This window comes from Balaenoptera ricei, chromosome 2 (genome assembly GCF_028023285.1).
Source record: "Balaenoptera ricei isolate mBalRic1 chromosome 2, mBalRic1.hap2, whole genome shotgun sequence".
NCBI lineage: Eukaryota > Metazoa > Chordata > Mammalia > Artiodactyla > Balaenopteridae > Balaenoptera > Balaenoptera ricei.
Window position 1 is genome coordinate 96,950,833 of NC_082640.1, and position 279,172 is coordinate 97,230,004.

At 38.9% G+C, this 279,172-nt stretch overlaps 5 protein-coding genes, 1 long non-coding RNA gene and 1 pseudogene across 20 annotated transcripts; 2 read left to right on the forward strand and 5 right to left on the reverse strand.

Moving 5' to 3' along the window:
• Positions 1-660: 660 nt before the first annotated feature.
• Positions 661-12,271, reverse strand: DUT (deoxyuridine triphosphatase). 5 transcript variants are annotated; one of them, XM_059913351.1, is made up of 7 exons: positions 12,143-12,271; positions 10,984-11,122; positions 8,742-8,833; positions 7,043-7,087; positions 1,947-2,021; positions 1,713-1,783; positions 661-787 (listed from the first exon to the last, which is right to left on the reverse strand). In XM_059913351.1, the coding sequence occupies exons 1-7, from the start codon at positions 12,165-12,167 to the stop codon at positions 731-733; spliced, it is 504 nt and encodes a 167-aa protein (XP_059769334.1). In that variant the 5' UTR covers positions 12,168-12,271; the 3' UTR covers positions 661-730. The 5 variants fall into 5 exon arrangements, 4 of the variants coding, with proteins under 4 accessions (XP_059769334.1, XP_059769335.1, XP_059769331.1 ...); XM_059913352.1 differs by having other exon boundaries at positions 12,089-12,178; XM_059913348.1 differs by lacking the exon at positions 12,143-12,271 and adding an exon at positions 11,554-11,942.
• Positions 11,547-97,830, forward strand: LOC132359410 (uncharacterized). Of its 2 annotated transcripts, XR_009500839.1 has the most exons (5): positions 11,547-12,518; positions 31,359-31,447; positions 32,514-32,592; positions 95,120-95,284; positions 97,667-97,830. It is a non-coding gene; the product is annotated as an uncharacterized LOC132359410 (long non-coding RNA). The 2 variants fall into 2 exon arrangements; XR_009500840.1 differs by lacking the exons at positions 95,120-95,284; positions 97,667-97,830 and adding an exon at positions 62,952-63,431.
• On the reverse strand, positions 39,217-132,279 carry SLC12A1 (solute carrier family 12 member 1). Of its 7 annotated transcripts, XM_059913341.1 has the most exons (29): positions 132,216-132,279; positions 130,456-131,065; positions 120,782-120,913; positions 120,551-120,626; positions 115,772-115,867; positions 115,138-115,233; positions 114,508-114,603; positions 112,588-112,727; positions 111,418-111,528; positions 109,426-109,537; positions 107,336-107,463; positions 93,931-94,015; positions 90,691-90,842; positions 89,425-89,532; positions 88,983-89,106; positions 87,088-87,189; positions 85,024-85,179; positions 81,460-81,559; positions 80,571-80,682; positions 72,399-72,539; positions 68,836-68,942; positions 64,093-64,175; positions 54,148-54,291; positions 51,205-51,336; positions 50,854-50,965; positions 49,044-49,130; positions 42,966-43,101; positions 41,537-41,604; positions 39,217-40,497 (listed from the first exon to the last, which is right to left on the reverse strand). In XM_059913341.1, the coding sequence occupies exons 2-29, from the start codon at positions 130,873-130,875 to the stop codon at positions 40,362-40,364; spliced, it is 3,492 nt and encodes a 1,163-aa protein (XP_059769324.1). In that variant the 5' UTR covers positions 130,876-131,065; positions 132,216-132,279; the 3' UTR covers positions 39,217-40,361. The 7 variants fall into 7 exon arrangements, with proteins under 7 accessions (XP_059769324.1, XP_059769330.1, XP_059769326.1 ...); XM_059913347.1 differs by lacking the exons at positions 130,456-131,065; positions 132,216-132,279 and adding an exon at positions 123,926-124,025; XM_059913343.1 differs by lacking the exons at positions 115,772-115,867; positions 132,216-132,279.
• Positions 132,280-136,535: 4,256 nt separating this feature from the next.
• On the reverse strand, positions 136,536-161,019 carry CTXN2 (cortexin 2). Of its 3 annotated transcripts, XM_059913353.1 has the most exons (4): positions 160,465-161,019; positions 145,009-145,123; positions 137,594-137,677; positions 136,536-136,968 (listed from the first exon to the last, which is right to left on the reverse strand). In XM_059913353.1, the coding sequence occupies exon 4, from the start codon at positions 136,909-136,911 to the stop codon at positions 136,666-136,668; it is 246 nt and encodes an 81-aa protein (XP_059769336.1). In that variant the 5' UTR covers positions 136,912-136,968; positions 137,594-137,677; positions 145,009-145,123; positions 160,465-161,019; the 3' UTR covers positions 136,536-136,665. The 3 variants fall into 3 exon arrangements, with proteins under 3 accessions (XP_059769336.1, XP_059769337.1, XP_059769338.1); XM_059913354.1 differs by lacking the exon at positions 137,594-137,677; XM_059913355.1 differs by lacking the exons at positions 137,594-137,677; positions 145,009-145,123; positions 160,465-161,019 and adding an exon at positions 137,934-138,012.
• Positions 160,487-194,250, forward strand: MYEF2 (myelin expression factor 2). 2 transcript variants are annotated; one of them, XM_059913356.1, is made up of 17 exons: positions 160,487-160,789; positions 165,708-165,916; positions 167,147-167,199; positions 168,426-168,433; positions 168,538-168,631; positions 172,655-172,846; positions 173,540-173,693; positions 174,233-174,282; positions 174,402-174,465; positions 178,207-178,308; positions 179,795-179,845; positions 180,142-180,210; positions 180,516-180,614; positions 180,917-180,988; positions 182,763-182,971; positions 183,051-183,102; positions 190,836-194,250. In XM_059913356.1, exons 1-17 carry the CDS (start codon positions 160,629-160,631, stop codon positions 190,997-190,999), a joined length of 1,803 nt encoding a protein of 600 aa, XP_059769339.1. In that variant the 5' UTR covers positions 160,487-160,628; the 3' UTR covers positions 191,000-194,250. The 2 variants fall into 2 exon arrangements, with proteins under 2 accessions (XP_059769339.1, XP_059769340.1); XM_059913357.1 differs by lacking the exon at positions 180,917-180,988.
• Positions 191,562-210,104, reverse strand: SLC24A5 (solute carrier family 24 member 5). Its single transcript, XM_059913359.1, has 9 exons — positions 209,984-210,104; positions 209,115-209,294; positions 199,359-199,442; positions 199,167-199,270; positions 198,720-198,820; positions 196,751-197,034; positions 194,425-194,631; positions 192,394-192,495; positions 191,562-191,886 (listed from the first exon to the last, which is right to left on the reverse strand). Exons 1-9 carry the CDS (start codon positions 210,102-210,104, stop codon positions 191,564-191,566), a joined length of 1,506 nt encoding a protein of 501 aa, XP_059769342.1. The 3' UTR covers positions 191,562-191,563.
• A 35,421-nt stretch (positions 210,105-245,525) lies between these two features.
• On the reverse strand, positions 245,526-253,878 carry LOC132360098 (ubiquitin-conjugating enzyme E2 R1-like; annotated as a pseudogene).
• Between the last annotated feature and the right edge of the window lie 25,294 nt (positions 253,879-279,172).

Consider the following 279,172-nt stretch of genomic DNA (forward strand, 5'->3'; position numbering starts at 1 on the left):
GGATGCAGCCTATTCCTGCTACTTCAGTGAGGGAAACTCACATAACTACAGTTTACTTGATAGAATGAAATTCAGAAGAACCAACCAACTGGAAATTCCCAAGTTACATTTCCTTTCACAAACACACCTCTACCCAGTTAACCTGGGGTCTACAAAAAAGGGAGGTTAAAAAAAAAGGAAAAACCTAAAAATAAAAATAATAAACTGAGGACTCTCTTCTTCCCACCCTCACAAAGAATCTTAAGTTTAAAAAGACATTTTTTAGATCACTGAAGAGAAGGGAAGAATTAGGAATAATTTTAACTTCTTTTTATTGTCCTTCAGTTCAGTTTATACAGTAATTTGTATCTGTGAAAGAATTCAAATTTATTGAATGAAAGGCATTGCTTATGATATATAAAGCAATTAAAAAATAAGTTACTGAAGGGGTAATATATAGCGAATTAAATAATACAGGTTTTGGGGTAACTGATGTGCATTTAATTTAAAAGAAACTGTGTGAGGTCACCACACAGATTTATATAACAGTCAAATGCAGAAAAACACAAGAAAGTAAGTTTCTATGTGATCCCAACAGAGGTATCCTTTCCTTGATCATAAGAGAACCAAGTATTTTTAGAAGTTAAAACTGTTAAGTTTACAGAAGTGCAAAACACCAGAACACTTTAAGCAAAGTCTTTATTTTCAAGGAAAAAGTATATTTTCTCATTTTCTGTTCTTGGCATAAATTTTAATTATTTCCAGTGGAACCAAAACCTCCCGAACCCCTTTCAGTGTCATCTAAAACCTGAAAAGACATAAAGGTAGTAAGCCATGTAGTTAATTTCAGATCCTCTTTCAGTTCTCTCCAGCTCCAAATTTGTAAGACTTTTATTCTTGCTATACCATTGTTTCAAAAAGGAGATTACAGAAAATTAAATTTTTAAAGTTTCAGAAATTAAAATATTGAATAAGTTCCAAAAAAGCTAAGGGAACAGTAGAATTTCACAGGCTATTTCAGTGGTTTACTATCCAAAGTAATGCTGTATAATAGCTATGGAAAACATTTCAAGAAATACTAAGATTTTAATTTTGCCTAAAATAGGACTAGTCACATTTTCTACTACAGATGGTCCCCAACTTAGGATGGTTTGACTTATGATTTTTTGACTTTATGATGGTGCGAAAGTGATTTGCATTCGGTAAAAACTGTGCCCCAAATATTGAATTCTGACCTTTTCCTGGACTAGTGATACACGGTGTGATACTCTTGTGATGCTGGGCAATGGCGGCGAGCTGTAGCCACCAGTCAGCCATGCCATCACAAGGGTGAACCACTGGTAACACTTACAACTGTTCTGTACTCATACAACCATTCTGTTTTTCACTTTCAGCATGGTAGTCAATAAATTACATGAGATATTCAACACTTTCTTATAAAACAGGCTTTGTGTTAGATGCTTTTGTCCAACTGTAGGTTAATGTAAGCATTCGGAGCACGTTTAAGTTAGGCTAGGCTAAGCTATGATGTTCGGTAGGTTAGGTGTATTAAGTGCATTTTCAACTCAAGATATTTTCAACTTACAATGGATTTATTGGGATGTAATCCCATTGTTAAGTCAAGGAAGATCTGTATTTAGTTACAAATACCATATTAAATCCTCAAAATTTTGTTTTTCCTTCACTGAAGATGTTACATCATTTATTCCCTATTCAGCTTTTATGATACTTACTTGAACTTCCTCTATTTCTGGGTAAAATATCCGTTCACAAATGAGCTGTGCAATTCGATCACCCTTTTTGACTTCAAAGGAAAAAAACAAAACAATTTATTACTGATATTGATGCATTCTCTGTATCCTGCCTTGTACAGTACAGTGAGAATTAGAGGAGTTAGTATGTGTTACTTAGACATACAAAACTTGGAAAACTCACTGCACTTATGTGACTGCATATATTTGACATACCTTCGAACTTTTCTTTGCCAAAATTAAACAGTACAACACCAACATTTCCTCTATAATCTTCATCTATGACACCAGCTAGAAAAAAGGAAAATAATATTAGTTTGGTTTATGGTACCGAAAGACTAAGGGTATATGATTACCTCAAAATCATTCCTAAGTAGCTCTGAGAGTTTTATCCTTAAAACGAATATGTGAATCTTGCTCTGGTACTATGTAGAGCCTCAAAACTAAGAAATTACTAAAATGCAAATAAGAATTAAGAAAGTGGTCCTAATTTTCCAACCTGTCATCCTTACAAATTGTGACCACTACCTACTCTAAATTGGGAGTAGGCACTTAGCATCTCAGACAACTCATCCTGAATTGCTCTCTCCAATCCTACTGTCTATTTGTGGCACACCTGCCCAAAAGACTAGGAGAAAATTATGATTTGGGTTTTAAAGGCTTCTCCTGGTAGCAACTTCCCACTAACATCCAGATTGAAATATGATTGAGTCATAAATAAAAATGTCAAAAAGCCTAAAGATCTGCAGTAGAATAAGTCAATGTTAAGCAGCAGTCTAGCAAATATCAGAACATTCCATTTTTATAATGAAAATGGAGCTGAATCGTTCAGTTCACATTCTTCTTCTCCTTTTAATTTAAGCTACCAGCCTTTCTCAGAGCATGATCTCTCAGAAGACATTAGCACATAAGCTTAATAATGAGTACACTTTTACACAGAACCGTGTGTAATTAGTACCTGTTTGAGATTATAAACACAAAGGCAGCAAATCTTTGCAGGAGAGAAACTTGAGCCAGGGCCCTGCCTTGGCCCAGAGAAGTACATTTACCAGATATTGCTAGCACTTATCTTTGGGCCAAGAATCCAAAACATTTCCATAAACACAAGCACAGATAGTATAGGTGCACCAGGCCTTCTCATTTCCTTTTTTAATATTGAGACATAATTCAATGGTTCTTAGCATATTCAAAGTTGTGCAAACACGACCACAATCAATTTTAGAACATTTTTATTACCACAAAAAGAAACCCCCTACCTGTTAGCAGCCACTCTCCTACTCCCTTCATCCCCCTCAGTGCCTGTCTCCTTTTATACATGTTAATTCTTTCCCCCCAGTTTGTAAAATGCTGGATAGGATTCATGTGAATTAATTAAACATAGCTCCATGTCACATCTTACAGCTTCTTACTAACACCTCACTTCTTTAAAAAACAAAACAAAACTCTTATCAAAGAAGAGAAAAGAAAAGAAAAAGAATCAGGAATTTAGCTCAATGGGCACTAATGCTGGTTGGTCAGACTCATAATTATTTGAAGGTCAACTGACAAAAACTTTTTTTTCTTTTTTAGAACAAGGGTAAGCATCCCCTTTCAATTTTCTCATGTAGGGGTAAAAAAAAAAAGCAAAATTTTAAAAAGTTCCACCATGGAGAAAAATATTCAGAAAACCAACATTTTAGATTTTTCCAGTGGATTAGAGTAGAAGTTTAAATGAACCCCTGTGGTTTACGCGTGAATTACTAGGGATAAGTGAAACTGAACTTAAGCACTTCTTAAAAGGTTCCTGATACAACACTTTTAAGAGTTTGAATTAAAGAGAAACACATTTTTAACAGTGAGAAGGGTGAGTATAAAAGTGGCGGAAAGTGGTTCATATCATGTCTAGACTGAAGGAAACAGTATTCTTTTCTGGTTCTACAGCAATAAAACTTTGACCAATTCAAAAAATACTGAAGCCTGGCATCTTTCCCCACTGCCAGTTGATCATTAAGTTAGTCCCTGATATTTATTGAAAGACTGGATATAAAAATGAGACCAGCTGTTTTCTATATTATCTAGATGCAGGAAGTTTCAGCTGCAGGAACAGTTGGGATCAGAGGTAACGAAGGAGCCCCTCGGCAGCAGGTCATTCCATACCCTCCATGCCGGAACAGACGGCCACACGAGGCCTTGGCATCTCCCTGTGGGAGTGCTGAAGTACATTCACCTAGAATGCATCAGAGGAAGGCAATGTGGGCTGACTTCTGAACTCTTGTTTTATCACCCAGATAGTACAAATACATATGAAGTAAAGGCCAATAATGTGCCCCGACCCTCCCTCAGGTAGCCAATGTTAACAATAATCTATTTTACACATTTTTTTCCACCTAAAATATTATTGATATCCTTGGGGAGTAATATATCTAAAAGTCATTCTTTTAGGTCCAAGATATGGAAATACAGCACCGTTATTTCTAACTATTCTCTTATGTAACATCAGACATTCAGGTCGTTTTCACATTTTTCCCATAATAATCAAGGCAGTCCTTTACATACGTTCTTGAGTTATTAGTGTTTTTTATTCTCATCAAATAGTTTCAAAAAAGCACTTTCCTGGGTTGAAGGGTGTGTATATTTAAAATTTTAATGGATATCGCTAGATAACTTTGCAAAAAAGGTATAGCAATTCAAATTTCTATCAGCGACATTTAAGAATGCCCATTTCCAAACTCCCTGACAGTACCAGATAGTAGCAATCTTTTAAATTCTGGCCAACCTGATGAGTAAAAAATGGTATCTCATGGCTTTATTTACATTTCCCTGATGACTAGTGAGGCTCGGCTTTTTTCCTCCTTATGTTCATCGCACATTTGCTCGTCCTCTTGTACATTTTATGATCAGTTTTGTTTTTTTCTTATCTGTTTGGATATTTAACTCTTTTTCATATGACTTGCAAGTATTTATTTGTTTACTTTATGGTATCTTCTACCATACAAAAACACTCCCTTTTGTAAAGGCCTTTGCTATGTATCTGTAAAGTAGTCCTATCACACTTACATGTTTGGGTGTCTTGAATTCTGCAAAGCCAGATTATCTACCTAGATTTTATGCTTGGCACACAAAAGTTTGAAAAGTCCTTAACTAAAAGAAATGAAGTCATTTGAAGTCAATTGAAATGTATAACAAAAAAAAGGCCTTTCTTTTTTTTTAAGTATGAATGCCAATAGTATAAAAAAAAAATCTAATAGTTCTAAGTTCATTTATTACTTATTACTCAAAGGCAAACTGACCTTCAAGAAAAACCCAAGACTTACTCCTTTTCTACATAAGGGACATAAACATCAGGGATATTTCTCTTCATGAGAAAGCAGAAAGTATTTTGAAGTTATCACTGGAAAAATCATGCATTGGAACTGGCAGAGTGATTAACTGACTTCAGGCAAAAGTTTTACTGTGTCAAGACTTTGGCATGTCATTTGTTGGAAACCCTCTTTAGTGAAAACTATCCACACCTACCAGATGTGAATTCTGAACGGAATCCTGCATACTCAACTTTTCCCTTTGACCCTTATTTACAGCCTGGGATTTCTAACAACATCCCTCTTCTGAAATAAAAACTGTGGCCAACTATGATAAACTTGTGCCTAACAGACATTTCTAAGATACTATGCATCCAAGAACACACCACAATGTGATTGTGTGAATAATACCACACCAACCACCAGGCAAACTAACTTTCCACTGCTTTTACATGAATTTTTTTCAGAGGATTGTTTTAAACAGAGCAAAAATTAGTAACAAAGTCGGAAAAAAAGTTTCCATTTAAAAAATAAAAGATCTGATAAGTCCCTAAGGGACAGGAAATATTAGATACATTATCATTCAATCTTCCCATCCTTCAGGGACAAACACACTAATTTTCATTGTTACAGATGAGGAAACTGAGGCTCAGAAAAGTTAAGTAATAACTAGCTTGTTAGTGACAAAGCTGGGGCCCAAATCCTGTTGTTATTCCAAAGCTCATGTTCCTTTCACAACCCTTTGAAATTTATTTAAAAATATATACATACAGTCTTTTACATCCTTAAGTTATAGGCCTAAGTGACCATACTGACCTTGTAAAAGTATTTTTGAAAGTCAAGCATAACTGAACCCAGGCAATCCTCAGCCCCCGAGGTCCGTCCATCTCAGTCAAACTCTGCTCCTCTTCAGTCCCTAAGACCTACTTTTAGGCTCCCGACTTGCCCCACAGCACCATCTAGTGACACCATGGGGAGACAGCCCAGGGACAGGCCTCAGCCACATGTTAACCCCTGAAGTGCAGGTAACAGTGAGCTAATTCAGGGCAGGGTTCCGCTGGTGGAGGGAAGGGGCAGGGTGATTCACAGTATTTAACTGCAGTGGAAAGAACAAGGGGATTGGAATAATATGGATGGATTCCAGTTTTTAACGTGTCAACTTGGGCTCATTTCTTTTTTTTTTTAATAAATTTATTCATTTATTTATTTTTGGCTGTGCTGGGTCATCGTTGGTGTGTGTAGGCTTTTCTCTAGTTGCGGTGAGCGGGGGTTACTCTTCATTGCGATGGGCGGGCTTCTCTTGTTGCAGAGCATGGGCCCTAGAGCGCATGGGCTTCAGCAGTTGTGGCATGTGGGCTCAGTAGTTGTGGCTCACGGGCTCTAGAGTGCAGGCTCAGTAGTTGTGGCGCACAGGCTTAGTTGCTCCACGGCATGTGGGATCTTCCCGGACCAGGGCTCGAACCCGTATCCCCTGCATTGGCAGGCGGATTCTTAACCACTGTGCCGCCAGGGAAGTCCCAACTTGGGCTCATTTCTAAGCCAGTTTCCTGGTCTGTTAAAAAGTAGCTTTGTAAAAACGGCAAGAGGTGGAGAATTTAGCATATGCACTTATCCGAGGGCCAGGATGTCTTGTTAGAGAAGCACTCACTACAGTTGCTTAAATAATGATATAAAAGCTTTTCCTTTCCTTATAATAACAAACTTCCTTCTATGAATAGAGTCATTTTTGGACTAAATGCTGATTATCACTAAACCAAGGCAAAATCCTATCTGTCAGATAGTGTCTAGCTTATTAGGAAAATAACATGCATTTCACATAATGGTCATTAAAAAATTAGACATACTCAAATAGCATTTAAAACTATATCATAGTTGTAACTTCAGAGACAGAAATTTCTAAAAGGCAAGACACAACAAAAATCATTTTCTTTTCTTGATGATAAAAATAAAATTTGTCATTTGATTACTGCCTCTTAAGCAAAGACAAAGTAAGCACTTGCAAATATTTACAGAATAAAAATGTAAATATATTACCTCCTACATCTATGAAGTGTTTTGCAGCCAAGCCAGAACGTGGAGCTACAAAACAAAAAAGGAGAAATTGACTGTCTTAAGAGGGAAGGGCAATACTGAATATAATTGACAGAATTTAAGCATGTCGCTCTCATCTCCTATAACATCCGTATCCGAATCTTAATCTTAGCAGATGGCTCTGAATTAAAAATGTATTTATCACATTGTATTACCTAAGTAGAAAAGAACAGTTTAGAAAATGTTGACAAGGTTTGATTCAAAACCAAGTTAAACCACTCCAGCATGTCTTTAGGCAACTGAGGATCTATGGTGGGGAAGCTGTGGACCGCTGGAATGAACTGGGAGGTGAACAAGTGGGGACAACTGTAGACAACTCTGTCCAGACGTCTGGTCACAAAGGGAGGATGGTAGCTGGCAGGGACATGGGGCAGAGGAAGAAGACTTTTATTTTAAGGTAGGAAATCAGAGCATGTTGCAGTATGGGAACAGACATACATGGGAACATGCAGGATGGGAACATCATACTGGGAAGAAGGCAGAGAGAGAGAGAGAGGCATAAACGCAACCACAGAGTAGCAGAGCTTAGCCTAGAACTTGGAACTTCTACTCATAATTCAGATGCCAAAAGACATGTTTGTATGAAACATGAACCAGAGTAAGAAGCTAAGTTTATACCTTATTCTTGCTGACTTGAGCATCAGACCTACCATTAATTACCCTAACTTCTAGTATTTTATTCCAGAATAACCTAAATCAGGCACTTTGTCAATAAATGCTACACCTTCCTGCCTTCACTGTTATTTCACCCCATCTCCTAACTGCCCCCCCCCAAAAATACACTAAAAATACAGTCAGTGCTGCCAAAAAGAGATGAAGAGAGAGCTCATCTCATTTTTCTTTTAAAGGCTGAAGTATTAGCAGTTCTCTGACTCATGGCTAACAAGATTCCCCCGGGGATCACAGTTCCATTTGCTCCTTTATGTTTACTCTGAAGTTAGCAAGTAATTATGCTCTTGAAAAGAAGTTTTAAACTCTTTCTATAGTGACAACTGACTCGGGGCAGAAAAGTCAAACCTGTTGACCTGCCCTGCATTTTGTCCTCTCTCCTCCCACTGTGAGGCATTTCCCTCTAGTGCACTGAAGTGCATCCCTTACCTAGCACACCCCATGAGAGGATACCCAAAGGGCGAAAGGCTAAGGGGCCTGATGTTTTCAGGGGTTAGAAACTTTACTCTCATAAGATGCCATGTGCCATTATCCTGAGCCTGCCTCTTTTTTCTTATAAAACAAATACCACCTTCACAAAGAAATCTGACTTCATATGCAATCTGATCCTTGAAGGGGGAGTTGGTGGTAAGACTGGAAAAAGCACCAGTTAAAAATCACCTATACTTTCAGTTTTTCTCACAGTGAGTAGTTGTGAAAACAACCTCCTGGGCCAATGTGAGTGTCCTAAAAGCTTAAGTAAAGGAACTGAAAGAATAAAAAAAAAAAAGCAAAGCGATAGAGGCAAAAGTAGATATGTAAAGGAAAGTTTTCAAATGACTGCAATTGCCATCACAGGTGGCACGTCTTTATTTTAGGACACAGGCGGAGCAATACCCCTTCCCTCATTTATACCCCAAATGAAACTAAGATGAAAGAACATATCACAAAGGAAGAGCCTGACAAGGAGTTACCTGTGTCTCAAATCACTTACCTACTCTCCCATAGCACCCAGAAGGAAGAGCTATCTGAATGTCTGTTTTCACAAGGGCTTTCTCCATAGGTGGTACTGTGTAATCATAGGCACTAGGAAAATAATGAAAGATAACTGGTATTTAGATATAGTAATCCTCTGTGCATTTTTTGGTGAAAGAGGTGACATGTAAATGTATTCTCCCCTGAACAAAATTTTGTTGGCAAATTGAGGTAATTATTTAGCAGGAGGGGGCTGAAAGGCAGACTTTAAAAGGTATATGCTTCACTAACATGGTATGAAAAGAGGAAAATAAAGAACCAAGAAAGAAGGGTAGATAATAGCAAATAATAGCTAACATTTATTAAGCCCTTACTGTGTGCCAGGCACAGTTCTGATTGCTTTGTATAACTCATTTTATTCTCACAACAATCCTCTAATCATTAGGGAAAACATGTAGAAGGAAAGGAGAAAATAGATGGCCAACATAAATGGTGGTGGTGGGCGGGGGGTAGGTTCAGCTGTGTTGCATCTGTTCTGGTCTTGGTAGTATACCAAGCTTACCAAGCGGTGGTCATGAACTTCACTGGCTGAGGGAGAGAGAGCTGACCACTGTGAACAGGCCCTGGAGATGGACACTACTGAGGAACTGATTCTCTAAGGTCCACCCACCAAATACTGCTACTTTGTTATTACTGTAGCCCTCTCCTTGATAGAAATTTAAGAGATTTTACAATAAGCAGAACTGGAAGTTACTTTTGAGCCCTTAATTAAGACTGGTAAAGTGGTGCTATATTTTTACTTCTTTCATTGGAATTTCCTCTCTTGAAATAGTTAAAACTCTAATTTATCGAAGAGATATTTCCATGTCTATTTCAGTATACAGAAAGTCACCTGTGTTAGGAGGATGCTTACAAAGTATCTTAAATCGAAGTCTCTCCTAAGACTCACAACAGCGCCCAGATATGGTGTAGTCAGTGTACATCACTCTACTTTTATTCATGAAAGTAAGGGACTGAACTATATCCATTTCAGCTACAACAGTCTATACCTCACTTTTCTTTTTCCTTCTTTTCTCCCACTATCATCACATACTCCTTTCTTCCCTTCTGTGGTACTTATGACTTAGACCAGTGGTTCTCACATTAGAATTATCTGGGATGCTTTAAAATAAATCCTAAGGCTTGGGATTTAGTCATGTAATCAACACCCCCTCCTCCCCAATATCACTTTTCACCTACCTTAATGGTTCTAAGAACTGGGGACAGTAGTCAAGTGGGAAAAAAAGCACTGAATTCAGGGTCAAAAATTCTATTATATTCAAGCCCTTGGGCAATCAATTCATCTCTTCACAAACTCCCACATCTGTAAAAAGTACCACTCATCTACTTCAGGATTGTTGTTGAGTATTAAATACAATAGCACATGTGCCAGTTTTTAGTACAGGTAAAAAGTGCTGTACAAGAGAGAAGGTGGTAGTATTACCAACATCCCTGCTTTTCATATTTGGACCCTTTTGGAAATTTCCAGTCCTCGGAGTGAACCTAAATACGGACATATAGAGAAATGTTACTAACCCTTAAAGGCAGAAGCAACTTTCATTAATCTTTCTTAGCTACCTTATTACCTAAGAACCTAGGCTCCTACTGTGGCTTTTCTTTCTACTGAGCACAGCATCACTCTCAGGCCACTCCTTGAAGGCCAAAGTGGGCCTTCTTCATCTCTACTTTCCACTTAGAAAGGGTGCAATAAATGTTGCAAAATAAATAACACCTGGGCGGACATTCATTGGTATTTACCACTCCACACTCTGCCCAAATCCGTATTTAGTTTATGCTAAAGAGGAAAGCTAAAATTTTCAACATTAAAAAAAGGCATGGGGAGGGTGGGAGGGAGGGAGATGCAAGAGGGAAGAGAAATGGGAACATATTGTATATGTATAACTGATTCACTTTGTTATAAAGCAGAAGCTAACACACTATTGTAAGGCAATTATACTTCAATAAAGATGTTTAAAAAAAAAAAAAAAAAAAAGGCAGAAACCCTATATAATGCAAAAAGCGTTTGTTTCTGTACTTTTAAGCGGCTGTTTCAAGCTTTGGCAGCAGCGGGCTGGAATGTAAGCTAAGCTGAGAGCGCTATACCTCGGGAACTGGGACTTCTCTGCGAGAGGTAAGGATGACGGGACAGAAGGCGGCCCTCTCAGCCTCTTCGCCCGGGCCGGCCTTCCTCGGGGACGCGGGCGGACAGGGCGCCCACTCACCTGTATAGGTCATAGCCCGCGGCGCGCTCGGACCCCCTGGTCGGAGCGGTGGCGTGCTCCGAAAGCCGGACAAAGCGGAGCCGCATGCCGCCCTCCTCCGCAGGCCGGGCCCGTTTGCTGGGGGAGATGACTTGTGCCTCTTGAGAGCAGGGCATGGCAGGGCAGAATGTGAGCACGAGGGAACATGCGGAACAGGAGAGAGCAGGATGAGCGCAGCGCGCCGGTTCTAAACTTCCCGCCAACAACTCCCCGCCCCGCCCCCACCCCCACCCCCTCGGACGAGCCCACGGTTCTGGCTGAGAGGGGAGATGGGTCTCAAATTTGGGGCTGGAAATCGTCCTCGGAAGAGATCTGGGAACAGAAAGCACTGAGCCTTTTAAAGCTTTCCAAACTCAATGCATGGATCCAAAGTTAGTGGCAGCTTCTCTGGCCTTGCCCTCACCCCAAAATAGAAAACCATTCCCCTTCCCCATGAGGAGACGCGAATGAACTCGCTCCCGCGCCGCTGGGGCTGCGGTCCCTCCCACTCCCCCCAACGCCCAAAGCCCAAGGGCTGCCTCGGGTCCTGACTGTTGGCTTGCCGGCTCCCAGCCTCCCCACGCCGTGTTCTTCCAGCCTGGGCCCCGACATTACTGGCGCTGCGGCACCCTCGGCTCAGACTGCGGGCGCTGGTCAGCGGCCGGAGCGCCGGGAGCTGCACGGCCCTCCGCGGGGTGGGATCCAGGGGCGAGCCTGGCCAGGAGAGCCCTGCGGCCTCCGTCCCCGGTCTTGTCTGGCGCGCGCCGTTAAACACAGAGCGGAGCAAAGACGGAAGGAAATGGTAGCCGAGCACTGAGCGAGGGCAGAGGGAAGTCATTTGCCCGGGTTTGGGCGCAGGTTGGCGCCGCTCCTGCAGGCGCGCGCCAAGTCTGCACCGAAAGACGCGTCCCAGTTAAATGACCTCGGAAGCAGTAACCGCCGGCGTCTGACGAGGGGCGCACGGAGGCGGCGCATCAGCAGCCCTCGGGCGGGCGTAGGCCCGGGTTCTCGCGGAAAGCTGTGCACTCGGCGCCCTGAATCTCGCTGCTGCCTCCGGCTGCCTCTGCCTCCCTCTGTCGACCCTCACCTTTCATCTAGCGCTGGTTTTCCGAGGTCCGGACCCAGCGCTATGCCGATTTACCTGGGGCGGTGCAGCCCGCGGCCATGACTCGCCGGCTTCTAATCTCAGGGGCCCCAACAGCCACGGAACCGCATCACGATGCCCGTAACGGTCACCGCTCAGTGCTGCGCCCTAGGCGGTGGGCAAGGCAGCGAGTTCGATTTCCTTCCAACACTGAAGAGTGCAAGCTGGAGTGTTGTGGAGTGTTGTTTATTCTCAAAGGGGGCGGGGGACACAGTCTTGAGGATAACCACGGGGACCTCTCGGTTGAAATCCTAGCACTCTTTCGGATGACCCCACAAGAGCACAGAGGAGGACCCCTGTGGCTGTGATTCGAACAAAGGTTCCGGGCCACACTGGTATAATTTACAGTGGAGATGGGTAAATAACTTTTCAGGTAATTGTAAATTGATTTTTCTAGGATACAAGTATCTCCACTTACCTCTGGAACTGACGCTAAAATCTCAAAACTAGATTGTAATGCATTTTGTCAAAAGAAATACAAACTCTAGGGCAGTTTTAGGAAAATGACAAACAAAAATGTTAGGGAATTGTTGGGGAAGTTTTCAGACTTCCTGGCTGTGCCTTTCCTTACAGGCCCCACCTTTTCGGTCTCCTTCACTGGCTCTTCCTCTGTTTGTTTGTTTTTTTTTAATTTTTTTTTTAATTAATTTATTTATTTATGGCTGTGTTGGGTCTTCGTTTCTGTGCGAGGGCTTTCTCTAGTTGCGGCGAGCGGGGGCCACTCTTCATCGCGGTGCGCGGGCCTCTCACTATCGCGGCCTCTCTTGTTGCGGAGCACAGGCTCCAGACGCGCAGGCTCAGCAGTTGTGGCTCACGGGCCCAGTCGCTCCGCGGCATGTGGGATCCTCCCAGACCAGGGCTCGAACCCGTGTCCCCTGCATTGGCAGGCAGACTCTCAACCACTGCGCCACCAGGGAAGCCCCGAGGCTCTTCCTCTTAAATGCTGGAATTCCTCTGTGCGAGGAATGATCTATTTACACTCTTCACCCATGGCTTTGAGTATCTGTACTCTGAGGACTCCCCAAATTTATACCTATAGCAAGGTGATCTGGGCCCTCTTCTTCAACCTTCTCTAGAGCCATCTGGCTCTCCCCTGCTGCTCCTGGCCACAGTGGCATTCTAACAGTTTCTAGACCCACCAGCCTTTCCTGCCTGGGAGTCTGTACACATCCTTCCTTGGTTTATGCTCCATGTGTTTCAAGTCTCACTCATCTCTGAAAGACCTTCCCTGACAAACAACTGAAGCAGCTGCCCTTTGTTTCCCTCACCACCATTTTCTAGCACACAATCAGTTGTTTTCTATTCACACCACTTGTTACTGCCATCTGTATCTCTTCTACGTATTTATTTTCTTGTTCATTGTCTATTTGCTCTAGAAGACAGAAGCTCCAAGAGGGCAGGGACCAAATGTGTCTTCATTCACCATTGTATTCCTGGGGCCTAGCTTAGTGCCTGCCTCAGAATGTGCTTGATAACTACTTGTTGTATGAATGAATGAATGATAAGAGATCTCACTGCCTATTCCATCGGGACCCTGCATATGATCTCAAAGTCTTCTGATTTTTCCGTCCATTCCTTTAATTTTTAATCAAAAGTTTTCTCCATATAATGCTTTTTCAAGGTCTACACTGAAAAACATCAATCCCTTCCCAACCCCTCCGCAAACACCCTCCCTCAACTCTCACTCCTCAGGGGCAATACTTCCAACTTTTTTTGGCTCTTTCTATTGGAATCTACCTCCTTGTTTCTAAATTATATGTTGCTATTTATTTTTTTTATGGCATAGAAATGACCTTCTGAATTAGAGTAGTTGAGGATTAAGTCTCTTAACCCCCTCTCCACCCCATTCTGCCAATAGTTTTGTAACAATTTTTTGTGTAAGTCAGCAGTTAGTATTTACTTTATCGTGACTGTTAAATATCGACTTCAGAGACAAGTAATACGTTAAGAGTATTTCATTTTTTTACACCTGTCCCCCTCAAGTTTATAACTGCCTTATTTTCCAATTTGCCTTTATTGGTGATGGTGTTTTTGATTCACCCATTGCTTGTTTTTTCCAAATGTTCCAGGGATCCTATACCTTAAACATCTATCGCATCAAATGAAACACTGAAACTTAAATTCCCTATCAGTTTGAATTTTCCCTCCCTCATTCCTCTATTCTTTTGCTCTGGTCTGTGCAAGTGACCCACTAGTCCTGGTGAATAACTGTTATCCTGGGACTTCCCTTTGCCCCTATCTTATGTTGAAGCCCTGGTTTTATGGCTCTAGTATCTTCCTTTTAGTTTACTTCCTCATTTTGCTGAAGTACTTTCTCTAGTAATTTCCTAAGGAAGTTTGCATTAAAGATAGTTTGAGTCCTTGCATATCCTAAAATGTAGTGACTGTAATGACTTCCTTTACCCAGACCCACACAAAAATCTCACTTCATTCGTGAAACTTCCTTAGACCCAGTAGTGAGAGCTGCCTTATCTTTTATAACACTTACCATATCATTCATTAGCTATATACTCCCATGGTGTAATCATCTCAAGTACATGCATTTATCTTTCACATTAGTAAGAGTCATAAACTTTTATGAATGCTTCAAAGCACCTACTTCAGTATTTTACACTGGAAATGTTTTGTTTGGCTCCTTATAATAGCTAACACCAAGAAAGTATTAAGCTATTTCTTCTATTAATGTGGAGACTGAAAATTATATTGTTGTCACTTTTTCTTTTTTTTTAAAGGGGATGGATTATTGGGGGATTTTTTTTAAATTAATTAATTTATTTATTTATTTATCTTTGGCTGTGTTGGGTCTTCGTTTCTGTGCGAGGGCTTTCTCTAGTTGTGGCAAGCGGGGGCCACTCTTCATCGCGGTGCGCAGGCCTCTCACTATCGCGGCCTCTCTTGTTGCGGAGCACAGGCTCCAGATGCGCAGGCTCAGTAGTTGTGGCTCACGGGCCCAGTTGCTCCGCGGCATGTGGGATCTTCCCAGACCAGGGCTCGAACCCGCGTCCCCTGCATTGGCAGGCAGACTCTCAACCACTGCGCCACCAGGGAAGCCCTGTTGTCACTTTTCATCTGAGTTTATTTTAGATTGAAAAGAGAAAAGGGAATAATCCAGCTGGAAAAGAGTAACAGCTTAGGGGTCTGAACCACTAAGCATTTAAAGAATATTCCTTTTGACACTGAAATATAATTTTATATGAAAATACACCTTAAATTCAAGATACTACAGTAAAGAAGAATCAGACATGTTTATTTTGTGCTGTATATTGATCAGAATATAATTATCCTATCAGTCATGCTGATAATTTAATTACTTAAATCTTGTGCCAGTGTGAACCTACTGAGAATGCAAGTCTGTACTTTACAAGCAAAGTTGTCCTTCCTATCTTTGCCATTTTAGGGACTTTTCTCTTTTTTTAACAAGGACATACATGGTGATTACTTTATATTCCAGGTATAGTCTAAGTGCTTTATAAGTATTAACTCATTTAATCGCAACAAACAGAGAAAACAAGTGCTATTACTATCCCCATTATACAGATGGGGAAACCAAAGCACAGAGAGGTCAAATAATTTGCCTAAGACCACACAGCTCACAACCAGAAAGAGATGGAGCCAAGATTCAACTTCAGGTAGTCTGGCTTCAGAGTCCTTGCACTTAGCCACTCTCTGGGTTTATATATGCCTAATGAGACTATGACAACTCTTCTTAATACTGAGCCTGGCCCTTGTTCTCCAGGTCTGGGAAAGATGTGTGTAGAAAATTAACCAGACATTCTTTTTTTTTTAAACATCCACATTTTTTTTTTAAAAGAAATTCACGTTCTTATTGATTGATTGATTGCTGTGTTGGGTCTTCGTTTCTGTGCGAGGGCTTTCTCTAGTTGCGGTGAGTGGGGGCCACTCTTCATCGCGGTGCGCGGGCCAGTTGCTCCGTGGCATGTGGGATCTTCCCAGACCAGGGCTCGAACCCGTGTCCCCTGCATTGGCAGGCAGATTCTCAACCACTGCGCCGCCTGGTTAGGGAAGCCCCTAACCAGACATTCTTCGTTTCACAGTTGACCGTGCCCTCCTTGTTGAAACATTTCTTCACGGAGCCACACTCTGGTTTTCCTCCCACTTCACCTGCTGTCTCTTCTCAGTCTCTTTTCTGTCTCCTCTTCTCTTTTCAACCTTTTCTCTTGCTCAAGATAAAAAGCCTTAGAATCTTGCTTCCTCCCCTTTTCTCTCAGATCTTCCCTTATCTAAAAATAGTGTTCTTCTAAGCACCACCTAATGCTTTACCCTATTTGATTTTTCTTCGTAGCACAATACTACATGAAATTATGTACATATTTATTCATTTCACTTGTATGTTTCTTCCACTAGCATGTAAACTCCATAATGGATTTAAATCTATCCTAATTTGGGATCCTTTCAGGTGTTCTCTGTTTCTTTTTACCCCTTTTGCCTTCTTTTAAATTTTATTATTTTATTATTAATTTTATTTAAATTAATATAATTATTTTATTGTTTCACTTTTCCCTCTATTTAGAAGTTTTACTCTCTGACTCTGTTGTTTCAGATAAATTAAAACATGCATGCTTAATTCATGAGTTTCAAAGGTCTAAAACTAAATTATTATCTTTCTCCTGGATAACATAAGGACCTTAGAATGCTTTAACTCCATTAATTTTTCTTTTGGCATATATACTGTTACTGTCTGGTACTTTAAACATATCTTTTTTTTTTTTTTTCGTTATTTCTGAGATATACATTTTAAAGTAATAACTAGAATTATGACTTATAACATTATACCAGAACATATAAGATTTTTAGAAATTTCATGTAATGTCTGAAACATTTATATTAACATATTTCCATACAAATAACCCAAAGAAAGTTTAGTATTAGTTGTTTTTTTTTTGTTTGCTTGTTTTTTTTATACTGCAGGTTCTTATTAGTCATCAGTTTTTTACACATCAGTGTATACATGTCAATCCCAATCGCCCAATTCAGCACACCACCATCCCCACCCCACCGCAGTTTTCCCCCCTTGGTGTCCATATGTTTCCCCCCTTGGTCTACATCTGTGTCTCAGTTTCTGCCCTGCAAACCGGTTCATCTGCACCATTTTTCTAGGTTTCACATACATGCGTTAATATACGATATTTGTTTTTCTCTTTCTGACTTACTTCACTCTGTATGACAGTCTCTAGATCCATCCACGTCTCAACAAATGACTCAATTTTGTTCCTTTTTACTGCTGAGTAATATTGCATTGTATATATGTACCTCAACTTCTTTATCCATTCATCTGTCAATGGGCATTTAGGTTGCTTCCATGACCTGGCTATTATAAATAGTGCTGCAATGAACATTGGGGTGTATGTGTCTTTTTGAATTATGGTTTTCTCTGGGTATATGCCCAGTAGTGGGATTGCTGGGTTATATGGTAGTTCCATTTTTAGTTTTTTAAGGAACCTCCATACTGTTCTCCATAGTGGCTGTATCAATTTACATTCCCACCAACAGTGCAAGAGGGTTCCCTTTTCTCCACACCCTCTCCAGCATTTGTTGTTTGTAGATTTTTTGATGATGCCCGTTCTAACTGGTGTGAGGTGATCCCTCATGGTAGTTTTGATTTGCATTTCTCTAATGATTAGTGATGTTGAGCAGCTTTTCATGTGCTTCGTGGCCATCTGTATGTCTTCTTTGAATAAATGTCTATTTAGGTCTTCTGCCCATTTTTGGATTGGGTTGTTTGTTTCTTTAATATTGAGCTGCATGAGCTGTTTATATATTTTGGAGATTAATCCTTTGTCCATTGATTCGTTTGCAAATATTTTCTCCCATTCTGAGGGTTGCCTTTTCATCTTGTTTATGGTTTCCTTTGCTGTGCAAAAGCTTTGAAGTTTCATTAGGTCCCATTTGTTTGTTTTTGTTTTTATTTCCATTACTCTAGGAGGTGGATATAAAAAGATCTTGCTGTGATTTATGTCAAAGAGTGTTCTTCGTATGTTTTCCTCTAAGAGTTTTATAGTGTCCGGTCTTACATTTAGGTCTCGAATCCATTTTGAGTTTATTTTTGTGTAAGGTGTTAGGGAGTGTTCTAATTTCATTCTTTTACATGTAGCTGTCCAGTTTTCCCAGCACCACTTATTGAAGAGACTGTCTTTTCTCCATTGTATATCTTTGCCTCCTTTGTCATAGATTAGTTGACCATAGGTGCGTGCATTTATCTTTGGGCTTTCTATCTTGTTCCATTGATCTCTGTTTCTGTTTTGTGCCAGTACCATATTGTCTTGATTACTGTAGCTTTGTAGTATAGTCTAAAGTCCGGGAGTCTGATTCCTCCAGCTCCGTTTTCTTACCTCAAGACTGCTTTGGCTATTCAGGGTCTTTTGTGTCTCCATACAAATTTTAAGATGATTTGTTCTAGTTCCGTAAAAAATGCCATTGGTAATTTGATAGGGATTGCATTGAATCTGTAGATTGCTTTGGGTAGTATAGTCATTTTCACAATATTGATTCTTCCAATCCAAGAACATGGTATACCTCTCCATCTGTTGGTATCATCTTTAATTTCTTTCATCAGTGTCTTATAGTTTTCTGCATACAGGTCTTTTGTCTCCCTAGGTAGGTTTATTCCTAGGTAATTTATTCTTTTTGTTGCAGTGGTAAATGGGAGTGTTTCCATAATTTCTCTTTCAGATTTTTCATCATTAGTGTACAGGAATGCAGAAGATTTCTGTGCATTAATTTTGTATCCAGCTACTTTACCAAATTCATTGATTAGCTCTAGTAGTTTTCTGGTAACATCTTTAGGATTCTCTATGTGTAGTATCTTGTCACCTGCAAACAGTGACATCTTTACTTCTTTTTTTCTGATTTGGATTCCTTTTATTTCTTCTACTTCTCTGATTGCTGTAGCTACAACTTCCAAAACTCTGTTGAATAATAGTGGTGAGAGTGGACAGCCTTGTCTTGTTCCTGATCTTAGAGGAATGGTTGCAGTTTTTCACCATTAAGAAGGTTTGTCATATATGGCCTTTATTATGTTGAGGTAAGTTCCCTCTATGCCTACTTTCTGGAGGGTTTTTATCATAAATGGGTGTTGAATTTTGTTGAAAGCTTTTTCTGCATCTGTTGAGATGATCATATGGTTTTTATCCTTCAATTTGTTAATATGGTGTATCACATTGATTAATTTGCGTATATTGAAGAATCCTTGCATTCCTGGGATAAACCCCACTTGGTCATGGTGTATGATCCTTTTAATGTGCTGTTGGATTCTGTTTGCTAGTATTTTGTTGAGGATATTTGCATCTATGTTCATCAGTGATATTGGCCTGTAGTTTTCTTTCTTCATGACATCTTTGTCTGGTTTTGGTATCAGGGTGATGGTGGCCTCGTAGAATGAGTTTTGGAGTGTTCCTCCCTCTGCTATATTTTGGAAGAGTTTGAGAAGGATAGGTGTTAGCTCTTCTCTAAATGTTTGATAGAATTCACCTGTGAAGCCAGCTGGTCCTGGGCTTTTATTTGTTGGAAGATTTTTAATCACAGTTTCAATTTCAGTGCTTGTGATTGGTCTGTTCATATTTTCTATTTCTTCCTGGTTCAGTCTCGGAAGGTAGTGGTTTTCTAAGAATTTGTCCATTTCTTCCAAGTTGTCCATTTTACTGGCATAGAGTTGCTTGTAGTAATCTCTCATGATCCTTTATATTTCTGCAGTGTCAGTTGTTACTTCTCCTTTTTAATTTCTAATTGTATTGATTTGAGTCTTCTCCCTTTTTTTCTTGATGAGTCTGGCTAATGGTTTATCAATTTTCTTTATCTTCTCAAAGAACCAGCTTTTAGCTTTATTGATCTTTGCTACTGTTTTGTTTCTATTTCATTTATTTCTGCTCTGATCTTTATGATTTCTTTCTTTCTGCTAACTTTGTGTTTTGTTTGTTCTTCTTTCTCTAGTTCCTTTAGGTGTAAGGTTAGATTGTTTACTTGAGATTTTTCTTGTTTCTTTAGGTAGGCTTGTATAGCTATAAACTTCCCTCTTAGAACTGCTTTTGCTGCATCCCATAGGTTTTGGGTCGTCGTGTTTTCATTGTCATTTGTCTCTAGGTATTTTTTGATTTCCTCTTTGATTTCTTCAGTGATCTCTTGGTTATTTAGTAACGTATTGTTTAGCCTCCATGTGTTTGTGTTTTTTACGTTTTTTTTCCTGTAATTCATTTCTAATCTCATAGCGTTGTGGTCAGAAAAGATGCCTGATATGACTTCAGTTTTCTTAAACTTACTGAGGCTTGATTTGTGACCCAAGATGTAATCTATCCTGGAGAATGTTACCTGCGCACTCGAGAAGAAAGTGTAATCTGCTGTTTTTGGATGGAATGTCCTATAAATATCAATTAAATCTACCAGGTCTATTGTGTCATTTAAAGCTTCTGTTTCCTTATTAGTTTTCTGTTTGGATGATCTGTCCATTGGTGTAAGTGAGATGTTAAAGTTCCCCACTGTTATTGTGTTACTGTCGATTTCCTCTTTTATAGCTGTTAGCAGTTGCCTTGTGTATTGAGGTGCTTCTCTGTTGGGTGCATATATATTTATAATTGTTATATCTTCTTCTTGGATTGATCCCTTGATCATTATGTATTGTCTTTCCTTGTTTCTTGTAACATTCTTTATTCTAAAGTCTATTTTATCTGATATGAGTATAGCTACTCCAGCTTTCTTTTGATTTCCATTTGCATGGAATATCTTTTTCCATCCCCTCACTTTCAGTCTGTACGTGTCCCTAGGTCTGAAGTGGGTCTCTTGTAAACAGCATATATATGGGTCTTGTTTTTGTATCCATTCAGCAAGCCTGTGTCTTTTGGTTGGAGCATTTAATCCATTCACGTTTAAGGTAATTATCGATATGTATGTTCCAATGACCATTTTCTTAATTGTTTTGGGTTTGTTTTTGTAGGTCCTCTTTCTTGTGTTTCCCACTTAGGGAAGTTCCTTTAGCATTTGTTTTAGAGCTGGTCTGTTCGTGCTGAATTCTCTTAGCTTTTGCTTGTCTGTAAAGCTTTTGATTTCTCCATCGAATCTGAATGAGATCCTTGCTGGGTAGAGTAACCTTCGTTGTAGGTTCTTCCTTTTCATCACTTTAAGTGATGCCACTCCCTTCTGGATCATGCCACTCCCTTCTGGCTTGTAGAGTTTCTGCTGAGAAATCAGCTGTTAACCTTATGGGAGTTCCCTTGTATGTTATTTGTCCTTTTTCCCTTGCTGCTTTCAATAATTTTTCTTTGTCTTTAATTTTTGCCAATTTGATTACTATGTGTCTCGGCGTGTTTCTCCTTGGGTTTATCCTGTATGGGACTTGCCGCGCTTCCTGGACTTGGGTGGCTATTTCCTTTCCCATGTTAGGGAAGTTTTCGACTATAATCTCTTCAAATATTTTCTCTGGTCCTTTCTCTCTCTCTTCTCCTTCTAGGACCCCTATAATATGAATGTTGTTGCGTTTAATGTTGTGCCAGAGGTCTCTTAGGCTGCCTTCATTTCTTTTCATTCTTTTTTCTTTAGTCTGTTCCGCAGCAGTGAATTCCACCATTCTGTCTTCCAGGTCACTTATCCGTTCATCTGCCTCAGTTATTCTGCTATTGATTCCTTCTAGTGTAGTTTTCATTTCAGTTATTGTATTGTTCATCTCTGTTTGTTTGTTCTTTAATTCTTCTAGGTCTTTGTTAAACATTTCTTGCATCTTCTCGATCTTTGCCTCCATTCTTTTTCCGAGGTCCTGGATCATCTTCACTATCGTTATTCTGAATTCTTTTTCTGGAAGGTTGCCTATCTCCACTTCATTTAGTTGTTTTTCTGGGGTTTTATCTTGTTCCTTCATCTGTTATATAGCCCTCTGCCTTTTCATCTTGTCTATCTTTCTGTGAATGTGGTTTTTGTTCCACAGGCTGCATGATTGTAGTTCTTCTTGCTTCTGGTGTCTGCCCTCTGGTGGATGAGGCTATCTAAGAGGTTTGATGGGAGGGACTGGTGGTGGGTAGAGCTGCCTGTTGCTCTGGTGGGCAGAGCTCAGTAAAAGTTTAATCCACTTGACTGTTGATGGGTGGGGCTGGGTTCCCTCCCCCCCGTTGGTTGTTTGGCCTGAGGCAACCTAATGCTGAAGCCTACCTGGGCTCTTTGGTGGGGCTAATGACAGACTCTGGGAAGGCTCATGCCAAGGAGTACTTCCCAGAACTTCTGCTGCCAGTGTCCTTGTCTCCATGGTGAAACAGAGCCAGCCCCTGCCTCTGCAGGAGACCCTCCAACACTAGCAGGTAGGTCTGGTTGAGTCTCCCCTGGGGTCACTACTCCTTCCCCTGGGTCCCAATGCACACACTACTTTTTGTGTGCCCTCCAAGAGTGGGGTCTGTTTCCCCCAGTCCTGTCGAAGTCCTGCAATCAGTTCCCACTAGACTTCACAGTCTGATTCTCTAGGAATTCCTCCTCCCGTTGCCGGACGCTCCAGGTTGGGAAGCCTGACGTGGGGCTCAGAACCTTCACTCCAGTGGGTGGACTTCTGTGGTATAAGTGAGTCAGTCTGTGAGTCACCCACCCACCACTTACGGTATTTGATTTTACTGTGATTGCGCCCCTCCTACCGTCTCATTGTGGCTTCTCCTTTGTCTTTGGATGTGGGGTATCTTTTTTGGTGATTTCCAGTGTCTTCTTATTGATGATTGTCCAGCAGCTAGTTGTGATTCTGGTGTTCTTGCAAGAGGGAGTGAGAGCACGTCCTTCTACTCTGTCATCTTGGTTCCTCCTCCTGGTATTTTAAACATATCTTTTCTTGAATCCCAATAAGCATTATTATTACTAATTTTTATAGTCATTTAAAAAAATGTTTACCCAGACTTTTATCATTTTCTTTGTTTTTCTTTCTGCACCTGAAACCTCCATCTCAGATTACTGTCCTTTTGCTTAGGCTTCCTATGGAGAGGTTCTCCAGTAGGTGAACTTTCTCAGTTTTTGTCAGTTTAAACCAGAGTTCCGCAACCCCCAGGCCACAGACCGTTATCTGTCTGTGGCCTGTTAGGAACTGGGCCACACAGCCGGAGGTGAGTGGTGGGCAATTGAGCGAAGCTTCATCTGTATTTATAGCCACTCCCCTGTCAGATCAGCGGTGGCATTATATTCTCATAGGACCGCGAACCCTACTGTGAACTATGCGAGTGAAGGATCTAGATTGCGTGCTCCTTATGAGAATCTAATGCCTGATGATCTGAGGTGGAGCTGAGGCAGTGATGCTAGCGCTGGGGAGCGGCTGCAAATGCAGATTATCATTAGCAGAGAGGTTTGACTGCACAGAGACCATAATAAATCAATTGCTTGCAGACTCATATCAAAGCCCTATCAGTGAGTGGCAAGTGAAAACAAGTTCAGGGCTCCCACTGATTCTGCATTATGGTGAGTTGTACAATTATTTAATTATATATTACAATGTACTAATAATCTAAATAAAGTGCACAATAAATGTAATGCACTTGAATCATCCCAAAACAATCCCTCCCCCCAACCCCAGTCCGTGGAAAAATTTTCTTCCACGAAACCAGTCCCTTTTGCCAAAAAGGTAGGGGACCGCTGGTTTAAACAAAACTCTTGAACTCTTCTTCAGGGGTAGTTCATTCTTTGACAATCATTCAGGAATGGAAATAGTAAGAATATTAATGGGAAAATATCATAATTCCCCATAACTGCACAATCCTGTAGCTGAATTTAGAACATCCCAACATTGGCAAAAATAGCTCATTTATCATGCCACACTTCATCTTGGCTAGAAATATGTGCAGGCCCCAAAATGGCAGAAGCCATACTTTGGGTTCTGGTACCAAAAATGTAGAAGTTCTCCTTTGTTTCAAGCCCAGAGTTTTTTACACCAAGGAAAAGCACCAGTTAGCCTGAAGTTGGTGAGTCATATGCCTAGCTTTTGTAAAAGGGCAATTATAATAAAGAAGATGGGAAAGAACTAGTATATAGGCAGATCAATTTCAGTAAAAAGTACATATGTATCACTATCTAGAAGTTCATTCTTTTAAAATTGTTTGGTCCAGAATGCCATCAAGATACCTCCTGGAATGTCTTTTGTTCCCCCAGGAGTATCTATAGCCCAATTTTAAAACACTAAACTAGCATATAGCTTGTGAAACCCACAAGAATGTTCCTACCAAGCTCTTGGGAAGAACACAAAGATCAGATAAATATATGTAGCCTTTCAGTTTCATAAAATCAGCACATGGATCTTAACCACAGAAGTAGCTCAGAAGGTTGACACTAAGGTGAGCGGCTGTTAAAAAGCAAGGAACTAGCCGATAGTCAACAAAACAAGTATTTATTGCTACAAAACTACTTTCGACTAACTCACGAATTACTGCCACAAAAGTCCAAGGGGATCAGAATAATTAACATACAGACTCAGAACTATAGTTCTCACTATGCACTGAGTACCCAATCTCTTAACATAATCATGAAAAGCTGACTCTGAATTATGCCATTCTGTATAGGAGTACCAGAAAGTGAAAGTTCTGTAAATAACAGCCCAGAGAAGGACTATTGTTATTTCATTTTAAAGCATCATCAACTTTTCAGGAAGAAAATAAAAGCAGATGGCTTAAGAGCAGGGTACACGTGAGAATCACCTAGAAAGACTGGTCAAATGCACATGTCCAAACCGTACTACAAACTGACTACTCGGGATCTCCAGGGTGATTCTTGTTGCCCACACTTAGTTAAGGACCACCGCTTTAGGGAATTTATTTCTAGAGAATCTGCTGGGGTCAAGACTTGTTAGAAAGAATTTCTTCACATTTAACCAATATTATGAATTTTACCAAAATCACTGTACTCAGGATCATTTTGATAGAGATTCCATTACCTTAAAAATAGAGGCAGGTCCAAGGCCTTTGTTCTTAACAATAAATTTGCAGTATAATTTTACTAAGAATAATTGCAGACCAGGCATCATTCAGAATATCTGCTAGTTTCTTGGTTAAGCCAAAGGGAGGCCATCAAAGTAGGTCACAAAAGGTGCTCCACCAACAGTTAAATAGGACTAAAAGGCTGAAACTTACTATAGAATGTAAAGTGAAAGTTTGAGCAATAAGAAACGATATATTTGACAATTTTAATTGCAAGACTAGGAAAAGAGGAAAGGGTTAGGGGAAGGGGGATTATATGGATTAAACTGGAAAGTTGTCTGAGAACTAAGTCAGCTCTAGACTTCTACTGTCTTTCTTGGCTCACATGATCTCTTTCAAATCATGTCTCCCTCTTTCGCCTTTGAAGAGCATCTAATTGGACTGGAAAATTAGCTATATAATATATTGTCATATCCCTACTCACTAGCCCCCGGTTCAGAGATTAGTTGCATTGTCCACTCTGGCCAGAGTAGTAGAAATGGTTTCACCCCAACACAGTGACTGATTTTATCAGTAGGGCTGTGTAACTGGTAAATGCTGCAAGACTTTATAAACCATCCAGTGTATTCCTATTGTTCAACATTGGTGATGAAGCCCCTGGAAAATCCTGTTGACCAGTCTCTCCAAGGATTCTTTTCAGGGCATTTTCAGCAGTATTCACTAACCTTCCACTTTGAACTTTGGCAGGTCCAGAAGAGGCACTTCAGACCTTCTGATATTTACAGGAGCTTAGTTTGAAAACATTGCCATTTGTAGGCTCTTGAACAGGGAAGTCGAATGAGTAGTGTGATAGTTGACAAGAGTTTGGTGAGTAACAGTTTCTAAGATGACCTAGAGACTTGAGAGCCTGGAGAAATTAAAAATTTTCTATTGTGCTAATCCAAGCTTGAGGTGAGGAAGACTGTATAAGTTTTTACATTGCTGCTGTAACAAATGACCACAGCAAATTACCTTAGTGGCTTAAACAATACAAATTTATTATCTTCAGTTCTTTAGGTCTGAAGTCTAGCATGGGTCTCACAGGGCTAAAATCAAGGTGTTGGCAAGGCTGCAATCCTTTCTAGAAGCTCTAAGAGGGAACCCATTTCCTTGCCTTTTCCAGCTTCCAGAAGCTGACCACATTCCCTGCCTTGTGACCACCATCCTCTATCTTCAAAAACAGCAACAGCAGATTGAGTCCTTATGCTGCCATCTTTCTGGTTCTCTGATCGTAGCTGGGAAAGTTCCTCCACTTTTAAGGAATCATGTTATTAGATTTGGCCCACCCAGATAATCCAGGATAATCCCTCTATCTCAAGGTCAGTAATCTTAATGACATCTGCAAAGTCCCTTTTGCCATATAAAGTAACATAATCACATTTTCCAGGGATCAAAGTGTAGATATCTTTGGGTGCCATTACTATGTGTACCATAAAACACCTAGAACAGCTCTTTTAGGCAATCAATAGGCCTTCTCTTTTAGCTGGGTTGATGGCCCGTAGAGTCAGTTTGGTATGGAAATGGGGTGGAAGAGGTAAAAGAAGATATTGAGATCAAGCCTAGTCATTCGGGTAATTTAACCCCTTTTCAACCATTCTAAGATGGGTGAAAGTCTGTCTGCCTACTGCCTCTAAGAGGGCCAACCTGCTTCTCACGATAGCATGGTGTCGAGGGGAAGCTTCCAGATTTGTGATCAATAAGCCTTACAAAAGCAGGCCTGGTTTTTTTCCCAAATGTTCCCAGGGATGGGCTTATTTTCTCACATTCCCTGAGAGCACTGGTGCCTCTCCTGTTGGCTCCCAGTTGCTGGAAGCCATCTGCCTTCTTCTTCTCCTCCTCTTCCCTCACGTGGGCCCCATCTCAGTCAGGGTTACTTCTTGGAGGGAGCAAATGGGACCAGGGAGCAGGATGTGGAGAATGACTGTGGAAGCAGAAGTCAATGTTGGGGCCACCCTGGAACTGTTATGCTAGTGGAGACCCACTGGGTAGTTGATTTGGGTGCAGGCAAATGTTGTGGCAGTCATTCTGAGCAGAATGTGAGCACCAGAGCCTTTCTGTACCACTGGGAGTGGCTCCAGGAAAAAGGATGCCTAGCTAAGACACTACCTCTGAGAGTTTTGATATCTTTATTTCTCAGTCTCATTGGTTGCGCCTGATTTCCTCCATGACATTAAACAACTGTTGTATGATTTTTCTGTTGGTAGCACACAATTTTTCCAAATTAAAAAAAAAAAAGACAGGAACAAAAAGGTTATGCTTTTCATCTGTGTCTGTGTAAACAAACCCAGTAATTACCATAACTCAAATTGCTGCTGAAGCTCTCCATATTTTAATGTGCACACTGTCGCTCTTGCTACTAAATCTCTGCATATATCCTGGGAAGTTAATCCTGAATTAGGAAACAGAAAAACTGATTAAAATAACATTGGGCCAAGTCCATGATTTTTATATTCATAAGATTCAAAATTTCTGTGAGGAAATGTGCAATGCAAATTGAATTACCTTCCAGAGTAATAAAAAAAAAAAAAAAGAAGGAAACCAAAACAATGGTAAAATATGGGTATCCATGCAGAGAGATGTATGAATTAGGCTTTCTGTGGTTTGCTTTGATTGTGATTCAATATTCCACTCCTCTGAAACAACCTTTACTTACCAGGCTGCATAAACTCAATTCTCCTCAGTATAAAGTGAATATTATCCAGTTTTCAAGTAGCAACATTTCCTTAAATTCTACACTTTTATCAAAAGAGGTTTTTCACTGAACTTTGAAGATAACATTATTAGTCCTTGCAAATGTTCTAATCACGGTCTTTCTTGATTGCCTTTAGGACAAAAGAGCAGTTGTAAATGTTCAAAGAAAAATCAGGAAGGTGAAAGGCCATTGTTTTTGTGCCTATTGTCATGGGGTAGGTGAAACTGAGTATTAAGGAAATAGTGTAGAAAATTCAGGTCTCCACATTTTCCTTTAATAAATTGGGCTAATTTTAACTCTCTCCCACATATCTTTCTTTTTTCCCTCCATACCCACTCTTGTCCCTTTCTACCCTGTTTCCTGCCTGGGAAGGCTGACCTGTAGGAACTGAACCAATGAGCTCTCTTGCTCTCTGGCTTGCGTTTGGGTTTGGCAATAGACAGCCCCAGCAAGAGGTCAGAGGGAGAGGGGAGGGTAAGATCAGAGTTCCCTCCGCATGGCTGTGCCTCTCCGCTGAAGACCACTGCTCTTGTCATGGTTGCCCTTTCTTCCAGGCTCTGGAAACTGCTTTCTCCCCCTTTTCCTTCAGGCCTGGCACTGTTTGTTATAAGCTTCAGGGTACTGTACTCTCCTTTGTGGTTTTGGTTTCCCATATCTTGCCAAACCTTTATAAATACCCTCTTTAGTAAACACTCCTCAAATTATTCTAATTTGACTGAGCTCTGTTTCATATTTCAACCCTTACAGAGACAGAATCTGCCTCATCCAGCCCTATATCTAAATTCTTCCCACGTCCTGGGCCCACCATCATTTCTTACCAGGACTACTAACTGACCTTTCTACTTCTACTCTTTTTTTTTAAAGGGAACGCTATTTATTTATTTATTTATTTGGCTGTGTTGGGTCTTCGTTTCTGTGCAAGGGTTTTCTCTAGTTGTGGCAAGCGGGAGCCACTCTTCATCGCGGTGCGCGGGCCTCTCACTATCGTGGCCTCTCTTGTTGCGGAGCACAGGCTCCAGACGCGCAGGCTCAGTAGTTGTGGCTCACGGGCCTAGTTGCTCCACGGCATGTGGGATCTTCCCAGACCAGGGCTCGAACCCGTGTCCCCTGCATTAGCAGGCAGATTCTCAACCACTGCGCCACCAGGGAAGCCCCATCTACTTCTACTCTTTATGGCTCGAAATCTTCTAAAAGTTTCTCATCACAAATATAATAAAGTCCAAATTCCCTACCATGGCCCAGGGGCCTGTCACACTGTTAACATTCAACTTCATCTTGAGTCACGCTCATCTCCTAGGTGCTAGAACACACCAACTTCTCTTTTGCCTGAGGACCTTTGTCCATGTTGGTCACTCTGCCTGGGGTGTTCTGCTCCCCGTCCTTCGTATGGTTAGCACTGTCAAAGACAAAAAAAATGAGTAAGTGAGGAGATGGATTTTATTCAGGCTATTGCAATAGGGAAACACCTCAGATCTGAAGATTAGAGTACGTATTAAGTTTCTATGGTTGGTGTAACAAATCATTGCAAATTAGCGGCTTTAAACAATAGAAAGTTATCCTATTATTGTTGTGTGGGCCAGAAATCCAAAATGAATCTTACGTGGCTAAAATCAAGGTGTTGGCAGGGCTGTGCTGCCTCTGGAGGGTCCAGGGGAGAGTATGTTCCCTTTCTTTTTCCCACATCTAGAGCTGAATTCCTTGTCTCCTGGTCCCTTCCTCTATCTTCAAAACCAGTGATGTAGCATCTTTTCTCTGACTCTGCTTCTCTCTGCTTCCATCACATGGCTGTCTTCTCTTTTATCTATGGTCGGGTCTCCTTCTGCACCCTTCTTACAAGGATACTTGTGATTCTGTTTAGGGTCCAACCAGATAATCCAGGATAATTGTCCCGTCTCAAGCTCATTAATCACATCTACAAAATCTCTTTTTCCGCATAAGGTAAGATATTCATAGATTCCAGGGATTAGGACCTGGATATCTTGTAGGGCCATTTTTCAGCCTACTACAGCGTGTCTCAGCAGAGGGGTTTGCCTTAGATTTTTATGGGGAGGAGTAGACAAGTTACAGGTGGGGTTATTTATAGTTGGGATTGTTTTTTCAATCAAAGCAAGTTTCAGTGGAACAGGAAATGCTTAGCTGGTTTCAGGGGAACAAACAATTCTAATCTTGGCTAATTATTCATGAGACAAAAAGAAAGAGGATCTCTGACCATGTCAACAGATTCAGGCAAAAGGAGAATGGTCTGGGTTTAACCTTGTCACCAGTAAAAATGAGAGCCATCTACAAATCTTTTGGGAGTCCTGAGAAAGAGTGGATAGCAAGTCTTATCTAAGCCATGTGGGGAATGGTGGTTCATTGCAGTTAGTCATTTTCTAGAACACAAAGGGGTGAGGGATTTGGGGAGAAAAAGACTGGGGAGATTTCTTAACCATCACTGTTTTCTGGGGGCATAGAAGTCAGGTAAAGTTCAACACTGTCATCACCTTCTCATCCTTAAATATATTTTCATAGATGCCCTCCCTGAACACCCTATGTAAGTAACTGCCCTCTGCATTATTCTCTGTCATAGTTTCCTCTTTATTTCCTTCACAATATTTTTCACAATCCATAATTATTTTGTATACTTATTTGCTTGTCTCTCTAGACCATAAACTTTTTGAGGACAGGGAAAATGGTTGTCTTATCTTAAGAGCTTAGAACAATGTATCTTTATATCTTTACAGCCTGGCACATTTTTGTTGAATTGACAAAAGAAGCAATACCAGATGGCCAATAAACTCATGATAAACTGTCTAGTAATTACCTCATTGGTAGTGAAATAAATAAGGATAAAAATAACAGTGAGGTAGACAAAAGAGAGTCAGACATCGTAGGCAGCAGGACCCACATGTTCAGAGACACACAGTGGTGTGTGTGGAATGTGGGGCATGGCTGGTGTGAGATGGGACCTGAGCCTGGCAGGCTTTGGCTCCACAGTGAGTCAAAGACCAAACCTCAAAGGAGGTGGGGCTCTATACTTCCTATTCCCCTCAGTGCCTGCATTCATTCATCCTTTCAACAAATATTTTTGAATGTGTTCAGTTTGCCAGGCACTGGTCTAGACTTTGGGGACGTAACAGAGAACGGACCAGACAAAAATTAGTCTGACAGTAAATAGAAGAAGTGATTAAAATAAATAGTGCTGAATGTTAAAGAGAAAAGCAGAGCAGGAAAGTGAAATGTGGAATGTAGGCTTGCAATTTAGAGAGAGTGGCCAGGGAAGGCCTCAGTGAGAATATGCTATTTGCCAGGTGTGGGATTAGGGGTGGAGGGCATGTAACCAAACTTGAAAGAAGTGGTATTTGGGAGAAAGGCATTCCAGGCAGAGGGCACAGCAAGCACTCAGGTCCTGAGATGCAAACTCACCTGTAAGAAGGCTGGTGTGGTCTAAACAGAGTGACAGAGAGGGGTGCACAGTTGTAGGAGATGAGGCCACAGAGGCAAGGGGTGAGGGTTGCAGTTGTAGGGCCTTATAAGCTTTTGTAAGGACGGTGGCTTTTCCACTGAGTGAAATGGGAAACCATTGGAATAGTTTGATAAGAGGATTGACATGCTCTATTTCATTTAACAGGATTGCTTGGGCTGCTATTTTGAAATGAGACAGAAGAGGATCAAGGCCCAATGCAGGAAGACCCTTTAGGAGGCTACTCCGTGATCCAGGTGAGAGATGATGGAAATAGCACGTATCAGGGAGGTAGCAGTGGAAATGATGAGAAATGGTTAGATTCCGGATATACTCTGAAGCCACTAGAATTTGCTGATGGGTCAGATGAGAAGTGAGGGAGAGAAGTCAAGGATGACTACAAGATTTACGGCAAGGATGGGGTTGCCATTTACTGAGATTTGGAAGAATACTAAAAGAGCAGCTTTGGGAAGGAAGGTCAAGAACTCAGTTTGGGACACATTAACTCCAAGGTGCACAAGTAATACTTTTAAAAATAGAACTCATTTTGAAAATGTTCCTGTGAACATTAGGAAATTATAGAACTGGTGATCATCTCTCTCCAGTGTGCTAGTTGCGTTAGTTTAATATCTTTCAAGACCTGTTATTGCTTACTTCTCTGAACTTCTCACCTTCCCGGAGAATATTTCTACCACTTCTTTGTTGGGAGAAGTACAACAGGAAAATTAGAAAATCTAAGTATATAACTGCTTTGGAAATAACAATAGAAAAGTCTGTATGTGAAATATCTCCTTTTCCTGATCTCTTGGGCATCCAAAAGAGCAGATGAATTGAATTTGGAAGTTGAAGAAAGCCACCAGCTTTGGGGAAAGAGCTGCATCAGAACAGAGGCCCAGCTTTGGCCCCCAGGACTCTGCAGCTGAGTCCACAGCTTGGCAGTTACCATGTCTTTCTCTAAAAAGTTGACTGCCTAGCTTTGGCCTCAGGCAACCCTGTGCTGAGAGATCTTCCAGGCAGAGAAAGAGAGCCCAGGCTCCTTGCTCCAGATGTCATTGCTTGTCACCTGCTCTGAAGTGATGACACTCATAACCTAGATCTTGGCCTTAACCTCTGAGTTCTCCTGCATCCCTCATGTTGAACTGCCCAACCTGAAAATACACTCTAAGTCTCACACAAGAGCTCCATACACTCTGCTTCACTGCAGAGTCATTCCATGTAAATTAATTTTCCAGGTAACTGAAGCTTAGCTGTCCTTTGATGTCAACCATAGGAAGGAAAATTTTTCTGAGGCTGAACTGTAAACATTCTTGCTTTCTTAACCAGGGCACCTAGAACAAAACTGAACTTTTATGACGTTAGGCTGTCTCCTCACAACTTGATGATGCCTTCAGGCTCTAGTGAGGTATGTAGAGTCTGTGCCTACTACACTTACAACCTCAAACTGCTGTGTATTCGAGGCTTGTATTTTCTTTTTAAAAATGTTTTTGTTGTTTTGCTGCATCACCCCTGCTGCCATTGCTAGTTACTGCTTGATTATTTGGATGCTTCACAGACCATTTTTAACTTATTATCTGATTCCAAGCTTGGGTCTTAGTAGCTAAAATATGATCTTCAGAAATGCAAGATAGCATTTGTGGTCGACAGAATTGTAAGGTGGCCCCTTCATGTTCACACCCTGTGTAATCTCCTCCCCTTGAATCTGATCAGGACTTGAGTATGATGGGATGGCCACTCCAATGATTAGGTTACCTGTATGTTTGGCAAAGGTGAAGGGACTTTGATTATGTAAAGTCCCATAATCATTTGACTTTAAGTTAATCAGAAGGAAGATTGACCCAGGTGGGCCTGACTTAAGCAGGCAAGCCCTTTAAAAGATGATCTAGAGGTTAAGAGGTTTTCTCTCCTGTTGGCTTTGAAGAAGTAAACTACCATGCACCTATAGCAGCACCTATCTATAGCAGCAAAAAAATTAATTTGGCCAAAAACCACATGAGCTTGGAAGAGGACCCTGAGCCTCAGATAAGAACACAGCCCTGAGCAACACCTTGACTGCAGTGCTGTGAAACCCTGGGCAGAAAATCCAGCTTAAGCTATGTCTGTACTCTCAACCCATGGAAACTGTGAGATAATAAATGGGTATTGTTTCATGCTGATAACGTTTGTGATAATTTATTATGAAGCGATAGAAAACTAATACAGTATCCTATTTGGATTTTGTATTTAAAAGGGTAAAAGCATACTGCACTTGCAATGCATGGGTTCATACAAACTTAATCACATTATTATAATTACCCCATCCTACTATGCATAATAGCAATTCTGAGTTTTATTCATCTCGGGAAATAAAACTCCAGAACCTATTAAGATTATGCTTGTCCATTCCTGAGCTTCAGCAAATAAAATATGCAGGGCTGTAGTGGAAATCCAACTCAATATTTCTTTTCTCTACTAATTTTTCTACCCAGGAGAGAATCATAAATTAGAAAAAAAAAGATCTCATGTTTTAAAAAAAAACTCAAATGGAACAAAACTAAACTTATCAGTGGCTGTGTGGTGGGGTCAACTTTTTCTACATGATATTTTAGTTACCTATATTATAAATAAGTGCAAAAAAAATCATGATAGTATAATATCTCTTATATTTTTGAGCATTTTATAAAACTTTAAAAAGTTTATTTCATACGACCTTCACAATATATGTCACTTCAAACACGAATTAAGAACTAAACACAGCCTAGCAGGCTAGTAATTTGTTTATTTATATATTCAATTTTTTAAATATTGTTTTTGAGTAATTATTATTGGTGCATAGTAAAAATCAAATCTCTCTTTCACAGCCACCTTCATTAATCTTGTTTTCCTCTCCAGAGTCAACTCTTACTGGTTTCTTGTACATTTTTCTAGAGGTATTCTCTGCAGTTACAAATAAATATTCAAACATGATGTGTTAATTTTAGTAATTTATATTTTACTAGAAATTGATATATTTCACTGGAATTTAAATAATTTACCGGAATAAAGTTTTAAAGGGTGTTCTTCTCCATAGTTGTACTCATAGTTCCTTGCTCATTTGTAAATTAGTACATTTATATTTTATCCTTCAACATTCCTTTTTTTTTTAAGCGATAGCAACAAACAGCACTTGAGCTTATCAGTTGTACTGTTTTTGTCTGTCCTGGTCTAACATTTAGTTAAGTACTTACCATAAAGTGCTCAGCCAGGTACTGTGCTCTGCTTTTAATACACACGATCTCATTTCCCTGCAACAACCCTCCAGGGTAGATCTTTTAATAATGCTCATTTTACATATGAGAAAGTGGATTCTGCAGGAGGCCAGGTAATGAGCCTTCCACTAGTAAGTGGGGAAAACTGAGACTCAACCCCTCTCTTTCTGACTCCAGAACCTCAGCTTTTAATTTTACTTCCCTGCTTTTCTTCCTTAATGTCTTCTTCATGCTTTCCTTTAATTATCTTGCACAGTTTCTAACTTCTTGAGTTGACCATTAACTTTCATTTTTCGTATTTATTAATAAATCCATTTATAGATATAAATCTACCTCTGAGCCTGCCTTATCAGCATAAACTATGTTTTGTTATGTGGAATTTGCAACGTCATTTTTGCTAAATAGTCAAAATGTGTTATTTCTTTCTTTTTTGACATGAGATATTTAGAATTTTATTTTCCCAGTGAGTAAGGTTTCTCATGTTGTTTATATATTTGTAAATAATATTAGTTTTATTGTATTGTGATAAAAGCGTAATATTTCCTATTTCTACATGTTAGAATTTACTGAGTTATCTAATATATAATTTGTTTTCAAAAACATTCTATAGATTTCTAAAAGACAGTGTAGTGTTCGTGAGTGAGCACTATGGTACCTATTAAATCCATTTTTTTTTAAAATGTAGTTTGAATTCTCCTATACTTGATCTGTCTCAAAGTTGGAGAAATAGGTGAGCTGTTTCCTAAGAAAATTGACTTTCTTAGTGACTCTCTCCTCGCTTCCAATGATTCTTGTGTTATTTATGTCAATATGATGGTATTTATTTAGATAAAGCTCCATTATTATCATAGCTATATTATGGCTATATATCTTTTATAAATATAAAAAATGATGCTCTCTTATCCCTCCTAATTCTTTTAATCTTAAACTTTGAAATTAAAATTGCCAACTCTATTCTTTTTGTTTGAATGTTTCTCTATATTTTTTTATTCTTTTGTTTTTAGCCTTTTGGATATATAATTTAGAATATTATGCTAGCAGATCAAATAGAGTTTGATTTTATTTATTTTTTATTAAATTTGAGAGTGTTTAAAAAGATAAACACATTTATATTTTCTGTTTATTTCTTATATGTTTGATTTGTCTTTTATTCTATTGTATGATTTCTCTTTTTTTAAATGATAATTTTTTTCTGACTTTTTGGGATTATTTTTTCCTTGTTTTTATGTTCTTTATGCATCAGAATTTACATACAATGTTTTAAATTCTGTTAGGAGACAAATTTAAGCTATTTAAAAACTGTACCCAAACCTAGAATTATCAAAATTATTAAAGCCAATGACAAAATAGTGTCCACTGGCTTTCTCTTGTGAGAAATGCTGAGTCACTAGTGCTCCTCCTGGCACTGAGGATCTGTCCTGTGAGAAAACAGACATAAAAAGAGTGGAAAGGTGAAAAGAAGAGTGGGACTTTCAAGTGGTACCAAATTTATTTCACTTATCATTTCCTGTTTTTATATGCACAAGAATGGTATGTGATTTAAAAATCTATACCTACATAAGCCTAAAAAAAGGCATCTCAATTAATATAACAAAATGCCAAGTGATAGGATATTATGTCATAATTTAAATAGCAGAAATTTTTCTTCCTTAGTGGGACCTAAAATAGTGTGTTTAGAATGGTGTCATAGATGAGATGAAATATTATATATTCTTTTTGAAAACACTTTTCTGCATTAAAAAAAGGGAGGCTGAGATGGTTCTTTTCAGCATCAGAAATCCTAAAGAGGTAAGACTGACCAACACACCTTCCCTGGACAGGAGATTTTGCCTGTAGACCAAGGCTGCCATGCTCTGGGGCAGCTGGTGGCCCCGTGGGAATGCCTGGGTCAGATGCTGGGCCCTGAGCACTCTTGGCTTGACCTCTTGGCTCTTACTGCAACTCATGGGGATGCCCTGATCTGTCAGCAACTGGGACATTTGAGTCACACCCAAAGAGGAATTTCTCCTGTTCTCCCCCTGGGAGTCCAGACAGATTTCATCCTTATGTCAACACGTCCCCTACATCTCTGCAGAGGAAAACATTAGAAATATCTAGGTGGACTGGCTCCAGGTGACCTGTGCAGCAATATCCAGCCAGCAAGGATCCTGTGGATGCTAAGTCTGACAACCAGCAGATGTGCTGATCTTCTGTGAATGACACCGGGACCTTCACCACATCATCTGGTTATCGTTACAATCCTCCTATTTAATTTTAGCTGAAGGCCTGGTTGATATCGACTTGCAGTGCCAGTTTAGGAACCCAGCAGCCTAAGAACAGTGAGACCCAGGGACAAGATTGTCCATCTCTGAGTTTTCTTCTCTGTACAGTATTAGGAGAATTGTGCATTGAGGGCTGATTTTCTCTTTGGCTCAGCCTCTATTGCTGGCACATATCTTTCTGGTGCCTTTCAAGGACACCTATGAGATGCTCCACTGCAATACCCATGTCTGCTTTGAGTGCTCACTAAGCATACCATTTGGCCTCTCTGGGCAGCCATTCTGAATATTCTCAGTATCCAACAGAAGGGATCCCACCCAGTGCTGCACTCTGTCTGTCGTACCTTCAGCTTCTTAACCTTCACCTGCACACTTGGGGGAGGGGTTAGTGGAATTCTCCCAGGGTCTCCTGCAACTATTTCCTGTGACATGTTGGATTTTTCTCAGGAGCATTTGTTGCAAGCTGACCTTTTCTAGCTTTCATCCATCTCATCCCATGTAAACTCCAGCTTGATTGTATTTCTAAAAATATTATCATGTGAATGGCATCCTTCCTTAGTTTCCTGCCATGATGCAGAACTTTCCTATTTGTATGTCTCTTTGGTCATTTCAGAAAGGATCTGATAGGCAATGGAGAAAGAGAAATAGATGCCTTTGCTCTAGTTGTGTGTTTTGTTTTGTTTTTAACAGAAATCTGGTCATTTTGCATTTAGAGTGTCTGCAGGATATACAAAGAGAAACACCATGAAAATTAGTGATTGAATATATGGAACTGAGACTTAGGGGAGCTCTGTGTTAGAAATATAAATTTGGGAGGCATCAGCCCATGGTGGGAGTCAAGTCACAGGAACAGGGAAGACTGCCTAAAGCAGGAGTTCCAAAATCTTGTGGATCATCAGAATATACAGATTCCTTGGTCCTTCTCCCATAGATTCTAATTTAGTAGGCTTATGATTGTCCTCAAGAATCTATAATCTTTTTTTTTAAAGCTTCCATTGAAAGAGCTCTAAACTTGAGTACTGAGGGAAGAAATTGTAAGGCAATGCTCCCAGTGTGGTCTTCCTTACATAAGAAAGTTTTACGTCTATATGTACCTGGCTATGTTGTAGGGATGGTGGCAGGGTCATCAACTGAAAAAGTGATGAAGATTTTGAAAAGTCATTGTGAGAAAAGGGTAGGGATGCTGATGAGACACATGTACAAAGTGAGGGGACAGAGAAAGCTGGACATCAATGAGCATGAATGTGTAACCTTCTCCTTCTTGCTCAGCAACCTGAGTATAGACATAGAGATAGTAGGAGGTTGGGTTAATAGAGTTGGGTAGATCAAAAGACAAGGACAGGACACTGAGGACTACAAAAATTTGTTGGCATCTGACCATAGCCCCCATCCTTTCAATTTTCTGCTACCCTAACCTATTCCCAATACAGCTGCTCTTGACCTCAAGATCACCAGTCCCTTACTACCACCCATCCCTGTTTTTCTCGGTCCACGTTCTCCTCCTTTGTTAACCTGGAACTCAAGGGACATCCCTTCAGTCACTCTTTTGCCAATAACCCTCAAAATATTAAATAACTAGTTTAAGGTAATACCACTAATAAATGGTGAGACTGAGACTTGAACTTAGGCCAGCCTGAGTGTTTGTTTGTTTGTTTGTTTTTTGACCAATACTTTATATGACCCCTGCAGTTGGCATGGTGATACCCCACCCAGACCCTGTTTAATGAAGGACTTATTGCCGCAGCATCTGGGAGTGCTGTCAGCAGACAGACTTCAGCTGTCAGGCCCTTTGGTATGCCTCACCTGCAGAGAGTTGCCTCATCCAAGTTCACACTCCTTCCTGGTCCACCCACCTCCAATGACCGATAAGTGTGGGAGTATACAGTCCTGGCCCTCTCAGCCCTTCTTGGGACTACTCTGAAGGGACATTCTATCTCCAGAGCTCCCTGTGAGGTCACTGAGACTGTCCTTGGGACTGCATCACAGCTCACCTTTCCCTCACCCTTCCACAGGTGTTGATCCCAAGGGCACTCCTTAATAACCATGCTCCACGCTAAACTCTCTCCGAGTCTGCTTCCTAAGGGACCTAACATAACAGCTTCTTCAAGAAATGAGAGCCAGAATTTACTGTTATAGAAGTCATATGACTTTTCACCTTTTCCAGAGACCCTATCAAGTGTTTTAGGGAAGTGTCAGATCCAGATGAAGCCGGGTGCTCCTTGCCCTGGTCACCAGGATGGCATCTAGCCATTTGGATTTCAGGTACATAGGGCTCAAGAGAGAGGGCTAATCCAGGCCTCAGTTAAGTCCAATGGCGTCAGATTTGGAATAGGGATATCCTTCTTAAGCTTTGCTATTTCCCTTTTCCCTCCCTAGTCATCCTTCTGAGGCCAGAGTCTGGCCTGGAAGACTAATCTTGAATCCCAGCTTTAAACAACCTGCAGATGAGGCAACCGATTGAAAATTTCAGGCTCACATCTGATACACCATTGCACTGTGATTTTAGTGACTGAAAGGTAAAAACATGACCTAGGCCAGAGCAAATGAATTTGAGTGGTTTTATTTCAGGTTGATTTTTTCCCCTCATATTTTATCAGTTAGAATAAACAGTCATAATATGTTAGGAAAAAAAATAATCAAGCCATCCATCAGAAAAAAATTTTGGTTGTTTTTTAATATGATTAAGTATTATAGGAACACTAACAAATGAAAAAAAATCGATACTTGTATATTCCAAATTTGCAAGTTTCTCCACTTCACATTTTAATTATTCTTTTAAATCTATACAATCACTATGTAAAGTAACTAAATATATGATTCAGGATATATTTCTTTATAACAGAAAATGTGTGGTATTTGGTTTTCAATTAAACATCTATGAAGACTTCATCTGTGCTACCCACTTAATTAGAAAAAAAATATGCAAAGTAATACCATGCTGGAAATGTCTAAATAGGGAAAGCAACTAAAATTTACATATTAAGGATGGAATATATTGCATTTAATTGGAATATGTTGCCTCCTAATCCAGCTAATATATTTTTCAATCAGCCCCAAATTGAAGCCATATGTTATCAGCGATCACTCAGATCACTCTAAGTATATAATCTGTGTTATATTAAATAACCTTATTTAGGTAACTGCTTTAAACATTGTGTAGAAGCAAGTACTTCTTAAAGGTTTCAGTTATTGATTTTCAAATCTTCTTTGTAGGTATAAGCTTCTCAGAAGGCTAAGCATAATCACGTTTCCTGCCCAGTTGGTCTTTTCCTTTGATAACCACCCATGGTTACTATACCAGCCTGTCAATAGTCATTTAATGAGAAACTGCTGGGGGCTGAAGCCTCTACCAGGGCCTAGAAGCAAACAAAAGATTAGGTGTGCCTGGAAAAGCTTACAATAAATTGGTGGTTTTCATGGGCATAAGCCAGCATGGGTTTGCTTAATTTTCTTGTTTTTCAACAGCAATGACAAGATGTTTTTCTAGGGGTAGCATTGGCTTTGACACCCCCTTAAGCTGATAGAAAAAAAAGAATAGCTCCTATTAAGTAATAATAAAAAAAATGACAAAGTTTACTTGGTCTCCAGAGGTTTGCATATCCACAGATCAGATTTATAACATGAAGTACTGAAACATGTCTCCTACGTATTCATACATTAAGTTAAAATGTGTTCTAATCCTTTATCTTTTAAGAATAAAATGTCAGGACATTTTTGTGATTTCCTCTAACTAGTAAGACAGGAGGAAGGTTCTTCGTGAGGATTTCCAACCAAGCCATGTACAACCAATCTGATATAGATCCTTTTCTTGCCACTGGAAGGCTCCTGACAGCATGGAAGAAAAATAAAGAACAAACGTGACAATTAGTACAGGCAGTAACATCACTAGTTATCTGAGCTATGTAATAACAAGTGGCCTGAACCTTTTATGTGCCTCCCCGACAAAATGAAAGCATGGAAATTATTTTGAATATAGATATTAAATTGATATATTTCTCAGATAATATAAATATCTACAAACCAGAAAAATAGGCTTGGGCATTGTAGGGTAGAGGCAAAGCATACATATAATAAATTTTCACTCTTTAAATAGAAAATGTGATCAACCAATACCTCTCCCCATTTTTGGAAAAAATGATTTTTCCTAATAGTTTAAAGCTATTATATTTGGGAGAAACAGTTATTTGAGCCCTACCACCCAATTCAGGAGAACAATCTATGTCTTAAATGGATAGTCCTCCAGTGTAGACCTTGTTTGAAGACATACTTACCTTTGTACACAGGAGTCAGTTCATGAGGTATAAATGTGAAATTGTTGGTTTTCATGTTTAGCAATGAATCTTTAGGTAAACATTCATATTTTCAGCAGGTACACCCCTAACATTTGTGGAGTGGAGGGCAAAGAGTGGAAATGGAAAAGCCTACTCCTTTTTCTCCTGCCCTGGCCTCTTCCCCCATGGTAAAGAGCCTTGCAAACATGCTGTGGACTCCATACCTCAGGAGCATACCTCAGGAGCAGCTATCTAGGGAAGGGGCCTGGGAACCTTGGTAGCCAACTTGGGGCTAATTAGGCAGGGAATTCCAGGGTCAGGTTCCCTGGAACCTGGGAGGAGCCAGGGTTCTAGATGGGCATTCACTATGCCCCTGGCCCTTTGGGTGGGGAACACCTGGTGGAAAGTCCAAATGGAGCCCTCTAAAGCCCATGGGCCTCAATTGTCAGTGTCTCAGGGTGGCCTTTATTTTCCCTCGCTGCCTAAAATCCCACATGTTCCAAATTTAACTTTCCACCTGAATAGTTGTGAGCTTTTAAGTTCACAACTAAGGTTTCTGTGTAACAATCTTAAATGTCTGCAATGATACTTACAGGACTATGAGGTTAGCAGCTCTTGAGTGCTCCTGTAAGAGTTCGTTCAGTCGAACTTGGCGGTAACTCTGTGGACAACATTCAGATTTTGTTGAGGGCAGTTTTCCCAGAATTATGAATGAGAATTTATCTTCTTACCTCAAATTATGGACAAGTAGAAAAACCTCATTTAAAAGAATTACAGTTATTTCATTCAGGTTTGGAAACTTAACAGTGTTTTTAAAACTCATGGGAAATTTTAGAAACATAAAGAATAAGACCATTGTGCTATGGTGGCTTATTAAATTCTAGAAGAATAAAACAAACAAGCAACATGGATAACGGTAAAAAGAAGATAAGAATGGCCAGCGCTGGGGAACAGGTTTGCAGCTGAAGGAAACTAACCTAATCTTGATACTAATTTGATATCCTAAGAACATAGGTTATACCCTAGTCTATCCTTATTTAAGCTCTTTGATTTTTACCAGCACAGGGGACTGGTTTCAATGAAAGAGTCACCAAAAGACACATTTGGAAAAATAACTACATTAACTATTTTGCAGTGATGAGAGTAATATTTATTATTACATTTCACTGGTTCAGAAACCAAGGTTTAGATAAGTGATTTGCTCAATTATATGAAAACTTTTTGTTAGAACTGGGAAGTTTATCACACACAGAGCTTATGATTCTTAGCTCAGTATTTTTCCACTAAATTTGAAAGGCTTTTAGTATCTCCTGCTCTAATTTGTTCCAACTTCAGCTCCTAATATAATTTATTTAAATTTTGTAGTTTAGAGGTTCTTGTGGTCCTTTTCCTTGAATGTCTAATCCAATTCAGATGTCAATTCTTCAGCCTTATTTTTATGTCCCTGCCTTTTTCATCATCCTCACTATTGCAACTTCATTCAGCTCAGGCCATGTGGGTAACTCCCATTTTATTGGGTTCTCTAGAAGAGCCCACCATTTTACATCCGTCCTACAAGATGTGCTGGATCCAACTTTCATATTCATTGCTCCAATTACATATTTTCTCAGATCCCTGTGTTAGTTTTTATACCTAACTTTATCAGGTTAAAATTCTTTGTTATTGTCTCAAACTGTGAGTCAATCTATATTTACTTTTCATATGTATTGACTTAAATTATTTTAGACTGATGGGTCTGTCTCCTATTCTATAAAATTAAATTGGAAAGAAGACTTCACAATATGTATCAATAACCTGTTTTTAACTTAAAAATTGATTTTATACTAAAAAATGAAAACAATTTTCTAAATCCTCATATTCAATAATACGATTGAAAAATCACTTGAAATATGGAGAAACCCTGGATCTTGAATAATGAAATTCTATAATAGATACATTACTTCTTGATCTTTAAATCAACCATTGTTTTCTTTTTCAGCTAGTTAAATAGCAAAGTAAAGGTTAAGGGAGACAAGTCCTTACCTTTTCCTTGACTGCTTCCAGCTCTGCATCTGTAATTTTCCACGGAGTTTCTCTCTTTAATTTCTCAGCAGTTGTTAAATCTTTGCAGCTTTCATGGAGACGATATGGTTCAATCATTTCTTCAAAGAATTTCCAGCTGAAATTGGAATTATAAAAGAGGCCTCACAGTGGGAAACCAACTCATTATTTCACAAATACTCTAGGTATGACTAGCTCTGCTGGCTGCAGAATCAGAGCTGAATGTCATGCAAATCTTTTAAGAATTATCTTTGCAGGGGACTTTCCGTGAGTAAAACCATGGCTATAGTAGTGCCTCCCTATGCAGGGAAATGCCTTAACGTGTGTGAGGCCTTGATAGTCTACTAGGCATTAGATCCTCAATATAAATACACAAACACACAGATAGTAATTATTCTGCAAATACATGTTCTACATAATATAGTCAAAGACACAGTTGTAACGTAGACACTTCAGCCCATACATAAGTTTTCCATCTGCTTATTTTATAGATTCTATGGGAGACATTCATGAATTAATGTAGGAGATGAACTAGCATCCCTGAGAGTTGGATAGGGTTGCCCTCCTCACCTTTAGTCCACATGGCAACTCCCACTCATGGCAGGAGGCTGCAGGCAGGTAGGAGAATAGTAACTAAGAGGAGCAAGTAAGTGAGTTTAATGGCTGTAAAACAATTTGAATGTTTGCTGTAAATAATGTAGCCTTTGTCCTTCTGGTATCTGATGTTGCTGCCTGAGATTTTCAAATGGCTATTGTTCAGGTGCATGTTAGAGGAAAACACAAAAATCAATAATATTTTAAAATCTGAGGGCATTTTAGAGCGATTAAGAAGAAATCATTGAATAGAAAAGTAGGAGCAGTATCTCAGAGCTGCGGAATATTTTAAAAATTGCTGAAAAATCTCATTCTTGTCTTTCATGAGAATCTCATAAGACTTTTTTTTTTTTTTAAGTAGAGGGAAGGATTTTTTATTTTATTTATTTATTTATTTATGGCTGTGTTGGGTCTTCTTTTCTGTGCTAGGGCTTTCTCTAGTTGCGGCAAGCGGGGGCCACTCTTCATCGCGGTGCGCGGGCCTCTCACTATCGCGGCCTCTCTTGTTGCGGAGAACAGGCTCCAGACGCGCAGGCTCAGTAGTTGTGGCTCACGGGCCTAGTTGCTCCGCGGCATGTGGGATCTTCCCAGACCAGGGCTCGAACCCGTGTCCCCTGCACTGGCAGGCGGATTCTCAACCACTGTGCCGCCAGGAAACCCCCAAGACTTATTTTTAAAATAGCACAAAACAAAGTTTATAATTTATAGGAGTAGTTGTCTTTACTATGCTACTGTAAGATGATCTCAAATATAAAGTTTTCTTTGGTTTTATATAATGTGGCTTACTTATAATTTAGTAACTTTGGAATGAGTGATAATTAGAATCAATGTGCTGTTAGGTTAAGAAATTAAAATATGAAGCAATGAGTTCAGTGATCTCATCAGTTGTCCTGATTTAGGATTTGTACAAAGTACAGAGATTACAAAGGAGTAGGTTGTCCCTACCAGTGTGCTTTTTTTAAGGGATTGAAGAGATACTTACTGCAGTAGATTTCTGATGCTTTGACTTATTTAGAATGGTAGACAATGACAGGGAAGGAATAAGACTGATAGGCCCTATTATTCTTTCAACCACACAATACTTTTATTTGCTATTCCTCCCAACAGTGCTGTGCTTTCAGAGACCTTGGCGGTAATCAGTGCAAAGTTGCTGGCCTAGGAGAAAAGAGCCTGGGTTCTTGCTCCAGCTCTTCCATTGTCCTCCTTGACCTGGATAACCTTGCCTATAATAGGGGGTAACAATGGCTGCTCAAAGCTGGCACGTGGTTGGTGTGAGTGTTAATATGATGATTTGGGTGACAGTGCTCTGAAAAGTATGAAGTGCCCTATAAAAGCAAGGCATTCATTTTACTCAACAGCCATAGGACTGAGGTTAGCAATTGACAGTTTCTCTGTTTAAGCTCTACATATAATTATTTTGATCAGGATAAGAGTTTTCTTAGCATCTCAGCCCAGGTGCTTATTAGAAAGAGCAGTTCAAAAATAGTTTCCTAAGAAATGGAAAGTGGAAAGGCGATTGCTGGTTGTCCCCCCGGCATGCATACTATGTTTCTCCATTGTAGTTTGGGTGGGAATGACTCTATCCCCAGCATCAGCCAGTCAATACAACTCTATTCCTTCTGCCAGACTGACTGGCCAGGGTGGGCACATAACCCAGGAAAGCTTGACCAATAGACACCTTGCATTTTACTGACCACAGCAAGTGGCTCAGTGGCTTGGGTTGGTGCTACCTGAATGCAGCCAATGACCTGAGTTCAACAACTGGGGAAGAGACAAACTTTTTCTCCCACTGAACACAAATGAGCAAATATGTAGTTCTGGCTACTATGGGCAGTCATCTTGGTTTTATAAGCTAAATCAACTTTGATTGATGATTTCATAATGTAAGGTAGAGTAGAGAGAATGAAGGAGAATTAGTCCTTAATTGTAAAATTAACCGTCTAGATCAAGCTTCACCTGAAAGCCAAAATACCCTTGGATTTTTCAGTTAAGTTTGATAATAATTTCTATTATTTAAGTCACTATGAGTTAAGTTTTCTTTTCCTTGCAATTGAAGCATGCTAAGTGACACAGTAGGTTATAATGGGGCTATATTTGTTCATTTATTTTCTCTAAACTCTTACTGCTCCTTATCTATGTTTATCTTTGATTTCTTCATCCTAAGGCTCATCCCTGAGTTGGCCATTTTCCATTCTCCTAGCTTGGTGAACCAAACGTAGCTCAAAATTTCTATTTGATTCTTATTAAATCTGATCTTTCTTATAATTATTTTTTAATTCTAGAATAGTTCAAGTATTACATACTATTAAATATAAGTGAGAATTAATTTAATTAAAAAAATTAACTTATAGCTGCCCTGCCTTCCCCATCCTTGTTCCTCATAATAACGAAGTTAAAAACATTTTTTGACTGCATAAAAATTTCCCCCTAAGTTCATATAAGAGTTCTTCTCTCAAATTAATATATTTGTTGTTTTTGTGATCACACTAGCATCTTTCAACTAAATTATCTAGTTAATTGCTTCTAGTTTCTCTCTGATTTCTGTTTAAAGATTGCTGTTCTTTTGACCTATTACTTTTAATTCAGTCTATGCAATAAAAAATGAAATTTAACCACAAGAGCTTTTCAGTTTTCCCTGGCCCAATTATTTTTCTCATTAACTTTGCTTTTGTACTCCCTTTCACCCTTGCTCTACCATATTTATAGATAATATTTTTATGATAGAATGTCTCCATCAAGACTTACTCATGTTTTATGGGTAGTTGAAAGATCTATTAAAGGCAATTGAAGGACAGTTAACATTAGCCTCCAACATGGAAATCACTGACAAACTATTTTCAATATTGTGTGAAAATAGTGACCAAGAAAGAACAGTGATCAGGAGATAGCTGTTAATGGTAGACAAGGGCTGCCTGACCAACAAGGCCCATGTGAAAGCTGAAGTTGAGACAGTGCTGTAAACTCTGGGCCCTGGGCCTGGGGCTGCATCAGCCCAGGGGAAGAGTTCTCTTTCTCTTATTAAACCACTCAGAGGAGTTGCCTTTTAAAAATTATCACAAAGGTGCTAGGTGTGCTACCAGTGGCCATTTGTGAGATTTACTGAATGACCATCCTCTGTTCTAAAATTTACCTTCAAATATTGGAAAAGCCATTGCCAGCATTGGACATGTGGTTGTTTTATAGAGTAATAGGGCATCAGTTATAGCTGAAGACTGAAGAAAGAAGGATGGCACTTCCAGCACACCTCTTCTTGGTGGCCTTTTGTCTTCACACCAGGGTACATTCACTGCAGTTATTCTAGTAAGAATGGACTTTTTTTCCTGCATCTTCCTCAAGACCTTGAAATATCACAGAGAGAATCTCCACAATTGTGAAAACTAATTCATTTTTTTTTTTTTCCTGAGAAAGGGAAATAGATCTCTTCACTGCAGCATGTGGAGGATATGTAAGAAACACCAAATCAGAATGGTGTCTAAAGTCAAATTTAGATACCAGGACAAAGGCACAAATGCCTGGGTCCTTTGTTTCTTACGACTGTGCATAGAGTTTTCTCCTTGAGAAGAGGAAACCATGGAACAAAGGTCAGGGGTAGGAAGATGAAGAGTGTCTAGCCTGTGATGGACACTCAAAGAAGGAAGAGGCATGGTTAGTAAAAGAGATACATCGGCATCCTCAGTGATAGGACAGAAAGGATGGGTATGCAGCAGGTGACCATGGCAGCTGGGCAGAGACTAGCGCAAAAGAGAGGGAAGGAAACAGGAACTTGGGTAGAGAAAACCATATTGATGGATAAAGAGGCAAAGGATATAGAAACAAATTAATCAGCAAGCACAGACAGTCCTTAGCTGCTGATAAGACAAACAACAGCAAGAAGAATTCACCTACAAGAAGTAGGTGACTGATCTGTGCCCAGCATTGAGCCAGGGCTTATAGAAAATCCAAAGTCAGTAGGGGACACTGTGACTGTGCTCTAGACAACAGTAAGTGGTCCTGTACTTGCAGAGCGCTGGCAGGCTCTGGCCTGTTGCTAAGTGGCACATACTAGGGAATCACTGGACCTGCTGTGTTATGAAAGAGAATGCATTCCCACCAATTAGAGCTATAAGATGAGCCCTTTTGATCACATCACTGCAAAAGCCAAGAGGCAGCGACTTAGGAATTAAAATTCTTCAAGTGAAATGTGGAAGGCAACCAGAGATTACCACATGACAGTTCACTTCATATCAGAATGTTAATTCCATTTACCAAGGAGGATGATAAATCTGTTCTTAATTTTTCTTAACTGTTTGTAACTGTAGAAATACAGGAATGAAAGGCATTAGTGGTATATATGATGTAAGGAAATACTACATAGTAATAATCCAGGTTAACCCTCTCAATTATAGCTTTCTTATCACAGTTAAGATGTTTCATAAAGCTGTTTTAACTGACCCATAACATTGGAGGAATCATGAATACCCTCAAACTATATGAAGTTCGAGGTTGCCATTTGGTCAGTAAGAATGCATCTTAAATCTGGATGATTTTCAGTTAGTTATTAAGCTCATCTGGGATAACAATGAATCAAAAGGAGGGAAGAGCAAGAAGGCTCAAGGAATATGGAATTGCAATCCATGAAGAACTGCAGGAGGAAGGAGAAATGATGGTCAACAGAAATGAGAAGAGGTCCAAGAGTCCAGCAAGGACCTAAGCCATACTGAGACCTTCGTGTCTCCCTCTACTCTAACCCTTGGAGACCCCATTCCACACCAAATCAAATGTATTAAACTGCATCTAGATGCAACAGTAAATATGATTTTGGACTGTAAACAATGGAAAATATTTTATAATTGCTAAGTCATTGCTCTAAGTACTTTATAATTGGCTATGATTTTCAGACAATCTTCTTACACCTCTGGGAACTCCTTTTAAGATCTACCTACAAATTGTTTTCAAGTATCATGGAGTTGACAAATTTAACAATCAATGAAGTTAAAACGATGTTGTTTTGAAGACATTTAAACAATTATTTCAATGCTTTTCATTTAAAAATTTTGGAACCAATACATTTTCTTGCCAGGCTTCAGATAGTTTTAGAGACCCCCTTTAGGGGCTCTAATAGGCTTCCCATTCAGGATGCCCCACCAGTAATGTAAAAACTTACCCTGACTGCTCAGGTCAGAATTGTCTGAGCTTGTGCTTCCTGTTACTCTTGCCACCGTAGAAACCAATAACATGAAGGGCAATTCTAAAATGTTAACTAATGGTGTTTCAACAATTCTTCCTCTCAAGCTCATCTTCACCTTCAAACCTTTTCCTTCCATTAGAACGTGATAGCTCTGTGTCAAGATTATTTGAAATCCCTTTTTATTATATCCTATCAGGAGTCACTGCAGTAAATCCATAACAGTTTTACCTTCTAATAATCAACACAGAAGAGGAGAGAGTACCACGAATAAACAATGGATCTTGTTAAATATTTCATACCTTTCTTTGTTTGGCTTAATGTTGATGTCACCAATGACATGGATGTCTGCAAATTTTATCCTAAATTTGCTCAGGAGGGAAGCCATTCTGAAAATATAAGAGCGAAACACTTCATCATTGCATATTTAGCTATTTTCAATCAAAGAGTTTTCATTTCATGTCTTATTTCAGCTTAGACTTTGGACAAAGGCTTTGGTTAGTGTTTGATTTTCATTACAGTACTTGATGAATACAGATAAATGTGGACCAAGTTATTCCATTGAAGGCAAAGAGAAATTTCTGTAGGTGCAGTCGCTGGAAACAGCAAACCCAGCTCTGCATTCATGTTTCAAGGAAGATAATGTGGAGCTGTCCACTCTTCCTTATCATTTGGGGAAAAGAGAGCAAGTTCCAATACTTATTGACTATTATGGATAATTTTTATAGAGTTACTGACAAACTACTGACAAACTAATAATTATTATATATTACATCATTATAGATTAAAGGTTTTTTCCCCTAGAAACTGAAAATTTTGATATAATTTCAAAGTTACAAAAAAGTTACAAGAATAGTGCAAAGAAAGCTCAGATTCACCAATTGTTTATATTTTGCCCCATTTGATCTGTCATTCTCTTTTTCTCTTTTTCTATCTACATCTGTCTATCTATATAATTTTTGCTTGCTGGCTTTCTACCTCCTACCTATTTTCCATTTTAAAATAAGTTGCAGATATCAGGCCCCTTTACCTCTAAATACTTCAGTGGGTATTTCCTAAGAACAAGGACATTCTCTTTCATAAACAGAGTACAGTTTTTGAAATCAGGAAATTTAACACTGATGCCCTACTACCATCTAATCCACCAGCCATTTTCAAATTTTATCACTTGTCCCAATAAGGTACTAGAGGCTTTAAGAAAATATAAATTATTATAGACCTCATGTTAGTTTCCATTTTAGTATGACTCTCTTTACGAGGAATTAAATATTTTTAATACCTTTCTAAGAGGGGGGAGAAAATGTGAAAAACTACTGAATAAGAGCCAGTCATTATTTTGTGATTTCTGGAAGTAGCAGCTCCAGGAAGGGCTAGGACTTAGGCATGTCATGAGGGACCAAGTGCCGCCAAAGGTCATTCTCCAGATTTCCGCCAGAGACCTTTGGATGCACCACACTCTCGGCATGCTTGTTGCTCTCACAACTACAGATCAACTCTCCATGACTAAAGTAATAAGAAAGACACAGACTTACACCGTGGGACTTATTTATTTTTTTAATTAGAAGAGCTATCAACAGTCATCCATTTAAACACTTTCACACTACAAGTGAAAAACTGGGGACCCAGATATGTGCAGTGACTGTTGCGAATTCCTGCAGCTTGTTGGTGGCAGAGTTGTGGCTTGGACCAGATGCAGTCTCTCTGTTCTCTTCTAAGTGTGCTGTGCTAGAGTGACTGCTGTGAATTAATAGGTTTGAATCTCCCAGAAGAAACTATTGGACACAAATGCCTTCAGGCTCTTCCTTTCTTGGATGCATTTACGAGTCAGAACAAAATAAACATTATACAAGATAATGATACTCTCATTCAAGATTTGAGATGAGGCTTCTGTGCCAAATGCTTGTTGGAAGCATTTGTGGAAGGGGATAAAAGGACTGAAGACAATGATTAGAAAAATTACACAGATAATTTACTGACCAGAAACAAGTAAGCTTGAGGCCTATCATGGTGACTTTGTCTTTAAATTTATTGTGCCTCAAAGATGCTTACAATTCTTAAAATTAAAGCATTAAAACAGCAAACATCCAAACACAGGAGTGATAAATTACTTACGTAATTTTTTCTTCTTCAATGCGATTGATCTTCCCTCCGACATAGATTCTTAATTTACAGTCTCTCCATTTTTTTCTGAGAGTCAAGATATAGGGGATAAGGAGTGTTAACCCTAACAACAAAAAAAGAGTAGATTATGACAAAAGAATGAGCATATCCAACTGAAAGGAAATGAGTAGCTTCATATCTTTAGTCTTTCCCACACTCATAGCTCCTGCATAATTTAAATCTTTGGAGAACACGGAAATGTTATTCTTTAACTGATATCATTTCATATACGTTCCCATGCAGTTTGTTAAATTTATCAACATAGAAATTCTGCTCCCTAGTGTATATTCTGGAATTTTTTACCTCCATCATCAAACAACCACCAAACATCAATTGTGCCTTTTCCTTGCTTCTTTTTAAATTGGGTGCTGGCTTCCACCAGTTTCTGGTTGATCTCCCCCACATGCATCGACTGGATTGTGTTAATGCTGCTGTCTGTAATGAAAGAGAAAGTAGTACATCCATTTGTCTTTTGAGGAAAGAAGCAAAATAACTTTCTGATAAATCTCTTCAGGAAAATAGAGGAAGGGTCATGAATTTGTAAGTGTTTTTTATACTTATGGGTAAATATTGAGTCCTATCCTCCAAAAAAGGAGAGATAAAGGTCAAATTCCACAATAATTTAGAACACCTTCAATAGTTCAGAAAAACTTGATATTGATCTTATGATTACAGTTTTCATTATAAAGCAGCAGATTTTTTTTTCAGATCCTTAGTAATCTCTCTCAGAGCAGAACTATTATTCAGACAGGTAACAATGCTAAATTATCTGATACGAAAGCCAAAATATCCCGATTTTTCCAAATTTCAGGTATAACGCAACTTATATTTTCAGATGTACTTAAAAGTAGAACATGTGGTTATTGGTTTTCTAGAGATAAGCAGAAGAATCAGAAGTACTCCTTCACTAGACAATTTGTTCATTTGAGCGCAATTTTGGTGTAAATTCCATCAATGTCTGGATTATAAACGTTGCCAGGGACCATGAGCATCTTGACTCTCTATGACCCTTTGGTCCTAATGTGGGCCTGGCTTACTCTTCTGTTTTCTCTTCAAGGAATCTGTGACTCTAAGGTAAAGCCATTTGAGCTATTTGAATCTCTGTGAATGAGATGAAAAAGCCAGGAAATATGATTAAAAATACCTTTTCTTGAGTTATAGTTAAGAGTGTACATAAAGTACTTTAAAAAAAATTTTTAATGCAATTTCCACCCTAACATGGACACAGCAAAAGTGTACCAGGGAACTAGGGCAGTGTTTGCTCAGAACCGTTGTTCCTATTTCCCAGTAGGGGTTTCTTTCCTACTCCATATATATTATTTCTCATTTCCACATCTTTGAAAGTTGCGATTTCATTGCTCTATTTCAAAGCGATGGTGTCAGCATAGTGCTTAGAGTAGAGCTGACAGCCTCTTCAGAGCTTCCTGTCTGATCTAAGAGGTTCTGAGGATGCTTTGTTCCGTCTTTTGTTGTTTTCATGTTTGGGCCTGTCGGTTCTGAAGCAATTATCTCATATTGTTTGTATCTCCCTAGGACCGCTAAGGGAGAAAGTTAAATATCTTTACAAAACGGACCAAACTCTGCCCCCACTTACATGCAAATCAAAGCATCCAGAGGACTGCGTATGAGTGCCTGGAGGCAGAGTTGGTCCCAACTCAGAAGAGTCGTCAGCTAACAAAGGCCTGGAGCAGTGAAGGGGCCTACTTCAGAGCTGTGTTTGAAAATTTAGGTGTTGGAAACAAAACATAACATAATCTTGCTTTTCTGAACAATGAGACATGTTGACTTTCAGAGGTGTACATTTTTGCCCAAAGTATTGCGATGCAGAAACAGCGTTCTAGAATAAATGAGTCCCACTTTCACTAATAAGGACCTTAATTCTTCCCTCCTCCCCATCAGAGAACAGTATGGGTTATGACTTCTGAATTTTCCATTGCTTTTCAGATTGTACCATTGCATAGTGCAGATTCAATGGATAGTTAATTCTTCTCATGGGTACACGAAATAATTGAAAAGGAAAGAAGATAGTAGTTAGTATCCAGATGGTCTTATTCTAATATTTACACCCTGAAAGACCTCATGTAACTCCAACTTTGGATTCAAACACATCATTTTTCTAGAAAATGTCCTTTTAAGGGGACAAAGGCACAGTAGGTTCTCCCCTAGTCCATGGAATGTTCCTGGCACCCAAGGGTACCTCTAGTGTTTGAAGAGGGGAAATGTTTGGATTTCCTATAATTCTATGTAAATATATAAAAATGTTGTATTACAGGTTAAATTTAGTCCTTGGGTCACAGTAGGAAAATAAGCAAACAGAACCAAACCTTTTCCAGGGTAGGAGACAACCTCTTTGAAGGGCCTCTTTGAAAGGTTGGCTCTTATTAACCTAGACCAGCAGCTAAGTCTCAATTTGGATCTTGCTACTTGACTTGGAGACCCTGCCAGAGAAATGATCTTTCCTGGGCCTTACACCAGTGAATGACTTCAGTAACTACATAGGATTATTTGTGCATGAAAGAAAAAAATGTTAACATTCTAATTTTCTACCAGCAGAGGTCGCTGTGGACCTCATTAAACTCAAACCGGCAGCGTTTCTGGAAAGAAAGCAATTTTCAAAAAAATCAGTTATTTGAATCACCTGTTTATTAAACTTATAACAAGGTCTCATTCTGTGGTCCTCCATTTCTGGAATGTATACTGAACATTCAGAGATAAGTATACCATTCAGCCAAAATCTGCAGGTAATTAGTGTCAATGAAGTTCCAAGTCCGGAATTCTGGTTTGTGATAGAGATGCATTTTTGAAATTAGAATTCTATCTGGATCCCTTATTTACCTGTACCCGTCGACTTTCAATCTCCTGAAATGTCTGCAAGGTGTGCGTGAGGTGTGTGGGTGTAGATAAACCAGTTTGGGGGCTGGGTCACGAATTTCTGTCCCCTTTATATCTTAACTAAGAATTTTCTATTTTATGACGTTCCATCTGCTTAAGCACGGTATGACTCCCAAACCAAATATTATTTTAAAACAAAGTTTTTACAGTAAGATGGTACAAAGGGGTGAATGTTGTTGATAAATGACAATAGCTTCTACCTTTTAGCCATACTATCTTCTCTTAAGGAAATATCTTTCAGTCCTTACCTACACTCAATGCCCCCAACGTCTTAGATGCTGACTACTGACCCCTATAGAGACTCAAGTCGTGGCTCGTCTTGTAATCTTTCCTGTAAATTTTAAAGGCACTTACCTTTCTTGGGAGTTGGCTTAGTAATGTTCAGCTTGCCAGCTTTTTTAAACAAGCCTCTGAGGCCTCCACTTTCTTCTTCGCATTCATTATCTTTGATAGTGGCTTCCAAAGCCAGTCTCTCCTGTTCTAATTTCTCTAATTCATCTGATGAAAGAAGACAAAATCACTTACTCTGCTCAGAGCAACGAAGTTTCTAGGAACAATCTTATTAACGATTTTAATATTAAAAATGGTGTCTATGCAATTAAATCATTATTTATACATAATATGATTTTTCTGAATGATTATTAAAATAACGTATATCACTAAATTGTATTCAGAAAGTAACAACCAGCTCAGAAAAATGACTCTATGTGTTGTTATAATACATGAAGACACTGGGTTTTTTATGTGTGAGGGCAAGGGAGGCTATTTAATGCCATCTTTATTTACTACTGGCAACACAAAATACCAGATCCACTGTAATAAGATCTTGTACACCGAAAGCTACTGATTTACTGACCTAAGCTACTGGGCCAGATATTTTACAACTGGGAGTGACAAAAATTACGGAAGTATACTGGGTGTATATCAGGCACAGAGCAATGCATCCTGAATTGAAACATAAAACTAGAGAACAAGAATTAAGGAAAGAGAACCATATCTAATAATAAACCCTGTGGGCTCCAAGTACAAATTACAGTGAAAAATATCCACCACCAACAATTCTTTCCAAGAAGGAAAATACTTTCTGGAGTGAGTGACCAAAGCAAAAGAAATAAAAGCTGAGGTTTCTGTGTGCCTGTCAGAATCCACATTGCTAAAAAGGGCCTCATGACACTGGAGTCTGGAATAAGAGTCAAGCTGTGCCAAATGTCCTGTCCAGGGTTTAGACCTACTATCCAAGCTTTTATGTTGCGTTTAGCTGCCTTTTATCTTTTTTGGATTCTGATTGTGACGGAAAATTCCTAGCTGCTATGTAATCATTGCATCCCTCTCTGACCTTAACCTGTGCTGAATCAGGGTAAATAAGACTTTAAAGGCAATCATATGGCTGTGTTAAAGAATGATGGGCATTCTTGCTTACAGTCGTAAGGTGGCACTCTTGTCAGAGTCCCTCATCTTCTTGCCTACTAAAGACAGAGCCTTAGAAAATGAGCCAGGTTCCGAGGAAGAGAGTAGAAAACCTAGATTCAGTGTCACGAAACACAGGTAGGGCTACTGTAAATGTCAACCCTCGGAGCCTGTTGCCTTATCTATCTGGGAAGTGAAGCTATACAAACTCTAGATTTATCAATTTTGTACTAACTAAATCTGTCAGGCCAGTCACATCCCTAGATGGTGCTGTTATTCAGCTACACAGAATTGTCTGGCCCCTTTCCAGGTGCTAGCAATTAATCTTTTGCCAGTGGCATGAGATTTAAGGTCAAATCACCCATGTGATTTCCCCAAAGCTTCAAAGGTTCTCAAGACCAGCAAGCAGCTATAGAAAATCTAAGAAATCAGATAGATGGTATTAAAGCTTAGACAGGAGTTGCTTACCCCTGACTTTCAAAAGGTGAACACGAGCTGCATTGCACTGGGGGTCATAACCTATTACAGCTCTGCTCCTGGCTTTATGTGACATTGGGCAAGTCATTTACTTTTCCTATGCCTCTGATTTCCTATCTGTGAAATGGAAAATTGTAACCCTTCACCTTTCCCACCCTCCTAGCGTTGCAAAAAAGAATAAACAGCTCCTGAATAGTGCTTTGTTGCTCCTTAGAGAACAAAGCAATGAGTGCATTTCTATAGGCAGTGTATTGATGCAACTTCTGGAAATCGGCTTAGTCATGCAAAGCAAATCAAGTATTTTGAGAAGGCTGGGAGTTATTTTAGAATTTAATATTTATTGTACACTCTTGGGTGCCAGGGACTGTGCTGCATATTATTCATTCCCAAACAACTCTGAGAAAGTTACTATTATTATCCTCATTTTGTAGATGAAGAAACTGAGGCTCAGAAAGTTTAAGTAATTTGTCTGATGTCACCCAGCAAATAACAGGGTTCCTGTGCAAAGAAGTCTGCTTGACTCCAAATTCTGTATGCTCTCCTCTATGAAGACCTTCTGCTGTTGGCTTATTGCTATTATTTCAGAGTTGTTTTTATTAACCTCCAACTCTTTATCCTCAGATGAACCTAAACACTCAGGCACATGGTGTAATGCCAAGTTAATTCCCCAAAACTGTGGTCCCCTCAAAATTGTCATTTTAAAGAGAAGACTCTAAGGATATGGGTACATATGACAGGCTGCGCCAGAAAAGCAGCATCACTGTTCTGGCTGATGGGTCACTAGCTATTACCCATTCTGTGGGTTGTTGCAGGGGTCAGCTATGGGGTCACTCGTTCTTTGCAGTCCTCTGGAAGGCACGTATTTGTGAGCTGCTTTGGGGGCAACTGCAAGGGTTACACTGGCGAGGGGGTTCTTTTACTTTTCTTTTTTTAGCATACCTTGTGATTAGCCACTACTTGCCATGTTCTTTGTCCTCTAATTTGGACAAAGGAGGAAAAATAAATAAATCCTCCTTTGTAAGGATTCAGCTGGCTGAGTGAACCGGGAGCTGCTCCAATAATTTGCTCAAAGGTATGTACAAAGCCTATCCTGGACAGGGCAAACTGCAAAATCCCAGGCCTGAGAGACAAAACTAGACTTTGTGTGAATGAGTCAGATTCAGCAGTTCCCTCAAAGACGACAGAGACAGAGGGTGACAGAGTCAATTCTAAAGGCTAAAATCTGCCTGCTTGGACATCTTGGATTTTCAGATCCACACGGTGGTATGACCACTCACAGTGATTTTGCAAATTCTTATTAAAGCGAATTCTTAATTATTCACTTTGTAGGTGATCTAAGGCCTCCTTCTGTGCACTCCCTCCTTTTCTCTTTTCAGTGCTAGGTAGAAGTGACATTTTGATTATCTATTCTCCTGAATTAGCTATCTGACCTACCGTTTGCCTCTGTTTGCATGAGAAATCATGAGTAGACTTTGTCCAAACATTTCTTTCAGCTGGAGTACTGGCTAGCTGACTTGCAAAAGTGTACCATTAATCACAGGAGAGATAAGGCAAGGGAGTTAGGAATGGATAGATGTAAACTGATTTCCACGAGGCTGACTGAAAACTACTCATTTCTTTACTGTTTCCACCACCACCACCACACACTGTGATGTTCAGGATTCACAATGCCCTTTCCAATAGTATTTTATTTCATCCCAGCACCAATACTGGGATGCAGGCAGAGCTAGTAGCATTCTCCTCGTTCTCCCCATTTTACTGTGAAGGAAACTTGGGTTCAGACTATTCAAGTGATTTGTCCGAGGTTGCATAGCTAGTGACTCAGGTCTTCTGTTTCCAATTCTAGTGTTCATCCTCCTACCGTCGTTCATCAGTGATATGCTCTGACTGCCAACACCTGTCTATTGAAAAAATACCCAGTATGCATTTTTTGAAAAAACCATCCTCAAATTTCTGTCAGAGAAATTTCTGTAACACTCCATATTTCCATAATATTCTTCCTCAACCTTTATTCCACTAACTATAACTATGTGACATGGAATAGAGTTTTAAGAGACATGTCTGTTATAACCCCACTAAGTCTGCAAACTCCTGGAGGGTAGCTTATGTCATATTTCATTACCCCCATTTACTGAAAGTTTATTTTGTTTGAGGTACAATGCCAAATACTTTGCAGCCATCATATCCTTTAATCCAAGCAACAAATCTGTGAGGTAGGTACTATAATTATTCCCATTTGGATAACTGAGTTTGAACCCAGGCCTGTCTGATTCCAAAACCTATGCTTAGGCTTCCCAGACTCCCTCTTACATTCTTAGTTGTGCCCCTGCCTTGCTAGTGCTCACCACCATAATCACTCAAGAATAGTTTGTTGAAATAAAAGAACAGCTCAGTTCTATTCCCTACAGTTCAATACATTTGACAGCATTAACTCTATAAAGGAAGAAAAACATGTGAACTGTTGTCAGGGGTGGGAGTGTGTACAGTATGTATGTATGTAAGGGGGGTTGGTACAAAAGACAATGTTTGAAAGAAGTAGAGTTAATGCTATAGACAGAGTTATAAAAAGAGGGGCTGATAGCAGCTGATGGTACAAACCAGGCTGGAATGTGACAGAAGGTAGGACAGGTGGGATTAATCTGAAGAATGCGAGGCAAGGAAAGGGCCCCTTACCCTGGAAAGCGCCACCACCTGGGCATCTGGTGGGACTCTGAATCTTGCATATTAGTTTCATATTATATCACATTTACAAAGCCACATAGCTAGGGAGAGAGAGTAAAAGCCTGCCCTTCTCTCATGCCAAGATTAAGAGGATCCCAGAGGTTCTAATGACGGAAGAAAAAGCTTAGACTTTTTGGATCTATCAGTTGAGAGTGAGTTTCTGAGTCTTCATATGTTCCCCAAAACAGCTCTCATTGGAAAAAACAAAGAGTGAATCCTGAGCTGTATCCTCATGCAAATGCCAAAACCACTTGAACAGTAGTTTATTTTCTAGTCCTTTATAAACTGATTGCATGATAACCAACTGGAGTGACTATTTTGAAATTCAGTTTAGTTGTCAAGATTGCCTCGAATGGTCTATTTCCAGTCTTTTTTTTTTTCTTTTTTAGCAATGTCTTTTAGAAATAGGCAGGAGTCTACACATTGCAGTTCAGTCTGAATCTGAAAGATAGCGAATAGTCAAATATCTGACAACAGAAGAGAGAGCAGGGAAAGCCACCGAGGAATCACGTATCCTCCAACTTCACAGCATGCTTTTTCTTTATTAATTATTAAATTATGATTCTTTCTTGATCAATCAACTCAAAGCTGTAAATGCTCACTTGAATCAATGTGCCGTACCCCAGGTGAAGTCTAGTTGAATTGAAGGCAGGAAGGAATCCTGCAGTAGTTGCCTTCCAATCAAGTAATTATTTACTACACTGCCATCTGTCTTTATTTTGCTAAGCCACTCTATCAGACACAGCAGAACCCTCGTGCTCTGAGATGGTCATAAATCGTGCAGTACTTACATGGAACACTTGACCGCAGTATATTGCGAATCACGTTTCATCACGTTATTTCCTACCAGTACAATTTGGACTCTATGTTGTAGTTGGCAAACTTGCTAAATACCCGTGGGAAGTGAACAATATGAAATACTGCATTTTTTTGTGTTGTCAGGCAATAAACTAATTTCTTAAGAGAAACTATCAGCCATCAGTACTGGATGAGTTGCTGCACTATACAAGTAATAATGCTATGAGCATCAATCTTATTTACATAAAAAGTTATTCTCCTCACATAAGCCTGAGACACAGTATAGAAATAATTGTCATTAGCTGGTAAATCACCTATAAAGTTGATTTCTATTCACTGCTTTATTAACTACAGTATATGGGCACTCTGAATTGCTAATATTTCCTTTAAATTATAATCTGTGATGACACTGTGGTATCTGTTTTGGAAAAGCTATAATGATTATCATTAACATACTGTAATGCAATACTTAAGATTTATCAGGCTCTTATTAAGCCCTATATTATAGCATAATACAATGAAATGCAAGCTTATTTCTTCCAATTCAAAATCTAATATGAGGGTTGTGTCATAAATTACGTAACTTCAAAACAATGCATGGAAATGTGGGGTAAAGTTAATTTCTATCATTATGCTGTTGTTTTTCTGCATGTTCATGTATTTGTGTAACGCTGTTTTTTCATTTACTCTAGATAATTGGTACTTATAATTATTTTATTAGCATCCTACTGCATTTTCCCTTTCTTGACTAAGAAGCAAAAATATTTCAAACATCAAAGTTGATATAAATTAGATACATCCCTTGGGAAATTAAAAGGGGATGCAGTTCACTGCCAGGATTCTTTCAGAAACATACAGAATTTGCTTGCTGTATTGCTTTATAGAACTAAATTGACGGTGCATTTTGGCAGATGGAGCAGCGAGGGGTGGGAGCTACATCACATCTTTCAGCTTGAAGAGATCAACATACAAAACAAATGCAAATGTATAATTTAATACAAATTGTATTTTGCGTTCTCATTTTTTTAGATGGAAAAACAGTACAGCACAAAAGGCCGAAAAATTAAAATAAAATGTAGAAGGTTAACAGAACAGGTCTCTTCATATTAGGTTCTTGTGATTGTCCTCGACATCATGTCTATCTCACCACAGTCAGGCAGCCTCTATGCTGCGTTTTTGAAGGAATACCCTTGTTCCATTCCCATCTCTCGTATTTTACCAGTGCTTCTCATTATGTAAGTCATTTCCTCTCTAGCTCTCCTTTTAGAAAGGTAGAATAGAGGCTTCAAACAGACATAGGTTTGAATATTAGCTCTACTAATTACTAGCACTGTGAATCTTAGGGAAGCCTCAATTTTATTAGCTGTAAAATGGGGACAATGATTGTATTTTCCTTATAGGGTAGTTGGGATGATAACTGTTACACGTGAACATGAAGCATAACACATGGCACATAATAAGTGCTCAAAAATTTGAGCTACTGTTGCTACAGTGTATTAAGTTCTACTAGGAAGGAATATAAATGAATCATGAACACCATGTAGAATTAGTATATCTGACCTGGAGATATAAAGGGTCCATGAAAAAGAAAAGGGGCATAAAAAAGGAAGGCCGAAGGCACCAAAGATAACCTTTATATTGCAATTTTGCATAGGATGGACTGTACTCTCAGTTTTATTTTTTAAAGCTCTTCATACAAAATCATAGAGTATACATATCAGATAGTGGTTCTCCATCGTTTACAAGTGCTTGATTTCTAATTTCTTCTTTCTCCTCTTCCCTTGCAAGAAAAGAATTGTTGCATCACAAAAATTCACCTAATTCACTCATGTTCCCTTCTGTTAGGATGGAGACAATCGTGAAATGCCCAAATAGAATCTGAACCCATTAGGCACCTGCACTGTCAAATCTCTTGCAGGCTTTTCCTTTCTGTGAACCTATCCGGCAAAACCCTGATCCTCTTTACCCTGGAGACCAAGTGCCGCTAGAGAAAAAGCAGACAGCTAGCAAAATTGCTCCAACTACATAGAAAGAATTGAGACTATTGTGCATGATCTTCCTCAATTTACCACTCTTACAAATCCACAGACCTCTTCATCAATCCTCCCCTCTTCACTCTAATTTTAGAAGATGAAGCATTTTTCTTCTGTGTTAGGCCAACTCTTTCATTCATGCCCTTCCCTGGATTCTTCCTGTTCCTCCAGGGTCTTACTCCATGGTCATCTCTTTCTTTACCCTCATCTTCAATCTCTCCTACTCTCCTGAGCCCATCTTTTTGAGCCTGGAAACAAGCCTTTCTCCCATTCTAAGGTGTATAGGTCTCCCTGTAGGAAACCTCCTCAACCTCATTCCTCTCCTTAACTTCCAGACTTCTCATATGGTGGGCCACATCCACATTCCCTGCCTCATCATCGCGTATTCTCTCCTTAACCTACTGCATTCTGGATTCTGCCAACACCGGTCTACAGAAATTGTTCTAAGATCATCTGTGCCATGTCAATTATATTTCATTTGCAATTTTACTGGTATTTTTTGCTGCATTTGGCAATGCTGATAATTCTTCTCATTCTGAGCACTCTGCTCCCGACTTCCATGACAACACAGACTCCTGGTTCCTTTACTTCTCTGGCCGCTCCTTCCCTGCTCCTCCTTGGGGACCCTTTTCCTATGCCTTGGGGCTCTTGACTATACATACTTTCGGGGTTATATTTTCCAGTGTCACAGTTTCAGTTTTCACCTTAATTATGATGCCTCTTGTCTTAATTTGGTGGGGCTGTCATAACACATACCATAGACTGGACAGAACACAACCGAAATTTATTTTCTTGCAGTTCTGGAGACTAGAAGTCCAATGTCAAGGTGTTGGCAGGGTTGGTTTCATTCTGAGGCCTCTCTCCTTGGTTTGTAGATGGCCATCTTCTCCCTTTGTCTTCACATGATCTTTCCTCTGTGCTTGTCTGTGTCCTATCTCCTCTTTTCATAAGGACTCCATTCATATGGGATTAGGACCAAACCTACTGATCTCATTTTACCTTCCTTACTTCTTTAAAGGCCCTGTCTCTAAATACAGTCACATTCTGAGGTTAGGACCACAACATACGCATTCTGGAGGACACAATTTGACCCAAAACATCTAAATCGACATCTCCAGCTCAGATTTCTCCTTTAAGACCAGGACTGTCTAAATGCCTATTGGACAGTTCTGGTAGGATTTCCCACAGGACCTTGTTTAAAACTGAACCAGACATCTCTTCATTAAACCTGCTCTTCCTCTTGTGTTTCCCATTTCCATTGGTAGCACCACCGTTCATTGTCAGCCAAGGAATATTTTTTCACTCCTGCCTCTCCCATACCCCACACATCCTATCAAACCTAAAATGCTGCTCTTTGTGCCTCCAAAGTACTCTGTCCTTTTCTCTCCATCCCCTGAGAGAGGCTGCTCTAGTCCAGGCTGTCACCTTCTGTGGCTTCGATTATTACAAAAATCTTTTTGATTTGTGTTTCTGTCTCTACTCTAGTCCTCTTCACGTCCGTGCCTCATGTAACTGAAAGAGTATGAGCTCTAAAACTCAAATTTCACCATATTATTCCCTCACTTAAATCTCTTCAGCAGTTCCTCATTGTCTATAGAATATGGCCCACAATTTTTAATATGACAAATGAGCCTTTTAAAATCAGGATCTTATATCAGCAGCTTCATATTTCGCTATTTCACTATTGTCTACTTCATAATTTTTTTTTTTTTTTTTTTTAAGGGAGCTTCCCGGACCAGAGCTGGGACCCATGTCCCCTGCATTGGCAGGCGAATTCTTAACCACTGCGCCACCAGGGAAGCCCCATACTTTTCACTTCAGTTACACGAGTCTGCTTTCGGTTGCCCATATACCCCATTCCTCCACATTCCTGTGTCTTCACATCTTTGCTAATGCTCTCCTCTTTGCCAGGAGTGCTGTTGCTCAAACTCTCATTTTTCTCTCTCCCAACATTGCCTGGTTAACTCCTACTCATCCACTAGATCTAAAATCAAAGGTAATTTCCTCCAGGAAGCCTTTTGGAGTTAAGTGCCCCTTTTCTCTTTCCCATAATACCCTATTATCACACTAACAGTACACCCATTTTCATCATGGGGCTGTGAGTGTCTTGAGATTACAGACTCTTATTAGTCTTAGTCTACCCAGCGCTGGCATATACACCATGCCTGGTACACAAGAGGTACCTTTTGTTTTAGTGTCATCTTGTCAGTGGACTCTATTGTGAAGTTTAGCTAAAGAGATAAGTAATGGATTAGAGTTCTATCTTAATATTTTAGCGACTCTTTAGGTGTGTCCTTCACTCCATACACGAGAGGATGTGTTTAAACTCTAAGACTAAACAAGTAGTATATGGAATCCTCTACAGGGAAAAAGCAGAATCACTAAACTGAATTAGCGTTTCTGCCTCTGACTTAGATTGGTGATTCACAGCATGATACATTCAGGCTCATTTCCATGTTAGCTACAAACCAGATCATAGACTCTTAAAAACAAAATACATGGTTTTCTGAGGAAACAATCTTCGTTTTCTGAAACATCTTGCAAAAATCAATTTGGCAGTTTATTTTACCAAAGGTATTTATTTTTAGTGATGCTAGCTTTGTGGTTTTGTGACGAGAAGAATAATTGATATCTGCCCTGAATGATTCTATATTTTTGGTTAGCAGGACAAAGGCCACTTGCATTAGCAATGAGGAAAACACTGGGAAAGTGTACACACCTCGTGTCAGCACAAGAACGTTAGCTGCACTGTTGGGGATTTTGTCTGTATTGGGTACTGTGCTATCCCCAGAACCTAGAACAATGCCAGGCAGGGAGTAGGTGCTCAATGAATATCTATTGGTTGAACAAAGAAAACACATACCTTGCACCTGAAGAACCTGGGAGATGTCAAACCCTTGGCTGATTCTGACTATGACAACACCAATCTCAAAATCAAACGCATCACTGAAAGTGGAAGCAAATTGGTTAGTGATTTAAATGACTCCTTTAATCCTCAAGATTTGGACTAATACTGAACTTGCTTCTAGGATTTTAATGTAATTAAACTACAAAAATTCACTTTCAAACATAGCCAGGAGCTGATAGCCTTTTCTGTTTGTTTGTTTTCCCTTGATGTCTTTTAAAAATGTATTTTGAGTAAAGGTAACTAACTCTTATTCAAACAATACCATCAACTAGAATTTTGATTAAGATTAGAATTTTGATTATTTAAAATACTTGATTCTTTTCTAATGTAAACAAAACAATTGCTGAAATATTTAGAACAGAAGTTTCAAGGCTGCAAAGAGCCTTTGAAATTATCAGTCAAACCTCTTACCCATTGAGGAGGAATCCTACAACATTTTGGACATCAAGTTCCCAGTTAAAAACGTCTCCAGTTCCTCTAGGGAACTTTTATCATTGACTTTGGAGAGACCATTTGAAGCAACACTTTTTCATGGCAACTCTATCCTGTTGAAATTGGCAGTTGTGCCTTCTCTAAACCCAACCCGATGGAATTAGATTATCTAGAAGGGAAAGAAAGCCTTGCTCTTTTAACTGTGTTCTCGCAGAACATTTTTTCTTTGCCCTTAAATATTTGGCAAACTGATTAGTACTTTGAGTTCATTTGAAATATTCTCCTTGGGAGTTCCTTTGTTCAATCATTTATGGATTGAACGAATCCCAAGGAACCTTTCCGTTCGGTTGTCCTTTCCCAGAAATAATGCAGTTTGTGATTGTCTCACGATATGCAAACAAGTCTCTAGCCAAAGTAAACCTGAATTTTCAAATAGTGGTATAAATAAGTTCAGTATAATATGAATATCCATTCAAAATTTGAACCGTAAGTGAACTTCACTTAAAAAAATAGATCCATTCTAGCAAAAGTGCCACAAGGTAAATTTCTGATAAATCTTGTTTGAGGTGTCCTTGATTATAAAAAGTAGACAGTGTGTTCCACAAAAAATATCTGGATTCTGCGTTAGGCAGAATAATTGTGGATCCCCAAAGGCATCCACATTCTAATCCCTGGAACCTATGAATATGTTACTTTACATGGCAGAAAGGACTTTGCAGATGTGATTAGGTTAAGGACCATGAGATGGGGAGACTATCTATCCTGGATAATGTGGGTGGGCCCAGTGTAATCACAAGGGTCCTTAAAAGTGAAATTGGGAGGCAGAAGAGGAGGTCAGAATAATGTGGTGTGAGAAGGACTTGACCCATCAAGAGCATTGCGGATGGAGGCAGGGGCCATGAGCAGTGGGCAGCCTCTAGAACCTAGAAAAGGCAAGCCCAGGAATTCTCTCCTAGAGCCTCCAGAAGGGAAAACAGCTCAGCCCATACCTTGATTCCAGCTCAGGAAGTTAATGTCTGAGCTTTTTTATAAAATTGAAGTATAGTTGATTTACAATGTTTTATTTGTTTCTGGTGTACAGTAAAGTGATTCAGTTATATATATATTCTTTTTCATATTCTTTTCCATTATGGTTTATTAGAGGATATTGAATATAGTTCCCTGTGCTATCCAGGAGGACCTTGTTGTTTATCTATTTTATAAATAGTAGTTTGTATCTACTAGTACCAAACTCCTAATTTATCCCTCCCTCACCCCCTTTCCCCTTTGGTAAACCTAAGTTTGTTTTCTAAGTCCATGAGTCTGTCTGTTTTGTAAATACGTTCATTTGTATCATATTTTAGATTCCACATATAAGTGATATCATATGGTATTTGTCTTTCTCTTTCTGAGTCTCAGACTTTTAACCTATGTATTTGTAAGCTAACACATTTGTGTTGTTTTAAGTCATTAAGTTTGAGGTAATTTTTTATGGCAGCCCATGGAAACTAATACAATTATTTTAATTAAAATTAAACCATACTTAAGAATATTACAGAAATTTAAAATCTTTTAGTCAAAGAAAAATGGTAAAATATCGTACTATTGTAGTGATACCCCTTTATGTTAATAATAATACTGTGCTTTACATCATAAAACAGAACAGAACGAAAAAGTTAGAAAGGGAAATACAACATGGATGTCTGATTGTCTTCCTTCTGTATTGACCCCAGTGCTGTTGTAATAAAGTCATTTAACTTCACCAAACCAGCTAAGTTTTATACTATTACAAATCTGAGCCACCTTAACACTGAACTTTATTACCAAGAAGACCAATCATTAATTTGGTATAAAAGCCAGAAGTCTCCTCAGCTTGATATTACTGGGTTTGATTATTTTGGTCCTTTGAATTTTTACAATGTTTTGGATGGTAGGGAGTTTGGAAGACGAACTCAGATAATTTTGTATCAACTGATGGACTCTTTGACTGAAGATTCACATATTTCTTCCTATTTGCTCCACCCTTTTTTGTTCCCAAAGGTGAGGACAACATTTTACTGAAGAATCTGGATGACAGAGTGTGGATCTAATCCATTTCTAAGAATGTCTAGTCAGCAACTGAGTGTGATTTAAAATATATCAAAATGCTGTTTGCTAACCCTGGCAAAATTCTGTCCCTGATCACCTGGTTTAGCCTTAACCTACTGAACTTAGACCACCAGCAGGAGCCAGATAGCAGCACGTGGCATCCAGCCTTTATATGTTTAGGGAACACAATTCAGGAGGATACATTTAATACATGGGTTCCCCAGGTTAAGAGGACTGTTAAGTGAATGTTTGGTCAGTAATGCATATAATTTCAGAAGATGAAAATTATTTTCTTATGCTTCTTTTTTTTTTTTTTTAAGGAACTCCTTTATTTACTTGTTTATTTATTTATTTTTGGCTGTGTTGGGTCTTCGTTTCTGTGCGAGGGCTTTCTCTAGTTGCGGCAAGCGGGGGCCACTCTTCATCGCGGTGCGCGGGCCTCTCACTATCGCGGCCTTTCTTGTTGCGGAGCACAGGCTCCAGACGCGCAGGCTCAGTAGTTGTGGCTCACGGGCCCAGTTGCTCCGCGGCATGTGGGATCTTCCCAGACCAGGGGTCAAACCCGTGTCCCCTGTATTGGCAGGCAGACTCTCAACCACTGCGCCATCAGGGAAGCCCCATGCTTCTTTTTAACAGAACTAATATTAGAATACTTTTGTTATGTTCCCTAAATCTCCCCCAAATAATGGTAAATGTGATGCTCATTCTAGCAGGGGCCAGAGGACAGATCCTGGTATAAGGAGCACTGCGTATATGCTTGCTTTGCAGGGATGAGTATTTCTTTCCTGTGTATTATGCACGTTTAAGGGCAGCCAGACCTCTCAGCACGTTCTCCACCCTGTGGTATGAAATCAGAGTGAAGTCAGAACCCAGACAGAGGAAATCTTCCATTTTCAGAGCTGTTGACACAAAAGACGGCTGTTAGGGGTAGCTAACATTGCCCCCCTTGAGACAAAGCTGGTTAAGTATGTTCAAGCCTGGAAGAAAGGCTCAATTTTCTAGAATGTCACTGAGGACACCCTGAGCTTCTCTGTACGTGTAGAATTGTTTTCTCTTACTCAAAAGAAGGAACCAAGCCAGGTAATACTTTGTGTATATATATACTTTTGGAGGTCGCATAGCATTGGGATCATTAAACTTCGAATTCAGTTGGTCCTGGGTCAGAATTCCAGCTTTGTCACTTATAAGACTCTGTCATTTTCTGCATTTTACTTAATTTTTTAAAATTAGTTAATTAATTAATTAATTTATTTATTTATTTATTGGCTGTGTTGGGTCTTCATTTCTGTGCGAGGGCTTTCTCTAGTTGCGGCGAGCGGGGGCCACTCTTCGTCGCAGTGCGCGGGCCTCTCACTATCGCGGCCTCTCTTGTTGCAGAGCACAGGCTCCAGACGCGCAGGCTCAGTAGTTGTGGCTCGCTCACGGGCCTAGTTGCTCCGCGGCATGTGGGATCTTCCCAGACCAGGGCTCGAACCCGTGTCCCCTGCATTGGCAGGCAGATTCTCAACCACTGCGCCACCAGGGAAGCCCCATTTTACTTAATTTTTAATGTCTGTGTCTCTACTTTAAAAATGGGAACAGTACTTCCCATTTGAAGTACTTACTTCAAACGCTTCTTGTGAGAATTAAGTGGGATAATTCACGTTAAGGACATTAGCCTGGCACCGGCTAGTCTTTTGAGGATTATCATTATTATCCATTTCCCAAGACTTCTTCAATTTTTAGATATTAGATGTCACATACCTTTTAAAACTCACTTTTTGTCTATAAACCAACACTGCTACATCAGCAAAGGGAGAGCTGAGGCTCTGGGGTAGTGAACTCATTATCCAAGGCTCGGGATAAGACAACGACTGAATTGAGCACACCAGTCAACCGAAGATCCAAGTGTTTTGAAAGAACAATTCCTTCCTTACCTAGCTGTCCTTTGCTTTTGCTCTTATAAATAGGTTTTAAGATTGTAGCTCTTAATATTTAGCTTTTTCTTTGACACCAAATTTCCCCAACCCTGCCTCCTCTGATGCTATGATTCCCTCAAGTTCTATTATACTGGCAATGTTTTCTCACTTTGGTGAAGAATTCAGAGTACCAGGGGAATGTCTTCTTCTCAGGCAATTTATTCTGTACAACAGTGTCAGTTATGTACTGCCCTGGTTAGTGCTTTATAAACAAGAGCACGTCTTGAAAGCCATCACTTACTGTATGATTCCCACGTAGTTTTCAATCTCTGTCAGGGGAGCCTTCCTCCAGTTTTTTTTATATCCGATCACCAGAGTGTTTGGTTTCATTCTTCCTAAGCCTGAGGCCTAAACAGAGGAGATAAACACATGGGCAATCCTTACCAGGCCAGGAAACTACCACTGCAAATGAAACATAATGTCCAAAAGAGCACTGAAGTAATGTTTGAAGATTCTGAAGATTAGATTACATTTTAGTGCATGTCCTTCATGCCTGTACTCAAGCATAAAATAGAAAGATTAGTTCTAAATCATCTCAGCCATAAATGGATTTTAGATGACAGAAATGAAGCTTTTCTAAATTAGCAGTCATTTGCATTTCTTCTGATACACTCATTAAAATGGTTCAGTAATTTAAAATCAAGTGAGGGTCGGCTTATCTGTTGGCATGCGTGTTGTAACTTAGTGGTTCAAAGCTCATTTCCACCTGCTGTATCCATAATGTCATTAGCAATAAAATCCATGTTTGGAAAGTTCTTATATAGAAGGATCGCTGAAACTTCTACTTACATTATTTATTGAAGAATAACTGAACTATGTTTCCAGAACCTAAATCTCTTACATGACAGCATCATGAATAGCCATCTTCCATATCAGAAGTTTCACTACCCCCATTAGATGACAGAATACGGCTTCCAGTTAATTAAATTTAATCCGGCAATATTACTGAGCACCTATTAATTGCAAAGTGCTGTGTTAGGTGCTGTGAGAGAGTAGTGAGGCATATTCTTTGGCCTGAAGGAACTTAGAATAAGGTTGAGGTGATGAGATATATAATAATTATAATTCAAGTACAAATGCAGTAGGAAATCATATGGAAGCATAAAGGAAGAAAATTTGAATTCCAGCTAAGGATTCATGAATGGTTTCATGGGAGAGGTGGCATTTGTTTTGGATCTTGCAGGTTGGTTAGATGTTGCCAAGTAAAGGTAAGGAGAGCAGTGGAAGTAAAGGAAGGATATTCTGGGTTATGGGAAGAGTGAAACAAATGATCAGAGGGGGTATTTTAGAGGGGACAGTAGCAAGTGGAAAGAGATAGGCATTGATGGAGGGTTCCTGGAATAAACTTTGCCTCCACCACATTTGGTGTATTGCCCTTAGAAATGTACAGGTAGCAGAACAGCTCCTTAGAGCTGTCATCTGGCCCCTGGCAGATGCACGGCAGTATGGATGTAGTCTTCTCCATGACTACAATTTGGGGATGTGGTCATTGATACCATAATTTCTTTATTCAAAATGCTGTAGTTCGATTTTTTAGTTTTTTAAGGAACCTCCATACTGTTCTCCATAGTGGCTGTATCAATTTACATTCCCACCAACAGTGCAAGAGTGTTCCCTTTTCTCCACACCCTCTCCAGCATTTATTGTTTCTAGATTTTTTGATGATGGCCATTCTGACCGGTGTGAGATGATACCTCATTGTAGTTTTGATTTTCTCTAATGATTAATGATGTTGAGCATTCTTTCATGTGTCTGTTGGCCATCTGTAGAACTACCATATGACCCAGCAATCCCACTACTGGGCATATACCCTGAGAAAACCATAATTCAAAAAGAGTCATGTACCAAAATGTTCATTGCAGCTCTGTTTACAATAGCCAGGACATGGAAGCAACCTAAGTGTCCATCATCAGATGAATGGATAAAGAAGATGTGGCACATATATACAATGGAATATTACTCAGCCATAAAAAGAAATGAAATGGAGGTATTTGTAATGAGGTGGATGGAGTTAGAGTCTGTCATACAGAGTGAAGTAAGTCAGAAAGAGAAAAACAGTATGCTAACACATATATATGGAATCTAAGGAAAAAAAAAAAAAAGGTCTTGAAGAACCTAGTGGCAAGACGGGAATAAAGACACAGACCTACTAGAGAATGGACTTGAGGATATGGGGAGGGGGAGGGGTGAGATGTGACAGGGTGAGAGAATGTCATGGACATATATACACTACCAAATGTAAAATAGATAGCTAGTGGGAAGCAGCCGCATAGCACAGGGAGATCAGCTCGGTGCTTTGTGACCACCTAGAGGGGTGGGATAGGGAGGGTGGGAGGGAGGGAGATGCAAGAGGGAAGAGATATGGGAACATATGTATATGTATAACTGATTCACTTTGTTATAAAGCAGAAACTAACACACCATTGTAAAGCAATTATACTCCAATAAAGATGTTAAAAAAAAAAAAATGCTGTAGTTGTCAGTGCTTCCCTTTAGTGCCACTCTGTCCTGCCCTTTTTGTCATGACCCCTCTGTACTCCACTATTTTTCTTTGAAGAAATTCAGGTGAACAAGCTTTATGCACTGTCGAAATTTTTTACAATTTCTTCTGGATTAGCATATGAATTGTTTCCCATACCAATGTCCTTTCACTCCCTCTTCTTATTTTGTGTCTGTCCTCTCATTCCTAGTTGAAGTTTATTATTTTACTAATCTTCCATGATAATTTTACATTAAATGTGTAACCTTCCCAACGTATTTAACCAAAGAGCTACTGAAAAGTAACTCACTACTGAAAGAAAAATCAGCATCTTGCAATGACACCTATTTCTGTGGTTTATCAAATTAAAAACAGATGAAAAGAGACTCATGGGGGTACTAGATCTTTCAGAAATGGTTTCTCTGCAGACAGAAATGCATCAAATAGTCTTACTCTCCAAAATATTACAATTTAATCAACATGTTTTCTTTCTTGCCTGTATAAGCCATCAGAGTTACCTGGAAGCAATCCTGAATTTTGACACTCCTGTAGGTGGCAATTCTGAAAGCTAAATACATCATTTAGTATATGTAGAATCAGGTTTTTCCAACCATATTAAAGCCCAAATTATTAGAAAGCCAAGCCCTATAATTTCTGAGTTTCTCTTGGATTGTTTTAGGATTCCCTGGCACTCTAAATTATGAAAATCAGAACTAGGGAAAGACTCTATATATTTATTATAGAAGGTGAGGAAAAAGGAAAGAATAAGGGAAAAAAGATGGAAGGACTGTGGGTTTTAGTGTTGAACCACAGATATTATTACATTTTATTTAACATTCTGGAAATAATTTAGGAGGAGAGGGAGATTTTATGCCCAGGATCACCAGGAATTTATTTAGTCCAGTCTTGCAGCTGCCCTCACACCATTTGCAAAAGAAGAAAGGAAAAGAATGCCTGACTTGAGCATTGCTATATTCAGTATGAGATGTAAAAATAGTTTGAAGTTTTAATAGGATCTTGAATGTCGTCAACGATCAGAACAAATTTGCATTTCAATAAGTATGGGGGACAGAATATATGCTGTTGGCCAAAGGCAACCTCATTTTCCATTTCCAGTGAATCACTCATAGTTCATTGTAATAGAACCTCTCTGCTTCTGTTTTAGCTTTGCCTATCCCCAGGAATTCAAAATGAATTCCTTAACCATCTGCATTGATCTCTGATGCTAGTCTGCCTAACTGGAGCCATTCCATTTGGGAGCTTCATTAAAATGGAGTGCTAAGTGTCTTTTGCCTCTGTACTCATTCCCTCAATGCCAGCCTTACCTGAAGGAGACTTCGGACACCATCCCTGAAACAATCTGCCGCCACTGCTGCATAAAAAGCCTTGATTTTGTTTTTTATAAGCCAGGCCTGCTTTTTTGCCATGCCACTGTTCATCTCTTTAACACACAGCTTGCGCGGTCCCTGTACGACACAATCAGATATTGGTTAGAAGCCCTGCTATTATACATCACACTGCTGTTGTTTTCTAAAGGACAAAAATAGCCAGCAATGCCCGCATTGAGTTAAGAAATGGGAAAGAGGGGAAAACACCTCACTAAACAGGATTCACAGAAATTCAACCTTCTGGAGAGGAGCTGGGTTGCTCACATTTTTCAATTTCCATGCAGAATGTCTAGATGTATTAGCACCTACTTAATTAACTGCCTCATGTCGAAAGAAAGAGCTGAGGGCATCATGGCACATGAGAAAAATACTGAAAATGTGATTGAAGAAGTTGAGGATAAATTCACAATCAACCTTCGACTCTATAGCGAGAGCCACATTTAGGAACACCAAGGAAATCTCAGCTAGAGCCCAGTTTCAAGAAATGTGACAGCACTCCTGGGAGCCAAAATATGGTGAGTTGCAAATCCTGGCAGGAACTACCACATCTTGACAATTCGATTAGGCCCATTCATTGCTTTTTGTGTATGGTGAAGACACCTTTGTACCACTTTTCCCTGTGTAATGTTGACATACTCCTATTTGAATTAACATTTCCCACTACTCAATGAAGTTGGTGGGATTAGAAATTCACATACCTATGACATAGGAAGAACAGATTAAGAGAGAAGGAGGCAGGTGTTGCAGCGGTAGATGAAGCATTTTATAATTTCAAGATTTGAGTTCTGGAAGCTCATTTTAATTAAGATTTCTGTTCCTGTTTCTTCTTCCTTAAATGTCCAAGCTAGCGCTAGTCTTTGCATGTTTCAAATCAATCCCAAAGGTATTTCTGATTATCTACCATGTGCCTGACAAAGGTAGAAATCTACTATTTTCCTGGGAAATTCTTTCAATTCATAGAGAGATTTGGTATTTTATTGAATTGTCTTAGATTTCTTACTAACCACCTCAGATCTTGGTAAAAAGCAGTGAGCAGGACTGGAATGGGGCTTAAGATTCTGCATTTCTAACAGACTCCCAGATGACACAGATGCTGCTCGTCCTCAGATCATGCCTGGAGTTGTAGTCTTAGAGGGTCTTGGATTGGAGAGAAAGGGCGTGGTGTGTATGAAAAAGATATCAGGTTTTGTGGTCAGACAGAACTTGGGTTCTAAATTTGGCCACTTTGGAGGTAGTTAATGATGTCTGAGCTTTGATAAGTTATTCTGGAAACGGATCAAATAGCTGTCCTGAAAAGTCATCTCAAGCAGTCATGATAAACTACCTAGTATGATGTCTGGAATATAGTAAGTGCTCATCCAAAGTTGATTCTTATTATAATAAAAGAGTCCTCACAATCTTGTTGAAGTCCCAGACCTTATTCCACCACTGTGTCTGTTCTACAACAGAGCTGAAAGAGTGCTCAACTGGGAGCTAGAGTGTAGGGTTTAGATCTGGCTCTTGGCACTGTCTAGCTGATACTCTGGGTATGCCATTTGTTTTCTCTCAATGTGGGCTCTGCATTTATAAGAATAAGGAAATTGTCTAGGCCATCACTGTCCAGTATGATTAGCCCTTATGCACATGTTGATATTGAGCATTTGAAATGTGACTAGTCCATACACAGAGGTACTGGAAATGTAAAACATACACTGGACTTTGAAGCCTTAGTATGAAAAAAAGAATGTAAAATATCTCATTAATACTTTAATACTGATTGTATATTGAAATGATAATAATCTGGATGCATTGCATTTACCTGTTTCTTTTTACTTTTTTTAATTGGCTACTAGAAAATTTTAAATTACATTTGTGGCACATATTATATGTCTATTATACAACACTAGTATTCTCTGGGGTCACTTCCATTTTAACATTCTATTTAAATGGGGTCAGATTCTTTTTTGCACTTATTTTTACCAGAATGTTTTCTAGAACTTACCAACATATCAAAACAGTTTGGATAAGTTACATTACAGTTAAAAAATAAGAACCTCCAATGAAGATGGAGAAGGTAAAGGCATAGGAAGGATAGTTATTAAACCAGAAGACCTAGCCTGAGGAAACATATGTCATTATAGATCAAATTTTGCTCAGGGTTCTAACTGTCAATGCATTTCAACCACTAGTCCTTCTTGGTCATCCTAGACACCATCAATTGCAAAAGAAAGAAGAAATATTTTATTCAATGAAGCTGAATGGTAACAACAGCCATGACATAGAAGAATAACCAACAGCTAGGAAAGGTATCAGACTATGAGTATATTGAGTTGTACCACAATGACTTTGAACCCCTGGGGAAACTGGCATTTATTTAAATAAATATAGTCTAATATATATCTTTTAGTATTACAGAAATCCAAATTAAACATTAATTGTGACAGAGAGATTTACTTTAGTGCCTAAACTTGCCGTATTGAGAAGTCATAAAAATATTTCACGTAGAATCTCTCTTGGCTAAAAGCAATTATAATATCCTTGTAGCACACGTATTAATGTGAGGCAAGGCTACAATACAAATGTAGTATGGAAAAAGCAAAGTAACAGAAAGGGAAGACACACTGGAATATAATTATTCAACATTCAAATACGTCATAGTCACAAAAATGAATTTAACCACCCAATTAAAATATTATAGAGGTTAGCTCAGTTAGGATCCAAAATACGAGTATATAAGTTAATTCAGGATTTGAACAAAGAAGCTCTAAAATTTTTGTATATATTATAACTTTGACATTGATTGAGAAAGGGGTAAAGGAATTCTAATTATTTAGTCTGGAGAAGAAACTGATGTGACATTACTTCAAATAAATGAATATTATGAAAAAGAATTTGCAAAGGATTTCCAATATTATTGGGATCAAATAGAGGAATTTGGGCCAAATGCAGTGTTCTTTCCAACTCTTACATTTTAAAACATTAAGAGTCTTATTGCTCTGTCTTTGCTTTGCTTTCCTTGCCTCTCTGGTTGGAACTGTGGGAAAGAAAATTTTTCCTTTTCTGATTTGGTGCATATTTCATTTCACCATGCATCCTAGTGCCCAGTCATAGGTCACTTCATTCTTCCCGTATTTTGTCATGTCATTATTTTATTAACATCATGACAGAGACTTAATGACTATAAAAGAATAAATTCATCTAAAAAAAGCATTTTCTTCTAGACGGAGGTGAAAGTTGAGATTAAAAGAAGGATGACAATAGAAAAAAAAAATGGAAATTTTAATTTTCCCTGGGTTATCTATGCTTGAACTGCCCTCCATGAGCCGTATAGTTAAAAGTTGGTTGTCTTACCTGAATTTTCTAATTTTCTTAAGAGATTCTTTGAATTCAAAGAGAATTTTAGGTTTTATTAAGATATTTTGTAAATTTTCCAAAAAAAAGAGAGAGAGAGAGAGAGAGAAAGGGTAACAGGGTGATATCTTGTTAAAAGGGGATCTATATGAGGAAGCTGGTCAAAAGTTATTCCTTTTCTTCTTTACAGTGAGAGGGGAGAACAGGACAATCAAGGTTTAAAGAATATTAATGAGTAGGAAAACATTAATCAAAATAGATCTACATCTTGGTACACATAGGTGAAATGACTAGAAGAAAATCAATCAAACTCAGATAACATTGCCTTTGGAGACAGAGAGATCCCTGAGGCTGAGCAGCTATAAAGGGTCTTTAGCTTGATGTGCAGTGGTTTATTTCATTTAAAAAGTGAGTGGAAGCATCTAAGAAAAATGCTAACTGTTGTTAATTAGGAGAAGTAGAATATGGGTGTTGTTTTATTGACTATAGTTTCGTCATGTGAAATTGCCAATATTCAACAGCTTTTTTTTTTTTTTTAATTTTTTTTTTTAAAATAAATTTACTTATTTATTTATTTATTTTTGGCTGCGTTGGGTCTTCGTTTCTGTGCGAGGGCTTTTTCTAGTTGCGGCCAGCGGGGGCCACTCTTCATCGCGGTGCGCGGGCCTCTCACTATCGTGGCCTCTCTTGTTGCGGAGCACAGGCTCCAGACGCGCAGGCTCAGTACTTGTGGCTCACGGGCCTAGTTGCTCCGCGGCATGTGGGATCTTCCCAGACCAGGGCTCGAACCCATGTCCCCTGCGTAGGCGGGCAGATTCTCAACCACTGCGCCACCAGGGAAGCCCCTCAACAGCTTTTGACATCCAAAAATGTAAATTTCACATGATTCAACCTAATATTTTTCTTAACGCTTCAAAATAAAAAATAGAAGCAATCTAAAAAAAAAAAAAAATCTTTATTTTTCAGCCAACACAACACAATGTACTTAATAAAAGATGCCACTGTAAACTTGAAAGCCTTTTGCAGTTTTAAGACAAAATTTAGAAAAGAAGTAAGTGTTGCATTTTCTGGCAATAATGACTTTATCTAATTGGCATTTTAAATCCAAGATCAATTGGGCCACATTTCCGTGTTTAAAGTATATTTGTTTTAATAAAAAAAAAAAAAAAAACCAACCTTCCTTTAAATGCAAAACTGAGAAGTAGATGAGTGAGTGACTGCTGAAGCACGATGCCTTTTCTCTTGATGAACTGACAGTGTAATACTTTTAGAACTGAATGTAGTGTACCCAGAGAATTAAGGGTACATAAGTCCAAACTAAGTAATCTGCAATGATTGGTTTTACTATCTCTCCAGCTACTATGAATAAGTGAGGAAACTAACTGACAAAGAAAGGCAGTGTTTTTTAAGCCACGGTACATAGGGTAGAATTGGTGGAGATCACAACCCTTGACTTAATATTTGCCTGTTGCTGAGCCCACTGAACTTGGCTATGCTCAGAAATACGAGGCGATGCTAGAAGGTGGAATCCTACTCCTAGTCTTCATATGGTGAGAGGAGTGAGGCACACAAGAAAAAGAAAATTACTTACATGTTGAATATAAAGGCTCCCGGGATATAAGTATATCACTGACTTATTATAAGGTAATTTACAGGAGAAGAATAGACATTATTTTAAGTTACCAAGCTGCATTCCTTAAAAAGTATCCCCTAATTTGTCCTGATGAGGGGTCCCTCATCTGAAATCTTTAGGCTTAGTAGAATAAGGCAAGAGGTAGGAAGAGGCTCTGATGGGTGAGTGTAAGAGTTAGTTGAATAGTTGGAAGGCCACAGTGTGGGCTTGGGGCCCAGCAAAAGAATAATTCTTAATTTCAACTTCAGCAGCTTGTAGGGCTACAATGTCTAGTCCTTTAAAAATGCCTCTTTGCAGGAAATGGCAGCTGGGGGCATGTGTTTTCTGTCTACCCACCAGCATCGAAATGCCAGTGAGCTCTGTGTCTTGCTCCTTCCTTGTAGTGTATGGCACTTCATGTCAGCACGTCAAGTAACTGGAGGTCACCAGAGGGATGGAGCACAGAGCCTGCTGTCCGGTGATTAGTTGCGTGGGAGTGCGTATCTCACTATTCTATCCTGATCAAGCCATTGGATACCTAAGAGTCCAAGATCCAAAGTTTGGACCTGGTTTCTCTAAGAGAGGGTGTTTTAGGTTTCTGTTGAAGGGGACATATTTTCAGAATGAAAATGGCAACCATGGTATATCGAAAATATACCATAATAATGACAATATCAACAGTAACAACTAAAATTAATTGAGCATTTACTATTTGACAGACACTGAGCTGACGACTAGAAAGCTTATCTTACAGATTTCTCACAACCCTGTAACAAACATAGGTGCTATCATCATCATATCATCATCATCATCATCATTATTGTGCCCATTTTATACCTGAGAAAACTGAGGCATAGGGAGACTAAATTATGGGCCCAAGGGACTCACAGCTAATAAGTGGCAAAACAGTGATTCAGAACTTGACTGTGTGTCTCAAAAGTCCATGAGCATGAACTTCCTAGAGTTAAAAATTAAATTGTTATCTCTCAACATCATTGTTACCATTTAACCTTTGCCACAAGGTTGGCCTAAGCACCAACCACATGCTTTTGGGAAAAAAAATTTAATGGTAGGTCGACTTCCGCTACATCCCCTTCCATCTGTTTCTTTGCAAAGATGATTGACAACAGAGCATGGAGTTGAAAAATGCTGACAGCATCTGCAGCCCCAGGAGCTCACAGAGGGTAGCTAACTGGAAAGTCACTAACTGATACAGTAACTATTTTCTGTCCCCAAGAGAACCTCAGCACCTGGGAGCAAGGCTCTTGGGCCTTACTCAGAGGGACCAGCATAGTGATGTATAAAGTGGTCCAATATACATGTCAAACAACCAGGGCCATTAGAGATACAGACCTAAGTACCTATTTCACATGAAATGATATTCCAGAATCATACTGTTTTATTATAGTTAAGGCAGCAAAGGGTTAATTTAAAGTAATATCTCATCTCTATAAAAAGACCTTTTCTCCCTTGCTAATATATGACTGTTTATACTCCAAGTTCATTTCTCCTGTCCTAAAGATATTTTATTGCCTGCTAAACTAAGTTTTCTCTAAATTGCTAGAGAAGAAAAGCCCCCCAAACTGCTTATTCCATCAAAACTGGCTCCTGTGTTTTATAGGCCAAAATGAAATCCACTAATCCAGGGCACCAAAGATGAGAGAAGGGTTCTTGATAAGATTTTAAAAAATCCTCTGGAGTCACTGTTGGTCATTACTTAACCTGTCAATCTTATGTAGTCAGTAGGATTCCCTCTACCCACTACGGGATTATTACATTGAGTTATATTGTTTGAGTGATTATCATATAAGCACTGAGAGGAAAGAGAATATGACCAGCTTGCTTCATATTGCATTTTAGAGTATTGCCAAGTGTAAAAAGATGCTTAAGTGCTGGTCATGATGACATGTGGTGAATTAACCCCTGCATCATTGCACAGTCGTTTGGCTGCAGGGTTACGCAGCTTCCTGACAGCCCTATTCCCCAGCAAGTATTGGAAGTTTAGGGAGTGGTACCTGATTCTGACAGCACTCTCAGGGATACAAGTCTGCTAAGGCTTTCTCCTCATACTGTAACACAGAGCACAATTGGGTGACTTGGACCAATATGCTGGCTCTGCCTCTTTCTTGTCATGTGACCCTGTGCATAATTTAATTTTCCTGAATCTTACTTTTCTAATCAGTATAGTGAGAACAGGGCTTCTTTTCCTCTCTGCCTCACTAGCCTGTTATGATGTAGATTGAAATAAGAAAAACTGTAGGAAAATACTTTGAAGAATAGGTAAGTACGATAATAATACACTGGCATTGTTGAGGATTTTGAGTGGTATGTGTGCATGAGAGAGAGAGAGAAACAGGGAGACACATACACAGAGAGAGAGAGAGAGCATGTGAGAGCACACTGTGCAAATACAAGTAGAAGTAGCTGGTTTGGAGAATTTAGACTTATTACTTTGTTATAATTTTAATGCTTTCTCCTCACTTTATAGATTGGTGATTGGTCAGTAGCTTTCTCCTCACTTTATAGATTGGTGATTGGTCAGTAATTATGGTTAAATGTTTAGCATCTACTTTGAATACCTCCTGGGAAAACCACGAATAAGTTATCATTAGTCTACCACATACTTCCTGAACAAAAAAGGAACTCATTCAGCTCTGAGTATTTATCTAAGGCATGGAGAACTTGGTTTAACTCCCTAGATATCTGTAGTGTCATTAAGTTTATCCAAATATTTAATCTAGATTCTACATGCTTTCATTTAAGGCCATTCTGTCTGGCTCTCTCCTCATCAGTTAATCTATATAATAGTGCTCTCTGGCTCTATCCTTTCTATTCTATCCTTTCATATTTCTGGGGACAGTTATCACCCCAAATAATTTCATTTTATTTCTGAGCCAATTCTCTTTTCCTTGACTCAAAGACCATCATTTAGAAATATTTATCACTTTTAGTTGGTCTCTTCTGAAATCTGAAACACATTGTATCCACTCATTTAAATTCAGGATCATGGGCCCTTGCTAGTCCTTGCTATATGAATCAAGGAAAAGCGTCCTTGTCCAAACTGCCTTGCCATTCTCCAATCACTGTGTGTACCTGTTAGGCTCATCTAAAAGAACACAAGTGAGCAGGGAGGAAAAAGCACCTTCAGGGGAGGAAGTGGCTCTTACCACAAAGACTTCACAGCAGATGCAAAGGCCACTGTTCTTGGTAAAGGCGTGAGTTATATCCAAGAGAGCAGGTCTTGTCATGGGTCCCCCTGTTAAGACAATGCACTGGGGCCTGGAAGTGGAGAAGAGAAGATGTGAGAACTGGCCATGGCAAGAAGCCTGTGAGCCCAGAACCACCCCAATGGAATGGGCTGGTACAGAAGGCTTGGCAAAATGGGACAACCGCTCTCCTATTTCTTGGGTTTCTCACTAGAAGTCTTGAATCATCATGACTTCCTGCGAATCTTGCCATCTTTGCATTCTTAGTTTAGTTAGTGACAGTAAAAATGTAAAGTAAGGAAAAGGTAGTCTTGGGTTCCCCCTGTCTTTTTCCTCTGGACAATACCCTATCCCAAATCCCCAATACAACCTGTCCTTTTCCAACCAGTATTTTCATGTTATTTTCCTTCACCCTCCTTTCAAAGCTTGTGGTTTGAGGTTCCATTCAAAATAAGATATAACTAATGAAGAACTTAGAGTGTAACTTCTCCTAAGGGAATTCAGTAAGCCACAAAGCCTTAAGCTGAATGGAGACAGCAACAATGATTAATGTGTGTGGGGATTTGGGGACATCTCTCTGAAATCATGTCACTGAGATCCCCTCTCTATCTGTTCATGGAAGGTGACAGCCAGCACTATGAGAGATTATAGCTGGGGGTGAGCATAGCTCAGAGTAGAAGAAAAGAAGCACTCATTCATAGGAGGTGCTGTCGTGAAAATGCGGCAGTTTTGTAAGACTGCCTATCTTAGAATATATCCATAAAGCGTGTAACTAGTGCATTGGTCTCCCGTAGAGGAAAGCTACTTCTAATGTGAAATAACACCAGGATGCCTGAGAAGCCAGTTTTACCTGAAATTTTTCACATGGTCTTCCACTGTAGTTAGTTCCAGAGCATTGTCTAAAGCACTCACGTAGGAAAGAGCCTGTGTGGAGGAGCCCCAGTTCACATCTGTGGACGAAGGAGAAATCTGGCATAAAAGCACCCAGCTTCCCTCTGTATACTGTGAATATTTTTATAAGCCACCCCCTTCTATGATTTTCCTTGGCTATGTCAGCAGTGACGAACACCCAAGTAAGAGAAAACATAATGTAGTATTTCCTAGAAAGAGAAGTGTGTCCTTCTATGAACACTTTGTGAATTCTTAGAAGTGAGACCTCTCTTTCCAGCTAAGGATCAGACTTTAGAGCTGCAGCCTAAGAAACCTTACTTGGTGGGATAGGCTGTGTTATAACCACATTGCAGGCAGATAGATTTGGGAAAATGGTCAGCCCCTGAATAAATTCAAGAGGTCTTCACAAATTCTTAAACTGAAAAGAAAAGAGGCATTTCTGCATACATAAGACAGTGTGCAGTAATCTTTATATTTGAATAATGAAACTGAATAGCTCGGGAATTCTTACTTCCAGGTGTCCATGAAGAGGGTCAATCTTTAGCAAGCATTTTAGTTTAATTTTTTTAGGACCTAATCTTCATAACAAGGGAGGTAAGCACTGCCATGTCCTGACTTAAATTAAAAAAATTAAATATTAGATGGATCCTCTAAATTTTATAAGAAGTCCCTGATGGGAATGTACAGATTCATCCCAGATGGCAGACAGAACCATCTCCTCAGTCTTGCTCAGAATAGCCAGGAAAATGATGAGATATAATTATCTGGAGATAAAGAAGATTAATATTGATTGTGTTGACTATGCACTGGGCATTTAGCATAGCTTAGGTTCTTTCATTCTTTTAAAAGCCCTATTAATCAATTGGATATTTATATGCAAAAAAATCAGCCTTGAGCCATTCCTCACACTACAAAAATTAACTCAAAATGGATGAGACATAAATTAAAAATTTAAAGCATTAAAACTTTCAGAAGAAGTTTGTAACCTTGGATTAGGGAAAGATAGATTAGAAGCAAAAAGCCCAACCATAAAAGAAAAACATGATAAATTAGACTTTATAAGAATTAAGAATGTCTGCTCTTCAAAAAAAAACTATAAGGAAAATGAAAAAACAAGTCACAGACCTGCAGAAAACATTTGCAAAACATGTACTGCTAAAGGATTTGCATCTAGAATATATAAAGAGGTCTTACCACTGAATAATAAGAAAACAAACAACTCAAAAAATGGGCAAAAAATTTAAACAGACACTTGACAAAAGAAGATATGTGGATGGCAAATAAGATGTTTGACATCATTAGTCATCGGGAAAATGCAGACCAAACCACACCGATTAGAATTTTTTTTTAAAAAATCAACTGACAGTAATAAGTGCTACCAAGGATGCAGAGCAAATAGGACTTCCATTCACTGCTGTTAGGAATGGAAAATGATACTGCTACTTTGGAAAACAGTTTGGCAGTTTCTTATAAAGTTATGTGTACACTTATTATATAATCATAAATCCCACTCCTAGAGAAACGAAAACATATGTCCACATAAAGCCCTGTGTGTGAATGTTTATAGCAGTTTTAGATATAATCACCCCAAGCTGGAAACAACCCAAAGGTCCATCAAAGGTGAATACATTTTTTAAAAAATTGAGATATATTCATACAATGGAATACTACTCAACAACAAAAAGGAACAAAATACTTTTACCTGCAACAACATGGATGAATCTAAAAACCTCATGTTAAGTGAAAGAAAGCATACACAAAGGCTACACACTATTTTATATGGTTCTGCATAATACTCTGGAAAAGACAAAGCTATAGGAACAGAAATCAGAAAAGTTGTTGCTAGGGGCTAAGTTGGGGGGAAGAGATTGCGCAGAATCTTTTAGCAATGACGGAAATGTCCTCTATCTTGATTGTGGTGTTGGTTACAAGACTGGGTAAGTTTGTTACAACTTACAGACTGTACATCTAAAGGGGGTTAATATTACCATACATAAATTATACCTGATGTTAAAATGGATAAAGTGATAAAGAAAAGCAACAAAAGCACACCCTCCAAAGTAGTTACTACCTTCTCTATTTTACTTGTGGAGTAATGGTAAGGAGAGTGTGAGGATGGCTCAGGGCCTGTCTGGCCCCTGAGACTGGACCTCTGAGTACTGCACTCCTTAATCTCTAGCCTCTCCCAGCTTCAATCCATCCTTCTCACTGGTTCTAGAGGTAACATCCAAAGTTCATATCCAACTGAATGATCTATGGCAGCTTCTTGCTGCTCCATATTCTTTAGCACGACACTTAAGTTTGTTTATCTGGCCCAACCTACCCTTCCAGGCTCACCTTCAGGCCCCTTCTCCTCAGCACCCGAGGACTCCATCGTGGTAAAGGCCTTGGAGCTTCCTAAATATGCCACATACTTGCATGCTTCCTAACTTCACTCACACTTTTTCTTCTGCCTAGAATAACCTCCCCTGGCTCTATCTGATTAACCCATCCTAGTCTCTTGCCTTTTTTAAAAAAAGTAGCTTATGTGTTCATTCAACAAGTATTTATAAGTGCCTACTGAGTGCTTGACCCTGGGAACAAAAGCCATGAACCAGGGAAGTTTTCTTTTCTTTTCTTTTATAAATTTATTTACTTTATTTATTTTTTTGGCTATGTTGGGTCTTCGTTGCTGCACGTGGGCTTTCTCTAGTTGTGGCGAGTGGGGGCTGCTCTTCGTTTCAGTGCGCAAGCTTCTCATTGTGGTGGCTTCTCTTGTTGCGGAGCACGGGCTCTAGGCGTGTGGGCTTCTGTAGTTGTGGCTCACGGGCTCAGTAGTTGTGGCTCGCAGGCTCAGTAGTTGTGGCTCGTGGGCTCTAGAGCGCAGGCTCAGTAGTTGTGGCGCATGGGCTTAGCTGCTCCACGGCATGTGGGATCTTCCCGGACCAGGGCTCGAACCCGTGTCACCTGCATTGGCAGGCGGATTTTTAACCGCTGTGCCACCGGGGAAGCCCAGGGAAGTTTTCTTGTACATCTCTACTCACAGTTAGTCATTTCTTCTCCTTTTCTCAGTAACTTGTTCATGTCACTCTCACGGTGCTTGCTATATTGTAGTATAGTTAATTGCTTATGTGTAAGACTGTGCTTCCTGAGGACAGGGACTATATCTCATTTATCAGGACTTTAGAAGGTGATATAGTGGACAGCTTGTGGGGTTTGGTATCATACACACTCTAGTTAACATATCAGCTCCATCCCATCCTGACGGTTACCTCAGCAAGTGGTCATCTCTTTGAACTCCAGTTTCTTCATCTGTAAAATGGGACTAATAGTACCTAATATACAGCACTACTGTGAGGATTAAATGAGTACATTTAAGGTGCTCAACGAGTTTAACTATTGATATCATAGTACATCATATTATTAATATCCACCATACACATGGCACACCTAAACACACAGAAGCTGCCAAATAAACATCTGCTGAGTGAATGGATAGTTAGAGAGTTCTTAGGAAACCCCCTGCAATACAATCTTATCTTACCTGGCTTCTTGTAAGTCACATAGATATAGAGGAAGAACTCAATGACATAGGTGATGACAGCTGCCCACCAGTTGATGACAAACATGACTGCACAGCACAAAATAGCTCCAAAAAGAGACACCCACATGTTGTAAATACCGTATGCAGGTCTCCATCCTGAAATTAAAAAAAAATCTGTGTGCCCAGGAAAAAATTCCACACTATCACCATCATACCGCTGTGTATTATTAGACTGTAGGTAACATGGTTTCTTTCCTAGCATAAAAATCAGAACTTTTACGTCAAGTTCCTAACTCTATTATTTGTTTTCTGTGATCTTGGTCCCTGGCCTATGAAGGTGTAATTACACCAAATCAGAAAGCTGTGAAATGTAGAAAATGTGTCAATCATAGCCCCTCCGCACTTCCTGCATGCCGGGATGTCTTCCCAAACAACGAATCCCTAAGCGTCTGATATCTATGCCATCAAGGGTTGAAAGGAGGCAGGAGAGATGGAAAGAGTGGGGAGTAGCTGGTGGGGGGGCAGGTGCTTGGGGGATGAACACCTTGGTGGCTCAAGAAAGAGAAGGTTAAGACAATAGGCTTATTGTTCCCATGGGGAAGGCAGAGCAGTCATCAAAAGTCAATCCACTGACTTCGTGCTAGCTCTTCTTTTACTCTAAGAGTATCGTGCTTGCCCTTTCAGAAATAATAATCTATGGCAAAAGAGGGAGAAATTTTTCTGTAATGGCTTCTTAAACGTGATGCATTAATTTATCATGCCTTTTGCAAAGAAAATATTTCTCACCATTCATATATGCATGGGGGTTTCCGTGTTCTATTAGTTCCCTGAAATGAAAGAAGCTGGGAGACAGTATGGTCAGGATAAAGGAGCTCTGATTTGAACGGCACATTTGGTCTACGGGTAAAGCATATTTTAAATTTGGAGTTGCCAAAACACAACAGAACTTTCCGTCTTCAGGAGCAATTTCCAAAGTGGCCACAAGATGGAAATAGCACTTCAAGAACATCACTGGAAATGCCTTTATTTTTCTCAGTCTGACTCGTGTGTGTGTGTGTGTGTGTGTGTTTCTGTGCTTTTCTGTTTTTCCTCTTTTCCTCCTTCCTTTCCACTCTTACCCCTGCCAACCTCAGTTACTTCACTTTGTTTTTTAAAAATGAACACAACATGGTATGGCAGCACACATTTCTATGATCTGCTGTATTCCCTGACTAGAACCTTCTGTTCTCTATTTAAAACAAGGCAACAAAACAGAAACAAAAATTCTTCAGTTATCTTTGGAGCCTAGTGGCCTTGAGTGGATGAGGCTCTCCTTCCATGTATATTTTGTCATATTTGCAGCAGGTTTTCCAAAGGAGGTTTGAGTTCCTGGCAGACCGTAATAAAGTGAAGATGTGTTTATATCCTTGATAAAAGTCCTTGTAGTGAAGAACTTTCTGAGGGCTGATAAAGACAAGTCTCTATTCTGGTGGAAAGGCAGAAGAAAATTAGAATTTCTTCTAACTGGCCAGTGGAAGCAAAGAAGAGGTGAGGGGTGACAAAGATAGGGGAAGGTTCTTTGGTGTGAAATTTTGCACCACTTTAAACAACAGTGTGAGGAGTGTAGGGATGTCACCAGCTTCAATGTGAATTTGCACTGACTGCACTCAGCAGGCAATTATGGGAACTATCATCCTTCTCTTCTGCACCATGGGCAGGAAACAAATTGATAGTAAGGAAGTTGCAAATACATACATTCATTCCACTTCTGTGGTCACTTTCACCCTGGAAATAAATGGTGGTGTTTTTCTATTGCTGAAATAAATGTGGTTTCTCTTGCAATGAATAATTTATTGCTGCAGGAGAAAATTGACTTTATGGTTGGTCAAAAAGGCCATTGCTCAAATGATTCTTTTTCTATTTCAGAAGTCATCCCCCAACTTACCAAAATAAAGTGAATTACACCACCCACTAGGATATAAGGAAACATATAAACACAGATCAGGCACTTTTCACTGACTTATTTCATTTTATTGAGACAAACTGTTTGCTTAGATTTATTTTAGTTTTGAAAAGTCAACTTACCTGGAGATTTGGCATAAGAGGCATGAAAGCAGGAGAAATTAATAAGTGCGTATGAGGCCAGGAAAAAGTTGGAGATGATGGGAGCAATGGTATTCAGTTCCGCTGTGAACGAAGCAGAATTGAGTATGTACATATGAGTGATGAGACCAGGGGCTGAACAGCTGTTATAGCCTGGAAACTTGACTTTATTTGGAAATTGAAAGCATAGCTAGCATCTGTCAAAGTTTAAGAAGTTAGTGATTTTTCTTTGGGGCTGCACTCATTTACAAATATATTTTCAGCCAGGGTTTCTATAAAGTAAGAAACAAGAAAACTTACCAATCAAAAAATATAGACAATCAAGACCTCTACCTACAGAAGATTCGAGTGGGAGTGGATAGAGTATTTGGAGACCAGGCAGATGACAAACTCCCCTGTAGCTATTTCAGAGGTACCAAACATAGTGTTCTTTATCTGCTTTGTATACAATCAAAAGGTTCTGCAGGGTGACAGGTTAGTTAAATACCAGTGCACCAGAATCATCTAATTGGATACATCTCTGCATATACCCAGCTTGCTCTCTCTGACTTTCAGAATTTTTGTTAGTCATTTGTACTTTTCTACATCTCTAAAGAATTCTACCTCTCAAGGTTTGCCAAAAAAAGTTTTACCTCAGTATCTAAATGTCCAATATGGTTGAATCCTAGCTGGGTTGTTTACTATATGATATAAAAATAATTTAGAGACATTCTCATTTATCTGAAAATCAGACAGCTATCAACCTCAGTGATGCAAATGTAGGTGGCAGCTGGGTGTGAATCTAGAACACGGACGCCAGCAAGAAAGTAGGCAAAAATAGCTGCCACGAAGCTGGCGCCACGAAGCTAAGCTACAGCGTTCTGAAAGAGTGACCTTTGAGAGTATTATTTAATTTATACGATTTTTAAAATTTTGGGCTATTTGATCACTTAAATGCAGTCTAGGACAATAATTTGAAGTCTTAAAGTTTAAATTACACAATTGAAACATATCTACACATAATCACTTTTTTACTTAATTTTAAAAAATGTAACAAACATAGATTTAAAAAAAATAAACATTAGAGTGATTATGTGTAGATATAGAGAGTCACTTCCTGAGTTTATGTGATGAGGAGGAGCCCCCACTGTTTGGCACCACTGCTGAATCTGGCTCTGCCTGTCTATGCATAGGTACCATCATCCTTGCCTTTTGCTTCTTTTCCTCTAATATGCTCACCCACAGTCGTGGTACCCTAGGGAGGAGTGAGGAATGTGCAGGCTAACTATGATGCATGTGCCTCTCCAAGATTGTGTAGCTATTTCTATATTGCTTAGGGAGGAGGAGCCGAGATTATTGCTTAAGGAGAAAGAGCTGAGCTAAGTGGTTCTCAAACCTTAGTGGTCTGTGAATTTCAGGAACTTGTAAGAATCAGATTCCTTTATCACCAGAGATTCTAACTCTGGCCTTGGGCCTAACGAATCTGCACTTTAACAAACCCACAGGTGATTTTCATTCTGACACAGGTGGTCAACAGACCACATTTTGAGAGCAGACACTTCACCTCTCCTGCTGGCTGTCAGGAGATGTAAAGACAGGTGGCAGCTGGGGGACACTGTGGGATTAGACAATATTGGGTGGGTTGGAGGAAGGCTTCGCTTGCATTTGGTTGGATGGATTTCCCACATTCAGATTCAAAGAAGAGATTAAAGTCCAAAGCCCACCTCAAGTCCCCAAAGGTCCTCCACACACAGGATTTCTCATTTCCTTCTTAGACAGACTCCAGTATTCCCAAATGGGGTATTAAACATAAAACAGGTAATGTCTCGAGCTCAAAGGAAAACCCTATGAGTAATCAGAATTCTTTGGCTTTCAGTAAGAACAAGAAAACTACAAACCAATAAGAATGAATGCCATGGCTATAACAAAAGTGAGAAAGTATCCTCTCAGGGGCTCATTGTTTTTCCCATATCCCTTTGCAAAGAACTGCAGGGCTTTGTAGATGTTGTCCTTGCACAGAGCCTAATGGAAAAGAAGAGGAGAAATTCGTCATTTATATCTATGCACAGTCATTTTCCCTGGGTGATTCTAACAAGATTTGGGGAAAGACGAAGTGATACATAATATGAAGCACAAGTTAACACTGCAGTTTATCATTCTTTATACTATTTGAATTGATCTTGACTATGTGGCAGACATAGCATTGGAGCCAGGTGCAAACATTAAACTGCTTCAGAAAGTGATGGAAAATGATTGCCGGTGAGAATGGATATTTCAGCTTGATCCATGTTCAGTGGCAACAGAAGGAGGGAGAAGCACATGCTCTTGTGCCTTTGTCACCTGGAAAACTTTGGGTGCGCTGACGAGGGAGGCCAGGGCCGAGGAGAGTGTTGCAGAAAAGATGCCAGCAGTGATGAGGGGGCCAAACCCTGACACCATGCTCATGACCTTGAGGAGAGAGGTTCAAGTTAGGCGACTCAGCCAACAGAGAGTAAAACAAAAAAAATTTAAGCCAAAATTTTATGCACATGCTTCCCTTTCCACTTTCTGTGATTTGGAATCTCTTTAATGAGCTATTTGCTTCTAGGCATATATTTTTTCCCCTGCTTCATTCTCAAGTTCTTAATAATTGTTTTTTCCAAAATGGAAATGGCTTTGTTATTGTTTGTTCTTTTTCTTTTTTAAATAAAAATAATAAATGCTCACCACAATACATCCAGAAGATACTGTAAAGAATAAACAGGGAAATGATTTCAAGGATTTTGACATTTTCCCCCTCTGTCCTTTCTGGGAATCTGTTTCTTGGATAATGGGAAATTCTATTCAGCAGAAAGTGGTATTTTAATAAGGTTTGGGGAGGGACCCAGCTGTTTACCAATCTTTTTAAAGGCATTAGCCTTTCTTGTTCTTCCTGCACATAGAGGCTTTTCAAACCTTTGCTTTTTCTGTGCTCATTAAACATAATTTTAGATCTGAGACATGATGAGATTCTATCAATTTAAGTCATATTTTGGAATAATGACTTCAGCTGAGTTAATTTCTCTTTGTTGGTTGTTAAACTAGATGAATGAAGCCTTCACGACAAATTTGCTTCTCCCTCTGCTCACCAATCATTCAGACAAATTAATATGTTTTAGGTTCCACAGTTTTCCCAACTTCCCTTGTTCCTTCCCCCTCACTTACCTCCCCCCAACTGCCACTCACAGTTTCCCTCTTGGCCTTGTCCTCCACACACTCCAGGACCACAACAGAGGCTTTTCCTAAGCTGAAGCCCAGGCATGAAATGCATTCCTAGTGCTAGCTAATCAAAGTCTCTCCATCTCCCCACCAGGAAATCTTACACAGTTGATTGGAAGATGCATAATGGCGGTGGTAATCTTTCCCTGGTGACGCAATTCATACAACTGCCTGTTCTCCCCCCACCACAGTGAGTGTAACCACATAATGAATGCCTGTATGACTCCCTTCCCTCCCACACGAATTGTTCCTCGCTGAATTCGAATCAGTCAATAACCAATCTGTTGCGGAGTCAGAAGTTTCATTATACATGATGTTCTAAAAATGGAAGCAGTATCAATAAACATTATTATTTTCTGAGGTTCGAACCTGGAAATTGTTCATCAGCCCATACTGACATGGTTCATGTCGACATCTTGAGAAGTCGTAGCCTAACCCACAGGCTGCTGAACCATTGCAGTTCATCCCAGAAATGACGGTGTCATTCATGCTCCCGGTGGCATCTCGGACCACACAGGCCCCTGGGAAAACAACGAAGCCTTGTCATTTCTTGACATGAAGGGTTCTGCTCCCTTAAGGTTTTTCTTCTGAAAACACACTTAGTTTACTTTGACCTATCCTGTCTTCTTTGTCAACACTTCCTCTGACTGGTACCTGGAAGTTCGCATCCTCTGAGGCCTGGGAGTGACCCCTATCTCTAAGAGGTTGCCGCTTCCCCTGCCTTGGGTAGTTTAAGTCCTAGCTTTTTGCCTGCCTCTGGAAGACACTCGGGATTGAGACTCCCTTCCTTTCAGCAGTGCTTTGCACATAATATTGATTCAATTCAAATTTCTGGGTTAGTGCTACTGATTGGGAGTTTTTCAGATAGAAGAATTTATTTTCTCATCTGTGAGAGAACCAAGGGATGACATTACTGAATTCTAGTGATTAGGAGAACTGAGCTCTTATTTTCAACTAATGATTTTCCTTGCCTAACTTTTTTAAACCATTATAATTTTACTTATATAATTTTAATGGTTTAAATGATACAGAAAATACTTTGAGATAAAATATTAAGAGTTCCTAGGTAATATTCATGGTCAAATAATATCCTATCAAATACTTATCTCAGTCTATCCTATTATTTTTATACATTTGGGTATTTCTGTTATTTTCCATTACAAACAATCCTATGAACATCTTTGCACATAAAATCTTTCTTCTGTAATTCGAAGCATTTCTCTAGGATAGATTCCCTAAAATGAGTTATGAACTTTTTAAAGATTCTTGATATATATTTTAATCACTGACTGTTATTATTAATTTTTCTAACTGTAATCTCTGCCATTATGTATTTGATAGGATTATTGAAAGGTATGAATATAGGTGTGAGATATATATATATATATATATATATAAACTTTTCTGAACTCCCTGAAGGATAAATACTTTGCAAACTAAATGCCAGTCAATGAAACTGTTCATTTGGCTTTTCAGTCTCCAGGCAGGGTGAGTTCTCATTCCTTGCTAATTATTTTAAGAGACGTCCCAGCAACAGATACCAATGGGAACCCTCAATTATAGTCATGGAATTCCTGCTCTTTGAATCTGGGAAAGACTTAAAGCTTGTAGAATCTTTTAGTTGAAAGAGCCATTTAAAATAATCAGTGCAGGAATCCTTTTTATATAGCCCTGAGAAGTGGCCTGCCAGCCTCTGCTTAAGTACTTTAAAGTATGGATGTTGGTTACCAAGCAAAACGATCCATTTCAGATTTTACCTTTTTGCATTGTTCATTTATGTTGAGCTGACTTTTTAAAATCATGTGTTTTAACTTCTGCATAGTAGAACTCCCCAAATTCCTATGAAGCCAAGCCATGAACCATTATTTGCTCTAATGACAGGCCAGGGACCCCATGACTATCCTTTTCTTTCCCTGGAAAAAGTATAGAAACACAGATTTTTCTACCCATAAGAAGCAATAAAGGAGAAGAATCTCTGAAGTCAGGTCTATTCCTTTACTCATTTCTTCCTCCTTACTTTGTGTGAGAAAGAAAAACCATTTGGGAAATTTAGGTGATTTCAATGTCATTAAAAAATGTTTCGATTTCCTAAAGCACTGGAATAAAATCTCTTTGCATGTAACTAAACTTGGAAATGTCACAACAATACAATTAACAACATTATCCAATTTCTTGAAATAAGAGACAGTGAGAGAAGAAAGAACCTAAGTTAATTGTTTTGTTTTTCTCTAAAGAATCCAACTCCAGATATATGTACTTTCTCAATTTCCTTTATAGTAAGCAGAGGACAATTAGGATATGCCCTTTTAAATGGCCATCTGGGCTTCCATAGTGGTCCAGCCTGGAGCTGTATTCCTGAGTGTGCACAGAAGAGTTTTCTTCTCTGAATGTTCCACATTCCTTCCTCTCCAATAATGGCATAAGCTTGAGGTGACCCCCAACCAGGAGGAGGTGTGGCTGCAGGCAGCACGTGGAACAAAAGTCAGCTTAAGAACGGCAGGCGTGACAGTCTCTAAGTCCATCCACCTCACTACAAATAACTCAATTTTGTTTCTTTTTATGGCTGAGTAATAAGACGGTCATACAGAGTGAAGTAAGTCAGAAAGAGAAAAACAAATACCGCATGCTAACACATATATATGGAATCTAAAAAAAAAGAAAAAGGTTCTGAAGAACCTAGGGGCAGGACAGGAGTAAAGATGAAGACGTAGAGAATGGACTTGAGGACACGGGGACGGGGAAGGGTAAGCTGGGAAGAAGTGAGAGAGTGGCATGGACATATGTACACTACCAAATGTAAAATAGATAGCTAGTGGGAAGCAGCCGCATAGCACAGGGAGATCAGCTCGGTGCTTTGTGACCACCTAGAGGGGTGGGATAGGGAGGGTGGGAGGGAGACGCAAGAGGGAGGGGATATGGGGATATATGTATATGTATAGCTGATTTACTTTGTTATAAAGCAGAAACTAACACACCATTGTAAAGCAGTTATACTCCAATAAAAATGTTAAAAAAATAAAATAAAATAAAATAAATTAAAAAAAAAGAACAGCAGGCAAATCCACATATTTTATGCTCACTGAGCAATGTGGGGGCTGGCTGCCCACACTGCTGGCAGCTGGGTCTAGTCTGATTGCCTGCCAATTGGTGACAGTGGCATTTCCATATTAGGGACAGCAGTGCAAGGAGGAGACACAGTCATCAATTCTGTATCTTGTGTACTTTCCTAAGGCTTTCGTCACTGTTGTTTTGTTTTTTGGGCTTCTTTTCTCTTACTCTGTTCCTCACCTGCCTCCTAAAGGCAAGGGAGGAGGGTGCTGGAAATGGTGGCTTCCTTGGCAGGGGAAATATCACCTAGAGCAGCAAAACGGGATCCTTTCTGTGTTCGGGTAGAATGACAATCTGATTACCTCTACTCTATCCCTGACCCAGAGACACCTGTGTTACAGCTTAATTGCATTCAAACTCCTAGAGCATCCAAGAAGGGAATTAAAATTGTTACCTATTTAAAAAATTTCAACTTACGTTCCATGGAAAGCCCACTTGACATGAAAAACAACTGGACCCCTTGTAATTCTGGCATTCTGACACCAGAGACACACAACTTACCTACACAAATAGCAACTCCTATGTAGGCGACAGTGGTGATGAAGATGGCCAGCATGGTCCCTCTGGGGATAGCATCTTGGGGATCCTTTGAAAAAATAATGCGGAGGAATGAGGAGATAGAGTGGAATAAGAAACAGACATCACTTGGAGTTAGTTCTGTATTTTGAAAATTTTAGGCTACCCTTCCTGAGGCGAGGTCTAAAGAAAAAAATCAAGCAAATGGCAAAGTGGTGAGCTCCAGTTCTTTTTGGACAAAGACAGGGTGTTTAGAGAGAATAAAGAAATCTGTATAACTTTGTGCTGAACAGAAGAGATTTATAACTGTCCAGGAGGGAGTTTTTATAGAAAAGTAGACTAGTTAGTTCACCACTGCCTTCCCCTCCCCTTTATCTCCTGTGAATTTCATGCAGATGTATCAGACCTTAAAGTATTAGGGGGGACACACAAACATACCCGGCACATTGACGATATCTGTGTGTGTATTTGTTTTGTACTAAGCTTAGGCTTACTTTAAAAAAAATTACTTTTGACTGAGCAAAAAGATGATCTGCCAAATTCTCCAATCCCTCAAATCTCCCATTTGGAATCTAGTTCAGGAATAACTACAATGGGAGATATTGATTTCCATAAGCAGGCATAAAGAAAGAGGCAAATTTAAGCTTATACCAGAAAATGGGCTTTTCTCTTGCCCATAAATATATATAAATTCACTGAGCTGAGCTCACATCATATATAATATACCACTTTATATCCTATTTTGGGGGCTAAATCATATAATAATCAATTTCCAAGCAGCATATCTTCTAAATAATAGAATTCAACTTAACAGGGATTATTAAATAGAGATTTCAGTGCATTCATTGCTTATAAAAGACAGTGCTGGCATATAGTAGGGGTCAATAAATACCGAATTGAAGAAAGCACAATCTCAGTAGACATCAGTTCCCCCACCAGAAGACATGAGACTCATCGATACAAGTGAGCAATCAATGCAGTCAAAGTCTGAGTTTTGTGTTTTGTTAACTTAAATCTGCTGATCAAATCCATCAGAAAAATCAACTCATGGTGAATGCAGACACAACCTGACAGCTGGAAATGTTAACTAAACCAAGCAAATCTGCCCCCACAGGGGAGTAAGCCAGCCCTATGGAGCCACTCTGTAATTACTCATTCCTTCCCATCCTTGTAGGAATATCTGCACACATGGTTTGTTCTGATACAGACATATCCAACCTCTTCATTCCAAACTACTGTCTCCAAAAGAGAATGTGGCATGTGTGTGTAACTGAGTAGCACATAGAAGGAAGAAGAAGGCAACCGTGGCTGAAAGCGACCCCACTCAATCTCATTCATGGTATGTTCAAATTTTATTTTATTGATTAAGGATTTCTTGGGATCTGAGTGAAATGTGAAGAATTGATATAAGTGGGAAGAAAGGAAATATATATAAGGAAAAGAGGTATGAAGATGGACAGCAGTCTTATACCTAAAACACAAAAACTTAGTTTATATTTAGAACTATCTGCTACAAGCTCTAAATTTACTTATTTAGGACTTACATGAGGGTCAAACTTGACCTGATATAAATCGGGATGCCAATATCTTAATGTCTGGTCATATACTCACGTTGTCTGCTCTGGATACATTTCCCCTAGACAGGGCTCAGGACGTAGATTCTTAGTTTTTCACTCTAAATGTTAATCTTCGTCCCTTAAGCAGTAACCCAAAAGCTCACCTTCCTTCACCTTTCTTTATTAAATATTTTATTTTTTTCCTTAGGACAGAATGCAGTCTACTAGATTGCTGCTGGTTGAGTGTCAACCATATGCTAATCTTACATCTCTGAAACTGCATCTTAACTGTCCTGATTAGACCTGGGTACCTCCCAAATCTTCTCCCAGGCACATATTTACAGATCATCAATACTGTGTTAACAAATAGAAGGTTCAGGATGGGAGCCTTGTAGCATCCCCTTGTGCTAATGCTTGTTAACTGTCACTGGCAGCCTGAAGAGCCATCTTGAGAAGGATTCTGAGGCTGTGAGCAGAGGTAGAGTCTTGCATATCCTCATAGTGTAGAAACAATACATGTTTACTAAATTGAACTGCGTCTATTATGTTCTAGTTTCACTCTCAGAAAGAAATATTATCTATAAGTTCTGAAGTTTCCTTGCCACTTCCCAACACATGGTCACCTCTCAGTCCTTAACATGCTTGACCACTCTGGCTTTTGATCATGTTAATTACTACTTCTCATAGCATTCTTCTCTCTTGACTTTCTCTCTCTTGGGTTCACCTACCTCTTAGCTCTTTCTTTTTCTTCTCTGTGGACTCCTTTTCTACCATTTATATTTTGAATATCCCCTGGGCGCTACCTTGATCTGCTTCTCTCCTCCTTCTTACCCAGACCTGGACGGACTCATCCATGCCATGGCTTCCAGTCCTGGCCTAGTTTCTTTCCAGAGCTCCAGACTCATACATGTAGCTGCCCATTAGACATCTCACCTCTGATGTCCTTCTGCCATTTCAACCCCAATGGCCAAATCTGAGCCTCTATTCACCATGGAATCAATTCACTAGGTTACTAGCCAGCATGAAAAGAATACAGTAGAATAGAACTGATGTGAAAATATCGGAAGACATCATTTGTAATACAGTATTGAACTGTTTGGAGAAATTTTTGCATGTAGGCACTTGGTTGTGATATATAATGTTTTCTTACAGCAGATCATAGTAAAAAAAAAGCATCCTTTCCATTTCCTCTCCTAACTCTAACAAAAGCTGACCACTTTGATCCATTTTCCCTGCCATGGCCTTAATTTAGGCTCATGTCATCTCTTATCCAGACTACTGTGATATCCTCTAACTGATCTTCTGCCTCTGGTCTCCCTACCTATCAACCCCCACCCTCTAATCCATCCCTCACAAGCTGCTAGCAAACGCTTTAAAATGAGTATCTAATCATGGTACTCTCTGATCTAACTTCCTTAGTGTCTCTAGCTAGTTGTGGGATAATATCCAAACTCCACTGTCCGTAGTTTAAAGGATTTCTGAGTTCTACATAACAGTATACAGTAGTGTATGTGCTAAAAGTTAAACTTAATTGTAAAACCACCCAAGTATTTTTAAATAGAAAAAATGCAACTTTTTACAACAATACTATGACCACATGTGCCCCAAAAGTCATGATAGGACATCTTTACATGTAAACTCATTTTCTTTACAATGTAAACTCAAAATCAGAGGTTTCTCAGTACAGATTGATAGATAAATAAAATTCTTTACTAATACAGCAATCCTAAATCAAGTTAGCACTTATCTTGGGAGAAAGGAATTCTAAGCCTTGCCTTTTTTTTAGATTGGGATATCCTCTAGTTCTTTGCTTACTTCCAGAGTGCCTAGGACACACAGAAGTTCCTTTATAAATATGTTTATTAATATATTGATGAAAAGATTTTACTTGCATACCCCACTCCACACATAAAATAATTTCCATCAGCAGCATCTTTCTCTGAGCCTTTTTACAGTCCTTGTTTTCTGTTCCAAATGTCCCTCCCTTCTTTGTCCTATTGATGAACTCCTATTCATCACTTCAAATCTGGATTGAATGTCCCCTCCTCTGAAAGACTTCCCTTACTTCTCTGGGGACAGGCAGTTACTGTTTCATATTTCCCTTGCACAAGATTTTGTTCTTGTTTTTTTATGACTCATATAGAGTTAATTTGTCTCTCTCTTAGACCATGAGCTCCTTGAGAGAAGGATCAAGCAAGCTCTTCTTCGCTTCTCTTGTGCCTGGTGTAAGTAATAAGTGTTGGTTGAGCTGAACTGACTACTAAGCATCTAATAATAAAAACTTTGTTTCTGAGGAGTCTAAAGAAAGCACAATATTCTTTAATTTAAATGTGGTCTTACAGTTTACAGAAATGTATATCAGTGACCTCTGATACTTTTCCAAATCTGAGAAACCAGAAGCTCAACGTCCAGAGCTAAATTTTGCTAAGCAGTACTACTTACAACTTGAATCATTTTGAACAAGTTACTTAATTTTTCTGAGCCTCATCATACTTTTTTTGTGCCATATCTCTGCTCAAGAATTTACCATGGAGAGACCTTCAAGATGGCGGAGAAGTAAGACATGGAGATCACCTTCCTCCCCATAAATACATCAGAAATACATCTACACATGGAACTGCTCCTACAGAACACCTACTGAATGCTGGCAGAAGACCTCAGACCTCCCAAAAGGCAAGAAACTCCCCACGTACCTGGGTAGGGCAAAAGAAAAAACAGAGACAAAAGAATAGGGACCGAACCTGCACCTCAGGGAGGGAGCTGTGAAGGAGGAAAAGTTTCCACACACTAGGAAGCCCCTTCACTGGAGGAGACGAAGGTGGGGGAGGTGGGGTGGGAGGGAAGCTTCGGAGCCACGGAGGAGAGCACAGCAACAGGGGTGCAGAGGAGAGATTCCTGCACAGAGGATCGGTGCCGACCATCACTCACCAGGCTGAGAGGCATGTCTGCTCCCCCGCCAGGGCAGGTGGGGGCTGGGAGCTGAGGCTCGGGCTTCGGAGGTCAGATCCCAGGGAGAGGACTGGGGTTGGCTGCGTGAACACAGCCTGAAGGGGGCTAGTGTGTCACAGCTAGCCAGGAGGGAGTCCGAGAAAAAGTCTGGAACTGCCGAAGAGGCAAGACACTTGCCTTGGCTATCAGCGCAGACCCCAGAGATGGGCATGAAACGCTAAGGCTGCTGCTGCAGCCACCAAGAAGCCTGTGTGCAAGCACAGGTCACTCTCCACACCTCCCCTCCCGGGAGCCTGTGCAGCCCGCCACTGCCAGGGTCCTGCGATCCAGGGACAACATCCCTGGGAGAACACACGGCATTCCTCACACTGTTGCAATGTCATGCCAGCCTCTGCTGCCTCAGGCTCACCCGGCATTCCATACCCACCCCCGGTCTGAGTGAGCCAGAGCCCCCTAATCAGCTGCTCCTTTAGCCCCGTCCTGTCTGGGTGAAGAACAGACGCTCTCAGGCAACCTACACGCAGAGGCAGGGCCAAATCCAAAGCTGAACCCCAGGAGCTGTGCAAACAAAGAAGAGAAAGGGAAATCTCTCCCAGCAGCCTCAGGAGCAGTGGATTAAATCTCCACAATGAACTTGATGTACACTGCATCTGTGGAATACCTGAATAGACAACAAATCATCCCAAAATTGAGGCGGTGGACTTTGTGAGCAACTGTACATGTGGGGTTTGCTTTCTGCACCTAATTTGTTTCTGGTTTTATGTTTATCTTAGTGTAGTATTTAGAGCTTATTATCATTGGTAGATTTGTTTATTGATTTGGTTGCTCCCTCCCCCCTTTTTTTAATATATATAGATATATATATATATATATTTCCTTTTTCTCTTTTTGTGAGTGTGTATGTGTATGCTTCTTTGTGTGAGTTTGTCTGTATAGCTTTGCTTTTACCACTTTTCCTAGGGTTCTGTCTGTCTGTTTTTTTGTTTTTTTTTTTACTTTAAATTTTTTTTTATTTTTAATTTTAAAAATTTTTATTTCAATAACTTTATTTTCCTTCCTTTCTGTCTTCCTTCCTCACTTCCTTCCTTCCTTCCTTCCTTCTTTCTTTCTTTCCTTCCTTCCTTCCTTCTTTCTTTCATTCTTTCTTTCTTTCTTCCTTCCTTGCTGCTTTCTTTCCTTCTTTCTTTCCCTTCTTTCTTTCTTTCTCTCTTTCTTTATTTTTCTTTCTCTCTTTCTCTCTTTCTTTCTTCTCTTTCTCTCTTTCTTTTTCTTTCTCTCTCTTTCTCTCTTTCTTTCTTTCTCTCTTTCTCTTTTTCTCTCTTTCTCTCGCTTTCTCTCGTTCTCTCTTTCTCTCTCTCTCTTTCTTTCTTTCTTTCTTTCTCTCTCCCTTATCTTCTGGGCTGTGTGGCTGACAGGGTCTTGGTGCTCCGGGTGGGTGTCAAGCCTGTGCCTCTGAGGTGGGAGAGCCAAGTTCAGGACATTGGTCCACCAGAGACCTCCCAGCCCCACGTAATATCAATCGGCGAGAGCTCTCCCAGAGATCTCCGTCTCAATGTTAAAACCCAGTTCCACTCAATGACCAGCAAGCTCCAGTGCTGGACACCCTATGCCAAACAACTAGCAAGACAGGAACACAACCCCACCCATTAACAGAGAGGCTGCCTAAAATCATAATAAGGTCACAGACACCCCAAAACACACCACCAGGCGTGGTCCTGCCTACCAGAAAGACAAGATCCAGCCTCATCCACCAGAACACAGGCACTAGTCCCCTCCACCAGGAAGCCTACACAACACACTGAAGCAACCTTAGCCACTGCGGGCAGACACCAAAAACAACGGGAACTATGAACATGCAGCCTGCAAAAAGGAGACCTCAAACACAGTAAGTTAAGCAAAATGAGAAGACAGAGAAACACACAGCAGATGAAGGAGCAAGGCAAAAACCCACCAGACCAAACAAATGAAGAGGAAATAGGCAGTCTACCTGAAAAAGAATTCAGAGTAATGATAGTAAAGATGATCCAAAATCTTGGAAATAGAATGGAAAAAATACAAGAAACATTTAACAAGGACCTAGAAGAACTAAAGAGCAAACAAACAATGATAAACAACACAATAAATGAAATTAACAATTCTCTAGAAGGAATCAAGAGCAGAATAACTGAGGCAGAAGAACGGATAAGTGACCTGGAAGATAAAATAGTGGAAATAACTACCGCAGAGCAGAATAAAGAAGAAAGAATAAAAAGAATTGAGGACAGTCTCAGAGACTTCTGGGACAACATTAAACACAGCAACATTCGAATTATAGGGGTCCCAGAAGAAGAAGAGAAAAAGAAAGGGACTGAGAAAATATTGGAAGAGATTATAGTTGAAAACTTCCCTAATGTGGGAAAGGAAGGGGTTAATCAAGTCCAGGAAGTGCAGAGAGACCCATACAGGATAAATGCAAAGAGAAACACAGGAAGACACATATTAACCAAACTATCAAAAATTAAATACAAAGAAAAAATATTAAAAGCAGAAAGGGAAAAACAACAACTAACATACAAGGGAATCCCCATAAGGTTAACAGTTGATCTTTCAGCAGAAACTCTGCAAGCCAGAAGGGAGTGGCAGGACATATTTAAAGTGATGAAAGGGAAAATTCTACAACCAAGATTACTCTACCCAGCAAGGATCTCATTCAGATTTAACAGAGAAACTAAAACCTTTACAGACAAGCAAAAGCTAAGAGAATTCAGCACCACCAAACCAGCTTTACAACAAATGCTAAAGGAACTTCTCTAGGCAGGACACACAAGAGAAGGAAAAGACCTACAATAACAAACCCAAAACAATTCAAGAAAATGGTAATAGGAACATACATATTGATAATTACCTTGAATGTAAATGGATTAAATGCTCCAACCAAAAGATAGATGGGCTGAATGGATACAAAAACAAGACCCATATATATGTTGTCTACAAAAGACCCACTTGAGACCTAGGGACACATACAGACTGAAAGTGAGGGGATGGAAAAAGATATTCCATGCAAATGGAAATCAAAAGAAAGCTCGAGTAGCAATTCTCATATCAGACAAAATAGACTTTAAAATAAATACTATTACAAGAGACAAAGATGGACACAACATAATGATCAAGAGAGCAATCCAAGTAGAAGATATAACAATTGTAAATATTGATGCACCCAACATAGGAGCACCTCAATACATAAGACAAATGCTGACAGCCATAAAAGGGGAAATCGAGAGTAACACAGCCATAGTAGGGGACTTTAACACCCCACTTTCACCAATGGACAGATCATCCAAAATGAAAATAAATAAGGAAACACAAGCTTTAAATGATACATTAAACAAGATGGACTTAATTGATATTTATAGGACATTTCATCCAAAAACAACAGAATACACGTTCTTCTCAAGTGCTCATGGAACATTCTCCAGATTAGATCATATCTTGGGTCACATATCAAGCCTGGGTAAATTTAAGAAAATTGAAATCATATCAAGTATCTTTTCCGACCACAACGCTCTGAGACTAGATATCAATTACAGGAAACAATCTGTAAAAAATACAAACACATGGAGGCTACACAATATGCTACTAAATAACCAAGAGATCACTGAAGAAGTCAAAGAGGAAATCAAAAAATACCTAGAAACAAATGACAATGAAAACATGATATGACCCAAAACCTATGGGATGCAGCAAAAGCAGTTCCAAGAGTGGTTTATACCAATACAACCCTACCTCAAGAAACAAGAAACATCTCAAATAAACAACCTAAACTTACACCTAAAGCAATTAGAGAAAGAAGAACAAAAAAACCCCAAACTTAGCAGAAGGAAAGAAATCATAAAGATCAGATCAGAAATAAATGAAAAAGAAATGAAGGAAATGATAGCAAAGATCAATAAAACTAAAAGCTGCTTCTTTGAAAAGATAAACAAAATTGATAAAGCATTAGCCAGACTCATGAAGAAAAAAAGGGAGAAGACTCAAATCAATAGAATTAGAAATGAAAAACAAGTAACAACTGACACTGCAGAAATACAAAGGATCATGAGAAATTACTACAAGCAACTCTATGCCAATAAAATGGACAACCTGGAAGAAATGGACAAATTCTTAGAAAAGCACAACCTTCCGAGACTGAACCAGGAAGAAATAGAATATATAAACAAACCAATCACAACCACTGAAACTGAGACTGTGATTAAAAATCTTCCAACAAACAAAAGCCCAGGACCAGATGGCTTCACAGGTGAATTCTATCAAACATTTAGAGAAGAACTAACACCTATCCTTCTCAAACTCTTCCAAAATATAGCAGATGGAAGAACACTCCCAAGCTCATTCTATGAGGCCACCATCACCCTGATACCAAAACCAGACAAAGATTTCACAAAGAAAGAAAACTGCAGCCCAATATCACTGATGAACATAGATGCAAAAATCCTCAACAAAATACTAGCAAACAGAATCCAACAGCACATTAAAAGGATCATACACCATGATCAAGTGGGGTTCATCCCAGGAATGCAAGGATTCTTCAATATATGCAAATCAATCAATGTGAAGGAGAAAAATCACATGATCATCTCAATAGATGCAGAAAAAGCTTTCGACAAAATTCAACACCTATTTATGATAGAAACCCTCCAGAAAGTAGGCATAGAGGGAACTTACCTCAACATAATAAAGGCCATATGTGACAAACCCACAGCCAGCATCGTTCTCAATGCTGAAAAACTGAAACCATTTCCTCTAAGATCAGGAACAAGACAAAGTTGCCCACTCTCACCACTATTATTCAACATAGTTTTGGAAGATTTAACCACAGCAATCAGAGAAGAAAAAGAAATAAAAGGAATCCAAATCAGAAAAGAAGAAGTAAAGCTGTCACTGTTTGCAGATGACATGATACTATACATAGAGAATCCTAAAGATGCTACCAGAAAACTACTAGAGCTAATCAATGAATTTGGTAAAGTAGCAGGATACAAAATTAATGCACAGAAATCTCTTGCATTCCTATACACTAATGATGAAAAATTAAGGAAACACTCCCATTTACCACTGTAACAAAAAGAATAAAATACCTAGGAATAAACCTACCTAAGGAGACAAAAGATCTTTATGCAGAAAAGTATAAGACACTGATGAAAGAAATTAAAGATGATACTAACAGATGGAGAGATATACCATGTTCTTGGATTGGAAGAATCAACATTGTGAAAATGACTATATCACCCAAAGCAATCTACAGATTCAGTGCAATCATTATCAAACTACCACTGGCATTTTTCACAGAACTAGAACAAAAAATTTCACAATTTGTATGGAAACCAGAAGGCCCTGAATAGCCAAAGCAATCTTGAGAATGAAAAATGGAGCTGGAGGAATCAGGCTTCTGGACTTCAGACTCTTATAAAGCTACAGTCATCAAGACAGTATGGTCCTGGCACAAAAACAGAAATATAGATCAATGGAACAGGATAGAAAGCCCAGAGATAAACCCACACACATATGGTCACCTTATCTTTGATAAAGGAGGCAAGAGTATACAATGGAGAAAAGACAGCCTCTTCAATAAGTGGTGCTGGGAAAACTGGACAGCTACATGGAAAAGAATGAAAGTAGAACACTCCCTAACACGATACACAAAAATAAACTCAAAATGGATTAAAGACCTAAATGTAAGGTGAGGCACTATAAAACTTTTAGAGGAAAGCATAGGCAGAACAGTCTATGACATAAATCACAGCAAGATCCTTTTTGACCCACCTCCTAGAGAAATGGAAATAGAAACAAAAATAAACAAATGGGACCTAATGAAACTGAAAAGCTTTTGCACAGCAAAGGAAACCATAAACAAGATGAAAAGACAACCCTCAGAATGGGAGTAAATATTTGCAAATGAAGCAACTGACAAAGGATTGATCTCCAAAATTTACAAGCAGCTCATGAAGCTCAATATCAAAAAAACAAACAACCCAATCCAAAAATGGGCAGAAGACCTAAATAGACATTTCTCCAAAGAAGATATACAGATTGCCAACAAACACATGAAAGGATGCTCAACATCACTAATCATTAGAGAAATGCAAATCAAAACTACAATGAGGTATCACCTCACACCAGTCAGAATGGCCATCATCAAAATATCTACAAACAATAAATGCTGGAGAGGGTGTGGAGAAAAGGGAACCCTCCTACACTGTTGGTGGGAATGTAAATTGATACAGCCACTATGGAGAACAGTATGGAGGGTCCTTAAAAAACTAAAAATAGAACTACCATACAACCCATCAATCCCACTACTGGGCATATACCCTGAGAAAACCATAACTCAAAAAGAGTCACGTACCGCAATGTTCATTGCAGCTCTATTTACAATAGCCAGGACATGGAAGCAACATAAGTGTCCATAAACAGGTGAATGGATGAAGAAGATGTGGCATATATATACAATGGAATATTACCCAGCCATAAAAAGAAATGAAATTGAGTTATTTGTAGTGAGGTGGATGGACCTAGAGTCTGTCATACAGAGTGAAGTTAAGTCAGAAAGAGAAAAATACCGTATGCTAACACATATATATGGAATCTAAAAAAAGAAAATAATAATAATGGTTCTGAAGAACCTAGGGGCAGGACAAGAATAAAGACGCAGACGTAGCGAATGGACTTGAGGACATGGGGGGGGGGAAGGGTAAGCTGGGATGAAGTGAGAGAGTGGCATGGACATATATACACTACCAAATGTAAAATAGATAGCTAGTGGGAAGCAGCTGCATAGCACAGGGAGATCAGCTCGGTGCTCTGTGTCCACCTAGAGGGGTGGGATAGGGAGGGTGGGAGGGAGACGCAAGAGGGAGGAGATATGGGGATATATGTATATGTATAGCTGATTCACTTTGTTATAAAGCAGAAACTAACACACCATTGTAAAGCAATTATACTCCAATAAAGATGTTAAAAAAAAAACAAAAAGAATTTACCATGGCACTGCAGTCCTTAATATAACAAATCTAAATGCCTTTATTCATTCACTCAATAAATATTTTCTGAAGCTTTCCTATCTCAAAGGACATAGCAGTGAACAAATCCAAAGGCAAAGTCCCCACTTTCATGGAATTATATTCTAGGGTAAGCCTCTCTCGCTCAGGTCCCTTCCACAGCCGTTCTCCTTACCTTATAAGGTTACCCAGCCCGTCAAGGCTTCTCCAGTTGAATCGTGAGAAACTCCTTACTGTCCCACAGTTTTCCCATTCCTGTCTGTTCTTTTGTTTTTTCTGCCTGGAATACCCTTATATTTTCTGACCTGTTGTCAGTATCCAGCCTTTGCTTTTAGTTCCTGCTCAAAAGTTACTTTGTTGAGAAAATCATCCCTAATGTAATTATTTCTTCATTATTTTTATTTCATAATGAACTTGAACAATGCATTCAGTTTTCATTTATACCTATCTCCTCATGACTCTTGCAAATATTTCTTGTCTTCCAAAGTTGATTATAAACTTATTGAGGTAAAACCTGTGTCTTCTACTTTTTTTCACGTGTGGTAGAGACTATTTATTGTCCTGTAATATACATTTTCACCTTCCTCCTTTTAATACGAGAACCCCCTAAAATTTTATCTGGTGACATAGTTGTCCAAGTAGAAATTACATTTCCCAGTCTTCTTTGCAACGAGTTAAGGTCACAGAGACTAAATTCCGGTCAATGGAATGTCAACAGAAATGATTGTTTGCCCTCTACTTCCTTATCCCCCTTCCTATGGACTGGAATGTGATCTTGGAAGTGATCAGTCATCTTGGACCTTGAAGATGAGGGCAAACCCCAAGGGAATGGTAATACAAGAGAGGTCATCTGCGTTTTCTGGGCTACCTTTTGGAGCAGACCTTTCTTATTCCGGTAGATGGCCTATGGCCTTGAATTTTTATGCACTAGGAAAACAAACTTCTGTCTTAATTAGGTCACTGTTCTTGGCCTTTTATAAAACATTGAAACTAATATCCTAACTAATACAATGCTCCTTACACTACTTAACATAGAATATTATGAGTAGACTGCTAAATAAATACCTATTAAGTGAGTGCATGTACCTCTGAATTTAATGACATAAGTATTCAGTAATAAAGTGATTTGGTTTTGGTTTTGTTTTTTCTTGAATATTCAGTTCATTATGTGTTTAAAAGAGAAGGGGTGGTTCTGATATATTTTTTAAATAAATGTATTTATTTATTTTTGGCTGCATTGGGTCTTTGTTACTGTACGAGGGCTTTCTCTAGTTGCAGCGAGCGGGGGCTACTCTTCATTGCGGCGCGCAGGCTTCTCATTGCGGTGGCTTCTCTTGTCGCTGAGCACAGGCTCTAGGCACATGGGCTTCAGTAGTTGTGGCATGTGGGCTCAGTAGTTGTGGCTCATGGGCTCTAGAGCGAAGGCTCAGTACTTGTGGCGCACAGGCTTAGTTGCTCCGTGGCATGTGGATCTCCCGGACCAGGGGTCGAACCCATGTCCCCTACATTGGCAGGAGGATTCTTAACCACTGTGCCACCAGGGAAGCCCAGTTCTGATATTTTTTTTCACTGAATTATATTCATTTTGTTGGAAATATGACACACTGTCAATATACTCTGTCCTTCTGATATCACTGAATAAGACTTTTGGAAGAACTATCTGGAATAGGATAGTTTGGCAGTAAAATGTGTCATTAAAGTGAGAAGTTTTAAATAAATAGGAAACCTTGCAGAAATCTTACAGTTTTGAAATCTATAGAGAAACATGGTCACTGTTGATGTCTGTAGCTCCTTGTCCTGTCCAAGTGCACCATTACCTCGCAGGGTTACAAAGCAGAGGAAACAACATACCTCCAAATCTCCCGAGATATTGGCACCAGCAAGAATCCCAGTTGCTGCTGGGAAAAAAATGGCAAAGACAGAGAAGAAGCCTTCACCTTTTGTGAAGCTTGGCCCAAAGTTTTCTGCAAATATTGATGCTGCAACACAAATAATGAGAAAATTATCATGTAGACTTTCTTCACAGGTAGGAGATAAAGTTACATTTGGCTTCTATAGCCCTAAATGCCAAGTGTTCCTATAATCTAAATGGAATGAGCTTGAAGATATTGGTGTACTCCTGATGAACCTCATGTGAATATTTGCCAAGAGTCAAAATACATGTCAGAAGGTTTTAGATCTCTAGGACATACCCTGAAAAATCAATAATTTTCATGCAAACAGAGACCCGTGCTGTCTAACTTCTTTGAATCTAGAAGATTGAAAAGAAGGAAATGGAAAATTCTCTCATGACCCTACTGGCATACTCACAAATATACCACACAACATTGCCCCACACACATACAGCTACATTCTCACATATATATGCACCTTAATCAGCACACTGCTTTTCTATGCCTTTTTAAAAAAAATTATAGGAGAAACTTGTGGGTGAGGCTATCTTACAGTTTTTTTTTTTTTACTAATGTTCTAACCTCCCTGCCCCTGTCTCTAGAGTTGGATCTTAGATCCTTATACCAAATTCTCATGTATAGGAGACTATATATATATATTCTCTCTTTATATATAATATATATATATGAAGAGAGAGAGAGAGGAGCTTTGGTCATAAAATAATAATATCCCACAGCTTGTCACCAAATTATTTAAATGAAAAGGAAACAGGGACTTCCCTGGTGGCACAGTGGTTAAGAATCCGCCTGCCAATGCAGAGGACACAGGTTCGAGCCCTGGTCCGGGAAGATCCCACATGCCGCAGAGCAGCTAAGCCCGTGCACCACGAGCACTACCGAGCCTGTGCTCTAGAGCCCACGAGCCACAACTACTGAGCCCACAGGCTGCAACTACTGAAGGCCGTGCGCTCTAGGGCCTGTGCTCAGCAACAAGAGAAGCCACCACAGTGATAAGCCTGCGCACTGCAATGAAGAGTAGCTCCTGCTTGCTGCAACTAGAGAAAGCCCGCGTGCAGCAACAATGACCCAATGCAGCCAAAAAATAATTAATTTTTAAAAAAAGAAAAAAATTAAAATATAGAAAAGGAACAATGTAGAAGAAAAACAGAAAGAAAAACAAAGAAAGAAAAGGAAGGAAGAAAAATATGAACAAAAGAATCTAGGATGATGCAAAAATAAGGAAAGAAAATTTAAAACCTAAAAATTACAGCAGGAGCTGGAAGAAGGGAAAAGAATCAAAAAGAAAAGGATTTGCAAAGCAAACAAGACAATTCTACAAAGAAAAAGAATCAGGAAGAAAGAAGTGATGTGATATAAAAAGGGAACAAATACTGACAACTCAGTAAATAATGAAGGGAAATGTAAAAAACCCTCAGCAGTGGATTCTTGAGTAAGCTAGAGTGGAAAGATAGGAAAGAGTGGATAGGCAGAGTAGAATAGAAGAGAGAAGTCAAAATTTATGCCCAGTGCCATGCCATTATCACAGATGCTATATCTACAATCTTTTATGCTTGAAAACCTGACAGTGATGCTCAACTAGGTAATGCTATAAGAAAGCAAGGGACAAAATTCTAGCAGGAAGAAAAAAATGACTGTGTTTGACTTCAGTGCTCTCAGTGGTTGGACACATTGTCTGAGCTATGCTCTCTTTCTTGTACACGCACTCTACTTCTACTATTTGACAGAGACAACAATGTATCCAGAACTTTAAGGTTTTCAAAGCACTTTAACATCTGCTATCTTACTTGCTTTTCAAAATCCCTTTAGGAAGTTGTTATCATCACCCCCACCCTGGCAGGAAAATCTGAGAAGCAATCATGGCAGTTTGCAGCAGGATTGAGACTCACTCTGGTTCTCCTGACTCCAACCCCAGGCTCTTCCCTGGATCACACTGGGATTCCAATGGCTGGGGTAGGAATCATGGGGCTGGTGATGGGGGCAGGCAATGGAGAATCATTTATTGCAGAGCAAGTTATTTGTCATATGTACCTTGGTAATTAAAGAAACCTCTGGACTTTTTGTCGTTGTTGGATGGAATGACAGTTCCAATGAAGAAGTTTACAATAGCAATGAGAAGAATGATCAGAAGAATCACTTGAGCCTGGAATGACAAAGTAACAGGAGGTCAAATTAGATTTATTCAATGACTTTTTACATAATTATAAAAGTTATAAGTGCCCACTGAAAAAAGACCCTATCTAATAATTCCAGTTAAGATTCTACTATCCAAAGTAGGTAATAAGTTATGTTCTCATAAAACGGCATCTTAATGAGCCTTATTTGGCCTGAGTATAGATGTTACACTTTCAATGGGTGCATGTGCTTGGGCACTTGAAGGTGACATTTCAAGAGCATTTCAAGTACTAAGTGGGTAACTTAGTGCAGTGTTCCTAAGAATATAAATGGAGCCAAAAGACTGAACACTGACAGAGTTGGTTTCTTTCCTAGGCAGAGCACCTATGGATTCCTCCCCTTCCCAGTAATAACTGCAGAAGGAGTATGAGAACACAGAATGATGCATAGAATTCCCATGATGCCTAGTGCACTTGACGTTGGGCTACCATACCAGTGTGTGCCCAGCATAAGCGGTCTGCAAGGTTGACCAGCCAAATCTCTGTTCTTTAGTCCATCTGACATTTCATAGAGGTTACTGGCTTGGCATTCCCATATGCTGTTCCCTCTGCTGGAAACACACTTTTCCCTATACTTTGCAAAACTGTATCTTTCCCCTCATCCATTATGTATTAGTTACCTCCTCAGAGAGGCCTTTCTTGATCACTGAATCTAAACAATAACAGCTAATGTTCACAGAGGGCTTACAATACAACAGATGCACATCTAACTTTACCAATATTCTTTCAGGTAAATAATACCACCCACAACTGTATGAAGTAGGTAATACTGCTATCATCATTTTAAAGATAAAGAAACTGAGAAACAGAGAGGTGAAGTAATTTACTAAAGGTCATATAGACATAAACCAGGTTCAACTCCACTCTAACTACAGAGCTGGAGCTCTAAATTCTACCTTCTACTGTCATGAAACTACATTGCCTCCCTGGGGGAATAATCTAACGTATGTCCCCCCTGTTATGTTCTATCTCAGTGCCCTGTTTATTTACTTTATAGCACTTTCACAACTTACCATTCCATATTTACTTGTTTATGTGCTTGTTTATTACTCAGCTCCCCGTAGACCATATGCTCAACTGTGGCAGGGATTGTGCCTGTGTGGGTCACAACTGAACATACGGTGCCTAGCAGGATGCCCAGCACATGATAAGCACTTTGTCAATTTTTGTTTAATGTATGAATACATAATCTGGAAATAAATGCCAGGTGGGAATGTTTCCTATTGCCTTATGCAAGTGGGAGGCTTTTGCTATCTTTCCATTTCTGGTGACCACTTGATGTCTAGTTACTGCACCTCCAGGCACATAGGAACATAGGGGTTTCAATTGTACTAGTCACTGTAGAGAGTTACAAAGCAAGCAAAAGACATGCTCTCCATCATTCAGAAATTTACTAACTGATTTACTAATAGTTAAATCCAGATATTCTCTAGTTCCAGGGCTTCTGATGCCCTCAAATTTGCTGCTGGAGTACTGGATTTCAGAGGGGAATGATAGTTTCTGCCTGTTATTTTCTCCCAACACACTTGCCATTTCTTGTGGGTTTCAGCACTCACAGCCAGCTTGGAAGGGGATACCAGGGTGTGAAGATGGCAGTAATCTTGTTGGCTGTGTTACTGTGACTATAGCATAAAGGACAAAGCACAGGCCTGATCACATGAGCTGTGAGTTACGACTGCCTGGACTTCGTGCTTTGAGGGCTTGGTGTTCCACCAAGCACTGACCTGGCTCCTTTTATCATAGAAAGTAATAATAGCAATTCTTTTTGAATATGGAGTTCCTTCTATTCCTGCAATTTGTTCAGGAAGCTGACTAGCAGTTGTTGGTAATATCATTTTGAGAAATTCACCTTTGCTTCCCATTCCATTCCAGCTACTGAAATTCCCAAAAGAATCACCACTGTGATGGAGCCTATTATCCGGATGTCATTGGTTGGATCCACCATCATCGAATTACTCTCCTGGAACAACAACAAAAAAATCACTAAAATGGTTAGAAGCTTTTTTTGCCTATATGTCTTATTGTAGAATTTAACAGTAAGAAGAGATACCATGCACTAATGTCTGGGGCTACACAGCATAATGGAAAAATGAAATGCTCATAAATTGGAGAAGATAAAGAGTCTAATATTATTTTTTCCTGTGATAATAGGCCTTTGATAGCCAAGGTTAGGAGTTACAAATTTTAGGGATTCATTCTAGGCACAGCTTTTAAATCTACTGTAACACTAAGTAAAATTATGGGTACATACAGATATCATGTTTTGTTTCACAAGAATGACTAGTTATTTTTATGTGTCAAGGGGAATCTTAGAAGAATAAAAATGAGTGGTTTCCAATGTGAATATCAAAAAAAAAAAAATAAGTGCTACTCGATTAAAGAACAAACTATGAACTATATAATCCACTCATTTATTCCATCTAATTTTCAAATAGAGGTACCAGTTGAATTCAGTGTCTGCCATCACATCACCATGAAAGGAGGACCAGAAGTTAGCTCATATTCTAGCTAGTTAATGTGTTCACATATATACCATCCAGATGGGGCACCTAAACTAAAAAAGGCCCAGTTTCCTGCAGTGAGTTCTTCTAATGTTTGAACTTTCTTTCCCTTTGGAAATCTATAACCATATAGTAATATTGCTGCTGACAATAATTCCCATTATCTTTTCTTTCATATTTTACACTGTATTTCATGTACATGATTTCATTTGATCTGTACCACATTTCTGTGAAAGACATAAACAATATTATTAGCCCATACTATAGATTTGAAAAACAAGGTTCAGATGAACAGAGGGACTGGTCCAAAATCTCTCAGCTGGTAAGTGTGAGAGCCAGGACTCTGAGCCAGTTCTGATGCCAAGCCTAGGGCTCCTTCAACTATATTCAGCTTCCACATTCTGCAGAATAAATCTGTTTCCTCTCATCTTGCTATAATGATATCCCCTAGTGCCCTGAAAAAGCAAAATAAACCAAATTATCTTGCTTGACCGAAGAAAAGAAAAGCTTTTAATTACCTTAAGAAGATCTACCACAGTCTCAGCAAATCCCACCACATACATAGCAACAGCCACTGCATTGGCAAAAGCAAAGATCAAGCCTATAGACCCACCAAACTCGGGCCCTAAGCTTCTGGAAATAAGGTAGTAGGCCCCACCTGAAACAAGAAATGAACATGCTTTACATTGAGGAACTTTTAGAGGATTTAGTTTATATGACCAAATAATTTTGAATGTCTGAGAACATTTAAAATACTAATTATTCTAATAAAAATATTATAAATCCTAGTAATTTTAGAAATCTTGTTCACTGTAATGAATAACTTAGCCCTGCCTTATGTTCTGTATATAATCTACAATAGAACTACTCTGACTAAATAAAATCCAATTTATTGAAACCTATAATACACAAATGCTACTAATAAGAATACAGCAAACTTTACCCCACAAATTCTTTGTCTTTTAAAAAACTTCATTGAAGAGTTCAAATTAATAATGTAACTGAAGTAAAATTTCATATCTGAAATTTCCAGGAACAGGCAGGCCCAGGCAGAAAATGAAGTGGATAAAGTTTATCATTGTCGTTCTAACTTCCTTTCTGGTATAATTTCTGGTACACTTTTACTACATTAAAAAGGTACCTGTAAAGTACTATGGATTATCCGCTCTATAAATCAGACTTAGTTTTGATGGTTTTAGCTCAAGAAGGCATGGTTATTGCCAAATACCCATATGTGTATGGGTGTGGCAAATGGGAAGTAAGGTAAGGAGGGCCTGGAACGATTGCTTCTCCCTTGGACCTTGAAAAGAAGGTTCTGCTCATGGCTGTATACTTCTGGGCACAGGAAAGACTGAGCCAGAATAGTTAACTACCTCAGGAGTTCTGAGAGCATGTTACTGAAGGTTAAAATGACTAGATGTTGAAAGGCCTAGATAACTAGATGTTATCACGGACCATAGTGAATCAATGACTTCTATACTGAGCTAGGCTTAGAAGTAGACAGAATTGGTAAAGGAATGACACTGAACACACATATCTACAACCAAAATTATCTTTCACTGAAAAGTTTTCACTGTTTCCTCCACTATAGTAACTCCTTTGGGTTAAGACGACAGCATCCTCTCTAAAAATGTAAACTTTTATTTGGGTGGGGCAAATCCCCATTACTTTCTTTGTCCTGATTACATTAAATCAGTTAGCAGCAAGTTACTAGGCTTGGTCAAAATGAGAGACAGGCAGGAGCTGTGAGAAGAGCAGTTTTGTAGGTAGGATGGTGTTTTAGAAGGCCCTGGGTAGGGAGATCTGGATAAGGTACCCAAGTAGAGACCACAGGAGCCAAAACAGAATTGGAGGGGGAAGAAAGGAAGCTAGAAGAACAATGAGACAAACTTCAACCCCTCATTCTCTGCCCAGGCCTGCTTGTTCCTGGGTGATTTGAAAGTAACTCTTTGTTTTATTTGTTTTTATTTTCTTTTTAAGAATCTTCTCAAGCTTATTGGCCATTAGGAGTGTAGTGCTGGGGCGAACTCTGAAGGCTCACTGAGTAGGAAGAGTCAGCAGTGTCAGCTGGGGTGCTGGAGAAGACCCCTTCTGAGGGGCCCTGAGAGAGAGCCAGTGGGGTCCGTCCAAAGAAAGGCACAAAGAAACCGTTTATTTCACTCTAATACTCTATGCTTTCTTTCTGGACACCTGGTCATTCTCTACTTTATAAACATGTTTAATCACAGGAAGTGGGCCAAAAAAATCTTTTCTGGAGATCTCTTAATTTTAGTTGAAAAGAATCATGCCTTGCTATTTAAATTTTGGATTATTTTGTTTTGTTTTAGGGCTTCTGGGGACTAAGTATCAATGTACAAATTTTACTTCCAACATTAAACCAACTCTAGACATTACTGCATAATCAAAGCTTATAGCCATAAGTACATGAATTGGCTTACCTCCTCTTACTACTCCATTTGTGCAAATAGCGGACATAGAAATACCTGTGAGTGTTGTCACTACCACACTCAGGCCAATGATGATGACTCCAAGACCTGAAAAATCCCCCAAGAAAGGTGTTTGGCTCCAGTACTTCAAGAAGTCACCAGTACTTCAGGAGGCAGCAGTCTGAATCTTGTCAAGGAAGGAACAGTCTCCCTATGAAAAACCTGAAACGTTCTAAAAGATCCCATTCCATCTAGGTCTAGGAAGGTCTAGGAAGCACCTGAAATGTACTAAACTTTAAAACTGAAGCTGTGTCGAGAAGTCATTTTCCAAGAAACACCAGCAAGAGGTGTGCAGTAGCCTGAAAAATAAAGCATTTACCCAAGCAATTTGAGCATCTGGAAATCATGACCTGCAACGTGCCAGAGAGGACCATTAGAAAAGAGACCACAGCTGACGAGAGTAGACCAGGACTATACACACAGTACCTTGTGTTTCCTTCTGTGTCCAGCTCATCCACATAGTTAGCCAGGCTTCAGGAACGCTGGGCTACTTTCTTGTTCCCACCAAAAAGAAGTATAATAAAAAGTTTTTGCCTACCCGTAGGAAGTGATGAGAGCATTTAGATATCTTAGAAATTTTACCTCCACGAACAAACCCGTTAGTTGCTATTGCAGAAGTTGACAACCCAGTAATAGAAGTTACCATGGTGGAAAGAAGAATTATGATAACTCCAAGACCTGTTAGCAATGAAAGACAGAAGATATTACATTTTACTTTTCTTCCTTGGATTCCCTATTGCTGCAAACTATACTGCTTTGAATTTAAGTGTTCACATCCAAGCCTTGGGCCCCAATGGAGTTCCTTCGTGCTAAGGAGAAACGGGTTTGCCTGGCGTAAAGACCAAGTTGGAAAACTGCTCGTTATGATGAAGGATGGTTTCCAAAAGCAAACACAATCTAAAATGCAGCCCTGGAAAGGAAAAGTTGACTTACGCTGGTGTCCTGGGAGAGAAACTACCCTGGCTGCGAAAAGAGAAAACATAACATTTGACCTTCTCTCTTGCTGGAGAGGAACCTGAATGAGAAAGTTGGAGGTTTGACAAAGGTTAAATCCTTCTCCATTTTTCTTGCGTCTCTTTTTGCCTGGCAGGGGGGGAAAAAAAAGGAACCAACTTGGATTACCTTTGAAAACACTCCAGAAAGGTCAGTGGTGAGCTATTTGAGCCTGTGTTGCCTTTACCTTACAAATGATCATGCGGGTCACAGGTTTAATTACCTCCTCTGACATATCCATTTGTAGCAATAGCAGAGGTGGATAAACCAGTGATAGCAGTCACTGTCACGGCTAAGCCGATGATAATCACACCAAGACCTCAGTTGAGAGAGGAAAAATAAAGGCAATTAAATGGTGGAATAACCCATTAGATCATTTACATAAAAGCCAGCACGTCTAGAGTAATCACCAAAGGACCATATCTGAGTTTAACAAGTTGGTCTGGAAATCACCACAGAGTAAATGCCTAGCATTGAAGTTTTCTGCCTGAAGTAGCACAGATCCAAGAAACTCAAGACCTAAGATGTGCAGTGCAAAGTTTCACATAACCGAACAACGATGGCTGGTCAAAATTCAACATGAACCTCACTATTTATGAAGTTCCAGACACCCATAAACATAACAATTGGTCTGAACAATCCCAAGCTGTTAATATTACTAGAGTGTAGATGTTCATCCTTCCAGGGAACTATCTTTTTATGTATATTTGATTGTGTAGGAGTGGAAAATTACCTATAGTATAGAAAATTGTTCATCTGGCAGATGAGTAAAGTAGAAAGAATCAAATCAAACTGCATTTACTTACTGGCTATGTGAACTCTGGCAAGTTACCTATTTTCTGAGCCAAAAATGACAATGAAATTAGAAAGAATGTGCGTGTAAAGTGGCCGTGTATAAAGAAAGTAGTGGCATGTATAAAGACAGAATGCATGTGTAAAGTAAAGTAGCATAGTGCATAGAACACAGTACATAATCAATGGCATTGCTTTTTGATCAAATCCACAATAGTCATAACAGCTGTTGTTTATTAAAAGCCAACTATATATCCAGCTGTGCTAGGCGGTATGTGAAATGCAAGGAAAAATAAAAATGAAAAAAGCTGCCCTCAAGGATCTTATGGTTCAGAATCATTTATTATGAGAGGCAGAAAGTAGACCAGAATTCCGAGGAAGGCAAGGCTGCTTTCAGTTTCAGGAAATACACAGCTAGGAGGACACTGAAGGGTAGCAGAATATGCTGTCCCAAAATTTGCCGCTTTAGCATAAGGATTATTTTGAGCTAAAGACAGTTGAAAAGAAGAAGATACCTCTTATTTGCCTAAAGGCAGGACATAAATTTGTAATGGTGTCTTCTCTTTCCTCTATACTGGGGACAGTTAATCAGCTAGAGACTGGAGACAGCTGGAGATGGTACTAGAGGAAATTACATAGACTTTACTAACTAGCCCTTATCTTCCATTAGTTCCCCCATGTATTTGCCTTCCCACAATGTGCCACTCTAGAAACTCAGTCTTTTCCTTTGTCTTGTTACTTCTCTAAAAATGTGTTGTTCTGTTAAGATGCTTGTATAAGCCCAAGTTCTAACCACCCCTTTGAGTTACTCAGTGCTGAAGATTCCCATGTACATGCATGATGCACATGTTAATAAACTTCTGATTGTTTTTCTCTTGTTAATCTGTATGTTGTCAGTCTACTTTACAGGGCCCTAGCCAATAAGCCTAAGATGAGTAGAGGGAAAACAGTTTTTCCTCCCCTACATTACCCTCCTCAGGGGAGATCAACCTCAAATTCAGGGAGAACTTGTAGGCACTGAAGTCACCCTGGCTCCAGCCAGAATGTGCTTGCCTAGGTCTGTTTGGTGTGTTCCTTGACATAAAGTGAATGCTTCATAAATGTTGTTGATAGCCTCGCTTGTTCCAAGGATGATAAGAAGGGCAGTTAGCCAAGAGAGGCTGTGATCTCTCTGACCATGCCCTAGAACAAGGGGAAGTGGAAGGAAGTTAAGGACAGAAATGGGAATGAGGTATTGGAAGCTGGCTCTTTTGATGCCTCCAGTTATATCCTGGCTCTAGCAGAAGTTTCTAGGCTATTTTACAGTTAAAGTGCAGTAGGAAGAGGCTAACCATGGGTATGAGGTGCAAACTTACACTGTATTGGTTTGGCCCCTATAGATTCCTAAACATTTGGTGTCGTAAGAAATGCTTGCACTAAATTCTTTGTATCTTTTGCAGGGATCCTGTGGTGAGCATCGCCTCTACATCACTGTGCAGTTTCAAGTCTGTGTGCCAGTAAAGGTGACTTTTTTTTTTTTTTTTTTGCACTTCATTTTAACTCTTGACTTTATTTTGAGGCAGTTTGATACCAAATGTTTAGCTCACCCCAGCAACAGTAGAGAACCAAATAGTTTGCATTTCACGACATTAAACCTACTCTGACTTTTATTATTTCCCTACCCCTTATATTCCCTTTGCCTTTATTTTCCAAACAATTCTTAATTTATCCTTTGGCATCATATATATTTCTGTAAACCATTTAAAATCCTGGAACAAAGTTGCATGCATTTAAACAGCAAGGGATTTGCTTCCCTCTCACAATCAAACATAAAATCCCAGGGCAAAAAGCAGTTTAGAAAACATTCAGTTCATAGTTTTCTCAAACTTCAGTCCTTGAACCACCTGCTTCAGGAAATGCCTGGGGTGCTTATTAAAAATGCCCAGACTTACTGACTTTGGATCTTTCCAAGTGAATCCCAGGATCCTGCAGTTTTGTAACTATCTTCCCAGGTAATTCTTATGCACCCCACAGTCTGAAGATTATTGTTGAGCTACCCTCAGCCAATCTCAATCTGTGTCTGCCTGTTCAGCAAGGTTCTTTAGCTTTATCTTCAAAGAATTGTTTGGGAAACAATTAATCCAGCTCCCTAATTTTCAGATGAGACAGTGAAACGCACCACATATAAATGACTTGCTTCAGGTCATACTTGCTTTTCATGCCCTTCTTCCTTGCTTGATGTTTAAGTTTATTGGATACCATCATGCCCCAGCCAAGGTGGTCAAGACAGAGAACAACTAGATGGCATTATCAGCTCATTCTACCAATTGCTTTTGGGGACAAGGCAGCCAGAACTTATAGCCCCAGATGGTTACCCAAGGACTGTAGCTACCATTACTCCTGGCTACAGCTTCCTTCTGGCTTTTTTCCCAGGGTCTGAGCTTGAAAGTGTATTCAGGTATCTTCCCCAGGCTACCCCCAAAGCCAGAAGGGGGTACTGCTTGTACTTGTTTGTCTTCTTTCCCAGTAAAAGGGACCCAATTTGGACCCAGATGGTGACTTAATCAACTCATTCAGCTTTAAGTTCGTGACAAAGTCCAGTAAAACTGAGTAAGGGTGATAGCAAGTTTCTACTACTCACTAAAGTCTATTTTCTCGGAATAAAAACAAAAACAAAAACAAAAAAAACCCTCCATTCAAAGGAAAACCCACTGGACACCCATTGAGGTAGAGCTCTACTCTTTTCTGAAGTTGGATTTGACTACTTAAATAAAAGATCCTTATTAAAATAATACTGATGTTTGAAAGTATAATAAACAGTTTAGCAGAAGATAGAATTCTTCATATTCTACAATTTTGCAATAAACATGAAACTGGGTTGACTGTGAAGAATAATGTAAGATCTGATTAAAGGTCAGATTATTACCCAAACATATGGATTTTAAATAAGTTGCATTAAAAAGAATCACTCCTGCCCTGGGCTACACTCACACCTCCAAACAAAGTAATGTTTCCTGATGCTCTCAATAAGTTACTAAACTGCCCTTAAAAAACTAATTTTGCATGAAACCCTGGAGCAATAACTTGGCAATATTAAGATGCAGATTTTCCATGGAATAGCATATACTTATTTTGGACCCTGAGGCTGTAAATGTTCATTTGATATGCATCATAAAGCCAGCAAGAAGCCCTTTGTCAGGAACCCAGTAGTTGCCAAACACACAACGAGGAAAAACTATGGGAAATGGTTCCAGCTCTTTCTTTTTCGCATTAAGTCTTCTGGTGATTCTGAATCTGTTTTGAGGAGCGAAGGCAATAAATAATGACCAAGTACCTTTTAAATGTGAATTGAGATACATTTTGGAGTAGAATCTGAAAGCACATCTGAACGTCTGTGTTCTTGATACTAATGATTTATAGGTGTGCCCCCCACAAAGTGAACCTATAATGTATTTTCCATATATAGAGTAGAACATCATTAATTTTTATCACATTGAATCAGAAACTTTGATATAATTCAAATAAATTTTTATATAAATTTTAGTAGTATACTCGCAATAAAAATATTTGCCACAGGAAACAATACTTTAAATAAAATACAATATTTAAAAACATTAAATAAGCACTCAAAATAATTTCAACATCATCCATTTCCATTTAGAAAAATTATCCATAGCTATATACATTATCTTAGTCTTTTTACCTATCTTTTTTTAAGCTTCTATCTGGCAATAGTTTATTAACCTTTGTTTTCTTACTACTTGTACCTGCAAGTAACACTATTTTCTCTGGAAAATGTTCAACAATTCAGCATTTTTATTAGTCAAGTCACAGTTTCACCAGTTTTCCCACAAGTTATTTTTGTTTAGTGATGTTTTGCTAATAATCGTAAGGGGGAATACTCTGATGAATGTCAGTATGTCCCAAAATATGAATACTATTATTTAAAATGAATGTATCTCCATTACTTGTACACCTAAAACTCTATGAAAAGATGAAATATTTACTTGAGCATTTATCTGGTTGACAAGCTGGAAAATTCCAGTCTCCCAGGAGTTAACACTTTACCTGTCTTCTCTGACAAACGATGTCAAAGAGGCAAAGTAAAAGAGCCCAAGTGCAGATTAATTCTGTGATCTTCATCTCACGTTCAGCGTTAATGGTGAAAACAAGTTGCTTATTGAGTTTTTAATTTACACTGAAAACTACATAGGAGGGAAAAAGTGCTTACCGATCCCAGCTTCTCCAACAATCCAGGAGAGGCGAATGAAGAGCATGACACCCCAGATGTTCAGCATGCATCTTACCTGTGGGTTGAGGGAGCATGGAAAAGGACATGAGAAGTGACAGTGGGGCAACACCCAGCCATCCTTGTAACTCTAGTGTTCAGGCCTTATTAACACTTAGCCCACTAGGACATTGAACAGATAGTTTCCATTTGTAAACACAGGAGCTTTCTCACCAGCACACCTTTCACCCATCCAAACTTCACGACACCGGCTTGATCTTCTTCCTTGTTTTCAGCTTGTTCATCACCAGGCATCCCATCACCGTTGGCAACCACGTCAGCTGAACCCGGGGCCACTGATACATTCTGCATTTTTACAGATAGCAAAACATGGTATTTGGTCAACACATGGTTCCATAAAACTTCCAGAGGCAAATCAAAACAATTGACATAAAACTTGAGAAAACAAACAAACATATTCCAGTCATTTTAATAAGATGATTATTTTTTGCCCTGGGAGTTTATGCGTTCATTTTGTGGGTGATTTTAGGCACCACCAAGACTGTGAGGGTGGTAAAGGAAACTGGGCAGTTCTTCTACTGTTGAGAATATTACCTTAGGAGAAAACCATGGGATTTGGATAAATTTAGAATACAAAAAGATCAAAAGAGAGAAGAGGGAATGCAAGGTGGGGAGGAAAGCTTATCAAGAGTGAATGAGGGTCTTTTAGAAGGCAAGGTAAGAGGGCCAGAAAGTTAACCTTCCTCACTAATGCAGTGTTTGGCCTTCTTTCCATTAACCTCCCTGGGCTTCATTTTATCCATCTAAAAAAAATGATAACAAAACTTCTCCACTCACGTCAGAGTATCTTTAAGGAGATTCTATAGAAGTAACACATAGAAGTGTTTTCTTTAAAAAAAAAAAAAAAAGTTTAGAGTATTCTTAAAATACTCTAGAGAGTTGTTTGTTCTTAACTTGAGAGAAATTCAAGTTGGTTACTTGGGTAACCAATGTAATATAATGTGATAAGAGTTATTGTATGTGAACTGAATTGGAGGAAGATGGTGGTATGGGTTATTTCTCAGTACCAACCAAGGGCCTGCCATTCAGCAGGCCATCGATAAACAGTGTTGAATTGAAGGTCACCCGATCTCTACCACTTAAAAGCAGATGACCTAGCTTCTTTTAATCCATTCTTGCCTGCTATTTCTTTTTCTTCCTTCCTTATTGGGTATTCCATTTCTCACTGTTTCCTCTGTGCAGGCCACATAAAATAAGAGACAGAAAGGGAATGAATCCCAAGTCAGATCATCTTACTATTTTTTGACAGCATTAGGAAAAATTTGAATGGCATAGGAAACTGAAATTAAAAGTTAAAATTTAGTTTTGAATTACCTGAGAAATATCTTAATCTTAAGCATCCTCAGTCCCTATTTATGCAGATAATTGAAAGCTGACATCATATAGTCATATTAATGTAAGATATGGATAAACAAAGTCCATAGAAACTGAGGCTGAACTGGGCAGAAACTGGTGATTTATAGCAGTCACAAATGCAAGTCATGCATGTAATTCAAAATTTTTCAGTAGGTACTTCAAAAACAGTAAAAAGAAATTAGTGAAATAACTTGGGGTCAGATATGGATCCTTACATTAAAAAATACATTTCTTTTTTGTAGAGTATCATATTTCCCATATTTATAATATAAATATTCATTAGCAGTAGGGGCACCCCACCTTGTAGGAGGGACCTGAATTACAGACTATTTTAATAATATACTTTACTTAATAGATCTGTATGAAATATTATGTCAGCATATGGTCATTATAAAAATATTGATGAGATATTGTACATTCTTTTTTTCCATACTGTGTCTTTGGAATCCAGTGTGTGTTTTATACTGATAGTACATCTCAATTTGTACTAACCATGTTTCAAGTACTCAATAGCCACATGTGGCTAGAGTTATCATATTGGATCCTCACATGTCTATACAATACAGTCAATTACAGATGGATGAAATATTTGAGGTTCTTCTCCAGTCAATTAAAAATTATATTTTTCTCTGAAAGGATTCTACATTCATAAGGCAGCTGAGTAGTTCAAATGTAACTTTTATTTTGCATAACTGGAAAAATCAATGAGAGCAAGGAATTGAGGAATGTGTTAAAATACTCATGAATGTTAAAGAGAATACTTGGTCAGGAGATTCATTCATTTGATTTGATTTGAGAAAAACTTTTAAAATTGTCAATATTCTAGTTAATCAAGATCCCATGGCCAGGGCTTCCCTGGTGGCGCAGTGGTTAAGAATCCGCCTGCCAATGCAGGGGACATGGGTTCGAGCCCTGATCTGGGAAGATCCCACATGCCATGGAGCAACCAAGCCTGTGCGCCACAACTACTGAAACCTGTGCGCCCAGAACCCGTGCTCTGTAACAAGAGAAGCCACTGCAATGAGAAGCCCACGCACCACAACCAAGAATAGCCCCCGCTCGCCACAACTACAGAAAGCCCGCGCGCAGCAACGAAGACCCAACGCAGCCAAAAATAAATAAATTAAATAAATTTAAAAAAAAAAAGATCCCATGGCCAGACCATCAGCGGCTACTCAATCAAGGAGAAGGCAATTTCCTTTTTCTGGGTTAACTGGGGAGTCCATGAGACAGAGCTTTAGTCACTCACTTTTTAAAGGCAATCTTGGGAATAAAACCCATGTTTCCTGATTAAACCTGAACTTGAGGGTTTGGTCCAGGAAACTACTCTGCTCTCTGATGAATTCTGATGGTAACTTTGACCCTTAGATCTGGATTGATGAGAATACCAATGATTGTAAAAAAAAAACAAAAAACAAACAAACAAAACAATATCTTACAATGTAAGCTAAAGAAAAAATGGGATATTTTAAATTTCTCCTTAAGTGAACATTTCTATCTAATGGATACCCTTCTGGTTACAGTTTAACAGTTCTTCAGTTTATCACTGGGACATCACAATGTGAAGCAAAAATAATATTCTATGAGGGCATGTCAAGGAAATCATTATATATAGAAATTAGTAAGGCAATAATTTTCTAAATTATTAAAAAATAGAGTCACTGTAGGATTTTCAACTCTCTCTTAGGTAATATGTTCAACCTGCTAGAGTTTCAAAGTTTTAAATATATTTATAACACAGAGGGGAAAAATCCCTCGAATGTATATTTCTTCCATTGACAATAAAGGTCTGATGGTAAATTTATAAGTACAGAATCCATTTCCATTCCTTGCTCTCATGTGGGAGCTGAAAAATCTCTGCACCATATAGACTAGGAGACTTGGAATCTAGTTTTGGCAATGCAGTTAATTCAGCACTTGACCTCCAGCAAGTTACTTTACCTTTCCTGGATACTGCCAGTGAGGATAAATCCAGTGGGTTTTCTGAAAATCTTCCTTTGAAGTAGTTTACTCTAAGGCAAAATCATTTCTCTATGCTTGCCATCTCCCTCTTCTAACATGTCAAAGCAAAACTTGGTTTCACTCTTTAATAAATGCCTCCTTTGTAAGCCCAAACAGCAATTATAAAGTTAACTTATCATCAAAGTACGGAAGGAGACTTCAGGTCGAGGGTTTGTGGGGACTTCATGGCTGTGAGCTATAACCGGTGGCTGGCAGACTCCTGGCTGGTGCATGTTCTTGGGACCAAAGTCTCAAAGACTAAAAGTTTTATGACTGCTACCTGAAACCAGTTTTTTCCATCATGCTTTGAATTAATTTGTCTGTTCACACTCCATTACCATATATGATGACCCACAACCTTTCATAAATGCATTTTAAATTGCATAGCTGTAGGGACTGATTATTTATTTACCAAGAGTTTTACCTGTGCATTAAGTATTTAGAGAAAGTAAAAGTATGTTAGAAAGAAAGAAAGAAAGAAAGAAAGAAAGAAAGAAAGAAAAGTTTGATAAAGGACTTTCCCCCCTCCAATATTGATAAACTAGTAAAGATGCAATCACATGCAATTTAAGTAAATTCCTAATGGATTTTTCTAGAAGATGAAAGATTAAATTATTTTATTTAGTATAAAATATGTGATTTTTCAGACCCTAGAAAAATGACAAATGCCTTTCTAGCTATCATCAAAGAAGAAAAAAAATACATATCTTTATTCTTTAAGTTCTAAAGAGATAATATTTGCTATGATATATGTTTTCAACTTTTCAGCCTTTAATCTCAGGATGGTGGAAATCTTAGACCATCAAAGAGGACTAGTTCCATAAATATGTAGGCCTAGGTGATTCCCTCCCCATTGTTTTAAAGTTTCTTTTACTATTGAAATATTTAAACATATGCAATAGTAGGGAGAATAATATATCTCATGTACCCATCATTCAGCTTCAACAATTATTGACATATTGCCAATATTATTCCACTTAAACTTCTCACACCCCTGCCACTGAATAATTTTAAAACCAATCCCAGTAAGGACCAGATAATTCCTAAGGTTCATTTCAGAATGAAAAATATGTAATTCTAATCATATTTCCATATCTTATTGATCAATATTATTATGTTTATACATTGCTATCCCTTTATGGTAAAGGGGAGTATTTTAAATTATGAAAATGAGAGGGATTTTTTTTCTTGTTTTAAAAGTTACTATACACCATGCCACCAGTGGTCACACTTTATAATCACAGTATTTTTATTATATCTGAAAACACATAGCTCACACACAAATTGACTTGTATTTTTGAAAGCTGAAGCCAAAAGGTAGCTACGTATAATAAACCAGCATGAGAAAATAAAATTAAAAGATTCTTAACATTTTTCAAGTGCACCTTTAAGGGAACTCCCATTCTATTCACCACCTATCACTGAACTAGTTATAATGTGAAATTAATCATTTTTTGTTTTTTGTTTTGTTTCCACAGATTAGTTTAATAGTGCAAGCTCCCAGGGGAACTGATCTTGGGTACTAAGAAACTCTAACAAGTATTGAAATGAATCCTTAGTTGCAGAGTTTCATTCTAACAAATAGTTTAAGGGTACCTTCTGGTCATCACTGGCCTTCAGAGCATTTATTGCCTATTTTATCTGGCTGTCATTAAATTAGTGATTATTTATAAATTTGGTTATCCCCAATTTTAATGCAAAAGTTCCAAATTTGAACTTTGAAGCGCTTTAGAAAAGATTATTTTCTAGAGAAAGCATTTGTAGATTTTTGTTTGTTCTTTTACAGAAGATAATCACTTATACGTTGATTTATGTGGTTTAATGTTTAACTTGATTATATGTCCTTTACTTCTACCCATAACTATGGCTTTTGACTTATAAAATAAAATTCTAGAGAGTAAGGTCAAATCTCTTTAACTCATTTTATAGAGTAGCTCTTGTAAATAAATGGCTAGTAAATGCTTTTGATAATGACAATGAAAATGACTGAGACCTACAATCAGTTCTGTAGGAGAAGCAGCATGGTCTCTTGCCACAGTGCCTCCAACAGGGAAGAAACTAGGATCTCCTGCCCAGCCCATCATGACTGAGTTGAGATTTCTTCCTTGTGCATGAGTTCCACCATTTTCTATAGCTGTCGAATGAGCTGAGGCAAAGTTCTGTGGGAGAGCAGGCTGAGGATGGAAAATAGTGACAAAAAGCTTGGACTCTGGAGTCATGCAGCCATGGGTTCACCTTATTACCCATGTGACCTTGGCTTCCTGACCTTGGAAATTTACTGACTTCTTTAAGTCTTTATTTTCTCTTCTTAAAGATCCTTAGGATTTTATAAAACCTTCCCCATCTTTAAAATAGCAGTAATAATAGTACCTACCTTGAAGGGTTGTCATAGGATTGAGTGAGAATTTGTCAAGTGTGAGTACAATGTCTGACACATAAAAATTTCTCAATAAAATTTTTGTTATTAGTATACCGAGTCACTCTTTTTTTTTTTTTTTTTTTTTTGGCCTCGCAGATTGTGGGATCTTAGTTCCGCAACTGGGGATTGAACCCGAGGCAGTGAAACTGCCGAGTCCTAACCACTGGACCACCAGGGAATTCCCCGAGTCACTCTTAATGCTTTTATTTACAAATTATTTTTAGTTGCTAACGGCCTAAAGACCCAAATGTGAAGTCATTCCATTGTTTTTGTTTTAATTCAGTTTCTATGCAATTGGCTTGTTAAAAATAATAATATTTACATCTTAATTTTCATAGTATTTTATACTTTTCATAGACAGTTTATTTCAATGACATGAGAACAATGACTTTAATTGAAAGGCTGTATATTTTCCTCAATCCTTTGTAATTGTATTTTTCTGAAATGCCAACAACAATGGTGGTAGTAAGGCTTAAAAACAGTTCCCTTTTCGTTAGCCCTGTAGTTAGGAATTGTGTATAAAAAGGTGGGCAGAAGAATTAGGTTGGGTACTAAAAGAATTATTTTTACAAAGTAGAAATACTAGATATTTTTTTGCCAGATGTCTAATAATCTTTATGCATGTTTTGATGTGGAAAGATCTCCAAAGTATGTGGTATAATGAAAACAGCAGAGTGCAGGACAATATTGTAAAATATGTCCCAATACTTGTTTGAAAAAAATACAGACAAAAAGTTAGACAGATAGGCCTATATGCTTGTATAGGCATAGAAAATTTCTGGAAGGATTTATAAGAAACTCTCAGTAATAATTGCCTTTGAGAGAATAACTGAAGGTTTACTTTAGATAAGAGACATTTCAGTATATATTTTTTAGTACTTGTTAAATATTTTTTCAGTGTGTATTTTACTTTTTAAATAAAATTTAAAATAAAAATTATCTGGTATAAAAATTACCATGACCATCATGAATAATCATTTATTGAGTTTCTACCCATTATAGGTAATGTGCTAGACTTCATCTGCATATAAACTAATATTCACAAGCATCCTGCAAGATCAGTCAAAGTTATGTAGCTTGTACAGTACTGCAAGTAAGGGATGGAGTCATTTTTTTCTGATTTTAACCAGAGCTTCCAGAAATCTGTAATTCATGGCCACCAGTATAGGCATTTAGCTCTTTACTACATAGAAAATGAAAAGGATTTCTTCACTACGATCTCAAATCACTGGGATTACAAATTCTGTCAGTATCTATCACTCCTAGAGTTTTATTTAATGTAGAGACTTAAAATAATGTCTTTCAAACCGAGTTTTCATTTTACCTCTTAGGACAAACTTGTCATATAATTTTTTTTTTCCAACTTGGAAGCTATAACCAGGATTTTCACAAAATTCAACTGATTTCTGACTAAATTTGTTCTGCCACTTAGTATGAATGTACCATTCCTACATGGCTTTTAAAGCATTATATTAGGGATACAAAAAATATCTCCTAACTTATGTCAATTATTTTCTACTCTTACATTATTTAAGTAAACACTATCATTTTTTTGTATATAAAATCAGTGACATGTCTGAGTATTATTGTACAATGTTTGTTATATTGATCATTTCTAGTTGTGCTTTGAGAAGCTACCATAAAACTGTCAAGGGCCGCAAGGAGGTGGCAGCATAGCTACATTATACTGCAGGTCTTCATCTTTTATTTGGGAGACGGGGGGAAAGCAGGGGGAATAGCAGAATCAAATTCACTAGCAAGGAAGAAATGAATTGAAGAAGGCCCAGACTGTTAATGTCTGAAGGAGAGTACAGAAGTAGAACATGTGGAATAAGTGCTCACAGGCTCAGCGACACTAGAATGGTCCTGGCTGTGGGAATGTGCCCATTGCAGATTCCATGGTTATATACCGATTCTGCTCCCAATTTGGTTATGTGTATAGTTCTGCATGATTTAATCAAGGTGAAGTACACAGAAAGAATAACTAAATTACTTGTTCAGAATTACTTGTTCAGAATAACCATACTTGTTCAAACTATACTTGTTCTTAATTCAGGGCATTGAGACTAAACCTAATTTTTAATGTACTTAATTTGCCATTCCTTCATATCTGAGAGAAAAAAATACTGTAAGTTAATGTTAAGTCCTTAGTCTCATTTTATCTTTTCAAAAATAATATGATATCCCAAACAGCCATCAAAACTGTCAAACGCAGCTATTGCATTCCTCCCGTTTAGTCATTCAGATGGTTTTCTAACAGCAGTGCCCTCAGAGCTTTTCTCCCCTTATATAAAGATTTACGTAAACCGTGGCTTTAGAAATTACAAATCAGCTGCTTTCCTCTCTCTAGAATATCAGCCCTAACAACAATGTGAGTTGACACCATTTCCTTTTTAATAGAATTAAAATTTTATTTTCTTTTGTTGTAAATTGGGGAAGGAAGTGAGAATATTTAAATTTTGATCGCAATTTTAACAAAGGATGCAGCTTTAAAAATTAATGAGGTAGGGTACCGTGGAATAAAATTTCAGGTCTATGAAGACTTTGGCTCGTCTACCTCTTCAGAATAAATTGAAGTCTCTTCATAATGTTCTAAATTTCTCTTTCTGCCCTCCCCATATCTTGATATCTTGGAAACTCCTTGTGCCTTCTTCTCTCAACCTTCTTTTCCCTCTTTTCCTTCTCCCTTCCCCTTTTCTCACGTAGAAAAGGAAAGTGACACTTTAACTCCAGGAACTTCACATTGCCCTGCTTCTCAACAATCTTCCTGGGGGCTGCCTTTTTGTCTGAAATCACTACATTGCTAACTTCTTTTGATTAAAGCAGCAGGTATCCCAGATAAAATCTAAATCTTATGTCTATAAAGAAAGCAGCCATTTGGCAGAGTGCTGCTAATACAGTACACAGCACAAATAAGGCTTGGAGTAGAGAGGGGTAAAGAAACAGGGCATGGCACCCTCTCTGGAAGTCGCTCAGTCTTCAGTGGTAGGACCCAGAGTCAGGGACTCTGAGCAGCCAAGGGGAACAGGTTATGGAGAGAAGTTTTCTTGTGGAAAGAAGGATGAGCAGAAACTAAATGGAGCTTTTCACCTTTACTAGCATCTTTCATGAGAGCAGTATTCCGAGGATTCCCAGAGTGGGCAATCATTTAATTAAAAAGCTGTTGAATGAATGAATAAATAGGAAAGGAATTGTTCCACTCATTTTTTTTCCTTACCTTAAAACCTGGGCAAGAGTAGACTGCATTTAGATATGAGACAACTAATTATTCTTCTTAGCAAGTAATTATATTCCATAAAGAATGCTATTCATTCCAAACTGTGGTCCAGAAGAACAGGAAAATAAAGTGCATCAACATATTTTAGAGCAAGTAACCGAAGAAGAAATCTCCTAAGCTTATAAATGATTTGCTACAAGATTAGAAAAAGTGCTGCCTCATGCTTCTAGCAGATTGGGAACCCTGGCTATATTCATTAAATAATGAAAAGTGTAGCCACTTCTGCTGCTTCTGTACTTTAATTTAGTTACTTTTATATGCTTAAGTGCCTTCAGGAGCCTTAGGCAAGGTTTTGAAGAAGAAGGGGTAAAATGCTGAATCTTATAAATCTCTTCTCTCTCTTTAAAGAGTATAAAAAAAATACCCATGTGCACTAAAGGCTGGTACAACAGTGTTAACTACAGCAAACACCAGTGACTTTTTTTTTTTTTACAACTGCTGTGGAGGCATTAATACTAAGGTGAAACCAGCTTAGTATTCAGTTTGATATGTTTAACCAAGTGTGAATTGAATAGCCTATAATTGTAAACAAGATAGCACATATTGCCTAACTTTCAGAATTAACTTTTTAGTTCTCTGTCCTCAGTCAGCAAACATTTGAGAAGCACTTTTGTCTATCTTCTGTTTATTGGGAACTAGGGACAGATGTGTAAGTAAGATGGACGGTTTGCAATAGACCTCTTCACCGGACACTTTTATATTTATAGTGTTCGTAAGGAGCAGGAGATCACCTGAAGGAGTAAGGAGGATACTTTCCTGTACCTTTAAGCTTACCTTTGCCAGTTGCTCGTGAATCTCAAGCAGGCTGGGCCGGTTGACCTTGGGCCCACTAACGCTGCCTGTGTTGCGATAGTACTCGATCTTGGGAACGGCATCCATGGTGTTGTGGCCAAAGGTTTGTAGGTAGTATGTGTTTGTGTGAGAATCATAAGCATGAAAACTGGCATCTGTTTTAGCAGTTTCTCCAGTTTGGAGGAAGTTGTCATAGCGGTCCTGATTCCCAGGTCTAAAGCTGATTCTGAACCTGTTCTGGCCTTCATCCCCAAAAGAGGTTTCCTCATAGTGTGGGGGGTCGGCGTTGTCATTCACAGCCACACTGCTCTCATGGCTCTCATTTATGACATGAACTTGAAAGCGATTGGTATTACCGGGCGCGGAATCCAGAAATACATTGGAAGAGTTGTTCAGTGACATCTTCCAAAACGGATTTTTTGAACTAAGCTGTCTGCTTTACAGTTGTTTAAAAAGAGTCTATAGCTTTCCTCCTCAAAACAAACACTAATGTGTTTACATTAGGGAGCTCCTGGCTTTTGCTCCAGAAGAACTCAATAAATAGATTCTTGATATATTGTCTCCTATACAAGCTTCAGAATGTTCTTCAAAGCTGTCATTGAAAAAGAAAATTAGACTTGTTCCAGATAATATAAATATATTTAAGTAGGGTTGGGGGGGTATGAGGGAACAGTTTTCTTTCATAAGACATACGATTTTAAATTCATTTCCTGAAAAATTACCTGTCCAGGAACCTTAGTTACCTGGGCAATTAAATCCCATAATAAATAACTGGGGACCTGCTTCAGCAAACAGAATTTCCAATGGAGTCATTAAAATGTTACCTGTGTTTGTAGTATTTGCTTGTACTCAGTGCGATTGGATTCAATATGACTTTAGAAAAGATATAACGCTACCAACTGAATAGGGTAGGGGCTGATGAGAATATTCTCAGCCTGAAACAGAGTTCATTGACAGTACTAAATGTGGAAACTGCCAAGTATTTTGTGATTGATATTAATATATATTATATAATGAATACATTTAAAAAGTATTTTTTAAACTTCTAAAACATACATTCTTGTCAGGTTATAAATATACATCCTGTCAAGATGTCTCTGTGAATTCTTGGGTCTTTTACTAGCCTTCAAAATGTTTCATTTGTTCATACATTTGTTTGTTTAACAAATGCTATTATGGAACCTTTAAAAAAAAATAGGAGTATTCAGGGTAAGGAAATAAATCTCAGTCCTTAATAAAGTTGTATGCTATATTTAGGTAGAATAATTATGCTCTACTGATTCCCTTTAAAGAAATATTCTAGTCTTCAAGAGGTTTTTATTTGACTGTGAGATAGACTACATAATCATTTTCACAATCCACGATATAAGCCCATCTTAGAACATTCTTTCATCAGAATAATATCTCTTTATTGATACCTTAAAATTTGGCTTTTCAAAGAAAGTTCTACAAAAATAGATAAATACAAAAAATAAATTAAAAAACCCAGAAAACCTTGCTTCTCACCAGCAGTTATTAAAGCTATTTCTTTGAATTAAAAAAAAAAAAAATCCCAACTTCAACTCTCAAATAATCATTCCTGGAGCAATTATAAGTGAAACTATTACCTCTTTAGTTTTTATGGAACCTCTCACTTCTGTTCATTACCCTTGACATCCTCACCTTTACTCCACTCCTCAGAATCTACTTTATGACCTAATGTTAAGTATGATTTTTACCCTGCCCAGAAATGTTTAACTTACCACCCAGGAGCCTTCTCAGGAAGCATAACTTACTTCAGCATCACCCAGGCATATATGCAGCACTTAGCTTTCACCCCCAAACCTTAGGCTTCTTCTTATTGGTTAAAATCTTCCTTGAAAAAGATGACGAGAAATGATTGGCCTGGATTAATACTGTAGGCCCCACCCAGCCATTAGCACAGAAGAACCTGAAGTACTACATCAGCTAGTAACCAGGAGTAAACCATTAATCCTTTTAGACAGGAAGACAAAGTTTCTTTAATTCATAAGGGGAGTTGGATTGCTCAACAGCAATCATCCAACAAAATATGAGCAGTGCTTCAGTCTGAGGCTAAATAAATTGAATCTTGCCATCTCATTTCACATGATTCCTAGTGACCTCCTATTGTTCAGGATATGCAGCAAAATATAGGCCTCCAGAGATAATTTCTATACTTTGTAACTAGACAGTGGTATTTGAGATTATTTTATCTTGCTTATAGCAGATATTATCTTGATTCTTCTCTGCACAGGAAATGAGCAGATTGAGAGTATGATCAACGATTTATTGAAAATATTTCTACTTAATGGGAAAACTCTTTCAAGCAGAAATCAAACTATGGGTAAGTTTTCCAGCGGCACTGCTAAATGACCTTTTTGCCTCCACCTGGCAAAACGTTTTTATCAAAACTGGTTTTTGAGTTTTGTTGAGGGTAAGGTTTTGCTCAAATCTGTGAGGTGGTGATTATTAAGACAGCACAAACAATTCCTCTGTGCAGGTTCTGTCACTGGTTTTCAATCGCGATGACTGAAGGAGTCCTCCTCATGTTTTTTTGGAAACTATTCAAGTGATTTCCAGTTGCCTGAGCAGCAGAGTTGTGGTGTAATACAGACATGAGGAGCAAGTCTCTGGGGTCAGCATGCTTGATTCACATCCTGGCCCTGCCACTTCCTATCTATGTGAACACTGGTTAGTTAGTCTCTTTGTGCCTTTCACTTTCTCATCTGTAAAATCAGTTGTGAATAATGCTGTGTTGTAGACTCATTGTGAGGGTTAAATGAGTTAATTTGTATAAAGGGTTAATGTGCTAATTTTAGAAAGCACCGGTTTGTACTTAGTGCTTGCTTTTACTATATCGGCAATATTTACAAGTTACTGATAACTTTTGCATCCAAGATTCTGGGGTGAATCAATAGAGATTGGTATAGGTACTATGCCTGTTAAAACAGGGGGAAAGGTAGGTTGGTGAACAGATAGCAGATTATAGAAAGGAGTCTGGAGATACCTCAGTAAAACCCCTCAGAGGCTCTTAGTCAGGTAACTGTCATGCTAATCAGTCAGGCTGATGTCATGAGGCTGTATCAGAAATTGAGACAGAATTACAGGTACCTATAACTCATTTTGCTCTTAAAGGCCACTGGTACAAGGCATTTATCTGTTCAAGAAAGGGTTCTGACTTTCCATATGGTAGGTGTAGGGAGTAGTCTCATTTCAGACTCACCACCAGCTGGGTGGTGCTGGTTATTTAGATCCACTAAGATGAGGCTGGGACTCAAAACAAGTCTATTCACCGGCCTTGTAGAGGAACTGGGAACTTACTTGCAGTTATTTCTGCCACTTCTAGTCTCCCTTTCCTTCAACTGTTCCCTCAACTCTGGTCCTCTTTCAGGAGCCCATCTATTTATTCCTCAACCTTTTCCCTCTACCAAAGACTATGAATGCCTCTGATAGCCATCAATTTCCTCTTTCCTTGCTGACTGACTACTTGACTACAATGTAGGGTGAATTGGTTTTGGTCTTAGTCTTACATCAACTAGACATTTTCTCTCTAAGCTTTTTATCTCTAACTGTGAAATGAAAGTCTTTGTTCTCTATTAAGGGGATTCAGACATTCTGGAGCAGATGGGAGATGGTTTGGGGTATATGGATGAAATTATTACACCATCCATAAACAAACCTTGAAAGGCCTTTCAGACAGGTGGGTAAGGTAACAGGGGGAAACTGTCCGGAGGTACTGTCTATCTTTTCTCTTGTCCTCCTTGACAGGGCTCTTGGGAAAAGGCAGCTAGGGGATAATCTGGCTATGACATTGGACATCTATTCCTAGAAGGGTTAGCATTTCATGAAATTTCCATGTTCTCCATGCTATAACCATCCTTTATATCTCACATTTTTTCTAGCTCTAAAAATACCGATTCTAACCTCTCCGTCCCCTCCCCTTTCCCCCAGGAAGTCTAAGGTACACAATAGGCCATGAATAAATGCTATGAATGAAGACACTTTTGGTTAAAAGAATTTCTCTTTAGTAGGATTAGAAATAATATTAAGGTGGGGTTGATGATATCTGAAAAGCTTATGGGTGTTGAACTTTCAGAAACAATGCTCATACTTCACAAAGTTTTCTTATCTTTGGTTTTTGGGGTCTTTTTTCTTTTTGAGATAAAGATGGGGCCTTGTTAACATCACAGGTCTAGTCACCAAAATGGAAGGTCTTGTTGGGTGTCTTCCTTGGGAGACAAATGGGAGCATCTGGTACTTGGGCACATATCTTAGTGAGTACTTCAAAAGCTGGGGTCACAAAGGAGATGACTAGCATCATGGACATTTACAGCTTTCAGTGTGTCCCGTTGACTTGGCTCAATGAGCTGTTCTTGGACCAAATTACGAACTGGCTACAAGGTATCCCAGGCTGACACTCCAGTACCTACTGGGGTTCAAAGAGTCTCCTTAAGGTGTGAGTTTGGTCCAGAAGATCCATAGCCAACACAGATGTGTTCTAAATCTACTATGAGATGAAAAGTGTCAGGGACTCTCACTGAGACAGCTGGCTGTGGAGTGCCTTAGACCTGAGCAATAATCATATTTGTAAGATATGTAGAAATGTTGTGGACAGTGTGTGGGAGTATAGCATGATATTTACAAACAATGACTATGATTTTGATGAGAGTGTAATTCCTAATACAATCACTCCCTAATTTGGTGACCTTGGGAAGTTTCTTAATCTCTCTCAGCTTCAGTTCCTTATCTGTGAAAATGAGCTAATAAAATGGAAATAGTAGTACCAAACTCAAAGGATTGATAACAGTATCAAATTTCATAATAAATGGAAAGCACCTAATTTGGTGCTAACTCTCAGTACATATTAATCCTTTTTTTTTTTTTTTTTGGTGTGTTTGGCAGTTCTGTGTTCTCAAGTGACACAAATATTTTTGTATTTATTTATCTCCTGGTATATTCCTCCATTCAGTTACAGAGAGTCAGAATTTTGTAGTTGGAAAAAATTTTAGAATTATATGATTCTATTTTTTTTAATTTATCAACTGAAGAGAATGAAAACTGGAGAGGCTGAATAACTTACACTGAGCCATTACTTCTTAAGGTTTGATAATCTCTTTAACAATTACCAACAAGGATAATAAATAATGATAGCAAGTTATGTTTAAAACGTGTTTTCTGGTTTTCAAATTACTTTCCCACTCATTATATGTAACTTGGTCCTCCAGCACTTTTGTAAAACATGCAGGATAGGTTTCTTTATCCTTGTTTTGCAGATATGGAACTTAAGTTCCCATTAGGTAACTTTCTAGGTCATGTTGCTTGTTGCTTGTTCTCTAGGCAACATTAGAATTCAAATCTCAGAGTTTAGGCTCCTAAACTGAAAAACTTTTCATGACGTCTTAAAAATCCTCATTCATCTCAGATCCCTGGGTTTCCAGGTATATTTGTAGAGCTCATAGGGCACTAGAATTAAAAGGGATGTTAAAAATCCTCTGGTTAGCTTCCTCAATGAAGTCTACAGAGATAAGATGACTTGGCCAAGGTTGATAGCTCTATTGGTGGCAGAGTGGAGACTGGACTTCTTGTTTCTTGTTTCCACCAGGTCATGATGAAAACTCCCTTTTTAATGCTATTTATAAAAGGAGAAGAGGAGGGGGTATCAGTGTGATCCCAAGCTAGGGGATTTTATTGCAAGAGATCCTAGAAGGAGAAGAAATAGAAGGGTCCAACTGTGACATTTGGGGAACTTTATGGCCTATGGTTGCTTGTAGGGTTTCTGTGAACATTGTGGACCTATGGCTATTATTAGGAAAATCATATTCTATGTATTCTTTGGACTGAGGGGTCCTTATCTTTGACACCTAATTCTCTAGAACAAGGGGGCCAGAGTCAGGAATATGGAGAGAGTGTCTGGGTGTTGCATAGGGGCAGATGCAGGAAGAATAAAGACATTATATGTGGCTGGAGTTATCCTTATGCTCTATTCATTAGAAACCTCAATGTGAGGACAGAGGAAAGTGAGGAACCCCAACAATGGTTTATCACTTACACAGCATGGTGGATAAATTAACCATACACGTTTATTGAATTCAGTGAATGAAATGATCTTCCTCCAGCACGCTGAAGGAAATTACAGTTGTGTCCACCATGCGCCCCAGTGGTATAACCCTAAAAACTATAAAGCTGGAACACTCAGGCAAGTGCATATTCAAATGTCCCTTTATCAAACTCTTCAACTTCACCTTCCCATGTAGAGGAAGGCATGCTACTATATGGGTCTAACAGGATTTTGAAGCATCTGATGATAAGAAGTCCCAAGAAGATACACAAAATCCCAACAAAAGCGAAGCCAGTTTTTTGCTCCAGAGTCAACGAGAAAGCTGACACTTCATTGACACTCATCTTAGCTGAAGAGTTGCCACAGTAGGTACTACTCATTATTCACTGTCACATCATTTTGGCTCTTCAGAATTCCTGCTGGAGTCACCTCTTGGCCTAGATACAAAATTGGACTCAGTTTAGTTTTATCCATACATGGTATTAGGTAGGTAATTGTTTTGTAAAATCTGGCAGTTTTCAAACTCTCTTGACTTAACTCACAAAAGATATATGAAAACATTATCAGATATGGATCAGGATCAAATTAGTATTGGAGATGCTACTTCTATTATAGTAATTAAAGAATTGCCTTTGTGGACACACAAAACTATACCTATGCACACTAAATATAAAATCAAGTATGAAGGGGAATAGTCAAATAATTAACCCTAAAAGCATTTGATTCATTGCGAGATGGTTAAGTCATTGCTTCTTTGACCCAAGTTGTCATCTAATTTTCATTTCATTTTTGCATGTATCAATAAAACTATCAATAATTATAGGGTGTAAGCTGGTCAAGCTCTCTAAAGTCCGTGTTTTAAGGTCTATCTCCAATGCCATTTTGTCTGATAGGTTCTGATCCTTTTAAATAGGTGTAATATCTTCTTTCTTTTTCACTCCCCTCCTTAGCTTTTAGACTTATGTTCTTGTATTTTCTTTTCCACTACCACTTCATACACTAAATGCTAATTTCTTAAAAAGAGAAATTGTGTTTTTAAAATTATGTTAAAAAGAGCAGTACCCAACATAGTAGCTTGCAAGTAACAAGCTGCGGTAGTTGTGGACCATTAACCATCTCACCACCATCTCCATTGGCTCTCACACCCTAAATAGACATAAAATCCAAGTTAAACAGCATGTTTTCTATGAAATTCAGCTGCAAGTCAAGCTCCCCAGACCCCTTGCCAACCAGATTCCCACTATCTCTAAGCTCCTACTATATTGAGAGTCTAAAACTACAGCAAAAGTGTTCCAAAAGTGTGTGTTGAATTGAAGCAAAATAGATTTTTCCACTTGCTGTCTTAAAGTTAATTAAATTAACTAATGAAAAATCAAGATTAGTTAATTAAATGGTTACTAACCCACAGCTGCCCTTCTTGAGAGGACTGTCACCAAAAAGCTTGTCATCCAGTAACTGAGAATAATAGACTGCTGGTGTTTTTGTCTTTGTTGTTGCTTCTTTTGATAATTTTAAGAACTGTGTTTATTAAAATGACTGACCCTTCGGGTTCTTTGGGGTTCAATTTTCAGAAAACAACTGAGACAGAACAAGGAATGGGAGGTAGGGAGTGGAGAAAGGGAGTGATTAGTAAGAACAAGCCTTGTAGCTTTCAAAATTGTTCACCAACTTATACTCGAGTTAATATCAAACAATATTTATTTCATACTGGTTTGGATTACAAAAGAGCTCTGTCTTCAAACCTTAAGTGTTAGAAATATTCAGTACATTGTGGGATATGCTGGTTATTTGACTTTTTTGTTTAATAGAAGGAAAAAATGTTGTTTCAACCCCATTTGTTGAATTTCTTTACACCAAATCATTTTTCTACCCTAATAAGTATGGTATACTGAATATATTTTAATTTTTAAAAATGTCAGATCACTTAAGTGTTTCAGAGTGATTTTTCTGAAGATTGAGCTCTTGTTGTACAATTTACCCTGTAGAAAGTAAGGGAGACTGGACTGAATATCTAATGACCTTGGGACTTAACTAGAACTTTTTTTTCTGACCAAATCTTTAGTTTTATTGCTTTGTCATTTAAAGGTCTTTTGTTGAGATTCATACACCCTCTGGTTCATTTTTTTAATGGGTGGACAAACTGAGAAGAAGGATATTTCTACATGGAGATGCTGGATCAACCATTTGACTGATTCAGCCAAGTAACTTGTTGAATTTTTTTTTTCACAAGAGCCATGACCTTGCTAGGCTATATACCATTTGACTATTTCCTGGGACATGTAGGTAAGAAGAGGCAATAAGCCTGGTTTACTGGTGGACACAGTAAACAAACTCCCTTCAGTGAAGGACTTGTTGCCCAGCACGTGGGAGGGCTACCAGCCGATAATCTTCAGCTGCTAGCTCCTTCCATGGATTGTCTCAATAGCAGAGAGCTGCCTCTCTGTAACCCAAGGTTAACCCAAGGTTACTTCGCTTCCAACAGCAAACAGTTTTCAATGACTGATTAATGTGAAAATAAAAAGGCCTGGCCATCTTGAACTCTGAAGAACCATTCTAGGGAGGGAGACACAAGAGGGAGAAGATATGGGAATATATGTATATGTATAGCTGATTCACTTTGTAATAAAGCAGAAACTAACACAGCATTGTAAAGAAATTATACTCCAATAAAGATGTTAAAAATAAATAAATAAATATGTAAAAAAAAAAAAAAAAAGAACCATTCTAGCTCTAGAGTTCATCATGGGGAAAACCAAGGCTGTTCTTTCATCACAGTTCAAATTCTGCCCACTCCTGCTTAACTCCCCACTCTTCCACAGGTGTTGAGCCCAAGGGCACTACTCAGTAAACATCCTGCACACTACTCTCTGTCTCAGAGTCTGGTTTCTGAGGAACCTAACCTGCAACAATTGGTATCACGATAATTAAAACATCTGGGCAGTTTTAATGATCTGTGCATTTTTCAGCTAGTTCATTTTGCCACCATGCAGAAATAGCCTAAACTGAGTATAGTTATGATATTAGCTAAATTTATTTACATGTTTTTTAAAATCATGAAGTAGACATGTACACAGGGTCATAACTGATCATTAGAAGACTTAAGTCAGTTGGCTCTTAGCTTGTGATTAATCCACTAGACTCTGTTATTCTTATAAAAACCCACCAACTGACCAAACAAACCAAAAGAGACATTTTCTAGCTGTAGCAACAAAACACGCAACTCATTTTTCACTATTAAATTAAAACAAGGTATTTTCCTACTTAGAGATACAAAATCCCTTAAATTTTATATTACTATTTGTCTAACGTGTGGCAGACATACGTTATATGTCTGTCATACGTTAAAACACAGCATAATGTTTTGTTCCTAGAGTCTTAGGCAATCTGTGAATTGAATTACTTATTTTAATGGAAAAATAACTACTCCTCAAGCAGTTACCACAGTTTCTGGCATGTTGTAGGTATTTAATAAATATTTGAATTGAATTAAACTAAATTTATTGAAAAATATAATTTTTGATGAATAAAGTTCTGGTTTTAAAAAATCTAATTTTTAAAATTCAGAAAACATATTTAAAATGGAATGAACAAGAAAACTTTGATTTAAAAAATATCAGCTTTGAAGATACACATTAAAATTCAGCAGCTCATTCAGAGTTCAGTATTTCTGGTTTTTTAAAATAATTGATTAATATAGCATTCCCAGAAAGACTCACATGATTTGTAGTATTCAAAGGTAGGGAAAGTAGATCTTTCCTATCAGCCTTGTTAGTTCCCTTTTATTATCTATGGAAAGGTATGTAGCCATCATATTATTTTGGCGTTTACTACCAGGAAGTAGATAGTTAAATTTTGTATTCAATCAGAATGCCTTTGTTAGCTTAAGACTTCTGGTATAATTATCCCTTCTTCCCCTGACTTTGCCTTCTTTATTACTTGGCTGCTCTGGTTACCCTTAGCTAAGAAGGGTAAGATACTTCAAAGATACTTAGCTAAGATACTTCAAGAGCTTTTGCAATTGGGTAGGAGTACAAACAATGAATGGATATATGGAGCCACTGTTAGTAAATGAATAAAGTCACCATTTTTTATACTGTCTTGGAAGAACAGAAAATGGTTGTCTCGTGGCTAGTTTATAAGCCCTCTTTGGCTATCTATTGTTGGTACCAATATAAATGAAATGCAGGACAAAAACTGGGAGCTGAATGAGGTTAAGGTATTATATAATAATGATTATAGCAATTACATTTTAGTTATTCATTCATCCAGTATATATATTGAATATCTGCTCCATGTCAAGCACTGTTTTTGGTCCTGGATTATAATGATGAACTACAGAACAATGTGCGCCTGCCATAATGAATGGAGGAGGAGACAGACTCAATTATTTTTAAAATTGTCTATCTATCTATCTATCTATCTATCTATCTATCTATCTATCTATTATATATCAGGTAGTCATAAATGCTACGAAAGACAGCAAGCAAGTTAAGAGGAAAGAGAATGATAATGAATAAAGGGCACTTCTTTAATTAAAGAAATCAGCAAAGGCTTCCCTAGGGAGATGACATTTGACCTGAAGTCTGAATGATGTCAAGAAGGGAGCCATGAAAATATCTGGAGGAAGAGCATTGAAGTTTGAGGAAACAGTCATTGCAAAGGCTTTGAGATGAGAGGATTTCATACACAATATGTTCAGGTAAAGAAATTGACCAATAACACGTTAAACCCCCTACTTGTACAAGATGGTTTAATGGTATCAGTTGACAAAGAAAAGGCAGAAGTACTTAATCTACTTCTGTCTTTTTAACCCATGTAGAATGCTCTTTAGAAATGACCCCAAAATCAAACAATAAAAGGAGACAAGAAAGTAGTAGAATAACGTTTAGCTGCATTAGATGAGTTAAAACTCCCAGGATAAGATGATTTATAACTTGATGAGCAAAAACCTTTGAGAAATACCTGACCATGTGAGTGCTGCCAGAAGTATGGACTTGGACAGACAAAGTCTCAATTTTCAGAAAGAGCAATGGGAAATTGTGAAAATTATATATTGGTAACTTGGAATTAATCTTTGTTACAAATCCGTAATTAATTATATTAATTAATTAAGATTAATTTAAATGCTAATTTGTTAGCACTTAAGAAGTCACTAAAAGTTAAGATGAGGTTAATAAGAAGTAATGCCAAATTCACTTCTTTTTTGGAAAGTTTACTACTAACATGGAATATCAGGGAAATAACATCGACATGGTTTAGTTGATGCAAATAGCACAGCAATGCATTTAACAGTCTCCCATGATATCTTTTTTGGGGAAGATGGTGAGATATGCCTGGATAATATTATTTTTATGTAGAGTCATAGTTCACTGAAGTATCCTAATAAAAATTGGGCTCTGTAATCATAGAGACAGCTCTCTAATGTAGTATCACAAAGGTCTAACTCTATCTACATCCTCTTCAGTGTTTTTGAACAGTAACTAGATTGAAGACATTGAAGTGATGATTATTAAATTTGACACAAGGCGGGTCTGAAAACTATAAGTTAGCTCACAGAATCAAGATTCAAGACAATTCTGATGACTGGAATTCTGGATTGAAACCTGAACATAAAATTTAATTTAAAAAAATTTTAATAGAAACATTTCTCAAGTCCCATATTTAAGTGGGAGGGAGGGCGATACACCAAACTTAGATGGGGGACACTTGACCTGGAACTTCATGTGAACAGATGTTTTATTAATATCTTAAAAGGAAGAACTTAGACTTTTCTATTCATCTTAAAATTCTACCTTACACCAAAGGTGAAAACAAAATACAAGCCAAGGAGAACACCTGAAAGGGTAGTACTCAAATGCTGAAAAAAAAAAGTCTGGCTATTGCTGCAGGCATTGTGTCCACACAAGCAAATAAGTAAAAAGCTAAGCAATTGCCTAACAACATGTTCAGAAAATAGATACTCTTGGGAATTTAAGCCATATATGTAGTGGTTAAAATACCAGTATTTTCAGGCCTAAATTTTTCAAATATTTGCCCAAACTTTCCATTTTGCTTGCTCTATTAAATGAACGACTTGTCTCATTTCAACACCGAGTCTAATGTTTTTGAGAATATACTGCTTAAGTGTGCTGAGCTTTGCACCTTTCAATTAATATAGAGCATAATATGATATAAGAGTAATAACAAAATATTAAGAATCAATAGAGGTCTTCAGATACAACACTGATTTCTTCATAATTAATAAGGTATCCAAAATTACTCGACAGCTGTGGATAAAAGATACATTTCTTTCACTTTCTCTAATCTCTGGAACAGAAGCAAAAAAAAAAAAAAAAATTAGCAGGTTCTGCAAAACAGACATTTTTTTTTTTCTTAATACTTTTTTTTTTTTTAATTTATTTATTTTTGGCTGTGTTGGGTCTTCGTTTCTGTTCGAGGGCTTTCTCTAGTTGCAGCAAGCGGGGGCCACTCTTCATCGCGGTGCGCGGGCCTCTTCACCATTGTGGCCTCTCTTGTTGGGAGCACAGGCTCCAGACGCGCAGGCTCAGTAGTTGTGGCTCATGGGCCTAGTTGCTCCGCGGCACGTGGGATCCTCCCTTACCAGGGCTCGAACCCGTGTCCCCTGCACTGGCAGGCAGACCCTCAACCACTGCGCCACCAGGGAGGTCCCAAAACAGACATTTTAATGACTACCTCAAAGGGAAAATATCATCTTAATATCCTGTTTATAGGGAAATAGAAAATGAAAGAAATATGGGAGAATTTAGACCATGAAGTTACAAAACTAAATAAATAAACCCTTATGAGAAAAAAAATTTGAGAATAAAGAAATGAATTTTCAAAATAAGAGTAGAGTGAAAAATTATGTGGTAAAAGTTATCTTTAATATGCTCTGCCACAAAAAATGGGTAAAATTATCAACATTGTACAGTTTAAATATCAGTGTCTATGTGTGTTTTATGATTGAAGTATTTAAGTATATATCTGTAGTACTACTGCAAATGATAAAATATTACCTCAAGCCGTGTTAACTGGAATCAATGTTTAGGTATTCTAGAAATGAGAAAATGAGTTGAAAGCACATTATTTCCTTCATGGCAATTGTCAGGAACTGGGATTTCTAAGTTCTGATGAGTCATAGGATTGGGCCAAGGGTATACCTGTAGATACCAATAGGCCCAAATCTCACTGAGCTGCTTTGTAGTTAGTAACCAATAAATAAGCAAAAACAGTCTTTCTATGACCAGTCATACAAATCATACTATTGTAAGTAGTCAAGCAAAGATAACAGTATTTTTACACCTGATTTATAGACTTTCATATACATGAATGTTATGTGCGATTTTTTTTTCTGTGAAATAAGTTTATTGATTGGATATATAAAAATTTACTTTTCAGAAACATATAGTCATTTAATCATGCAACAATGTGTAACTGCAGAAACCAATATTGAAAAGTATGTGCCTATTAAAAAAAATTCCTGTATTTTATTTTAATAACAGGTTTTTTTTCTCCTGTTTATTCATCTATTAATAATATTCCAAACAATATATCTGAAATAACTATTATAGTGGAATATGGTGTTCTAGATGAAAACTATTATGATACTGGTCATTAGATATAATAATCTCTAATGCTAATGATATGAACATTCATAATTTAATGAAATGAGACATATAGGAAAACCCAAGCTTAAAAAATAATGAATTCTCCCATATACACACCCCTTCAAATATCAAGATTATTAAATCCCATTAAAAGAGGAAAAAGAAGCATTATTGAGGCCACATCTGCACAGAGCTAGTTAGTAATTTGGAATGGAATATGTTGGAATCAAAGGAAAACCTTAAATAACAAACCCAGATGTCATCATCATGATGAAGTGCATAAATTTCAGGCCTCCCCAGGAATCCAAAACCTTGAGATATGCCAAAATCAACCTCCCCCCAACCTTTCAGATTTCAACCTTTAGAGAATTTCCCTCTTAAGAGAATCTTTGAATGGCTCCTCAAGGACTCTGACATTCCTTTTTTTTTTTCCCAGAAGCACTGGAAACCTGGTCTGAAAATTCTCAAAATGTCTCACTAGAGAAACCTGGACTGTCATTATCATTCTGCCTTGTTTGTCTCCAGTTCTCTTTGGACATATTAAACTTAAGAAGCATAGAAACCACCTACCAAACATTATGGAAGAAACATCAGCAAGCACACAGCACATCCGCTTTTTTTTTTTTTTTTTTCTTTCCTTTTGTCAGCAGCATCAGCAGAAACATCAGGGCTCTTTCTTCTTTAGAATTTGAACTCAGCAGACCTACAGACTCCTTCCCCCTCTCCTCCCTCCCCACCTCCTTTCCTGCTCCCCAGCTTCAGAAATACAAGAAAAGGAGACATGCTTTTCATCTGGACCTGCACTAGAATCCTGTCAGTTAATGCGAAGGGTAGGGGGAGAAAGTTACTCCGCAGGGAGAGGCGTCTCACCGTCCATGCTTGTTGCCATGGAGATGAAATCCAGCGAGTAGATTTAAGTGTTGGCAGGTTTGTCTGTGTTCGCTGATCGGTTCGGTAACAGTGTAAAAGACGTGTCCTGGGGAACCTGCGTGGAGTCACAGTACCGCGGTTAGCGCTTTACCGGCCTACGTGTGTAAATGTCTGTATCTGTCGGTGAGGGACAGAAGACGTGGGCGCCCGCGAAGTACGTGTGCGCGCGCGAGTATATTTGCAGGAAAATGTGCACGGATCTCTTCCATGTGGCAGTGTGTAAATATTTGCGCGCGCGTGTGCGTATGTGAGGGCGTCTGACCGTGTGTGTCTGTGAGAGAGAGAAGCGGTGGGAAGTGAGAGGGGGTAGGGAACCGGCCACGGCAGCAACAGGCTCCATAGTCTTCAGCTCTGCAAAAAAATTAAAAAAGGCTCATTTTCACTCATATCACACTTGCAGGTTAGCAATCGGAGTTCATCACCTATTTGTCTTTCTAAGGCAGTGGAGGTGTTAATTAATGTATTGTTAAAATACTTGTTTTCCTCTTCTGTCTGCATCAATAGCTGTGCCGCGGGCATTTTGTTGTGCTCGGTGACTGCAGTCTCAGTCGAGGAGTAGGCAATAAATTCCTACGTCTTTCTTCTCATCCTATAAAGGAAAGACGTGGATGACGGGTGTATTGGCTTAACTGGGGACCGCATGCGTCATTTGGAGTTATTTTTCCCTACCCTTCGCCTTGCCTATGCAAACCCAACAGCATCCCCTCCTCTTCTTAGGAGTAGGTGCCTAGGCGCTGTCCGTAGTGCTGAAACGTTGCGTAGTATGACCTAGCTCCCACAGACGAGCTGCAAGACAGCAAGCGAGGAACCCTCCGATAAAGCCCACAGGAAGTTGTGAGACACGTTTTCTGAACGGTGTTGAATATTTAGAAACCAAACCTAAACCACATTGAAAGCAAAACAAAACAAAACAAAGACAGGCAAACAAACTCAGTTGTAAGGTTCCGGTTCTATTCATCTTTGGATACTATATCCAGAACCTACAAGTTGCAAACACTTGTAGATTCCTTTAAAACTTAATCATTACTTTATGAATTATTAACTATTCAGAGATTGGGAAAAGTGTAGATGCAGAATTAGGTCATTATTCATGTAAAAAAATGCTGAAAACAAGTAAAAGTGTGCTATAGTTCAATAATAAAGTGAAGACAAACTTTATGTTCATTTAGCGTATTTACTAAATTAGGAAATTTCATGGTCTTACAAAAAATGCGCAATGTATGACTGTGAGTTCATACAAGACTATACTCAAAAAAACTTACTCTTTTTCATTTAAAACTATTAAACACCCTATAATATAGGCCCACCAAGGAAGAGAGTAGAAGAAGTGTCTTCTTCTGGGAACATGTTCATTGCCATGGTTTTATTGACTCTTTTTTTTAAGCTTGCTAAGGGCCACATCCATTTTTGGTACTATATACTAGAGCAGTGCTTCTTGAAATTGAATGTGAACCCCCTGGGGATCTTGTTAAAATGCAGGTTCTCATTCAGTAAGTGTGAGATTGGGTCTCAGATTCTGAATTTCTAACAACATCCCAGGTGATTCCAGAGGTTGCTGGTCTCAGGACTAAACTTAAAATAACAAGGTTCTAGAGATACTGTGTTCTGGCCATGCAGTCACCCACAGAGTATGCAAAAGGAGGTCATTATCTTTCATCTATTATTCTCTGTATGTTTCTAGACTGTTGCAAGGATATGCTATTCAAATAAGTTCAGAGATTAACCATTTTATTTGCACAGTATTAACAAACTGTTTATGAATTTATCATTTGATTGATTTTGACATTGTCTAGACACATGCTACAGTTTGCTCCACTCTATATTTCCATACTATGATCTGCAATCACCCATTCTCTTTGCAAGCCAAGCTTAAGAAAGCAGAAACAAGTTACGTGATTCTACTACTGGTATATAGGCCCCACTCCAAGAATTTGTTATCATGATTGAAGACTTAAACTTGTCATTTTATGACTTTAAAATATGGTTCTGTAGTAAATGCTCATGATACTGATTTTAAAAATTTAGACATTATAGATCTAATTCTCACCCAGTTTAGAAAGTGGAAGAGGACCATTGTTTCACAGACCTTTTGAATGAAATCTGATCTGTCATATCATTGACATAATACATTTATACTTAGATTTTGAAGAAATCATCCTCTGGATGATTTTCTGATTTTTAAAAAAATCCATACCTACATCAGTTGTACAGTGCTTTCAGTTAATGCTTTTGAGTTGATGCCAAAGGAAAGTTTTGACTATAAATTAGGTTCCTTGGTGTTAGCTGGTGCATGACCTTGACCTTTTTCAAGCTATATGAACAGTGGTGATGTTCTGGAAAGTCTGCAAAGTGGTTCATTCAGGAAAGTGTAATGGATTAAACATCAATTATGTTCCACTTCCTTTGCTATATGCTGGGATACAAAAATGAATGAGATTTGGTCTCTGCCCTTGATGAGGTATTTTGCAAAACAACATGGCAGATTCTACAAAGTTCTATAGAAGCATAGAGATTAATAATGTATGTTTTATTCTCCATTGCCAAAGAAGTGATGAAGAATAGCAAAATAGAAAAACCCAGGTGTATTTAAAATACAGGTGTATTTCAGGTCATTGCCAATCTCTGCTGCCCAACTTTTAATTGCAAATTGTTGAAAGATATGATATATATGAACACTTTTCTAAAGCACACATGGTTAACCTGTACTTCTGGATTGTCTATGATTTATTTTCAGAGGAATCCAAATTATTAGAAAGGTAAATATATGGGTGGCATTGGTTAGACCTCCTCCCAAATTAATTGCCTTTACTATGCATTGACTTTACACTTACAGCTTATATGCAAGTATTTTATATAAAGCAATCCTTAGCTTACACAGCCTGCTCTATGTCTGCTATGCGATTGTTACTAAAGACTTGCCCAACACATCCTTTACTATTCCTAATATGACATCCCTCCAAAAACATTTCTCTCAATACCAGTTTCATGAATTGAACTCTCACACCCCTCCTCTTCACTTAAATCATCCCAAGGTAAGTGGTGTGTTCTCTTCTTATATACAGTATATATCCTGTAGCTGATCACATGTGCCTTTTCTTTTAGTTACCAGGGATGTCAGGGTCAAATTAACAGCTAAAAATTAGTAACTGTGTAAGATCTTCAGGCCTCTATATGTGTGTTCTTTCTTTATTGCCTTGAATACTGCAATTTTGTTTGCTCAGGTATTGGTATATTATTTTCTTTTAATTATCTGTTTTAATGTGTGTCCTCATATAAATGTCCTCATGGAATCATAAATGGAGTAAATAAATAAAAAAATAAGTAAATAAGTAAATTTTTTCTCTACTTTTTGGCAAAAAAATGTTGACTACTGGGTGAATATATATGGTTGTTTTATAAATTTGTTTTTAACAAGATATTAAGTATAGAAGAAATGATTAGTTAGCTATGAAGATAAAAATCTAATTTATTATGACTAAAAAATAAATGTTGTTAGTAGAAGAAAATTTCACTTTATATAACTACAGATCAACTTTATTTCAAAACACATCGTTTCCCTGTTTCTCCTTCTATACACTAAATAGTGTCCCTTGTATGACTAGGACTTTTTCTTATGTCAGCGGGCAGAAGTATTAATTATCTACCTTGTTAGAAGATGTGGTAACTATAGAAATTTAAAGAACATGACATCCCCATTCTAATGAATATACTATAGTATGAGGGTGTCACAAAGGAACCGAAAGCAAGAATTTCCTCCAACAAGTCAGCTCAGGATTCTTTTCAGAGGAAAATTTTGCTTGCTATGAATTCTACTCACCTTGATTCCAGCTGACTTCTTGCTCTCAAGTTTTCTATAGTGGGATCCTCTCTTGAACTTATTAGGCCAACATGTTACCTCCAGCTTTTCATGGAAATCTACATCTTGTCTGGCTTAAGTTTGTTTATTCTTTCTGAGCGAAAATGTTTCAGAGTAGCTCTGCTTTTCTATTTGAAAAATATTGTTATTTACTCAAATATTGGATATTACAACTTACAAATGCACAACTTAAAAAATATATTAAAGACAAATGTGAATTACTTTTGTTATAAACATTAAAAAATTAATCCAACGCTTATTTAGCTTTACGTGGTATTAGAGAATTAGCTATGTCCAAAAGTCACCTGTTTGCTTTCTAAAAATACATTCCTGTTTTGGAATTTTTAGGTACTTATGCCTTATTTTCTACATAAGTGGTTTTAATCTTTTTGGAGGATTAAGAATGATTTTGAAATTTCAATAGGAAATATATGCCCTCTCCCTAAAAATATACACACGCAGATAATTTCACTCACAATTCAGAGTGTTCATGGCCACTTGGAAGTCCATTTTTGTAATCCCAGAGTAATCCAAGGAATGCTTTAAAAATTTCTGCTATAAATGAATGGTCCATGGTCTCATTCTCAGTTTCACAACTAAGTGCTGACTGTCTTAAAGTCCTGTATTTTTAAAACCACCCTATTAGTTTTCTATTTTCTTTCCTCGGAGTTCTTCCTCTAGGTCATTTTACCATCTCTAGAGAGTAGTCAATGCTGAATATGCTGAAATAGGATTAGAGAGTACTGTAATAAGATGATTAAATTTGATTACAAAATGACAGTGGGATTTTTGTCAACAGTGAAGAAATTATCTAAGTAAGTGGACTCATAAGTGAATTGAGCATATGACACTTCAGTGTAGATAATGATCTAATGCAAGTCTATTTGATGAGTCCCATTGAAAATGAGATGTTATGTTTTGCTGGTAAACTTTTCTGCAAAGAAAACTGCACTAAATGTGTCAGTTCAGAGTGAACTATTTAAATGAAGTTTCATTTAATTGATTTTAATTTTACTGCCCATAAGCCTTTCATTTAGACTGTACTTCAAGTCCTTTCTATAGTTACTGTTTATAATGACTATGATAGGGTACCTTGGGCACAATCTCCATGAATGTGTGAGCCATAACCACAGTATAATATTTAATTGGTGTAAGTTATTTTGCTGGGTTAAAGAAACAGAGAAATAGAATCAGTTTATTCTGCTACAGTGTATGTTTCTGTAATATGAATCAGTTAATATGTAATTGACAAAAGAATGGGGATGTCAAAAGAATGTGAAAATCGGTTGGTTTATACACGATTTTCCCCAATACATTAGTGTCTTGACTACCAAATAAAAGCAGTTTAACTCTAAGTCCACTAACAAAGCTGAATGCAGCAAGTTGTGGAGGAAAGCAGTCCTATACACACTGCTCGTTCACTCTTCCTTCTTCCTCTTGGCTCAATTTGGCCATATGCTCTGTCTTGAAAATGCATATTGAGTAATTGTTCCTGATCTTTGTGCATTTGTCCTTGTTTTCATAATTCACCCTTTCCTTACACTTTTTCATCATTCTCTCTTAATTAAAAAAAATTTTGTGGAGTTCTAGATATATTGTAATGTATATTTTAACTTGTATTTTCAACTGTGCTAGTATTTTCATTAGGTTTATAAATGTTTTTGTAGTGTTTTTGTGAAGTTTCATGGGTTTTACATTGGTTTTTCCCCAACATGATTTTTTTCCCTAAATATTGCCAGTTGTTTTTTAAATTGAATGAACTTTATGTTTTAGATAGTTTTAGGATTATATAAAAATCAAGCAGAAAGTACAGAAAGTCCGGTAACTTTCCTTCACCATTGGTGGGAATGTAAATTGGTACAGCCACTATGGAGAACAGTATGGAGGTTCCTTAAAAAACTAAAAATAGAGCTACCATATGACCCAGCAATCCCACCCCTGGGCATAGATCCAGAGAAAACCATAATTCAAAAGAATGCATGTACCCCAATGTTCACTGCAGCACTATTTACAATAGCCAGGACATGGAAGCAACCTAAATGTCCATCAACAAAGGAATGGATAAAGAAGATGTGGTACATATATACAATGGAATATTACTCAGCCATAAAAAGGAATGAAATAATGCCATTTGCAGCAAGATGCATGGACCTGGAGATTGTCATACAGAGTGAAGTAAGTCAGAAAGAGAAAGACAAATATCATATAATATTGCTTATATGTAGGATCTAGAAAAATTGTTCAGATGAACTTATTTGCAAAGCAGAAATACAGTCACAGATTAGAAAACAAATTTATGGTTACCAAGGGGGGCGGGGGGGACGAATTGGGAGATTGGGATTGACATATATATATACTATATATAAAATAGATAACTAATGAGAACCTACTGTATAGCACAGAGAACTCTACTCAGTGCTCTGTGGTGACCTAAATGGGAAGGAAATCTAAAAAATAGTGGATATATGTATATATATAACTGATTACTTTGCTTTACAGCAGAAACGAACACAGCATTGTAAAGCAACTATACTCCAATAAAAAAGTAAATTTTAAAAAATCACCTGATATATCATAAGTAAAAAAAAAAAAAGTACAGAAAGTTCCCATGTATCTCTTTCCCCCTTACCCAACAGTTTCATCTATTATTAACATCTTGCATTAGTGGTGGTACATTTGTTACAATTGATGAACCACTATTGATATATTATTACTAACTAAGGTCCTAGGGTTAACTCTTTTTGTTTTACAGTTCTATATGTTTTGCCAAATGCATGTCATGTATCCAGCATTATAGTATAATTTCACTTCTCTAAGTATTCCTTGTGCTCCACTTACTCATTCCTCCCCTTCCCCCTAACCCACCATGTTAACCCCTGGAAGCCATTGTCTCTATTATTTGCCTTTTCCAGAATATATGTATGGAGTCATACAGACTCTTACCTTTTTCAGACTGGCTTTTTTTCATTTAACAATAAGCATTTAAGTTTCCTCCATGATGTTTCATGGCTTGATAGCTCATTTCTTTTTATCACTTAATAATATTCCATTGCATGGATATACCATAGTTTGTTTAGCCATTCACCTATTGAAGGACATCTTAGTTGCTTTGAATTTTGGGGAATTAAAAATAGAGATGTTATAAACATCACATGCAGGTTTTTGTATGAACATAAGTTTTCAACTCATTTTGGTAAATAAGTAAGAGTGTGCTTGCTGGATTGTATGGTAAGGGTATATGTGTCTTTGTAAGAAGCTACCATGCTGACTTTCAAAGTAGCTGTACCATTTTGTATTACCACCAGCAATAAATTAGAGTTCCTGTTGCTTCACATTCCTCATCAGCATTTGGTGTTGTCAGTGTTTCGGATTTTAGCCATTTTAGTAGGTATGCAGTGGTATCTAACTGCCATTTTCATTTTCGATTCTCTCATGGCAAAAGATGTTGAATATCTCATGCTGATTTTTCATCTGTATATCTTCTTTGATGAGGTGTCTGTTCAGATGGTTTCCCACTTTTTAATTGGGGGGCTTGTTTTCTTATCGTTGAGTTTTAAGAGTTCTTTGTATAGTTTGGAAATATGGCCTTTATCAGATACATGTTTTGCAAAGATTTTATCCCAGTCTGAGTTTGTCTATTCATTTTCTTAAGTTGCCAGATATTTTTAGGGAATGGTTTTGTAGGACATGAGTTTTTGTTTTTGTTTTCAGAAATGCATGCATTGTTAAAGAAGAAACACTTGTATACTTGATATCAGATTTCTGAAACTAAACCAGCTAAACTGAGCTCACACCTCTCATAAGCAAAGCTAAGATGAATGAGTATTTAGTGAGATTGGCAAGGCCTACAAAGGGACCTTAGCTCAATACTACATAAAAGTTGGTATAAAATAAGTTGAAGCTAGTGGCTATTGTATAAAACAGTACTTAAAACTATGAAGATTTTAAGGACAAAGTATAAACCTGATATTTTGAGGACTGATTAATTTCAATATTTTTTACATAGTATTCTATATACACAGTAATTCTTTTTTTTTTTTTTTTTTTTGAAGTTAAGCAACTTTATTGAAAATGCACTGGAGAGCAGGGAAAGATTTTTTTTTTAAAGGTCAAGTCTTCATTTATTTTTGGCTGCGTTGGGTCTTCGTTGCTGTGCGGGGGCTACTCTTCGTTTCAGTGTGCGGGCTTCTCATTGTGGTGGCTTCTCTTTCTGAGGCACACGGGCTGTAGGCGCTCGGGCTTCAGTAGCTGTGGCACGCGGGCTCTGGAGCGCACGGGCTTAGTTGCTCCGCGGCATGTGGGCTCTTCCCGGACCAGGGCTCGAACTCGTGTGCCCTGCATTGGCAAGCGGATTCTTAACCACTGCGCCAGCAGGGAAGCCCCCACAGTAACTCTTCTATGACTGCCCCAAGACTTTAGATGATGCTCAAAGCAATAAACAGTTGGGAAGAGTAAGATCTGATTTTTCAGAAATGTTTTTGGCACTAGTTTCCAGAAATACTAGGAGTCCAGATGCAGAAATCAAGGTTGAAGTAAATGGACACTTATGCAAGCCTATATTTCCTTGATGACTTTGGGACTGTCAGACAGAAATACCATGCATAATCTGAAGGATACTTTGGGAAATTCACAATTGAGATTTGTTAATGGACTCAAAAGAATAACATAAATTACAAATGTTTTTACATATTTAACCTTATTTAGAGATGCAGGGATTCCTACGTCTAACAGACACAATGAATGAATGGATGGATGAACAAATAAATATAGTTATTCTCTCCTTTGTTTTGGGATACCTCAGAATATATACCGAATGGCTTAGACACTGTACCAAATATTACTCACTGATACTCAGCATCATCCTCACGCTTTTTTTTTTTTTTTCCAAATTAAACCTTTCTTACAACACTTCTTAATTTTATTTATTTATTTTTGCTGTGTTGGGCCTTCATTTCTGTGCGAGGGCTTTCTCTAGTTGCGGCGAGCGGGGGCCTCTCCTCATCGCGGTGCGCGGGCCTCTCACTATCGTGGCCTCTCTTGTTGTGGAGCACAGGCTCCAGACGTGCAGTCTCAGTAGTTGTGGCTCACGGGCCCAGGTGCTCCGCGGCATATGGGATCTTCCCAGACCAGGGCTCGAACCCGTGTCCCCTGCATTGGCAGGCAGACTCTCAACCATTGCACCACCAGGGAAGCCCCATCCTCATGCTTCTAATCTCTCCCTTGTATGAGACATTTCTCAGACTCTGTTGCCAGCAGTATTCCAACCTAAATTCTACTAATGAGAGGCACTGGTATAAAATTTAAGGGCAGGGAGAGGAGAAACCACCAATCTCAGCAGAAGCAACCTTGTACGCATCAGCAAATGGCAGATGAGATGTTATGCCAGCAGCTTCTGGGCATAAGGAAGTTCTGACACTTATCTGCTGCCACATGAAACAAAGATAATTGGTGATGGTTCCCATGATTGCTGCCCTTCCTAATTTTTCAAACCCTAGCAATAGCTCCTAGACCTTTGCTCCATCAATCCTACTAATTATTGTGTAAACCTCTGTCTTTGTGCGTTAGCTCCTACATGAAATATCTACGGCTGGATCGAAAGCTTTAATTCTTTTCCTGACTGACTACCGAATAAAGCAAGAAATGAAAATCATGAAAATATACCTAGTCAACTTTGTTTATATACATCTATATGTGTATAGTTGTGCGTATATACGTATATATTTTTAGCATGTTTAAACAGTTTGTGAATTGAAATATAATGACATGAAATCACTTCAGCCTACCATTCTACAATACACCATGAAAAAAATATATAACATTTGTATACTACTGAAAAAATATTGTTTCCAACAAAGTAGGCTCATACGCAGCCATCAGGAATGGTGTAACCCTTGTTTTAAAGGGTTGCAAAAGGGTAGAATTTTTGGATTCTGTTCAGTTTCATGAAAATGAGGTAACAGAAATCAAATGCAATGCCTAAAGGCAATGGAGGTTCTTTCTCTCCCCAAACAAGAAGTTTGGATATAGGCAGTCTAGGGATTACACAATGGCTCTGTGAGGTCATTGGTGTTCCAGACTCCTATTTTTCTGATTTGTCATCCTTAGCTTGTGGCTCTTGTCCTCAAACCTGTTACCTCATGGTTTCAGAGGGATACTTCACCCTCTAGCCTCACAGGAAACAAGGAGGGCAAAGAACTTATTAGGAAAGATCCTTCTAGAATCCAAGTGTATTTATCCTTACAACTTCTTAGATAGAGTTGTGTCCTATGGCCACTCCCAGTACTTTAGCTGGGCATATTGCTACTAGACAAAATTGTGATTCTGTCAGTAAGAAAAAAAGGGAGAATGGATATCAGGCAGGAAACTTGTAGTGTTCTACAGCATACAGGAAAGGAACAAATAAAAACAAACGTGAATGATGTCCTCAGAGAAAATAAATTTAAAGCAGTATTTGTGTGACCACACTGTAGAGGAAACTATTTAAGCAAATTGGTTATTACAATAAAAAATTATGACCATCAGGATTAAGTTCAACTGTGCATAATAGAAAGACTCCAAATAGTAGCAAATTAATCAGGATAGAAATTTTCCTCCTATTGGAAACAAGTTTGAGGTAGGAATGTGAGCATTGTTACTGTGGCTTCATGGTGTCATCAGAGACCCTAATTCTATTTTCCTGTTCTGCCATCCTCAGTACTTAGCTTTCAGTCATAAGGTCACTTCATGGTCCATCACATTTGCTATTGCTGCAGACATCATTTCTCCATTCCAAGCCAGCAGCAGAAGGAAGCAAGAGAGGACAAAAAAGCCATTCTTCCAGTTAAGTCAGTTCCTTCTAAGGAACCTCCTACTCAGTCCTCACAACATTTCTGCTCATACCTTAATGGCCAGAACATAGTCACGTGACCATGCACAGTGGCAAGTGAGGCTAGGAAATGTGGACTTTTGGCAGTATTCACAGTCATTTAAATAAATTTCTATTACCAAATAAAAAGAGGAATTGGATTATGTTAGTTATTAAGTCTATCATCACCATTTATAGGATTATATTCAAATATGCAGGACAGTGTGTGGATTGAACTTTATTATTCAACACTCCAAGAAATGTATTTTCCCTTCTAAATGTTGTCATTGAAAATTGAGAATGATATTGCTAAAAGGGGCAATTATTTAAGTTAAAAACAATATTTGCTATAAAGTAACCATTTTCATTAATACTCTTTGAGTTAGGATACCAAATTTGGAATAGTTAAAAATATTACCATATGATATCCATGGCTTTGGGCAGATGAAGCCTAATTCATGGAATTACTCAAGAGGAGGGAGTAACTATGCCTATAGGAAAGGAGGTAGGGCAGAGCTGTTGGAAATTTGCTCTTCTGATCTTCCTTTTAATGGAGTTACTGGGATGAGATTGAGGAAAAGGCAGGGTGATTTAAGTTAAGAAATTAGAACGTGAAAAAAAATTGAGACTCAAGTAAGTAACCAGGAATTACAGCAGTCTTTAGTCTCCAAAGAAAAAAACTGTCCCAATATTGCTTACAAAAATCAATAGTAAATCTGTTGATGGGCAATGACCCTAGCATTGTAAAGTGGAACAATGAAACAATTATCTAAGGAATTCAAGCAAAACTCTTGGTATTATCTGAATTATTTGAATAATTGAGGTGAAAGTGGAATTTCTGCCTGGATTATTCAGATAATTGCTTAATTCTAAACTTCTCTTGGCTAGTAGAGAACTTTCTTCAGTATGTAATTTTAGAATGGTGAATGCTAAAAAATAGACTCCTAAGTTAAGCAGAGTAATAGAAGGAGGGAGAAGGAGAGAGAGAGAAAGGGAGAGAAAGGAAGAGAGAGACAATAAGTAGTTAATTGTCAGAATAAACCTGTTCTTTCCAGTGACAATAGCCAACATCCACTTTTTCACCATAGAATTCTATGGTGAAAAAGTAAACTATATATGGATTTCAGTATAACCTGTTATATTTTTTAAAGTTATAAATTCCTTTCTAAGTTTCAATTCTCTAAAGTTTGGAAACAGTGGCTCCAAATCCAGCCATTTCATTTTGTAAAGCCAAGTAAACTGACTTAAAAATCATAGTATACTTTTTCTTTGACTTCATATTATTGGTCTTTGCCTTCAGTTCTTTAAGGCAAATTAAAAGGATGCTAGTTGCTACTCTATTCTCTTCTTTGGTAGCAGAACCCTAGGCAGTGAGCCCAGCTGAAACATTATTTGCCCCCCTCCCTTACAGCTGGGTGTGTCATGTGACCAAGTTCTAACCCGTGAGTTGAAGTGTTGGGTGAGATTTCTGGATAGAATTCTTCTTTTCTGAACTGCTTCTGGCCTCCAATGCGACAAGATGCCTAGATCTCCTGTAGCCATCTTGGACCATAAGGTGACCTTAAGAATGTTAGCCACACACTAGGATGGTGAAAGGTTAAGATAGAAGAAACCTGAGTTCATGGTCATTGTGGAGCTACTGTATCTGCTCTGGAATGCCTCCCTCTGCACTGATTTTACTTAAAAGGGTAATAAGTTCTATCTTGTTTAAGACACTGTTACTTCTAGGCTCTGTTACTAGCAGGTGAACACAATTCCTAAATGATACACATATTAAAGTATTATTTGAAAATATTTTGGAATTTTAGGGTTAAGTTTCCAGATATGTGTAATGGTTCTCTCTCTCTCTTTTCCGCCTTCCTTCTGCTACTCTATTACAAACACCTGTAAACACACACATTTCAATTTGTAAGAGAGAAAACTATGTGAGGTTGTATCAGTAATACATTTTGTGCAATTGCAAAGGAAGGATTTTGCAGTAGGAATTGTGAGAAGATAAAAGCTAAAGCATTAACTCGAGGATTTTTCAGTATATGTGTATATGGACTAAAAAAAAGTAAATAAGGAAGGAAGGAAAATATAGAAATGGATTGTAGCGATAGGATGTTAGTAAATTTTTTATTTTTTTATTTTTTTCAGGTTTAAGGTAAGTACAATATTAATAGCAAGCGAGGGAGGCGAGATCAATCTACAGAGCACTCAGACAGAACAGTAGGTATTAATCATTTTCTCTTCAGAAGCTGCCCCAATTCTCTCCATCTTTTTTTTTTTTTTTTTTTAACTTTGGGTTTATTTATTTTATTTATTTATTTATTTATGGCTGTGTTGGGTCTTCGTTTCTGTGCCAGGGCTTTCTCTAGTTGTGGCAAGTGGGGGCCACTCTTCATCGCGGTGCGTGGGCCTCTCATTATCGCGGCCTCTCTTGTTGCGGAGCACAGGCTCCAGACACGCAGGCTCAGTAATTGTGGCTCACGGGCCTACTTGCTCCGCGGCATGTGGGATCTTCCCAGACCAGGGCTCGAACCCATGTCCCCTGCATTGACAGGCAGATTCTTAACCACTGCACCACCAGGGAAGCCCTCTCCATCTTTTGAGATTCAGCTCTTCTATGAAGTTCTCACGGCTCCCCCTATAGAAATTAACCTCTGCTCTTTATGCATTTATCAGGACTAGGGCTAAAGTACAGTGAGGGAGGTGTTTGTCTTAGGCACACCATTTAAGGGCTGCCAGAAAGCTCAGTAATCAAGATAAATATTTTAATGAAATATTTTAATTAGCACATTACAGCATGCAAGCCAGTTTCCTCTTTTTCTAAATAAATTTTTAATTATACTTCACATTTATCTCTATTACAGCACTCAAATAGTGCTTTTTATAAATGTTCTCTCCCAACAGAATAGGCTGTACTCATTTTTGTATTCCTCGTGTGCCTACTACTCTATTTTAAGCATAAAGACCTCCTAAAAATATTAAATTGAATCTACTGAAGGATTTTGCAAGAATGTACTATATTAGAGACTGCAGGGTTAAGTTTTTATCTTAAATTCAACAATAGCCAAAGAATAACAGAGTGATGAATGTTTTCAAAGTACCTACAGTTCAGTTCTATGAATATCACCTGACTTCTCTTTGACTAAAACCCTGCTCAGCCTGGAGAAAGGGAATTGTAATACTACTTTATATTCATATAGCACTCTGCCCTACATAAAGTGTTTGCTTTTAATCCTCATCTTAATCTTGCTAAGTAGGTATTATTATCCTTATTTATTATGGAAAGATTGAGAAGTTAAGTGATTTGCCCAAGGAGTTACAAGCAAAAAGTGTCAGAGCTGGGGTTCTAACCCAGGTTTTTTGTGTCAAAATCCAATGCCTTTTCTGTACTCCGAATGCTAAATCTTAGGGGATTGACTGAAGAGAAACAATTCATGCAGCATCTGTAATAGCCTGTGTTGTGTTTATGAAACAATGTCAGTAGCACCCTAAACAGCAGTATTTTACCAGTTGTACTCATCATGATTAAAATTGTCCTGATTCTTATGTGTGTGTGTTTGATGAAGTAGCTCAACTCTTCTGGCATAGTATTGGATGTTTTATGGCATTTTTTAGTCCAGGGAAAAAACCTACACATTGAAATGTCAAAGAATGGGGGAAAGTGAAGAAATTATGTATTACCTGAGTGTTAGTTTCTAATACAGCTTTACTGCTAATGTGTGCATGATATTCTGCAAAACATGTAAATCATACATGTTTGCCTCTTTATGAAAAGAAAGATTTGGTAAAGTCTTTGAACTTTTCAGCTGAAGAAGTTTATTTCAACATGAAATATTATTATAGTACTCCCAAGTTAGGAGTTAAGTTTAATGGGTTTCTTTTTCATACTTAGAGGAAAAACTCTATGACTATATTTTAAAATTCCATATGGTAATTAAATTTGTTTGAGAACCTATAACTGCTTCAAATATAATTTCCATCAGCATATAATAAACACAACCCAAAACCAAAATGTCCATTACTGGCCAACCTAGTAGAAGATTTCTTATGAAAAGTATAGTTTCTCCTCATTGATTGCTACCTGGAGAATTAAAAACTTTAGTCTTTTTGTAAGCTCATGGCGTCATTCTCAAGAACAACCAGAACTCAAAGAAATTCAAAGCCATTCATTCTGGTGAATTGCAACCTGTCATCAATAACTATTTATTGAATGTCCACAGGGTGCATAGGCATTGAAGTGGCTAGTGATTTATTTGCATTATTCAAAGGATTTCTAAGGGAAGTCTGAAGATTTGAAGACGTTTTTAAAGATGCAAAGCTGTGTGTGCTACTCTAATTTAAACTGCCCCTACACGGAATGGTTAGAATAGTCTGGGTTTCAGAACTCTAGGGATTTCGAACACCCAGAGCCGAATTTTTAAAGCGAAGACCCCATTGGGTGCCAAACGACAGATGGGGCTGGTGGTCAGAACACGGCCCCACCAGGGGCTTCTGTACAAATCAAGCCCTCCCCAGGCTGGAGCAGGGCCGACTGCGGCCGCGTCGGTCATGACCTGCCACCCCATCCCCTCCCCTCCCCCCTCTCTCCCCTCCCCCCCTCTCTCCCCTCCCCTCTCCCCTCCCTCCCCTCCCCTCTCCTCCCCTCCCCCCCGCACTCCCACCCCCTCCCCCCCGCACTCCCACCGCCTCCCCCCCATCAGCTCACACCATCTCCCAGTCTCCAAGCCCGACCGGTTCTCGCGAGATCCGGGCAACTGAGCGCTCGGGGCCTTTTCAAATCGGGATCCGTTACCGCTTTCCCAGCCGCCGCCATTGTGGCGCTCGGAGCCCCTTAACGCAGGCGGCGCAGGCGGAGGCCGTGGCGGTGGGATGGCCGACGCCGACAAGCCCGAGGTGCTTAGGGCAGCTGGCGACGACAGCCCGCATCGGCAGCCCGCGGAGCCGCCGGGCGAGCCTCGGCGAGAAGCTCACCCGCCCGAGCAGGAGAAGCAGCCGCCGCAGCACAGCAGCAGCTCCAATGGCGTTAAAATGTATTGTCTTTTCCTCTGGGGACCGGGACGAGGTGGGGGGGGGGTCGGGAAGTCGACCGGAGGGGGGCCCCACGCAGGGCTGAGCCTTGGGCCGTGGGCGGCGGGAGGTGCAGGTGCAGCCGGCCCTCTCCCGGACCCTCCCCGCCCGCCCCGAAGCGGGGGATCCCGGGTGTGGGCCTGGGGTCTGGCGCCCCTCCCCTGCTTCTGGCCCAGGACCGCGAGTCACCCCTTCTTCCCTGACTTAGGCTGGAAAACCTTTAAGCAGAGCTCTGCGGCCGCCACGGTTTGCAGAAAAATGGTCCCCCTTTTAAAGGCCAGTAGTTAGTGTTCATCACTAGGGAGTAACTAGGGATGACATCATCGGACATTTTCTCTTAACCAGCGAAGACGTTTGTAAAAGGAATATCCTCCCATCTCCCCGTCCTCATTCTGAGCTTTATAAGTTCACTGTTGTTGTTTTCTAAAGTATGTATTCATTTCTTAACTGATCTATAGCAAGAGGAAGTTTAGTAATATGCTGTGAGACTGAATCCATTGTTACCCTTGAATTGCTAAGAGGTACTTTAAAAAGGGAACTGTGCGTGGTGCCTTGCTCCGCCCACCCCAACTCCCTCCCCATGTTTGTCAGCCACGCAGGCTATTGAAAAAAAAAAACTCAGTGCGGGATGGTAGGATCTTAATTTTGGTAAAATGGTAAAATAAGATCTTTTTTAGTTGAAGAAAACCCACTACTTTTAAGATTGCAGCTGTCATCAGTACGGATAAAGAATGTAGTCGATTCGAATCCATAATAGTGCTGTGCTCCCCTTTGTTCTTGTTATATAGGGGGAATATGAAGTCAGGCATTTGATTTGCACATGCCCAGCTCTTTAAACCTGAAGTTGAAAGTATGTTAATAATTTAGTGAAAACACTAAATTTAGTAGAAAGTGAAAGTGAACATAATGCTCACACAAAAATAGGAAAGGTAAATGTTCTTACTTTTCTTTTGTATAAGAACCTGTGTAAGAACAGACCTGGACCAGTCTGTTTAAGGTTTGACTGCAGATAAGATAAGGTAGGTCTCCCAGCTGTTATGCACTCTTGCTCTCAACTGGATTTGAATGGGATAGGCAGTATCTTATAGGCAAAACAGAGGTGGAACCTGGTGCACTTAGTAACTGAAGACCCAGAAAGTGAATGAAGCACTTTCTACCCTGCCTGCCAAAATGTGGGCTTTCAGGGATTTGGCATCATAAATACGAATGAAAACTAGTAGAATGATAAAAGCATTTTGTTTATACCTAAATATGGGCCTGCCACCTCCTGAACAAAAAGTACAGCCTTGAATTATGGAGAGAAGCCGTGCTATACTTGGGTATGATTAGTGTAATACTCTTGGTACAGATAAAGCTGGTATCTAAACCTCCATTAGATCTAAAAGGCTCTAATCCCTTTTAAAGTCTCACTGGGGTTTAGCTAGACAGAAGAGGACAGAGGTGGGAAAAGAATCCCTTTCACTTCTGATTGAGGAAGAGGAAAATATAAGGTGAAGCAATGTTACCAGTAAATACAAATGCAGATTCTTTTCAAATTGCTTATAATTCATCTCTCTCCCTCTTTTCCCAGTTGAGTAAAGAAGCCAATTTACTATCAGGGGTTTCTTGTACTGTTTATTCCTTAAGAACATATAATGGTCTATCATGGGTCACTCACACTGAATAACTAGGGACATTTACCTGCATCAATCTAACAGCCTTTTTTTTTTTTTGACCCTGGGCACCAACTGGAGTAGTTTACAACCCAACACATAAACCTTGAGTTGATTCACCATATATTTTTAATGATAAGAATTCATAGAGGTGATTAAAAATTACCAAATATTGCCTTAAAATATATGTTGCTTAGAAGTGGACAGAGTGCTGTTTGTCATCAAGACTGAAATGATTTTTACTGAGGTTAATTCATAGTAATTAAGGATGGAGGCAGCTATGTCAGAGACAGCTGTGTCTTACTCCTGTTTGTATTTCCCAAGTCCTTATATTTAAAAAGGCGCAGTAAACATTTAAGAAATGTAGAAGTGAACTTATATGATCATGAAACTCATGTACAGAGGATTTATTTGTCATGTTCACATCTTTTGACAAGAAATTAAAGATGTTTCCCTAGGTCTAGTCTTTTTCTTTATGCCAAGATGGTATACTAGCTCTCCTTTTCTTAAGTGAATGGGAAGAAAAATAGCAGTATTGTTATAACTCTTTATTATTCATGTGTGACTCAGTAACACCTTGGAGCATATGGAGATTCAGAGTTACATTACGGTGGTTGTATAAAATATTAAGTATTGCAGCAAGGTGTAGTGTTTGAAGTAGAGTAGTATTTTTTATTATATTAGGAGTAAAGAATGGAACCGGGCTTGATTTTGGATCTTATAGCATTATGCTTTTTAAGTCACATATTGAAACTGTGTGTCCTTATTTGTTGTTGGATACTGATTTTTCAGAGATTGATGTTAATTCGGGTAGACATAATTTAGTCTTAAGAGTAGATAATGTTTTTGTGACTTAGAATCATCACAGTATTTCAAGTACATTACAAGGGAGATTGCTTAGATGAATAGTTCCGGAATTATTACATGGAATTCTGGATATAGTGCCAATATTTTGATATTATGTAGTATCATTTTCCTGTGAGTTTTCACATATATCTTTACTGTCTTTCCCATAGTGTATTTATGACTTAGAAATGAGTTCAGAAATTGAGTAATTATAGTTCACTTTCTTAATAATCAGACTACACCTCTAGCAACTAAACTGATCTACCTTCCATAGTAATCTTAATTTATGCATTGTAGATGAGCAGTTTAGCAGTATCTTTAAGATGCCACTAATTGGGGAAAACTTGAAGAAATCTCTCCCTCTGGTCATCCCTTGAGTAATAAAGAACATATCCTATATGATAACTTTACCGCTTCTTAATGGAATTGTCAGATTGTTGTAAGCTTACAACATCCATGTAAGAATAAAAGAACATAACGAGTGATTCAGAACTTTGTGCAGTTTTCACAGTTGGTTTTATCTAGGAATAAAATAGGCAGAGGAAGGTGTATTTGGATAGGGACTGTATAGATGTCTGCTCACCTGAACAGAGACTTAGTTTATTTTAAAAAACCTTCATTGAATTCAGCCTATTATGTAAATAGGTTCTTTGGGGGATTAAAAAGAAGGGTTTGTTTTTGTATCTACTGTACTCAGAAACCAGAGAAAAGTGCTCTGTGGCTTTTTGACTGCTTGCTGCCATTTATAGGAGTGCCACTCTGTTCAGACAGGTCGGTACTTGCTAGAGTTGGACAGTTGAGAAGACCACTTCCAGGCATGCTGTTTCTGATGAGGGAAGATGTTTGATAGTGAAGGTGTCCCTGTCAAGGTCTGAAGAGGTAGCAAAGCATGTTTGGCCCTAATGTGTCTTCCTTGATTTTAGCAGTTTTTCTGGCAGACAGTAGCATCATCTGTGGGTTCTTAATTGACTATTCATTCAAAAATTAATATTTATCGAGCACATGTTACCACGCTAGATGCCGCTGACACCAATGCAGATAGTTTCTGTTCTCATAGAGTTTCACATACTATATTTATGGCTGCGTTGTTACCTGCTCAGAAGAACAGTGTCTGAAAACTTCACTATATTGTGGAACAAATGACTACAGTAAGAGGTGTGTGTGGAGCACTGCAGTGTATAGATTCCCACAGTCGCTTGGCTTAGAAGATAATATAGAGCCTGGATTATGAAGCCTGATTGGTTGTCAGAATAATCTAGAAAGCTTTAAAAGATTCAGATTCCTGGATGTCATTCCCAGAGATTTTTCTTAATATATGTTTGTGAAAAATTGCTTTAAAATCGAAGTTTTAATTAGTTTTAAATTCACTAGGGTAATTAGTGACTTAAAAGAAATCTATTGTTTCTTCTGTAAAAAAAGAAAAAAAAATTACTTTTGAAAAGTAAATTGCATTTTTAAAATGTATCTCCAGATTTTTATCTTTAGGGTTTGCTTTAAGTGTATACTTAACATGTTATAGGTGCTTGGTGGATAGCATCATATAGTTGTAATGTGATTGCAGTCTTATAAGTTAAATATTTTTCCAGTTAGGACCTCATTAAAAAGTAGATTTATAAAATTCTGGTTCATGTTGCATTTAAGTACTGCTTCCCTTCTCCATCCCATCCCACCATTTTAGGTGATACTACTAATAAAAATGGCATGATTCTATGAAGTATGCTATCCTAGTTTTATAGGTTAAAACACAGAAAATATTGGGCATGAAAATAGGATACCTTATCATTTTTCTATGTTGACCAAATTGGGAAGAGACAAAAATTATGAGAGTCATATGGGAGTATATAGATAAAATTATGTTTTAATTATGTTCTTAAAGCGATGGAAGAGGAAAGTTCTGGGAGAAAACCATTAACCTTTAAGAGAGAAACTTTTTCTGGGTGTCATTTTGTAAATTAATTTTTGTAGAGTTCTGAATGAGGCCCAGAAAGTTAATTCTCCATTAAAGGTGGAAGTTTTAATATACTCTAGGAATAAAATCACCCATTTTACCCTCTTGTTAGGTTCTAACAACGTTTATTAAGTAGTATGATGGGAAAAACTGGGTTTGTTTGAATGCTGCAGCTGTTTAATACAGAAAAAAAGGAGGGTTGTTAAATGAGAACTTTGGTAATATGCCCAAATCATTGCTTTGAAAAGACATTGGGTAATTTCAAAGCCAGTAAGCTGAGTCTCCAGCTGCTTTGCTGAGGTCTAACTTAGGGGAGAATTTTGTGAAGTGAAGTGATAAACATGAAATATTTATTTAACGTAGACTTACATTATGGAAGCCCCACTGAGGTTTTCTTTTTGTTGTTCTGTTTTTTGTTTTATTTTTAATTCACAGGGAGAATGATGAATCAGTCAAAGAAGAGAAATCTGAATTAAAAGAAAAATCTACAGGAAATAAGAAAGCCAACAGATTTCATCCTTATTCAAAAGACAAGAATTCAGGCACTGGAGAAAAGAAGGGTCCAAATCGTAACAGAGTTTTTATTAGCAACATCCCATATGACATGAAATGGCAAGCCATTAAAGATCTAATGAGAGAAAAAGGTAACTATTTTTGATAAACCCATTGTTGGATTATTTTCATATAGAATGAGGAGGGAGCTAAGCAAACTTTTTTTTATTCCTCTTAGCCACACAGACTCAAAAAATTGATTTTTTTGACACATAAATTAATCTTTTCCTCTTCTTTCACTTGACACAATTTCATTACAAGGTAGTATGGATAAATGAAGTTTTTTTTTTTTTTTTTTGCCATTTTAGTGGGGTAGTAGCGAGCCAGCATATGCATGCCACCAAGAATTTTGTTAAAGTGATTGCTTTGTCTAGTTGAAGTTTTTATAGATTTTTAAAGGCCTATTGCATTAGGTAAGCAATACATTTAGTGTGTTAATGTATGAATAATAAGGTCTGATTATTTTTTTTTCCAAAAGCTGTTTTGTTATTATCTTGGTGGAGTCTGGAATCTGGCTGTGGAATTCATTTTGTTTGCATTGTCATGAATGCCATGATGCTGTCTCTGCAGTTCTATATTAAAATTGCGTTACCGCTGTTGCAGTTTTGTTTTCAGAATAACCTGAAAACTTTCATTTTATATACATGGTTGATTTTGGGGAAAAATATTTTTAATACTTGATCTTGTAAAAGTTAGTTTTGTTATCTCTTGAAAAATTGAGTTTCAACAGTCCTGCAAACTACGTACTTGGTTTTGAGGCTGATCTCTTCTAATAAATAAAAAAAAATTTGCATTGGTGTATCTGTTGTAAGGTGACAACTATTTGATTGGTTTTATTCATTGACTTTATTTAGAAAGTGTGTGGCTTGCTGTGAAGCATGACTTGTAAATTTAGTTTACTGACGGCAAACAAGATTGAAGACATTCAGGTAGAAAGTCACCTTAAAACAGCTGTTGTGTGTAGGCGACCAAAGTTATTTGAAAAGTGCTAATGTTGATGTTTTTAATATGATAGGCTAAGGGACCATTTGTATGTACATGTGCATTTGTTCACCAACTATATCATGCTGGCCAAAATATGATCTGTAGCATGAATTAGGTTAATATGGTTGTTAGCTTTTTTAGAGAATGTGGATGATGTACATTTCTGAAAATTAGTTAAATTTACATAGCCATTGACAGGAGGTATGTTGGTCTGGTTTTGATTGTTGGTGAATAATAGGTGCTTTTCTGTAGAGTTGTGCACAGGTGTGCAGTAAAGCAAGATATTGGTGTTTAAATGTATTGTTTCTTGGTATCTTCCTTTTGTATGTCTTATGTAGTTGGTGAGGTTACATACGTGGAGCTCTTTAAGGATGCGGAAGGAAAATCAAGGGTAAGTGCTGTGGGCAATAATCTGCTTGAGGTTTAAAAGTTCCTCAGCAGTTTACTTTTTGTATAATACTTGTACCAGTTTTTGGAAACTTAAGTTTCATTTTGTTTTACTTTATTATGAAAGATTTGAGGCTTTATACTAGCAAGTCTGACACTTATACAAACCAAACTAGCTGCCTTGAAGGGATGGGTTTTGTAAATGCTCATAAAGGGCATTCACTTTTCTAATGCTCTAAGGTAATGCTTCTTAGCCAATAGATTTTAATATAGGATTTTTTTTGTTGTGTTTTGATGTCTTTAAGGATATTTTAAAAATCACTGAATTGATAATATTTCCTAAGAGTTCTATGAGAGGCCTATAGCTTAAAGGTGTTAATTCAGAATGTACGTTTGAAACTTGCACTGAAGAGCCTAATTTGGTAGCCTGCAGGACTACATAAAAGGCAGTGCTCTGACCAATTGTTATGAATAACATTGATGATTAAATTGACACAGAAGGAATTGGTTGATAGTAGATTTTGGTTTTTAGCAAGAAAGCAATATATTGAAGAATATAATGGAAAGCTTTTTAACAATGTTTCATTATACTAGCAAAAACCAGTTGGGTGCATGAGAAATAAAAACTTTGTCATCACATTCAAATGGCACTTTGAACAGTAATATTGACAAGGAATTATTTAAAAAATGATTCTACTAATTTGTTTCTTTAGCATAGTTTTTTTTTTATATATACTTACAACTGGATGCTATTAAATTGTGTGCAGCCAGTTTTGAGAACTTTGTTTAACATTAGATTAATATCTCCTATTTTGATTTTAATAAAAATTGAAAAATTTACATCAAAAACTATTTGTGTACCATATATCTTTTAAAAATATTTGTAACAATGTAAAGATAGGTATTTGAGAGCCTTCAGTTACTTCCTTGAGTTACTTTTGATTGAATTTGTGGGATGACATTACTTTAGTTTTAAAGAAGAGTCATCTAAAAGTAAAAATGTGCTCCAAGCTTGTTAGATGCTAGATTCTACAATCTTAAATAGATAGATCTAAAAATTTACAGAAAATTTGTGGTCACGTGCCTGTTAGGTTCTGGAGGTCTAAAAGACAAAGAATGATTGTATTATTGATTTTTAATGATTTAAATGTTAGCATCTGCCATTAACTTCGTCTACTGATCCAGAACTTTTTTTCTTTTGCATATATTGACAAATCTACCTGGATATAGGGTTGTGGGTAAGAATTTTCTTTTTTTAAGTATCTTAAGTCAAATTTAAACTTATGATTGGAAAAAAAATCTTAGTACATAAACATTTCCTATAAATTTTTTCCCCATTAAGTGTGGTTGAATTCAAAGATGAAGAATTTGTCAAGAAAGCACTAGAAACTATGAACAAATATGATCTTAGCGGAAGACCCTTGAATATCAAAGAGGTAAGATTTCTTATATTTGGAATAATTTAAACATTTGAATGTAAGGACATGTCTTGTTTGGATTGTCATCTAGTAAGGTTATTTATCTGATTACAGCATTTTTTTTTTTTTTAAAGGGTAGATGCTTATTAAAGCATTATACAATTGATGATAGTTTTGCTTGTACATGATTTCCTATTTGCCCTTAAGCAGTATCCTATGTATATGATTTGTTCCAAGTTATTATAAGCAGGGGTATATGATTTAAAAAAATTACAGGACACAGAAATTTAAAGATGACAAACTTAAGGTGCTGACTTTACTGGGTATAAACATTTTCAGTTTTTAGACTGTTTTAGATTTAAGAAATATTGTAGATATTCTAGTTGATAATTAAAGTTTGCTTAATAATGCAAATTCCTTATGGATTTGAATAAAATTGATATTCACTTTTAATAAAATTAACCTGAAACTATGCCAGATTAAAATTTAAGAAAAGTTATAAATCGGTTAGTGAAATTTATAACTGGAACCTGGAAACCCCTAAAGTGGAGATGTTCCCGTTGTATGAAACAGTGTATAAATATGTTGACAAAAGAATGATCAGAAGATACATGAAAAACTGTTTACAGTTAGGTGTAATTTACCTTGGAAATGATTAGCTTGAATAGAAGTCATTTTCATGTCTTTCTTTAGTTCATATTGTTGATCTTATCTGAATAGTTGATCACAGACCACGTATGTATATATCCTTGCTAAAGTCTATAGTAAAAAATGATAGAGGATGTAACTTTGGGACCCTGAAGAGTTTCCACCAACATGGATACAAATCATTGTAGAGCAGTACTGTCAGTCACAATTTAATTTAGTATGATATTGGTTTGAGTCCCAGCTCTATCACTTTCTAGCTGTGTGACTTAGTTGAGTTATTCTCTAAACCTTAGTAATTATGATAGTATACAGATAATACTTACCTAGTTAGGGTTTTTATGAGGATTAAATGAGATACATTTATGAGGATTAAAAAAACTCAGGCTCTGGCATCAGAGAATCTGACCCAGGGCAAATTACTTAACCTCTCTGTTTTATTATCACTAAAATGGATATGATACTAGAATCTATCTGATAGTGTTATGAGGACTCAAAGAGTTAATATATGTAAAACAATAAATGTTACGTATTTGTTATAATTCTATTATATAAAGCACTTAGCACAGTGCTGAAAATATTGTAACTACATAATAAATGTTAGCTGTAATAATAATTTTTTTTAACTTTAAAAAAAATTTTATTTATTTATTTTGGCTGCATTGGGTTTTTGTTGCTTTGCACGGGCTTTCTCTAGTTGCGGCTAGCGGGGGGGTTCTCTTCATTGCAGTGCACGGACTTCTTATTGCAGAGGCTTCTCTTGTTGCGGAGCACAGGCTCTAGGTGCACTGGCTTCAGTTGTTGTGGCACTTGGGCTCAGTAGTTGTGGCTCGCGGGCTCTAGCGCGCAGGCTCAGTAGTTGTGGCGCACTGGCTTAGTTGCTCCGCGGCATGTGGGATCTTCCTGGACCAGGGCTCGAACCCGTGTCCCCTGCATTAGCAGGCGGATTCTTAACCACTGCGCCACCAGGGAAGTCCCTGTAATAATAATTTTGATTGTTGTTATTCCTGCCCAAGGTGGGAGTGTTACTGGTCCTTGGTCTCTTGTTCCTGGATATGAGGTGATAATAGCTTAAAATTAAAGGCCATGCTGCCAACAAATACAGGTGTCCCATGTCCCTTTATTGGAGTCAGCTTCTGAATTTCTCTAATTCTATTTGAGCCTAGGGGCTTATTCTTTCCTTTTTTTTTTTTGTTTTTTTTGTTTTTAAATATTTTGACTGAGATGTAGAAAATCGGTAGAGAAAGTTTAGACTGTTGTAATCTGTGCCAGCCATTTATTTGGTAATTTTTATGCGTAAGCCAGGACCAGTTTTCCAGAAATATGCTGATACCCTAATAATTTCCCAAAAGGTGACATTTGTAGAACAGCCACCATTTGGGAAATTATTATTTTGAGGATTATGACTTGCTTTTTAATGATGTTTCCTATTCCTCTTCAAGTGACCAGTGTTATATGGAATTCCTTGGCGGTCCAGTGGTTAGGACTCTGTGGTCTCACTGCCAAGGGCAGGGGTTCAGTTCCTAGTCGGGGAACTAAGATCCCATGAGGCGCACAGTGTGGCCAAAAAAAAAAAAAACGACAAGTATTTTAGATTCTGTGTCTTTTTTTTTTTTAAACTGGAAAAAAAGTTTATTGGATGCTAAAGGCCAAGCCCATATTGTTTGTGTTCTTTTAAGTTTTAGCACATTGTAGATCCTCAGTAATATTTCAGAGACCCTATAGTAGAGTTACGTGATCCAAGTTGATATAGGATACTCCCATTTTTTACTTCCTAAAGAGAGAAATGGTTGAGTTTGGCCTGGCTAAATGATGAGGTGTTCTTTATTCAGTTAACTTTTTCGGATTAATATCTCTAAAGGTCCCTGTCTTGGAATTATCTGATTTCCACATGGGTGTCTGGGGTCAGTGCTGAGAAATACTAGTTCGAGTCTAGGGATAAGTATATTTCCAATGTTCATTAACAGATATTAGAATTGCATTTTTAAATTTAATTAAGTGAGGTTTAATAGCAGTTGTAAACTTATTATAGGCCCTCTCACAGCAATAGCAGGCAATGACTGGCAGGCTGACATCTAAGGAGAAAAGAGGAATAAAAATCATGCTATATAGTAGGTGGTTTTACATAATTTGTATTTTATATATGTTTTATGATATATGTGTGTTTATATTTTTGTGTGTATATATGTTTATATATATGTCATACCTAAAAAAATCAAAATATAACAATATGTTTTATTAATGTTAAGATGTGAAGGACAAACAATCTGTCTTAATGGTTCATGAAGCATCTTCCCTGCTATGTCCTCCTCCTTACCCATAGGTAACCACTATTCTAAGTCTGTATTTGTGCAAGATTTTGAAACCTTAGACCTGAAGCATTTATTTATTAACTTAAAGAGTTTTATAGCATTCTTCAAAACGTTAATTTCTTTGCTTTTGTATTTCTTTTTATTTCTTCATGGTGATGGAATACATTGGATGCCAGAATACCTTTACTCTTACATTCACTTCACCTTCTATTTCCCAGCCTTCCTAGAAAATTTATTAAAGTCATCCAACTTTCTTTTTATTAGTATTCCCAGATGGAGGCCAGCAGAGTAGAGTTGATGGTTACATATATCATAATCATTTGGTATTGCAGGTGATAGTCTATCTGTGTGTTTATGTGGTTTTTGTTTTCTTTTTGTACTCACTGAGATGAGTGAGAAGTATGTTTAAGCTTGCCTTTTTTGCTTTGTTTAAAGGCAGCATATTTCTCTTAAAAGTCAATGAACTAAAGAAAACAAAAACAAAAACCAAACAGTGTTTAGTACCATTCTTCATACCTTTATCTCCCTTCTCCCTCCGTCTCAGATCATAATCATTGTTGAGGATGGAAAGAGTTTGGAAAGTGGATAATTGTATTTTCTTTGGGAATGAAATTTACACATTATAACAGTTCCCCTCTACCCCAGTATTCCTGGGTTTTATAACAAGCTGTTCTGCTGTTGAAAACTTTGAGTTAGTATGAATTTGGCATTACATTGGGCATATAGTGGTGAGAATAAGAGTCACAGTAAGTATTTTGTTCCTCTTTGAGTTATGTGGATTTATGTGTGTGTGCCATATACTTGTATACCTGTATGAGGACAAAATTAAACTAATTTCAAGTTCTTAAGTGACTTTAGTGATTGGAAAGAGGTATTTAATTGACATCCCTGGAGACTGAAATCTTTTGTCTATCCACAGGTTTTTATGGGACTGAATTCTCTGGATGAGAAAAAAGCTCACTCTTCAAGAGGGCCACTAATTTGAGCCAGTTGGGATAGCTGCTGTAGAATTTGAAGTTGTTATTTTAGTGATATAGACTTACTGATGTATCTAGTGGCATTTAACATTCACTGTATGTTATAGGATCCTGATGGAGAAAATGCTCGTAGGGCATTGCAACGAACAGGAGGATCATTTCCAGGAGGACATGTGCCCGACATGGGATCGGGATTGATGAATTTACCACCTTCCATTCTCAATAATCCAAACATTCCTCCTGAGGTTATCAGTAATTTGCAGGCTGGTAGACTTGGTTCCACAATTTTTGTTGCTAATGTAAGTTTAAGCTTTACTCTAAAAATTTGCCATTCAGATATTTAGTTCTAATCATGAGATTATTTAATTAGATGAATGGGTCATAGGTTTATAGAACATTTTGCTTGTTTTTAACTAAGCAAAACAGTAATTATTGTAAACTCAAACCCAATTTAAGTCCATAAATATAAGGTCAGAGTGTAAATACAAGTATTTAGGATTTTTTAAAACAGAACTGTGGAATTTATAAACACTTAAGCAGTTCTTGAAATTATGTACTTACATTATATGTGATTTTTGTTCATATTGGTAAATGGATTTCTTTCTTTAGCTTTGATATTTGTGAATGTGCATGTTGTAGTTGGTTTGTCATTTGTTCTAAGCTTTTGAAAGTCAGTGATATCAACCATACTTTCCAAAATCTGAATTTCTGTCAGTAAAAATAGATATGAAAGTTTCAAATGTACAAAACAGGATTGAGCAGCTCTGAGAGACTGTTTTGGGAATTAAAAAAATTAAGGGTAAGGAACAATGTAGATGTAGCTTAACCGTTCTTTAACAGTTTAAGATGTTTCTACGTGAATACTATTGATATACTGTTTAACAAGAATTATATAGTTCTTTATATTTTTGAGAGTTTAGAAAAGATTTGTATTATTTATAAGTGGGGAGAGGAGTTAATAGGTATGTAACTTTATATAATTTTATATTAAGCTTGACTTCAAAGTTGGTTGGAAGAAGCTAAAGGAAGTGTTCAGCATAGCTGGAACTGTAAAGCGGGCAGATATTAAAGAAGACAAAGATGGCAAGAGCAGAGGAATGGGCACAGTCACTTTTGAACAAGCAATTGAAGCAGTTCAAGCAATTTGTATCCTGATTTACACTTTAGCATTATTTAATAAGGTTGAAGAAGTTTGATACCATTTTGTGGGGATTATGGAATTTAAGGTTGCCTGGCTTAGAAATGTGTATTAGAATTTGGTCTCCAGCACATAAAACCTTTACTATGTCCAAGTACTAAAGTCACTCTTAAAACTTGAATTAGCCATATTGTATAGGCCTGGTATGAACTTTTTTCTACTTTCTCTTCCTACCACAACTAATTGTATACATGCTGTTGACAGTAATGTAATTCATTGTACATTAATACAGTTGCTTTAAATGAAGCCTTGTTAATTTTCTTTTTGCAGTGGTTGAATTAAAAGATACTTATAAAATAAAACTATAAAGCAAAGAACTGAAGATTTTTGAGTATGCGGAAGAGACTAATACAAATAAGTAAAATACTAAAGATGTTTTTAAAAATATTGGAGATAGTCTGATGGTAAATATGATTATTAAAAATGTGTTTGTGTTCAAGTATAATTTCATAGTTGCCTAAGTGGCTTTCCTTGACTGAACCAACAGCTATGTTCAATGGGCAGTTTTTGTTTGATAGACCTATGCATGTGAAAATGGTGAGTTCCTGTATATCACTTCAACTCTCCAACCTCTTCAGATGTTTTATCTGCTCTCTTCTATGTTACAGATCTTTTTAATTATATATTAACCATATAATAAACTTTTTTGCAATTAGGATGACAAGTCTGTCCCTCATGAAGACTACCGTTCACATGATAGTAAAACACCACAATTACCACGTAAGTAAAAGCTATTATTAGAAGTAATACAGACTGTTCTTTTTCAGTTTCATTATATGCTAAGCAAAACTTTATTTTTGTGCCTACTTCCCAAGTTGTCCACAGTTTGGTGTTTGGAGTTATGGAGCTAGTTTGGCATAATTGATTATATGTGACACTTTTCTTTCTTTTTGTAGTTTTTTCTGATTATAAAAGCAATATATACTAAAAAATTTGTTAAGCTCATATGTGAGGGGGAAAAAAATCGTTGTGATTTTACCACCCATAAGTAACCTCCATTATAACATTTTTGTGCATTTCCTTCCAGTCTTTCCTTCTAGGTGTATTTTTTTACATAGTTGAGAACTACCATATAAATAATTTTTTATTTTTTTGTTTAACAAAAGCATTATTCTATGTTAAAAATTATTTCCAAAATTTATTGGCTATTAATAATCTATCATATGGATGCTCCATAACTATTTCACTGTTGTATATATTTTAGGTATTTTAACATTTTCCCTTTAATCACCAATAAAGTTTTTTCTTTTTCTTTCTTTTTGTATACAAATCTTTGGTATGTTTTTGGTTATTTCCTTAAGATAGATATCTTGATGTAGATTTACAGGTTTTCAGGTATGCTCATTGATCAGTATTATCAAATTGTTTTCCAAAGGATTATAAAACAGCAATATGATGTACTTAACATCTGTGTCTCAATACCCCATGTTCAAAATGAAGATGCTTGATAGTACCTACTTCATGGGGTTGGCATGAGTATTACATGAATTAATATATAGTATATGTAAAGCACTTAGAACAGTTCTGGCATAATGTAAGCACTCAGTAAATACTATCTCGTGTTCTCTATTTCTTTGGGTTTAGTCTCTTATTTTTGTCCTAACTCCTTAAGTTGAATATGTACTTCACTAATTTGCAGCCTCTTTTTTAATACAAGTAGTTATGACTATAAATTTGGCCACTATATACAAGTTTTGCTATAGAGTGTCTTTATTGTGATTTAATTTTTATTAAATTACCATTATGATTTCTTCCTAAGTCATATATTTTTGAATTTCCAAATGTATACTTTTTTTCTTACTAATTTCTAACTTAACAGTATGGTCATAGAAGATGGTCTCTGTGATTCCTTGGAATTAATTAATTAATTTGAACTTTGCATTGTGGCCTAATATATGATACATTTTAATAAATACTCCAGGTGTGCAGTATACTGTTCTGTATATGTCCATTAAATCAAATTTGTTAATCATTTAAATTATATCTCTGCTAGTAATTTTGTCTGCTTGTGCCATCAATTACTGAGATAAGTTTATGGTAAAATTCCCTGCTATAATGGTGAATTTGCATATTTTTTCTTGTTTTTACTTGAACTATTTTGAGACTAATTCAGTAGGTGCATGCAGGTTTAGAACTGATATATTTTCTTAGTGAATCAAGATTTTATCATTATAGAGTGATTTCATACTTAGTAACTACCTTTAAGTCATTTGTCTAATAGTAATGTAGATACAACAGCTTTGTTTTGTTTATTCACATTTGTAGATTTATTTGGATTAATTCCCATTATCTTATTTTGTGTTTTCTTTTTCTTTTTCTTTTTTTTTTACAAATGTTTATATTTATTTTTCTCCTATCTTTCTCTTTTGGTTATTATCCTGGATATTTTAATATGTCTATATAATGTCTGAAGTTAATATAATTATTCTCAATAGTAGAATGACCTTTGAATGCTCTAATTCTAATCACTTTCCTACTGAATTATGTGCTATTATTGCTCAGTGTTTTAGTTATATATTGCTTTGTTTCCAGTCCCACAAATTAGGCATTATTATTACTTATCATCTGCTTTCACAGGCCCTGGCACTATTTTTTCCCCCTGAAGCATGTATTTTAAAAGCTCTTTCAATGAGTATCTGTTGTCAGTAAATTCTCTTAATTTTGGTTTGTCTATAAATGTCTTCAAAGATAGTTTCGCTGGTTATATAGTTTAAGGTACTTATTTTCTCTCAACACTTTAAAAATATTCCAGTCTACTGGCTTCTATTGTTGCTATCGAGTCAGCTATCAGTTGAACTGTCCTTTCTTTATAGATTAGCTGTGCTCTTCATGTAGCTGATTTTAAGATCTTTGTCTTTGGCATGCAGTTTTACTACAGTGTGGATGTGGATTACTGTTTATAGGGCTTTCACAATTGAGAAACTAGTTTTTTAAAATAAATTCTCGAAAATGCTCAGCTTACATGTCTTTGAATATTACCTGTTCTCCCTTTGTAGGGCAGTCCTTTCCTGCCCTTCCTTATCACTCAGGGTGTCATCTTTTAATATCCTGGTTTTATAAAGTAGGGGCTTTCGATTGACTTTTCCACTGTTAGTACTTTTCAATTTATTTAGATTTAAAAATTACATTCATACTTTTATATCTGTTCTTTTCAAGATTTATGGTTTTATGTACTCTATTGAGATGTAATATGAACTCATAGACTTTAACAGAATCAGTTTGTTGTTTTAGTTAAGTTAATCATTATTAACCTCCCTATTTTTTTCCTTTCTCCCCAACCCCCCACTTCTTTTTCTCAAATTATTATAACTTGGTAAGTGGGGGCCTCTCATTTCCTATGCCTCTGCTATTACTTTCTGGTGAAAATGGGATTTCCCAGGTCCATGAAGATTTTTCTTGTTCAAAGACATGAGATTGGCCTACTTTCAAAGAGGCCTGGTTCCTTTTAGTGAAGAATGATATCAGAGATGAAAATAAGAGTTTTAGGTGTAGACATGAGCATTGTTGATAGTCAAGTGTGCTATTGCTTTGAACCATTTTTAGGGACTGAGCTAAAAAAGATATTTCTTTTACCAGGTCACATTGCTCTTTCTCCAATTTAACACTACATGCTTCTGTACTCTTTTTAAGAAAACATATATAGTATATGGTTTTCTCAGCCCTTACCACTTACTAATTGCTACATTGACTAGCAAGAACTTTTAAGCCAAACTCAGATTTAGGAGAATAAAACAGTTCCCACTGCCTTTAAGTCATCAGATTATCTTCTTACAGTCTCTTTTCAGTGAACTTAGTTTAAGAGAGAAAGTAAAAAGAATACTGGATTTAGAGAGAAAACTTGAATTCTAGTCTTAGCTTAATCACGTAGTTAAATGGCATTGTACAAGTAACTTAACAGTCTCAAAAATTACCTCATCTGTGGATAATAGATGTGAAAACCCTGTATACCATAGTATATAAATAAATTAAAATACCGTATAAATATAAATAAATATATTTATTTATATAAATAAATATGTCAGTGATAAAACTAGGTAGTATAACGTTTGCTTTATTCAATGTTTTCATGTTTGTTGACTTTTTAGTTTGATTTGAACCATCTGAAAAGTAATGCCTAGGTTTTAAGAGGGTCTACAGATTCAAGCAATATTCTTATTTTCAGATATGTATGTCATTTATAAGGTGGTTCAAAATCCTCTTGGTATTTCATTACTCTTTTTCAGTATGCCTTTAACTGGGATATAAGATGGACCTGCTTCATAAAACACTTCTCATTAGTAAATGATATTATAGTGAGGCTTCAATGTGCTGCATTCCAATTAAAAGAAGAACTGGTGCTCTTATTTACAAATTTGCCAAATTTTAGAAATACTACTACAGGCATATAGCTTGAAAAAATTTTTCAGTGCCAGTTAGTTGATCATATATAAGTTGGTAATAATATTCTTATTTGTGTTTTAGGTGGTCTTGGAGGCATTGGAATGGGACTTGGTCCAGGTGGACAGCCTATTAGTGCCAGCCAGTTGAACATAGGTGGTGTAATGGGAAATTTAGGTCCAAGTGGTGAGTAGTCTAACTTTATTATTTCTTTTTAAATGATACATTTGCTACATTGTAAAGCTTATATTTACTAGTTTGTAATGATATTTAAAGGACTGTAGTTTATAGTTGAATATTTAAGATGTTACTTTAGTCAGAAAAAGGAATGAAACCTTGGAGAGCAGAGAACATGAAAGAGGTTGAACAGAAGGTCAGGAGGGTTCCTCTGAGGCCAGCCACGTTACAGGTAGCCTTTTAGCACTTTGGATTTTGAATTGTCTTTAAGGTAGAAGGAGAATATTCAACATAGTCTATGCCTTGTGTATCATGGATATACAGTATTTGTGGAATGGCTGAAATACTACCATATAAGCAATTAAAATTTGAATATCTAGTTGGGAGGGTAGCTTTTCAGCTAGCTGTTTGACTATTCACGTAGACTAACCTACAGTTTATCTTTGAAGATTGATTTTTAAACTTTTTGGTTTCAGAACCCTTTTATACTCTTAAAATTTGTTGACCCCAAAGTGCTTTTGTTTATGTGGTTATATTTGTCAGTATTTACTGTATTAGAAATTAAAACTTAGAAATTTAAAAAAATTTACATATAACAATGATAAACCCATTATGTGTTAAAATAAATGTAATTTTTAAGAAAATAAATTGTATTTTCCAATACAAAAATTGGTGAGAAGAGTGATATTATTTCACCTTTTTGTACATCTCTTTAATGTTTGGCTTAATGCAAGACAGTCATGCTCTTACATCTGCTTTTGCATTCAATTTGTTACAGTGTCATCTATCATGTAGTTTCTGGAAAATTCCACCTTATACTCATGAGAAAATGAGAGTAAAACAGTCAATATCTTAGTGTTATTTGGATAATGAAGGAGTTTCAACCTATTGAACCCTCAGAGGTCCTTAGACCATATTTTGAGAATTGCTGTTTTAATTGATGGACTAATTAATGCTATCTGGTTTCTATTTTTGTTGAGATGCTATAGTTACATTTTAAATTGTGAGGGTAGTTATGGTAATCATTATGATCTAAACAGATGGAAATCTTCTCCCTTACTCTTAGGCCCTCTACCCGCCTAAACACATACTATTTTTATTCTTTCATTTTTTACTGCTCCCTTAGCTGCCATGTTTAAAGGAGTCCTTACTTTCTGACCTGATCTCTCAATCTGCTGTAGTGATATTTGTGTGTCTGAGCTGAAAAAAAAAATGAACGATTACCTAGTCCTAGGTATTCTCTAACTGAATGTGAGTATGACCAGTGAATTTTGTTTTCTTGTCTAATAAATATTCAGAGAGGCCTTTTTGAAGACTCATGATTAGACAACTGCTGTGGCATAGCACTTTAAACCGTCCCATCTGTGCCCTGCTGCTTCTCTAGTATTCCACTGTGATTAGACCATTGGTATCTATTTTGCTGTGTTGCATTATGTCATTCTTCAGTCATTAAAATAAGATTTACTGAAAGTACATATTGTGTATTTTATTTGAGGTATGGGAATGGATGGTCCAGGTTTTGCAGGAATGAATAGAATTGGAGGAGGTATGTATAAGCATTTGTTTTTTTTGTATGTACCCATCACCATGTTTAGTAAGTTAGAAACTATGTTGAGAATTCCAAGGGAAACAAAAGTCATGGTTTATTGTTGGCTCACGTCCTAAAGGCTGCTAGCAGAAATTGAGCCTGGTACATACTTAAGGGATATGGGAGGTGATGTGTTAGGAAGCAGTTGCACAAGGTAGGGTGGATGAAGAGCTTACTGATGAGACTTAATATTTACAAGATGTACCTTTCAGCTATATAAATGACAGATCTCAAACTTAATCTTTATTCCATAGGAATTGGGTTTGGTGGTCTGGAAGCAATGAGTAGCATGGGAGGATTTGGAGGAGTTGGTCGAATGGGAGGTAGGTAAATGTATGTAGTGGGATGTGTATGCTACAGTTCATTTTCCCCGTTATTAAAAATGTGCCCCCTTTACTTAGGAATGGATACTGTAGAGGTTTTCAGAGGAGGTATGGGCACCAGGGGGTAGGGCCAGGCAGAGCGGGACTAGGGTATCTGTGGCATGTGAAGTAGGTTGGGTAAATCATGGACTTCTTGTATTGTGACTGTTGCTGTCATTACAGCTTAGTTTCAATAAGTTCCTAAATGGATTACTGTTTATTGATAATACTTGAAAAAGGGTTAATTTGTTGCATAATCTTTTCAGAGCTATACCGTGGTGCGATGACTAGTAGCATGGAGAGAGATTTTGGACGTGGTGATATTGGAATAAATCGAGGCTTTGGAGATTCCTTTGGTAGACTTGGTAGGGCTGGCTGTTTACTTCTTTTCTTTTTGCAGGTTGTATTTTTCGAAGTTTGGCTGTCTTTTTTTGTATGAAAAATTAGAAATTTATAATGTTTCGTGCAATTTATTACTTGAAGAAAAATACTTCAGAGGTTTTAATGTACTAGCTCTCTTTTTCAGTGTCTTACATATTTGAACCCTATTTGTAGAAGACTTTATACTTTTCAGTTATTGTACATCTTCTGAGAGCATAATACCTTGGGAATTTTAAACTATGATTATTTAAATTAATTAGTATATTATCTTTCCATCCTTGTTTAGGCAGTGCAATGATTGGAGGGTTTGCAGGAAGAATAGGAGCTTCTAACATGGGTCCAGTAGGATCTGGAATAAGTAGGTTTAAATTTTACTAGAATTTTACAGTAATATTTGAATACTTGCAAAAAACTTTGCAAGAGTAGTTATTGTAGTGTTGTAATACTTTGTTCTTATATGTTAATATGACTTGTCATAATTTAGAAATAAATTTTGATATTTATTGAGCTTTACTGATTTATCGCTGTTGGAAATTTCTAAACTAACTTTGAATTTTACTTCTTTGACATTTCTAAACTAACACCAGAATATGTGTTAACTGTCACCCAATTCAAGAACCTTTATTCCAACTAAAGAATCTGGGGCTTTTTCTGATCATATGTCACGAACAACATTAGCTTTAGCACCAACTCTGTTTCTTTGCTTATTCTCTATAACTGCTATTGGAGACTAGCTTATTTCATCTGTGAAAAAAAATTGTCTTTTGGTAAACACAGGTGAATCACCTCAGATCTAACACTTCTGGAGACCTCCTGAGGTTGAGGGCAAGGTTAAAAAAATGCTTATTTCCTTGCTTCTTAAACCTTTTCTTTGATAGAATCAAGAGTACTATTGTTGCAAAACTGGGGAATGCCAAATTTCTTCCGTCTGTTTCCACTACTACATTTTAGGCCTTATATTAAGCCTTAACACAAGGCTTAGTTTTTGGCCCGTGTTGCTTACTGAACCATGTCTATGTGAGCTCTCCATAGTTACCGACTTCCTTTAATTGATTGAAATCTCACAAATAGGAAACAAAGTCTACTTGAACTCTTCTAAGAGTGAGTTAAAAAAATCTTGTCAGCTGAAGATGCTTAACTTCCATTGTACCGTGCTTCTCATTTCATTCCTTCTTTTCATCATCTTTTCAGCCTTGGCCATTTTCCTGTTAATTATAACTTCCCTACCTTCCTTTTTCACCTCAGTGTTTATACTTCTGTTCCCCTAATTTTATATTTGTTATTCACAGCATGCCAATTTGAGGGTGATGTTAATTTTTAGAATGGGGATAGTAGGTATGAGAAAAAAGGATACGATTGAGAAAGAGTAGGAGTGGAATAGTTAAAGGGGACTCGACGTATAAGAGTCAAGTGGGCACGAGCTACAAGCTAGATTTTTAAGCTCTGGCTAAAGGAGTGTGATTCCAGTTTTTGTTGTTATCTCCACAAGTTCTGTATAACATAGAGACTAAAAGTTAGGTTTTTCTGTGGTTATTGAAAATCGAATTGATATGAAAAGAGCAATTGTATGCGAAACAAGATACTGAGGTGAAAGGTAAGCTAGGAAAAGAATATTATGTAGGACAGTATGATGAGAGCAACAGTTGATGTGTTGGAGTTGTAATTATTTGAATTTACCCCATATGTCTTTGTTCTAACAATTACTAAGCTTGGTATTATTAAAAGATAAAAATGAGGATGCAAACTACTATAACATTAATGAATAAAATTCATAGGAAATAAAATTGATAGAAAATTTATGTAACTTATGTTTTATGATCAGAATATAATTTTTTAGAAATGTATATGTATAATAGAATGAACAGATTCAGTTAGCCATTAACATTCAACTAACTGAATATATACAAAATTAAAATCTGTTCCTTGGAAGATTATTATATTGTGTGTATAAAATAATTTTGTTTATATATTGTCTAATTACATAAATGAATTAATTTTTCTCTCTTTCTTTCTCAAAAATGATTCTCTCCCTCCTCTTTCTCTCCTTCTTCCTCTTCCTTCTCCTTTTCCTTCTGTTTTTAAAACAAAAACACCAAACTCCCAAATCCTCCCTTCCCTTCTTGAAAATCCAGGTGGTGGAATGGGTGGCATGAACAGTGTGACTGGAGGAATGGGGATGGGACTGGATCGGATGAGTTCCAGCTTTGATAGAATGGGACCAGGTATAGGAGCTATCCTGGAAAGGAGCATCGATATGGATCGAGGATTTTTATCGGGTCCTATGGGAAGCGGAATGAGAGACAGAATAGGCTCCAAAGGCAACCAGATATTTGTCAGAAATGTAAGCAACTAAATGTAAAGTATACTTAAAATTATTTTTCTCCTTGTATATCTGTTACTAATACCTTTTTTCATTCTAGCTGCCTTTTGACTTGACTTGGCAGAAACTAAAAGAGAAATTCAGTCAGTGTGGTAAGTATGCCAATGACTGTAGATATATTGATATTGATTATGGAGGAAAAATTGATTTTAAACTTTTAAATACTGCTTAGACCTTTCTTTTCCTGTCCAGATGCTTATTCCTGGGTAGTATGACAGATTTAATTCCACTTCAAAGAAATGAATTATTTTGCTATCCTCTGACGTACAGCAGTGCAAATTACTACTAAATAACAAGATTTAGAGTAGAGTCTGTCATTGTCTCCTGTGGATAAAGAAAGGGCTTATTTTATTACCTGATTTTTAAATGGTTACCATATCATCATTGCTTGAATTTAAAAGGATGTTTTTTATGTGGGAAATACTAACGAATGGTATATTTATTTCTTTGTTTATAATGTAGTACAGTGCTTTGTCAACATGACCCAATGAAATGCTGACATCCAAGTGATATGGAGTTAATAGATGAGACCCATTCTGCGCACTCTGTCACCTATACAATAAAGGAAACTTAGTTGATAGCGTAGAACCCACTGCCTAGAATGCCTTAGACAGGTACATTCTGGTGGCCCTTCTGTTTTTTTTATGAACTGTTCTTGGCTATAATGATACTACCTATACAACCGTAATATGTTCATTAGGCCTGTAGATGATTAGGTGGTTTATTACTTTTAAAAGAGGGCCTTTTTTATTGTAATGATGAGAGATTTAGTGTGAGTAGAACAAAGTAACAGATTTCCTGCTAGTATTTTTTTGCTATTGCATGGTAACCCAGAGAGTATAATTATTAATAGTACAACTATGTAGGTGGGATATAATGATGAAAAATAGCTAAGTAAAAGTGGTACATTCAACCTTTGAGAGTTAGTGGAAAGTTAAGAGTATTTGGAATACATCTTTAATTTCTGGAGATCATGAAGGGGATAAGTTTAGTGTTCGCCCACAAAAGTAGCCTTTGTAGCCACTGTCACAAGGGATCAAAGTGATCCTTCTGGAAACTGTTCTCTAATGTGTTCTCAGAATACTTTATACCTAACTTTCTTGTAGTAATCTGTTCACATGTTTTCTTCCCTCCCAGATGGAGGCTCTTGAGGGCAAGAACCATCATCTTTTTATTCTAGCACCTTTCGTTGCCTCTGCACATATAGTAGGAGTTTATTAAATGTTATGAATGAGTTAAGCATTCTGAAAAGATCTTCATTCATTTATTTGGTTATTTATTAAGTAAATCTACAAATACTGCATTTTTGGTAGTCTGCTCGTCATTAGGATTAGAAAGGGGAAGAAAGTAAGATATTACCCCTGCCCTCAAAGAACATACAGTGTGGATCTGTCTACAGTGTTCTAGTGGCTCCTTTTTGTTGATCATCTTTTTATTTATATTTGTTTACATTTTATTCAAAGAAGAGAAAGAAAATTTTTCTTGATAAAAAAGTTGTTGTAAACAAGTCAACTAGTAAATAGTCGCTACTAAGAGAAAGCAGAATTATCAAGTTGTTTTGAGGTGTTGGTAGTCTTTGTAGGAGTAAGGAGATCTACCAGGATGAGTAAGCAGCATCTAGCCATGAATCCCATAGGCTACAGGGGAAACGAGCATATTACGGCCTTAGTGAGATCCATCAAATGAGGAGCAGTGGCAGCAAGTATAGATAATCCCTGCTGTTGTAGTTTCAGTGAAAAAGAATCTCCAGATGACATATGACTTTATTTTAAAAAGTAGAAATGAAACAAGATAAAGAACAAGGTGGGGCAAACAAGTGATGTTAGTGAAAATGTGACCAATACTGAGTTGACTGTTTCCTTGTACGTAGGCAGATTTCCTTTCAAGATCAGATATGAGCAAGGCTTGCAGCAAATTTGAGGTCTTTTGGTGGGCTTGTATACTTGTTGCTGGCATTGTTTTGACAGAAGGACATCAACAATTCAAAAACATTTTTTAAAAGCAAAAACTAGTCCCCAAATCTACATTTAAAAAATCTGTACAACATTTTAGCCAATAAAATAAAGTTCTTAACTCTGTTATTTTAGCTCTATTTTTTTTTTTTTTAAGGAATTTATGTAATTTTTTAAAAAAATTTATTTATTTATTTATTTATTTATTTATGGCTGTGTGTTGGGTCTTCGTTTCTGTGCGAGGGCTTTCTCTAGTTGCGGCAAGCGGGGGCCACTCTTCATCGCGGTGCGCGGGCCTCTCACTATCGCCGCCTCTCGTTGCGGAGCACAGGCTCCAGACGCGCAGGCTCAGTAGTTGTGGCTCACGGACCCAGTTGCTCCGTGGCATGTGGGATCTTCCCAGACCAGGGCTCGAACCCGTGTCCCCTGCATTGGCAGGCGGATTCTCAACCACTGAACCACCAGGGAAGCCCCTTAGCTCTATTTTTATGTCCCTTTTTGATCAGTCTGTATTATATCATGAGAGTAATGATTTTTGTTTTTGTTTTCTCAATTCTAATTGTAAAAGCTTTTGACTTTCAGATTTATATTAAGGTAATACCGTACTAAATAATTTCCTACCATCTTCCTGTTTTTAACCTTGAACTTACCTTGATGGAAAGGAAGATAAGTTACAGTAATAATTTATAGAATTAAGTGTCCAGCTATTGACAACTATGGAAATTATCTGGCTTGTATGAACTGAACCATCTATTTTTCTGCCACACCACTTTATTAATTTTCAAATCTTAGAGCTTTTATTTCTTAGAATGGAAAGTTTCTTTTTAACCTGCTCCAAGCCAGTAGTGGCCCTTTTCACAGCAGAAGTCAGTTTTTTGCTGTTTTTTTAACCCCCTCAGCCCAAGGTGAGTAAGTATATTCTCTTGATTACTTCTTAGTAGGAGTCTAGTGGTACTCCATGCTCTCCTCTAGACAGTAACTGCTAGTAAATGGCCCATCAGCGAACCCTCTGATTATTAAATGTCTAGAGTGGTTAATTGTCCTTGGTGGGGCAATTACAAAGATTGAGAAAATGTTGGAGTATGAGTTATATAACCCTCAATACATTTCCTTAGCGGGTATAATTCAGGAAAAAATGTGTTCAGCTACCCCAAATATAACAAGATGAGAAGGAAGTGAGTATAGTAAAGTAGATCTTCTTTTATTTTGCTATATGTAATTCCTCAGAATACACATTTTTAAGAAGACTGAGTGTAAATAACTGACCCATTCAGAGTTGGACCCCACATTAATTCAGGTTGTGTTAATGAAGTCAAATAGGTGTAGTTTTTCAAACTTCCATATTGTCTATGCACTTTAACCATACTCTGGCTTAGTATGTTTTAGAACTGCAGTGCAAGGAAAGCCCATTCTTAATTATTCCTGCTATAAACCATGCCAAATGTAACGTTGTTCCACAGGTTTCCATTATTTTCATTTTTTACATCAGTATGCTACCTGTTAACTGCATAGAAAATGGAGACTTGTGGTGGATTTTATTTACTAAAACACATGGTGCTTCAAGCATGACTAGTGGACTCTAGATTAACATAACAGTAAAAATAATGCAGTAAGAGTAAAAACAATGTATGAAGAATATTCATAGATAGTCCCTTTCTTTTGTTTGTAAAGAAACACTCAGACTTTGTTTTTTGTCTCCCATATCATAATTATAGTTTCTTGTAGAATATCTGATTTTGCTTTCTTGTCCTGTGGTTATGTTACAGCTGTACTTTGGAAGTAGGTTTTATTAAACCATTTATTTATTTATTTATGCTTTAATTTGGTCTGTTTTTAGATATGCTTTTACATCATCATTTTGCAGAGTATACCCCACAAGATTACTTAATAGGCTGAGTTAAATAAAATAGAAAGTTTTCTTTTATTGCAGGAAAGTCATTTTTTGTAGTTAGTATATGTAACAGCAGTATCTTTGATTACTGTAATACTGATTTCTCATTGCATACTCTTTTATCTTACACTGTTGCTAAAATAGCAACCCTGTTTTGTTTTTCTTGGAATCACATAAGATCAGTAGATATTTAAGTCATTTAAGAGTCCTCGGAACATGTACAAAACCAGAGAAGTCTGATTTTAATTAATTAAAACTAAATTTTTTTCTCCTCAATTATTTATCTTTAGAAAAGAAAATATCTCAATTGGTGTTTTTATGGGATTAAGAAGAAAGTTAGAAAACAACTTTCTAGTTCTATACCTAGAGGTTTTTTGGGACAATCTAACCGTGAAACAAGTATCTATAAGCCACTTTCTCTATAAACCTGAGTGTCCAAACTGTAAGAAGGTTCAAGTATCTTAGCTGATAGACCTTGTCAGCTAGAAAAGCCTTGAGATCATTGTGAGGTCAGGAATTTGGTGGTTTGAGTCATGGTTCCTAAACAGAGAGGAAATTTAAGAGAAGAAAAGAGAAACTTGTCCTGGGAGATTAACAGATTTTGCAAGAGATTATTACATATTTTCCTTTGAAGTTTTGAAGATTTCTTGCTTGAGTGAACCTTAGTATTGCTAATAAACCTATGGTGGGATACTTACGTTAAGAAAAACAGGTAAATTTAGGATAATGAAGAACCTTTAACCTTAAAAGCTCTTGAAAATTCTCCACAGTCCTCTTCAAAATCACTGTAAAGAGCTCCCATTTACCAAGGTATGCTTCTTTAATTAAACTTGCTTTATTTTCAGGTCCCAGCATTTGAGATACTAAGAGGACTCTGGAAATTGCTCTGCATTTGTCTTTAAAGCTTTAAAAATATATATATATAGATAGTCTCCAGTTTCATTTTATGATGTTTGTTAGAAAATGTGATTTCTGTATTTTTAAAAAAATTTTTTTCTTCCAGTTTCGTTGAGATATCATCGACATATATAGCACTGTATAAGTTTAAGGTGTACAGCATAATGATTTGACTTACACATATAAAATGGTTATCACAAGAAGTTCAGTGAATGTCCATCATCTCATAGATACAAAATTAAAGACATAGAAAAAAAGATTTTCCTTGTGATGAGATCTCTTAGGATTTACTCTCTTAACAACTTTAATATGTAACACTCAGCAGTGTTAATTATATTTATCATGTTGTACATTACATCCCTAGTACTTATTTATCTTATAACTCGAAGTTTGTACCTTTTGACTCCCTTCCTCCAATTTCCCCTCTCCACTCCACCCCCCGCCTCTGGTAACTACAAAATGATCTCTTTTTTTTCTCTGAGTTTGTTTCTTTGCTTTTGAAGTATAATTGACCCACAACCCTATGTTAGTTCCTGTTACACAATATAGTGATTCGATATTTCTGTACTTTTCAAATGATCATCACGATAAGTCTAGTTACAATATATCACCATAAAAAGATATTACACAGTTACTGACTATATTCCTCACATTGTACATTTCATACCCGTGACTCATTTATTTTGCAATTGGAAGTTTGTACCTCTTAATCTTCCTTTCCTATTTCTTTCTTCTCTCCAGCCCCCTCCACTCAAGACAGCCACCCGTTCCTTCTCTGTATAACTGTTTCTGTTTTGTTACGTTCATTTCTTTTGGTTTTTAGATTCCACATATAAGTGAAATTATACAGTATTTATCTTTCTCTGACTTATTTACTTAGCATATAATACCCTCTGGGTTCATCCATGTTGTTGCAAATGGCAAGATTTCATTCTTTTTTATGGCTGAGTAGTGCAGGCTTAGGTGGCTTCCATATCTTGGCTGTTGTAAATAGTGCTGCAGTGAACATAGGGGTGCATGTATCTTTTTTAAGTAGTGTTTTTATTTTCTTTGGATAAGTACCCAGGAGGGGAATTGCTGGATCTTATGGTAGTTCTATTTTTAATTTCTTGAGGAATTGCCATACTGTTTTCTATAGTGGAAACACCAGTTTACATTCCCACTAATGATGCACAGGGGTGTGTTTGGTTTTTTACCTGTTGTAGGTTAAAAATTTTTTGGATCTACTTTAACCATATAATAATTTCTCTGGGAATTAGTCTTTTTTATACTTTTAGAACACAGTTAAAGACTGCCTGGCTTGGGTTACAGATCATGGTTTTGGTTCAGTGTGATATTTATTAACTTGAACCATTTAATTAGTATTGAGTGGGTGAGTGATTACCTATCAGTTGGTTTTAAAAAAACACAGTAATGGGGCAGGGCGGGGATGGATGAATAAACAAAAGAAGAAAAATAGTCTAGGATGTTGTAGAAATCATTCAGATCAAAATCATTCAGATCAAAATTTAAACAGGAAAAAAAAATCTTACCCATGCATTGGGATTAAAAATTCATCCCATTGCCTGGAAAGGGCTTATGCAATTTTTTGATAAGCCCTTTTTAAAATTAATTAATTTATTATTTTGGGCTGCATTGGGTCTTTGTTGCTGCACGCAGGCTTCCTCTAGTTGCGGTGAGCGGGGAATACTCTTCGTTGCAGTGCGCAGGCTTCTCACTGAGGTGGCTTCTCTTGTTGCAGAGCACAGGCTCTAGGAGTGCGGGCTTCAGTAGTTGTGGCACGTGGGCTCAGTAGTTGTGGCTCGCAGTCTCTAGAGCGCAGGCTCAGTAGTTGTGGTGCACGGGCTTAGTTGCTCCACGGACTGTGGGATCTTCCTGGACCAGGGCTCGAACCCATGTCCCCTGCATTAGCAGGTGGATTCTTAACCACTGTGCCACCAGGGAAGCCCAAGCCCTTTTCTTTGCCTTCCTCCCTTTTCCTTTTTTTGTCCTTTTATAGAACTAAATATGTCTGGCTCTTTGATTTTATTGCCAGACTAAAATTAGCCCATAGTGATCTGGCAACTATAATATTCAAGGGGAGGGAAACATTATGGTAAGTAGTCACACACCTCACATCTAAATCTGTGTGAACTGGGTTATCATACATCCTTGTATGCCTGGGGATAGTCTCAATGTTTACATCTGTTATTTGTGTGTAATTATTAATAACTCTCCCTCTTACTCTCTGAAGTTTCTGGTTTGGATGATGGATTTTTATGGCCACGTATTTTGATAAATGATATTCATTTATTTCAAATACCAGTCTGTATAGAGTCAGTAGTGATATTAACTATAAACAGAACCATTGTCTGGTTTTCCTCCTCCTGGAAGCTTCTCTAAGGTTCTTCTTTGTGCTCTTATCATCACTGTTTTCTACTTTTATTGATTCAAATCTACAGTATCTCGTCCATGCCTGTTTCCGTAATACACTTGGTGCCACTCTTGCATGTGGAGTTCAAATTGTCATATTGAATAAATGACTTTGGCACTGTGGTTGAAAAGCAGAATTAGCGGAGCTCTTTGTGGCCTGGTAAAAATTAAATTTCTGGGCAGTTGCTACTATTTTCAGGGATAAAAGAGTGAAATGGAGGATAAAAGGGAAGGAAGAGAGATTAGGGGATTGGGCATAAAAGAGCAATTGTTTTTCTAAAAATAATTTTGTTTGAATTTGTAAGTTTGTTATTAGGCATGGTGACTTGGTGTCATTTTGTGCTAGCTTATCTTATCTTGCTATAAAATTCACTTTAGAAGTAAGGATTTAACATTAAAAAATTTTTATTTTAGTAAAATATTAAATCCTAAGCAAATTTATTTTGATTTCAATTTTGTATATTATAACCTGTATATATTCATTCCTTTATATGAATTGCATTATATTCAGAATATAAAATGATGAGAATAATGCTTATATGATGTGCTGTTTTAAAATCATTGATGTTTTTAGCCAAGTTGTCATTTCATTGGCTATGAGAAATTTCAGACCTGTGTAGTGAAATGGAACCTGTTTAAACCGACTAGTAATTCTATAATTTTTCTTTTACAGGTCACGTAATGTTTGCAGAAATAAAAATGGAGAATGGAAAGTCAAAAGGCTGTGGAACGGTCAGATTTGACTCCCCAGAATCAGCTGAAAAAGCCTGCAGAATAATGAATGGCATAAAAATCAGTGGCAGAGAAATTGATGTTCGCTTGGATCGTAATGCATAATTTGAAACCACGGTTGGAACATTCTTACATCTGTTTTGCTGAATCTCCTAGTAAAAGTCATTTTTTTAAGTAATACTGTATGCTTACAAAAGTTGTAAAGATGAACTTTTAAAACTCCCACCAGCTTTTAACAGTATAGTGTTAATATACTGTGATTTTTGTTAATCTCAAGTTTGGATTTTTAAAGACAGCAAGTCTGGTCATTCAGTTTAAATGAATGGTTATACTATTTTTAATGAAATAAGCCATTTTCTTGTTATTTTCAGTTCTGCATAGTGGGATTTGTTTGTCCAAGAGTCCCCAGCTTTTATCAACTTATTGTAAGGTAAAACATAGATGGTTTTTTCAAAACTTCTGTTTAATATATGTAATTGTCCTTGAAAAGAAAGGGCTCAGACAAATTAGGATATGATTTTGGTTGGTTTTAAATTTTTGTTGGTGATAAAGAATTACTGTAAGTAAGTTTTAGATTCTAAAGTTCAGAATATTTTTTATTTGACTTAAATGGAGAATTGGAGTTTTCCTTCTCTGCCCTTCCCCATCATTCACATTTTCCACATAACATTAACCACCACAGCCCCTTATTTTATTATTTCCAATAATTCCAAGTTCATACAGAACTGATAACGTTGCAAGCCCCAAGTATAATAATAGGCAGACTGCTCCCAACTTTCTGTCTAGTTTCCAGCCATTAAGGTGAACTGCTAAGAAAAGAAAAATAACTGAAATGTTGAGAAAGATGGTTATGTAAGTTAGTCCTCTACTGTTCACTTCTACAGGAGCAGATGCATTTATAAATGTAGTTTTAATAAACCATGGAACTCCTAGGCACAACATATCGAACACGTTGGATCCCACGATGTTAGACATAGCCATATCTCCCTTGCCTGTAAAAAAAAAAAAAAAAAAACAAAGCATGTTGTTAAAATATGCACACCAATACTGTATTTTATTAATAAGCTTCATAAGAAAAAACACTGGATACTTTCTCTGTTTGTTTTGGAAAATTGTTGTATTAGAGCAAAAGTCTTAATGAATTTGTATTTTTAAATTTGGGGGGGTTAGTATTTAAAGTCTTAACATTTATTTATCTAATAATAATTATCTTTATTTATTAAACCATTTTTCAATAAGGTATGTAGATTACTTGTTGCTTTTCATTCTAACATGGTTAGTTATGATTTAATGCACATTTCAGATGAATATTACTTGGGCAATTAGATTTAGTGAAATTAATCTGCTATTAAATAGTAAATCCTTCCTCTGAGTCACTCCTTTTTTTTTCTTCGAAGTATGTTACTGAGGAAATAAATATTTTAAAGGTACCTTTGCTCAGTGTATTTCAGCCAGGCTTTTAAGAATGGGCACTGCAGCTTGAGGGACCTACTTCTTACCTTTTCTTGCAACCAACACACTTGCAATCGTGTCTGGTATGCTTGTTCCTGCTGCTAATAAAGTAAGGCCCATTACTGTATCTGGAATTTCTAATGTTTCCCCTGTAATAAACATAGATATTACAAGTTACAAATCTTATAGATTCGCTAACTGTTCTCTGCAGATATTTCAGATATTTCTTTCCTGAAACAGAAAATAGGCATATTTAGATTTCAGAACCAATATGTATTTACTTAGATTTTAGCTACCAAAATATTGAATAATATTGGTGAATTGGTAACCCAGGTAGCACAGATTTTTAATGACAGATATTGATATTTAATACACAAAATTCTACCAAGGAGTAATTTCCCTACCTGGTATGCTTACAGATGTTTTGGCTGTCCACTGTTGTCAAGGCTGTTGCTTAAAATATGCTAATGAGATTGGTCATTTTCTCTTTTCCCTTTTAAAAACATTTGCTAAAGAGGTAAGATTTAAGCAAATCATTTGTAGCTGTTCTTAAGCTGTAAATGTGTTAACACGGTATGCGTTTTTAAATTCCTACTTTAGTGACAGACCTTCGTTTAGTGTTTTCTTTGGGAAATCATAAATCTGAGGAAAACAAAATAGGATTCGGCTTGAGTCTTTCTAACTTTATGGTCCCAGTTTAATACTTCTGTTAAATCTGATGTCAGTTCAACATTTTTCATAAATGTATTCATTTTGGGAAACAGAACTAGAGGGAAGTTTTTAAAAAGAAGTAATTGTAACTGCTCTTAATATTGTAATTGAAAACTTACTTTAGAATTTTTTTTTCTTAAAATGTTAATTAAAAGAACTTCAAGTAGCATATTTATTGCATGCTTATATATTGATACTGGAATTGTAATTGGTTGTTAATTTTGTTACTGGTTTGCCAGAGTTCATATGTACATAAATAACACTAATATTTATCATCTTGGGGACTGTTCTATGATCTAGTACTTCATTTTGTTCTTTTCTTGCTTTCCTAATGTCAAATGTGATCTGTCTGAGAAAATTTAGCGTTTTAATATGCAAGCTATTGGACTTTTTCATTGTGCTCTTAAAAAAAAGTAAAAAGAAATAGAATAGCATACTATTCTAAGTCATATATTAATTTGAGAAGAGTCAGAGGTCAGCAAACTTTTTTCGAAAGAGTGAGATAGTAATTATTTTAGGCTTTGCAGGCTATATGATCTCTGTTGCAGTTATTCAGCTCTGCCAGTGTAATGTGAAAGCATCCATAGATAATATATAAATGGATGGGCATGACTGTGTTCAGTAAAACTTAACTCTCAAAAGCAGGAGACTCAGCGATTTGGGCACACAGGTGGTGGTTTGCTCATCCATGATGTAAGTCCATTCAGCTTAACCTTTCTGGGAGAAATTCCTGATTTTTTTGTTCATTGTTTATATTCAGTTTTTCCTTCTGGACTAGGAGTTCTGTGGGACTAGAGCTGCTTATGACCAAGCAGTAATAGTGAAATCTTAATCATGAAGGTAGTAGAAACCTAAAATGAAACTTTATTTTATACCCTTTTTATTCGTTTCATACTACGTTTATATTCCTTCCCATATTAAAAAGCAAAATAAAATGTAATCCAGTTAAACAGTGAGTACCCGTCGTTTTCTCGAAACACTGGCACCTTGCTATATTTTTTATTATGGAATGGAATTCAATATAAAGACTATATTGTGCACCCATGCAATGTGATTTAATTATTAGCATAATAGAAAGACATTCTGTGAATTTGATTTCATTTATAACATGTACATTCCTTTGACTTGTACCCCTGGGCTGTATAACAGTGAAAATGTAGTTGACATGTGATATACAACTCACAAAACCTGAATGAGCTTGTTGGTGTATTAATATTTAATCTTTCTGTAAATAGCACTTATCTTTAGTCTTTGCTGAAAAAAAATTTGCTCTTTAACTAGACTACACTTAGTGAATATATGCTTTGTTCTTATATAAAACTGATTATTTTATTTTTAAATTTTGCTCTTATACTTAAGATACATACCAGTTATTGTGACCATCCAAACCAGGATATATGTAAATGCAGATATCCACAGTGCTGACATGAAAAAGGTTATCACAAAGTAATTTTTCCAAAACTTTCTTCTACAATCTGGTGTGGTTAGAAAAAGTAGTATAATAATGGGAAGGGATAGTACCCAAAAAATTCTTTTCAAGTCTGCTTCAGGCATGTTGAAAACACTTGGTGGATCTGTTAGGGAAAAATTAAACGATTTTGAGTTTTCTCAAGTGGCCTATTAAGTTAGAAATGTTCATTTAGAAAGCTGTATTGAAATAAATTAGCTGTATCAGTTTTTAAGAGGCATTCTAATACCTCATTACTGATATTGCTGGCAAAGAGAAACTAATTGAGACTTCAGGGCTGATGGTGTAAAATGTGATACTCAGCGTTTCTTGATTTGGGGCCTTAAATCCATCAAGATGTCTTGGGTCATTCACTAAGTATGTTAGAGACATAATGTTTATGAAGTGTCAGTTCGACCTCTCTTGGTTTTCTACAGTGTGGATGGTCTTTAGTAACTTTTGCTTATGGGATTAACCGGGTGTCTTAACCTTAGGTATCCCCGTTGTTTCCATTTCCCAATATTGATGATACCTCCAGCCTGCCCTATGTATCACATAATGTATACTTAGGGAGTATAAGATAATTATAGCATAATCTTTTTATTAAGTGGAATATTTCTAATTCTCATTGTAAGTGACTTTAGGGGACTTGCTTCATTATTTTCTTTAATTAATTTACCAAACACAGAATTCACCACAATTCTTAGAAAGAACCTTAAGAAAATAGGCACTAGTATAGAATCTACAATGTAAATTATAAGACTTGAGTATATTTTTTAAATTCAATTTGTTTTATTAACTTAGTGGAAGACAATAATATATTGGATAAAAAGGGGAATTCACTTTAAAATTGTTTGAAATTTGTATGGCATTTATAAAATACTATACCCATATATTAGGTCACATTACAACTAATGCTAGTAAAATAACTCATAAAAAATTTTTTGCCAAGCCTCAGCCAATGGGCCAGAAAGTAACAGATATAATTTTAGTGTAATAAAAAATGTTTGGACTGGTTCTTTTGAGTTTCTTGTTACAAAATTTAACTTAGACATGTGTACCTCTTGCGCCTGAAAGACTAGAAACTATAATTTTTGTAAGAAGGGGCAAAGTCATATTTTAACCTTTTAAGGTAATAAATTAGAATAAGTTCCCTGTCTAAAGTACTAAATAAAATTTAGAATCTGTTTCTTACAACCACTTTATAAAAAAGTAACCACCAAATTTGTATTTCTGGCCGTAGCTGAATTCGACTTCCTACTAAATATATTTACTTAAGTGTTTTGCTACTGCTTCAGATGACATGTTTAAAATTCAACTGTTTCCTTCCTACTTTCTTTTTTCCCACACCAGCTTTTATTCCTTAATTCCTAGTTTTTGTAAGTGGTGTTCTTATCTTCTTAGTCATTATCAAAAGCCTCAGAATTATCTCTGCTCCCAAGTAGCCCTTCAGTTGCCTGGTCTTGGTGATGCTTCCTTTGCAATGTCTCACATCTGTTCTCTTGTATTCCCCCTGCCTTCACTTTGTCTAGACATCTGCTAAACACATCAGTTGGTTTAGTAGCCTCTTAAAGACTTCCATGTCCTTTATTCCATATTTCAGTTCTGATAATTTCTCTACTCACAAACCTGCAAACACTCTTAATCTAGCATTTAAGACTCTTTCTATCCTCTTCCTTTCTATCCACCTTTCTTCTGCTTCCATTCTGCACATTCAGTGCTCCAGTTATGTTAGTACTTGAGCAGGCCTTTTGCTCATGTTACTTCCTTGTCAGTCCATGGAATACTCTTTACTCTTATCTCTGCATCATTTACTTATGACTAATAACTAACAGCTATTGAAGTCTAGACTTCAATAGCTGTTACTTATTACTCATAAATCAGGTTGTTAGTTAAAATCTTACTATTCTACAAGGCTTAGTTTTAATGCTCCCTTCTCCGTGATCATCTTTCCTATCTAACCATCCTTATCAAATTTTATACCGTCTGTCCCATTTAGGAACCACAGTTATGCTTTATTTGTTTCTCTTTACAGTACTTAAATGTTCACATTTTAGCTATTTGGGTTTTTTTTTCCCCCCCTGTAGTATTGGAAGCTTCTTTAGGGATAGGTCTGCCTCTTGATCATCCCTGAATCCCCATAGTGTTTTTTACGTAGTAAGTATATAGTACTTAATGAATTAAGTGAAATGAAATTAAGTTTTGCTAGTGAATAGACTTAACAGTGGCCAGGATGTGGTTATTACCTTCAGAAACCTGACTAAGACCATGTAAACTTATAGAAAGCTGGGAGTAGCCAGAATCTTCATGAAATATTCCACTGTCAGTTCTTGATTGCCTGCGGATGAATGGTTGATCCTCCTCTTCCCATCCCATCAGTGGCTGCTGTTCACTTCTCTCTTCCATTGCTTTGGCAAGGCAGGTGCAGCAAGGACCGCACTTCTTTATAATATATTGGTTAATTTTAATGTCAAAACACAGCACCAAAACATATAATCCGTATATCAAAAGCAGTGAAGTTCCTTCATACCTATAAATTAGAGAAATTTGTGTGTTTTTCAATTAAAAATGTGAAAGTTATTTTAGAGTTAGTAGCTTTTGGGCAATATCTGCTTAATTTTCAAATGCAGCAATAGAATGGAAATGTTCTAGATATATTTTGGTTTTGTAGATGTGTCCACCTTTGGTTACAGCATTATTAAAAATTTATTGATGAAAGCTTGACACTGTCCTTTCTGTATTTCAAAAACAAGGATTATAAATTCATTGTCTTAATTTGTAGAATCCTTCCGAATGGCAGGCATAAAAAGTTCTTTAAACATAATAGTAATTGTAGACTTCAAAATAAAAGTGAAACTAATGAATAGTGATGAGCATTCTCCACCTCAGTTCATTGGAAGAATATAATAATTATAAGAAAATATAGTATCTTCATTTCAATTGTTCTGGTATAGGAATTTTGTGTAAAATATTCAGAATATGTTAGACTTTGGAGCTCTTCAGTTTGCTATACAGAGATTTTTTGACGATTTTAATGTAAATGAGTTTGGCTTGCATTCACAAGAAAGCAAGGATGTTCTCAAAAATAAAGTTATACCTAAGGCACTGAGAATCGTTTTCCTGTACTCTGGTTTGCTGTTTAAAGGATTTTCATTAGCGAATACCATCACATTTGAACCTTGCATCTACCTTTTATTTTATAGCCAGTGAATCTCTGCTACTGCTTGAAAGCACAGAGTTCCTGATTTCCCTAATGGGGGGAGCGTTAGCTTGGATGCTCTCACAGTGACTGTCCCCTTACAGACAACTGCTGAGTCCCAGAAGCATCCCCATTGTAACCAACAGTCTCTCCTTGGGAGACAGGCTAGATTTCAGGATGATGCATTTAAAACATTTGCTCCCTGCGAGGTTTAAAGTTTTTTGATAGCAGGTATTGGTGCAGCACTGCCAAATTGTAGTATTCCAGAGGGGTGCCATTTACAGTGTTTTCTATTTTTCTGGTGATCTCTGGCATTGGGCAATGTACAATCCGTATGGCTGTGTTTTACATTTCCTTATCCGTTAAGATTCCTAGTGTAGTGATAAACACCTACTTGTTAGCTGAAACGGTTACTATCTGTTCACTAAGTCACCCCCTTTTTCATTTTCTTGGAACAGCAAGGCATGGGGAGATTATAAAGAAAGCAAATAGTTTTCAATATTGAAACCTAAACGTTTTTGATTTTTAGAGGAAGAAGGCTATAGTTCGTCTTACTAAATGAACATCAGGGAGAAAGTCGGAGGAATTTAAAGGAACTTCTTTTACTTCCTTTGTCATCTTCTCCAATCTTGTGACCATGGTCACTTTTAACGGAGGAAAGGTAAACCACCCAATAGATGAAAAAGCCACCTGTTGGGGCTTTAACGGACAAAAAAGTTGGGAGATCTTCTCAACAGGCAGTGGGGAGAAAGAAGGGTGGTAACATCCAGTGGTTAGACAAAAGAAGACTGACTTGACTAAAGAATTGCAAAGAAAGGAGAAGAACCCAACTAGCAATCGTGGTGAGGAGGTTAGCTCAGAGACCTACAGGGAAAATGTACGGAAGTGGCGGATAATTGAGAAGTGATTGAAATAACATTTTTGAAAAAAAAGAAATGTTACTAATCCATCAGAATTTTATAAAAATCCTCTCTGTAATTGTTTTACATTAAGAATAATGATTATTTCAAGCTTACCAGTAAACTTGGTTGTCAAATATTATGGCAAGAACTGCTGCTACACTAATCACGTATGCTGCACAGTCTCTGAATAGGGGCCAACATGATAGCGTTGAAACCTATAAAAATAATTTAATGTTCTCCATTACACTGTAACTTCTTCAAGTACTTGCTTAGTGCAATAATAAAATTGTTTGTATATTTGTAGCTAAATATTGTTATCTTTTGCATATTGCATAGAGAAAGGAATTTTAAGAAAAATTGTGTTTCTAAACGTAGTCTGATTTTCATAAATTTGACCAAGAGGTATTTGTGGGTTAACTTAAAATTGAATACATGTTGTTTTTCGACCGATTAATAAATATAACTGAACACATTACTAGTGCCTTGTTTGTTCCAGACTCTGAACGGTTCTTATAATTTGTCAAGGCAATACATTTTGTTGAATAAAGTTTTTTTACATACCACGTTAGATAGTAAGCCACAGGCTGCACAGATGCCAAGGAGATTATAAATTGCAGATCCAAGAATGGTGCTAATGCCAATATCGCCCTTTGTGATAAATACACCTATAAGCAAGACAGTAGCTAAGTTAGTATTGACTTGGAGAAGATCAAATCACATGGAGTAAGAAAAAATACAAGGAGCAATAATTACCTAGGAAAGCAGTAACTAATTCAGGAGCTGAACTGCCGGCTGCCATAAAAGTTGCACCTGCAACATTCTGGGACAATCCAAAGTCTGAAGACAAATGAAACTATGTTATGCCTGGTAAAGTGACAAATGAAAGAGTATGTCTTTATAACTAAATAGATATATATCAAAGCTACGTCTTCACAGAAAATCACTAATATTAACTTCAGCTGGAAAATAGCCGATAGAGGCAGCATGCTAGGCATTATTTACCCTAGGTCAGAAAGTTAGTGTCAAAGTTAGAACTAAAGCTCAGGTTTCCAAGGCTTTGATAGCAGTCCTTTGTTGATGTTTATTGTTTGCTATAGCTACTGATATTTGACACTCAGTCTTTCCAGACTCTCAAACTCTGGTGTGCTTTGTTGAGCCCCTTTCACCTGTGGTCAGTATTTCCTTATTCTTGCCTTTGGGGACCATTACCTGTCGCTCACTCTCAGGTCCACATCAGGTTCTACTTCTCTGCTGAAGCATCTACCTTTGACATTACTGATTCCTTTTGTTGTTGGCGGTGTGACAACAAAACAAAAATAGCTACAATATTTCTGCCCACATGATTTTCCAGAACCTCTCCATTCCCTATCAAAAAACCAAAACAAAACAAAAAACAAGGTGGAGTTTATGTTTACGTCATCTGAGCCTAGATGAGCCTTTGTGACTGCTTTGACTAACAGTATGGCGGAGCCGTAATATTTCTGAAGCTAGGACATAAAAGGTGACAAAACTTTCTCATGGTTTTCTCTCTCTAGGAACATTTGCTTCAGAGCCCTAAGTGATTGCATAAAAACCCTGGCTACCATCCTGGAAAGACCTTGTGAAGAGCCCACATAGAAATAGAGGTCCCTGAGGAACCCCGGCTGGTTCAGCCCCCCAGTTTTGAATCTTCCCATCCCAGGCGCCAGACATGTGAAGGAGGGAGTTTTCAGATAATTCTAGTCCTCTCTTCTTACTATAGCTGCATGAGAGACCGCAAGCAAGAACCACTCAGCTGAGGCCAGTAAACCCCCAAAGCTGTGAGAGGTATGAAATGATTGTTCTTTTAAGCTACTAGTTTTGGGGTGATTTGTTAAGCAGCCATAGATAACTGGAACACCTGACTATTGTTCATTTATTTGTTATTTATCTGTTGACTACCTAGTATGCCAGATGCTTTTTTTATGTGCTAGGAATGTGGCAGTAACAAAACAGACAAATGTTTCTCATCTTCTGGAATTTAATTATAGTGAGAACAGACAGACAAGAAAACTATGTATTATGTTAGAAGGAGCAAGAGCAGGGTGGGGGGATATAAAATGTCATGGAGGAAAGATTGTAATTTTAGATTGGGTAACCAGAAAGGACTTCACTGAGATGGTAACTTAACAAAGACTTCAAAGTGAGGGAGCTAACCTCACATAGACCCAGGAGTATTCTAGGTAGATGGAGTGAGTGCAAAGGTTTTGAGGTAGAAGCTAGCCTGTGTGTTCAAGAAACAGAAAAAGACTGGAGTGTCTGGAATAAAGTGTGTGAAGGAGAGCTGTAGATGATGAGGTCAAAGGTAATAGGTGGCTAGATCATGTAAGGCCTTGTGGATCCTAGCAAGGACTTGGGCTTTTATTGTGAAGAATATGGGAAGTGCTTGGAAAGACATCCACAATATTGCTTGCTGGTGATACCAGCCGCAGTCATCTTTTTTATCCCCATGAGATTGTCTGGTCTCAGAGGCCCAACCAGCTTGTTGGGCCACCTGTTAAGCCTCCATTGTGAAAAATCCTCTCAGGATAGTCGGAATTATCTAATCCAGGCCCTCTCTCCTATTCCTTACTATTTTCCTTTGGTCATCTTGCTTGATGAACATCTACTTGTGGTGACTAATGAAGGGAGAGAAGTAATAATTTATGTAAGTGACATTTCATAGCATTTCTTTTACTGGTTAGAGTAATTTTACATATAAATATGTAGCATATATATAGTATATAGAATTTATACTCTTACTACAACTCTGATATGTAGTAGGACCGATTGGCCATTGAAACTTAAAATAGAACAAGATGAAGCATATTGTTCTGTTATTAACTTTTTCATTTTATGTATGAAGTAAATAATATCTTATATTCATGGTATACAGTTCACTATCATATACATAATTTAATCATCTCAGCTATCCTCAGATGTGAGTGATGGTATTTCCATTTTACAGATAAAGAAACGGGTCCAGAAGATTAAGTAACTAAAAGTTACATGGAGAGTAAGGATCTTAAATGTGAGGAGTTAGGGCATAAACCACAGGTCTATTGGTTCTAAACCCAGTGCTATTTCTGTTTCATCACAGAAACTCAATATAATAAAGAATGGCACTTAGGCCAATTATGGGGGGCAATTGAGTCATTTTCTTTCCTGCCTCATGGTACTGGTACATAACTACCACTGTTCCATTCCTTGCTAGGGGGAAAATAGCTAATGGGAGTCAGGAATAATTTGGACGTTTTCCAGCATATTCCAGAGAATGTATGAATTTAGTGATATTACCATGAATTCTCTTCTCAAACCAGGGCTAGATAATATGTGGAGGAAATTGAAAAAGAACAAAGTGCTTTATCTTGAAGTAACTGTCTAAACTTGGGGCAGCTGAAGAGTGAATGGCCAATCTTCATTTAATGCTGGCTGAAGAATGCTTCATTAGAAAAATTCAGTCTTGAGAGAGAAAGGGTGATCCATCCGGCTGCTGCAAGGTAAGAAAATAGGTGGCCCTTTTGAGCACTTTTACTCTCAAAAGGCAGTAACAATAAAGCTTGTTGCTATTCACTGGGCTCTATTTCAGTTATGAAAAGAAAGGTTCTGTACAGATGGATGTGTAAAACTTCAAAGATATTTTAACAAGTTATATCTTAAGGTTCTAAGCATATTTTGTAAAATGGTTTATACCTTTGAACTTTAGAATCGACTGGCTTTGTCTTCACTGACCCTTGGGTAGCATTTCTCTCTGCTATAGTTTATTATGAAAGATAAATTGTTCTGGTTTCCACCCCCCTCCCAAGAGCTATTACTTTTTTCCCTCTCTATTACTCTAAAGGAATAATCATATTTCCTTCAGGATATAGTAGAAATGTTCAAGGTGAGTTTTCTTTATAGGTTTAGATATTACATTGTTTATATAAAGTGCAACTTTATGATAATGAACTGATTACTCATCAGTAACTCATCAGACTTTTTCTTAAGCATGTTCTCTTCTCTGATACCATGTTGGAAAGTTTATAACGGTTTTTGAAAATCCTCTTCTGGAAATATAGTAGAAAGAGTTTTAAACTAAAATGGAGACCTGGCTTCTGGCCTTGCCAGTACCTTAATGTGAGACTTTAGATAAGTCATTCAGACAAGCCTTGTATTTTGCCATCTGTAAAATGGAGGGTTGGACTACACAATATTTAGGTATCTTCTAATTTTATCAATTTTTACAAAAAATATAAAATATGAATTCTATGCCTTAAGCCTCTGTACTGCTTCTTACTGTTAAATAAATTCCTTTTATAAATAAAAATCCCCTTTGCTGCTGAAAATTTAGAAAATGGAGGAGAAAACAGAATGGGGAGGATCATTTATAATTTTAACATTGTATTTTAACCACTGCTACCGTTCTTTTATGTATTTCCAGTTCTTTTCACAATGTGTGTTTAATAGAGTTACAAGAGTAGGCTATAAGCAATTTGGTGTCTTCTGGCACAATTTTGTAAAGTCCTCAGTGATAGCAAATTTTCATGCTTTGTGAATGGATTTGAATTTTGGAAGCAATTAAAAGTCATTCAGACCCAACTCTAGTGACTAGGGTGGGTAGCCATGCTGAGTAATTCTATTCAAGATGAAGTATGACAGCAAACCAATGTCTTTTATGATTTGCAAAATTGGTTCTGATATTAATTCCAAATATATTCTAGAAATGTTTTGAGTGAAGTCAGCATCGTTGAAATAAATGCCTAGCCTCTCAATGCACAACTGCATGTATATGCTCTGTGGTGCTTTTAACAGTAAATAAAGACATTTGAAGTACTTTATCATCTCATATTTTGTCTGAGCTATAACGGAATAAATTCTGAAACCCTGTATAATGTTTTGAAAGGCCTGATTCCACTGAAAAAGAAAGACTCCCCCATGGCCTAATCTAACAGCTTTAATATTAATTAATTTCCACTTGCCCTAAGTCTATCATATAAAGCATATGTAAGACATTTTATCTCCAGAGCTCACAATTACCTGAGTTTTGTCTCCATAACTTGCCCAAGGTCACATAGGTAGTAGTTGCAGAGATGGGATGGGCAGCTAGACCTTTTTGAGTTTAAAAAGCTGCTCTTTCTGTTACCCATGTAAGTGAAGAGATTAATACATAGCTTTATTATTATTATTATCATCATGATCATCATCATTGCCTGTTCCTGAATAGCATCTTGGTAATATCCAGACCACTTGGCACTTATTTAGATCCATACACCTAGGGTAGATTTAGATGCAATGCAAGGTGACCACAATATATTTATTTATATTTTAAATTTAGATTAGTTTAGATCAGAGGGAAAAGAAAAACAAAGAGGATGAAAATGCTCTTAAGAGGAGAATGAGTGCCTGTGTGGCAGGGAGGAAGCACTATTCTTAGATTCTTTGTTCTTTGGGAAGGCTTTGCCTCTGTAAATTTCATAAGGATTAAGAATCAAACAATCCCCTGAAACTGTCGGCTATCCAAATGCCATACTCACAGAATTATTCCACTCCCTTTCAATTTTATCAATTTAGAATTAATTCTACCTGGAATTAAAACCTGCCTTTCTTTCTTGTTGTCTATTTCTGAAACATAAAGTAGAACATGGGCAAATATTAGCTCAAAGCAGAGTGAATAAGAATAATTTTTTAATAAAAAAGTAAATATTTTGTTTAAGTATGTTTCTGAAAACCTTACTAAGATCATTTTCACTTAAGACATGTTATACTTCAAAGGATCAACATGGTGGAGGGATTAGAATTACTAACTGAATAGCATATTAGTGTAACATTTAAAAAGAAAAGTTTCATAACTAGCTCATTGTGGACTTTGGGCTATATCAAGTGACCAGTCATTAGGGGTTCTCATTTTTCTCTCTAGTTAGCTTAGGAAAAGTTAAAGAAAGGTGATTTAAACAGTGGTTAAATAACTCTAGGAGATCCCCATTACATGTTAAAACAATACATAAAAAGGATTTGTTTTGACTTTATACTGAACTTTTGTGTTTCTAAAAATGAACTGCTTATAAAGATGAGCGGTAATAGTCCTACTATTTGGGCTACAAGTTAATATAGTTTATATTATATATAAAAGTGTTCGAAGAATCATCTTTAGTCTCTTTTCCTTTAGAACTTAAATGGATAAAAGAGAAAATAGGATTAGAGGAAGGGGGTATAGCAACAACATTTTCTTGTATTGGTTCTACATAGTTAAGATGACAGCAAAATGTCTCAGGGTATGTGCTTGCTTTTCCAGTTTTGAGGTGGGGAGGAGAGGTTGTGTGACTTTTATGATCATGAGTTGAGCAAGAAAGGGAAAGATCCTTGTTGAAAGCCTCAAGTGGTGGTGGTTCTAATGGTAATTGACAGACCAGCATATATAGCTACAGACAGAGAAAGAGCACTCACTTGCCTGAGTTGGGCCTGGCCAGGGCATCAGCAAGAGGCTCTGCCCTCCACCACTTCCAACTTATCCCCTGCATGGAGACTCCAGTCCTGAGCCTTTTCTAGTCTTCACCTTGCTGAAGACCCTTGTGCTAACCAAATGAACCACTGTTAGTGATTTGAGGAGGGGTTCATGGGGTGATGGGGCTGGGTGGGCCAGGGGTGTGCCAATTCAACCATTGTATCCTAGGTTGGGACTCAGACATGTACTCCATAGAAAGTCATTGCATTATACATGATGGTTTGGTTCCACAGTACTGCACTATGACTTCATATACATCATGGACAAAATGCTTAGTTCTCAGAGTCTAATTATTGCAGGTAACCATTTATAACATTAATTTACAACCCCCAGTAGGTTGCTAAAATTCTTAACTGATTTTTTTAAGTGACTTGGTGGATTCTCACTATTTTGTAGCATACTTCCTCTGTAGTTACAGTGAGTATTTGATGTATTTTTGTGGTCAAAATTTTCAGTGCCCTTGGGAGGAAAAATACCTTTTAAAATTGTTCAAAAAGAACAGTTCTTCTGAAACAACCATATTACGGCAGCTAATCTCAAACAAGGACGTGTAAAATTATATCACACAGCAGTTGAAAACATTTCTTGGGTTTTGGCATTAGAGAAACCAGGGCTCTCCTGTGTTCTGGCTGTGTAGTCTTGAGAAATTATATATTCTCTCAGCCTCGGTTTTTTCATTAGTAAAACCAATCTAATAGTCCCTACTTTATAGGGTTTTTGTGAAAACTAAATATAATCATATATGTTTAATTTAGAACCATGCTTGGTCTTCTATAATTGTTTTATGATAAATAACTATAATAAATACATAAATAATTAATAGCATTCCAGTACATTGTAGAATGCTCTGTAAATTGTTTCGAGGATTATATTAATACTTATTAGTTGGGTGGGACTATTTATTATAGCTTGTCAAAGAACTATGGGGAAATGTAAAGCGTTTGCAGACTTTCTGAAGTTAGTTTCTGTGGGTGTAAAGAAATTCCAGAGAAATTGTTTTTTATTGCTGATGTCCTAATTTGGATAAGACCATGCTAAGACCTTGGAAAGAGAAACGACAGAATTAATTTAGAGGCATTTAAAAATGAATCCAGCTAGCACTATTTCTATTTCATTTCATTGCCAGTATTTTCAATGCTCAAGACCGGGGTCAATTCTTAGCAGCTGAAGATTTGGCAGTGATGTGGGCATCCATCAATCACACATCCATAATAGCTACTGTGTTATACTTCAGAGCGAAGAGCGATTCACTTGAGAAATGAATGTTTGCTGATGATGTTCCAAAGTAATTCCACAAATGGCATGGTGGAAGTCATTATTATAGATATTTTATGAAGTTGCTTAATGAAGATTATTTTGAAGTAGCAATCTAAATTTTAATGCAGTGGTTTCTTCTGCAGGGCCAGTAAAGTTATCTATTTATTTACCACTCCCAAGACAGGTTTTTATTTTAAAAATTCTTGATGGATTTATTCTTTGACTGAAAGAAGTCAAGTCATTGTTTGGAAATGTGAAAACAAAAAACAAACAAAAGAAAAGTGATTTGTTTGTTTGCTTTCCAGGAAGAGAAGGATTCTAAGTGGGGATATAGTACCTTGAATTTTAAATTTCTTAGTTTTATATAATTAATATGATTTAGTTTTTCTAATGAGAAGTGCGGTACTGGCACAAACATGAACAAATAGATCATTAGAATAGAGTATAGAGTTGAGAGTATAGAAAATGGATCAACTTTTGGGAAAAATAGCATTGTATCCTATAGCAAAACAAATTCTTAGTGAAGAAATGAAAATATTAAATATAAATAAATGTAAAAAAAAAAAGAAACTATAAGTAGAAGAAAAGATGACAATTTTTCTGACCTAGGGATAAAAAGGTATTTCTAGGTATAAAACCAAAAGGGGAATCATAAAGGAAAATATTTGTAAATTTACTTAAAAATATGTACACTTCAATGTGATAAACACATAAAATACAAAACCAAACAAACCATAAAAAGTATATCATATAAAAATTATATTAGAAAGAGTTAATACCCTTATATTAGAAAAAATCTTGGAAATCAGTAAGTAAAAGACAAATACTCCCATATTAGAACATGGGCAAAAAACACAAAAGCAAAACCACAAATTTTAATACACATATAAAATGTTCAACCTCACAAATAATAAGATAAATACAAATTTTATAAAATAACTTCCATTTGAAAGCAATTAACAAAGACATTTAAAATGATCCCAATAAGAATTATTTTTAAAAAAGATATTATTCATGGTTTTCTGGAATGGAAGCTACCACACATTGTGGAGGTTTTCGTTGGCACACCCTTTGTGAAATGCTTTTGGCAATGTATAGTATAAAGCTTAAGATATGCATAGCTCTGTATCTTTATCAGGAAATGATCAGAGGAGTTTGCAAAGATTTGATACAAGTATGGACATAACATCATTTAGAACAAAAAATTAAAACTCAAATGTCTAATAAGATTAATAATTTTAAAAATTGTGGTAAATTTCTACTGGGTGCTTATTATGTATAAAAACCAGTGTTGGGTGCTCAAATCGTTTACAGAATCAGGAACTATTGTGCTGCCATGAAGAATCATGTTTTTTGAAGGGTATTTAATAATATAGGGATATGTGCATGATTAAATATTATCTTAGGAAAAGGAAACGACCTCAAATTGTATATGTAGCAAGATCTAAAAGACTGAAAGGAAATACACCAAATGATAACTGTGGGGATCTCTGGGTGATAGAAATGTAGAGGAATTTGTTTTTTCTTCTATTCTGCTTGCATTTCATCAGTCTAAGTATTATGTTAAAGTAATTTAATTTCTATTAAGGAAAACTATCAATGTCAATGTCAAATGTAGTATCAATGTAAAACTATAAGTTAAATAATAATTATAATAAACTTACGCTGACGTGTTCTATAATTATTTTTCATTAGAGAAATAGGTGTTGAGTGCCTCTGCTATTGCCAGATCCTGTTTTAAGTCCTAAGGATACTGCTGTACTGCACTGAACAAGAGAGAAAATGACTTGTATTTCAGCAGGGGTTGGGGATGGGACCATGGGAAAAGGGAGAAAGGGAGAGTTTACATTCACGCTTTTTCCCTGTGAAGAAATGCTAGCAGTGTGTGTGTGTGTGGCGGGGGGATGCTATTTTTGTGCAGTCCTGGGAGTATGCAGTGGGAAATCTAAGCCTTAACTTTGACCTTCTCTGAAGCGAGCATGCTCAACCAATTAAACTAACTAAGCAGGAGACAGAGACTGGAAACGCTGGCACTTTTGCTTATTTGGCATAAAACATCACTGATATCCTGATTTTAGGGGCCAGTGTGCTAATGTAAGGTCTGTGCTCAGAATTCTGGGCGATATACATGATTGAAGGGGTAGAACTGAGGGGCTTGGCAGATCTTATTTCCAGAAACCAGTAACTGAGCTTAATGTTTAATTACCTGATGCCAAAGGACACTTTACATAAGATGCAGGACTTATTTATTTATTTATTGGTTCATAAACATGAATTAGTTTCCTTACTGGTAGGAGGCTGGGAAAGGAAGAGGGAGGAGGGCGGTCCTTAAAGGTATTTTTTTATCATCTACCTTTTTAAAAAAGTTACAGAGATTTTAGAGTAAAAATGAAAAAAATTTTTGAAGTATTTGATGGCAAGTATTAGGAGTCCAGTGTATTAGGAGTATATACCAAGTGCATGTATATGAAACTTGGAACAGCTTACTAACAAACAGCTAGGCAGTACAATAGACAAACTGCAAGTTTCTGGAGATAGGCACTATAACAATAGTTGCTTTGTACTCATTTAAAGATGTTCTGCTGAACATTAACTACAAAGAAAAACCATACTCACGCCAGTCCCTCAAGATACAGGACACCACAACGCAGAAGTCAGCGTTCTGCAGCCAGTTGAGATGGACAGGATTGCTGCTGAGCTACTCCAAAGACAGCTGTATATGTGTGTGGCACTACTGTTCTGGAAAGTTGTAGAGAAGATTTCCAGCTACTTACATTCACTGATGATTTCCAAGGAGGGTAGGAAGTACTCATCACAGACAATAGACATGGCCATGAACATGTAAAGGATAATTAGGAAGTAGATTATGATGCCTCCATCTGCACGCTCCTGTTTTGTGAAAAACCCTTCAGGGAACTCCGATGATGGGGACATAACACATTGGGTGCTATTTCCTGGTAAGGAAAAGGAGGTGAAAATTTGAAGGATGTTGGAGTCACACATTCCAAGCCCACAAAGAGAAATTCCTTAAGAAAACAGGAAGTGTGGGATTAAATCACTTTTGAATATGATGTAATTGTAGATCCTTAAAAAAAAATTAGTCTTTGGGACCTGAAAGAGGTGCTTTAATGAAATAAGATAATGATAGCAGGTGAATTAAAAAGAGGAAATAACGAAATCAGTCTTCCTTGTCTGCTTCATTACTAAAAGGGAATTCTGAACCCCTTTTCCTCCTCAGTTAGAAACTGTATTTTGAAGATAAAGATTCCTAATATCTGTACAATTTCATTTTCCCATTTCAGAGCCCAAGTTGTCCGCAAAGCCCAAGGCCCACAGAGAATCATCCACTGTTGCAGAGAGAATTTCTAGGATGAAAGAAGATTTCTTTTTCCATGATGAAGTCTCCAACAATAACAACTGAAGACTCTCCTGCTTCATGACGTCTGTGAATTATTTCAGAGCTATCTTTGAGAACTTATTCGAAGGATCAAAAGTGTTTGATAGCCTACCAAATGCTAAAACTCAGAGCAAATACAGCAGGAAGCATAAGCAAAAGTGAGTCAAGTAAGAATTTCCCTCTCTTTGTCTGTTTATCCATATGTGGCAGCAGCAGCAGGGGTAGCTGACCTCAGCGTCCACCTACCTGTAGCCCTGGGGAGCCGCTGGGGCAGGGAGGCACCTGGGGGAGGCAAGTGTGCAGTAGCCCAGAGGATGCCGAGGAGCAGGGCCCTTCTTGCCCACCGTGGGCCCCCTTTGGTCTGCATTTCTGCAGCAGTCTTTCTGCAATGTGCAGCCTTGGGAAGGGAGAAGAGGAGGATTAAGCTGGATCATGTGAGGAGTCTCCTTCCTGCCCAGTGCCCTGCCCAGGGCACATCACAGCAAGGCCAGTGGACAAGGGAGGGTGATTGGAGCCAGCCGAGCTACTCTGATCAGGAGCCCTAAGCCCCAGAGAGGCTGGAGGAGGCAGGGAGGAAGCAGACAGTCCCGTGGCCCACAGTCCCCGAGGGCAGACCCAGGCGGCTTGCTCTTTACGGAGTGATTTTATTTATTGTCTTCATCCTGGCTCTGCTTTTGACTCTCTCTAGATTTGTAAGGACCTGAGTTTATAACTGCTTCCACCTCTCTCTCCAGCCCTTGCTTCTAGAATTTGCTGGAGCTCGTGTATGTGCCTTCTTTGGCTAGGCTGTCACCCTTTTATATTTCTGTTTTGGCCTCTCGTCCTCTCTCCAATTAGGAGGCTCCTGCAATAATCTAGTGGAGCAATGATGGTGGCTTGAACCAGAGCAGTGGCAATGGGGATGGAGAGAAGTGGGCAGCTTCAAGAACTAGTAAGAGTCGTAGTGGATGGAGGCTATTTGATCATTGGTTAGCTGTGCTCTCTGCCAGAGGTTCTAAAATGCAAATTGGACAAGCCAGGGAGTGTTCAAATATAAACTACTATCCTCCCTACCCTAGCATTTACTGGGCTTGCCAAGGTGTTAAGAACTTCTGGCAGTATAGTAACATGTGGCGAATAGCACAGGCTCTGTAGCCAGACCACGTGGCTTGAGTCCTAGCATTGCTGCTTAGTACCTATATGACCTTGGGTACGTTATTTAACCTCTCTGCTCCTCTGTTTCACTCTCTGTAAAATGGGAAGGTTATAGTGCCCTCTATTTGGGTTGTGTGAGGATTACATAAATGAATGCATGCAATCTGCTTAAAACAGCCTCTGCCCCATGGTCAATGTTATCTATCTATTGTCTATCATCTATATTATTATTATTAATGTATTACTTTTGATTAAGATAGAAGCTTCTTGGCCATAAAGGAATGTCTTAGTTTTGCAACTCTCATGGTTCCTTTGCAGAAAAAGCATAAAAATTGATGTGCTTGCTAAGTTTTAAATTTAGAAATTGCGTTTTTCTGGTGGAAAGGAGTAAGTTTGTGATCTTGAGTTGGTAAAAATTCTCAAACACTCTTTTGTTTTGCTGGGAATTGCTACCCATTATAAACCTCTCTGAAACCGTCATTTCCAGGAACTGACTATCCAGATACGTGGTGTGGTTGTGAGGCTGGGATGATGAGTCACCAAAGTGTAGCCCAGTAACAGAGCAGATTCCCAGCAAGCAGAGTTCTGGCCGCTGACACCTGCAGGAGGTGGTGCCCTGGACCACTGGCCTTCGGCCTCAATGCCTGCAGTGCTAAGCCCCAGGGAAGAGACCACTTACCTTTGTGTAAGTGCAAGTGTCTCATGAACCTTTCCTCTCCAAAATGCAGTAGTTCAATCAATTAATAGAACTGAACATTATAAACAAACAAAATAACAGGAAAACTCAAACCCACAGTGAAAGTGAATACTTACGCAATGTATGTTGTTAATCCAGGAAACAGAGCAAGTATCTGAAGATATAAGCCAATTACAATGAAACAATTCCAGTGGACTCTTGCTCATAGTAGGTACTTAATAAACATTTGTTGATTAGACTGTAATGATTCTTGAAAACACATTCCCAGAACACACGTATACTTGTTCTGAACAAACTATCCAATAAAGTATAGGTTTACCAAGAAAAGAGAATTTAGGAGGCTCATTAGATTTGCTTTATACATTTATTCTTCATTTTGCAAAAGAATCTGAAAAAGCTTTATTGTAAAATAAAACAGATTTAAAAAGCCACATAAAATAAATGTATAGTTATTATATTACTATTGTTGTTATTTATTTTTATAAGATGGACTTCCTTATAAACTCCCCAGGTCAAGAAATAGAAGTTTGCCAGCCATCCCAGAAATCCTTTCATGTGCTCCAATCCCAGCTTATCCTTTTCTCTGAGAGTAACCAGTCTCCTGGCTTCTATAGCAGTCACCTCCTTGTGTGTATATTTCTAATAGTTTATCGCTCATCCCTAATTGGGGGCATGCTAAGGATACTACACCTTAGCCGTAAAAGAAGTCGTTTAAGTCTCTTTTAGTTTATAGGTTTCCCCTACTTCTTTTTCTTTTCCCTATAATTTATCTGTTGGAAAACCCCAGGGCATTTGATCTGTAGAGTTTCCCACAGTCCTGATTTATTGATTCTGTCCTATGGTATAGCTCAATATGTTCCTCCGTTTTCTATATTTTTGTTGATTGACAGCTGGATGCAGAAGTTGTTCAGACTCAGTACTGCCCCTTTGGCAAGAGTAGCTCTGCATGCTCAGAATCTGCTCTGCTACTGGGCTACACTTTGGCACCACTAAGGTGGTGGTGAGGTCTTTCCCTCATAAAGCACACGGTATCTGCTTCTCTCTTTTGTGGTGATTTTAGCAGCCATTCATGCTCATTAACTAAATCTATTAATTCTTTAGCGCTTGCAAAAGAATGGCATTCTTATTCTATAATTTCTTCTTCATTTATTACTTGGAATATTTTACAATAAGGTGATTTCTATCATCCACTTTGTGGGTACCCAGGGGTACTCAGTTTATGTAGCAATGGCAATGTATATGCTTGACTCTTCTTTATTTATCACTTCTCAAGATGTTTGGCGCTCTCTTTTCCTTCCCAAATAACCAATTCTATTTAAACAATTATTATGAGTTAGTGTATTTAAATATATTTGATGGGTTCCAATTCTAATTATTATCCTTTCTGAAGTTCAAATTGTCTCATCTTTAGCCAGTGGGAGCCTCTTCAAATTGACTTCTGAGAGCCTTTGACATGATCTTAATAGTTTTGGTAGCTTTCTTACTACCTGATATAAAAAGATGTTCTAGGCCCATCTTATACCTCAAACCAGCCATTTCTCCAAAATGCCTCTTTATTTTTTTAAATGCAAAGTAGATCAAGACCATGACCTAAGAATCTGGGTTGCTAGGCATGCTCATTGTCTCTCTCTGTCTCTGTCTCACAGACACATACACACACACACACACACACACACACACACACACACACGCATGCACACACACACACACGCATGCACACACACACACACGCATGCACACACACACACCTCTTGATAGAATACATCATGAGTTCATACTGGTACTTCTCATTCAAGGGTCCCAGTTCTCAAGGGTCCCAGTACTTAGGGGACAGTAGAATATCCAGTGGTTCGTAATTACTCATTTACTGGTGCTCTTTACATATATGAGTCTCAAAATAATGATATTGATACCACCACTACTCAAATAATTACTGAGAAGAGTTTTAAGATTTTGCGTATGCTCTTTCCATTCGCTTTCTATTCTAAGAGCTATAGCCTATCTGCATTGCCTGAGCATATAGTCATTAAATATATTCTTTCTCCCTTTAACCCTCATCTAGTCTTGGTACTACATTTTTAATGCTTGCCACCACTCTTAGGTTGATGTTTCTCTAGATATTTTGATGCCCAAATCTTATATTCTAGTAGATTCTTTGGAAGGGCTCATGGGAACAATATTCCCTGAGTTCTTTCATGTTGATAACATTATTAAACTCTGAACTGTGGTTTGTACTCACAATGATAATTAAAAGAAATAAACAGATAAAGAAGCCCAGAACAAGCCATCTGTTGAAATAGCCAAGTAAGCTAACCTGTTAAAATCAGTGCAGAGGTGGCTATTGAGTTGTGATCAAGGTATAGGCTGGTAGTCATGTTTTTCTCTTGAGGAATAAAACTGTCAAAATTATCTTCTTCAGCTCTTCCTTGCTCACTGACCAGCTTCACCCTCACAGTCTTCTCCCAGATACGTGGACCTCTGCTGAGCTAGCATCTTTTATGTTTGGAATCAAAGCTTACAGTGAAGTTATGTTTACTAAGCATGAGGTACTCATGTGCATTATTCAGTGTAATTCTCCCACTAACCCTAAAGGATAGAGGAGTAGTTTTCACTGGCTGCTCAGTAGAAGTATCTGTGGCTTTTAAAATTATTGATGATTTGACACTTACCCAGACCAATTGAATCAAAATCTAGGGAGTGGCTTAGGCATGGATATTTTTAAAAATTTCCCAGGTGATTCTAGGATTGTTGAAACTACTGGGCTGGATATTTCTACCCCTGTTTTATGGATGATAGATTGAGTCAATTGCCTAAGATCTAAGGTTACATAGTTCCAACTAAATGTCAGAGCCAGGATGCAGACAAAGGTCTGTCAAATGCTAAAGTGCAGGAACATCCTTACCTGCTAAGCTGAGCCAATTCTTCAGAATGTAATTTGCATGCGGGCGAAACTGTGCCTATCTCATTTCGTCCTGCATTTCCAGCGTTCAACACAGTGTTGGGCATGTGATGGGCATCTACTAAATATTGTTGAATGAATGAATGAATGAATGAATGAAATAAGGAATTCCACAATTTTTCCTTGACAACATCCACAGGATAAGAATACACAGCATCTTCTATAAGTTGATCCTTTTGTCCCATCCAAGTGCCATCTGCTCAGTTCCCCAAGCATTTGTCTGAAGTGTCCCCTAACCAAGGGGGCTCAGTCAGCTCTCCAGCTCCACCTGCTGGCGCTCCAAACACGGTTGAGCTTTCCAACTTCCTGTTGGAGGGAATACGGAAAATCTACAATGAGGAACCCTGTGAAATCAGTCATTTGAAAAGAGGTTTCGACTTTCCTTCATGGAATGAGAGCTAGGAATGGTGGTCAGCCCCTGCCTTTTATTATCTGCACCCCAACCCTGAAATGAAGGTTTTTGTAGGCTGCCCCAACTACTGTGAAGACAGAGGAAGGGAAAGGAAGCAGGTGGCTTAAGGCTGGTCCCAGGCTCTGACTCCAGCTTGTCATTATTACCTTTTTATTTTTTAACTTTTTGTTAAAATACATAATATACCTACAGAAGAGGGCACATACTTTGCCATTGCTTTTTGCTATTTAAACAGGCAGAGTCAAGCCCCATGGGCACCCCTTAATGAGATGAGTGAGTGATTGTCACCATGTGCAGCACAGCCTGAGAGAGCTGGGGTGCAGTGAGTGTTGACTGTAAGTGCATCGTCATAGGGAGCCCTCTGTGTCTCAGTTGCTGCTGTCCCGTGAGTGGCTGGCTCTCCCTCAGGCTGCTTTCCTAAGAGAGTAGCCTGGGAATCCTCGTGACAAGGAGCTTTCAGCTCAGTCTACTGAGCCCCTTCATTTTTTATCTCTAACCATCACAGAAGTTGCTAGCTGGGGCCATAGCCATGGCTGTGAGTGAGCAGCAGTCTGCTCAATGGTTCACATATTCCCAAGGTACCTGCCGATTTTCCTCACATCCTCACCCTTGGTGAGTTTATCAGCAAAAGCCCAGGGTCAAGCACTGGCTGAGAGTAGGACTGAACATTTCCAATTTCCAACCCGGTTCAGATTGGTCTCATTCGCTGCTGCGTGGGTCCAACTCGGTGAAAGTTATTTAAAACAGTTTAAATTCCTAGGAGGCCTTCAAAGTTTTCTCAAAAATTGTATTTTTTTTTCTTTTCCTGGAGGGCGTATTCCAATTCTCTGAATACTAAGGGGGGGGGGGTTCGTGTTTTGCAGATAAAATATGATTAAAAATAAAAAACGTTTTAGAGTGGAAATAATTTTAGAATTAGCTAAACCTGGGTTAAAGCTCCCTCCTCCATTCTTTCTGAAACTCAATAAATGGGGATAATACCACATGCTTTTTAGGCTGTGGGATTACAGACATAGAACATAAATATTCATCCCCTTTCCCTCTACACTGTAACTCCATGAGAGCACGTTCTGTGTCACCAGAACTTGGCAGAGTGTTTAGTGCTCAGTGAAATTGAATGCACTGGGCAGGCCATGAGCTGGGGAAAAAAATAAATAGATAAGGGATTTTCGTTAGCTATATTTACCAAAAAATGGAATTTTGCTTTTAGCCTGCATTTTGATCCTTGTTCCACCCACTTCATTTGTGCTAGCCTTACTCTGTCTTTGTTCTCAGAGTTTAGATAGAAAAGCCTTCCGAAGTGTTTCAGTACTTGGTGGTTTAATGAGTGATCTGGAAAAGGGCCTGCCCCAACCCGGCTTTGTCATTTTCTCTTCTAGCTCTATTTCATTGGGGTGTTCTGAGGGGGTGGCAAGTGAGACAAGAGGAGGGGGGACCCTGACTCAAACGTGCTGGAGTGAGGAGCTTTAGTTTCTTCACTTTAATGTAATAAACCCCCTCAGGGTCTGAGCCAGCATCATCATTTTTCCTTAGTCTGCTCTGTGAAGGCTGCCACCCCTATGTAGGGAGATGGATTCTTCCAAATTTGCTGGGCTTAGAGTTTCTCCCCTAGGCTTGGAACTCAAGAGCCCTAGAGCTCATAAGGACAGAACATAAGAGAATCTGGTCTTGAAGAGGGAACTCCAGTAAGTGCTCCGTATTTCTCTCCATACTGGGATAGGCTATACACATCACCTCATGTGCTTCGAAGTCCTTCCTTAGCAAGTAGAGGTGGGAGTGGTCATAGCTCTGCCACTGTTGTTGTCGTGGAGGGTATGGAGCTAGAGGAGAAGCAGGGGAGTTGACCAAGAGGATTGACCACTGTCATACCAGTAGCTTGTACTCCATGCCCATGCAGGCCAGGGTTGTTGTTGGTACTGTGACTGTGGTCATTCTTTGTAAAGACCTGCAGGCGTGGTTGGCACAAGTCTCCGTGAAAAGGACGCTTGCTTTCCAGACTGTGGGGCTACTCAGTCTGCTGTGTCTTTGGCTGGATATTCCCAAAGAACTAGAACTATGTTACTTTTTTCTAGAACCTAAAGACACACATATTTCACCTCTTGCCCTTCTTCTCTCCCGCTTTTTCCAGTTCTTCCCCAAACTGGAAGTTCCCTGTAGGAGACATGGACGTGTACCTCCCAGATACCCCTCGAGGGAGGACTTGTTGCCCCAGCATGGGGGATGCTGTCAGCAGATGGCCTGCAGCTTAGCCCCTTCAGGGACTGCCTGAGCTGCAGAGTCTCCCCACCTGAGATCACACCGTTCCCAGGGCAGCCGACGTCTAAGTAAGGCAGGGGTGTAGAAGCCCAGCCATTTGAGTCCCAAGCAGACCACTCTGACAGGCAGTGCTCATTTCAGAGCTCCCCACTGGTTGGACCAAGGCTTCATTGGACCTGCCTTGAAGTTCAGCTTCTTTAACTTCCAAATCCTGCTTCCTCCCTTTCCTCTCACAGGTGCTGAGCCCCAGTAAACATCTTATACCCCAAACGCCATCTAAATGACAGCTTCAGAGAACCCTACCTGTGACAGGCCCTAGACTACCTGATAGCTTGGTAGAGTTTTATGCTCAGAACTCCAAACTTTACCCTTGATATGTGAACAGTGAGTTGTAGATTTGAGAAAAGGCCTTTCTCCTTCAACAAATCTTGGCTTTCAAAAATGTTGTCGTCCATGGATAGAAAAAAACAGATTGAATTTGAAACTCAAAGTAAAGGAATAACTCCTTTGTTTTAGATTGTGTGTACCCTTTTCTTGAAGCAATGAATGCCGCTGATTCCACGGGCAGGTTTCTGGAAAATTTCTAAAGGTTGCATTGTATGCAGCCCATTTTCCTTCCAACTTAATCTTAGTGAAAGATACTGCCCTGGTTGTCATCCATGATTCTTACTTCTCCCATCCCCTGCCACCTCTGTCAATCACCAAGTCCAGATAACTCTTTTTCCTAAACATCTCTTGGGTCAACACACTCCTTTCCATATCCATTGCTACCATCATCTGTTGCCCAGACTTCTATAGTAGCCTCCTGACAAGGGTATCATCTCTCTCACCACTAGCTGTCCTTCCAACACCTGTGTGTCAAGTGGGCAGTTGAATATAGGAGTGCATAGCTCAGAGGTGCAGCCCAGTAGAGGAAGAGGAGCCAGCAGGTGAGTTTCAGAAAGAGGGTCACTGAGGCAAGAGGGAAAACCAAAGGAATGTGGTATTCCCAGAGCAGAAGATGGGCAGTTTTCATTGAGGACTGGTTAGAGGTTAAGGTGAAATACAAAACACAGAGCAGAGAGATCATGGGTGATTTTAAGAGGGAAGTTTCACAGGAGTCCTGTGGGTAGAAGTAAAGCTGGAATAAACCATGAGAAGGAAAAAAGCGGAGGGTTTTTGTTTGTTTGTTTTACTGTATGTGAAAGAGAAATTGAGGAGCTGGAGGGGAATATTGGATGAGGGAATTGGGGTTTTGTTTGTGTGTTTTTACCATGGGACATTCTATAGCATGTTTGTGCATTGATGGGGATGATCCAAAAACAAGCACGAATTGAAAATGCAGCAAAGAGAAGGGAATCCTTGAGAAGGTGCTGGGGTTAGGGTTCTAGAGCTCCAGAGGGTAGATGGGCTTTTGTTGGAGAAGCTCTGCTTCCTCCATTGAAACAAGAGAAATGGAGGAGATGGATATAGATTCACAGATTAGGTGGGGAAGAGGATACATAAATTCTTATCTGATGGTTTCTATTTTTTAGTCACAAAGAACATTTTAAAAATCATGTTTAATTCATATTTGAGGAAGGTTTGAGAAGAGAAACTGTAGATGATATGAAATAATCTTCATGATATTGGAAAAGCTAATTTACCAGGCAACCATAAGAGGAATGTTGAGTGTTTTGTTCAGGTTTTTGATCATGAATTTAAAGTGAAACTGGTCACCTATATTTTGTGTGTGTGTTTATCCTCCAGTAATATTCTAGTTTTAAAATGCAACTGTGGATAAACTGGACTCCATCAGGCATGTTTTGTTCCAAGCAAGTGTTGACAGACGAGAGAGGTATAAAGGAGGAGAGGAAATTTTCAAGGAGGTGGTTATAAATTATAGACTATGTGATCTAAATGAATAAGAAAGAAAATAAAAAGAGGGGACTGACTGGTGGGTGATGAGAACATGGCTGATGGTTTGGGGATGTCATTGAGGTTAAAAAATCATGAGGAGATCGGGTTTTCAGAAGCAGATTTGGAGGTGGTGCTGATTGCAGTAATAACCAGGTAGTGTGTGGTAAGAAGACTAGATCGGCTGTAGTAAAGTGGAGGAAAAAGCAACTGGAGATGAGAAGGTCAAGGAGCTGAAAATCCAGAGTTTGGATGTCCTCTCATCTTGCACACATCTCAATGTTTTGTAGTTGTTGGTCTCTCTTTCCAACAAGTATGTTACTCTCTGAAGGAAGAGACGACGTTTGTCTTGTCAGTACTTCCTCCCTAATGCCCAGCATGGTCCCTGCCCCATAAAATACTCAATAAATATTTACTGAATGAACAAATAAGTCTATTATTTTAAAAAATTCTAGAAGTTATTCCTGAATCGAGAGGTGCATCCTGGGACACCACTGTCTCGACTCCTCGTGGACCACTTTCTGTGAGCGGCCTTGTGGGTGATGACATTTACTACTGCTGTGGATGCTGTGAGAAGCACTGCTGTTTAATTCTCCGTGGTATTTAGTACAGGGGCTTGCTGAGGAAGTGACTCGCTCCCTTACGCATTATTCCCTCCCTTAAGACCCACAAGGGAAATGTTTTCTAGGATTTCATTGCTTGGAAGACCTGTGACTCTCCTGAGTGAACAGACGGTTTGTGAGTCTCCTAAGCAAATATGTTTTCCTCTTTGCTCTGCCCATTACAGCCAGATGTGTGGCTGAGGCTCAACTTCAGCAAGTATGCAGGAAAATATGGTATCTGTTCGTTATGAATTATTTTACCCTTTGCTTTATCTGATTATCTTTTCCTGGTTTCCTCATCTTGGTGGTTTCTTCTCATGTTTTTGTTTCTATTCTGGAATCTTTCTTGAATATTTAATGCTAGAGTGTTTTCCCAAGGTTCAGCCGGATGAAGCTTTCTCTTGACCACTTCAACTGGTGCAAACTTCTGGTGATCATGTCGAAAGCAAGCCTGTTATAAACTATAATAGTGAAGATTCAGATTAGGTCCATTTATAAACAGTACGCATTTCTGAGGCTTTATTGAGCTAATTTGAGTTAAGCTTAGAATTTCTACAATATATAATATTCAACGTGTCATCTGTCTTGGACAATACCAGGTACAAAATTGTTTACGAAAAAGTAAACACATTTCTGAAGATTTATCAGTTAAATCAAAGGCTCCTATCTGAGCCTTTATTAATTTAATTAAGGAATTTTATGAATTTTTGACATATATTTCCTTAATCAAATAATTTAAGAAGTGTAAAAAGAACTGAATCACGTCTAAAGACTCTGGGAGCCTTATAAGAAAGGCAAATGTGGTACTAAAGCAGAGATCAGGATGACACAGATGGACAGAGGCCACTGCGGGATGAGAAGAATAAATGGAAATGAGAAGACGAGTGAAACTCTATAGGACTAACCACATGGGAACACTGAACACAAAGATCTACACACTGTAAAGGGAATGAAAGGGAAAAACAGAGGAAACAGGTTACAGCTGTGAGCTTTGCAGTACACCATAGTGGAGAGTCATTAAATACATTAAGCCCATTAAATACTGTCATTGTGGGAAACTGTATTCCAGAACACTCGTTGACACCTATTGTATTTTATAAGAGCTGCTTTCCTCAGATGGAGATGCGAAGCTGGCAGGACAGAGAAGGAGCGCAGCTCAGCAAGGGTGATCACACAGTGGGGCGGAGACCAGACCACTGCATGTATTTGTTGGGGACAACTGAATGCTTCTTTCTCTAAAGTTTGATCACTAGTCTCATTAAGTGTTGTGTATGAGAAGAATGAGATTGTTAATTGTGTTTGCCGTGAAATATGTGAGTAAGCAAATAAAACACATTAACAATTTATCGACAACTGTAAAAATATTCCAGAATGATGTAACTTATGTTGGTACAGCTAGTTCTACATATTTTTGTAAACTACCTAAAATCCTTTTTTGGGAGAAGCTGGGTTATTCATTAAAGAATATAAAACAGGACTACATAAAGTCATATTGCCACTATTGATTTTAAAAAATGACCCTAGGGATGGAATGTTTATTATTAGTGTTATTAAAACTTCTAGTTATCATAGACTGTGAGCTTCTACTATGCTAAGCGATACGCTAGACAATTTTTGTGCATTTAATCCCCATAGCAATCTGATGATGGGTACAATCACTATTCCCATTCAGTCATTCAGCAAGTATTTATTGAGTTCCTAATATGTGCTGGCGACTTTTCTAGAGTGAGTGAGACAAAGACCTTGTTTTCTTGGAGCTTCCCTACTAATGGAGGACAATGAACAAATACTAACAGAATATAGATAGTAATAAATGCCAGGAGGCATCTAAAGCTAGACGAGGGGATGGAGAGTGGCAGGAAGTACCATTTTTGAGTGGTCTAGAAGGGCTTCTCTCAGGAGAAGACATTTGAGAAGAGACTTGTATACAGTGAGAGAGTGAGTCATTTTATAAAAGAGGTATCAAAAACTCAAAAAAGGCTAAGTAACTTGTCAAGGGTCACACAGAAAATGGCTGAGCTGATTTCAAGCCTGGGGTATCAAACTCTGGAAGCTTGGCTTTCAGCCATCATACCTCATGCCTCAAAGTTCTGGGCTAATCTCACTGCAGGCCTCGAGGGCAGTTTTGAAGGTAGGATCTCAGCTCCTGGAATTCCAGCTTCCCACATCAGGGTTTGCCGCTCCCCGAGGCTCAGTGGCAGCCCTGCTCTGGCCACGGCCGTTTGGCGAGGCTACAGTTTCATGGCAAAAAGAGAAACAGATCTTTGATTAAAATCTATCGAAGAACAGCTGGGAATCTAATTTTCACACAGTTTTGCTGTGTGAAAATTAGCAGGAGGGGAGTGTCCTTGGGAACTGCGTGTGCAGTGCTAGCACCTTCTAAAGCGTTACCTGATGTACCTGCAGATGTTCACACGGCTTGAGGGAAATTCACATTGGGCCCTTGCCTGAGTCCTGTGAGATAAAGCTGATAGTAGTAGAAATACATTTCCCCCTTTAATCCCCTCTCGTTTATTTTCCCTGTCATGCTGTAGTCACTGCTGGAAGGGCGTGCAAAGACTCTGTCCCATTACACTTACCAGACCAGCTTTGCTCAACTAGAATCGCTGCAACCCTCCCTTCTCTCCCTGGAACCCTCAGCGTGGATGGCAGATAGTCCCTGGCTGGTCCCATGGCACTGTGTGTATGGGCTGGGTTTAATCCCTCTCTTCCCCAGTCCAAGAATGGGAACTAGTAGTAGGTGCTTGTTCTTAAGAAGGAGGGAAGAGCATACTCTTGAGAGGAGCCTGGATCTGGGATAAATCCCGGAAGAAACCCTGGCACCTAGATGTGCAAAATAACAGTCTTCAAGTTGATGTAGATTTGAGTAAATCTCTGAAGTTTTTGGAGGTGTCACAGATGGACTCAGAAGAATTGTAACCTGTGCGCTCATTTGCACATTTATCGAGTACTTATTAAAAGCACCTTGGCTATGCACATCACAGTTCTTAATCCAGGAAATATAGAGAGCACACAGTCTCATGGGAGGGACAGACATGAAGAAGATCATCGCATGATGGTGTAAGACAGGCAGAAACGGGGTGACGTGGGAAAAACAAAGACTGACTTCGGTGGCGGGGGATCCCAAAAAAGATTCACGGAGAAAGTGCTCTTGGGGTTGGGCCTTGAAGGACGAGAAGAATTTGCCACGGGAGATAGAAAAGGAGGGTGATATTCTAAGGTCGAGGGGATAGCGTGTCCAAAGACACAGAATTCAGAAGAGACCTGGCTCCCTCGGGAAACAGCAAGCGGGCAGGAAGACGCTCCTGCAGGAACCGGTGGAGCGATGGCTAGAGAGGAAGCTGGGCCACATGAAGGGCCTTCGGTTCCCAGCCAGGGGTCCGGGGCCTTTTTCTCTCCCGTTGTGGAATGGAACCATATATTTTGGAACAGAGGGGACCTTAGAGAACATCTAGTTGATAAAGAAACTGAGACTCACACGGTGACTAGATTAAACTACGTACTTAAAAATAGAACATGATTTAAGAGTTCATTGCCAAATGAGCATCTCCTGAAGATTTTTGTTTTGATTGAACACATGTATATTACTTATCAACATATTTTGTTTCTCAGGTATGCTCGTTTGCAAATGATGGACAATGTGTTGTTAGGGCTTCAGATTCTGACAGCCGTAAGAAGTTGGGTCTGTCAGCCGTAAGAAGTTGGGTCTGTCAGTGCATTTACTGCACAGCATTAAGATTAATGCTTGGGACACACACCCACACCATGCAGGTGGGAGTATAAATTGGAACAGCTCTTCTGAAGGGCAGTTTTGTACATCAAAACAACTATGAAATCTGAACAGCATGACCTCAGATTCCTTTTTAAAGAATTTCTCCGAAGGGACTGGCCAGAAATGCGTCTAGAGTATATTCATTCGTTGTAGCATTGTTTATAATGTCGAAAAACTGGAGATAACCTACATTTTCTAATAAATTATGGTATAATGGAGTGCTCCGTCAGTATTTAAATGATTAAATAGAAATTTGTTTACATAAAAGTATATTCCTAAATGAAAAAATAGGTTACAGAATAGCATGTACAATGACCCTAATCTTGTAAAAATTAGATATGTAGTCTTCTTATGTGTACATATGAAAAAAAGTCTGGAAAAATTTATACCAAGATGTTAATAGTGGTTATTACTGGGTGGTAGGATAATAGGCAATTCTTAATTTCTACTATTGGCTTACCCATATAACTTCTAGGTTTTTTGGTTTCACAATGAACAAGCATTACTTGATGACTTGCATAATAAAAAGTTACACATTATTTCCCCACATGTGTGCAGACTGATTGTTTGCCTGTTTACCACACCTGTTTAAGATTCTTTGGTTGTTTCATCCAGGTCTGTTTGCTGAACAATTAGGGAAAATGAAAAAGAAGCTTGGGGACAGTATATTATGGCTGGAAAACTTCTGCCTGTGTAGTTTGTGTCTGAGATGGGAAAGATAAGCTAGGTTTATCTTCACTCCTTTTTGGAAAGCACAAATCTTTAGGTTAAGCACGGCTGGCTGACTTCCAGAATCCATTTCCTTAGCAACTGAGTAGCGTGATAAATTGGATAAATGCATCTGATATTTTTCAAATTGTCTATGTTGTGCGAAAGTCTCACACAGACACCTGGATCCCCTTTCAAAAACTGTGATTTTTCATGTTCTGCACATAGAGATGGAAATAATCTGGGGTTAAGCCAGTCCTCTTAGAGGGCATTGCTTATTTGGTTTTGTCCACTTATTTGGACTCTGGTGTTCAAGTGTGCATCGTCCAAATCTAGTGTCTGTTTCTAACACTTTTAGAAAGGATTCTGTACCTTGGGTTTTATGAAGGTGGTAAATGTATTGTGGAGAATGAATTGAACCACCATTCATTGTTCTTATGTATAGACTGCAAGCTGCAAAGGAAAGATATATAGCAGATTCTGCCCTTTTCTCTTTTCCCTCCTCCCTAAGGGACTTGGAGATAACTTTTTACTAGACTAGCTCTGGTCCAAGCTGGTTTCTTTTCTGCCTGTCTCATGTTGCTCTTATCTGAAAAGCTCCCATCTGCCCTGGGATATCTGCATCTTGCTCTTGCCTTTATTACAGAGTCTTTATTTATGGCAGAACAAAGGACTGATGTATCAACTGCTGTGAGTTTTCCAATTTTTCCTCCTCCTTCCCTGTTTCAGACGGGAGACAAGGTTGTTCTTATTTCTTTACCTTGGAAACTTTTGCAGGGCAGAGAGAAGAAGCTGCTTGAGGTCCAAAACTCTTCGAACGTGTTTTAAAATCTTGAGCTCGTCACAGAAACGGTGTTGGGTGTTCTGGAGAAGAGAGATGCAGAGGGAGCGTCTCAAGGACAAGGTAAGAGCAGGGAAATCCCAGGTATTAAGAAGGTCTGGAGGCTGGTTTATCTGGAGAGCAGTTGGGACCCATGCTCTGCTCCCAGCAGAGCTCTGGGATGGGCAAGACTTCTGAGGTAAAGGTCACTGGAGCACCTAAGCAGGATGGGCATGGGCTCTCTGCTTTGAGCAGTCAGACTTCAAGGGATCATGTGGACATAAATCTTGAATACGACAGCGGAAATCATTAGAGAAATAAGGACTTGCCCCTACTTTCTGGGTTCCTTGTAAATCTTCCAAATACTGTAGGGGAAAGAAGCTGGAATAAAGTCTGAGAGGCATTGTATCTACAGCCCTGAATGACATGTGCTTTGAGGTATGCTTAAGCTGATGAGAAGAAAATGCGCTTTCTGGCCGTGCTGTCACTGGCTCTGAGTCCATCAGATGTACTTTTTAGAAGACCTTGTTTCCCTTCGATATTTCTCCAACATGCTGCCTATGGTTCGTAAGATTTCTGAGTTTTGTGGCTCTAAGAAGAGATGGATTAGACTGCTGCATTCCCTTTGTAAGGATGAGCAATTTGGGGGCCAGAAGCTGAATTTTTAAGGACTGTGGTTAGTAAGGAGGTTTGCATCCCTTTGTGTGAAAAAGTCACTTCCAGGTTGGAGCTAAGAATAGATAACCAATCTTTGTAGCTTCATGAGATTTCCTATTTCACATTATTGAACATCAGATCAGCCCTCTCCTCCGTAGCAGCTCCAGCTGTAATTGTTTCTCTATGCTTAGGAGCAGGTAATCCATCTTAGTTGCACTATTAAAAACTATGCCATTGATTATTTCTTGGTTTGTGTCATGGTTTCTGAGGCTGTGGTGATATAAAGTCACTGTAAGTTTGGATCTCTAATCGCTGTTGCTCATGCATCAAATGGGGCTGTTGATGCAGGCTGGAGCAATAAGGATGACACAACGTGACAATGAACACGGATGACGAGCTGCGGATGACAAGCTGCGGATGAGCGATAGAGACGGCAGCCCTGACCTCAGGTTTCCAGTGGAAAAGTTAGAGCATGGTCACCAAGACCTCTAACACACAAATAACCTAAAACAAGGCAGGAATTAATAAAGGCCAGAATCAAGTTACAAGGCATTATGGGCATTTAAAAAAGAAGGGAGTGTTTGTTCCTGGATGAAGTATTTGTAGAACAGTTTTGAATGATGTGTAGGATTTGGTGTAGGCAGAAGGGAAAAGGTAATTCATATGTCTATTTTTGGTGAAGTATTGCAACTAAACTCTGTGGATTTGGTTAAGTCACAGGCTACACAATCCGCCATATGCCATATTTTTCAACCATATCTTAATCTTGAGTTTGGGGTAGATTGGAACAAGGTAAAATCATGTTTCATTTCCTTTTAGGAGAGCTTTAATTCCACTTCCTTTTTCCTTTTCTCTCCTTTTAACTGAAGATTTAATGGAGCGAATGGTGTAAATTCAGGCATTCTCCAGAGATGAGGGATGACTAGGGACGAGGGGAGGTTTGGGACCTCCTTTATCCCGCACTGGCCCCCGCTATTCTGCCTGTGCCTAAGAGCAGTGTCAGAGTAGAGCAGAGGAGGAGATATTAAAGGGTCCATGTCTCCAGGTTGTTCAGATATAAATTGCTGGATACCAAACATGGGAAAGACCCGAGGCAGAATGAGCCAGCGAAACGTGGGGAACAGTGATCGACAGAAATGTGCTTTCCACGCACACATCGGATCATCAATGAGGCCATGGCGAAATGGAGAAGCACCTAGATAGGAAAGTTTTCAGATATAATAGTGCCAAGTCCAGTTGTTGTATTGCAATATAATTATAATGGCTAATATTTATTGAGCACTCACTTGCTGCCAAGCTCTTGACGTGCATTGTCTAATTTACTCCACGTAACTATCCCATAAGAGAGATACAACTAACTGTTCTTCCTATTTTACAGATGAGGAAACTCAGGCAGAAAAGTTAAGACAATTGGCTAAGGTGGATTAGCTGGGAGCTAGTGGAGCATTTCAGTCTGGCTCTTGAGCCTCAAAGCATAATTCTTAGCCACACTGACTGTCTGATTTCAGGAGAGCAGAGACGGAGTGTGCAGAGAGAATTTCTGCTGGTGCTCCCAGCGTGCCGGTGGGTAATGGAGGTGTTGCTGGCTTTACTTGCATCATCAGAGATCATTTAAGGGACCTTATTAAAACAAAAGCAATGGTTGTACTCACAGAATTCATGTCTCCCATTTCCTCAGATGTTTTCTCTTTTATCCCCTGCCGTCAATCGGGTGGTGGCTAGATAGTGGCATTCTTGAAAAGCGTCAATAATGAATTAAAATAGCTTTTTGATGAGGGGCTTCCCGGGTGGCGCAGTGGTTGAGAGTCTGCCTGCCAATGCAGGGGACACGGGTTCGAGCCCTGGTCTGGGAGGATCCCACATACCGCGGAGCAACTGGGCCCGTGAGCCACAACTACTGAGCCCGCGCGTCTGGAGCCTGTGCTCCGCAACAGGAGAGGCGGCGACAGTGAGAGGCCCGCGCACCGCGATGAAGAGTGGCCCCCGCTCGCCGCAACTAGAGAAAGCCCTCGCACAGAAACGAAGACCCAACACAGCCAAAAATAAATATAAATAAATAATTAATTAATTAAAAATGCAATAAAATTTAAAAAAAAGTGTAAGAGAGATGCTGAAGATTCAAATATAAATCCAGGTTAAAAAAAAATAGCTTTTGATGGAAAAACTATAAAAGAGCAACACTCTTAACAGCTCACCTGGAGTTGACTGAAGAGAGCAAATGAAACAAATTTGCAGCATGTTATATTTTGCTCGTTTCGTTTCTGAAAAATAAATAAGCCAATAAACTCTACTATTGAAGATTGCTGGCTGTGTATGTTACAGGACTGTAATAATTATTCACCAATCGGGAAACATGAGTTTGCATTCCTAAATATGGCTTTGCTTCTCAGACACATATTTGTATAATTCCTTGGCTTCCTGTAGGAAGTGATGCTGAACCTATCTCTTATGTTCAATTGTTATTTACAAGTTCACAACCAGTTCTAGACTCTACCTCTAAGACTAGAAAAGAGGAAACACTTCTAAGAGAACTTTCAAATTTTCATCTCCAACAAAGTTGTGGCACAGATACATTGGAATTAATTGGATATTTAACCTTATGCCCTCCTGGAGTTGGCATGCACTATTTTCTAGGACCCCGGTGTAGTGGATCTGTTAAGGGCATATATAACCTTAAAAAAAAACACACCAAAAAACCCTTATTTATGTTTTGGTGAAAAGGTAATGCATGCAGCCAGCACAAAATACAAAAGGTGTTAATCATATAGCTTGAAAAGTAAGCGTCCCCCAGCCCCATCCCCTGGCCACAGAGATTACTGTTTTCCTTTCTCGTGTCACATGACATCTTGATTCAGATAATTTGATATGAGAATAGTTTGACTTGACTGAAAAACAATTAAACTTTTATCTTTAAAGAAATTACCAAATAATAGTCATGCACAAAGCATCACTGCACTCCTCACATCCTCCTTTAAAACCAGTTCTTTCTTTACCACAACTCTACTGCTCACCCCATTAAGGGGGAGACAAGGGCAAAGGAGGGCGTAAGCGATACTGTGAGGCTCAGGGAGGGGCAAGGGCGATGGGGAGTCAAATCCAGGTAGGATGAGAGATGGAGTAAGAACCCGGACTGTGTGTTGTGCAGATTAACTTTTAAAATGCACCTGTTAAAACTCAAATCGTCTGGTTCATAATGTTGTGCTTTATGTAAGTAAAGCTTTAGTGACCGCCCTCAGGTGAGCTTGGAACCTGATTGGGATATTTGGTTAGTCAACACAACAGGAGTTCGTGATGTAGCCCTGATGGTGAGTAGGCAGGTGTTATACTCGTCCCAGCCTCTTGTCACCAGTGGGCTCGGGCTGCACCCACCCTTTAAGCAGCGTGAACGGGGGAGGTAGGAGGCTGTTGCCGGATGCGTTCCCAGAATTCCCTGAAGCTCTTCCATGCCCACAGGCTATGAATATTTTTGTAACATTTGCTCTTATCCTCCCCACCAAAAAAAACCCACCCCAAAACAGTTTACCATCACTTCTAGTTCTGATTCATTACAATGTAGCATAGAGGAAGTAAATATATATATTTATATATATACATAAATATATATATATATAACCGTAACCCTAACCTTAACCCTAGCCCTAACCTATGTGTGTGTGTGTGTGTGAATATGTGTATATATATATATATATATACATATACATATATATATATTTTATATATATGTGTATATATATATATGTGTGTGTGTGTGTGTATATATATATATATATATATATATATATATATATATATATATATGGCTCGTTGCATTTTCCAGCAGGACAAGAGAAGGTGGAAGTATAGGTAGGGGACTAGCACGAGCCAAGGCATGGAGAAGTGACAGCCCCTGTGTTTGGGTGATGGGCAGTGGAGGCTGTGGCTAGAGTGTGGGTGAGGAGCACAGAGTGGCCCATGTCTCTAGAGGAAGCTTGGGCTGCATTATGCACGGCCTTGTATGACATGAGGAGCCTTGGGCCATTTGAATTCACAGAGTGGTCACGGTTCAGAATGACCTCTTTGGTCACAGCGTGGAGGGCGGCTTGGAGAGAGAAACCAGAGTTGTCAGTTTCTACCACGCATCCTGGCTAGCAGTCCTAAATGCTACTGTACCAAGAATGCGGGAAGATGCTTAAAGCAAATCCTTCATCATATCCTCACCAGAGACATGAGGAATCTGAAAGCCAATTGTTGTCTTATGTATCGGGCTTTGCGAGAAGTGTATCCAGCCATCTGGCTCACTCTTTGGACACTAGCTGGTTTCATTACCATCTGTTTGGGGGTTGGAACTCAGATACTTTGGCCTTCTCCATCATGTCTCAGTTGTTTATGTTTTTCAGATCCCTGAGTTAAGAACTTAAGTTAATCTCTGTGATTGGGCAGGTCAAGATTGTCAGTTTTCAGGTGGATGTACCATGTCCCAAATAGGCTGGAAACATGCTTGTGCAATAATGCAGGCGCAACAGCAATGGCAAGGGCCAAGGTGAGATTTCCAGTATTGGAGCTTTGCAGCATAGCTAACTCACTCCTTCAGAGCTGTGCTCGTGTGACCCAGCCCCACCCAGCAGGGCATGTGAGGATGGTGGGCCATGGACATGGCTGAGTGGTTCCTTAATGGTGAGTACAGGCGGGTGATATGGAGTGATGAGGAGAAATGCTAGGAGAACATGCTCCAGAAGAATTTCAAGAGGAGCAACACAAATAAAAAATGATGAGTGAGAAGCTATACGAGCACAGTAAGCCAGCTCGCAGCACTCAGTGTGGCCCATCAAACTAACCACAAACATCTCCGGATGACCTACTGTGTGCTCGGTACACAAGACAGAGATGGGGGAGAGTAAGATATGCTTTCTGCCCTCAAGCGTCTCTCCATCTTAGGGGGAAACAGAACAGGTGGTGGATACATGAGATGGTTTCTCCCTCAGAGCTTCCAGAAGGAAACAATCGTACCAACACCTTGATTTTGGACTTCTGTCCTCCTGAACTTTGAGACAATAAATTTCTGTTGTTTTAAGCACCTACTTTATGGTAATTTGTTACCATAGGAAACTAATATATAGATGAACTCCGCAGTGGCACAGCCTCATTTCCCAGTAGAAATCAGGGTCTGACGTCCCACTGAGAAAAGGTTGGAATGTTCGCGATGCCAGGCACATGACAGCTTTGCATGCGTGGGCCCTGTGGAGGACCAGAGAAGGGGAAAAAAAGGCTTCGATGTGAGGCTTCCAAGGGGACACCACATACAGAATTCAATGGCAAACAGCACACTGAAAGTAAGTGCAACGTATACGGTAGGAAAATAAGGGTTAATTTCCTTATATGAAAAGCTGCTATCAAAAAATCAATAAGGAAAAGATAAATACCCTTTAGAAAAGTCAGGAAAGTTGAGAAACAATCAATATACAAAGGAAAAATGGCAAATGACTAATGTATCACCACCTGGATGACCTGGGCTCATTGTGCATCCTGCCTCCTCTTAAACTGGTACTCAAGATTTGCTCTTTCCAGTGTGTCCCAAAGATGCACGTTCAGGACCCGGCTTGTGAAGACCAGAGAGAAGGCTTATTTCAGGCCAGATGAAGTAAAGGTGGGCACTGCACAGCTTGCTGCATCAGCAGGAGAGATGCTGCAGCACAGAAATGGTTGCAAACCTGGAGCAAAGGGTGTTGTGAAGTAGGAAAGCATCATCAATTGATGAATCAACACGCAAGCATTTGTGGAAAACCTGTTTGGCTCCAGCACTGTCCTGTGTCTTGTGGGGAGCATGAGAACACCACGCTTTGCCCCAGCCCCCCACCCCACCACGGAGGAGAAAAGACTGAGGGCTAAGAAATAACAGGACAGCAAACCAAGGAGGAATGAATTCTTTGGCCTAGATTATATGAGTGGTTTCCAGTTCTGGCGGCACATTAGAATCCCTGGAGAGCTTTTTAAAAATACAGATGCCTACTGGAATGTTCATAGCAGCACTGCTTGTAAGCGCTCCAAACTGGTGGCTATCCAAATGCACATCAACAGTAGTGTGGATAAATAATTATGGATTATTCGAGTAATAGAGTACCGCTTAGCAATGAGAATGAAAGATCGACAACTACATGCAACAACGTGGATAAGTCTCTTTAGTGTAATGTTGAGTGAAAGGAACCAGATAAAAAAGTGTCACGCTTAAGTGGACCATTGCAATGTAAGTTGCTAACAATAGAAAAAACTGGGTGTGGGGTACACTCGAACTCTCTGTACTGTCTACGCTCCTTTTTTTTTTTTTTTTTTTTTGCAAATCTGAACTGTTCCGAAATTTAGAAGTTTATTTAAATATAAAAGTCATACTGTATGGTTCTGTTAATGTCAAATACAAAGACAAACAAAATTCATCCTAAGCTATTAGAAGTCAGGAAAGTGCTTACCCTAGGAAGAGTGTGTCTGGAAGGGTACACGAGGGGACATTGGGGTGGTGGTAACGTTCTGTGTCTTGATCCGTGTGTTGGTTACATGGGCGTGTTCCACTGTGAATACGTATCAAGCTAAACACTCATGTGCACTTTCTGTATGTAATATTTTATATCAATAAAATGTTAAAAGCTATGCGGATCCTACCTAGACTGATTAAATCAGATTTCTTAGAGGAGGGCCTGGGCATTAGTATTCTTTAAAAGTTCCCTGGATTATTCTCATGTGCATCCAGGATGGAGAACCATTGCTATTTGTCCTGTGGGCAGTGAGAGGAGCCAGAAACCAGTACAGAGTGGAGTCGTGGGTACAAACTTCCCAGAGAAGGCAGAACACGTATGGATTCTTAAAGGCTGGGAGGGATTGATGAGGCCAGCGGGGCTCCACTATAAATGAGCATTTCAAGCCCAGGAAACATTCAATTTCCAATTCTCATTTTTCTGTTTTTCTGGCGGTGGCTACACTTTTGCTTAGAAACTTGATTTCCCATCTTAAATGCTCTTGTCATGTGTTGACCCCTTAGGTTCGAGAGCTGTGAACAGGGTCTCACTGGGTTTCACACAAACGGAATTAAAAAGCAATTAGTCTTGTGTACCTTAAACACTATATTTTATCTAATTTGTACTCGCTTGTATTTCTGCTCAAGCCTCAGTAAGCCCTCAAGAAAGCATGCTTATAATAAATGACTGGCAAAACAAGCCTCAGCATTTACGTTGGATCACAGACGCACTCCCTATGGTGTTAGTAATCAACTGCTAAGACATAACACGTTTAAGTGTACAAAATTGGGGAAGGAAGACTTCTTCGGGGCAAGGTGTGATGGATTCCTGGCTTATGCAGGAACTTATGTCTGAGTGTATGCCAATGCCGATGATTAGTATTAGTCCAGAGAGTCCAGTGGACTCTCTGATAAGTTTCTTACTTGTAAGGGGGGACAGGATCTGTATGGAATATTCACTAAGAGCATTTGTGAACTTACTGTGCCGTTCTGTTCCGATAGCCATTACTTCCTTGGACTCATTCTAGGTAATTAATGATGGTAACGGCCGGCCCTTTTTGAGTGCTTACATCACGCCAGGCACTTTGCCAAGCCCTTTCCATGAATTATCTCATTTAATCCTCCCTTCAGTCTTATGAATCCCTCCTTGACAGATGAGAAATCTAATGCCCAGGATGAATAATTTACCCAAGGTCCCACCACCTGTCAGAAGCAGAGCCAGTTATGTCAAAGCAGTTGACTTCCAGACCATGCTTTTAACCATGGTGTGATACTGCCTACAGGTGTCCTGCAACGCTGGGATGATGGAACCCTGTAACAATTTGTCCTTAAAGCCCTTCCCTCCGCTCCTTCCCACCTCACCATAAGTCTCACGATTTGTCACCTTGCCCTTTCTTCTCCCTCTGACTTTCTTTTTCCCCCTCCTGGTACTTGCATTTATTCTGGAGAGCTGTTTCTCCACCGCCCACTTCTCATCTCCAGAAGAGGGGATGATAAATTAAATCACGCTAAGACATTTGGGATTTGCTGAGTAATTTCTCTCAAGAGTGATTGCACTTGAAGAGAAACTCCACCAGGAGGACAGTGCTTACCATCCGTGAGTGCTTATGAAGCTAAGCGATGATGTAAGCTAGCCCAGGGGACAAAACCCGCAGCCTGCTGGCCAGATCCTGTTTTTTTTTAATTAATTAATTTATTTATTTATTTTTGGCTGTGTTGGGTCTTCGTTTCTGTGCGAGGGCTTTCTCTAGTTGCGGCAAGCGGGGGCCACTCTTCATCGCGGTGCGCGGGCCTCTCACTGTCGCGGCCTCTCTCGTTGCGGAGCACAGGCTCCAGATGCACAGGCTCAGTAGTTGTGGCTCACGGGCCTAGTTGCTCCGCGGCATGTGGGATCTTCCCAGACCAGGGCTCGAACCCGTGTCCCCCGCATTGGCAGGCAGACTCTCAACCACTGTGCCACCAGGGAGGCCCCCAGATCCTGTTTTGGTAAATAAAGTTTTACGGGAACACAGCTGCGCCCCTTCGTGTATTTCTTATCTGTGGTTGCTTTGGCGCTACAGTGGCAAGGTTAGGGTATTAGGACAGATGGTATGGACCACATAGCAAGCCTAAAATATTTGCTCTCTGGGCCTTCTAGAGAAACTTTGCCCACCCCTGGGACGCTATGGAAAGGCTCTACTGCGGAGCATGGTGCATAGGCGCTTTATAAATGGCAGTTTCCTCTTCCGCAGGTTTCTGGTGTCTTCCTCTGGTGAATTCCGGGCAGGAGGAGCATTCTGAAATCACATCACATGGGTCACTGCTGCCCCTGCCCATTCAGGACAGGCATTGGCGGCCACAATCCTCGCTGAATATTCATCTGTACTTCGGCAAGTGAAGGAGTGACGAGCGTCCTCACAGAAACAAAATGATGTATTATTCATTTTTCAGAGAGTGTTTCCTGGAGTGCAAGCAGCAGGAAAGCCCCAGCTGGGGTGGAAGCAGCCTGAGATCGGAAGCATCATCTCAGTGCCAGGACCAGTGAGCTGGACTACGGGATTGATGCCTCAGCGCCACAGATACAGGACAGTTGTGTGTCCTGATAGCTGCTGCCTTATCAGATAAAAGGAGACAGTTATTTTCTCTTTCAGATTGTGTTTAAAATCTCAAAAACTGAAATTAGTCTTGAAACACTTCAAGTTAACTGCTTGTCTGCTTCCTTATTATATATATATTTTAAGGACCACTTTCCATCATGCCATCCTTGTTTTCCACTGGTTAGCGGCAGGGGTGGCCCGGGGCTGTTGTAGACAGTATCAAATGGCCAGGCTGCAGAGATACTGCTTCCAGCTCCAGTCAAGGAAGCCATTCAATTCAATCTCCCAGTTTCTCCATGAATTCTAATTTCTTTAATTTGGGGAAGTGGTTTTTTTTTTTTTTTTTTAACATCTTTTTTGGAGTATAATTGCTTTACAATGGTGTGTTAGTTTCTGCTTTATAACAAAGTGAATCAGTTATACATATACATATATCCCCATATCTCTTCCCTCTTGCGTCTCCCTCCCTCCCACCCTCCCCATCCCACCCCTCTAGGTGGTCACAAACCACCGAGCTGATCTCCCTGTGCTAAGCGGCTGCTTCCCACTAGCTATCTATTTTACATTTGGAAGTATATATATGTCCATGCCACTCTCTCACTTCGTCCCAGCTTACCCTTCCCCTCCCCATGTCCTCAAGTCCATTCTCTATGTCTGCGTCTTTATTCCTGTCCTGCCCCTAGGTTCTTCAGAACTTTTTTTTTTTTTTTTAGATTCCATATATATGTGTTAGCATACGATATTTGTTTTTCTCTTTCTGACTGACTTCACTTTGTATGACAGACTCTAGGTCCATCTACCTCACTGCAGATAACTCAATTTCGTTTCTTTCTATGGCTGAGTAATATTCCATTGTGAATATGTGCCACACCTTCTTTATCCATCCATCTGTCGATGGACACTTAGGTTGCCTCCATGGAAGTGGGGGTTTTGCATTTGTGGACCATTGTCTCCAGGAGCTGTATTTCCCATTCTAGGGATACCCATGTACCTGGATCTAATACTTTCTCCTGGATAACTTAGAAGGTCTTACCTTCTTAATGGGTCACACATGATTAGATATTCTCCATCGTGCCTCTCAGCACTCTCAGTAAGATCTAGTCTCTGTGAGGTTGGTAGAGTGATGGAGATTGGAATTAATATGAAATTTACCCTATTGTCTTAGCCTGGCTTCCGCAGAAGCCCAGGCTTACTGGAACAACATAATTCCAGGGAGCAGGAGTGAGGGCAGAGGGCAGTGAGGCAGGAGGGGTGAGGTGGGGATGGACTGTAGAGCCAGCCTGCCCTAAGTTGCTTCATCTCATGAGGCCATTTTCTAAGAAGAGGTGTATATTGGATCTCGGGACAGTTGACCCTGAGGCGAGAGAGAGCGAAGAATTTATCCCCCAGCTTCTGTCTTCCCCACCAGTGCCTGCCTAAGAGGTTGACTCCATGGGTTCTTAATGCCCCTGTGCATCCTGGCTGCACGCGTGGGCCCTGGGTAGGGTCCTGAGAAGTCCCAGGGCTCCTGGTCATGGGTGTAGCCACTTGGCCAGGCCCTGCCATGCCCCTTAGTGCTCCCGATTTCCCTGTGCACCCTGGCTTTCTAGGCAAGCACCACCTGTAGCTCTCTGCTTTCTTGGCTTGAGGAGCAGGCCCCACCCACACACCAGGGAGTTAACGTCCCAGAGAGCCTGAGAGTCGCTGGTGGCTAAATACGCTAGCATCCTTGTCCTTGGGTGAACCAACGATGAAGCCTGTGCTGCATGTTATTCCAGAGGCTTCCAGTGGTTGAGCCTCAGTTACCACTGCAATCACCTGCTCATTATCACACCCTTTATCGGCTTTCTTCTCCTCCCATCTCACTCCCGGACTCCCCTTTCAGTGTTCCAAGGAGCATCTCTGTATCCTTATCTCAGAGTCGGCTTCTAGGAGAACCCAGCAGAAGACCACAGAGAGGCGCTCAAGGAGGTGAGAGGCCCGGGACATGGACACGCGGCAGGTGCTGCTCTATTGCACCTGGGCGAGCGCTCCAGCTGCAGTGACAGCTGGGGCAGGAGTCAGGGGAGGCCGAGAGGATCTGAGGTGGTGTAGCAGGTGTCCAATGGCCATGTGCCATCTGGCAAGAAGGGTTACAGTTCATTGATTTGAAGCAGGCCCTGGGTATTTACCGTGTGTGGAGACCGCACTGAGCACTGCCTGGGGCTCAATGCACTTAAGGCTCAGCATTGGGAAGCAGGCACCGTTTTCATTGCCCACATTTTACGAATGAGAGAACAAGCTTAGAAGGATGAAGTAAACTGCCTAAGGTAACACAGCAAGGAAAGGGCAAAGGCAGGACTTAAAACCCGAGGCAATCTGCCTCCAGAGCCTGTCCCTGTTAACGGTTAAGGATGATGCATCTTAACCATTACTTTTTGCAGGTTTACCGTGACCCGATTTAATTTTAGGGGACAGAGCCATTCAGGCATCCTGTTCCATTGACCTCCCACCAGACTCAGTTCCTTAGTTGAGTGTGTGAGTGTGTGTGTGTGTGTGTGTGTGTGTGTGTGTGTTTGTGTGCATTGGGTGGTGGGAGCATGGGAGCTGGGGGTTAAAATGTAGAGACCTCTTTCCCCACAGTGTTACCCAGAGAAATAACCTCCCACTCTTTGCAATCCAAGCAGAAGCTGGTCTGAGTCTTGTGTGTCTGGGTTTGGGTCCTTTTCCAAGACCAGAGGCTGTTTCTAAATTAGACTCTAACTTACTGGCCAGCAAATAGCACAAAACAAAACAACTTTTTTGATGATTTAAGTGTAAGTAAGTCAGACGCAGAGAGATTAACTTTTCCCTCAAATACACAGGGGTTAAAAAAAATTATAGTCTCCAGAGAGGCTGGCTCCTTGAGGACTGAGTTTTTGCCAAGTCAGCACTGAATGTGCTGAAAAGAGTTTGTGACTCTCTGAAAACCCCAAGCGCCACTGGCTTCCTTGCCTTAGCTACTTGCTGAACCCAGGAGAAGTTCATCTTCCTAAATCCTCACTGTCTGTCAGAACTGAGAGCCCATTTCTGTGCAAGTGATTCATTGTTATAATTTGTGCCACCTCTTCACAGACTCAGGGACTTTTCATTTTTTACATCGATTCCTGTATAGTATTTCAACAAGTCTCTTTTTCTCCCCTGCCTCCCTCTTGCGCCTCCACCGTCTCTCTGCCAACCGATTCAAAACAGGAGTTCGCGACAGGGCTTTCTTTGCGTCTAACCCCGAATCTCACTTTGCCTTTGGCCGTATATTTCTGACAGGTGCAGAGCAGGCAAGAGAAACGACAGCATCGTGCAGAATGCAAGCAAACATAGTACTGTGCATCATCATATTTTCTGCTGGTGTCCCTTTGGGTTACCATGAAGTCACCTATTGGGTCAGTTTTTGTTCTTTTACTGAAACAAAGGAGTCACTGTGGACATCATTCATCCCCCAACTCCACGTTTAAGAACACAAAAATTAGAATAGGATTAGAATGATTTTGACTCTCTATGTTCCTTCCATTCCAAGGTTTGGGGTAACAATGTATCCTCCACTGTAGGGTGGCTACAGAAGTGACAGGGCGGGAAGTCCATCGAGGTGTCCCTGAATATTAGCCACAGAGGGTAGCGGGACCGCTTTTAGAAGGAGCACACCAGCTGATCGCTGTGAACACAGCACAAAGTGGACCAGCTTGCCTCAATTTACTCAATTGCAGGCAATTCTAGTTCCAAGGTGGGTGAGATGAACAACCTAGAGCCAGGAAAATAAACCTCTTCTCTTTGCATCTTAAAACCAATGAATACGGTTTCCAAACCTGAGCCACTGGCACTTGCCAATTCCTTTGCGTTTGGCGTGGGTTTTAATGGGCACCAGAGTGTAGTTGTCTCTCACAAGCTTTTTGCAGAGTATCCAGACGATGCCTCAGGAGAACTCCACTTGTAAAACCCACGGCGTCCCCACCCGCAACATTCCAGAGAGCTTGTCCACTCAGACGCTTTTTGTTCAGTGGCTCCTGGAAGACTCTTAGATCTGAGTGTGGAACAAATTCCAGGGACCATGCACATCAACTTGTCAAATGTTCTGTTGGGTTGGTGGCATACTCTGGCATCGAACCGTGCCCATGTAATGGCCTGCGTGCAGTTCATGAACTGCAGATTCTGAGGTGCACGCTGCTCTGACACCGAGCAGCCCGCAGGGAAGCCATGGTAAACTTGAACAGCAGATGGAAAACTCCACCGAACCTTCTATTGGCCATATGTCACTTCTGAGTGTTGGCCAACAAACTAAATCTGCAGCTAATATACAGTGATTTAAGCAGCAGAAAGAGCAGCTGCACTTTGATTTCTGATGCCTTTCCTCCAGGCTTCCCCAGCTCACTGGAGTTTCTTGAGCTACTTTCCTTAACCCTGCGCGATCGCTCTGAATCTTCACCAGGTGGCACCATCTTCGGAGCTATGCGGTTGGCTGCATCCAGCTTAGCTGATGTATCCCTCTGCTCTTTCTTCCTTGCGGGCAGTTTTCTAACTTTTTTGTGATGATGCTTATTTTTTAAATTTCATCAGAAAATGCTACAAAGCACAAGACTCAAGTGTTTTTATACTTCTGCCTGCTTGGCTGTTTCTCTTCTTTTCTCAAGTCCCTCTGATTACAGGGCCCACTGCGTTCTCTTTCGGAGCGCCTAGGCTGGTCATCCGCTGAGGCTGCAGGGCTAGTCCTTGGAGTAGACTGTGGGAGGGCAGCTCGTTCTGATTTATGAGGACATGACCTGGGATGGAGCTTCTCTGGAAACCTTCAGCTCTCTTACTGTCAGAATCATCTAGAAGGAAATGATTGCTAGCAGGAATAAGGAGAAGAGGCCATCTCTTGGCTGTTTAGTCTCTCTGGCTCTTCTACCCCATGCAGTGGAAGTGCCAAGTCTCTACTCCCAGCCGTGGGCATGCTAAGCTGGCTTAGTGCTTGAAGCCTCACGGAAGGAGGCTCCTTGTTATAAGCTGAGGGTTATACAGTTGTTTCTGGGGTCGGGGTGCTGGAAACTGACAGGAAAGGAGTGGGAGAACAAAACCAATTTAAACTTGCATGACTGCCACCCACTAACCCAATAACTCCATTTAGGAATATAAGATCGCCGAAGCTGTACGACCATAAAATGGCTCTATAGTTGTCACTCTAATGAACTGCAACTCAGGTCTCTATATGAATTCCTGCAAAACTCAGCCACCTCCCTAATGTTATTCAAAAGACTTTGAATAGCACTGTGAATAAAAATTATAACTGACTACATCAAACTCAATGATTTCTATAACATCTGGAGCAAAGCACATTAAATGGGGAGTAAAATGCACATTCATCATGGGTGTTTGGATTTGTTTTCTATTTTTACAGAGAGAGGAAGTAAGAAATATCTTTCCTATAGGGATTTTTAGTTATCTGTTCCTGTGCTAAACTGGACACCTCACAGAAGAATTATAGCCTTGATTTCTGTGTTTATAGGTTGATACTCTTTTTAGGTCTGATTAAGACTTTGTCCTGCAGGAACTTCACTTTGGGGAATTTATTCTGCAGAAAGAACTGCTGTGTGAAACAACATATGTACATGGTTAACCATCCTAGCATTATTTATGGAAGTGGGAGATTGGAAACAACCCAAATGTTCATCAATGGTGAAGAGATTAAATTATAATATATCCACACACTGGAATGCAGCTGTATAAAAGAACGAAGATACTCTGTATATACAGAGATGGAAAGAACTCCAGGACGCTTGTTAGGAAAAGTCAGATACAGAATACAGTGTACAAAATGAACTGCATTTTAATCCATGTAATATTTGTATATGCATAAAGAAAGTTTAGAAGAATACATAAGAAAGAAGGCTACTGGGAGAGCAAGAACAGAGCTCATAGGAGGGAATAAACCACTCATTTATTTATTTATTTTAATTGAATATATTTGACATATAACATTGTGTAACTTTAAAGTGTACAAAATGTTGCTTTGATACATTAATATATTGTAATACGGTTGCCACTGTATCGATATTTATCACAATACATAATTATAGGACACTATTGTTGTCTATATTCATTCTACAGTACATTAGATAACTATGGCTTATCTACTACTCCTTGCAAGTTTGTACCCTTAAGCAACATCAATTTTATCCCCCCACTCTCCAGTAACCACCACTTTACTCTCTATTTTTCATGAGTTTGACTATTAGATTCTGCATCTAAGTGATACCATACGGTACTTGTCTTTCTCTAACTCACCTCACTTAGCATAATGTGCTCAGGGTCGAAATGGCAGGATATCCTCCTCTCTCATGGCTTAATAATATTCCATTTTATATATATCTCACATCTTTTTTATCCATCCATCCATTGATAAGCATTTAGGTTGTTTCCATATCTTGGCTATCGTGAAAAATGTTGCAATAAACATGAAAGTGCATATATCCCTTTGAAATCCTGTTTTCGTTTCTTCTGGGTATATAACCAGTAGCCACTCACTTCTTAATCTCTTGGAATCTGGCTTTTGTATCCACTGTTCTGAAGGAAATTTTCCTTACTGACTCCCCTATAATGTCCTAAATGCCAAACTCTCAACCTCCTTGATGTCACTGCCCACTGTTGACCATACACTCTTCCAGAATGAAGTAACTCCAGTGTAGTTGAATCAGAGGTTCTGCCACTCCTTAGCTTTGTGTGCATGGGAATGCCACTTAACCTTTATGAACCTCAGCAGATACAGAGAGGAAAGAAGGAGGGAGCTAGTATTTCTGAGTGCTGGCTATCTTTTAAAAGAAGTATCTCTCTTTAATCATTACAATGGCATTATGAGGTAGGCACTATTATAATATTATCTCCATTTCACAGATAAGGAAATTGAGGCTCAGAGAGCTTAATTGACTTGCCTCAAGCCATATAACTCCTAGGTGATGGAGTCAAGAGTTGAATCTCAGATGACTGGCCTCTAATACAAGCTTATGAGAGCACTTTGTGAAGGCAGGTACAGCAGTGCTTTCCTTCACCACTGTCTTCTCTTCTCTCTGACTCTCCTCTGGACTATTTCTTTCACTCTAGCTGCTGCTCATTTCCTGATTCCTCTGCTGGCTCTTCTTTCTTCTTCTCCTCAAACAAGATTGTCTCCAAGGTCCTGCCCTCATCTTCCTCTCTCTAGCTAATCCCACTTCCCAGAAGAGTTTTGACTCTCACCCTATGGGTTCACCTTCCAGACATTTATTTCCACTTGCTTGATGGACGTCTGCACCTGGACATCTTGCTGGACCCCAAGGGCCAGTATTTCCCAAACCATATATATCATCTTCCTGTTCACAATCTGATTCTTCTCCTTCTCATCCTTTTCTGAGAATACTATCCCCAACCCCGTCATTCCTTAAGCTCAAAACCTTAGAGAAGTCTTTGATTCTTTTTTTTTCCCCTGGCTTCCAGTTTCTAATAAAGAAAAAATTCTGCTGTTTTGACTTCGACTGCCTTCATATAACTCAGTCCTGCATTAAATCTTGTCTGGGGGGTGCTCTTTTACCTGACCATCCCACTTCCAGTTTTGTTCCTCTCCTAACTAGCTAACTATCTGACAGATGACCTTCATATAGTATGACACCCAAAAGACCTATGTGAGGAAAACTTTCAAATGCTAATGAGAAGCACACACACATAAAAAGACTTCATAAAGAAGGAAATAGCTGTCCCTGGGAGAAGGAGGATCAACAACCCATGGGCACCTCAAAACCATATTCACAAGAGTCTGGATTTGGAAAGAAAAGGACAATGTAAAATTTTACCTTCCTTTCTCAACCTGGTAATGCAGAGATCTTGGAGAGCTGACCCTGAAACATAGGTGTAGAGAGACCTTCAAGATGGAGGAGGAGTAAGACGTGGAGATCACCTTCCTCCCCACAAATACATCAGAAATACATCTACATGTGGAACAACTCCTACAGAACACATACTGAACGCTGGCAGAAGTCCTCAGACTTCCCAAAAGATACATACTTTTTTTTCCTTTTTCTCTTTTTGTGAGTGTGTACGTGTATGCTTCTTTGTGTGATTTTGCCTGTATAGCTTTGCTTTTACCATTTGTCCTAGGGTTCTGTCTGTCCTTATTTTTTGTTTGTTTTTTGTTTTAGTATAGTTTTTAGTGCTTGTTATCATTGGTGGATTTATTTTTTGGTTTGGTTGCTCTCTTCTTTATTTTTTTAATTACTTTTTAATTTTTAATAATCTTTTTTTATTTTAATAACTTTCTTTTCTTTTCTTTCTTTCTTTCTCTCTCTCTCTCTCTCTCTCTCTCTCTCTCTTTCTCTCTTTCTCTCTTTCTTTCTCCCTTTTCTTCTGAGCCATGTGGCTGACAGGGTCTTGGTGCTCTGGCTGGGTGTCAGGCCTGTGCCTCTGAGGTGGGAGAGCTGAGTTCAGGACACTGGTCCACCAGAGACCTCCTGGCTCCACATAATATCAAATGGCGAAAACCTCCCAGAGATCTCCATCTCAATACTAAGACCCAGCTCCACTCAACAACCAGCAAGCTACAGTGCTGGACACCCTATGCCAAACAACTAGCAAGACAGGAACACAACCCCACCCATCAGCAGAGAGGCTGCCTAAAATCATAATAAGGTCACAGACACCCCAAAACATACCACTGGGCGCGGTCCTGCCCACCAGAAAGACAAGGTCCAGCCTCATCCACGAGAACACAGGCACCAGTCCCCTCCACCAGGAAGCCTACACAACCCACTGAAGCAACCTTAGCCACTGCGGGCAGACACCAAAAACAACGGGAACTACGCACCTGCAGCCTGCGAAAAGGAGACCCCAAACACAGTAAGTTAAGCAAAATGAGAGGACAGAGAAACACATAGCAGATGAAGGAGCAAGGTAAAAACCCAACAGACCAAACAAATGAAGAGGAAATAGGCAGTCTACCTGTAAAAGAATTCAGAGTAATGATAGTAAAGATGATCCAAAATCTTGGAAATGGAATGGAGAAAATACAAGAAATGTTTAACAAGGACCTAGAAGAACTAAAGAGCAAACAAATAATGATGAACAACACAATAAATGAAATTAAAAATTCTCTAGAAAGAATAAATAGCAGAATAACTGAGGCAGAAGAATGGATAAGTGACCTGGAATATAAAATAGTGGAAATAACAGAATAGACAGAATAGAATCAGAAATTGACCCCAATGCTTTTATAAGAATTCAGGATTTGATCAAGTTGCATATTTTAATCAGTGGGAAAAATTTACAATTCAATAAATGGTGTTGGGACAATCCGGCAAATAATAAATCTGTATTTCTCCTAAGTTTTATACCAAAATAAGTGCCAGATGGACTACCAACATGAAAATTAAACTACCAAGGTTCTAGGGAAAAATGTAAAAAAATTTAATAATCTTGGAATAGAGAAGAACTAAGCATGATAAAATTCAGGAGACATAAAAAAATATTGATAAGTTTGACTCTAAAGATCAAACATTTCTGCAAGGTAGGAAACTCTACAAATCAAGTCAAAATACAAATCATAAACAGGGAAAAATATTTGTAACAAACTTGTCAGACGAAGGGCTAAATTTGTTAAAATATGAACTCCTATAAATCTATAAGAAAAAGATCAACACTCTAATAAAAAACACTGGCAAACAACATGAACAAGTCTATCACAAAAGGAAATACAAATGGTTCTAAGATAGTTGAAAAGATACCTAGGTTCCCACACAATAAACAAATATAAGCAAAAACTGTATTTTTCACTTAATATCCAAAGTTTCTTAAAATGTATTTTTGACCACCTAATTTTGACAAGGTTATAGGAAAACAGACATTTATACATTTTTGAGGTATGTCAATTGATACAACCTCGAAAGAGGGCAATCTCAGAATATTTATCAACATTTAAACTGTGCATATCCTTTCACACATCAGCTCCATGTTTAGGAATTTCTCCTACAATTACATTTAAGCTTGTGGCCGGAGAAATATTTAAGTATATTCACTGCAGCACTGAGTGTAATAGCGTATTTTACCATCTCAAAAAAGAAATGAAGAAATAGTAAAGCATGGGGCCTGCCATGTTTACCGTCTACTTTAATCCCGTCATTGTTTTCCCTCAGCTATTGAGATTCTTGTGATCTGGCCCCAGCCTACCTTTTCTCTCGTGTATCTTGCTTCTCTCTACACCCCTTACACTGGGCCAAACGAGCAAAGCACATTGTTTGCCCTGCACACTCCCACCTCCGTACCTCTCTTTGTGCTGATCCTGTTTCCTGTTGCCTGACATGCACTGTTCCCAGCCTCTCCCCTCTTCCTCATCTATGACAATCCTAATTACCCTTTATCACCTCACTCACATGCTACCTTTTCCTGAAGATGTCCTTGGATCCTCTACAATGCCCTATCCTTAGTTGAAAATTTCTACCTGCTCTGACTTTTTTATTTATTTGGCTTCTCATAAAATCGCTTTATTTAGATTCCAAACAGACCAAAGCAGAGAGAAGAGGTGACCTCAAGTTAATCCGTCCACTCGCGAGCTGGGTCCCCAAGTCCCTGGCTCCAGCCGGCGGGAGCTGCAGACAGGCCCGGGGTCTGTGACCCCCAGGCACCGCCTCCACCCCGCGCCGGCGCCCAGCACGCTAGGGGCCCGCAGGAGGCGACGGCGGGCGGGGCGGGGCCTCCCTCCAAAGCCGAGGAAACCCAGGGCGGGACCTGGGGACCGGCCCGGGGCCGGCAGCGCACACCTACCCGAGGAAGTCGAGGCGACAGAGGCGCCCGAGAGCCCACACGGTCCGTCCGGCTGAGGTAAAATTTGTTAAGCTTGTTGGTGGGCATGCGCTGTCAGGACTCTTCGTGGCCCGAGTCGTCCCCGTCGTCCCCGCCCCAGCTGCGGGCCTCGGCCTGGGCCTCGCCGCCCTGTAGTCGTGCTGGCAGAAGAGGTCCGAGCCCCGGTCGGGCACCGGGCCTGGGTCTTCCCGCAGCCCTGGGCCAGCGCGGTGGGACCTTCCCGCCGTCCCGCTCCGCGTCCGCCTTGGTCCCCAGGACCCGCCTCGGGTTCACGTGCGCGTGCTTCCGGTCCTGCCTTCGCTCTCTTCCCGCTTCGTGTGCGTCACGGAAGCGTGCACGTTGGCAGGTGGAAACAGTGTTGGGTTCGCTGAGGAAGGTGGTGATGCTCAGGAAGATGGTCCTGTGTTCTGGGTGGGTTCCGCCGCTCTGAGGGCGGGTCCCCACTCAGGGGGTAGGAGGTAGTCGAGCGGGGGTTGGAGGATGGAGACGCGCACGTCCGCAGCCTCGCAGACGTTGGGGCCCCGCATCTCGGTCAGGAACAGAAAGGCCGGCGGGAAGTAAGGGTAGTCGATGGCGATCTTGAGACGCGCCTTCAAGCAGCTGCCCTCGGAGTAGGTGTTGGGGGGCCCGAAGATGGCCACCTCCCAGTTCAGGTCGCCCTTGTCCACCAGGGTCATCCGAAGCCCTCCACCGGCTCCTCCGGCAGCCCCTTGAGCTCCAGCAGCAGCGCCTTGGGCGAGCTGGGCGCCAGCGGCCGGGGGGAGGGGCCGCCTTCCTCCGCTGCGCCCCTGGGTGCTCCCCTGCTCTGACTTTTGACGTGTGACCCTTTTGTCACAGCAAGTTGGGACCGGCTCTGGAACTGGAATGGCAGTGATATTTTGATGTCCTCCCTTTGATGCAACTGTTTTAATCTGGGGATACTTTGATACAACCTATATAAGACAATTAATGTACATCCTCCCCCAAATGAAAATATCTTCTGTTTCTGATTATATAACATGCACATACAGTTGACCCTTGAACAACATGGGTTTGAACTGCGTGGGTCCACTTATACATGGATTTCTTTTTCAATAGTAACTACTACAGTACCACAGGAGTTGCAGTTGGTTGAATCTGAGAATTCGGAACCAGGCATAGAGAGGAACCCCGGATAATGGAGGGGCCACGTATACAGAGTGCCCTACTGGGTTCTCTGAGCAGCGGGTCGGCACCCTTAATCCCCCGAATTGTTCAAGGGTCAACTGTACTTAGATATGTGGAAAACCTTAGGACTCACTCCCGTGTGTGTGTGCTGTGCTCTGTGTATGTGTATAATGGAATAAAAGAAAAATAAATTTCCTGAAATAAATTACTGAGTCAAAGAATATACACGTTTAAAATGTTAACATACGTTGCCAAACTGATCTCCAGAAAGATTCATGATTCATTCAACATTTATGGAGATCCTAGTGTGTGCCAAGTACTGTGTACTATTTAGGGTACAACGGTGAGCAACACCAGGTGTGGTCCCCTCCAGGTGTGGTCCCTGCCCTTGTGGACTCTGTGTAAGTATTACGAGGAGAAGACACATATACTGTTAGAAAAGTACAGTAGTGTGAATTCCTTCTAGTTGGGGAGTTCAAGGATGACTTCCTGGGGGAAGTGACATTTCAGATAAGGCCTGAAGCTTAAGTAGGATGTAACTAGACTAATAGGGGAGATAAGAGCGTTTTGGCCTCAGCCTGTGCAAATGTGGCTGCTGGGGGAGTTGAAGAAGGCTTGTTTGGCTGGAGTGGAAAGAGAGGGGAAGCACCGGGCAACATGAGGCTGGAAAAATGGGTAGGGAGCATGCCACAGGTGGCTTCACAGGTCTTGTTAAAGATTTTATTGTTATTCCAACAGCAAGGAGAGATAAAAGCAATGATTGGGGATCCTCTGTGTTTTAAAAAGATAACTTTGGCTGAGTAGAAAGAACTGATGAACAGAGGCAAGAATGAACAGAGGTTGACAAGGTAGGGGGCTATTATGGTTGTCCAAGTGACAGGTGATAACACCTTAAACTAGTCTGAAGTATAGATAATAATAAGAAATCAAGGCAGAAATATAGGAAAATGGATGCTTTTATGATTTTTACCAGTTAATACCACTATTAGACTGAGTATCATTGATCATTTTTGTCTTTGCCAATCCAAGGGGTGTGTGTAGAGTATAAATTATGTATAATATGGATTGTAGATACAATTTATAATATGGATTATGTATACAATTTTCCTTTGATTGGAAAGTAAGGTTGGACTTCTTTTCCTTTTTCATTGGCCATATTCATTTTTATTCATTTCTTCTTTTGAGTTATCTGAACATATACTTTGTCCATTTTCTTCTGTTCCAGGATCCAGTCCAGAATCCCACATTGCACTTAGTTATCATTTCCCCCTTGTTTCCTCTGGTCAATGACAGTTTCTCAGGTGTATATTTTTATTAGTCATTTGAATAAACCATTGTTACACTAATGCAGGGCAGAGCTTGGTAAGAATCTAAGTGCATAGTCAAGGCAAACTTAAACCAACTTAGAAGAAAGCAGATGGCAATCTGTGATCTATGTTGTGAATATTTTTCCAGTTTTTTTTAACTTGGTTTGTGTGTTTGTGTATATGTCTGTTTATGTGTGAAATCATAGTCAAATCAATCAATCTTTTCCTTTATTATTTCTGCCTTTGGTATAATGCTTAAAAGTCCCTCCATCCCAACAGATAGAACTATTTCTGTGAGTTATCTTCTGTTACTTTTACAACTATACATTGTCAAGTTATATCAAATAAGATGCAATACATACATCCTAACCCTATCCCTTATTCTCTCCAGCCTCACCTTCACTAGATGGGGCAATAAAAATCAGTACTTAGGTGGCACTTATGATATAAAATCAGCAATGTCAAAATGAAGATGTCATAATGTCTTGCTCTGCTCTGAATTTCTTTGTGGCACCTAACTTGGGTCCTGACCAAAGCCTTACCCGTGTCAATGCTATTCTTTAATTGTCTTACCAATCCTACCACATCATGAGTTCCTTGAGGGCAGGAACCACGTTTATCTCATTTTGTGTAATACATCTGTGACTGGGCCCTCCTTAGTAGACTCTGCCAACATAGCATTTTAATGCATCTATTTCCATGAAGAAAACAGAAACTCGAAACACATTGATGAAAATGTAGATTTTTCTCAACAGTTTTGTGAGGCATTTATTGTAAGTAAGAGTCCATCATAAATCATACAGCAGGACAATCAGATTTCTACACCAGGCAGCATTTCTCTCCCCTTGCTCTACAACTTCTTTCTAGTGAGAGTAAAAAGTCTAGTCAGCAAAATAAAACTCTCCAAGTTAGCCTAATAAGCACCACGTATTTTTCTTCAAACTTCCCTTAGGGGTTCATCTTATCACAGCTGTGTCCCTTGATTTTTTTTTTTTTATCAGAAAACCTTGGGCATGACAGAGAGTCAGTCAATGCTTATGGGAATCAATGAATTGGGCCACATTGCTGCTCTGATAGTGGATTTATGCAGTGACTTCTAGGAGGTAAAAAAGACTATTTACTTTTCTAATTCTTCCTTGTTTTCATTTTATGGAGAGCATTAGGACTCTATTGGAAACCACCATAATTTTACGGGCTACCAGGTGAAGTTAATTATAATAAGGCTCCATCTTAAATTCCCACCAAAGGGCTTAGTTACTGGAGCAGCATTTTCTTAAATGGGCCCTTAGCATAGACCCAGAGGACAGTGTTACGGAAAAGCAAACAGATGGTCTGGATGAGCTGAGAATATGGCTATCACCTGTCTATTCTGGGTGGCCAGCCAGAGGCAAATCCATCTGGAATAAAGCCTTTGGGCTAGAAGCCAACAGCCCCCAAATGGGATGTTTTCTCCCTTCCCTGAAGAGAGAGAAGAGAGGAGTTGAGAGGCTAGAGCAACCCTAGACAAAGTAGGTGTAAACAGTCTTAGTCCTAAGGACCAAGCCATGTGCACACAGGTGAGCAAATGAGATTAGAGGTGGCTGGGAAGGTAGCTGTTTAGCTTCAGATCACCTGCTGCCTCACTCAGAGTTGGGTTAGGAGTGGAGCCATGGAACGTTTGAATATCAACTGAGCACCAGGGCACAAGGTAGGGTCCAGTTCAAGTTATTAGAAGGCTTGTGTCCTGGCACCTAAATTCTGGCCTAATGATGAGTGGGGTCAGTGCCCCTCTTTTCCTCCCCTCTTTAATTTCCTAATGGCTTCACCCTGCTTCCTGAGCCCTGCTCAGCCTTAATTTACCTATAACAAGTTCCCCTCATATGAACTGATCTCTTGGTGATAATGTGACCTCTAGAAAAGTCATTTTGTCTCTCTGAGCCTCAGTTTTCTCATCTGAAAAATATAAGGAAAATAATGAAAGATAATGTGGGTAGAGCAACCAGTACAGTACTGGGCACCTAGTTGGTGCCCCTGTTGTTCGTCTTAGGAGAAGCTAAGGCTGTTTCCAGCTGTCGGGACACCTGAGGCTTCACATTCTCTCAGGCCATTGGAGGGGGACGCCTCGAGCAGCAGGGACGGCAGGAGCCTTGCTTTTCCTGATTCTTTGCTGCATCAAAGTTCTCAGCACTTAGATTTCTTGCCTGTTTTGATGCCCAGATGATGGCTCCCTGGTATCTCTTTGAATGCCTCAGCCCATGAGTTATAGCGTCCGCTGACCTCTCTGCAGGGTAGGACAATGGGCTAGCGACAGCTGTGGGAACCACGGTAAAGAGCCCGCAGAACCAAAGCTGCATCTGGGTTAACAACACTGTGGCGTTAGGGTAGCTGTCTTGAGGACTGTAAAAATAAGAAGAAAAGAAATCCAAGCCCCAAAACAAAGACAGATGTTGTGACTTAGGAAAAGAGCATAAAGGGATAACAGTTTAGAAATTTGTTTTCCTAACAGCAAGTAGATACTTAATTGTGTTAAAATAAATCGAAAGACATTTTATGTTTACATCAAAATTAACCAAAAAAGGCAGATAAATGAAAATCTAGTTTTTTCTACTCCTCCATTTCCCCTTTTCTTTCTTCATTTTCCTCTCTTCCTCCAATACAATAAAACATTCCTCCTCTTAATTATTCCACAGGGCTCAGGTAGGCTGGAATCAGTGCTATGGTAGATGTAATCCATAAATGGGAATCTTGGAAATTTCACCTCCCCCCAACATCTGCTGCTAAGTGTACTTGAATCTGACTGAGGCAGAAACCTCTATTAATATAAATGTGAGTTTAGTGTGCTAAACTCACAGTTAGAAGCCCATTCTGGGGACGAGTTGGGTTTAAAATCCAGTCTCTTCTCCCCTTGCCAAGACTCTGCCTGCCCAGAGAAGGTGAATTGCTGAGGCCTTGGTAATGGGCCTGAACAAAGGCCCTCCTGGAATTGGGGCAGAGATGAAGAAAAAGAGAGACATTTTTGAGAGACTGGGACCTGAAAGCCCCATGATGTGACTATGCTTGCAGGATGGTCAAGAGTGCCCAAAAGACAGGAGAAGTCTGCAGTAGGCAATACAGTCTAGGAGAGGAGAGAGGAGGCTGAGAGTCTAGTGGGGAGAGGAATCCAGGGAGAAGTCTTCAGGAGGCCGGGGAGGAAAGGAGCCCTTCTCTGAATGTCAGGGTGACTTGGAGCGCAGCCTGTCCTCAATGCAATGATAGGACTCAGAGAAGCCAGACAGGGAGGATGGTGCATCCCACTGGCCACACACTGATGACAGATGTTATGTTTTGGCTGGCGTGGAGTGGAGGGCCAGGCTGTGGGGCTGGGATCAGGGAACAGGTGGAAAGAGGGTGGGGATAATAGTAGAATACGAGAATGAAACAGACTCCAAGCCTATGCTTTTAGGCCCTGTATAGCTGTGATTTATCTACTTTTATGTAGTTGAATAGAGTTTGTCCTTTAGAGAGTCTACACCCTGTAGGAAAGTGGATTTGCTTTGTGCCTCACTGAGCCTGACTGAGTGGCCTCAGGTTGTACTTCAAGGTCCTAAGGTGGAGAGATGCTGAAGAGAAGTGATGGGGAAAGTGGAAGGCCCAAGGTGGTGTTCAAAATAAGAAAGACCTTCTACTTGGAATACCCTAGACCTGCTTTGTCTTAGAGGGTGAGATGGATTATGGCCTGCAAGACTAGGGCAGGAAACATGAAAAAAAATTTTTTTTAAGTGACAGCAGAGAGTGAGGCTGTAAAGAGATGGGTAAATCCTAGACTGACTTAGGCGTCTTCAAAAGGGGAGTAACTGCGTTCCTGGATGTCCAAAGAGAAGGTTGGGGGCAAAGTAAAAAAGAAAAAAAGAAAGAAAATAAACTGCTTCCCCAAATACATGAAGATGTGTAGGATCTGGGAAAAGTGGGAGAGATTCTGTTTGGAGAATCCAGGGCAGCAGATGGGTAGCTTAGGGTGAAAATACCATGGAGATGAGGTTTCTGACGTGGGAGTGGGAAGGAACATTGTCTGTAACGTTGTCTGTACTCAGAGCTCAGCCAGAAAGGCATGCTTTAGTCACATGGGACACAAGGAGCAGCCAGCGAAGTAGGGTCGCTCTACAAACTGACCTCCACACCTGGCTGAGCCAAGCATGATGTGGGACTTGGTGAAACCCCTGTGTGGCTGTCAGTCCAGAGCCTGCACCCTGGACTCTCCCAACATGTGCTAAGGAGGTTTTCGTGTGAGCTGTGTGATCTGAGGGCCCACGTGGGGCTTAAATTATCTGAGAAGGATGTAGAGCTGGACAGTAATCCTGTTTTACCACCTGGTTTGGAGGCTGAGGAAGACAAGGGGAAAGATGCAAGGAGTTTTGTCATGGAGAGAAAACACACTGGGTTGGATGGATGAGTTAGATGGTGGTTAGCCCTTCCACAGGCAGCTGATCTTGTTTACTCAATGGGCCCCTTGGTTTTGAAGCTTCTTTTCAGTTCTCTGAGACTGAGGCAGACCTCACCCTCACTCCCCTTTACTTAATACCCTCAGCCCGGTCTTCATGAAGTGCCAGAGGCTTGTCCATATTAACGTCATCCCAACAGAGGCGCCCCAGTCACCCTGCACGGGAAGCCAGTCTCCAGACTTCAGGGCCTGATGCGCCAACCCTGTGTGTCGGCCCTACACGCCACAGAATGCCCCTTTGTCATGGCCACTGCTATCAGTGTTAGCACACACTACCCAGAATCATTGTCTTATTTAGCAGATGAGAAATTCAGAGTTCAGGAAAGGTAAGTGGCCTGCCCAAGGTCATAGAGCTGGGGGTCAGACCAGACTGTGTTTTTCCTACTCTACCTTATTCCCCCCAATTAAGTCCTTCTCCACAGTCACTCCTTAAGTTGTCCTCATTTCCTCAAACTCCCCAATTGTCATTTCACAAAACAGCATTCTGTTCCTCGTAGCTAACTCTAATACCTCCACAGAAATACTGGTCACTGGAACAGACACACTCACAAAAACTCACCCTTGGAAAACATTGTCAAATTCAGATTTAGGCCAGAAAAGAAAATCAAACTAAATTATATTCTTATGTTTCTTTAATTCTACCATAAAACCAAAAACCTCCAATGAACCGGAAAATCTCTCCACAAAAATCATTAAGTTAAAAATAAACTTTAAAAATTGAATGGCAGTCAACAAGAATAATAGAAAATGTAAAACCTTCAGACTAGAGCAGTAATTATCTTATTGATTTGAAGGCTAAATGGGAAGAAAGGGAACTTGGGGATAGGCTATGACTAATGATTGCTGCCCTTTGGCTGGAAACTTCGAGGCATGATGGGTGATTAAGTTTTAGGATCCCAGATGGAGGCCACTCTCTCCCCACCTCCACCGTGAAGAAGTTTATTCAACAGACTGTACCCCAAAGCACTTTTGCTAGCAGTTCTAATGTGGCCATACAATCAAATAACAGTTCTTTGTAAACTGTAATAGACATTACAAAGGCAGGTGGTACCTTATAAGGTCTTGTAGTACCTTGGATCTGGACCACTGTTATATCCTCAGAGGGCCTGGACTTCTTAAACGTTTGTTGAACAAATGAGTCAAATAGTCTACAGATAACACCTTTCTGATATTACTCCTTCTGATTATATGCAAAGATTTGGGTGTGGGGTGGGGGCAGGGAAGATACTCATTTACCATCTATTTGCAACCTAAAAACTGCCCTAATCAACGACTGTGGATTCTTACCCTGCTTGGAAGGATCCTATAGAAAAGGAGTCCTTTTCCTGAGAAGGAGGTTGGAGAAGATGGCATTGCCAAGATTCTAGAATGTGGACTCATCAGGGTTCTCCTCGTGACACCACGTGATTTGCCCTTTACCTTGCTCGTTGCCACCCTCCTCCGTAGCCTGGCTGGGCTCTCTCAGGACGTTCGTTTCAGCCCCTGGAAACTCCGACATCACTTGATTTCTATGATCCAGTCCTTGGAATTTTGCTTTCCCAAACACTAATAAATCCACAGAAAGTACACTGAAGAAGTTTTTTAGGTTTCTCTTGAGGATAAACTCCATTCACTCATTTATTCAATAGATATTATTGATGACTTACCAGGTGCCAGGCCCACGGCTATTACTGAAGATCCAGCCCTGAACAATACAGACTAGTGCCTCTTCTTAGGGATCTTGAATGTTAGTGACTGGGAGAAGGGCCCCAGTGAAGTGGGCTCTGCCGTGGCTGGGCTCCACCTCCCATCCCATCTCAGGGCAGGTTTTGCAATAGGGAAGGGAACAGTAGCAAGTCTGCTAACTTTGGGTAAGTAACAGAGGTGACATCAACAACCTCACTCTCAGCAAATTTAGGCTAGTTCACCTTGTTGTTTTTTTTTTTTTTTTAATTAATTATTTATTTATTTCTGGCTTTGTTGGGTCCTCGTCTCTGTGCGAGGGCTTTCTCCAGTTGCGGCGAGCGGGGGCCACTCTTCATCGCGGTGCGCGGGCCTCTCACCATCACGGCCTCTCTTGTTGGGAGCACAGGCTCCAGACGCGCAGGCTCAGCAGTTGTGGCTCACGGGCCCAGTTGCTCCACGGCATGTGGGATCCTCCCAGACCAGGGCTCGAACCCGTGTCCCCTGCTTTGGCAGGCAGATTCTCAACCACTGCGCCACCAGGGAAGCCCCCACAGGAACTTCTTGAAGCTACCTAAATCCATTCTTGAACAAGGTGAGGTTATAAATACAGAAAATAATCAAAATAAAGAATTGGTGGTTGGTGGTAGGGAACCATGGAGAGAATGAAAAATTTCCACAAGATGTGCCTTCGCCGTAACAAGAATTTACCTTGTAGGGCCCTGTCCATTTCACCCTGTTCTGTTGCCTGATGATGTACACAGCTCTTTCTCAATAGCTTGAATTCTGCCTTCCTCTTTGCCTTTTCCCACCCCTCCCTTGAAGTGGGGAAGCAAACAACCAAAACACAAAAGGAACAATGTCCCAAACTACAAAATATTAATGGAATAGTCACTCCAAATGAGATTTTAAAGAGGCACTTTAAATGCAACAAAGACCTAAGCACTAACGTCAATGTTCCTGTAAGCAGAAAATAAAATCTACAAATAAAGTTTCAGTGGAAGGTGTATCATTTTATTTCATTAATATTCATATTCCAAACTCATATACGCAATGACATAGAACTTCATGAGATAATTTTGCTCTTAGGAAACAAACAACAGCCTCAGACCAGCCTAATAAACATTCAAAACATCATCCACACCAGGCACAGGTGTTCTCCACTTGCCGCCTGTACTGATGTTTAGTGGGCTAGAGCTCTAAGCAGCGTCATAACTGGTGCTCTGGTGTTGCATCCCACATGCTGCTGGAATGAGATGGGCTGATTGGTCCTGCCTCTTTGTTGGAGGGTACAGGGTCTCCAGGATCTTCCTAGTCATATATGTATTCTGGCTTTCCATATTTGTGGTCAGAATGACACTTCTCCCAGCCTTCCCTGACTGATCAAGGACAGGCTAACTCTGAAGAAAGGTGCTTGAGAGTCTTCTGGCCTCTGACTGACAGCCAAGCCCTGCTGAGGTCTTTAAACCTGGACTCCAGTGACCTGCTCTGTGCAAGGTGCAAGGTGGTGAGATAATGTACATACCACACTCAGAACCAGGAGAGTTTGATTTTTTGATAAACTGACCTGGCCTTAGAGAGGATCTACTGGACTCTAGGAAATGATGGTCTTTGCTGCTTATAAAGAAGGGAGATACTCACTGCATTATTCAACCTTCACAGTAGTGTTCCCGTTTTGCCCCCGAGGAATCCAGAAGTGACTTTTCCACTTTACAGGCTCTGAACACTGGGCTTTTGTTCCCAAGTTCAGTGTTGTTCTCCTCATGCCAAAGCTGCTCTAAAAATAAACTGAGGAGCATTATGAATTCCCAAGGGAATTTCGTCCACATTTAAATTCCTTACAGTCATGTGGGAAGGAAGGCCAACAGAAGAGAACATTCAGATTAGAGACACAGGGAAGAAACCTGAGGGAAAACCAAGGATTTCAGCAGAATACATTTGAATGGGAAGGGATCCTAAAGACACTCCAGGGGGGAAAACCACACACATTGCAGCTGAGAAAACTGGAGAAGTGTCTGACCCAGATAAGTAAGGTTTGGTTTAATGTCTAGATTCTGGTTGCTTAATTCCCTGACTGTTTGCTGTCAGGTCGGCAAGGAGCAGAATAACAGAGTGCTTCAGAGCACAGGCATCTGAGACGGATTTTCTGGGGTTACGTCTGATGCTGCTCCTCTAACTTGGGCAAGGGCCTTAACCTCTCTGTGCCTCAGTTTCCTTTCCTGTAAAATGGGAATAATAAAGCTGATGTGCACGTGATCAAATGAGTAACCTTTGTTTACAGCAGTGCTTGGCACATAGTAAGTGTCATAGTTATTATTACGATTACAGCTACTGCTACATTTTCTGTGACAGCCTCCAACCAGGTTTCATTTATCCAGACTCTTCTGTTTCAATAGCTCCTCGCTGTTTATGGTTCCTGGACCCAATTGCCGATCTACAGAATCAGAATCTCAGTGGTAGGAGACTAGGAATCTGTATTTTAATCAATGTCCCAGGCAAGTCTGGAAAATACTTGTCTGCTGAGCAAATTCCTCATCTGGGCCCTGGAGCCAGTTTAGGATCAAGCTTCCATCACTTAGGCCCAGCTTGCCTCTCCTCAGCTACTCTGCCCACTGGCCGCATCTTCCTCTGGGACCATGAAGCGTTCTATTTTCTCATCCTTGTGTGAGGAATTGCTGTTCTCCTCCAAGTACACAGGGACGTTCCTGCATCCTGGCTGTGCTCAGCTATCCCCACTGCCTGAAAAACTCCCACTGCCACTCCTATTGCCAAGCCTTCCCCAGTTGTCACTTCCCAGTGTTAGGCATTTTTTCTTCTCTGCCTCTTCCCCTGGTCCAGCAGAAGTCCTCATGCAGCAGAGCCAGCGGTGGCTGTCTCCTCCAGAGACCTGTCTCCCAGCTCATCTACAATCCCTTCTAAGCTGGAAATTGGATCATGAGAAACTAAGGAGCCCTGACCCTGTGTTACCAGCTGCTGGCTCTTCACCCAGTGATGGTGGGGTGCAGGTGAGATTATCTTCTTCTCTCAGGAGTCAGATCCTGCACTTATTCTTACACTCGCTGGTACTGGGCCTGCATCACATGGCAAACCCTTGGTCCCTCCACACCCTGTTTAAGCCCTTTTCCTTGTGTTTGGCCCAGTTTTCCAGAACTGCTCTGTTGCCACTTTGCTCTGTCCACCATCACTGCCCACACAGGATGTGGGTGCCCTCCCCGCTGCCCTTGCTCAGGGTTTGAAACAGCCCAATGTAACCACCACCTCGGTCTGGCCTGCCCTGACCTGGACTGCTGAGTGCAACCCTCCTTTCCAGGCCCTGTGGCCTCGCTGCCAGTGGGAGAGAATTCTGAGTCCTGGATTGCGATGCCCACCATGAAAAGGAGGTCAGAGAGGAGGCTTGGGACTGCAGTCCAGCCCCAAATGGCAGACCTCCCTGGAGATGCAGGAGCTAGCCAAGGGGCAGCCGAGGGGCAGGCATTCCTGGTGTTTTGGCTGCTGCCTTTGCCACTCTCTGGGGCTTACCACATGCTCTTTTAGGTCTGTTGTTTGGCCTGCTTTGTTATCAGGTCCTGTTCCCCTCCTCCTAGCCCTCCCTTTACTCTCTCCTCTGCCACAAAGGGGGTGAGAGTGGAGAACCTAGCAGTGGGGTGGGGAGAGATGCACTTTGGGGTGTGATCATGGTGCAGGGAAGCCCTCAAGGCTTGGAGCCGCAGCTGGGAAAGGTTCTCTATCTTCCCACATTGTCATTTCTCTGAGGGCAGTGAGAAGGTGCCAGTGGTGGTGCTATATCCCAGGACTATTTATTAACTCCTTTTTGTACAGATTCTATTCTTTCTCCAATAATCAAAGCTGACTGTTTGCAGGAACAGATACATGACTTACCCTTTAATTTATTCTTTGATTCAGCAGATATTCACTGAGAACTCACTGCCTGGGCCCTTGGGGTAGAGGTGTGGGAAGAAGGCTTGTGCAGTAGGTGAGACAAGCCCGTGGCTGACACAGTGCCTGGGGTTGAGTAGGCTCGGAGAATGGCGCTTAGATGGAATCAGGCCACCCTGATTAAGATGCTATGAATAAAATATGAAAGGGTCAGAGGATCTTTCTCAGCTGCAGTGTCTGAGGGAGGTGTCAAGGTAGAAGTATCACTTGGATTGGACTTGAAAGACAGTGGGTATGTGTAACCAGACAGGTGAGGTGAGCACCCCAGGTGGATGAATCAGCCTCAGGAGATATATGGAGATTGAAAGGTTCTGGTATGCTTGGGAAGTGAATAATGTTTAGCTTGGCAAAAAACCTCGGGTTTCTTAAGGGAAATAGTGAGTGAAAAGTCTAGAAAAGTTGGCCAAATCAAGCCTTTGGAAGACCTTAGAGCCAAGACTAGGGGTTCTGACTTGATTTGGTCAGATATTCTCTCAGAGATAAATGAATGACAATGACCACATAGGCTGTTCTCTCATAGATAAATGAATGACAATGACAACAAATTAGGCTTTAAGAAGCCGAATCTTGCCTTCTAGACCAGGAAGACCATCAGCAAAACAGCTTGGGAGGAAAGGGGTGATGGCAATGTGAATAGAAAGGAAAAGAGATACTGAGAGTGGTCCTAAGGGAGACTGAGCAAGATTTGGCGGGGATCAAAGAGAGCTGAGGGACCAGGAAACCATGTGCTTCTCTATAGATTCCAGTTGGCCAGAAAGCTTCTGAGATCAATATTCACAAACATTTTCCAGTGCTTACCATGTGTCTCGTGTGAGAATAAGCAATATAGGAACAGCGAAGGTGAATAAAACATAGTCCTTACTCCAATTGAAAAGAGGACTTAGAGGAGAGGCCAGGTCGGCCTACACTGTTCTATTTGGAAAGAAAGTCAGAGATGATTGAATGATTTCTTTAGTATCTTCTGTGAAGTGTGGATGAGGGAAAAGGGATCCAGGTCCACTACTTCCCTATATAGTTCAGTGATTTTGTTTGGCTTTGTTTCATTCAGTAGCTATTTCCTTTGACTCTAACATGGGATATGTATTGAGTCACAAAGTTGAGAACTCCCCTAGGGTCTCCTAGTTTTGGAGGATGATCAGAGGCGCACATACAGAACTACAGGGCTGGAGTAAGGAAGAAGACACAAGCGATTAGTATGGGATTGAAAGGCAGGTCTTATGCCTCAGTTAGGGAAAGGAGCTGAGGGGAATCTTTGTGGGAGAAATGACATTTAAGCCAGACTTAGGATGGAGTAGGAATTCAATAGGCAGACATAGGGGAAGTGAGAGTGGCTTTCCTGGTGAGAGACTCATGGAGAGCAAGGGCAAGGAAACAGAGAACATGGGGCATGTTTGGGGAATGTTATATTGTCTTGTTCAAAAAGCTTATAGGCTGAGCATAGCTTTGTTTATACTAGGATTTTGTTTTGTTTTGTTCTGATAATGGAGTCAAGAATAACAGTTGGAAATCCAATTAAGTGGTTTAGAAGTTGTGGTTTAGTTGTTTCCAGTTATACAACGTGCTGGGCTTCTTGTTGCCCTAGAAGACATCCTTGTTTGTTAGCCAGCTGTCAAGAGTTCTTTGATTAGGTGGTTTCTCCATTCCAGCCCGGAGGTATGTCTGTGGAGCTTTTATTTTTGGAATTAATGTATCTTTGAGAAGGAGACTCTGATTACTCACTATCCAAGGGGTGGAAATCATGCTGCTTTCAAGTCTGTTTAGTGTGGGTAACAGGACATATATGGAAATCACCAAGTTGCGTAAACATATTCAGGGAAACTGAAATGCTCAAGGCCAGGACCAGGCTGAAATTGGTGTTTAATACTCTCTTATTTCATCATTCTGGATCTTCCTTCTCTCTCAGAGTTGTTGATTCATCAAAGAGCAACTAGAAATATTATGACAACGGTATCTTTCTCATTCTAAGTAAGAGGACAAGGAGGACCACCCAAGGGTAAGAGGCATAATTAACCAACTTAATAATCAGCAACAAATTGTCAATAATTCTTAACTATGTTCTTTTGGTAACATTATGTGCTAGTATGACTAAAGTAAACACAAGAGTAGATTTTTTGTCTTTTTGGCAGGGCCTGGTAGGGGGATGGTGGTTGGAGTTGGGGAGTTGCTTGCCAAAACAGAAAGGATTCTAATAAATCCATTAGAACCAAATCCTAGACATGTCTTCAAGCATGAAAAATGGAACCTGGTGCCTGATTGTATTGCTTTCCTAGGGCAATGGAAAGCAATACAATGTTTTGATGTACCCAAAACAACAAAAATTAATATTCTCACAGTTTTGGAGACCAAAAGTTTGAAATCAAGGTGTTTCCAGGGCTGCATTCCCTCTGAAGTCTCTCAGGGAGAACCCTTCCTTGCCTCTTCCAGCTTCTGGTGGCTCCAGGTGTTGCATAGCTCGTTGCTGCAAACTCTAATCTCTGCCTCCAGCTTCACATGGCTTTCTTCTCTGTATGTCTCTGTGTCTGAAATCTCACTTTGTGTTTCTCTTATAAGGCCATCTATCATTGGATTTAGGGCCCACCCTAAGTCTAGGATGATCTCTGAGATCCTTAGCTTAATTCCACCTGCAAAGACCATTTCCTAAATAAGGCCACATTCACAGGTTCCAGGGATTAAGAAATAGACATATCTCTTTGGGGGCCATCATTCATCCTATGACACTGAAAATGCATTCTCTGCTGGCACAAGAATGTGCCATTCTGTCCATCAACAAATCCTTGTTGATGACCATGGTTAGGACAGCCGAGCAGGGTTGGACTGGATTCAGTGCAAGAAGAATTGAGGTTGTAGCCAGTCTAAGTAAACTGCACTTGGAACAAAAGGAGTCATGTGATTTACGTATGGACAGATATTATAAGTTCATTTTACTAATCAGAGTGTATTCTGGAACCATATCAACTTTCCTGATAGACTCCAAGACTGAGAATTAGAGATCATCCAAAGAAAGTCATTTACGTAGTACATTTTGTCATTCAGAAGGTATTTTGTTGTTTCTTGATTTTTTTCTTCTCTTTTAAAAATAGAAAACTTTAAGTTGATCCAGTTGGACGTCTGAAACTCTGAGAGCTCTGAAACATTGAAATGTTATGGAATAAAAAAGTACATTTTAAAGAAAGTCTCCCCTAAATAAATGGAAGACAGCCCAGTAATTGTACACATCTAAGAAATTTTCAAGTGTAATTAATGATACCCCATAAGGATCAGAGTTCCTTGTTTTTCGTATGGACGTACTAAGATGTTGAGAAGCCAGGGCCATAAATGCAAAGTCAGCTCCCTAAACAATAACTGCAAAGTTCCTTTTCTCTTCTACTAGCTGAGAAACATAGCCACGTACATATGCCTGCCACTGTCCCCCAGTGCTTTGCGATGGTACTGGAAAATTGCTGGGAGAGCACTGACTCACTGGAAAGGTTCTCCTTTCTAAAGTAAACAGCCAGAATGAAATCATGTCAGCAACATTTACCAATTTTATTTTTAATTGGTTAATATGCCTTTGATCACTGAAGGGGAATAAGTGAATGAGGGCCAGCTTAAGCCTAAGGACCAGCAATATTGCCTTGTGTGTTCCTTTAGATCATTTCCCACCATCCACCTGAGATGCAGTTATTTATTAGCATAATATGGATAAGATCTATCCGCAGGGCTTAAAGATGGAAATTGAAACTCTGTGATGATTTAGCTGAAAGTTACTGGAGCATTCATAAAGCTGTCAGAATTACAAGAGAAACCACATTAAGAAAATGCCAGCAATAGTTGCTATTAAATGGATATTCAAATATCATCAGCACTGTTAGCCATAGCGGGCTGGCCTAATTTATAATTTATCTCCTGTACAAGGGGATAATGGTAGCTGCAGGTTCAAAGGAAAGTGGATCATAGGAATGATATAAGGCAGAGTGATAGCATATTTTTTTTAATATAAATTTATTTATTTATATTTATTTTTGGCTGTGTTGGGTCTTTGTTTCTGTGCAAGGGCTTTCTCTAGTTGCGGCGAGCGGGGGCCACTCTTCATAGCAGTGCGCGGGCCTCTCACCATCGCGGCCTCTCCTGTTGTGGAGCACAGGCTCCAGACGTGCAGGCTCAGCAGTTGTGGCTCACGGGCCCAGTTGCTCCGCGGCATGTGGGATCCTCCCAGACCAGGGCTCGAACCCGTGTCCCCTGCACTGGCAGGCAGACTCTCAACCACTGCGCCACCAGGGAAGCCCAGCATATTTTAACACATAAATCAGGACATAGGACCAAAGACTTTTCCCTGATTTGTTAATTTATTTACATCTTTAAAAGGTATTCTCAGTAATAAATTACATTTATAGAAAACAATAAAATAAACTGAAAAGGCACAAGCTCGACTTTTATTCATTCAACAAATACTTATTGAGTGCCATTTGTATGCTGGGCACAGTTTTAGGTGCTGGATATGATGTAGACTAAACAGACAAAATACTGTATTCAGTCATTCTGTCCACAAACGTTTTCTGAGTGGCTGCTGCATGCCAGGCATGTGCTATGGCTTATATTCTGTCAATTCACAATCATATACATTTGTGATCATATATACTTGGGAAATGACGTGCTACTGATTCTCTGACCCTGACAATTCCTGGGAGTACCTAGGTGTCTCCTGTGAGTCAGCTGGGTACTCCTGACCATTGCCTACTAGCCAAGCTAGAGCGCCGTGGACTTGGGCCTCAATGAACAGAGTAGCTGTTGTGAGCCGAAATTTTACTCCCATTTACGTGGCTGCCTTGATGTCTGTAGCCTCAGTGCTGGTGGAGCTGGAAATCTGGGTGTGATGTTGGTACCCCTGGAATAGAGCCATGTGCCCCGATGATCTTGTCATGACTGTGAATGTGCTCCTCTCCAGCACACTGAGCTCAGGTTGCTTGCGCCCCCATTGTTACCGTGTTTAGCCAGGCAGTTCTTTCCATGATCTTTCCCAAGCAGAGACTCCATTGCAATCTTGCATCCCACCTGACACGTCTATACCCATTTCCTCAGCCCCATGTAAATCTAGGATGTTAAGTGTCTCTAAGGAGCATTGGAGGTACCTCCTCCACTCATTGTGAGCCCCTGAAACCTGGACCCCACCAGGCCAAGACATCCTGTTACACTCACATGCATCTTTGAAAACAAGATGGCTGGAAAAAATCTTGGGCAGCTGGATTTAAGGAATAGAGCCACAAGGCCAAAACTGAATACCACAAAGTTCATGGTAGAAAAGCTAGTATTCTATGGAAATAAACAGGAAGATGAACCAGGAATCAATTACTAAGGCAATAAACACATTTAGGTATGAGCCCCATACCCAGAATCGAGGTTGAAATTAGGGTGCAATAATTAGAAACATGGGAATTTGCACTTATGATTAAATTAAATTAGCAAAAACTTAATGAACTACACTTGGATCTTCACAAGGGGAAATTATTACTTACATTTATTCTGCCATTCAAGATATGGATACTGAGCTCTCCTCTGATGCAGACGTTGCACTAGGTGATGGGGAGGTAAGGATGAGTCCTTTCCTTGCCTTTAAGCAGCTTAGAGTCTAAGACAAGAGTCATAAAAGTATGGCCCTTGGGACAAATCCAGTGAACTTCCTGTTTTTGTATAGCCTGCAAACTAACAATGGATTTACATTTTTATATGGTCAGGAAAACAAAAATCAAAAGAGTAATATTCCTGACACATGAAAACTATAAGAATTCCAATTTCAATGTATATAAAGTGTTACTGGAACACAGTCATGCTTGCTTGTTCATGTATTGTCTGTGGCTGCTTTCCTGCTACAAGGGCAGAGTTGAGAACTTGCCACAGAGACCTTAGGAGCCATGAAGCCTGAAATATTTACCCACCCCTGATCTGACAGAGGGCGTTGCACGGACAAAAGTGCATGACTTAGGGGAGAGTATGGAGGTAAAGATGTATCCAAGGATACTCTTAGAGTCCTGAGGAGGGGATTAGAAAGAGGCACAATTTTCAGTTTCTTTAAGGTCACTAGAACAAATGTATACCCAATCAAAGAGAATTTTAGATTTTTTTTTTTCTGGTACTTAAACAAGGAGCCAAAGGAATAACAACAACAAAAAATTATTATATTTCCAGCTTAACTATTCTTTTTTTTTACTTATTTTATTATTAGTAGTAACAATATTTCAGCTTTGTCTTAATACCAGTTTATACACACAGGTATAAATTATGCTTTATTACCAGTTGTCTTATATGTGTTATTAAAACATTATTTGTTCAAGAGATGCTGCATAGGATGGAGTTTAAAAAATAAAGATTCTTTAATTTTTAAGTAGTCTGAAAGCAGTGGCCTGGAGCAGCTCGGCAGGGCTGGTTCTCTGCACAAGGTTCAAATGGCAAGTCTCCCAGTTCGGCCTGAGACAGGGGTGCCCTCTGAGTGATGCCTTTTTTAATAGATTGGTCTTCCTAGGATGGGGAGGGGTGAACCTTCAAGCTAGCAAGACAGGGGTATACCAACCGTGGCAGTTAGCTATGCATGGCTGACCTCAGAGGCATTTTTAAAATAGAACCTCATCCATACCTGTCCCAGGAGAGCTGAGGAGAAAAAAAGAAGATCTGGGGCTTTTGATTCCCATTTTACTCTCTCACTTTTGGCTTCCTCTAGTGACAGTAGAAGCTCATGGTCTAATGGCAAGTGGTCAAGGACACAGGCCAATAGTCCACACTGCCTTATACTGAGGGGCAACATAGCATTGGTTGTGGGGTTCTGATGCCTGGATTTGAATCCTAGCTCTGACATTTGGCAGCTTTGTGGCTTTGAGAAATCCATTTAGCTTCTATGCTTCAGTGCTTTCTAAATGAGGAAAATAATAGCAGCTATCTCCTAGGATTATTGAGGATTAAATAAACTCATCCATGACAACCGTTTAGAACAATGCCTGCCACATGGGTGAGTCCTTAACATTTGCCATGATGATGACGATGATGATGGTAATTACTGTTACTTTACTCTCTTGGAGATACCCATTCAGAGTTAACCATTAACATTATTTTGGCTCTTGAAATTTTTCCTGGCACTCCATCTTCACAGGGGGAATCTTTGTCTCTTTCTGTTGCTCTCTTTTTTTTCCTGAAGTCCTCCCCCTGGATTCTTACCTCTTCCATTGTCTATTCTCTTTTTGTCTTACTTCAATCTTGTTAATCCTGACTATAGCAATCTAGCATATATGTCCAGGCACTAACTTTTATTATCCATGTGAGGGGGAGCCCAGTGGAGTGATTAAATACTCTAGAGCAATACCATTGATGATCCGTTTTGGGTTTTAAAGCATCAGTCATTTCCTTCGCAGCAGAGAAGGTGACCAGTACATATTCGTTGGACCGAATTGAATTCTATTCTTGCTCTGACAGTGATGAAGATCCCATTCTCAAAAATTTATTGCTGCTTTAAATTAGCCTAGAGCTTGAGAACTGGACAGGTATCCATTTATGTACATTTAACTACCTGGTATCTTCTGCCTGAATGTTTTGCTCTGGGAAGCTGAGTTTGGAATCTCTGACTCCTGATTTATTTAGGGTATGTGTTATGATCCTTTAGGCGGGCGACCCTTATCCACAATTTCCTGGGTGTCTTGCTTTAATTGTATCCTTACTAGGCTCCTTATCTGTTCACAACTAGTTTGCTACTGAGTCAGCTTGCTCCCTTTCCTTGCACTTAGCTGCTCATCTCCGAGTTTCAGAGATGCTTGCCAAGGGCTGATTTAAGATTGTAACAGAGGATGAGTGAGTGTTTTAGTTATCTATTTCTATGTAAGAAATTACCTCCAAGCTTAGTAGCTTGAAACAACAAACATTTATTATCTCACAGTTTCAGTGGGCCAGGAAGCTAGGAGTGGCTTGGTTGGGTTTTATGGCTCAGGATCACTCACGATGCTGCAGTCAAGGTGTCAGCCAGGACTTGACTGTGTTGGAGGATCCACTTCCAAGATCATGAATGTGGCTACTGGCTGGGGGCTTCAGTTCTTTGCCATGTTGTCCTCTCCACAAAGCTGCTCATACAGAATAGAAACTGGCTTCCTCCAGAGGAAGTGAGCCACATGAATGAGCAAAAGAATGCCTCAGATAGAAGCCACGGCTTTTATAACCTAATATTGGAGGTGGCATATTACTTGTTTTCTGTGTAGCATTGGACATACAGATCAACACTGGTATAATATAGGAGGGGTCTACACAAGAGTCTTAATAGCAGAACATGGGTTCCTTGGGGGCCATCGGGGAGGTTGACCACCATATTCTGAACCTCTGGCCCCTAATGATGCACATGATTCCCCCATGAATACATTCATTCCTGCACAAGGTCCCCCCAAATATCTCTTTAAAGCACCAGCTTAAAATCCAAAATCTTGTTATTGAAATCAGGTCCAGGAGAGGAAAAGTCTCCTCAGGTGTAGTTCCTTAAATGCAACTCCTCAAGTTCAGTTCCTCTTTTTTTTTTTTTTTTAACATCTTTATTGGAGTATAATTGCTTTACAATGGTGTGTTAGTTTCTGCTTTATAACAAAGTGAATCAGTTATACATATACATATGTCCCCATATCTCTTCCCTCTTGCATCTCCCTCCCTCCCACCCTCCCTATCCCACCCCTCTAGGTGGTCACAGAGCACAGAGCTGATCTCCCTATGCTATGCAGCTGCTTCCCACTAGCTATCTATTTTACATTTGGTAGTGTATATATGTCCATTCCACGCTCTCATTTTGTCCCATGTTACCCTTCCCCCTCCCCATATCCTCACGTCCATTCTCTAGTAGGTCTGCATCTTTATTCCCATCTTGCCCGTAGGTTCTTCATGACCATTTACTTTTTCTTTTAGATTTCATATATATGTGTTAGCATACGGTATTTATTTTTCTCTTTCTGACTTACTTCACTCTGTATGACAGTCTCTAGGTCCATCCATCTCACTACAAATAACTCAGTTTCATTCCTTTTTATGGCTGAGTAATATTCCATTGTATATATGTGCCACATCTTCTTTATCCATTCATCTGTTGATGGACACTTTGGTTACTTCCATGTCCTGGCTATTGTAAATAGAGCTGCAATGAACATTTTGGTACATGACTCTTTTTAAATTATACTTTTCTCAGGGTATATGCCCAGTAGTGGGATTGCTGGGTTGTATGGTAGTTCTATTTTTAGTTTTTTAAGGAACGTCCATACTGTTCTCCATAGTGGCTGTATCAATTTGCATTCCCACCAACAGTGCAAGAGGGTTCCCTTTTCTCCACACACTCTCCAGCATTTCTTGTTTGTAGATTTTTTGATGATGGCCATTCTGACCGGTGTGAGATGGTATCTCATTGTACTTTTGATTTGCATTTCTCTAATGATTAATGATGTTGAACATTCTTTCATGTGTCTGTTGGCAATCTGTATATCTTCTTTGGAGAACTGTCTATTTAGGTCTTCTGCCCATTTTTGGAATGGGTTGTTTGTTTTTTTAATATTGAGCTCTATGAGCTGCTTGTAAATTTTGGAGATTAATCCTTTGTCAGTTGCTTCATTTGCAAATATTTACGCCCATTCTGAGGGTTGTCTTTTGGTCTTGTTTATGGTTTCCTTTGCTGGGCAAAAGCTTTTACGTTTCATTAGGTCCCATTTGTTTATTTTTGTTTTTATTTCCATTTCTCTAGGAGGTGGGTCAAAAAGGATCTTGCTGTGATTTGTGTCATAGAGTGTTCTGTCTATATTTTCCTCTAAGAGTTTGATGTTGTCTGGCCTTACATTTAGGCCTTTAGTCCATTTTGAGTTTATTTTTGTGTATGGTGTTAGGGAATGTTCTAATTTCATTCTTTTACATGTAGCTGTCCAGTTTTCCCAGCACCACTTATTGAAGAGGCTGTCTTTTCTCCACTGTATGTTCTTGCCTCCTTTATCAAAGATAAGGTGACCATATGTGCGTGGGTTTATCTCTGGGCTTTCTATCCTGTTCCACTGATCTATATTTCTGTTTCTGTGCCAGTACCATACTGTCTTGATTACTGTAGCTTTGTAGTATAGTCTGAAGTCAGGGAGCCTGATCCCTCCAGCTCCGTTTTTCTTTCTCAAGATTACTTTGGCTATTCGGGGTCTCTTGTGTTTCCATACAAATTGTGAAATTTTTTGCTCTAGTTCTGTGAAAAATGCCAGTGGTAGTTTGATAGGGATTGCATTGAATCTGTAGATTGCTTTGGGTAGTAGAGTCATTGTCACAATGTTGATTTTTCCAATCTAAGAACATGGTATATCTCTCCATCTGTTGGTATCATCTTTAATTTCTTTCATCAGTGTCTTATAATTTTCTGCATATAGGTCTTTTGTTTCCTTAGGTAGGTTTACTCCTAGATATTTTATTCTTTTTGTTGCAGTGGTAAATGGGAGTGTTTTCTTCATTTCACTTTCAGATTTCTCATCATTAGTGTATAGGAATGCAAGAGATTTCTGTGCATTAATTTTGTATCCTGCTACTTTACAAAATTCATTGATTAGCTCTCGTAGTTTTCTGGTACCATCTTTAGGATTCTCTATATATAGTATCATGTCATCTGCAAACAATGACAGCTTTACTTCTTCTTTTCTGATTTGGATTCCTTTTATTTCTTTTTCTTCTCTGATTGCTGTGTCTAAAACTTTCAAAACTATGTTGAATAATAGTGGTGAGAGTGGGCAACCTTGTCTTGTTCCTGATCTTAGTGGAAATGGTTTCAGTTTTTCACCATTGAGGATGATGTTGGCTGTGGGTTTGTCATATATGGCCTTTATTATGTTGAGGAAAGTTCCCTCTATGCCCACTTTCTGTAGGGTTTTTATCATAAATGGGTGTTGAATTTTGTCAAAAGCTTTCTCTGCATCTATTGAGATGATCATATGGTTTTTCTCCTTCAATTTGTTAATATGGTGTATCACGTTGATTGATTTGCGTATATTGAAGAATCCTTGCATTCCTGGGATAAACCCCACTTGATCATGGTGTATGATCCTTTTAATGTGCTGTTGGATTCTGTTTGCTAGTATTTTGTTGAGGATTTTTGCATCTATGTTCATCATTGATACTGGCCTGTAGTTTTCTTTCTTTGTGACATCTTTGTCTGGTTTTGGTATCAGAGTGATAGTGGCCTCGTAGAATGAATTTGGGAGTGTTCCTCCCTCTGCTATATTTTGGAAGAGTTTGAGAAGGATAGGTGTTAGCTCTTCTCTAAATGTTTGATAGAATTCGCCTGTGAAGCCATCTGGTCCTGGGCTTTTGTTTGTTGGAAGATTTTTAACCACAGTTTCAATTTCAGTGCTTGTGATTGGTCTGTTCATATTTTCTATTTCTTCCTGCTTCAGTCTCGGCAGGTTGTGCATTTCTAAGAATTTGTCCATTTCTTCCAGGTTGTCCATTTTATTGGCACATAGTTGCTTGTAGTAATATCTCATGATCCTTTGTATTTCTGCAGTGTCAGTTGATACTTCTCCTTTTTCATTTCTAATTCTGTTGATTTGAATCTTCTCCCTTTTTTTCTTGGTAAGGCTGGCTATTTTTTTGTTTATCTTCTCAAAGAAGCAGCTTTTAGTTTTCTTGATCTTTGCTATCGTTTCCTTCATTTATTTTTCATTTATTTCGGGCCTGATCTTAATGATTTCTTTCCTTCTGTTAACTTTGGGGTTTTTTTTTGTTCTTCTTTCTCTAATTGCTTTAGATGTAAGGTTAGGTTGTTTATTTGAGATGTTTCTTGATTCTAAAGGTAGGATTGTATTGCTATAAACTTCCTTCTTAGAACTGCTTTTGCTGCATTCCATAGGTGTTGGGTCGTCGTGTTTTCATTGTCATTTGTTTCTAGGTATTTTTTGGTTTCCTCTTTGATTTCTTCAGTGATCTCTTGGTTATTAAGTAGTGTGTTGTTTTGCCTCCATGTGTTTGTATTTCTTACAGATTTTTTCCTGTAATTGATATCTAGTCTCAAAGTATTGTGGTTGGAAAAGATACTTGATATGATTTCAATTTTCTTAAATTTACCCAGGCTTGATTTGTGACCCAAGATATGATCTATCCTGGAGAATGTTCCATGAGCACTTGAGAAGAATGTGTATTCTGTTGTTTTTGGATGGAATGTCCTATAAATATCAATTCAGTCCATCTTGTTTAATGTATCATTTAAAGCTTGTGTTTCCTTATTTATTTTCATTTTGGATGATCTGTCCCTTGGTGAAAGTGGGGTGTTAAAGTCCCCTACTATGATTGTGTTACTGTCGATTTCCCCTTTTATGGCTGTTAGTATTTGCTGTATGTATTGAGGTGCTCCTATATTGGGTGCATAAATATTTACAATTGTTATATCTTCTTCTTGGATTGATCCCTTGATCATTATGTAATGTCCTTCTTTGTCTCTTGTAAGAGTCTTTGTTTTAAAGTCTATTTTGTCTGATATGCGAATTGCTACTCCAGCTTTTGTTTGATTTCCATTTGCATGGAATATCTTTTTCCATCCCATCACTTTCAGTCTGTATGTGTCCCTAGGTCTCAAGTGGGTCTCTTGTAGACAGCATATATACGGGTCTTGTTTTTGTACCCATTCAGCCCATCTATGTCTTTTGGTTGGAGCATTTAATCCATTTACATTTAAAGTAATTATTGATATGTATGTTCCTATTACCATTTTCTTAATTGTTTTGGGTTTATTATTGTAGGTCTTTTCCTTCTCTTGTGTTTCCTGCCTAGAGAAGTTCCTTTAGCATTTGTTGTAAAGCTGGTTTGGTGGTGCTGAATTCTCTTAGCTTTTGCTTGTCTGTAAAGGTTTTAATTTCTCCGTCAAGTCTGAATTAGATCCTTGCTGGGTAGGGTAATCTTGGTTGTAGGTTTTTCTCCTTCATCACTTTAAATATGTCCTGCCACTCCCTTCTGGCTTGCAGAGTTTCTGCTGAAAGATCAGCTGTTAACCTTATGGGGGTTCCCTTATGTGTTATTTGTTGTTTTTCCCTTGCTGCTTTTAATATTTTTTCTTTGTATTTAATTTTTGATAGCTTGGTTAATATGTGTCTTCGTGTGTTTCTCTTTGGATTTATCCTGTATGGGACTCTCTGTGCTTCCTGGACTTGATTAACTATTTCCTTTCCCATATTAGGGAAATTTTCAACTATAATCTCTTCAAATATTTTCTCAGTCCCTTTCTTTTTCTCTTCTTCTTCTGGGACCCCTATAATTCGAATGTTGGTGTGTTTAATGTTGTCCCAGAGGTCTCTGAGACTGTCCTCAATTCCTTTCATTCTTTTTTCTTTATTCTGCTCTGCAGTAATTATTTCCACTATTTTATCTTCCAGGTCACTTATCCTTTTTTCTGCCTCAGTTATTCTGCTATTGATCCCTTCTAGAGCATTTTAAATTTCATTTATTGTGCTGTTCATCACTGTTTGTTTGCTCTTTAGTTCTTCTACGTCCTTGTTAAACGTTTCTTGTATTTTCTCCATTCCATTTCCAAGATTTTGAATCATCTTTACTATCATTATTCTGAATTCTTTTTTAGGTAGACTGCCTATTTCCTCTTCATTTGTTACGTCTGGTGGGTTTTTGCCTTGCTCCTTCATCTGCTGTGTGTTTCTCTCTCTTCTCATTTTGCTTAATTTACTGTGTTTGGGGTCTCCTTTTCTCAGGCTGCAGGTTCATAGTTCCCGTTGTTTTTGGTGTCTGTCCCCAGTGGCTCAGGTTGGTTCAGTGGGTTGTGTAGGCTTCCTGGTGGAGGGGACTAGTGCCTGTGCTGTGGTGGATGAGGCTGGATCTTGTCTTTCTGTTGGGCAGGTTCATGTCTGGTGGTGTGTTTTGGGGTGTCTGTGGCCTTATTATGATTTTGGGCAGCCTCTGTGCTAATGGATGGGGTTGTGTTCCTGTCTTGCTAGTTGTTTGGCATAGGGTGTCCAGCACTATAGCTTACTGGTCATTGAGTGGAGCTGGGTCTTAGCGTTGAGATGGAGATCTCTGGGAGAGTTTCGCCGTTTGATATTACATGGAGCTGGGAGGTCTCTTGTGGACCAGTGTCCTGAACTTGGCTCTCCCACCTCAGTGGCACAGTCCTAACTCCTGGCCGGAGCACCAAGATCCTGTCCTCCACACGGCTCAGAATAAAAGGGAGGAAAAAAAAGAAAGAAAGAGGAAGATAAAATAAAAGAAAATAAAGTAAAATAAAAGAAAATAAAGTTATTAAAATAAAAAATAATTATGAAGAAAAAAAATTTTTAAGTAAAAAATAAAACAAAAAACAACCAGACAGAACCCTAGGACAACTGGTAAAAGCAAAGCTGTACAGACAAATTCACACACAGAAGCATACACATACACACTCACAAAAAGAGAAAAAGGGAAATAAATATATATATATCATTGTTCCCAAAGTCCATTACCTCAATTTGGGATGATTCATTGTCTATTCAGGTATTCCACAGCTGCAGGGTACATCAAGTTGATTGTGGAGATTTAATCCGCTGCTCCTGAGGCTGCTGGGAGAGATTTCCCTTTCTCTTCTTTGTTCACACAGCTCCCGGGGTTCAGCTTTGGATTTGGCCCCACCTCTGCATGTAGGTCGCCTGATGGCATCTGTTCTTCGCTCAGACAGGATGGGGTTAAAGGAGCAGCTGATTCGGGGGCTCTGGCTCGTTCAGGCCGGGGAGCGGGAGGGGTACGGATGCGGGGCGAGCCTGCGGTGGCAGCGGCCGGCGTGACATTGCACCAGCCTGAGGTGCACCATGTGTTCTCCTGGGGAAGTTGTCCCTGGATCACAGGACCCTGGCAGTGGCGGGCTGCACAGGCTCCCGGGAGGGGCGGTGTGGAGAGTGACCTGTGCTCACACATAGGCTTCTTGGTGGCAGCAGCAGCAGCCTCAGCGTCTCATGCCCATCTCTGGGGTCTGTGCTGATAGCCGCGGCTCGTGCCCGTATCTGGAGCTCCTTTAAGTGGCGCTCTTAATCCCCTCTCCTCGCACACCAGGAAACGAAGAGGGAAGAAAAAGTCTCTTGCCTCTTCGGCAGGTCCAGACTTTTTCCCGGACTCCCTACCGGCTAACTGTGGCGCACTAGCCCTCTCAGGCTGTGTTCACGCAGCCAACCCCAGTCCTCTCCCTGGGATCTGACCTCCGAAGCCCGAGCCTCAGCTCCCAGCCCCCGCCCGTCCCGGCAGGTGAGCAGACAAGCCTCTCGGGCTGGTGAGTGCTGGTCGGCACCGATCTTCTGTGCGGGAATCTCTCCACTTTGCCCTCCACACCCTGGTTGCTGCGCTCTCCTCCGTGGCTCTGAAGCTCCCCACCCCCTGCCACCCACAGTCTCCACCCGCGAAGGGGCTTCCTAGTGTGTGGAAACCTTTCCTCCTTCATAGCTCCCTCCCACTGGTGCAGGTCCCATCCCTATTCTTTTGCTCTGTTTTTTCTTTTTTCTTTTGCCCTACCCAGGTACGTGGGGAGTTTCTTGCCTTTTGGGAGGTCTGAGGTTTTCTGCCGGCGTTCAGTGGGTGTTCTGTAGGAGTTGTTCCACATGTAGATGTATTTCTTTTCTTTTTTATTTTTTTTTCACAAACACACACACTGTATTTTTACAAGAGATAAATAGACTGACACCAAGCATTGTAAATGGATGACCACAAAAAAAGCAACAATGATTGCAGTTACCAAACACGAAACACACTCATGCTGTGTCATAATATTGACATTCAGTCCAGTAATCCGCCACTGTAACAGCTCCTTTACTTTGCAGTGAAAATTGATTTGTATATTTTTTGCCTCTGAGTCCTTGTGGGATTTTTTTTTTATTCAAACAGAAAGTCACAATAATTATAATCATCCTCATCAGTTCACTCAGTCCCATGTAATTAATTATTTTTTTTTATCTTGATCTTTTGTTAGCACTTTTATGAATTCATCAGTTTTCCATTAGAGTTCTGAAAATGCTTATTTATTCAGTTCAGCAGCATAGTCAGTTACCAGAAACCTGTAATTGTCAGAGTCTTTTCCATGAATTCCTTGAAGATGAAACCCTTTTATAGGAACATATTTGCAAAAGCATCAGAGTACACCCAGAACTGTCTGTAAATGACAAAAGACTTAAAAATGACCATGGTTAAAGATTTGATGAAAGTTCATAATAATGCAATTGACAAGGAAATTTAGTTATTTCTGAGACATACATTTTAAAGTAATAACTAGAATTATGACTTATAACATTATACCAGAACATATAAGATTTTTAGAAATTTCACTTAATGTCTGAAACATTTATATTAACATATTTCCATACAAATAACCCAAAGAAAGTTTAGTACTAGTTGTTTTTTTTTGTTTGTTTGTTTGTTTTTTTTATACTGCAGGTTCTTACTAGTCATCATTTTATACACATCAGCATATACATGTCAATCCCAATCGCCCAATTCAGCACACCACCATCCCCATCCCACCGTGGTTTTCCCCCCTTGGTGTCCATACGTTTGTTCTCTACATCTGTGTCTCAACTTCTGCCCTGCAAACCAGTTCATCTGTACCATTTTTCTAGGTTCCACATATATGCGTTAATATACGATATTTGCTTTTCTCTTTCTGACTTACTTCCCTCTGTATGACAGGCCTTAGGTCCATCCACATCTCAACAAATAACTCAATTTCGTTCCTTTTTATGGCTGAGTAGTATTCCATTGTATATATGTACCACATCTTCTTTATCCATTCATCTGTCGATGGGCATTTAGGTTGCTTCCATGACCTGGCTGTTGTAAATAGTGCTGCAATGAACATTGGGGTGCATGTGTCTTTTTGAATTATGGTTTTCTCAGGGTATATGCCCAGTAGTGGGATTGCTGGATCATATGGTAATTCTATTTTTAGATTTTTAAGGAACCTCCATACTGTTCTCCATAGTGGCTGTATCAATTTACATTCCCACCAACAGTGCAAGAGGGTTCCCTTTTCTCCACACCCTCTCTAGCATTTGTTGTTTGTAGATTTTCTGATGATGCCCATTCTAACTGGTGTGAGGTGATACCTCATTGTAGTTTTGATTTGCATTTCTCTAATAATTAGTGATGTTGAGCAGCTTTTCATGTGCTTCTTGGCCATCTGTATGTCTTCTTTAGAGAAATGTCTATTTAGGTCTTCTGCCCATTTTTGGATTGGGTTGTTTGTTTCTTTAATTTTGAGCTGCATAAGCTGTTTATATATTTTGGAGATTAATCCTTTGTCCGTTGATTCATTTGCAAATATTTTCTCCCATTCTGAGGGTTGTCTTTTTGTCTTGTTTATGGTTTCCTTTGCTGGGCAAAAGCTTTTAAGTTTCATTAGGTCCTATTTGTTTATTTTTGTTTTTCTTTCCATTACTCTAGGAGGTGGATCAAAAAAGATCTTGCTGTGACTTATGTCAAAGAGTGTTCTTCCTATGTTTTCCTCTAAGAATTTTATAGTGTCCGGTCTTACATTTAGGTCTCGAATCCATTTTGAGTTTATTTTTGTATATGGTGTTAGGGAGTGTTCTAATTTCATTCTTTTCCACGTAGCTGTCCAGTTTTCCCACCACCACTTATTGAAGAGACTGTCTTTTCTCCATTGTATATCTTTGCCTCCTTTGTCATAGATTAGTTGACCATAGGTGCGTGGGTTTATCTCTGGGTTTTCTATCTTGTTCCATTGATCTATGTTTCTGTTTTTGTGCCAGTACCATATTGTCTTGATTACTGTAGCTTTGTAGTATAGTCTGAAGTCAGGGAGTCTGATTCCTCCAGCTCCATTTTTTCCCCTCAAGACTGCTTTGGCTATTCGGGGTCTTTTGTATCTCCATACAAATTTTAAGATGATTTGTTCTAGTTCCGTAAAAAATGCCATTGGTAGTTTGATAGGGATTGCATTGAATCTGTAGATTGCTTTGGGTAGTGTAGTCATTTTCACAATGTTGATTCTTCCAATCCAAGAACATGGTATATCTCTCCATCTGTTGGTATCATCTTTAATTTCTTTCATCAGTGTCTTATAATTTTCTGCATACAGGTCTTTTGTCTCCCTAGGTAGGTTTATTCCTAGGTATTTTATTCTTTGTTTTGCAATGGTAAATGGGAGTGTTTCCATAATTTCTCTTTCAGATTTTTCATCATTACTGTATAGGAATGCAAGAGATTTCTGTGCATTAATTTTGTATCCTGCAACTTTACCAAATTCATTGATTAACTCTACTAGTTTTCTGGTGGCATTTTTAGGATTCTCTATGTATAGTATCATGTCATCTGCAAACAGTGACAGCTTTACTTCTTCTTTTCCGATTTGGATTCCTTTTATTTCTTTTTCTTCTCTGATTGCCGTGGCTAGGACTTCCAAAACTATGTTGAATAATAGTGGTGAGAGTGGACATCCTTGTCTCATTCCTGATCTTAGAGGAAATGGATTCAGGTTTTCACCATTGAGAATGATGTTTGCTGTGGGTTTGTCATATATAGCCTTTATTGTGTTGAGGTAGGTTCCCTCTATGCCCACATTCTGGAGGGTTTTTATCATAGATGGGTGTTGAATTTTGTCAAAAGCTTTTTCTGCATCTATTGAGATGATCATATGGTTTTTATCCTTCAATTTGTTAATATGGTGTATCATATTGATTGGCTTGCGTATATCGAAGAATCCTTGCATCCCTGGGATAAATTCCACTTGATCGTGGTGTATGATCCTTTTAATGTGTTGTCGGATTCTGTTTGCTAGTATTTTGTTGATGATATTTCCATCTATATTCATCAGTGATATTGGTATGTAATTTTCTTTTCTGGTAGTCTCTTTGTCTGGTTTTGGTATCAGGGTGATGGTGGCCTCATAGAATGAGTTTGGGAGTGTTCCTTCCTCTGCAATTTTTTGGCAGAGTTTGAGAAGGGTGGGTGTTAGCTCTTCTCTAAATGTTTGATAGAATTCACCTGTGAAGCCATCTGGTCCTGGACTTTTGTTTGTTGGGAGGTTCTTAATCACAGTTTCAATTTCATTACTTGTGATTGGTCTGTTCATATTTTCTGTTTCTTCCTGGTTCAGTCTTGGAAGGTTATACCTTTCTAAGAATTTGTCCATTTCTTCCAGGTTGTCCATTTTATTGGCATAGAGTTACCTGTAGTAGTCTCTTAGGATTTTTTGTATTTCTGTGGTGTCTGTTTTAACTTCTCCTTTTTCATTTCTGATTTTATTGATTTGCGTCCTCTCCCTCTTTTTCTTGATGAGTCTGGCTAATGGTTTATCAATTTTTTTTATCTTCTCAAAGAACCAGCTTTTAGTTTTATTGATCTTTGCTATTGTTTTCTTTTTTTCTATTTCATTTATTTCTGCTCTGATCTTTATGATTTCTTTCCTTCTGCTAACTTTGAGTTTTGTTTGTTCTTCTTTCTCTAGTTCCTTTAGGTGTAAGGTTAGATTGTTTACTTGAGATTTTTCTTGTTTCTTGAGGTAGGCTTGTATAGCTATAAACTTCCCTCTTAGAACTGCTTTTGCTGCATTCCATAGGTTTTGGGTCGTCGTGTTTTCATTGTCATTTGTCTCTAGGTATTTTTTGATTTCCTCTTTGATTTCTTCAGTGATCTCTTGGTTATTTAGTAGCGTATTATTTAGCGTCCATGTGTTTGTGATTTTTACGTTTTTTTTCCTGTAATTCATTTCTAATCTCATAGCGTTGTGGTCAGAAAAGATGCTTGATATGATTTCAATTTTCTTAAATTTACTGAGGCTTGATTTGTGACCCAAGATGTGATCTATCCTGGAGAATGTTCTGTGCGCACTTGAGAAGAAAGTGTAATCTGCTGTTTTTGGATGGAATGTCCTATAAATATCAATTAAATCTATCTGGTCTATTGTGTCATTTAAAGCTTCTGTTTCCTTATTTATTTTCATTTTGGATGATCTGCCCATTGGTGTAAGTGAGGTGTTGAAGTCCCCCACTATTATTGTGTTACTGTTGGTTTCCTCTTTTATAGCTGTTAGCAGTTGCCTTATGTATTGAGGTGCTCCTATGTTGGGTGCATATATATTCATAATTGTTATATCTTCTTCTTGGATTGATCCCTTGATCATTATGTAGTGTCCTTCCTTGTCTCTTGTAACATTCTTTATTTTAAAGTCTATTTTATCTGATATGAGTATAGCTACTCCAGCTTTCTTTTGATTTCCATTTGCATGGAATATCTTTTTCCATCCCCTCACTTTCCGTCTGTATGTGTCCCTAGGTCTGAAGTGGGTCTCTTGAAGACAGCATATATATGGGTCTTGTTCTTTTTCCATTCAACAAGCCTGTGTCTTTTGGTTGGAGCATTTAATCCATTCACGTTTAAGGTAATTGTCGATATGTATGTTCCTATGACCATTTTCTTAATTGTTTTGGGTTTGTGTTTGTAGGTCTTCTTTCTTCTCTTGTGTTTCCCACTTAGAGAAGTTCCTTTAGCATTTGTTGTAGAGCTGGTTTGGTGGTGCTGAATTCTCTTAGCTTTTGCTTGTCTGTAAAGCTTTTGATTTCTCCATCAAATCTGAATGAGATCCTTGCTGGGTAGAGTAATCTTGGTTGTAGGTTCTTCCTTTTCATCACTTTAAGTGATGCCACTCCCTTCTGTATCATGCCACTCCCTTCTGGCTTGTAGAGTTTCTGCTGAGAAATCAGCTGTTAACCTTATGGGAGTTCTCTTGTATGTTATTTGTCGTTTTTCCCTTGCTGCTTTCAATAATTTTTCTTTGTCTTTAATTTTTGCCAATTTGATTACTATGTGCCTCGGCGTGTTTCTCCTTGGGTTTATCCTGTATGGGACTTGCCGCGCTTCCTGGACTTGGGTGGCTATTTCCTTTCCCATGTTAGGGAAGTTATTGACTATAATCTCTTCAAATATTTTCTCTGGCCCTTTCTCTCTCTCTTCTCCTTCTGGGACCTCTATAATGCGAATGTTGTTGCGTTTAATGTTGTCCCAGAGGTCTCTTAGGCTGTCTTCATTTCTTTTCATTCTTTTTTCTTTAGTCTGTTCCACGGCAGTGAATTCCACCATTCTGTCTTCCAGGTTACTTATCCGTTCTTCTGCCTCAGTTATTCTGCTATTGATTCCTTCTAATGTAGTTTTCATTTCAGTTATTGTATTGTTCATCTCTGTTTGTTTGTTCTTTAATCCTTCTAGGTCTTTGTTAAACA

Bases quoted from the DNA above. Each gene is read 5' to 3' on its own strand.
- CTXN2 (XM_059913354.1), bottom strand. From the start codon at position 136,911: ATGAGTAGTACCTACTGTGGCAACTCTTCAGCTAAGATGAGTGTCAAT.
- MYEF2 (XM_059913356.1), top strand. From the start codon at position 160,629: ATGGCCGACGCCGACAAGCCCGAGGTGCTTAGGGCAGCTGGCGACGAC. The intron at 178,309-179,794 runs GTGAGTAGTCTA...ATTTTATTTGAG, and splicing joins GGGAAATTTAGGTCCAAGTG to GTATGGGAATGGATGGTCCA. The intron at 180,615-180,916 runs GTAGGGCTGGCT...ATCCTTGTTTAG, and splicing joins AGATTCCTTTGGTAGACTTG to GCAGTGCAATGATTGGAGGG.
- SLC12A1 (XM_059913341.1), bottom strand. From the start codon at position 130,875: ATGTCACTGAACAACTCTTCCAATGTATTTCTGGATTCCGCGCCCGGT. The intron at 87,190-88,982 runs GTTTGTAGTTTT...CTTCGTTCACAG, and splicing joins CATGGCATTCATTCTTATTG to CGGAACTGAATACCATTGCT. The intron at 51,337-54,147 runs GTAAGTGCCTTT...CTTTCATTACAG, and splicing joins TAAGCCAACTCCCAAGAAAG to ACAGCAGCATTAACACAATC.
- SLC24A5 (XM_059913359.1), bottom strand. From the start codon at position 210,104: ATGCAGACCAAAGGGGGCCCACGGTGGGCAAGAAGGGCCCTGCTCCTC. The intron at 209,295-209,983 runs GTAGGTGGACGC...TTTCCTTACCAG, and splicing joins GCGGCTCCCCAGGGCTACAG to GAAATAGCACCCAATGTGTT. The intron at 198,821-199,166 runs GTATGTAAAAAA...TTATTTTTATAG, and splicing joins GTGGCTTACTATCTAACGTG to GTTTCAACGCTATCATGTTG.
- DUT (XM_059913348.1), bottom strand. From the start codon at position 11,839: ATGACTTCCCTCTGCCCTCGCTCAGTGCTCGGCTACCATTTCCTTCCG. The intron at 11,123-11,553 runs GTCAGGACCCGA...CCTGCTCTCAAG, and splicing joins TGGGAGCCGGCAAGCCAACA to AGGCACAAGTCATCTCCCCC. The intron at 8,834-10,983 runs GTGAGTGGGCGC...TTATTTTCCTAG, and splicing joins GCGGGCTATGACCTATACAG to TGCCTATGATTACACAGTAC.